The sequence below is a fragment of the Idiotropiscis lumnitzeri genome, chromosome 11 (genome assembly GCF_059441095.1).
Source record: "Idiotropiscis lumnitzeri isolate Australia: NSW breed Sydney's pygmy pipehorse chromosome 11, RoL_Ilum_1.0, whole genome shotgun sequence".
Classification (NCBI taxonomy): domain Eukaryota; kingdom Metazoa; phylum Chordata; class Actinopteri; order Syngnathiformes; family Syngnathidae; genus Idiotropiscis; species Idiotropiscis lumnitzeri.
The window spans coordinates 18,546,851-18,797,853 of NC_142401.1; the positions used below are offsets into that span (position 1 = coordinate 18,546,851).

A 251,003-nucleotide genomic window follows, 5' to 3' on the forward strand; every position below is an offset into this window, starting at 1 on the left:
TGAGTTCGTGTTTTTATATGCCTTTTAAATCTACGTGTTCTTCTATAGTTGTTGCGGCTGCCAAGCGCCTTCAAATGCACATCACTGGCACCTACAGGACTGGAACGGAACAATTTCAATAACTCTTTAAATGGATCAAAGGAAAAATATAGAACTATGCTATGAACCGTCGACCAAGATAGTGTTTAGCATTGGCCAAAATAATTACACAACCACCAGTCACCAGATTAGCGTTGTTCAAATGTTTGTTTTTTTTCATCGGTCTGAGCATCCCCTTCTCTACTCCACTCCAAGCAACCCCTCTACATGTAGCTGCATGGAGGAAAAATTTCACGTTTGGTCTGAACCAAGTATAATAGCGCAAAATCTATCAACCTAACATGCATTACAATTAAAATAAACTTATTAAACTGTAACTAATAACTGAACAATAACTAATTTTACATTCAAAGCTTCCCAAGGGCCACCCAACGACCCATCACTGACCCTGAGGCTGAAAAATGCCAACAAAATAAGATTTTCTGGTATTTGCAGTTCAAACATGTCATCATCATCGCAATAGCAGCTTTGATGCGACGCCCGAGAGGAAATCTGGTCTGCTATAGTGTTGACTCGCACACTTGACACGTTTTCCAGAAGTCGTGTACAAAATGACACCAAATCAGGGAAAGTACCGCGTCCTAGACACTGGACGAGTTGGTGTGGGGCTCACAGGCCGATGGTGGAATGTGAGCAGGAGAAATAAAACCCGCCATTGTCTCGCTCTTCCTCCAATCGGCCATCTGTCGATCATTTTGGCAGCTGGCGGTTCAGCTGACACACAATGTGTCATGTACGTTCTCTGAGCAAAGACACACGCTCTTTGCGATTATTGTGTGGAAAGGCGCGGCAGGTTTAAACCAAGCAAGTTGTGTCAAGGTCACATAATTTTGACTAAGCCGAGTTTCACAGCAGAGACTCAGTAAAGCGAGGACAAGCGCATATAAACACGAGGGGAAGCGAATGTAACGTAATAGGTTACGCTGTTTAACACGGCGTTGGTCGAGGCAAACGTTAGAAAACCACAAATGGCACTCAACATAAGTAACGTGGTTTCATTGCCTCCACTCAACAATACTTCTACCCACAAAAAAAAAGGATCTTCTAATATCGCCTTGGGTGTCATTAAATATCTTTTGGGTTGTTGTCGGTCATCTTTGTATTTGATGATTTATGTTTTGACTTTTTTTCCATTTTGCTTTAATCCAGCTGTTTTTTACTCTATTGCAATCTTATTTTATGCATTTTCAAAACTAATTGTACAAATAAAAAAAATAACATGAGTTTTACTAGCAAGTATGAAACTGTCCTACTGTTCAGTTTTTAGTGTATTAAATAAGTGCTCTAAAGCACACATGTCTATCTAAATTGTTCCTTTATCTCAAGAAACAATGCAATTTTTTCACAATTCACTTGTTTTTGTGGCCTGATTGTGTCGAAATGCCCCAAAGATCAAGAATTACAACTATTTCACGTTTATTATGAGTATTTGGCTTTGAGATGGTGGTCCGATCTCATGCAATGTTTCGTGCAAACGAGCTTCTGTTCATCCAAAATTGCAAATCTGTTCATTTTAATTCAACAGGAATGATAGGGTGTATGCAGCCTTACTAGCCATTCTTAAAGCAGCATCTGCTGAAATGTTCAACACCCAATAGTGTGTGAGAGTATGTATTGCTGACAGTGCAGTAATATTGACACTATTGAGTGTTTGCATTAGCACTAATGAGTTTTCATGCCAACCTATGCCTCACTACCTGAAATACAACTTCACAAAATTTGAATTCAAAATATTTTATTTATTAAATCAATTTCAGACGGCTCATGAAAAACAGCAGTGAGGCAACATTTATGTTCTTTCATCATTAGCATTTGAAAACTGAAAACATGATGATGACAATTATATAATCAGGTCAGACACACCAATAACAGTGAATGCATCCTCATCAATTCTAAATGCAGATAATCATCAAAACCCTGAGTAATTGTTGACTGTTCTGCAAAGGATCACTCATTTAGCGCTCGAGAGGCACTGGATCCCTCTTCTGAAGCTGTCGTTTCTGTAGACATCATTACGTCAGCGATCCACACAGAACGGGAAACATGTTTATCTTTTTAGCTGGTCACCACAAAACCCTGCTCTGGCTCAACAGGAGTACTGAGCGTCTCTGCCTTTATTTTCTTTTTAAACAACTGGGCGTAACCTTGCACACAAAGTAGTGCCAACAAAATAATACAGTGGCAAACATCGCACTCAACAGTAATTTGTGGTCAAAAGAAATACCTCAACTTCATGAAGACATTAACAATTTTCCTGAAAGTAGGGAATTAAATTGCACTCCCGACATATACAAACATAATAAACTGGCATGGAGCTCAACAGTTTTTCACCCAGGAGATAGTAGCAACACTAGACATCACCTGGTTTGGACAGTGCAACATCTCCCTGCGTGAACATTGCCTTCATTTTGATACTTTGACAACAGGCCTCGTTGACCAAACGTTTCTATGGAGGACTGAAAGTGCCGAAATTAAATAATTAAATACACCATAATACATGTTTAAATAAAATTGTCATTAATTAATTAATTGTTTCATTCTGTCATTATATATGGAATTAAATAAATCAGATTAATAAATAAATGCAACATAAAATAATTAAATAAAAGTCATGAATTATTTATCAATTAAATATTGAATTACATAAATGTTTCATTAATTAATTAAATTACCAATGATAATATTTTTAAAAAATCAATATAATTAATTCTGCATTTAATTCATTAGTTCTGTATTTAATTAATTATTTCAAGGTCTCATTTTGCAGTGTTTCATGAATTTATTTTATCTGTCAAACTCGCCTATCAAAGTTTGGTGGGCAGGTTTTAACACCTGATTGGTTTGGCTGCTCATTAAATCAGGGCAAATCAATTCTAGAATAATGGTTTGATGCTAACCGAGTGCCCAGTGAAAATAGTCCCATACACTGAGTGACACTTTTCTCTACATTGGTTTGAATACTCAAGTAAAACAACTAAATGCAAGCCTGGGCAACTCAATCTTGGGAGCTCTTGAAAGTCCTCCAACATCGTAGCTGTCATGTTTCCAACCACTTCAAAGCAAGATTTGCATTTGTTAGACGGAACACGGAACACAGAACCCGATTGGCCATGTAGCCCATGTGACCATGTCACACGAAATACAACTATTGGCCAATCCGTTTTAAAAAATAGGAAATAGAAAAGGGCGGCACGGTGGACAACTGGTTAGCACGATGGCCTAACAGTTCAGAGCTCATGGGATCGATTCTGGCTCCGGCCTTCCTGTGAGGAATTTGCATGTTCTCCCCGTACTCCGGGTTCCTCCCACCAAAAACGTGAATGGAAGATTGATTGACCACTCTAAATTGCCCCTAGGTATGAGTGTGAACGCGGATGGTTGTTCCTCTATGTGTGCCCTGCGATTGGCTGGCAACCAGTTCAAGGTGTACCCCGCCGACTGCCCGAAGATAGCCGGGATAGGCTCCAGCACCCCTTGTGAGGAGAGGCGGTACACAAAAGGGATGGATGAAATGAAAAACTCAAGAGGAAACCAAGTCATGAGTGTTTTTCTTCTATCAAATACTATAATGTGAAAGTTTTGCCTACTTTAGGGAAGTTTTATTGATTGATGCTGAAGAAAATGTTCTCAACTATAACCAGAAAAAATCAATCATTCCGTATGGCCGTGGTTTTAGTTTCAAATAGACACTAGGGACGACTGCTGATGACCTCCCATTTTAACAATATAACATGACCTATAAAAGCATGCACAGTACAGTTTTTAGCATGCGTTGAAAATTATAGCTATGACGTTTCGGAAAAAAAAATCCACCCGTTGATGAGGTTAACCCCGAATTTATACATTTTACGAAATATATTACTATATGACAGTATTGTTATTATATTATAATTAATTTTATTATAAAAACCTGATGTGCTAGAGAAAGAATGAGGACAGAATGTTTACTGGCATTTCTGATTAAAAAAAAGAAACAAACAAATAATTATAATAAATAAAATTACAATTTGTGAAGCTGTATTGACCTGTGTTATTCTTGTTGTCTTTCCGTCGCTCATTCTCCTTTTATCCTTTGATACTCTTGTTCCTGTCCGCTGCTACTGTCCACAATTTTCCCACTGTGGTATGCATAAAGGACATATGGATTTCCCCACTCACTAGCAAGGTAACAATTCGGGTCATGGTATCCGTTGTACATGTCTACATTCCAAATTTTCAGGAAACGCAAGAAATGCTTTTTTTCATATTTTACATGGATATTAGTTCTGGAGCATAAATAGATCAATAACGTGAAGCTGCACACACATCCTCTACCCCCGCCGCCCTGCATCATGCTCTCACTCTGTGCCCCCTGTGTCTCAGGAATGTGGGAATGATTGCCTTAATTTTATAAAGCACACGGCTTCCTTTGGTTCAATTTTCACCCAAGCCATAAAAAAGGGAAAAAAAGAAGCAGTTGTAAGGTCAGCAAGAAGCCATCTGGTTTCGCCATCGCTGCAGCTTTAATGACCAGCTAATAAAAGTTCAATTTGAGAGAAATTACAACAGATGTTCGGGGATCGGAACACAGTCGGGTGAAACCTCAGCCTGCGGGAGCTGCCCCGCCGCTTTGATATACGGCCTAATATTACTAATGTTTCTCCACTTTATGGTATATTAAAGCGACACAACACAGTGCCCAGTGCGGGGGTCCCCAAAGATGACTGTTAAATATGAGATAGTAAAAGACACTATAGCTAGGCATATGGAGGAAACGCTAACGTTCAAACAACAGCAAAGATTTGTCTCATCTCAGTTATTTGTGCGACCTGCTGCAGTGCTGCGTTTTACCGCCGTATAAAATGTTCTTCTTCTTGCAAAATAAATACAACCTCAAAAACAGACATCAAGTTGAGTTACTCCTTGTCTAATAGCGTTTAGGCAATACTGAATGGCTCGCCGCCAAATTCATTCTTGGGCATTTTTTTTTTTTCAAAATAGTGTCAATTATTCTTCGCGATCAGTACGGCAGAGACATGAGCATGTATTGTTCAAAATCAACAGTGATGTGATGAAAGTCATTATTTTCAATATTTGTGCATTATTAGCCGCAACACTGTGTTGAGTTAGATGGAGTTTGCCCTGGTTTCTCACCACCAGTCCACTGATATGAATCGTTTAGAACTAGCCAAAGATCACGAGTCTAACGGCTACGCTCTTTAACGACCATCTTAATTTTGGACTCTCAAACCCTCTCAGACGTATCGAGAGTGTGTCGCCGTGTTGGCCGGACATTTGGGCGATCCACAGAACCTTATTCTCTGGCATCAGCAGCAGACAGGCGAGTTAAAAGAACTATGTAAATTGCCCAATTACAAGACCAAAAGTTGTGGTTAGCGTTTCGTCAAAGTCAAGCAATAAACGTTGATGTGCAATATTAAAGTTGACTCACTGACTAGTCCATTTATCAAGTCATCGGTTCAGCACCCAATAGCTACCAAAAATCCATCTATGTTCTAAAATCTTCCTTAAAACGCTTTCAATGTCACTAACAAGTATACTTTTAGTCTATTTTTCCAACGAGGATGGGGCGGGGAGCAGCTGACGCTACTCCACGGCAAATTTCAAACTTGGAAACAACTTTACTGATGAACAACCAAGAGTAGGTGACACGGTTGACCCTTGACCCATTTTAGATGTGAGATCAGCACAGATTGTGAGTACGCTGGGAAAAACAGCTGCATTTTGAGCAATCTACCTCGAATGCTGATTGCAAAAGAGAGGAAAAAGTCATAATCATGTTTTTTTTCCAAGTGAAAGGAGAGAATCCATCCATTCTTTCATTTGGTTGTTTGGTACACACGATAATCATAGACCACAATATCCTGTGGTCTCCAAAATGTCAAAATGCTCTAAACTGAGGTTGTGGGTGAGATGGAAAACAATCCAGCTGACTTTAGGCAAGAGGTAGGGTACACCATGGACTGGTGGCCAGCCACTCGCTGCGCATGGACTAACCTGCAGATTTTTGGAATGCAAGAGGAAGCTAGAGTACATGAGGAAAACCAATGCAAGCGCAAAGAAAACATACAAACTCCACACAGGGAGGTCAGAGCCAAGATTTGAAGCAAAGACTTGAGGAATATTGCGATTGTCAAAGTGTGAAAAAGGAAGACTATCCATTCACTCCCTGCTATTCACACAGTTTGCTTTTGGTATCTGCAATAAAGCAAGTGTAAGCGAGTCATCTGTCAGTTTCACTGGCGAACCGTGAGAAAGTGTTTGGACGGCTGCTTGACATGTTTCTCACCTGATGCAGGAAGTGTAATATGTGGGCAGTAAAACTTTAAAAGGAATGTTTGGCGCGGAAATATCCAATTGAACATCCTCGGGGCAGGTATTAATGTTTCTGTGTGTCTTTTCTCATGTCAGCCAGTGTGCAGGCTAGCTGTGTGAACCTCAGCAAGCATTCCTGCTTTCTGTACACAAAGTGTGAATCAACACACATTTGGACATGACGCTAACTCTTCACAGTTGGCATGGAAATAAACAGCGGAAATGCTGCGGATCTTTTTCTTCCCATTAATGACTGAAAAGCTGTCTTTACATGCTTGCAGGAAAGAGAGCAATAAAATTGAGAATTGACTTGACAATAGCTTGTACGCAAATAGTCAGCTCACTGCAAGAGCTCCCCATCCGTGATGGTGAAACCAAATAAAGGTCGTAAGGCTCTGCATGTTGTGAGACTGTCCTGGTTGACATTTGGGACATTGGCTGACCGCGGTGGTGGTGGTCCCTCTTTTTAAGAAAGGGGATCGGAGGAGAGTGTGTTCCAACTCCAGAGCGATCGCACTCCTAAGCTTTTTTGGTCAGGTCTATTCAGGAGTGCTGGAGAGGCGGGTCCATCGGTATGTTGAAATTCAGATGCAGGAGGATCAGTGTGGTTTTCATCCTGGCCCGGGAAAAGTACCAGCCCTAAACCCTTGACAGCATCTTCAAGGGTACATGGGAGGTCACCCAAGCAGTCTACATGTGTTTTGCGGACTTGGAGAAGATGTCCGACCATGTACCCCTGGGATCTTCCCGGGGGGTGCACCGGACACGGGATGTTCAATCCCTGTACGACAGGTGTCAGAGTTTGGTCCACATTGCTGGCAGTAAGTCAGATTCATTTCCATTGAAAGTTGGACACATCCAAGGCTGCCCTTTGTCAGCAATTCTGTCCACTACCTTTATGGAAAGAATTCCTAAATGTAGCCAAAGTGTCGAGAGCATCTGGTTTGGAGGTCTCAGTATTTATTACATCTCTGATTTTTGCAAATGATGAAGTGCTGCTGGCTTCATCAGGCCGTGATCTTCAACTGTCACTGGAGCGGTTCGTAGCTGCAGAGTGTGAAGATGGGATGAAAATCAGCACCTCCAAATCTGATACCATCGTACTCAGTTGGAGACCCCTCTCTGGGTCGGGGATGGGCTCATGCTCCAAGTGGAGGAGTTCAAGTATCTTAGGGTCTTGTTCACGAGTGAGGGGAAGATAGAGCGGGAGATCGACAGGAAGATCGGTGCACCGTCTACAGTAATGTGGACTGCGTATGAGTCCATTCTGGTGAAGAGGGAGCTGAGCCATAAGGCGATGATGTTTTTGCCTTCACTTGAACTTAGTACGGCCTCTGGAATACGGAAGCCAAAAGATGCTGAAGTCTGTGGGAGAATATGCCCACTGACACATTTGTCAGCATCAAGCCCTGATGTCTCGATGGGCGAATCTACACAGCCAACAAGGCAGCACACTTTTACTGACTTAAAACCACAAGATTTATTTAATTCTTTTTAAATTACTTAATGGGCCACAGAGGGTGACCGCTGGCTGTGTGCCATTGATCGTATTCAGTGGCACCAGAAAGTGGTCGTAGTAGTGATGATAGTATTTGAAATGGTCATGGTTAATAAAAAATATAATTTTAGAGGTAAAATGAACACTTTGCCTCAGTTGCCTCGCTAGCCCCTGCTCTCTTCTCTACCCTGGTTCTTTGCCCCTCCACTAGCCATTTACTACTCATCCGTCATGGCAGATGCCATTTATGATGTCTCTAAACTTGGGAACACTCTATTTGTCTGGATTTTTATTTATGAAATAAGGTTTGTTAAAAACAAGGAATCGGTATTGTGACCATAACAGAAGTGATTCTCAAGGTGCCCGAATTCCGTTTCACTTAATTGGTCAAAATATAATTATTTTTAGGTACAACTTATGTTTACCCTTTTATCTATGTCAGTTGCATATCGTGACGGACAGAACAATTCCATTTAATCTTGTAGTGTTAGTGAAAATCCGCAACTGCAATTGACGCACCCCCATATGCACCTGTTGCTATTCATTCAACACAATGATAGTGTTGTGTTTCCAACTAAACAGGCGCAGATGACACTGAGTAAGTACATTTCTGAGTAAATTGAGACAAGATCATTATTTGAATGTAACCTATCGCTAAGTTTTATTTGATCGTAAGCTGTGAGATTCTTCTGATTTAATGTATGTAATTTGGCTAAATAAATGTTAAAACACAACACTGCCCAAAATGGTCAAAAAGGCTAACTTTTACCAACTTAATGAAGCCTTTTGTTGGCATCAAGGAAATGATGCAATGCTGTCCACGTTCTCAGTTTTGACTAGTGTGTAAACTCTTGTCTGTCTCCAGCATGCTGAGGAACAGCTCATGCGATTGACAATTGCACGCACGCACGATGATTGATCATCCGCCTCTTGAATGTAAAATGAAGCAAAAATCTCAGCCAGGCTGCCTCGCTCACATGATGGATGAACTCCTGGGAGAATTTCGGTCTCTTGAAACTGGGGCCACGCTCCAAAACCGACACGCCAAAACACACTCTGCAGCCCCTCGGCTTCCTCCGCTCAGCTCCCCGAGGTGAGCGATAAGTTCACTTGTGGGGTATTTAGTGCGTTCCCACGGCGGGCCAGAATACGACGGGGCATACAACACGGCCACGTTCTCTCGTGCTGACAAAGACGAGGTGTGTCAAGAGTATTGGGTTTCTCTGACTCACGGGCAGGGGTGAAATACCTTTGCAACAACAAGCGTGATTGTTTTGTTGACAATGCGGCATGTTTTGTTGGTAGGGAACCGGCAGCATCGGTGGTGGGTGATGCTGATACTGTGGAGAGTTTTCCTTCAGGGTCTTTTTTTTTTTTAATTGGGTGTGGACTCAAAATGTCAGTGCATTTGTGACCCTTCAGCATTCTAAATTGGACTGAACAATTTCAAACTAAATTTGACTTCCCAGACATAAAAGCGGAGCGCAGCAGTACAGATACCAGCACTTCTCAATTTTAGCTTCATACATAACAGGACTATTACTGTGTGCCGGGACTTCATAGTACCCTCTCTTGCTCTTTTTCTCTCTTGCACTGTGTCATAATAATACGACTCTGCCGTTACCTCAAATAAAAAAAATAAAATAAAAATGTAGTTTCTGATAGGAGTTTATTTGGTGTGTGCCCGGTCAGTTAGACATATCAAGGAAAATGCAAACATTCTCATCACGCAACACACAGCCAACGTAAAGGCTAACTTCAGAATGAAAATGACCAAATAAGGCTTTAAGACCAATGCTATAACCTGAATAAGGTTTTAATTTTAAGATGGCCCGCCTGGTGGCAAGAAGGCTTCCTTGATTTGTTTTTTCAACATTTCGGCTTGCCTTATCACAGTTTTTATTGCCTTTCCGTAGTAGCTACAGCGCCATCCCAAATATTCATATTCAATCGTCAATTTAGGACTCCATGTATAAAATAAAGTATTCTGCCTTGTATTACACTTATAAAGTAATGATGCCAAAATCGAAACAGCTATATTTGACATTTTGTGATAACATTTCTTTTCTGTATTTTAAAATTGTAATTTCAAATTTCTGTTTATCTTGTTTTTTGTTGTTATTTGTTGAGGTTGTTACGAGTTTTCTTTGTTTTACTTAGTTTTTAAGAGTGGATTTTTAGTTTGTTAGGACAGTTAGTTAGTTAGTTTTTAGTTTATGATGGGTTTTATTTTTTTAAGTGTTTTTTTCTTATTTTTATTATTAAAAAATTTAAATTGACAAGCATTTGTCAAGTGCGAGATAAAAAAAGAGGTCACCATATATTGTATAATAATGTAAAATAAATTACCATTTCATATGACTTTTAATCAGTACAGCCAGTAATACCAACATTGATACATTTATAATAAACGCACAAAAATCTCATCAATTAATTTTTTGACAGTGACAAATTTAATGGACATTTTTGCTGCAGTCATAGTTAATTTGAGTTAGTTTTATAAACATAAAATATACTTGTATTTTGTATTTATCTTTTTATTTAACAAGCAATGGACTATTCAGTAGAACTGAAAATATTTGCGCTGCAGCCCTGTTTAAATTATGTAAAGAAATTTGCTTGAGAGTAACTAAAACGTGGAATGTGGAAAGTAGCCATCAGAGTGACAGTTGTTATTAAGTAGAATTGACAAATCATTTTCATGGGGAAACATGAAAAATCTGAATGCACCAATGGTTGTATAATTTGTGAACATTTTCATCTTGAAACATCAGCATAAATGACATCAGCATTTTTACCCAAGATGTCACTAGAGCTCAGCTCAGCCAGCATTAAAGGAGACACATGCGTTTTTTGTTTTTTTTAAACAAATTAAAATGCGTTCCTAGGTGTCTTAAGACAATGTCTCGGTCCTCTGTTAAAATACCCCAATGATGAAGAATTACAGTAGACTTTCCACCCTATTACCAATCCTTGCTGAACTCACCTTGTAGTCAGGGGACGGTCTTGTCTCCTAAAGATTAGCCACTGTTAACCCGGACGATGAATGCAGCTTTTGTTACCACGACATACTCGAGCAGCATTGCAATTAGACCAGAGTGTGAAGGGAACAAAAGAGCATACAGACAATAAAAACATCCTTTGTATTTTCACTACCAGCACTTGCAAGTGTTAAATGAAACGGCCACATTGCCAAAAACAAATACAAAAAATAGTTGTAACCACAAAATTCGGTTGACTTGATGGTGGAATCAACCCAAAAGAGCAACCATCACAAATATTGATTACATTTTACACTTGTGTAACAATTAAGAGTGTGCAAATGTTACTTATAAAATTGTCTGCACATCTTATAAATGGTTTTGCAATTGTTTCCTATTTGAAGAATGCTTTCAAATCCCGACAAAATGAAAGTCTAAACGCAACTGATGTATTTAAGAAGCACTTGCTGATTAAAGTTAAGATTCAAATTGAGAGATTAGTATGTCACTCAGCACAAAACGATTTACCCGCACATCAATCATTGCCTGTCGACTGACAAGCAAGAACGCTGAGGACTTCCCCTGTGAGCAGAATTAATTACCCCTAATTATATTTTCACACGTTGACCTTTCAGTCAACTCAGCAAGCGCTTTTTTGGCATTGCTAAAAGACAGACATGGAAGCGTGTGAATCCAAATTGTTGCTGTCAGGCTTTAACAATATGCCAACAATTACTCTAATGGTTGTAAAATGTGTTTTCATCAGCAGGTTTGGCCATCTTTTATTTTAAAATGTGCAGATGCTGTGCCTCATTAACTGCTGAATGGCTACTGGAAAGTGTAAGAATAGTGAGGTAACAGCAGCAGTATGCAAATATGAATGAGGATTAATTGGTGAGGTGTGGAACAGGAAGTGCCTGTATGGATGTCAAAAGTTCATTCACGATGATGACTTGTGCTTTGCGACGTGTGAAAAAAAATAAAAGCTTCCTGCGTGCTACTCAATATGGCATCACACAAACATTTCCTTCCGCAATTTGTTTACCCTCATTTTAATAAAGAAACCATCTGCTACCCCTCTTCTTTCTGAGGAAAGGAAATTTTCTTCCAAGACTTTCACTCCAAGACCCTGTATTGCGCTCAAAATGTGGTGAAGTCACCCTCAGCCCCAAAAGGGAAGAGTTACACTTCCATGCTTGTGTGGACGCTGCTCTTTTGGTCATAGTCTTCATTCTCCAAACAAGGCTGGATCGAGTTGATGTCCAAAAGTTCAGATTTGATTTCATTTGGCAACAACATTCTCTCCCAAACCTTCTCGGAGTCATTTAGATGTTCACTGGCCAACTTGAGGCGGGTCTGAACATGTGCCTTCTTGTGCGGGGAGAACCTTGCAGGCATTGCATGATTTCAATCCATTCGTACAGTGTGGTACCAACTGTCTTTATGATTGAGGTCCCATTTCCTGCCGATTGGAAATAAGTTCCTGTTTTTTATTCTGCTCTGTAGGACGAGGCTGCTCTCTTACGTTTCTCTTCAGCATCCTCACTTCACATGGCAAACTCATCCTTGGATGTCAGATGTTCCATCAATGATTTCTGATGTTTGGAAAAAACAAAAGTAATTGTTTCCTGAGGGACTTTTATCATTTCATGATGAAATCATTTTCTCAAGCATCCTTTTCTCTCCTTTGGAGTCAATGTTAAGTTTGAGCCAAATTCACGACCCAAATTCCGTGTTCTTGCTAAGGAAAGGAGGTTTCTGGTCAAGTCTGGTCAATAGAGTTGATTTTAAAATTATGCCACAAGTCTAGAAATAGCGGAATGCTTTATGTCCTGAACACTTTAAGAAATGCTAATCAAATATGAACTCATTAGGACTCTGAGGTCTGCAGACACAGGGCAATTATTGGAGCCCAGAGTTCAAAGTAAACATGGTGAATCAGCATTTAGCTGCTATGCTGCATTCAAATGGAATAAACTGTCACCAGAAGTCAAATCCAGATTAAAATCTCTGCCCCCCCACCCCTCTTTATCTATGATTCGAGTGCGGGATACTTTACATATGCATGTCATTTGCAAAAATAAAAAGTTAAGATTTTGTCCATAATTAATTTGATCATTATTTTTCATGTACATTTAATTACTTTAAAAAGGATTCTAAAAATAATTTAGCTGGCCGCCAAGTTCATTAAACACGTCACTAGATAATTGTCGCGTGTATAAACGTTGGACTAGACTGGACAATGGTATAGACCAGGCATCACCAAATGGCGGACCGCGGTCCGGATTCAGACCGCGGGATGATTCGGACCGGACCCATGGCCAATCTATGATGATTTTTTTTTCAGGGCGCATTCGCAAACGTTGGCGCTGCAATTCTAGTAAATACGGAAAAGGCGTCACTGATTTGAGCCAATCAGATCTTTTGTTTACGATCCACTGCCAATTGCGCAGCAGACCGGAAGAGAGTGCTGCTGACAGTATGCCTTGCTAAAAAGTTAGCGAGGTCGATGCGTCTTGTTTTAAATGAATGGACGGAGAAATTTAGTTTCGTTCTGGCTGCAGCCGATTCAAAACCAGTGTGCATCATATGCTCCGAAACCGTCGCAACATTGCGAAGCGCCATTACGAAACAAAGCACCGCCCTTTTGTGCACAGTTATCCGCTGACGTTTGAGGTGAGCGCACGCAAAAACATCGAACTTCGAGGGCAGTACAACAGATTTTTACATTTTCGTTTACATCCCAGCGGCATGCAAACGAATATTCAGTGAAAGTATCATGGATTTTGGGGAAACATAAAAAAACATTCAGTGATGTGGAAGTTGTGAAGGAGTGCTTAAATGTGGTTGCACAAACATTATTTAAAGGAAAACACTAAACCCAGATGTGTGAAATAATCTACCAAATCCCAATGGCCCTGACTCCGTTCCAACCCAGATTTAAATCACTGGCAGGGCAGTCACAAACTCGTTTTTCTCATTAAGAGAAGTTAAAAAAAATATTCAAAAGAAAAGAAGACAGCCATTTTTATTGATTGTGTACTGAACATGTTGACCTGTTTTACTTGGATAATTAGGCTTGCCATTTTTTTAGGCTGATAACTCTTGGATTTAAGAAAAAAAGGTACAAGATGTTAACTCAATGATTAGCACTTGATATATTTCTGCAGGAGATATTTTACTGTTTTTTTCTGGAAGTGGCACCCTTAAGTTCCTGGAGCCACATTTTCTTGAATGTGAAATAAACGCCTTATATTTGTTTGACTGGCAAAGGTGTTTAATGGAAACATTGCTAAATATTTCGTATATAAGTGCGCTCTGTTGAAAAGGACTAAATATTGAAACTATATAAAAATGTGAACATAGGCTAGACATTTCGGGAAGTTGGACTTTGGTTCGGACCTTTTAATTGGAAGAAATTTTAGTCGTGGTCCTCTGTGACTTTTAATTGAATACCTTTGATATAGACACACAGCTTGACTGATTGCATGACATAACATCCCACAACGCCGCCGCTTGCGTCCACTGTGAATCACAAAGGGTTGAGACAAAGCAGATCCTTCTTGTTTCTCTATAAGCGTTTGTTTGCATGTGTCCTCTTCAATTGTAAATCACTTTCACTCACTGCACACCAAGGGTATGAACGTAAACAAAAGCGAACGAAATAAGAAAAAATAAAAATGAAAAAAAACATTTTCGTTTATGGAATAAAATAAAAACATGAATGTTTTAAGAAAAACGATAACTACCTAAAACAACATTGCCTGCTCACAAAACTAATTAAAACAAACGATAATCGTGGAGAAAGAAAATATCCTTCGTTTTCGTCTTTGTAAGATTTTTGTGATCATTTAAAATGAAAATCATGGCTTTGCTGGATTTATGACATTGTCCAGACATACGGCACCTCGACATCCTAAGTGACATAACGCCTTGACAATGAGGTCTTATGCGTAGAAAACAAAAATAAACGGCAGAGCCCCATTTTTGATTATTTTGGTTATGATTGTGTTTCCGAGAGAAGCAAATTCATCATCATGGAGACAATTCTCTTTGGGGCATACTGCTATCTCTCTCTCTCTCTCTCTCATGCACACTTTAAATACGCAAGGACTTAAATTTGACCACTATGTATAGTGATTTAAGTCAGCACACTCCTGTTCAATTGCCAGATTTTCATAATTAAAAATTAGACCATGAAGAATAATTCCCACCATTAATGACCACAATCAAATTTCCCTAACACATGGAAAATGTGTAATGGCCTGATGAATCCATGACTGAACCTTTTGGCCATGCTTCAGAAAGGCATTTCAGGCACAAACACAACACTGCTCCTCATGAAAGAAAAGACTACCTGAAGCACGGTACAAGGCCGTATCATGCTTTGGCCCTGTTTTTCTTTTGCTGAGACTGGAACCATTTGGAAACAAGGCTACGCACTCAATTAAAAGATTGCAAATATGTTTTCCTGCATTATGGCAATATTCTTCTTTGTGTCCTCCTTGTTGTTATTGTTATTATTATAATCCATTGTCCAGCAGTAAATTTACTAAAATTACGTTACGTGTGTTTGGACCCAACGTGGATGTTGAAAATGTTGCCATAAAAGTGAAATATCAATATGTTTTTCTAAGCGAAATTTAATAAGCCCCTGCGGGCACTGCATTAGATGAAATTCATTTACTAATTGTTCTTTTTTTCCCCCCCTTTTTCAGATCATTACATTTTTCCGTCCTTGTACTTTAAGGCTGTGCCCTTATCTTTTTCATGTTTTTCTTCACTCCATCTTACCAAGAGGTCAAAAGTTCACGAAACCCACTGATTTATGCTCTGTGATAAGTAAAAAAGGTCATGTTTTGAAGTGCCTTCTGCATGGATATCATCATGGCAGCACGCAAACATTTTGTCATGCATCCTTTTTTTTATCTCCTTAATTTCCACATCCATCTTCTTTGCAGCAATGTGACGTAAAACTAAGTATTGTCAAACACAATCATTGCGGCGAAAGGAGTCCCTCCAAGCTGCTTTTGTGGTAATGCAACCGAACAAAGCAATCAGATGAGGGGGATTCCCACTTCTTGTGCCCGCCAGCGACCAACTTTTAATGACAAACATCTCATGAGCGCACATGCTGCATGTTCACCATAAATATGCATAACTAACATTTGCACAGCGTGTATTCTCAGTTTCAGAGCACATGAGGTCATTGCTACATAATGTCGAGCTGCATTCCCATGACGAAGAGGCTTGAAAAGTTCACTGTGTGTAGTGTAAGTTTAAAAAAAGTTGCCTTTTTTGAGAGGCAAAGCACCGGAAAAATAATCCACAGCCAGGTCATTTTAATTGAAATATATAGTCATAAAAACAGATGAGAAATAAAACAATTCAATTTAATATATGAATAAATACAAAGTATCATAAATCTTTAAAAATAGAATAAAATAAAATAAATACATACAAGAAAACATACAGTTGTATTTAATTATGCTATACAAAATGAACATTGTAACATAATTTAAATACACAATTAGCATAAATGCCTAACTATAAGTGTGTATTAAGAAATATGTACAATGTATAATAATATGTGGTAACACTTTATTTGAATTTGGTCGATAAGACTGTCATAATCATGACATGACACCTCTCATGAACATGAATGAATCCTTATGACAGGAGTCATTGATTGTCATTCGGTAACTTTCAATGCAAAGTTGGGTTAGGTTTATGACAGTGACATCTGTCATAAAGATTCATTTGTGTTCATGACAGGTGTCATGTCATGATTCTGACAGTCTTATGAACCAACTTCAAATAAAGCGTTACCAAATATGCTATAGAAATATAAAAATGTACAGTATAAAGTATTAAACTGTGCCAGTCGAAAGTTTGCAAACACCCTCGAATTCAGTTTCCATATTTTTTTTTCATGAAATCTGTGTTTTTTTCATTTTATAAAAATTCCTCATTTGTAAATTAATACTTAAGTCTTCGACATTGTGAAGAACTATTGATGGAATTATTTGGTTGGAAAAAAAAATGTTAGTCAAAACAGAATGTTTTATAATTTCTTCTCAGTCAGATTTATGAATGGATAATGCTTGATGACCTGGAATGACTTTCAATTCACAGCTGCGGATTATCAAGAGTTATTAACTAGAATGCGTTGACCTGGAATTTGAAAAAGTTTACAAACTTTTGACTCCTACTGTATAGCCTATACAAATACATTGATTATGTACATTTGAACTGCTTTCATGTTGTATGTGCTCTCTTCTGTAATATATCTGATTACAAATATAGAAAAAACAATGTCTCAATTATCACTAGTAAAAACCAATAGAATGAATTGCTAGGGCTGGTTTACCCATCTGCTCGGCGGCGGTCATATCGATCGACCCCCCCCAATGAAATGAGTGGGAGGGCCACCTGCCCTTGACCTTTGAACTCCCAGGCCTCCCACCCAAAGCTGGTGCGGTGACCTGTGGAAATCAATTATTTCAATGGAAATGATGTAAGCCGATAGCCAGAGAGGAAGGTAAATGGATGACTTGGCTGAGTTAAAAGGTGCTTTTAGAGCTGAACTCGTCCAGATCAGTTTGACGGCAAGAGACAAATCACAGATTTGGTTTCAAAAGAGGACAGATACTCATGTTCATTCATCTCATTTGTCTGAAGAACAGAAGTCAAACAAGTGACTGTATGGATAAATTGTGTGCTCAGTGTCAGAATCCAAACAGCAGCGGCTGGGGAAGACATCCCTGGGGGACACCGCATGGAATAAAATCAGAAAAGATCGGACGGAACTCAATTAAGAACCAAGTCGATGCGTTAAGGGTGATAGTTAAACATAGAAACTGCAATCAGCCAGATTTGAGCACATTTCCCCACTTCAGATCAAAGTAAGCAAAAGCCCGAATGTCTGACATCTCTAAGATGATTTCCTAAGTGTTTTTTTTATAGTATTAGGTGTGTAAAGAGTGAAAATAATGCACACATAATGAGGATTTATGTTCTCAAATAATTGTTTAAAGCCTGTCTAAAGTATACAAATCATTGAGTAGCCGGGTGAAATCAGCCCTGAGGGACTCCGCATGAAATGAACGCATTAATAAAAATGCAATATTGTCTATATTACTGCCAGCAAGATTAGAAATACCAAGAATTGTTTCTCTAGTTTACGCCCTTCAAGAAAATTGATATGGCATTCTAAAAAATTTGGAGTTTCACGATCTTTCAACTGCGGACAGTTACTGTGGACATGGCAAAATATGCTGATTCAACAATTCGAAATACAATTTTATCTTATCACATGATGTCGCAGCTGAGTAAATTTCCGCGGCTAAATTTCCGAGATGGCAATATCATGTTGAGTGTTTAATAACACTGCTAGAGAGGTAACGCAGTCTTGGAATCATTCCGATGAATGAATGGCCTTTTTGGGCCTCAACATGCCCAAAGTGTCTTTTGTAAGCATGTGAGTTCCGGTGCAAATCTATCTATTTACTAAAGATTCAAATAATTAATTAAAGAGGATCTTTTTATAACTCACTTACTAGAAAGGAAAAAGTACAAAGTTAGAAAAAAAATAGCTCCCCGACACCAGATCGACATGCAATGGACATGTTTATTATAACATGATGCACAAATAAAGCCTCAAGGACCCATTGAATTATTATTATTGTTATCGCCGGACTAAATGACTTAATTTTCCAACTAAATGAAATCTACTGAAGGGGAAGTACCTGTTTACCTCCCACAGTTTACTAGCCTGTGTGTTCACGAGTGAAACTTCCCCAGGGCTTTGTGTCTCATCTTCTTGCCTTTTTTTTTCGCAACAAAAAAAAGAAGGGGGGCCATCTGTGACCTTTTGGGATTATCCACCTGATGCCTGGGGTGGATGAGCAAGCGAGTGAATGAGCGAGTGAGCGAAGAAGGGGGCGGGGTGTAAGTGTCGTGCTACAGGTGAAGGCGTGGGGGACAGCGGAAAAAAAAAAAAAAAAAGAGTCAACAGCGTGTTGATTTCCTCTCTGGGTTTGCTTGGTGGCTCCAGGCGTTGGATTTTCGCGGTGGTCTCACCTTGTTGCACATTGTCTTGTCACGGAAAAGTGTGTGAAAACCCCTCCCACTGAGCGCCAAAAGGGCTGAGAGAAATTGTCAAGAGGAGGAAAAAGACATGATGAGACTTTAACGCACAGGTCTAGCTGATGACTATCACCATCTTCAGAATGATATTAAAATGTGATTTCCTAATGAAAAATTAATGAGGATGGCACGACGATAGCGCTCGGAGCGTTAGTGTCTTGGTTCATCTTAATTTGTTATCGTGAGAACACTCACCAACCACAGCACAACTCGATGTCCATTGTCGATTCAAACTTTTTTAAGGTGGACTTATTCCGGAAAATGTATTTTTTAATGCCCTGTACCCTAATAGTTTAATTTCTGGACCTCCTGCTCACCCATCAAGTGTCAAGTTAAACAACCTGAAAACATGCCTGACAGATCGCTGCTCTGCACTTAGAAATCGTCATAATAATCCTCCCCCAACACAGAGTTTCACCACCCATGAAATGATCAACTCGTTGGGTAAAGATCCCGAGCCACTTTCAAGTGATGTCCAGACTCCACAGTATGAAACACTTTCATGCAGGAATTACCACATTCCCCTGCTATCATGTTCAAGCCTTTTGGGGGTGAGGGGGGAGAGAGTGCACAGATTAGTTTTAGTTAACAGCATTATCTTACGATGAGTGTCACATACTTGATTAATCGGTGAAGTTGTCGAATTTGTGTTGGGTTGGACTGCAAGACTTAAACTAAATCTTAATTCTCAATTTTTAAGAAATTTCAGAGAGTTGTATGTTTCATTTCCTTTTTGTTTCTGTCGTGCACCAAGCAACGACCATAAAGGCTTTGCTTGTAGGAATTTGTTGTGCTATACAATACAAATTTATTTATATAGCGCAAAGAACGTGAAATAAAAATGACCAAAGAAAAATATAGCATCTTGCAGGAATTCTTCCCAGAAGACTGGAAGCCTCTTCTCTTAATTACTTTCAAATGGAAATGTGTATACCAAATACTTTGGTCTCCATATAGTTTCAGTATATTAAGAAGCAGCTTATTGACCTCGTCATGCATATTTGTTGTCTCTTCTTTCTTTGTTCTGAGAGAGGAAAATGCAGGGAAAAAAACTAACCGTCGACCGGCGCTGGAACGCAAGCGCACAACCAAATCTAATTGGAACAAGACCTTGTTTTTGAACAGACGAAGGACACTAAACATACAAGTGGGGAAAATATCAAAACATTTTAACGCTGATGCTGACCAACCTTGAACTGTTCTTCACACTCCCGTCTTTGCGGCAAATCCTTGAAATGATCAAACTGCATTAGATGCTTGTGCAAAAAAACTAAAGTTAAAAAAAAAAATTCATTTATAATATATTTATAATAGTTTAGTGCTACCCATCATTCTTGTAAACCTGCTTCAGATTGGAGCTCATTTGGTCAAATTCCAATTATACACCCTGGAATTCACTCAAAAATTGCTGCTTCAAATCCAAATTGACACCTTCCTGTTTAATGCCTTGAATGGGCCCTTGAGACTTTGTTTTTGCGTGATCGTTATGTAAAACAGGTGACCCACTGGGACAAACTCTTTCTGACATTCGAATTAGTTTGACTGACTGAGACTTTGCTCGAGGCAAAAGAAAGCTTTGCAACTGAGTCCTGGTCATCTAAGATTCCTGCTTTCATTTGGACAAAGTCCAAAGTAGGATTTTGTAAAAAAAAAAAAAAAAAAATAAACAATTTAAAAAAGCCCCAGAATTAGCTCCAAATCCAACTTTCTGTTACATTTTACACGTTTGTGTGAGACGTATTTGTGCATCCTCTTATGACAGCCATGTCTAACCTATTTTGTGTTATTTGCTGAAACTGGTCTCAGGATTTTTTGATTTTCAAAACTTTCCAGGGAATACAATTTAGTAATTTCTCGGAGAGTAGGTTGGGGGGTCTTCAGTATCTACAACATACATTGGCTCATGAAAGCATTTGGTCTCCTCGAATCTTTTGCCACATATCAGGCTTCAAACATAAAGATATCAAATTATTTAATATTATTTGTTTGCACATCTAGACACTGACATTTTTGCTCATCCTTTCTAACAAAATATCTCCAGCTCAGGTACATAGATGGAGAGCATTTGTGAACAGCAGTTTTCAGATCTTTCCACAGATTCTCAATTGGATTCAGGTCTGGATTTGGACTTGGCCATTTTAACACCTGGATATGTTAAGATTTGAATCATTGCATTGTAGAATTTGCTTTATGTTTTGGATCATCGTCTTGCTGGAAGGTAAACCTCCGTCCCAGTCTCGGGTCTTTTGCAGACTCCAACAGGTTTTCTTCCAAAATGGACCTGTATTTGTTGACAATCATCTTCCCATCAGCTCGATCTTTCGTGTCCCCGCAGAAGAAAACCAGCCCCAGCTCTCAGTGCGGCCACTGATGGTTCCTCTAATCATCTGTACGTCTGAGCATTCATTCGACGACTATGAGTTACATCAGAAATGCACATGGCAGACACCAAAACCTGAGATCGTAAAACGTTACATGATGTAGGTATGTCGCAAAAAGTTCAAACCAACTATTTATCAAAATGGAACATATCATTTTATTTGTGAGAATAAAATCAGCCCTTGTTTCTTACTTTTATGTCAGCACACTGTCATTTTAAGCACAATTAAATAAGAAAGTACGAATACAATCTGTATAAGTAAGGTTCCCACATTGTGCAGTCTACTCATAGTGGAAAATATGTCATTTAACAAAACACAAAAATATCGAGTCACCTGACCTCGAAAATGCATGAAAGAGCCTCATTTGAGGCACGTGTAAATATATAACACTGGGGATGGTATTATCAGGAAGATGTGAGGTAAATATTTCGCCATACGATGTTTTACATTGAACTTAAAATGACCATCTTTGTTCACATGTTTGTTGTGTCTCCCAGTTGGCTTGTCAAACTTCAAACAGGACTATTTATGGCTGATTCTTCCATAAAGTCCAGCGACTTCATTTATCAACCGTGCGTATGCACAGAAGTATGCGTAAAGATTTACACACAGCACCTTGTGGTAGAACTGTGAAATTAACGCGTGACATCTCTCATTATTCCTCATGTCAATTTGCTTTTTGATTAACATTTTCTTTGCGCATGCAGCAATATAATGCCAGTGATTCATTCATTTTCTGAGTAGTGGTTGCAAGGTTTGTCACTTGAACCATAATGTCATTAATGGCTTTGGTTGCGTCCTGTTAATTTTCCAGCACTGCCAGCGCCAGCACCCTCAGCCCTTCCATGATTCACTGAATAGGTTTGGATGGCTCCGGCTTCTCGAGCTCCTCCAATTCGCCTCGCTTTGCCTCCAACATAATTCCAAAATAATTGAAAAAGCATTATCTTTATTGCAATTGTCACTTGGAATCGTCAGAATAAATGTTCATCAAACACCTCATCTTTTTATTATACCTGCAGTGGGGCTGGTTTACGTTTTTTGGGGAGTGCATCTGTGTCGCCATCAGGTACAATCCCCGTAGTGACGTGTCCCCTATTATGCGGGTAAGAAGCGAGAGATGGGTTGTTTTTTTGGCGTCTTCCAGTTAATGACATCTTCCGTCTGTGGGCCGTGACTTGTTGTTTGGCACAGAGCTTGATGTCAAGCCATTTTTTTTTATTTCAGAGACCGCGTTTTCCTCCCATCCAACGAAATTAAAGGCAGCGGTTATATTTTCCAATCTGGTTCATTTTTTGTTTTTTTTCTTTTGGCAACAATTGCAATGATGGATCACGACAGTACATTTTTTTGTCTATCCATGTCTCAGACAAGAAGCTCAATCTACATTATGGAAAGCGCTTTGTTACAGCTCCAGCTGTTGGGAAATGCGTCTTATAAATAAAGTTACATTGTATTGTAGCGGTACAGTGGCCCGACTGGTTAGCACGATGGCCTCACGGTGGAGAGGTCGTGGGTTCGATTCCGGTTCCGGCCTTCCTGTGTGGAGTTTGCATGTTCTCCCCGTGCCTGCGTGGGTTTCCTCCTGGTACTCCGGTTTCCTCCCACATTCCAAAAACATGCATGGAAGGTTGAATGAACACTCTAAATTGCCCCGAGGTGTGAGTGTGAGCGCGGATAGTTGTTCGTCTCTGTGTGCCCTGCTATTGGCTGGCAACCAGTTCAGGGTGTCCCCCACCAACAGTCCGAAGATAGCTGGGATAGGCTCAAGCACCCCCCGCGACCCTTGTGAGGACAAGCAGTACAAATAATGGATGAATGGATATATTCTATTGTATTATTGTATCATGGAAAAATTCAGTTTCTTGACCCAACTAGCCATGATATCGGACGAGGAAACGGTCCACTGGGGCATTCTTAAAGGGATTGCTGATACATATGGTCAATTGGAGATGTTTCTGAATGCAAATGAGGCACTTTTAAGAAGGTAGGATTTATCAGTACACATTACTTAATAGTGTGAGTACGACAGCTGTCTGCACGTCTGATAAATAAGGATTTTTTTTGTAATCACATTTTGAATTTCAGTCGTACGAGTGAATTTACAACCAATTCTTTGCGCCCTTTGAAAAATGAGGCCACAGAATTTTGAAGTATCTGACTAGCTGTGGATTGTTGGAGTTCATCCAGAGTGACCATGGACATCTTGGCTCCATCACTGATCAGTGCCCTTTTTGTTTGGGCTGAAAGTTTAGAGGGAAGCCCGAGTTGAGGTAGATTTGCAATGGTCTGATACTGCTTCCATTTCAATATTATCGATCGAACAGTGCTCTGCGCAGATGTTTAAATCTTGTGTAATCTTTTCATATCCTAATTCTGCTTTAAATTTCTCCAAAACTTTATCCTGGATCTGTATTTTGTGTTCTTTCGACTTCATGATGCTGTTTGAGCCCCAACATTCTTTTAACAGACCATCACAGAGCAGGTGCATTTATACTGAGACTAGCTTATACACAGGTGGAATTTCATGATCATTAACAGTCATTTAGGTCAACATATGGATCATTCTGAAATCATCCGTAAACTTCTAGAGTGAGGTGGCTATACTGACAGCACAGGGGCCGAGTAATAATGCATCCCCCATAAAAAATAGAATAAAATCGTATAAAATGTCATATGAATTTCATTCCACTTCACGACTGTGTCCCAAATGATGTTGATTCCTAACCAAAAAAAAAAAATCAAATTGTCTTTAATTTTTGAAGCCTGTGGCAAAAAATTCAAGATGGCCAAATACTTTTGCAAGTTACTGTATGACATTTTTCACAACTGTATTTGAAAAGCTGAATTTTTAATGGCGTAAGGCTCATCCATATGGGGCAATTATCAATTATGAATGAACTCCCGATCTGGGAGGCATCTGGTTTATCAATAATTCATGTATGTGATCAGGAACACATTCCCTACTTAATTATCTGACAAGTAAAGAAGCTTTTAAAAGATGGTGTTCATTCTATTAGGCGTATTGATGATGCTGAGTGTTTAACAACCCGCACCCCTTCCCTCCAACAACCCACCATCACCGTTACGCTTCTAACGTCTCAGAGCTTGACTTACGGGTGGGAGCAGGCACATTTGGAAGAACATTTTATCAGTGAATGGAAACATAACGTGGAAAAATGACTTGCCTGCCTGTATACGTATCGTTGGCTCATGGCGTGCCAGCTCACCCATTACGTGTGAAATGAAACAATCAATGGGAATTTTCTGCCTATTTCTGAAAATGACCAAATTTTGCCTACCTGTTTTCCATCGTTCCCTGCTGCAGCACACCTGATTCATATGATGATGATGGAAAACAGCCAGGACACCGGCGCTCGAGGAACAGGATTGTCATGTTTATGGACACTCATTTTTATCCCACTCGCAGGGTTGTGCTTCTGCTCATCTCGTCGGAACACCCTAGCTCTACCCATGCTACCATTGTAAGATAAGATGCACTTTGTATTGTCCGAGGATATAAGATGAGGTAACCAATAACTTACTTGCATGAAACAAGGCCACCACACATAACTATTTTTTCCAGCAAGGCAAGAAATAGGTGTTAAGTATATTAGAAGTTTTGATCCTCATGATATTTTCACAAAAGATGTTATAAGACACCAGGGATCTGTTTTAAATTGTGCTGTCAAGTTGGCCCGCTCCATTTCAGTCATCCTGCGCTCACTGAACACCATCATCCACTGATGGTTCATGAGCACATGAGCCGCGCTGTGATTTTGACAAATCGGAGCAGTTTTCCTAATGACACTTGGCCGACGAGAACGCTGTGGAGAATGTGCGGCTCGGGGGGTGACCATAATGGGCCTTGAGGGATCCACAAAAGCAGACGGCTGCGTGTCTCAGTGTGTGAATCATGTTTTCTGCTTCTGAACGCAGCTTGAGCTGTATGGTTTGAATTTGGGGAAAAATGTTTTTGCTGGTCTCTGTCTTTGATTGTCAGATGTGGGAGACGAGACGCCACATCGCGCACTGGTGTGGTTGGAATCATTTATGGTGAAGATGATAACTCGAACCCAACGGACGTTTTTGGGAGAGCAATGTGTGAATGTCACGAATTCACGAACTAAAAAATAGTAGTTTGCAGTTTGTATTCTGAAAATTATCTTTTGTGACACCAGTTCTCGAAGCATTCTGACAAACCTGATATTTTTCCAGAATCAGACCTCATTAAAAGTGATTTAAAACTGCATGAACAATTATTCAAGGTTTTATGATTTTGACAGCTTGATTATTTCTATTTCTGCGACTGCCTGTGAGAAACATTCTCTCAAAAATCCATCCAAATCAACATATGGGCTTGTTTTCAACCTCACAGGTTTATTTCAAAATCATGCACAGATCCCGCTTGCAAAACAAAAGATTTTCTCTATCACACACATTCATTGCCAAGATTATCAAATGGTCCCTCCAAAGAAAATTACTCAAAGGAATGTAAGAGAGAGAAAAAAAAAAGAGTGACCCATGTGTGAAACCTCACAGCGCAACTATGAAGTCTTTTTCAGCTCCAAACAGCTGCTGCTGCTGCTGCTGCACTTTCTCTCATGTAGCCGAGAAACCTGAGCCGTACTATTGATCAGCCTTCCACTAGCAGGTTATTAGTAGCCTGATGTCTCCACATTCTCCTCAAGACTCCGTGTGTGTGCGTGTGTGTGAGATGAATGATCGACCAAAATACAGCACGTAAATCTTCCCAGTAGAATTCAAGCACCGGGAGGAAGTCGTGTCTATTTCAAATATCTTTTTGATCCTGACCAGTAATTCCTTCAACCCACTATTGGTGTGACCGATCAGTTCCTCTTCCACATGCATATTCAATCATAATTACATATTACAAGTGATGGCTGCTGCAATGAGAAAGATTACACTAATTTATGGCCGTGTAGTATAGTTGAAACACACTTTAAAGTCATCTCTGTTTTGTCTGTATTCATTAGAACTTTTGCAGCCTGTCATCCATCTGTGTCCACGAGTCACTTCACATTGCACATAAAGAATTTCATATCACGTATTTCTTTTGATTGTTAGAGTTGATAATAAATAATATTGACACATTATTTTTGGGTGCAAAATCCATTAGGTTGATCATCCATATTTCTCTCTCCCTCTCTCTCGCCCCCTCTCTCTCTTTATATATATATATATATATATATATATATATATATACATATATGTATATATATTTATATATATATATATATATATATATATATATATATATATATATATATATATATTAAAAAAATAAATACATTTGGTCTAATTTACGATAAAGGAGAAGGCCGGAGTTTGTCGAGGGGAGATTGGGGAGGAATGGTATTGTGCAAAAGCACCTCTTAAGTCAAGAAAAACACGGGAGTTGAGGAGAAACAGCTGTGTGCACTGAAGCCTGACATGCCGGGGGACAAAAACATGTGTGTTTTATAATAATAATAATAATGATAGTGATACACAAATATGCCGGTGTTCCTAATAAAACCACTTGGAGTTGGATGAGGAGATGACTTGCATCCCAGAAACGTCAACCCATCCACGACAGAAGAAGAGATAAAGTAAGGTGACGGGGTAGTACGTTAACACAAGTGCTGACTGGTTTCTGTAATAGGCCCGGTATGATGTCAATGGAGTGGTGCCTTGAGATATGAGTTTAGTTTGTTTTATAATCACGTTCATAATTCAAAACATGCGTGTCACAAATCATCTTTTCCCATTGAAAAGAACGGAATGCCATTAATACTTTCCAGGCTACCCAGCTGACAAAAACAAAACAACGAGCTATAAATCATAAGAATAAGAAATGAGAAAAATAGCACTTTAATATTATTGTACTTGGCAAAAGCATACACTAATGACATGAATTAATGGAATGTAAAGAATGAACATTTTACGTGTCATGATTAATCCACAGTGGTTTTGACAGCTCCTTCTGGTGTGAGCCTGTTGACCACTTTGTGTAAAACATATGAACACACATGAAGCCGGGCAAACATCCTCAATAAGCTACAATAATATTGGACATTCTTTGTAAAGGATAATAGATGCTTGTAAATACTCTTATATATAATAATAATAATCTCGTCTACATATGTTGCCACACGGTTTGTGTTCAGAAATCAATTTCTTTAAGCGTTATTCAGGATTAAGCACAACTGACTTATCTAAAGATCGTTTAATCTTTCAATTGACAGTAAACCTAAATTGTGAGTTGAAATAAACAGATAAAGACTTTTATTTGAAGAAATTGTTCACCAAACTGCTGCTTGTTGTGAATTCATTAAATTTACGGTCAACAGCGCTCGAATCTCAAGTTTTTGTTTGCAAGTCAAAACCTCGCCTTGATGGTAACAGTCATTCATACTGACCAGAAAACATTTGGATCTTTCTTTAAAAACGTTTTAATTAATTTGGAATTTGCTTTTTCCATGATTTAATCTGACAGTTGTGTACATTTTTTCACATCAAATCAAATTGAGTTACATGGTACCATTTGTACTTTAAAAGCAACCCAAAGTGATTCACAAAACAAACAAACTCAGCCTCCCACACCCAACCACAGTCTGTGGTCCTTTGGAATACCCAACACCTGTGGCTCCAAGTAGTTCAATTTCATATAGATCGTTAAATACATGAACACAGAGCGGAGTGATGAAGAAAAAGTGACATTGCCGAGGGCCGTCAGCAACAAGAGCTGTGAGCAGCTCGAAGCCACAGAATCAGAGGCGCACAAGGACCGCCCTGCCGCAGGCAGACGGAGGAGGTCAGGAACACAGGCAGAAGACGGAGGCCAAGACCCACAAACCCCACAGAGCCAGGGCCGTGGCCACGACAGCACAGGCCGTGGCCAGAGGCCACCACAGCTCCCATCACTGGCGGACCACCAGCAAGGAAAAGCTGTAACATAAAAACCAAATAATAAAAAAATGATAGTAAACCAAATGTGCGTAAGATATAGAAATGCAATAATTAATACATTAAACTAAACTGCCGACAATAAATAACATATAGACAGTAAAATAAATAAGCGTGATATCTAGTGCTGTCAAGTGATTAATTTTTTTTAATTAATTAATCACAAAAAAATTCCATGATTCATCATGATTAATCACATTTTTCAACTTGTAACAGATATTGACTTGAATAATATCTTGGGATAGATGCAAAATCGCCAAATATGAAGTACATATAAATCAAAGACTGTTCTAATAGCTTTCTTTAATTCTTGAATACGATCGAAATGGAGACATCTTTACAGGCATTTATTTTTGAAACATTTCTCAAAACTGCCCACAAGCGCCACACTCCAGCAGTGTTGGTTTGTAAGGCCCAGTGGTAACTTAAACACAGTGTTTTGTTCTGAGACGTGCTGAAGATAGCTAATATGGCACAATATTTGCAAAATATGCTAATTATTTTTTAAATAAATCAAACTGAGTTAATTGAGTTAAAATATTTAACTGAGTTAATTTTTGGGGATTAATCACCTGAGTTAATGCTTTTATTTTGACAGCCCTAGTTATATCATAAAACGAGTGCCAAGGTTGAACACAATTAACCTAAAATGTTATATGACATTCTGTATGGTTGAAATATGAATAGAAGAAACAATACACATTGGGAATAAAATAAAAAGAGTCATAATCATTTAAATGCAAAACTTAAACTGTGGGGCTTTAATTTAGGATTTATTGTTATCCACAATTTTCATGGATCTGTGTGGTCAGTGTTTGTTTTTGTTTTTTTTGTTTTGTTTTTTTTTATAAAAAAAAAAATATAACAATGCAAATATTTTCTACAATTTCAAACCGGTCAATCAAATTAAAAATGCTTCTCAAATATTTGAACTTTAAATGGTGGCAGGTGACTCTCCTTTGACGTGAGTTTAAATGTAATTTTGGTTCATTTCTGATCACAGCCACAGGTCGTAAGAAGCTGTGCACACTTGTAAATTGGGAATTGAGTTGTACTAGTTGTAGGTCACAAAGCATTTGAAACAGGGGTGTTATGACAGAATGATTTTGAATATCCCAAAATGTTCTTCAGTTGCAATTGTGTGGTTTGATTCAATGCATGGAGACTGAACTTCTACTAGATGACGTGAAGGCATAGTCATTGATGTCCCATGGGGTGTGACTGCCATGTTTCCTCAGCTATATTGATTTATGAAAAGAAATAAAGCGCATTAGCACATAAATCATCATTGTCACCAGAAGCTTCATAAAACTGGAGCCAAACCTTCAGCCAATGGGGGGAAAAGAAACTCAAAAGCAGCAGAGAAAAAGGAGACGTGAGACAAGTGGAAAGGCACCAAAGACCTGATATGGAGCGTAAATGAATACGGCGTCGATTAGTCATGCCATCCATGGGCTTTGAAAGTTACCCAGAATGCCCCTCTCTGCTGCAATTGTTAAACATTCCTATTCTTGTGCACATAAAGCAAAAAAAGTGACCAACATGACCTCTCTGTCTGTCCCTTGCTCCATTGTTCTTGATATTTGTCGACAGCCACACATCCATTTTAATATAAATTTCAAACTCATCATGATCCATCTGATTTTGAGGAGGAGATAATGCCCCGGATGGGAATCTGCATTCATATGTGGTCAAGACGCTGCATAATTTCCACCGTCAACCCAGGCTAAACATCTCTACAAAGCTCCTTCCTGGCATCTAATGTTGCAAAAGCTCCATATACTCTGAACTAAAACAATGCACAAAAGCCAAAACACAGAACACAATTTTCTAAAAACTACTATGTGACCATGGCCTTAAAGTGGCCTCAGCGTCTGCTTGTTCTTGCATTTCAGCGCTGAGTTCGTTAGCTCTACCTTTATATGACAAAGACAAATGAACGGTTGTCGTAGCACAACCCAGTCTGTCTGCTTTATAACGTTTTCTACATGAGGAGGCTTTTAGGACAAACCAAAACACATCTCTGGTTACTTGGACTTGGAACCGTTGGAAAAAGTCCCAAAATCTGCTAAAGAGAAGCCGGACATATCTGCGCTCCCACTTAGAAGGTAGAATAACCAACCTTAACCCCATATTTTAAACAAACAAATGAAGGATTGTATTTACAGCCATTAATGTAGAACGTGCTCAAGGGATTGACAGGTATTAATGAGCTGAGTTGCTGAAAGGGCTGTTTGTTCAAAATCGAAGCATCTTCCACTATATTTGTGAGATTTCTGCTACAGGAAAGGTAACATGAAAACCTGCTGAGTTAACTTGTGCTTGCTGCTTCATATTTATGGCCTCAAATATGAACTAGAATTATGACTTTAGTACTGCATTGGTTCCACCTATGAATTTGGGTGACTTTCCATAATACAAAAAGAACTAAGTTGTAAACCACAGACCCGCCCGTAGTTACAATTTGTAACTTTTTTAGTGAAATCCCTACACACCCTAAACTGTTCCGACACACCACTTAATCAAGTAATTTCATTGAGGTGGCATTTGAAACCAACCTTTGTTTGGTCAATTATATGCTTCCAACTTTATACAAGAAGATTCGTGATTTTGTTGACTTTGTTTCATGATGTCAAATACCACCAACCCGAAAAAAAAGGCACAGGGAATGAAAACGAACAAAGTTCCCCAATAAACAGGGTTGAAATTAAACAAATGTACAACAGCTTTGGATGTTGTTTTGTCTTACACGGTTCACCAGGGACCCGTCCGGATCCAGGTCGGGAGGTCGGGCAAGTACCTGGTGGTCGGGCCTGCGCCCATGGAGATCAGCAGGGCACAGCCTGGAGAGGCAACGTGAGTCCCATGTTCCATGAGCTCACCACCAAAGGGGTCGGGTGCAGTGTGAGCTGGTTGGCTGCCAAAGGCGGATCTTGGCAGTCTGATCCATAGCTACTGAAGCTGATTCTAGGGATCTCAGAGCCCGAGCTTATGTGCGAGGTTTTAAAGTTCCGACTAGATATAGTTGGGCTTGCCTCGACATACAGCTTGGGCTCTGGTGCTCTAAAGCGGTCTTGGACTCTCTCTACTCTTGCCGATGGTGACAGGAAGAGCAGGTGTGGGCATATATGTTGGGGTCTACCCTGATGGACGAGAGGCTATAGCCCATCTCCATCTTCGGGTGGGCGAATGTATTGACTTTTGTTTGTGTTTATGTATCAAGAAGCAGTTCAGTACCTCTCCTTTTTGCTGTTGTTGCAGGAGGGGGGGGGGTGCAGAGCGCCCCCACATGGGTCCATAGTTCTGCTGGGAGACTTCAGTGGACATTGATTATGTTTACATGCCGTCAATATGCTAAACGTTTCCAAACCTAATCTAAGTATACATTTGTTGCTAGATGTTTTTTTGTGGGCTCAGGAGGTCTGTAAATTCGCTAAATCCAGCAACAATAGTGATAACTAGGCCTCAGTGACCGTTCGTGGAAACAGAGCCGACCGACACTGCCTTTACCAAACTCAGGTGAATGAACCATCACTGACATGGGCAAAACAATACTATCACATATTTCATTTCATAAATGTGCCAATATTTTTGTCCATAGAAGGCTTATAGCCACTGCTTGTTCTGGCCTGCATTGATGTTTTAGGCCATAATAATCCACTCTTAAATCCGGTGTGTTTTATCTGATTGGGCCAATGTCTGATGTCAATGTTTGGAGATCTTAGAATGGAAACCCTTTCCGACCCCATTCCCATCTCTTTCATCCCCTTTCCCCCCTTTCTCGTGTATGGCTCATGTGTTGCTGATTACCCCCTAGTCCAGGTCTGCATCCAGAGCCTCCACCTTCATATGGTTTGAAGCAGGCCAGGTAGCTACGCCACTTTGGTGGTTCGTGCGCGCAGCCTCTCCACCACACAACCGCACATGTTCTGTATAGACGCACATGCACTGCGTCCTTCCCTGAGGTCCTTTTGATTGACAGTGCCCACTCCTGCAAGAGATTACACTGGGGGACGGGAGGGACGAGGGGGGAAAGGGGTGACGGGGTTTGAGGCTGGGGTGAGGGAAAGGTGAGAAAGAGGCTTGAGGATTAGGCCCACTGAGCTTCATTAACCTGAATGTTTACACAAGCTGATCTCTTGCAATGAGAGTCTTTTCCTTCTCACAAGTGTCCCACCCCCCGCCCCTCCCAGTCCCCAACACACACACAAAACCTCTTCCCCTTTTCAAGAATCTCCCCTGCCCCTTCCTCCATCCTTAAATGCACATGGTGAGGCAGTGAAGTACCATCCACGTCACAAAAGGTTCAGCATGTAAGTCTAGCTTCTACCAACAGGTCCTGAAATATTTTCACACCGTTCATTGACTTCTATTAGATTAGACAAGACAAGATTAGATATATTATATTGTTCAACGTTTACAGTCATACATATGCCCTACATTCTCAGAGCACTCAGTGCATCTTCTTTTATATGTTGTAGGAATGCTGTTTGGTTGTTAGGCTGCCAAAATCTTGCATTTGTCTCTACCACTATGACAACAAAGATTATCTATTCTATTGTACTCTAACAAAGCACACTACAAACATGACTGTGACTCCACCAACAATTGTCAGTCAGGTTGCTTCCTGATTGGCTATCGGCCGTTTCACTTCACAATCACTGAGTCCCTGGTTTGGCCAACAACAGGTTTAACATTTGTGATTGTCAGCTCAGACTGTTTTCCAAGCAGATTGGCGAACAAAAATGACTCTTACCTCATCCCACACCATTGAAAAATCACTCACGATCATCTTTTTCGGACATCCAACAATCGGGCCATTGCTCTAATTCAGCCCAACTAACAATATGAGTGTACCCCACTTCAGGTGTTGATTTAGGCAAGGATCCCATTTAAAATATTTTTGGGTTTAAATGCTGTATTTAATCAGAATGGCCGGGGAAAGGCAGGCTACTTTCAGCCCACTTTCCTCCTCATTTTTCTCCCATATTATTGTATATTTACCATTATTTTTAGGTAATGTGAAAATGAAACAGTGAAAAGGGCGAGGAAGGCAAAAAGATCAGCTGCATAGTTTAATTATGTCAATGCACTACATGATAGTAAAATATGATATTTATTCTAAATGATGCAAATCCTTGATGGGGCTTCTAAAAAAGAGAGGAAAACGTTTCATGCATCTGTTGGTGGACTGCATAGTAAATAAATCTGAGTCGTTAAACTTTCAAACTTTCTATTAAACCAACTCGCAGCTAATTCTATAATGCCACACAAGGGTAATATAATGCCTAAGTACAAATGGGGCAAAGAGCCAGCAAATTAGTGCCAGTCACAAGTCCCACTTCAAACGCACAGCCGCATGAACTTTTATTGTTGCTCTCCAAGGACCCATTTAGCCATCGAGATCTGTGCCTGAGCTGCAGCAACAACACTGGGGGCTATTTGCGTCTCAGATTAAAGAGGCTGAGTGAGATAGCCCGCTGAAAGCAGCGAGTGGAGTAAGGCCGCTGATGTTTTTCGCATCTCCAGCAGGACACCAATGTTTTCTCTCAGCCTCGAGATGGAAAAGCAAATTAGCATTGGCTCTTGCTCGGCCCGACTTCAACAAAACCCTGAGAGTGGCCTGATGACAGCTGCCAGATTGCCTTCTTCGGAGAGTGGAACTGTGGCGACACGGCTTGCGCTAAAGTAAACAGAGAGTTAGTCTGCTTAGCTTGACATAGCAGGCCGTGGAGTGTTATTTTTTCTTTTTACAAAATAAGCTAGACATCAAACGGTCCGGGTGGAAGTGGTTCCGCAAGAGGCACTACTTTGCTGAGGGGGTGTAATGTTTCACCAGAGTGATTGTGAGCGCTGCAGCGGGTCAGTGCAGGTTGACGGGAAGCCGATTGTGTTGACACAAAGGGTTGCATTTTTATCAAGTGGCACAGTTCGCTTTGGTTGTAGTGGGGATTAGCGATGTAACAATAACATATTAATGGCGATATAGCAATATTAAAATTGCCATATTATTGTCGCCGTCATGTTTCGATATTCAAAGTAATTGTTGGCCTGCTTCAGCTGAACGCAACTTTGGGAATACGTAGAACCATGATGATGATGACACATGACAATAAAATGACTGGCCAAGCTTATTTCTTTGTCACTGCTGCAATTTAAAACAAAAACACAATATTGTGTTGTTGTTTTTTTATATCATCCACTGTTTTTATATACCAATATCGTGAGTTTTTATACATATATTTTAAAATCGCCAACCTCCCCACAATATCGTGATAATTAGCATATCGAGAGGTTCACGTTGCGATGATATCGTGTTATGTTGTTTCATCCCTAGTGGTGACCGCAGTTCCTTAGTGGCATTCGGTGCTATCTCCCACCATCGTTTTTCTCGCTTTCCCATAAGAATTAATACAGAGCAGTGATTGACTCAACGGGTCTGCCTCGACTGTCCTTGCCATTCTAACAGCTCTATAAACGCTACCTGCCCTCGATTGGCCAAACAGACAAGCAAAATATAAGAAGACAAACTCTTCGACTAGAATTAGGAATGCTCAGAATCAAATTTTACATAACGCAAACAGCGGTTACAGATGTCCAAAATTCTTAAATGAAAAACCTAAATATACTGAATAGAATTTTGACTAATCAAAAAGGCAATGTTGAAATCTACCTCCGGATAGTCAAACATACTGCAGCTCTCCAGTTGACGACCTATTTGTATCGGATCATTTGATCAAGGGAACCTCTTTAAGTGATCCGAGTCTGTTATATTATTCTTTACTAAAGTTATCAAAAAAAAAAACTAAATTGTCAATTTGTCTCCATGATGTGTTTTATGATTACCGCAGACTTGTATGAAAAATCAACATGCTAAAACCTTCCTCCTGACAATTCTGTATGACTAGTAAGGCATGATTTCATGTCACCTGTTTTGTTGCTGCACATTTTGGTGAGAAAAAAAAAACAAAACAGACCAAATCCTCTGATTTAAAAAGATGAGAGGCCTCCAAGGGCTCAATCTACTCTGCACAGTAGTCCCCAGCATTATTTATCAAAATAGCGCATTTTGTGTTTGTCATATTCGTCCGTTTTCTATAGCGCTGATTCCTCAGGATTGAGGGTAAGATGATCAAATGGCTTTAGGTGAGCGGCAAGACAAACCCAGGACCGGTCACCAGTCTATCACAGGGTTGAGTTCATCCTACTTTGTATTCTGTTCCTATCATCGCAGAGTACTGGCAGACTTCGGTGTGTCTAACTGTACTTTTCACACCTCTTTACCACCGTGGTTGGGAACCCAATGAAAGTGCTCTGAAAAGTAGTCGCCTGGAAACTATCGAACCAGTACCAAAGTGCTTAAGAAGGAGAGGTGGTCTGGAACGAAGACCGAAAGAAAGCAGGACAGCGAGCAGACAAGAGAGCCAAATCACGACCGCCGAACACCGGCCGTCTACGCCGTCTCAGACAGGAAAGGGGAGGTGGGGGAAAGGGCAGTGGAAGAAGAGGGGAGGAAGAAAATGGGGGATGGGGTGACGGCGGAGGGGTGCAGAGCGCAGAAATAGTTTTTGGTGTAGACATCTGGTTTTGATTAGGAGGAGCGGTGCGGGACAAGCCGGCCTTTGCCGCTTGTTTTGACTGGACCTTTCAGAGGAAGCCAATCTTGTTTGTTTTTTAATAAGTGGCTTGTTAATTGATGAACATGCGCTGTGGACACAAGTAGGAAAAGATTGTGAGTGGCTGTCCATGGATGGCAAATGCAGTTTTTGCAGTACTGGAGAAACTCTAAACAACATAAAGCTTTTTTTTCTTCATTTGAATCATGTGCTTGGCTTTAATTGCACATCCATCCCTTTGACATGTCGTCATTATTGCGATATGGAGCCGGGCTAAGAAGCAGGGTTACATCCCAGATTGGTCACCAGCCAATCATTTGACACATATAGACAAATAACCATTTGCACCTATTTCGAAACGCGGATGAATCTAACATACGTACATGCTTTTGGAATGTGCAAGGAAGCCTGAGCACCTGAAGAAAAAGTCAAACAAACTCAGGAAGAACACTCCACAAAACCAAGAACCTCTCAACTGTGAGACCAACATGCAAACCACTCCACCATTGTGTAGCCTCGTATTGTAATTATCGTCAGTAAAATTGCTTTACTAGACAAGAAACAAGAAAATTCTAAGACAGCAACGGGTGGAACAAAAAGGAAAAAAAAAGACTGGAAAATTGATGACACGATTAAATGAAAAGTAGGAGCCAATTAAAACAAACTCTTTTAGCGCCCTTTTTTTATTTTCTTTTTCTCAAACTGCGGTGTTGGCCCGCGCTGAAAATTGCCTTGTTTCCAATCTCAAGACGGGAAGCGAAACACTTCAAGCGCCCATGGCAGCAAAAGTGGGACCGGGAACTTCTTTGCTGTCACTGCCGCGCAGACATATTGAGTGTGAGAGGAACCTCATGGCACAGTATCCCCCACCGCTTAATATGCATAAACCATCAAGTGCAGCGACGCCGGCCAAGGGAAACTCGTTGCGCAGGCATCGTAGAAGATGAGAGGAACAGAAGCAGACGCGGGAGCTGTTACTGACCCCTCAAAAAAAACCTCCCTTTGTATTCCCAAAGTCAATCGCCCATCAAAAACAAGACAGAGACAAAGAGAACATGATCCCCCCCCTGCCCTTGCCTCCCGCAGAAGGAGAAGAAAAAAAACACACAAAAGTTAATGAGAATCGGAGGGAACTCCACCGAGAGGTGAAACCGTAGAGTCGGACTGCTGGTCGTCGCCGTGACAATGATTGGAAGCGACGAGTGCCTGGTAGCCGCCGATTTTGCTTGAAGAGGGTTCTGAAGCCCCCACTGCCCTCCCTGCTGTGGCCCCCCTTCCTTACGTTGGCTGTCTGACATGGTTAAGAAGAGTCCCAACCAAGTGAGTGAGAGAGGGATCGGAGGGTGATTGGGCCTGTCGTTTATTAACCAGTGGCACATAAATGCATTTGATAATGTTGCAATTTGACGCAGAAGCAGATTTATCAGAACAGATTGGCTGCTAATTGATGTGACACGCACACCTTGTAAAAGAACCGGTACTTTTCAAAAATTTTTTATCTGCGCTGTGTACCCGATGTTATGGTCTGACTGTGTGTATATCAGGGGTGGGCGAAATATAGTCCGTTCCAATCTTAAATCCACCAGTATTTAATTCATCAAGAGCTCTCATTTCTTCTCCTCCTTAATTTTTTTAATAAATAAAAAATTGACTAAACCGCGTGAATGAGATTTTTAACACACAATTGGACAGTTTGTGACTTCGTTGGGTGCTTCTTTGCTACCAGTATTTTTCAAAACTCCCTTAAGGGATTCTTGTCCTCGTTTGATGACACCTTGGCATCTCTTGTGAGTCTCATAGAAGCATTGACATCTCTGCCTAATTGTGACAACTGTGCCCAAAAAAAGAAAGAAAGAATTTCTTATCAAGAAAATACCATATGAAAATGTGTTCATTTGTCATGTCATGTCATCATCCCCACCGCTTATCCGGTACAGGGTCGCGGGAGGGTGCTGGAGCCGATCCCAGCTGACTATGGGCGAAAGGCGCACCACCCCCATGAACTGGTCGCCAGCCAGTCACAAGAGACACACAGGCACCGTCACCGAGTGGGAACCGATCCCATGCTGCCTGCACACAAGTCAGGCGAGTGTTCCACCTCACCACCAGTCCAATTTGTCGAATATATTTAATAAATAATTGGCTAATTTCAATGACAACATAAAACTAATATATGTGAATAAGGTATCATTATGATTTTACACGTCACATGCAGATTTTAAATTCTCTATTTTTATTTATTATTCATTTATTTTCTTATCTACAAATGACCTTGCCCATCTGCCACTTTAAAAAAACAATTGGGGCCATTAAGGGCAAAAGGTCCGCTCACCCACTCCCTGGTGTATACCAAATTACATTTTTATTGACCCTGAACCAGGTTTAAAACAGCCCATTATGAAGTAGAGTTACACAAAATAACATTTTGAAATGAAGTGGTGCCAAATTAGTTGGGGGAAGACTGACAGTTAAAGTCAATTAAAAAATAAAGCATGAACGATGCGCTTGTTGTCATATCGTAAACATCAAAGGCTACTAATTCAACGCAATGGCGATAAAGCTTCTGGTCGTATGGGTGTGAAGGGGACGTGAGCAGAGGAAGATTATCCAAAGCATCGGACGGCAGCTGGGAAATGAAGGACGGCAGGATGACGACTAGAAGGATGCTGCCACTGTTTACTAAACACCAATTCCGTAGAAGGAAAAGTATCCATCTCACGGCCAACATGCTCCGTTCTCTACATGGCCTTCTCGTGTGCGTGCGCGCGTGCGTGTATTTCTGTGGGAGAGAGACCACATGTATTCCATTTGTGTGTGTTTATATATATATATATATTTTTTTTTTTCCAACTCACATAAGTCATAATCCTGTAGTACATATAAATTGGCAATTTATATTCAAGCGATGACGACCTGGGGGCAGTATAATGCAGATATACACGGTGAGTAATATTAGTTGTTCTTCGCAGAGGATAAAGAATATATGCCTGTGAGCATCATGAAATTGTGTGTTGATCCAGAGTTTGTGTTTAAATATTTATTGCTTAAAGGGTTGAAACACAGTAACTCTGATTGTATTCAGCTGCTTCAGGTGCTTGTAGTGAAGAGTGTTCAGAATCATCTTTTGTTTGTGTCTTTGATCAGAAAAGGGGAATCAAGCCCAAAATACACATTTTTACTAAATATTTTAATCAGAGATGCAATGAAACTTTTCTAAATCATTGTTTTTGTACTGCTTCTGAATCTGCCCCAGATTTTTCCCTCTGGTGCATCAGGTATAAATAATAATAATATAATGATTATAATAATAATAATGCACTAATATTCATCCATCCATTATCTGTACCGCTTGTCTTCACTAGGGTGGCGGGGGTTCCTGGAGCCTATCCCAGCTATCTTCGAGCAACAGGCGGGGTACACCCTGAACTGGTTGCCAGTCAATCGCAGGGCACACATAGACAAACAACTATCCGCACTCACACCTGCCATGCATTTTTTTGGAATGTGGGAGGAAACCGGAGTACCCAGAGGAAACCCACGCAGGCACAGGGAAAACATGCAAACTCCACACAGGCAGGCCGGAGCCAGAATCGAACCCACGACTTCTGCGCTGTGAGGTCATTGTGCCACCTCTAATACACTAATATTATTATATTATATACTATTATATTAGTAATATTTAGAGCTGGGCACTTGACTGTTTTTTTTCTCTGATAATAGTTATAAATTAATAGTTGGGTTCAGAAATAGGTGGATTTTTTTCAAAGGTCAAAACTATAAATTACAATTTCTGGTAAAATCTGCTTCAAAATCATGGTTTTAGTGGTCAAACTTGAAAAGAAAATATTTTAAATACTTAATTTGCTCAAAAAGATGTTTTTTAATGGCAGGCTCAAAATTACATTTCGGGACACAGGAATCATTTTTTATTCAAGTAGCAGCCTGAGTGTTTTGTTGTGTTTACAGTTTACGTGACAAAAAAGTGCATTCGACTTTTTATCTTCTTACAAGTAACTGTGGTAAACGATTGTGCTTGAATGACAATTTCAATACTGTGTTTTTAAGACACACTTTTTAAGATGACACTCTCTATGTATAGCATTCATATGCTGAAAATTTGGTTTAAAATCCAAACAAAATTCAGAGACACAAAACCATGCAATGTCATCCCGCACATGGACGTACAAAGCAAGAGATTTGTAACTTGAGTGAGCAGAGCCATGTTAAATTTTCATTAGCGCCTTTCATTCTTCAAAGTGATCCGACTGTCAGCGTGACCTTTCCTTTTCACAAGAGGGCAGGGGGTCTGTCCCATCTAAGATAATGATCCAATCAGAAGTGGCGACTGCAGGTAAGACCTGTGGCTGTGTGTTTGTGTGTGTGTGCGTGTCATTATCTCATCAAGGCATCACTCACACACAAGCGGCGCCCTGAGGGGGAAACCTTGCCAATGGGCGCACAGGTGAACCCTTAAATCAGCTTTAATTGGGCTGCTGACTAACAAGGAAGGTGTGGGAAAGGCAGCCTAGTGCCGAAGTGCGTTTATGAGGCGATGAAAAAACTCAACACACACATCGCAGAGGCATTGCTCGTCATTATGGCTTGTTAACGTGGTCTTAAGAAAGAAGTCCAAAATTTTACTGAAATGGTAAATATTAGAAAAGGCTGACATTAATTTCTGTTCTTTTTCCAAGCAGTTCAGGCAGACCTCGCGTTACGAATTAGTTCCATTCCTACACTGGCGAAGTAACGCCGGGCTCTGCATAAATTGGAATTAACGCTTTAATACCCCCTAAATCTTTCCCCAAAGTGACTCGTATGCGCAGACCAAGAGACAACCTCATTTGCAACTTAGCTTTTTTGGATGTAAAAGTGGTCCAGCGTGACTTTTTATTATCTCATATCTATGGAGGAGCGATTCAGGAGAAGGCAGAAATGAGGCGAGGCTTTTCGATTTCATTTCAATGAGATGTCACTAAAGATGTGGCGTCATTGACGTCTACGTGGCTACAACTATCACCACAACGTTATGCTTCTTGTTTAAAGTGGGATTTAATACAAGTTGTATATAAAGTCATTCAAAAACATTTTTCAGATTCTCCGACAATCAAGCAGTCACTCTGCCACCCAATCAGTCAGGCTCCGCTTGCGCGAAGCACATGATGACGTCTAGGTCGGATATACTGTATGCAACCTGTCCGTTTAGACTAAAGTCGCACTGCAAAAAAGCCGATATGTATGAGATCTAGGACCAAATATGGAAGCGACTCTGGTTGGATTTCATAAAAGTGGAATGGAGCCATTCAGAATGTCATAAAAAAAAAAACTAAATAAATCAGATGCTGTTTGCACATGGGACAAAAAATCCAATCTGGGTCTCATTTGTTTGCAGTGAGAACTAAAAATGGCGGACGAGACATCGAAACAGCGTAGGTGGAGCACCGCGTAACCCGAGGACCACCTGGATTTGTATTGGAAAGTGATTAATGTAATCAGTGCATTATTACGCAGCGGTGATCATAACGGCATTTAACCCAAACTTTTTTGCAGTATCTCACAATGACTGAGAGGGAACGCAAAGTGTTTTTTCTTCTTCCATGTCACCTAAGCGGCTCTGGACATGATTATCATTATGCAGACACAAACGTAAGACTGATATTAGCATTACGTTGGAATCTAAATCATTTTAATCAAATCACTTTGAGGACTGTGGCTGCTATGACTCCAGGAGACCACAAGATGTCACCGTAGTGGTCTATTTTAGAAGGCTTTGACACTTTTTCCAAATCAATACACCAAAGGTCTCAAAAGCTTGTCAAGGCTTCATCAACTCATCCCTTGTCACTTCTAGATTATTTTAGTTGAAGAAACATATTTTGCTGAGTGTCTGTTCTATTTGGAGTAGTATTCGATACCAAAAAAGACTTGATGGGATGGCTCATGGTTCCAACACTGCACCAACTACCTGTTTCTAAGGCATATGTGTCAAACTCAAGGCCCAGGGGCCAGATCTGGCCCGCAACCTCATTTCATGTGGCCCGCAAAGGGCAAATCATCTGCATCAACTTCCTGTTTCTAGCATATTTTCTTCACTTTTAACAACACTGAGATATGAGATATTGCCATTTATTTGTTCCCAATCCTCCCCTTTTAAAATAAATTGAAAAATTGTTGAACAATTACTTACTAGCTTCTGATTTCAAAACTGGCTTTCCAATCAATTTATATGGGTTCGCAGTCATACCGGCCCTCTGAGGGAAACCACAACTACGACGTGGCCCGTCCACAAAAATGAGTTTGACACCCCTGTTCTAAGGTTTGCACGGCAATAGGCGGCATTTGGCCACATAAAGAAAATACAATAAGTGTTGATGGTTCCTCACCGTTTTTTCATTCACCTTAATTCATAACATACCTAAATTATTTTTACATATTTGCAAGTCATTCCAAATGTGCACTGCGAACACTCAGCGTGGAGGGGGCAGGGGAGACGTGCTTGGGACGGACCAAGCGCGCGTTTCTTTCCACCTGCAAAGTTTTGAAGTGTAACAGTGTGAATATGTGACTTTAATTGAATCCCACTTGAAACGTAAAGCATAATGTGGACATTTGTTGTGATAGTAAAACTTCTGACACAGAGATGGTGCATTTGTGACACGCGTAAATGATGTGACGTCATCTTTAGTAGACGTCTTCATCAAATGAGGACATCGAGTAGTGATCCTCCCGTGTTATGGAAGGATAATATTGATGGGCAAATTCATATTTTGGAGATGAGGTTCACTCTTTAAAAGAACTAAAAGTTGTTAACTTTTTTTTTTTACTTTTAGTTTTACTTTTATTAATGAAGAAAATGTTTGAAAAATTGTCAGTCAATGTTCAACAGACAATTTGTCTCAGGTTGTGAGTTTACTTAATTTGCTCCAGTTACCGAAAACATAATTTAGATTGTTGAACTGTTAAAGGGACACTTGGATGGGCTGAACATTGGCACAGGAGGCCAATTCTACAGCCGAGTGTGGTCGCGTCCTGTGTGTCATTTTCGGATGACTGGTGCAGGTGTACCCCTTGGAGGTGGTCCGTGTTGTAAAAAAGTAAGTCAAGCTAACGCTTATACATTGCAAGTTAATATTTATCAACTTCTGAACAATTAAGACATGACAGAAACTGCACAATAAGATGCACATTTTCATTTAAGTCAGCCATGGGAGGGCTAATATTTTTTAGATGTTTTGAGAGGCTTTAGGGGGCCTAAGTAGAGATGTTCACATACATTTTGGGGCTGGTTGGGCCCCGTTATTTTGACTTCATTCGTGACGTATTTCCAATGACTTTGAGTGGTTCAATCGTGATTGGTCCGTGTTGCGACTTCCTCCGAGACATGAAGGGAGGGAATTGAAGAGTGGCCATGTTTCTTATTTGTGAGGGCTGTTCTGAAAGTAGTTAGTTATTTACTGATTTTTCTTAAACAGATCGATGAATTTGAAAATGCAAGCTAATATAATTTTCCGGATACAACTACAACTGCATAAATTGAGCTTGACAGTGAAAAATTGACCTTGAAAAATTGAAGCTCTCACAAGCTTCAAGGTTTGGAAGAGATATTTGAAGCACAGAACGTGTAGAAGACCACTTGTCAAAGATTATAAATGTACTTTTCTCCGCTGTAGACTACAGAGTTCAAATATATAATATAAATATTGAGAGTTGCATTTTTTAATTGTAAATAAATGCATTTATGTTGATGAAATATTTACTTTTATTTTAAAAAAGTTTTTTTTATTTGAAGTGAATGATAAACTTCCTGTTGTCGGTTTGTGTGTGTATGACTTATTACCTCACCATTCTATCATACAAATACATACAAAGCAATAATTGATTGAATTGTTTTCAAAGATTTAATTTAGAGATACACCTGCATTTGTAATAATTTTGATCACACTTAAAAAAAACTATATAAGCAAAAATGTAAGGTTCCATATAAAATATATGAGAGAAATATTTATCAGCATCGTATAACAAATTTATCTGAATTACCACTCTAACACTGCATATTTTTTCAAGACTGTAAAAGATGTATCCTCTCGCTTTTCCTCCCAGCGGTCACCTTGTCTGTCCGCTCACTTATTTATTACATAATTTGTCATAGCCCATCAGTTTTTACTCATCATCATCCCATTCTTTCACTTTCCTATGAGGAGTTGCACTGCAATTATATGCGAGAGGAGGAAAACAAGAAGATTAACTCCTTCTGTCCCTTCCTCTTCCTTTTTAAAAGACAATTTACAGCTGAAGCGAGCCGCTACCGCTGTAAAGTCAGGCTCCAGTTCCCAGAAGGAACGCTGCTTAAAATTTTATGCAAGCCAAGACGCAAAGAGCCTGATCACAAACATGTGTCTCTTCCAAAGAGCCCTCGGAGAAGGTGACTGAATAAATGTGCTGGCGACTGATGGGTTATTTTCTGTGTGTCATTTTTAAGAGATACTCTCTAAGATAAACCAAACGAGGACTGCAGGGATACGCCACGTACAAATGGTGACAGCTACAAAAAAAGTGAGAAAATATTGCTGCACCCAAATAACCTCTTTGCTCCAGAATGACAATTAGTGCTCATTCCTATGAAGCATTGTTTAAAGTTGAAGCGGACCACAATGAAGGAATAAAAAGAATTAACGTGGCCTGATAAGTAGTGATGGAAAATGAAGCTTCAAATTTGCTTCATGAACCAGTTGTTGTATTTTTTTGACTCCTCTAGATGGCACTGTTATCTTAAATAAATGGGGTTAAGAAATGGCAAGCGAGTATACTTTCACCCCAGTGGTGAAAAGAGAGTGCCATCTAGAGGAGTAAAAAAATAAAATAACAACTGATTAATGAAGCAAATCTGAAGCATCCTGATTGTGTTGATGTTTGTGGATTGCCGAAATGCGCTTTATTTTGGAGTCAACCAGCCCTCTGAAAGGTCTCAGATGGCTCAAAATGCAGCTGCCTGCCTCTGAAGTGGAGAATGTAAGAGGGAGCACATACTGTCAGTGAGATTCCTGCCTAGCTCCACCGGCTGCCCGTGCATTTTAGAAGTCATTTTAAGATATCATCTTTTTAAATCTCTAAATAGTTGCACCACGCTTTCCATCTCTGAACAGATCATCCATATGCCTCAGGTCAGCTAACCAGCAAATTCTTTGTCTTTCAATTCAACATAAGACTCTACACCTCCTGAGTTTTAACTTGTTTTAAGATTAAATTTGTTGTACCTAGTTGTTTCTTGACTTAGATTGATGTATTAGTTGCTATGCAGTTGCTATGGTCCTTTTAGGCTTTGTTCCTTTGTTATGTCATATAGGTCTGATGTATTTAAGATCAAGTTACTCAGTTATTCAGTGACTCGTCATTACGTCAAGCTTCCTTCAAGTGAGGATGTCAGGTTTGTTCCATGTCTTCTAAATCCAGCCCTGCGCTGTTTTTACTTTGAATTTTTGTGAGAAAGACTTACATTTCAACTTCCATACCATGTCTGCTTCTGTGTCCAAATCCCCTCCTCACGTGACAGTTATGTACTGACCTGTCATGGACCCAGAAGACAGAATCCATCAAGCCACAGACATCACCACCTGCTCTAAACCATCCCTCCGCCTCCGATCAAGGACTAATGGTCTCAATGGCTGCTGCTTTGCCTTTTCTTTTGCCAGTGTATTTGGTGTGCACTGTCAGAAAGACAAGTCAAGGCTCATGCATGCACAATTGCTCATGCTCTGTGTGACAGGTAACATGGCACCAGTGCGATGAGATGGGCAACTACATCATAAAATATTTCCAAATAATTCATGTTCATCAATATCTTGGTATACTTTTGTTTTGAAATTGTTCTTGGCTGCGCATGTTGGCGAGGAGGCTGACTTGACTTGCTGACTGGAGTCTAGTCGGAGCTCCGTTTAAGTTTATATTGCCATCACAAACTGTTGCCAACAACATCAACATAATGTCACCCTAAAATCATCATTCACTTATTTTAGATGCAAAAAAAATAACAATAATTACACTGACATTGTATAATATGGCATCTGTTGCCAGTTTGCGCGACGAGTGGCGAAAATGACTGCACACTTTAATGGTGGCAGTCTGAAACAGTTGCAGTTCCTACTGATCCGATTGGGACAAATAGTCCAAAGTCTCACTTTCCATGATTCTAGAGAGGAAAATATAGTTTGCTGCTATGCACAGCTCTAATTCTACAAAAAAAATTGATCATCTAATAATTAAAACCAATTGGTCCTTCATTAAGAGAATTCTTTTTTTCCCTCTGCATTCAAAATGTTTTTTTAACCATGCAAACGGATATAATTTTTTTTTATTTACCATATTATCACAACCATAAGTTTTCTCCAAATTTGAAGGAGCCCCTAATAATGTGACGTAGCTTATGTGTGCACTGAGTTCCAAAATCTGAAAATGTGTGACTTCGATGAGTGCACCGCCTAAGTGGCTGGGAGCATTTCCTGTCGATACGCTGCTGATTAAGAGGAAAGGCGGACGTGACTGAGGACAGCATGCGGATGTTAAAGGGGGAAGAGTTTGCGTAATAGAGGACTCGAAAGGAACGCCCCGAGGAGGCACCAGTATACTGTATAGTGAACTTGGCGCTTGGGAAATTTTGAACCGTTGGGTATTGGTTCAAACAGGCCGTGCAAAATGAAGTTGCGAGCAGCATGCGAGCGATGGATGACGGATGGCAATACAACTTTACTGTCTGCTTGCACTGATTGCGCTTTCGCAGAAGCCGGCATCATTTTTATGGAGCCGCACATCAACGTTACTCTGACAATGATGAGAGGGAACCTGTCGTCTTAAATACTTCAATAAAGTACAACCAAACTCAGTTGCCTTTTTCAAAATATATACTAGCCTGCATGCTAGTTGCAGCACCTGAAATAGAATTTCTTTTAAATAATATTGCAATCAGTTGATGACCTTCATTTAGTTTATGTTAGGATGTGATATTGTGCAGTGCAGCAGAGGGCAGTGTTGAATATTTTGTTTGAAAGCACTGTAGGGGAGGTGAACGAGGAAGAATCTCCTGAAGAAGAAAGACTCGCCGTGCTGTAGCGATGGCTGAAAAATGTGTATCACCTCTGATAAGAAAAAGTTCAAGCTCGTTCCACACCCAATTGTTTCCGGTTAGCGGTGTAACACTAGCCTACATTTTAGCATGCAAGCATTCTACCATATATTTTAAGCTAGCGTATGTTTTCCTATCCCAGCGCCCAATAATAAGCCTTACGTGTGCTAAATACAGAAGTAGCACCCGTAACTGAGACAACGTGTCAAGTTTTGGTTTCGGTATGGTGGAGGATTAAGTTGTAGGACTGGGGTGTCAAACTCCAGTCCTCGAGGGCCGGTGTCTTGTATGTTTTCCATTTCTCCCAGCTGCAACACACCTGATTCAAATGAACAGGTTACTTATCAGGCTTCTTCAGCGCTTGCTGATGAGCTGATCATTTAAATCTGTCGCAGCAAGCATGCAAGAAAGCAGCCCTCCAGGACTGGATCTTGACACCCCTGTGTGGGAGGACCCAAATGCAGGGAAGCGAGGCAGGAGTAATTTAAAGGGGTATTTAATGTAAAGAAAACAAAAGGCAAACAAAGTACTCAGATGAACAAAAAACTAAAGTACAAAATACCAGGGATCGACAAAACGTAACTTGACATAACGTAATGAAATGAACTAACCTAACTTGAAGAAAAAACAAAAGCAACAAGACATGGCAAGGGCAAGAGGACAACTGAAATTGACAATGGCTCGACAAGGACTGAAAGGAGGAAGGGCAGGGTTGTAGGGAGCTGATTGGATGACATCAAGGACCAAGATGACACGTGACACAGCGCCCTATGATATGGTGCACCTATGGTGATGAAAGAATGCTCAATAAAAACTCGATTATTTGATAGAAATAAAAGTATAATACCCGAATACCGAAATATTGGATAGCTGCAGCCTTTCTTGAGAGAGACTGAGTTGGACACATTCGCCACCCTAGAAGGGAGGTGATCTTGACCAGATCTTAATCCCATGTGGTCTCCAAAGAACCAGACCTAACTCTGTTCAGCTTCGGCAATCAGATGAGATCAGGCGTTCTTCACTGATTGTTTGCTCTAATTTAACAACTTGGTGATGAAGTACCGCTGCGAGTAAAAATGCAATCCATGCTTTGATTCTCTGCAAGGGGGGCTCGGTAAGTAGCGTGGGGCCACTAGAATAGGGCATGAGGTGAACAGTGGCTCATTTGCATCAGAGTGTGCCATCATTTTTTTATCCTTGTGGTATTTGTACAAGAGCATGCCACAGAAATGCTACTAGGACACCTTGCAGCTATTTCTTGATGGGGGGAAAAATGAATTCTCATTGAAAAGCGTCACAAAATCCCCCCATGTTTTGAAGTTCAGAGGTTGTGGGATGGCAAAAATGAGAGTCGTGAAGTACATTGAGTGTTTTATTATTGCTGAGGACGTGTTGGGTGCGTCAGCGGCTGGCATTGACAACCACAACCGTAGTCCCTGCCTCTTCCAGGCCTCAGCTGATGTTTCTGCTGCTGCTGTGTGTTTTTAATCGTCACCACGTGCCCCGCTGAGCATACAAGGCAGCCACAGGTATGTCCCCGTCACCCGGGGCCACACCAGTCAATGCCAACATGCTGTCAGAACCTCTCGAATGTCCAATCACGCTAACGAGATGTGACCGAGTCTGCCGCTGCCAGCGAACAAACATTTGTTCCGTGCATATACCATCCACTCATGTATGGAGACTTTCCTTGTGTACCTCCATTTATCTGTCAGTGGCATTGAGGCTGCGGCTGTGCAGTGGTTTGCCACATTGGAAAAGAGCATCGCAAACTGGCTGATGGTTGAGGAAAAAAAAAAAAATCCACCTGGACAAATTTCACCAGTCTGTGTGTTCTTGGCTGCGGATGTAAAAAAGTTGTAAACTCTTGTTCGAGTCTGCAGTAAATTAAAAATGTTGCTCCATACATTTAGCAGAGCAACTGTTGACAAGCTAGTGGAACGTTTTTTGGGGTTTTCTTTAATCTAATGTACCAACTTTGTCTGTAATAAGGGTAGAACCGATTAGTTGACCACTTAACGCATCAAATTTACTACTTTGTATCAATGCTTGAAGTCTTGTCACTAATCAGTTAGTTTTGGAATCTTGTCTTTTAATTGTCCATTTTTACAGAGGCCTTTCGACTCACCAATCTGCTGCCCGTCGCCATACTATAAGCTTAGCGAGCACCAAAATCTCAAGCCAACAAAGCCACACAGTTTTCATACATCAATGCAAGTCTGACAATATAAAAGAGAAATTATGGTTGTGGATGAGATCAGCGGTTAGAAATTTGCTCAAAGCATCCAGAATTTTCCTACGTGCAGTACCCGCATTACTTGGAATTTTATAGGATCCATGGCTTTTGTTACACCATCACAGAAGGGAACTAATGGGGGAAAAAAATCATTCATCATCCTAGATTTTGTTCTCTGATCATAAAGGCACTGACGTCAACAAATTATGTGTGAAAATGGACAGAATATTACAAAAAACATCCTCAGGGCAGAACAATTGCCTGCAGCCAGAAGTTCCCGCTGACACAATTGCTAGCTCCGCGGGTGTAAACAAACAACAGGAGAAGGAATGAGAAAATAATCGCCCTCTCTAGGCGTATATGTGAGTGAGTGTTGGAAGCGCTGTAATATTTCCATGGTTTTGCATTTCACGTCATGCGAGAGGTACACAGAAGTCGAGTACTGAGTGAGAGTTATGCTAGCAACAACTAAGAAAGTTTGCTTTTAAAACACTTTTTGGCTTTCGACACAACACATTTAATTGACGCTTAAAGATGCATTCGGAATAATTCAATCTTAAAAGCATGTTGCACACACACTAATCAGGGGAATTGGCGCTTTCCCTTCCAATCCAACTCATTTAACTAATGGTCGGATCGTGGAAATCTCTGAAAGAGTATCCTCGGTTTGAGGTGTGTGAAGTGTTTTTTTTCTTTCTTTCATGATCTGCCCTGAAAACGGGCATGTCCGACAATCATAATTGTTGAAGCCGTTCAATATTTATAATCTAGAATCTTTATGTAGTCTGGTCAACACCATGATTATTGTGACCTGAAACAGCGCAATAGCCAATCAAGCTTGTGTTATTCGTCCACACAAAATAAGGAACGACTGGTCGTGTTGATTGATGTTTGTAATTTGTTTCTCGGTCGTTAACCAAAAAAAAAATGACTCATGGAATTGTTTGCAATCACAATATTGTTACCTTATTAGCAATCAGTCACACTTCTACTTTCTCTTCTACTACCGCAAGCACTGACATTTCATTCTATAAAACACTAGTTGGAGCCTGGAGTAGAGAGAATTTGTTACTTTTGACACAGAAGCAGACATGACACGGCAGTTGAAAAGTATGAGTCTTTAGCTATGAAAATTCAAACGTAACTCCAGAGAACAGTGCTGGATGCAGAATACATGGAAGAAAGCTCAACGTACTGAGTAACCCGAGTTTATATAATGTAAGACATCAGGCCTTGCAACTTAATATCAACTCATACACCAATGAACAACCAGTCACAACTGTAATCCAAAAGACGATGATGTCATTCACTCGGACAGGGCGCAGGTCATCACACATGTGAAATATACATTTCCAGGTCTGGAAATGAGCCACGCCAAATAAATCCACTTTATGAAGTAAATTGTAGCGATGGAGAAGACTCCATTTTCTAGTATGACTCGTTTGAGTGTGACGGGGCTGCACGACACCGAATCGAGTCATGCTGTAAGGTGTGCGGCTTTGCCATAGTTACAATATATGTACACATCAATTTTTAGAACAATACTTACCCCTGACCAAATTCCTAATTTCATACGGGTAAAAATAGCCAAAGTTTGTGGCCAAAACCCAGCGAACCATTATGTGTCTGGTATATTCAAATAAATCTTGCCTGACTTGTGTGCGGGCAGTGTGGGATCGGTTCCCACTCAGTAATGGTGTCTGTGTGTCCCCTGTGACTGCTGGCGACCAGTTCAGGGTGTAGTGTGCCTTTTGCTCAAACTTAGATGGGATAGGCTCCAGCAAACCCCCACAACCCTGTACAGAATAAGTGGTTTGATGATGACACATATTCAAATAATGAATTTGTTCTCATTCACGTCCCAGTCAGGTGGCCATGCTGGAGGTGCGGGCAGCCGCAGGTTTGCACCTGGGCTTACGCCACCGGAGCAGGATTGAAGAGCAGCCACAAGACATGCTACACGGGAACAGGATCGGACCGCGACTGAAGGCCTTGTGCTGCCGGAGTATGGTCAGACGGTGGCTGCAACACGTGTGCCTCCGGAGCAGTATCAGAGGGTGACCGCAGGGCTTGCACCACTAGAACAAGTTCAGAGGGTGGCTGTAAGATGTGCACCACCAAAGCAGGGTCGAAGGGCGCCTGCAAGACATGCACCGCCGGAACATGGTTGAATGGAGGTCCTAATTTTAAGTCATCATGTGTGCGTTTGCTCCCATATTAAAAAGAATTTTTAAAAATTGGCGTGCATGTGTGCATGTGTGTGTGTGGGTGTGGGGGTGTGTCGGGGTGTGTGTGTGTGTGCGTACACCGCTTTAAATGTGTCCATTTAGGCTACACCTGCATAGGGCCAGTAATTCTTCTTTGCATCAGTGTTCTCCATCTCCCGAACACCAATGCTACAAACAATGACCGACCAAGTAAACTGCTTTTTCCTCTGCTCTCGATTGTTTCCTCCCAGCTCCGGCTCAAAGGATTCTAGGAACGGGCAGTTTGGGTTTCCTCCTACATGAAGCTTTAGTTTGGCTGGCTGGAGGGCTCGAGGGGACCATCTCTGGCAGGCAGCGCCAACATAAACACAGAAATTCCGCCCCAATTAGAAACGCTAAATGCATTGGACTCGGTACACTACAAGGACCGGAGTGTGCAATTAACGCAGCCTGGGCTTCCAATGGCTTCCTCGGATGGCTGGGATGGTTAAAATGGATATGGTTTCAGTTCAAGGCCAGTCAGTGGAAGTCTGATTGGGCAGGTTGGTCTCATCATGGAAATATAAACACAAGGGTGAGGGGTGGGGGGCTGAACTTGGTGCTTCAGAGGTTGAGGTTTTTCTTTTGGCCAGTCCTGGGGAGTTCGAGCTGGAGGAGAGATATGTGAGGTGAGGAACAACAAGCAATGGACTCTTCATGTTCGACAACACACCACGGTAAAGAAGGCGGACGTTGCAGTCTGAAAAGTAAAGCCACGGTAGAGGGCGGGGGAGTCAAGCATCTTTTCATCGCGGGCCACATTGTAGTTCACCCTCACGTGGTTGATTGTAACGGTGAAACCACGTGAACACATAATTGCTTGGGGAGTCACCAGGTTGGTTGAGTTCATATTCTGTACAATAAAAAAACAAAATACAAAATAAATAGTTTAACTTGTGTGTAAGCAGGGGCAGAATTTAAACAAAACATAATTTAATTTAATTATATTAAAAGCTAGATGATCCTCCCAAAAAATTTTTTTGTTCACACTGAACACATAATGCTATGATATGCTATACTACAAACCACGGCCAAAAGGCGTAGAAATTGACAAAAACTGGTTTAAAGGGGAAGTCAAGTTCTAACTTAGGACCATTTGTGTTGCTCTGAGTCTCGCTTTCGTTGTAGTTGCTGCCACTAAGTTCCATCCTACCAAAACATGGAATTTGCTTTCATTGCTATGACGAGGACAGTCAGATCTATATCCCACTGAGCATAAAAACGCTTTCTGCTTGAGACCACTTCTGTCCTGTCTAGAGGAAATCAAAATCTGGATGACACTTAATTTCTTAAATTTCGCCGAAAAGAAGACAGGACTTATGATGCTCTGTCCTATGGGCCCTTCTACTTTCAACCCTGTTGACCTTGGCCCCCTGGCATCTTGTCTAAAGCCAACATTCTCGAATTTGGGTTTTAAATTGCAAAGTGATTTTAAATCAGATCGGCAAATCAGTGCTGTTGTTCGATCCACCTTCTCTCATCTCAGGCAGCTGGCTAAAGCGAAACCCAGAAACAAGAATCCATGCCTTCGCTACATCTAGGCTGGATTACTGCAATGCACTTGACTTTGGAGTCAGCCAGTCCTCCTTCAAGCGCCTCCAACTGGTGCAAAATGCTTCTGCTCGTCTTTTAACTGGAGCTCGGAAGACGGATTACATAACCTCAATCTTGTCCTCTCTTCACTGGCTCCCAATGCAAATTAGCGTTCGCTCTAAGATACTTCTGCTCATCTTCAAATCTTTAAATGGCCTTGCCCCAGCGTACCTCTCCGAGCTCCCCCCCCCCCCCCTACGCACCTGCCCGTTACCTCAGGTCTGTAGACCAAATGCTGCTGGAGGTGCCGAGGACAAAGCTCAGTCGCAGGGCGGATCGTGGCTTTTCTGTTGCCGGTCCTTCCCTATGGAATGACCTCCCATTGAAGTTGAGACAAGCCCCCTTTCTGTCCAGTTTTTAAAAGTTGTTTGAAGACACATTTTTATTCTTTAGCTTTCAACTCAACATGAGACTGTTGCTGCTCTGATGTTATGTGTTTTAGTTTCTGTTCTAATTGCCTGCTAATTTATATTACACCATATGGAAAGTTCTTTGTTACAGCTCCAGCTGTTATGAAATACGCTATACAATTAAAATAGTCTTGTATTGTATTTTTGTTTCTGAGGACTATAGGACCAACATTTTAAAAAAGAGGGAAATAAAACAAAAAGAAATTCCACATTGAGAAATAATTAAGTGTTAAACATTTGTTAGCGTCCTTTATGTCAATGCTCGATACAACCCCATTTTGCCAACAAAGCAACACCTAATCTTCTCCTATAATGTCTCACAAGATTGGATAATATAGAAAGAGAGATCTTCAACCATTCCTCTTCGCACAATAGCTCTAAATCATTGAACAACATAAAACCCCTGCCACTGGCTTCACTTTTCGCGGCATTGATAGTCCATTGTATGCAAGTCTGTGCTCAGTTTGCAGATGTCACATGACTAAACCTAGTAAACAGGTTAGCTGCAATTGGTAGTTAGCTGAGCCATTAGGTACTGTGATGTCATTTTCAGCCAACAGCAAGTAACAAAATAGGTGGCTTTTTCCGCTTAATTCATGTCCCAGAAGCACATCAGAATGCCGTGTTTACACTAGTGGGGGCGCATAAAACATATAATTGTAAAGAAAATGTTTGATTTGTTTAATTTCCCCTCTTTAAAAGAAAACTATTGCAAGGGAGTCCCCGAACCTCACTGAAGCTAGCCTGTTAGATGCATCACAAAACAACTTGAGTGAGGTTTAAGGATTGAGGAAAAAAAACTCAATCGAAGGCCGGGATAAAGGCCCATTGTCCTCTTGTACAGTGGCCATTGTGCATTGTTTGTTTCTCAGGTGTAGGATCACTCTCATCCTTGGCTGCTTGGCTGTCTCAGACAGTTTGCTATCAGAGCTCTCACTCCATTGCCTTTAATGAAAATCCATACAAAACATTTAGCAGCGTGTGAGAAAGGGGGGAAATTCAATAAGATGCTTAACGCAATTTATAAATGACAGGAAGAGCATATCGAACCCAGATGCCCTCACCCCCACACAAAAAAAAGAGAAACGATTTTGTGCCTAAATGTGTTTATTTCGCTCAACTCTGCCGAGCTTGCATATTGGCGGAAAACGTCGTCCGTGGGCCAAAGCAAAGTAAGCAGTGTTTTTCTTTCCCCGCCCGCACAGATTATCAGTCATGCCGTCAACAGACGTCTCCACCGAGGTACCCCCCAAACTAATGGTTTCAGTTGGACATCGATAGTAAACCAATCTGCAGGCTGCGAGGCACAGGAAGCAGATCTCATTAGCGCTCATTGGACTGTCTTCTAAGGAAACTTTCATCTTGAGACAGTGGGCCTGAAAGCCGGCCTAATGTCGCTTTCTTGCTTGAGGTTTAATGGTCCACTACGAGATGTCTAATAGACAAATGAGCCGTAAACGAGTGAGTGAGGTCACCAGTAGGATGTTGTTGTTTCAACACGCATGCATGCACGACTGCAACTGTTTGACCACACGTTGCTGCCTGTCTGTTCAATGCCGTTTTGGCGATTTTGTTATTGTCAGATGCATGGCACAATAAAATCATTTTACTACATTTTAATATATGCATGTTCAATTTTGTATAGAATGGGTGCCCGGGCTCTCCCTTAGAGATCAGGTAACTGAGAGGGACTCAGAGTCCTCCACATAGAGAGGAGCCAGATGAGGTGGCTCGGGCATTAGGATGCCTCCGGGTCACCTTCCTGTGGTGAACAGTAATAATCAACACTTCTCTGTGTGATTAAATTACAAATGTGTGGGGGCAGTTGTCCAAGAAACACTTTGTAAATTAAAGTGTACCAGTGAGCCAACTTCCTGGTGGACAAAAAAAGAACATCCTACTTGAGAGTACACTTCACAATGATGGGTCGAGGGCCGAGGCCCTGCATTGAGTCAAAAATGTATGCAGAGATTAAACAGCATTAGCATGAGATGAGCTAAAACCATAATCAATTATGTCATCAGCATAAAAATGAACACTCGCACCGGGCACATTTTGTCCCAAATTTTTTTATATATATATTAAATTGGAGAGGTCCGGTGCGAAGCCCCTAATTGATTCTCACAATTTTGGAACACAAATTATTATCTCATGTATTGTAAAGTATTCACACACTCACACACACTTGTTGAACGTCACAGAACAAAATTAGGCTATTATTATTGTTGACTCAACATTAAATGTTGTAGAAATAGTGTTGAAGAAACAGTAAACTCACAGCACAATCTTCAGCAACGTTTCATTTGCCTCTCCAAACGGAGGAAGAGGAAACAATATTTTGTGTTTCGACCTATTTAATTGCTTGGAAAACGGATGAGGAATGCGTTTGTCTCTTACTTGCTCATAGTAGGCTTAACTACTACTTTGAGCGCTACTTTTTTTATTTAATTTACGTTAGTGTTACTGAAATACATTTTCATCTCTTCTGTGTGTCTGCGCTGCAGCCGACCCAGCGAATTTCATTGAAGAGTGGAACAGAGTGGGAGAGCATGCGGACCGACATTCCCATGTCACCAAGCTCCTCCGACTTCTCCAAAACTTGACAGGGGAAGATGGGTGACAACTTGCTGGGAAACAGTGCCTCCATTGGACAGACATTACCTTTTGTTCTCACTTCTGAGGATGGTTGTAGAAGGATGAAGTGCAAGTGGAGGCGCCTACAAGGTCTTGCACACGACACGGATTGATATAGTTGTGATAACGGTGTGCTTGTGCTTCAGTGATGTGTCAGGAACGCCCAAATGGATGCCCGAGACAGGCAGGTGAAAATGAGGAGAGCAGTGATTCACAAGCTTTAGTGAGCCAATGCACAGATTTCACATAGAAAGAAAAATCTCACAGCACCCCACTGAACAAAAACAAAACTGGTTAAACAGGTTAAGAATGTTCCATCTGCCATCTGGTGGAATAACATTTAATCACGCTGCCTGATGGTATATGTCACTGGCATATTTTTTGTAGTGAATGGTTTTTTTTCATCCACATTGGAGGTTTTTCAGTGGTACACTGATGCGCCACAGCCCACTGGTAGGGATTCACTGGCAAATGTTCATCCTGTAAAAGATGGGTATCAATAATACATGGCTGTATTACGTTTATCCCTACAAATAGTACAAACACTATCCCGATGATAGTGTTTCACTCAGTTAACTGTCCCATCTCTTTTTTTCTTCTTTTTGTTTGCCACAATGACTCCTGGTTGAAATAATAGTTCAAAAATATATATTCAAAAAAATCCTTAAAAAAGATGAAAGTTGTACAAAAAGGTTTCGCCTAGTAGAACACAAAATGTAAACAATAATAAAAGTGTCAATTTAACTCTTACAGTTTATCAGTGGACCTACCAGGTCCTCAAATCCTTGCTGGTTTTCACTTCAGTTGAACCAACAACTCTTTGCGGCGTCTCTGTGGAAATTTGAGACAAGATTTTTGGTTGTTTTAAGGCAATGGAGCCAATGTCACATTTGTCACATGCCACATGATAGTTATGGTTTTCTTTGGAGGGCTGTTCTGATGGTGTACCCAAATAAATGCTTGCCTCCAGTGCTTTAAGAGGGGGGGAAAAAGTGCCAGTACCCTTTACTTGACTGTTGCCAAGTTAGGCAGTGGTTAACAGCAAATCATTTAGTTAGTTAGTTAGTTAGTCAATGTTTCATCATCCTTGTCTCGCTGAGTCAGCCATGTCAGTTGGCTGAGCGTGTTCCGCTCACAGCTACTGAACACAGCTGTTCACTATGCGTTGATTTGTCTCACCTCTTACAAACCAAATGTTCCATTTAAATAACTTTATGAGTTTCCAAATATAAGGTTGCTCAAAAGGGTTGTTTATTAATGTGGACGAGAGTGACGCTAGACAACAAGGGAAAAGCCCTAGAACCACTCAAGCCACAAAACGTGAAGCGCGAAGTGGCGAGGGAACACTTTTATCAATTATTGTCTGAAACACTGCGGTAAGTGGTTCAGACAGGAAATTCACATCAATATTAAAGTCACCCATAATTTATATATTATCTGCTTGAGTCAGCAACAGGTTCAGAAGATCCATCTAAAAATACAGAGGGGGACAGTAAATAACTGCGAGATAAAACAGCAATGAGGTGGTGGATCGCATTCCAAGAAATTCAAATGTTTTAAAGCCATAGAAAGATTGAGAGCTAATTTTGAGAGAAGATTCAACAGTGAAATAATGTGCCCCCCCCCCATTTTAGGAGAACATGTGAACTCAAAGTTTGGAGGAGAGGCCTAATTTACCGACGTGTGTGTGTGTGTAGACAAAATAAGTTCATATGTTTTATTAACATATCGACAAAATAAGTGCATGTTTTTTTAATAGTACCAATGAACATAAAGTAGCAGGTATCTAGCAGTTAGTAAAAACACGTTGTGTTACGTTAAGTTATTTTGGTTAATTTGAACATCTCAACGACGCGTTCAGCTGTTACAGCTGCAGCTGTTCTGAAATGCGCAATTAAGTTGTATTGCATTTTAGAATGCACGCCGTCTGGCTTCAGCCTGAGAGAAACCTATCGACTGTCGCTGAGAAAGGGCAAAAAGGGTTCAAATGCAGTGGTCAGTGAAACCAAAACCGCTGTAACAAATGCATCGTAGTTAAAATAAATGAATAAATACCCTAAGTGAGAGAGAGCACTGGGAACGAACATAAAATGTCGTCAGTTATAAAAGGTAATTCCATTTGAACGGCTGGTGGCGGTGGAATTCCGCGCGCTCTAGCGCCCAGAATGGGTATTGCGCGTGCATGTCACACCTTTAACGAGTGTTGGGCGTCTGTTTTGTAGGCCCCAAAACGCCCCATTTGAAACGGCAGCGATAAACGAATCAATGCATCAATAACTGTATTCTATTTTTCCAAGCTCCAAAAAACTATTTGCATATATTTTTTTGTAATTGTGTTATATTATTTTAATGTAATAATTTTTGTCCTTTTCCCCGTGACTCACCTGAGCGTTAGAGTGACCTCCATCGTCGAGCCGCCACTGGTACTCAAGCTTAGGAGAGCCTAAACAAAATCTACTTTTGTACAGCAATGACGTATTTGTATACTTTGTTACTTCACCCACTGCATTTTGGTCTTTTGCCAACTCAATGGTGATTTTTGGCTTAACAGTGCCACCTAGTGGCTCGTTACCCCCACAATGGAGAGGTTTTCTTCACTCATTGAGGTGCAACAATGATGAACAAGAACTGACAGTTAGAGTGGTGAAGGCAATTAAGGTATAAGTTTAATATTTTTAAGAATGCATTATACAAAGAACAAAGACCTTTGACAAAAGCAATTGGTTTTTCACCAAAACAACAAGAGGTTATAATAATAATGATACTGATGTGGGCTGGATGTTAACCCAACTCTAAGCCACCAGTAAAAGAAGCAACCAAATCTTCATCAACCAAACAGTCTCGCTGCCATTTAAGGTGTTCTATTACGCAAAACCAAGCAGTGGTTTTCTTGGTATGTCATGGCATGTATAAGTTTATATTATGAAGCAATAGGAAGGGAGAGCGAGATGGAGACAAATTGTGTGCCAGTAACCAAAAAAAAAAAAAAAAGATTTAAGAAAATTTTGGGTTAAAAACTGGAGCTCAATATAAATGTGTGCCATCTCAGAGCCAGTTTACTCTGCTGCACCTGAGAGACCAAAAGGTTCAGTTACATCTAGCCATCCATTTTCTGGAGGGTTTGTCCACATTAGGAGCGTGGCTGAGCTGGAGCCTATCCCACTCAGCACACAGCTACAACGGTGTTGGTGTGCCTTCTGTAAAGAAGTGTAGTGAACCTCGTGTTGGTTCAGACGTGTCTCGATTGGTGCCAATACATTTGCTTTACTCTACCCAGGGACGGAAGATCTTGTTGCACTCTCCCTTGGTCCCATATGATGCACAAAGAGCACATTTTTTGTAACACTGTTCGATCCCCTGCTTTTAAGGGCAGATTCATGCGGCAATATTTCACATTTCAACTGGTCGTCTCCTCACCGTGAGCAACTCAAGATGAATCGAGTTAATGTACGATAACAAATGCATTCAACTTCGGAGCATTGTCTCATATTAAAAGTTTCCTTTCAGACCGACAGTTCCTTTAGTGGTTAAATGTGTGGAACAAGTAATAAATATTGTCAAACTATCCTGTGTTTGGGCATGTTGGCAAACAAAAACTGTGGAGGAAATGGAAATGGAATTTATTTTCCTCCGGTTGATGTCGAGACAACTAGGAATGGCCAGGGGGGCGGGCCTCCACAATGGCTGAAGACAACGACATGGTTGGGCGTTTGAAAAGTACATCTGGCCACAACACCGATCGCATTTCGAGCAATCTACTTAAAAGCTCAACAACTTTAATTCTACATGTACATAAGCTTGGTATCTGAATCCCCGTCGGAGGCAGTGGCAGTCTGTGCAAAGCCTGCATAACCTGCTGGTTAGGCTGATCTTCTACTCCCCAAATGAGACTTAGGGGTGAAGCTTCTTATTGCGGAGACAGTTAAACTTGGTTGACTGTAATCGTTCTAGTCATGCCTTTGGAGGTCAGTGCTGTCTATCAGCCTTTAGCAGAGTAATGGAAATGTGGTTTGGGTACGTGAAGGGGAGTGTGGGGGGCAGTATGTATGCAAGGGGATGTGTTAGATGTGTTTGCTTTGAAAAAGACATGCTTTTCATAGCAGCACACATTTGCGCTTCTTCTTGGGCTCTGGGGGCTCCAGTGCAGCCAATATCGCCTCATCAAACACATTCTTTAGGCCTTTCTGTGAACAAAAACAAATAGAGAGGCTAAATGAGGGGGAATTGCACATGCAGAGAACACACAAAAGTAAATTAATTGGGGTGAAATAGCTTGGCATTTTTACAAACAGAAGAGAACAAAATGGCTCAGTGAAAATTGAACAAAAGCCGTGTTCAAAACATTACGACAAAAGGTGACGAAACAAACACACAATGACGTTGGATCAACCAAGATTTGTTGTTATGACATAATAAATATCGTAATAATAAGTGCTTTTCTTTTCGTGTATTTGACTTAGTAGTGTGTCAGGTCAACAGCAGAGAGGGCAAATCAAATTGAACACAAGAAAGTGGAGGAAAAACAGCATCTTCTATTTCAACCATAACTTATGTACCAAGAGACGTCATCATAAACCTTTGGCCATGGTGCATGTTACTAGAGTTCAAATGTCGTCCATGTTTAGAATTGAACCCATCACAATGCAATAGTTCAAGTTCAAATTTAGGCATTTGCACCAAAAACCATAAGATGCACCATCCGCAGATTTCATTTAAAATGTTCGAACAAACACCAGAAAAATGACGGGAGCAGAGAAAGAGTACCTCACTTGTGCTTTATTATAAGCTTTTTTTTTTCTTTCTTCCACACAACTGTTATAATATCGTCTTTACGTCACAACAGCAAGCAAAGGTTTGCAGAATAGTTCCATATGGTTCTGTTCACAAGTTTACATACATTCATCTGGGATATATGATCATTGCTTTGGACCGCCATTGATTTCTTTGCATTATCCTTTTTTTCTGGGGGATAACAATTATTGTACAATATATATATATATATATATATATATATATATATATATAAAATGCAAGTCATACAGGGATTTCTATCAATACGGTCGGCGTTTAGGAAGATTTTTCAGAGTTTCCAGAATACCATAATATCACAGTTTTTGATGTGAAAAAATAGTAATGTGAAATCATACGTAAATTAAACTTGGTCATAGGTATAATTAGGACTGTGATTATCTTCTATTTCTGGTCCATTATTTTAATGATGAAATAAATAATCGGGAAAAAAAGTTTAATCACCGATAATTGCTGTTTATTTGGTATTGTTTAATAATGAAACAAACACAAATAAACAACAATTAAGCAATATAAGTGAAGGAGGAATGTTGTATTCACCAACATTTTTAAAATGACTACTTCTTGGGTACAGTTTAATGCAAAGATTGATACACTGTAAATTTCTGAGGCTACTTCAGGTTAACTACATGCCAATTACAAGTTAATCATACTGTGACTGAAAATAATGATGATTTTGTAATATATTAAACTTGACAAAAAATGTTTTCCATAAATCTATTACAATTTAGTTGTTGGTTTGGTCAACAACATGTCAGAAAAATGGCAAAATGTTGCTCATTTTTTCCAACATAAAAGCAGATGTTGACAAAGGTCTTATTTTGACCAAACAAAAAAGATAGTCTGCTGTCATGATGGACTACAGAAATGAGAGAAAATGAGCAGTTGATGGGCTGAAATCAGATGATTTTGACCATTTTAAGTTAAATAGTGCCTCTAAACGATGAATCAAAATAGTTGTCAATCACTTTGATTATCATTTAATTGATTAACATTGACGCCTCTAAGTAAAATAGTGTCATTGTATGTTTTCTGCTATTGCGCTTTTTGTTATGCATGCTGGTGAACGATAGTTGTGATTCATACTAGGGCTGTCAATATTTTCAGAATCAATCATTTTATCTATTGTGACATTGATCAAAAAGATACAATTTTATTTTGCATTTAAATGTATTACAAAACCATCAATTGCCCATTCACTGTATATTAACCAATTTTTATTTGGTGTAATTTAATGATTAAAACAACAACAACAAAAATTAAGCAATATCACACGAAAGGAATTCATGATCATCTGATTCAGTCACTGGTTTGATTATTGTTTTCCAAAATAAAACTAGATGTATGCAAAATGTCTTACTTTGATTAAACACATAAGGTAGTCAATCTGTATTAATGAACAACTGCAGAAATCTGACAATTACTGATGTGAGGCAGAAGATTTGGACAATTTTAAGTTAAACAATGGCTCAAAATAATGAATCCGTTATAACAATCGTTGTTGATAAATTTAATAATCAAGGAATTGATTAATTCTGACACCTATAATTCTTGGCATTATTTTGCAAACAGTGAAATAAAGACCGGAAATGTCTCTCTCCCGTCATATCAACGTCCTGTTTGGGAATAACACTCTTGCGACAGATGTGTCGGAAACACTTTGTCAAACAAACGTGTATCTGACTGATGATATTTCTGAAAAACTTGCATGCCTACATTGGAACTGCTGCAGAATTCTGACTTCTCCATTTGTTGATGTTGCGAAACAGCGCTACCGATGATGATAGATTGTGACAACTTCCTGTTCAGTTTTTCGTGTCCCATGCCTCTGCTTTGGTGGTTCTGAGGTTGCTCAATAACAACCCTAACCACTGCAGTGTCACCAGAAGCAGAGGGAGAAATGTGGGTCACCGCCAGAATTTTTATTCTATTTGGTAGGTTTTTAAACCAAGTGAAAAGACCCTGACTTGAAAATACAGTTCACAATTGAAACAATGTTGTTGGGTTGAAGCCCAAATTCATTTTGGGCATACATTGTATGAGAACACAATCAGTCTGCCCCAGAAAAAGTATAGTTGTTACAGGTGAACTTTTTGGCCAAATATTTCCCTGACATTCATGTCCTTAAGTGCCAACCTATCAGCACACTGTACAGAAGTTGCACTAGATGAGTCCAAAAGCATATGCCCAACAAAAACTAAAGATTTGATTTTAACTGATCATACTAGACCGGACCAATATATAAACACATAATTTACATAATTTATTAGTTGTGGTCAAGATAGCAGGGCAGTTTCTGATTGCATTTTTAATGCCTTCTTGTATCTTTTCAAGAGTTCAAATTAAGTACAAAGTAGTGCCAAGTTTAGTCCACAATGTCATTTTGTCAACTACGACAAGAACATATGCACCCATATTCCAAATTCCTGCTATGCTTTTGCTTTAATATTGACTATGGACCAAGTTTATTAACAATGCGGCAGTCATAGTTAACTCAGCTGCCTAATTCTTGCTTGGATATAGCTCAATAGGCCAACGAAAGGGGGCCAACAGTGCTAACAAGGTTTTACTCGTCCCATAGCTACAGTGAACATACCAACCGAATACAAGCGTCAGACAAAAGTTCAAGTACGAGAACATAAACCATTGAAAGACACAAAGAATGAAAGATGAATTAGCAGTGAAGCATTGTAAAGGCAGGCTGTAAAACTGGGTAGTAAATAAAAATTTGCAATTAGATTTTGAAACCAGGGTATGTATGTTTTTGAAGAAGAGTCGACAATTAGCAGTGAACATAAATTGTATAGTAGCACATTGCTTAAAATATGCAGCATTTTCTCTGTCTCTGCATCTCAGGAGGTTCTAGGGCAGCTAGGATAGCTTCATCAAATACATTCTTCAGCCCTCGCTACAGTGACAAGAAGGGAAGACAACAATATCTCAGTTAGCATAGAAAGCTGCGAAAGGAGAGGACATGAACATGTCAGAGTAGACCATTTCTAAAAGAAGGAATTGGAGGGGGATATGTGCAAGGTCTGACTTAAATACATGCACAAACAAAGAAAACGTGCAAGTTAAACTCGACTATGATTAAAAACTCAAAAGTGAAGACTAACTCTACAGGAAAAAGGAAATTGCATCAGCGACTTTGCAAGGAGCGAGGTAGGAAGGGAGGGAGGAAGGTGGGAGGGAGGGAAGGAAAGAGCTTAAGTGTGAGGTAGGGGCCAAAATGCAGCTCTAATCCTCACTATTGTTCTCATGAGGTTGTTCTCGATCACAATATCACTAACCAACCTACCTTCTTAAACTAAATCACCAAATAGATTAGCTCCTAAAACTTCAGATTAGGAAAATTCTTATTAGATGAGATTGTAACCTAGCACCAATTATTTTGACAACCATCCCACAAAAAAAAAATTAAAATCTGCCGCAAAGTAACGGAGGTCTGCTCATACACATCATGCCAACTAAAGACACATTTTAGTCCATGTCATCACAAAGGAAGAGAAAAATGTACATCCCAAATCCTTGTTATGCTTTTGTTGGAATGTTGACCATGGGCCCATGGTTTCTAGAAAAAAAAGTCATTGTTGTGCCCATTCAACTAATTGTGGCAGCCCTACCTTCTACCATACAGCGGTTTCTTTGAGTAAAGGCTAACACGTGGCTCCGTCAATTTGTTGCACCAACTGGAGAAAGGGCTTTCCATAGACATCTTTTTGCATCGAGGCGTGTTAGTCACTTCGTGAGGGTATGATGAAACGAGTTTCTTGCGGTCATTTTACATGCACACGAATGAACTTTTCCCTACTATAAATGTGGCATTTCCTTCAATGATACATCATTCCAATAAAACCATTTGCCATGTATCTCAATATATTCTGAAGTGCAATTCCGTCCCAAATTCACTGCATTCACATCTTTTAAATTCAACCCAATTTTCTGATTCAAGAGTTTGTTTTTTTTTTAACCCAAAGTAGCTAGGATAGGATATATGTAAAAAGGAACAAAGCCTCAACGTCCGCTATTGTCATCTTTGATTGCACTGTGGTAACATCTTGTGTTTAGAAAATGACATTGTCAATGTTTACAGTCCCCTTTGCTATTCACTGAGGGAGGAGGAAGTGCCTTTGCACGTTTTGCAGGGTGCGGAAGTAGGTGGCGCATATAACGGATTAGTAACTCAGATTCTAACACCAACTCTACTCCCTCCACTCATAAATACTACAGTAAGTAAGCAATAAATTGATACCATGTAAAATTCTGCTTCTAAACAAGTCTGCTTGTACAGAGTGATGAGTGCATTTTTCACACACACATCTTTGAACCAAGCCACTGTCCTTCAAACCCGAATCGTACGCTTTATGATGTTAAAATAAGTAAATGAGCACCCTTAATTCTGATAGCTATACGTGGGGATGAGAACAATTAACATTTACTAATATTCTTACTTCAATAAAATTCAGCAAAACCTGAAGTAATGTCCATTGACTTTTTTTTTTTCATAACACATACACACACGAGAAAATAAACACGATTAAAAAATAGTGGGGAGAACGACAAAATGCAAGACGAAGCTTTTCAAGCTATGTGTGCAAATGCTGGGCTGGAATTTCGACATGCACTTTTTTTCCTCCATTTTCTTAGCTCTCGCAATTAAAACCATGTATTATGCATTTTCAAAGTGTATGTGTAATGTATATGATACCTGGGTGAGGGCTGAGCACTCCACATATTTCACAGCCTTGAGGTCTCTGGCAAGCTTCTCTGCTGTCTCTGGAGTAATAGGTTTTTGCTTGTTCTTTGCCAGCTTCTCTATAGTTGAGGGATCATCTCGTAAGTCAATCTGAGTGCCAACGAGCAGGAAGGGGGTCTTTGGACAATGGTGTGTGATCTCTGGAACCCACTGGATACACAAAGACAATTGTCCAGCTGATAATACAGTGCAATAAGACTTCACATTTGAATGTTCTATTTCTGGAAATGAAACTGAATTTTTATATGTACCACATGTAAATTACTACGACTTGGTTACTGCTTTGGAATAATCGATTCTTAAATATGCTGGTCCTTCTTGCACTTCCTCTCACTAGCTGAAGGAATATAATTTAATATATCAACCGCATTAAACCTGCCACACACCAAGCGGCATGGCAGACTGCGACTGAACTGTCATGCAGTACGCTGGGTTCTTCTTTGCGTTTTCATGAGTGGCTACTTTTGCTGCACAATATAAATTACAGCTACAAATACTGTGGCAACGTAACACGCATAGCAGCAAAGCAGAAATGCCATTTCATTTCACATGAAAACGCGCACACCCACACATGCACACGCACGCACACACACACGCATACACACACGCAGCCAAACGCATTGATACTTTCCAAGCAGCACCCCACAATAAATAAATATACGACAATTGAAAATGAAGTCAATTTATGCGAAGTAGAGGTTGACTTTTTTTATTTTAATGTTTATTTTTGGGTCATAAATGTCTCTATTTCCCAGTTACGAACCCTCCGACATGGTTTCCAGCCTTCTAAATTAAACAACAAATGTAATATGCAAAATGAACAATAAATACAGAGCAGCGAGCTGTGAGAAGAACGTGCTCAGTAAGCTCAGCAGCGTACGATTATGACGGAAGGGCTGTCAAAATATTACATTTAGAGATTAATTTAAATTTTATGAAGCGTTAAAAAAAATTACTCATTTAAAGCAGTTTTAATTATTTCCTGGAGCAGTTGACCTCTGCTCACTTTGCAGCCAAACTCGGAGGGCAGTCACTGGCACAATGACCGACGAAAATCTACATTTACTTAGTTTTACTTTAAATAGTTGCTTGACGGCTCATTGGAGAAATCAAAAATAAGCCGCGCACTTGCAAAGCCAAATTCAAATACATGACTTTGGCGTATGGTTCAACAGTTGTATTTCGTAGAATAATATTCAAGCATCAAAGAAATCTATTACAACAGTCTTTGACACAAAATGTACTTTGTATTGTTTTTATTTCACACAAACTCAGGATTTTATTCAAGTAAAATCGATCCAAGCTATGTAGAAAATTGTAGTTGAGAAATGGCATTAATTGCGATAAATTACAGATAATTTTGCAAATAAATATTTTTTTTACATATCTCTATCACTTGACAGCACATGAATCTGCATTATCAGTAGGAGCACATAAACAAACTCAGAAAAAAGGTGAGCAGGCTTCCTATGGTTACCACTCTAACCAGCAAGATGGTTGATGACCTGATTGTTTTAACCTAATTTACACAAAAATAAATAAATAATAACCACTGTGGCAATTTGAACAAGTTGATATGCAATATATTTACAAGAATAATCTGTATTGTAATATTAATTCGTCTTCTCAAACGGGAAGTCAAACCCAAATGTTCAATGAACTTCGACTAGTCTAATCACGGGATTCTGATTACACCTGTTTTCTGAGTTTGGTCATGTGACATTTGCAAGCGGAGCTGTGATTGGTCGTTACCTGAGTCATGAACAATTTTCAATCAACACAAGTGGCAAATTAGCTGCTGCGTCAGATGGATATTAATGGGTAAATTTTGCGGCTTAATTCATACTTGACTGCAATATTAATCAGAGCACCGTACTTAAACAAGTGGATGCGCATAGAACATATTGTTAAGAGAATTTGGGGGTTGACCGCCACTAAACTTGAAGAAACCTGGTTTCAAAGCATTTTGTTGGTTCTCAAGAAATAAAAGCGCTTTGGTTGCTCAGTTGAGGTCTGGTATTCTCCCTTTTTTTTATTAGGTTTAGGGCCAAATGATAGGTAGCTTTCAATTGTTTTTTTCCCCCATTCAACAAAATCACCATTTACCTTTTCACGGTTCTATGTAATGTGTACAACAACATTTAACAAGCGTAATTTCTTGAAATAAACAAATAAATACCCACCCCACGTAAAAAAAAATAAAATAAAATAAAAACGTACCTTTTCTTTTACGTTTTCAAATGATGAGGGAGACACGACGGAGAAACACACAAGGAAGACATCTGTCTGGGGATAGCTCAGAGGTCGTAACCTGTCATAGTCTTCCTGACCTGGAACAAGCAAAAACAACATTTATACTGGATGGAACAACCGACAAATGCGCAGTTCCAAAAAAAAAATAAGGATAACATACGTACCCGCAGTATCAAATAAGCCCAGTGTGTAGGGCTCGCCTCCAATCATAACAGTTACGGCATAATTATCAAACACCTGGAAAACAAACATGACAGATGTCAACAATTTATTTCCCACATCCTAAATTATACATATTCATGCATTATAATTAGAGTTTCCCCAACATTAAAATTCTTGTCTGAAACAGAAAACGCAAAATGTGGAAAATTTTGTTGAATCATCAGCACATTCAAGTGTGAGCTCTCCGGTTCTTTCCGAGCGATGTGCACGCTTTCACAGCCACAAGTATGCCAACATTAACTTCTCAGGCATAACCTGGATATTTGTCAGGAACATTTGCCATTAGGCCAAAAATACAAACAATGCCATCAAAAAGACGACAATACTTTCTATTTATATTATATTGTCTTTTTTTTTTATAGTTACAAGTGATTTTTTTCCAGCTTTAATTTATTCACTGCAAGTTCTTGGCACTTAATCCAAACTGGCCCGAGAATGCTAGTCTGTCATCAGTCATTCACCAGTGGCCAGGCGAACCGTCTGTTGTCGGCAATCAATAATTACTTCAAGCCAAATCAAACTGTAACCGTCAGTCAACCAATCTGTTAGTTATTTTAACTAGAATTCAGTCATCGCTAAATTACAGTCCATCACCGCTATTTTAGAATCTGCAGTAAATTTCACCGGTCTGTTAAACGGCAACCTTTTCCTCTATCATCATATCATTTTAAACAAGCTCCCGTCTCAACCGACCCTGTCAGCGTCCCTCTCCTCGTCCTCCATCATCAATTCCTGTGAGCGCCGTTAGCGGTGTTTCTCACGCTCTCCGCAATTTTTTTTTAAACAGCATATGAACACACATTGTGTTCTGCAATCTGACTTGCTAATGGAGATTCCATTCTCAAATATAATCCATAATAACTTTAAACTAAAATAAACAAACAAAACAAATAAAAAACGCAAACAAAAAACAAAGTATAATAAAAAACAATCAGTAAATTAAAATAAAAAAAAATAAGAAAACAAATGAAAAAAGGAAACTGAAAAATTTTAAAAAATGTAAAACTCAACCTATACCTCGTGGATTTACCTTACTGCGGGTATTTTTGGGAATGTAACTCCTCCATTATATTGACAATGCAGTTGATCGAAGCAGCCCTGGTATTTATTCACCCCACGAACAAACATGCACAAGACACGTGGTTCAAGTTGCCGGCATTCCTCAGTGAAACGGGAGTCCTTCAGTGAAAGACTGAGCAAGTCTGAACCTTTTGCACTTTTGAGCAATTTTTAGCCAAAAAATTCTAATTAGAACAATATCAATTTCCACACGGATGAGCTTTCCATTTCAATGTATCAAGAGTAGAGCTTGTAATTGACAACATTTTGAAGCAAATCCCCGAAAAATATATTGCACATCATCAGGAGACTGCCGGGATAGAAATATACGGAAATATTTTTGGAACAGTGGTCATTCAGTTGATTTGGGTGTAAATACAATCATGGGCTTTTCATATTGAATCATTTTCCAAATACTTACTGTAGGTACATATTCAGAGGGAAATTTGTTTGTGGTGTATGAGATGAGCAGGCAGGTTTTACCCACAGCACCGTCCCCAACTACGACACACTTGATGGTCTGCATTCTTCCCAAATCATTCAATACCTAGAAGAGGAAAAAGAAAGATGAATTTACTTAGGAACTGTAATAGGAACAGATTGGAGGCAGCAGTGTGCATCCAGTGCATGACAGACCAGACACCAATATTAGGGACGGGAACTAAACTGGCCCGAGGGCAGAATTAGTTAAGACTGTATTAGCTCCACCCCAACGATTCTACTAGTGATAAAGGAGAAGTTAATTGATTTTAAATTTATATAACTTTTTGAAAGTTATTTCACACCTTTTACCTCTCAAATCTTGATTTTCACTTGCAATATAATTAAGATATTCATCGAATAAACAAACAGATGCAAGCCTACTCCATTACTGGCTCCTTCCCATGCTGTGTTGGGAAATTATATTACAATATGATTCATAGCATTATATAAACATTTCCATCTTGACATGTAACCCAATAATTTTCGCTTTTGATGAGTGAGCTTGGTATTGTACGATGGCTCCTGCTCCATCCCAGTCACAACTACTCGGCCTTCGGAACTATCTTTGGAGAATTGCAGCCAACTCAGGGGCCACAACTACTCGGCCTTTGGAACTATCTTGGGAGCCTTGCAGTCAACTCAGGGGCCACCAACCTCTTTGATGGCTCACAGAAGTGAGGTAACATGGTCAAAATTCACTTGCAACAAGTACATGTCAACATCTGGAGAATGTTTGCCAAACGTTTGCAACCTCGAACAAACCATGACAAACCCTGACGAGACCGCAATCCATAGAGAAAAAGCAAACATCATACCCAATGTCATATTTTGTACAAAGGCCTCTAGCTACACACCAATCCGACGTCAGCCGTCAGAAATCCAGTACACGCCGCCTGTTTGGGGTAGTGTGCAATGTTGTTCAGTCGGAGTTGTTGTTGGGGTGTCTCGGGCGAGTTTGGACGACTCAATATGTAGAATCGGGTTAGTCAGATTAAATGAGCACTGTGATTGGCTGCTAGCTAGCGAATCGGTGCACGAGACAAAAATGGCAAGTGACAAAAGCGGAAGAATTGTGACAATTTAAGCTATTTCTCAAGAACTAAATCATATGTGGTCATTTTCACATCTCCCCTATGGATATGATGGCGGGCTGGACAGAAGAGCACAAAGGCGAGGTAATCACTCTTATTCACAAAAGACCGCCAATCACCGTTGAAAGGCTTACGCATTGACTATCTCTGCAGACGGCAGGGTAGGGTACTACTTCTCACGCATGTGCAGAAGGCCTGAAGTAGGTACCTCCGGCGTCGTTTTTTTGGTGTGCTTCTGTCATTTTCCGGTCCGACGTGCCGACGCGACATCGGATTGGTGTGTAGAGGCCTTAAAATTGGGTTCGCCAAATGGCAAGAAGTATTTTTCATAGCAAGTGTTTTTCGTCATAGCGCCATTTCCTAAACCTCTCGCCTTGGCTACACTCAGAGGGGAGGGGGAAAACACTGCTACATAAATCAAACATGAATGTGTTAAATATGGCACATTCAACTACTGGTAACAAACACATATGACAAGGTTGAACGTTATAATTGAATATTCTGCAACACAATGCATTCTGAGAACTGTCGATGTCCAAATTAGGTGGATGGGACAAACCTATGCCTACAGCGACATAAAATCTCGTACGGGCAAAGTGTTGACGCCTTCCATGTTCGTGAATGACAGAAAAATAAGTGATTCCAATGCACAAGCATTGCTTTTGAGGGCCAGCATTAATGTGTGAGCTGGGCTGCTCCTTATTCTGGCAATTCAATTTATAACAAGCCAAAATTGTGAAGATTGCTGAAGTGACAGAACGTGGTTAACTATACGAGCGTTCACATTAGCATTGAGCTTCGTCGCTCAGTGCAGGTAAAACAAAGAAGCCATGATGGCCAGGACAGGCCCATAAAAATACCGGCCGTTCGGGAAAATTCATATTTTTCCAAACTTCCCTATGGCCACCACACCCGGGGTACAACAAGCTGCATAGGCCAATGTTTGTGATATCCTTAAAAAACTGAGATGTCATCTTCATCAATCTGATTTTGTTTATGGCAAAACCTAATTTGTTAAATATGGGTCACTTTGTCACATTTTGCTATGCCATGTCACATTTGTGGAGGTGCATCATCATGTATGTCATATGGGCTGTCACTTGAATATGGTCCTCAAAGCGCTTCACGCTACTACCTCATCTACTGACAGATGATATACAATCAGGAGCAACTGGGGGTTCCGTATCTTGTTGTATGTCGACACGTTGACATACGATATAATACAATTTTGTTTATATAGCGCATTTCATGGTCACAATTGCCAGGGATTGAACCCAAAAACTCGAGTTTGGGGGATGACCACTCTTCCGCTGAACCACAAAGCCCCACATAACTACAATCAACAATGTCCATGTGTTAATCCAAGCATTTATTGGCCATAAAACACCCTGAAAGAAGGCCATACGACCGAATTTGTACCCACTAAATTAAACAACCATGTTCAATACACATAAATGTGCAGAAAAAAACATAAGACAACAAATAAAACTGTCAGTACACGGAGTAAATAGGGATTTAAATGAAATATCATGAGCGTCTGTGACTACATTGAGTACTACTGTATGAGTTTTAACAATCAAATTAATTACCACTAACCAAAGTTTAATGTGCGAGTTGATGCTTCATCCTTCTTTCAACATCGCGGCATCTGTTTTAGGCCTAAAAACCAGTTTCTCTTCCCAGACTAGATTACTAGACTACAAAAAACTACGATCGCGGAATGAAAATGTACTTCAAATAACTAACAGCGTTCTTATCTTCACGTTGCAATTAAAAGGGCTTCAACAAATAGGCATCCTTCAATTGAAATCAGCGATTTCGACATCATTATACTGTAATGGGCACTTAATACCACGTTTCTATAACCTGTAAAATGATTCTTCACCGTAAATAAAAATAACAGAACCAGTGGCGTACTGTACGGTATGCACGTCCTTGTTTGTAAAATACTAAGAAAAAAACGGTTAACGACCAGTAGATCATAGAGAAGATTGCACAAACGGCTAGCGTTAGCTTAGCTACACAAGCAGTTTGTATATTTCGCTTATTGCTGGCCTCAATCTGCCCCCACACCCGCCCCACTTTCCTGTCGGCTGACATACACTCGATGAAACATCAGGCTGTTTGCTATCCTTTCAAATGTTTTGTTTCTGCGATGTTCCCTCAGAAACCTCCCGAATGTTTGACAGTTACGACGTTCTAACCCTGGTTGATAAGCGGGTTCAGTGGCCGCAGACCAGATGGCCGGTTTCCAGTCAAGTATATATGAAAAAAATGCCCTATTGACAGAATGCATTCAATTGCCACTGTATTTTAGGTTAAAGTACATCTGAAAACCATATACAGTGGTTATCTGTATGTTATAAGTGTTTAATTGATCAACGGATGTCTTAAATCGTCTAATTTGGCTAGCAACTGGACATACTAATTAGCTTGCTAGCAAAGCCACCGGGCTAATCTCGAAGCGATGCAACGGACATAACACACAATTTAGTGATATCACGTAAACCTCAACTATTCCACCGACGTTAGCTACGTTATCGAAACTATGAATTAAACATTCCTCAATTTGTGGCATTTTCCTTACCGTATCTCCCACTTGTGTCTACGTCGGGCGTTGGCAGCTCCACTCCGTGCTAGGGGCTTCCCAGGCAACCGAACAGGGACATACACGCACACACACACTGCACTACATCACACTGCTGCGAAAGAAAACCGTATTACATTATTGGTCTATCGCGTTGGACATTCTATGGTTTCTTTTGATAAGAAAAAAATATGGTTTCTATTGATATTTTAAAAAAAAACGGTCAGAAAATTTCAATCATTAAACTGCCAGAACACCAACGTTTAATAAAAAATCCCCAAGGTAACCCAAACAGCAACTTGAAAACTACACACACCACACCTTATATCTTGAAAAAAATCAATTTAATAAGCCCCAGAGAAACATCGCAAAGCAATTCATAAAACTCACTTTATACCGAATGTATCGGCTCCTGTAATCTGACAGCCAGAGGGTTGACCTACATATTGCATGCATCGCAATAGTCTTCCACTAGATGGCAATGCAACACAATGACCCAAATTCTCATGCAAACGTGGGAGAGCCCATTAAAAAAATCCAAAGATAATTATGACAAAGAAAAACTTTATTTTCAATTGTAAAAATTGACAACTTTCAACAACATTTCACAATGAAGGTCTAAACAAAGGAAACACACATTTATCATTGGTCATGAATGGTTGGGATTTGCTGATGTTACTTGGACACGCTCTGCAGCAAGGTAATGTTATCTCCTTTTAACATGATCCTTCCTGGAAGAGAGAACAAATATGGATGTGGATGAGAAAAGTAAAATTATGTGAGTAAAAAGTCAACTCTCAAGTGGACACACTTGAAGACACACCAAGTGAAAGCTGCTTCCTAATATTTTTTTCTCAAGAATTGAGGTAACATATTGTACAAGTGGCCACAGTTGTGTGAATTATTTACAAAACGTAATCAGTAGATTACAATATTAATATAGAGTCTACGCAACACTGTGCACTGCTATTCAAACCAGATTGGAATGGACCATTACAAAAAAATTAACAATAGTCTAATTAATCCCACACGTTCAGCCATAAGAATGTGACTCTGGATTTGAGGCTCCACATACAGTATGCACAACTGTCAGAGTCCAGCCTGATACTGAATCTTCAGCCATTTGGAGTTGGGTCAGGATCAGCTTCAGACTGATGAGATTTTATCATTTAAATCAGGTGTGTTGGAGGAAGGAAACATTAAACATGCCGGGAGAGGACCTCGGGGACCAGAGTCACCCACCCCTGAACAAGACGGCGTTTTTGCAACACTTCTCAGTAAGTGTAACAATGTGATCTGTATCGAAATAAGGCCTAACAATTTGACACAAAGCAAGATGTTTTTTTTTTATATATATATGATATAATTTGATAATGATAAAGGCGACTCCGATACAATATTTTGATACAGTAACAATGATTTTCTTTAAATAAACATACACTAATTAAAAGGTAACTCCAAATAAAACATGTTTTTCTCCAATGGATGGATGAATGAAAACCTTTATCACAAGATAGTTATCTCAATATTCTAGCAAAAACAAAGTGCAACAGATCAAGCAAATTCTCTTTTCTACACTAACTTGCTTTATCAGAATGAGAGGGCGACTACTGACATCATCTTTGAACCAGCAAAGTTGTTTTGAATAACAATTGTTGTCTGAACATTTGACTTGAAACGGTGCATACAGTGGCGATAGTATTAATTCAGCCACAAATTGTTCATTTATTACACAGGGCAATAACGTGACGTCATTTTTAGTGGTCGTTTCTATTAAATGAGGGGATCGGAGAAAGTAACATCATATCCACAAAATATTTGTACTCCCTCCTGCCTTGCGACTGGCAATGTGAGTTGAAAAAATGAACACCTAGACGCAGAAACTATATTTATTTTCGTCAACACAGTCATGTTTTTTCTGCTCTTCACTCAAGGTCATGCTTTGTGTGCATGTGTGTCACATCACGGGTGAGTTGCATTCGATATCACATTTGTTTTTGTTAAGTGAACAAGTATCTTAAAAGGACTGGCTTAAAAAAAATAAATAAAATCGGAATTGAGCATCACACCTTGCAGTGTGACTGCAGCATTAGACATGGGAGTGGATTTCCAATCCCATCCCATCCTACTCCCACAGCAAAAAAATCCCATCCACCCCAGACCCCGGCCATCATTTAAAAAAAATAATAATAATTCCTGTCTCATCCTGCTCCGGATGAAAACAACTCCCACCCGCTTTTGGAAGTCTGCGACATCAAAAATGGCTGCGCATCTGTCCAAATTTCTTTTTCCTCCTTCAAAAAAATTCCACTCCCGTCCGCACCTGCAAACATTTTATCCTGTACCAACCTAATCCCGCGAGCAAAAGTAAAGATAACTCCCATCCCGAAAAATGGTCAACCTCCACCTTGCATCACTTTGAGAACAAATCGGGCATGTGCAATAAGTACCGTATTTTCGCAGCCATAAGGCGCACTTTAAAGTCCCAAATCTCGTCCAAAAAAGCCAGGTCGCCTTTTGATGCGCAGCGCTTATTATGTGGAACGAGTGCACCGCTGGGCTGACTGTTAACATTATCTGCCTGCACACTGCTTATATAGAGAGAAGGCGGGCGGGCGTGGCTAACGACAGCAGGCGGACGTGAGAGGGGAACGATGGGCGTGAATGACAACACAAAGGCACGCCCCCAGTGCAAAGCAGGCCCCAGTGCCCCTATATGGGCAAACGTGTCTGCTAGCTTTGTTTGGAGAAAGCCGGCATCATATCCGAGGAGTTGCGCAGCAGCGTCACAGAATCTGACAATGACGAGAGGGAACCTGGCGTGTTTGTGGGAGAACTTGCCCAGCTTTTTATTTCTGATACAGAAGACGATTTTGATGGTTTTGTGGATGATGACTGATCAATAATAATGTGAGCACATTGTTAAATTGTTCAATAAAATACAACCAAACTCAGTTTTGCTCCAGTTGCCTTTTTAAAAACATGCTATCTTCTGTTTTAGTGTGCATGCATGTTAACTAAGATATTGTATGGTAGGCTGGGAGGAGGAATTTTGCTGGGCCTACACTCTTATGCGATTCAGTTGATTTGGGGTGATAGTTTTAGTTTTGATGTAACACCGTGACCGCACATCGTTTGTTGATTAGTGACTTGCTCACACCGGCATTGTGTCGGCATCCCATCTGAGGGGCTGCGTGGCAGCGAGATGGCGAGACAGACTGATAATGACGCGTGTTTGGTGGAGAACGTGTCCAGCTGTTTATCTTGGATACAGAAGAGAAGGACTTAGTGCATTTTTGGATGAGGACAACTTCAGCACGTTGTTAAAAGCTAAAAGTACAGAATACAGGAAAGTACAAAATACAGGAATAGCACCCTCAACTGGTACTGCGCCCTTTGATACAGCGCGTCTTTTGGCTGTAAAAATACGGTAAATCTTTGAGCAGGAGGAGATTGATGGAGTTTTTGAATAAATAAAACAGCAACACGTTTTAGGTCTGTCGCACTACCTTGCATGACTGCCGTCGGTTTATTTAGGTTTGTCTCTGTTTGTAATGTCAATTGAGATGCGTCGACAAACTTTTGTGATCCCGTTACATTTCACACGGCATTTGCAAATGCTATACCTGGCAACTATTTTGTCAAGACGATCTCTTTTCTTGCTCAATCTTAAGTGCTTCCACACAAGCGAATGCTTAAAAATTGACTCTGTCTTGCCGCCATGTGCTTGCTGCAAATCATTGGTGCCGACCGGAGATAACGCATGCGGGTGAAAAACAAATAATAGTTGATTAAAAATAGAAGAAAAGAAGAAAATGGAAGAAAAAAATGGAAGGGTTATTAGTAATTTTTAGTCTAAAATTATATTGATCAATAACTAGTAAAAAGGATGCGTGGCCAGCATCAATGTAAACTAGTCCAGCGCGGTCGATGTAACTCAATCGCAGAGCTGACATCGATTAAATAGATGTATTGTAACAACCCTACTTCTTAGACATGAGTTGGGTTCAATGTATTAGTTGTCAAGCTATTTTCAGCGCTTTAAATTGGTAAATATCACAAAAAAATAAGTCAAAATGGGGTTGGACAATTAATATTGAGTTCCGAAAAAAATGAATATGACCATATTTGGGGAGAGGTTTTCTGCCGGACAGCGACAAATATAATTTATGCTCTATATTTTAAAACTCAGTGCATTAAAAGAATCAATAACTGAGAAAAGCGAAAACGGAGGGAGGAGAAAAAAAAACTTGAATGAAGAATGAAATAACCTCTTACCCAGCGGCTTCCTGTTTCTTGTTTTCATGTGGACTTCCTCGGAATCCTCAAGAACCAAGTTCATGTATTCATCAAAACCCTAAACATGGAACAGAGTATTAATTGCAAAACAGTCCCCCAAAAAAGTGAAAAACATAACTGGTGAATAGTGTAATCGTGAAGCTGATGTCTGAGGACAGGGATCATGTCTGCATCAGCAGTTTGCAATTACTTCAACTTGGAAAGCGACAACAGAATATGGTTTTGCATGGAACTGACATACTATTTGGTCTATATTCCACACAACCCTGACAAAGGATTTTATTTTGTTTTTATTTGTGACGAAATATAGAGCTACCGCTTAGCTCTAGTTTTACTTCTACAGTGTTGCATTGTCGGAAAATAATTCATTGCCCATTTAAGATCATTATTTTGGTGCTGCACCAAATGGAATTTCTAGCATTTCCCTTTTAGATTTCATTTGTTTATTTAAGACAGGATGTTAAAAGATAAGACAGGATATTAATAATTTGTTTGAGCCCTTATTTTATGGTTCACTACTGACATGGCAAAAAAAAAAACAATTTTGTTTGAAACACGGCAGCACTACATTTATGGCCATATAAAAAGGTATCATCCTGGGATGTTTTCATACAAATAAAAAAATAAGACATTTGAGGTCATTTGGATGCACACTCATTTTTTTCCCACTTAATAAATTTCCACCATTGAATCCTGCAAAGAAAAAATAAATAAATAAAAGCTTTTAAATGTGACGAGGCCAGAACTGGAAAGATGCATGTGAAATCCAGCTTGATGACTGGATCTCTGATGATGGTCGATCGAATCGAAACATATATCTATTGATATCAAGTAACTGAGGCTGGGACCATGTCCAGGGGCACAGAGACCCTTTCCCGGCATAAATTACAAAACAATAATTAGTGGAGGCTGACATGCTTTGTTCCTACTCTCAAACATGTTGTGGCCTGACCAGTTGTTATGCACCTGCTGTATTCCATGTACATTCATGAATCTACTTGTCTTTCATTTTACTGGCAATACTGCAAAATTACACTTTTAAACAGTTATTATAGTGGATGGCATGATATGGCAAAGGCCAGTCGCTTATTCATTGAGTGGCTTCCACTTTTCTTGTTCAGCTAACATTATATCGCTTATTGAACTGTATTAATACAATTCACAAATTTTAAAGTCTGCATCGCAAGACCATATTGTATAAAATGCTCCATTCCATTAAAAAAACTCGTTAAGTACAAATCATATGGCTACAATTGTGATCATTTCTAAATATATTATTTAAACCTTCTCTGAATCATTATTATTTTAGATTAATTTCTCTTCCAGCTATCAGCAACAATGAAGTAATTTCTACAGTTGTATATGGAAATTTGGAGGGGGACTTACAATGATACAGCCCTCTATTCTGATGTTGACCTGCTCATACAACCACACCTGGATCCTTGAGCGCTGTGAAGGAATGAAACAAATTCACATTTTAATCCCACATAAAATATCCAACAGAGGAGAAAGAAAATGATAAATACTTACATTTTGGAGATATCTGAAGATTAGGTTCTGATTGATGCGGTCAAAGAAATTATTTAAAGTTACAGTGACACACAGAACATTTATTTGGTTTCATCTACAATCTATGTACTCCTCAGTAAAGTCCCAGTTAACACGCGCTGGGTGTTAAGTTGCACATCGCTGTTATTAAATTTGGATTGATACAAATAGAGGAATTGAGAGTATACAATCTTAACTATCTCAAATCGGAAATTTGGCAAGATGTACTTTGCCAGCATTGCAAAAATAACTGCAAACAATAATAAACGCAGAAATAAATGCATGGCAAGTACAATTCCGCGTATTTAAAATTGTATTTTGATCATTGTTTTAAATGATTGTGCGTTACGCTGGTTTATATCTTTGCACAACGAGCCGAAGCACCGCAAGAGCAGAATAACAATGAACAACAATACAAATTCTAAAGCCATCCACCAAGTTTTATTATTCATCAAAATAGAATGGCTAACATCAGCTACCTCCCATTAGGGCGTTAGCATAACTGCTAAAGCTAAATGGGGAAATTTCGAGTCGTTCATTCTATAATGAGAGGGCGAAAGGATACAATGGGCTGAACCATGACCTTCTGAATCTTCTGTCCTTGCCCTCGGTACGCCATCCTTCCGAAGCGTTCCCAACAGTCGCTGAACGAAGTTTTTTGGGGGGGACTTGCTCCTTGTGAGACAGCAGATCACGATTTACACGCGTTGTGGTCAATGGCGGGCTTCCGTTTGCTTGTAGTGGCGCAAAAGGGATGTACGTTTTTTACAACAGCGCCACTCCTCGTAGGAGGCCATTACTGCATGTAAACCAATAAAGGTCAGTGGATCATTGCAGGCCGGCCTCTTGCAACTTAAAACGTTTAACTAGAAAGAACACTGGGTTTTAAGTATTTTGTGCCAGCTAGCAGACTTTCATAAGTGATTTGGTTAAATACACGTGATGAATGGATGGATGGAGGGCAGCATGGTGGATGACTGGTTGGCACGATGGCCTTACAGTTCAGAGGTGCAGGTTTCGATTCTGGCTCCGGCCTTCCTGCATGGAGTTTGCATGTTCTCCCTGTGCCTGTGTGGGGTTTCTTTGGGTACTCTGGTTTCATCCGCACATTCCAAAGAAATGCTTGATAAGTTGATTGAACACTCTATATTGTCTTGAGGTGTGAGTGTGAGTACAGATGGTTGTGTGCCCTGTGATTGGCTGGCAACCAGTTCCGAGTGTACCCTGAAGACATCTGCAATAGGCTCCACAGGGCTCATGAGGAGATGCTGCTTAGAGGATGGATGAATGGAAACATCAACTGGGAGTGTCAGTAAAAATCTTGAAGCAAACAACGTGGCCTCTTGTTTCAAGAACGGCGGCCTGTTGTAAAGTTTGCAGCCAACCTATCTCACATTCATAACTCAAATTTCTATTGCGATGCCCGCATCATAAGTCAAGGTACTGTTGTACTTGTTTTGCAAGTTGGAAATATCACCCTCCTTGACTGCTGTTCGGTAAGAATTAATATCAAAGGTACATGTGCATATATATTCTGTTTTGTGATTCCTCCATCACCCTTAAAAAACAAACATGAGCATGGGGCAAATAGGATCACACATGGTTCTCAGGGCTCACTGGACAGTTTCTGATGGAGTTATCCAGTACAATTAAAGATATTCTCAAGTTGACAAATTCCAAATCCAAACAGGAGATAAAGCAAACAATCTCAGCCTGTCTAAAGCAATTTACATCAATGTGTGAGATCGATAGATAGATAGATAGATATAGCAGGCCGATTGAAGATTCTAAATTTCCCCTAGGTATGAGTGTGAATGCGGATGGCTGTTCGTCTCTGTGTGCCCTGCAATTGGCTGGCAACCAGTTCAGGGTGTCCCGCGCCTACTGCCCGAAGGTAGCTGGAATAGGCTCCAGCACCCCCTGTGACCCTAGTGAGGAGAAGCGGTATTGAAAATGGATGGATGGATGGATATATATACACATGTATATTAAAACGTCTAAGTAATCCACTTATTTATGAAATTAGACACAAATTTAGATTATCCAGCGGCAGCCATTTTTTTACCTGCTTAATGTGATTTTTGCTCCTAAACCTCACTCACTAGCGACACATCACGGCTGTAAATGGTCACCTTCATTTTAACACATAATTGCAAGCTATGTTTTTGAGAGACTGCGTGAGCGATGTTTGTTATTAATATACTGGGTAATGCATTAATCATTCTGTATTCATCAGGAACCTTTCTTGGATTTGTGGGTAAATCTTGGCATCAGGTGTTACACATCTGTGCTTGTGATAAATATTTTTAGCAACAAAAACATTTTAAAACGTTTTAGCTCCTTAATCTTCATATATATACAATTGCATTTAGACAACCAACAAATTAGTCTAGTTTAAAAAGTACTGTACTCGTTATTTTCCAAAGTCACAGAGAGCCACAGCAGAAGGATGAAAGAGTCACATGTGAGTCTGGAGCCATGGGCGGATTTAGGGCATGCTAAGTTTCAAGATTCCCGGCCATCATTAGTACCTTTTACCCAACATGGGTCAAACTTAAAACAGCCTTAGCGCTCCATTTTCATGCCCGGTGCAAGTCTGGCATGAGGAGCGGGATAAATCTGATCAGGGGAAGGCTCGACTAAGTTTTTGGGGTAAGCCACAAGCCTATTCGGTGCAAGGCGCATTTTAAAAAGTGTGCTCCGTGCCGTTTGGAGCAGAAACAATGCCGACTTGTTTGGCTGTCACTTGAAGATGCTCATCTCATTCCCTTAAATGCACGCTTTTTGTCCTTGACATGGGCTACAGGGAGGTCATGGATATAGCAAGTGGACTGTTAGAAACCATCTTTCACCCTGATTCTACGTGGCCATATGCACTCTCTGACTATAGGAAACACAAACTTTGTGGCAAACTAACAGAAAAAGACTCTTATGGCTGTCAAAATTTAAAGAGTAACATTTTAAATTCATGACATTTTGTTGATTTCTATAGATTGTGTTTTTCCTCACTTATTAATAACTCTTTGGCCAGCTGCTCATTTTGGGTCTCTTTAGTGACAGAAAATTCCCATTCCACTCTCAAAACAAACTTCATCAACGCCACTTAGGGTGGCACTGAACCTTATCACAGCTGACTTCGGGCGAAAGGCGAACTACACTTTGAACTGGTCGCCAGCCAGTCACAGGAGCCACACACAGACATCACGTGGCCCGCACACAAGTCAGGTGAGTGTACCAGTACACTACCAGTGACTCCAAAAAAAATGACTAACTGCAAATTGCAATAGGGTGAGAGGTTTAAATAAATCTCAACATTGCAGATCCAAATGCTTTTTTAATGGAGTTCTTTCAGGGCAGTCATTCAGCCTCTAGATGGGGATGTTCTACATCACCTGACAAACTTCACAACAGTCACTGCTGGACATGTACTGTAGCATTATAGACTGCAAAAGGAATCAGGAGAGATGTAATAGGGTGATTCACTGTGGCAAACCCTCAAAGGGGTTAAGTATAAGAGAAAGACTACAGCATATGTGGCTGGTGAAAATAAAGCTCTGTCTACAAATATATACATGTATATTTAACACTTGTGAATTCACACTGCATTGACTATGGCAAATGTGACAAGAGAATGCCAACTTCACTAGTAGTTATAAATGCAACTTTAAAAGCAGCAGTCCACATTCACTTCTATGAGTTTATGCAGCAAATGGTTGGGGTTGGAATGTCTTCGACAGTGGAACATTTAAAGAAACATGTTCAAAGTTGAAGACTACAATTTTGATTTCAGATATTGGCCTACATTGAATGTTTAAGAGTTCAGACCATTACATGATGACAATGACAAACGTAGAAACAAACATTGAACTTACTGCAACAAAGGTCTGCATCCTCTCTACAATACACTAGTGTTGCAAGTATTTTACACCATATCAATGTAATATCACAACAACTAAGATGCAACGTGAGCGGGATGCATCAAAAGGGTAAGGTTTGGCAATGAAAGTGCAGAGACTGTCAGTAGACTAATGTTCCTCCTTGCTTAGCATTGCACAACAAGGACAAAGCGAGGTATTTAGATTTTCAAATGAAAATATTTTAAAAGTGGAAAACACAGACAATAAAAATCAAGGTATTCAGAAACTGCAGTATTTCCGGTTCACAGTCAACAATAACCCCAAAATACAGCAAACAAAATGGGGATTCTTCCAACTCGAGAGCTCATGGTCAAAGGGTTCCACATGCACAGATATCTTTTGATTTAAAGGCGCATATGTCCAGAGAAGATTAGCACCGTCATTCATCGCTTGCCATCTTTGGTGTTGAATTCCCACAGCAGCGCACCTGTTCTGCATGAACCAAAACAACCCCATCACAATTAAATGCGAACTTAAGCCAGCAAGATGCTAACAATAGGCTAGCATTAGCAATTAGATAATTTACATTGATATCCATCAGGTTTCTCATTCCAAACCACAAGTTTGTGGTTTGAGATGCTAGCATGCTCACGTTAGCATGCTAGTTCTAACATATAATACATAAAGAAATTAAATCTAATAACTCTTAACCCTGGCTACATTGGCAACGGCATTTTACCATGTAGATGAGATCATACATACCCTACACAACCGTTATTAATTCTACAAGTTGTCAAGGTCTTTGTGGAAGTTTGAGGGACATCTGACAGGGACAATGTACCAAGACCAACTGAAAGTAAACAGGGAACTAAATACAAACAAATTAACGGGACAACGAGGAGCACCTGGACAAGACACAAAGGGTTTGAAGTACCTTATTGGTTAACACTGGGGCTTGAGGAGACAAGCTCAGGTGGAAACACACCAAATACAATGAAAAAACATGACTAAATAATAACCCCCCCCCAAAAAAAACAACTTAGATGGATCATGACAGAAATTGGTAGGGGAAAAAAATCTTACTTCCATCGTGATGCAGCTTTAAACAATTCTGAATTCATTTCAATGTGGAGGACAGAAATTTTGGGGGGCAGGTGCTCGAGCCAAATAAAGCATTTTGCCCAAAATATTGATAAAATAATAAACTCACATTTATCTTTGATTTCTCTGTCTATTTGTCTTTCTGTTTCCAGCATCCAATGCAGACTATTCAGCAGGTGTGACGCCTACACCCTAATGTTCTGATTGCATTTAGCAAATGTCAGGCCAGTAGTCACACCTTTATTTTGGTGCTATAATGTTAAGCGTTGTTGTTTACTTTGCCACAAACAATGTGAGAAATTCATTTTCACTCTGATTAGAACTTTACAAATAACATGATGGACTGAATCAAGGAGTGCAGTTTTGTTCACAGTAGCATTAATAACTTACAACACAGGTCTAACCGGCACCCCTCTCCCTTATCTAAAACTAGTGTGATGGAAATAAGCCACCGAGGACAGACAAGAGTCTGCAAGTGCGAAGAAAGAAAAGCGAAGAGCCTCAGTGGCACAGGCCTTGGTGTCTCCTTACAGGCCAGAAAGCCCTCTGCTGCAGCTTATGGAAGCACACGTCCCTCATCGAGCATCGTTGTCAAGCGCCAGATGCTTGGCTTTGTGCTACAAGGGCTGGCATGGATGGCTGACTCTCAATACCACACAACAAGCTCACATTCTCAAGGAAGACTCATAGAAGGCGACACTGTAGCCCGGAGCCAAAAAACAATGCAAAAGCAGGTTTGAACATGCACAGGGTGGTACCTTTACAGCCATCATGGCTGTTAATCATCATCATTATGGCCATAATTGACCATTATTTAATCAAAGAGAAATATGCTACGCATTTCCCCACCCAAATCTGAAGATTAAAAAGTTATGGCCTAACCCGTCCCTGGATTTTTGTAAAAATTTTTTTTTACAATCCCACAATTGAATGGAATGAAGTTCTAATTTCATGAGGTGATTCTTGCCAAATGTTTGGAAAAGGTTGGAAAAAGTCCTTTATGATCGGTCTTGTTTAAATGATGTATCACAAAAGTTTGCCTTTCTAAGAACAAGAACGCAAATGCCATATTGTGATGTGGCAGTGAATGATTTTTTTTTTTTAAAAGCTATTTGGAGTTCCATAATCGCAATGCATTTACACTGTTTGATTTGCCACGTTAGGTGCCTCAATGCCAAGCAAAATGAATTAAACTTTTAGAGTAAACATCCAACAATTTCCACAGCAACCACCTGCAAAATGTAATATAAATTTTAAAAATGCAAACCATTAAATAGATTTAAAACAGCAATACATCGAAAAAGTTGTGTGTTTCAATAAACATTGTGGTGTTTGAACATTTTTGCTAAGCAATTCATGCATCATTCAAAATATCTATTCTATACATTAATATAGTATTGGTTTTGCAAAACAATTTGTGTCATTTGAAATACTGGTTTTAATTATAATTTTGGTTTATAAGACAGTACAAAAGCCCATTGTTAAAACATGGTGGGTTAGATTCGGTTTTACAATGAAAATCTTCCCCTTCAAAAAATTACGTAGGTCATCAATGGAATATTCCAAAAAATAGAATCACTACAATAGCTTGTTTTCAATCTCTTCTAATATCCACACCTCTATTTCCCACCTTTACTTCCCTCATCTGACCCGGCCAACGGAATTGCCCGAGTTTGCTGAACCTCCTTTCAGCATCACTTCCTGTTCCTGTTCCTGTTGGTGATTGTTCAGTGAAAAGGGGAAGGCAGACGGGATGGGGGAAAGGGGTCCGGTGGGGGGAGGGCTATTCTCTTTGTTCTCCCGTCTGTCTCACCTGCTTGACCTTCACCTGACAAGCCTGACCCGTGCCCCTGCCAAACCCAGCCAGACAACCCAGTGGCTGTCTGTTTCCTGTCCCATTGACGGACCGGATATTCACTGCGTGCTTGAATCACAGTGAGTTAGATGACTGGTCAATGGCAATATTGTTCCATGTGCAGCCTCTAAAAAAGATTGGCGCTTAAATGCTCAAAAACAAAGTACAGTAGAGTTGGACAGGACCAAAAAGTCAAGACAAATTCCTGTCTGAGTCATTTAAAAACACATCTTGCCGTTTGTGGCAAATGTGTTAAGCTTCTTTAAAAATATTGAGGTTTTGTTACAGTTGCAATTTGCTCTTTTCATGTACCATGAGTGTGGGTCGATTGTGGAGAGACACCCCCTTGGTGTGGTGAACCCACTTGGTTTTGTAGCAAGGTTGCTTGGAACAGTCCCTCCATAATGACTTGTCTTTGTCACTGGAGCTCAAGGTTTGAATGCTGCATTCAGGATTATTATAGTTTTGGAAATTGAATGTTAGTTTTTATTTCGTTTTGAGTTTTTTTTTTTTTTTTTTACATTTAGTTAGTTTTAATTAGTTTCCAGGCGGTTTTGTTTGAAAATACCTAGTTTTAGTTATGTTTTAGTATTAGTTTTCATTTTTTAAAAGATTTTTTTTTTTTTACATGTGATCAAGATGTTTTTAAAATAACCATGAGAAGTATTGTGCAGTGAAAATTCAACAAAAATATAGTTATGAAACATTTTGTTTATACAAGGTACAGTTAATGGTTTAAACAGCCCACAAACTTTGAATCACAATAAGTGCTGTGGATATCGCTTCTAAAGTGAGATGCAGGCATGCATGCATGCACCATAATTATAATATAGATAGGATGGCTAGTTGCCAAATTCTAAAGTTCATTTGTGGGTTTAATTCATGTTGAGGAAAATTAAACCTGAGTGTACAGTGTCCCATTTTTTTACATACTGTTTAAATATTTTTTTCATAAATCAAGCAAACAAGAAAATCACTTTTTACCTAGTGTTGCATTTCCGGCTGACTTAAATGTCAAAAGCAGGTGAGCCGTCAAGAGCAGGTGAGCCATTCAAGCCAGCATCACACGAACATTGTTGTCATTTGCTGGCTCTTTTTTATTGGGCTGCTGCTTGATGATGTTGCTTCTGTGCAACAAAAATAAACATGTTCGACATTTACTTTTTCCAGGAACATCCGTGCCATTAATATCAAAAGAAATGCTTTTAAAATCAACTCCAAAGGCTTGTGTATTAAAATAATTTCCAAAGACGAAAATAAAGCCCATTTTCTTTACAATTAGTTTTGTGAATTTATAATGTAGCTTCAGTTAGTTGTCATTTTTCCTATTTCGTTAACGAAAATGTTTTTTTTTTTTCATTTTTAGTTATTTCATTCCTTGCCTGCAACTGAGCAAGGCCACTCACCCCCTTCTCCCATCTCCAGGGTTGGGTGGCTCCAATTTAACAACATGAACTAAACCTTTGATTATAATCCTGCACGTTACATAGCCTCTTTTGTAAAAGCTACTAAATGTGTTCTACGTGTATAAAAAATGAGTGCCAGTCATTCAATTAAAAAACGGGCAGAATTGTGTGATATGAAACGTTCCAGGCTTTGAATTTTTTACCCATTTTTTCTTTTTCATTATGACGTGACACTTGGGTCAGGATTTGTGTGGTATCTCTCTCTGAGGTGACAGCAGACAATAAGGGCACTGCCAAGCATAAAACAAACATATTCTATTACTTTATTCAAAATAGGCAGTCAGACTTGCCCTAGTGTGACTCATTATTTTCCTAACCTTTGCTCGAGGAAACAATCCAGTTCTCGAAACATACATAGTTCTAGTTATATTGTTTCTGTCACCACTTCACCAAAATGGACATATCTTACATTATTACTATCATTAAAATTCAAATCGAATTATATGTCGATTTTTATTTGTTTTTATCGTAGGTGCAAAATGAAATTGGTGCCCTGTGATTGGCTGGCAACCAGTTCAGGGTGAACGCCACCTCTCCAAAATTAGCACGGATTGACTCCAGCTCACTCGTGACCCTAGTAAGGATGAGTGGCATAAAAAGTGGAAGGATGGCTAGATGAAAACTAAACTGTAATTTACAACCAGAACAGACCATTACTTTAGTTGCATTTCCCCAAGCACTATGTCTTAAGCCTGCTACATTACTATTCATGCTATAACAATTTCAATGTGACTATTTTTTAAAAATATATTTCTATGTGCTTTCACTAACGCGTGCATCTTTTGTTTCTGATGTATTGTCTCGTTATATAGGGAGTATATAACTTTGACCGTAGAAATGTGTCCACATACTGTAACATACAGATCCTCTGAGTGAAGTCATCAAGTATAGAGTGAGAGATGATGATACCAGTGAGAGCAGACCGAGAGAGAGCATCACCACCGGTGAATCAGATGGACCGGAGATCAAACACCCGAGCCTGATCACGCCAGCACGACAGCTAAGGTTCAAACTCATGTTAATTGCATTTATCAATGTGATGGCGATTGGCCACTGTGAGTTCTCGCTACTTTGCCAATTGCCGCACAATCAATCAGCAATTTAATGAAGAGATCCAACAGTGTTTGCCTCATTTAGTGTATGAGAAAAGACATTTGTCACAGGACTCATGGCTGCTTCACATAGACACACCTGATCACAATGCGCTAAGCCAAGAAGAACATCGCCATGCTGGAGCAAACCTTTCTTCTGACCTGGCTCGGTGTGATGTTTTCTTCTTTTCCAAGCTCATATTCTTGACCTCTTCTTCTACCACTTCTGAACCAATAAAACTGTCCAAGTCAAGTCATATTTATATAGCCCTTAATCATACGAGTGTCAACTAAGCCATCATTTCCATTTATATATAGAGAGAGAGAGAGAGAGAGAGAAAATCAGATCATCTGTTCTGGCTCAACAAGGTATGGAGATCTGGTACTGCATGACAAAGTTAGTAAACACAACATAAAAAAAATTAAACAGTTATAATTGATGACTGGCATCTACCTTGGAGTGATCAGGTTTCTCATATCAGCAATGGTATGATTTTGCACAAAGAAAAATAAATTTGCTCACACTTTCTTTTTTAAACAATTCATTCAATAGCTTCTTTCTCGGATTTGCTCATGCAGGCTCTTATCTTGTTTTAACAGCAGCAGCGAGATGCACAATACATGTATTTTTTTGTCCAATTAACACGTTCCATAATACACAGGTCTGATAAGAGCTTTTTGTTTGAAATCGTGTTTGTGAAACTGAGGAAATGTGGAGGCATTTTTCATTGTGAGGTTGTTTGGCTGTAACACGAGGATCTGATCAACATGTCAGCCAAGGCTTTTCCAAAAGGGTAGGGAGGTCAGTTAGCTATGGCCTGCGTGAAGAGGAAGAACAGGAGGTAACTGAAAGCTCGGCTCTGATGTTAATCAGCTATTTTCGCAAAGATAATTGCACCTTTTTTGCTATGTTGTTTGGCTTAAAATGTTCATTGTGTTCCTCATAGCTACTGTGTTTTTTATTTTTTTTGGCAACAATACACCGTTAAATTCAATGTGCGATGCGGTCAATGGCATAACCAAAAATATATCATATTTTCCCCCTAGGTATGCCATGGAGTGACAAGGGGTGGCCTTGTCCACCCTGTTGCTGTGCTCCTGAATGTAATACATCATGAAATAAGTTTTGAGTTTTCTAAGATTAAACTTAACTCAACATTAAGGGCTCTTTTTAGTGATCGGTGTAATTTTTCCATGGTGGGCGAGTTAGACAGGGGGGGAATTTGTTGGACAAGTGCAGCCCAGTTGATCAGCAGGTTAGCGGGTTGCGCCACTGTGGGAGTGTTTACAGCTGGCTTAAATTGCTTCTAACCTCGGCAGTTCTTTTCATTCCCACAATCCAGATGGAGACATGTTCACTATGCGGAAAAAGACGATGCATAAGTGCAGCAAAATTGAGCCTTAAATATAGTTTTTAACACATTATTAATATTTCAGATCATGTGAGCGAGAATTAGCTATTTACGCGACCATAAGGCGCACTTTAAAGTCCCAAATATTCCACAAAACAGACAAGGCGCCCTGTAATGTAACGCGCCTTGTGTGTAGACTGAGCGACATTGACCTGTACACGTGCTATTGTGTCGAGCAACGGACCGGTTCCCCCTGAGGGGTTTTCTGAGTCCATGTTAGCAGACCCTGCTAGTTAAAGTCTGAGACCACTGTGCGCAGAATTGACTGCGACAAATAAGTTCTGTCAATACCTCTTTTGGGGATGGGTTGAGACAGTAAATAGAACAGACCAGTATGTACGTGCGCGTGTGGGTTTTCTCCGGGTACTCCGGTTTCCCCCCAGATTCCAAAAACATGCATGGCAGGTTGATTGGACACTCTAAATTGCCGTTGCTGCTGGACTCTAACTTTGGTAAGACCAAGCTTTTGGCAAACTTCACTTGACACTGGTTAACCTCATTTAGATTTTCTTTATGGAAGCGTTGGGAATTGGGTAAATCCATCCCAAATTAAAACTACCATAAAACTATGCTTCAGTAGCATTTTAACATTCTTAACTGGCATACCTGCTAACTGGTATCCTCATGAAACTGTGTTCTTATCCGAAGAGTGACACAATACTTAAAGGGAAGTGGAAAGGGAGGAGTAGGGATCATGCTGTTTGATGACGATGATCTGACCCTGGCCTTTAGCCTTCATCTTAAAAATTTGACCTGTTTAACAGTTTGGAGCCAAAGAAATATGGGCCAATATTGAGTGCAGCTATGTGAGCTTGATAAAGTGTTGACATGAAGTAAGATTTTCAGAAATCCACGGACCCCCCCCCAAATAGGTTTAGGCTCACTGCATTATGTGAGGTTGAATTAGAAATAATTCAACATTAGATAATAGATTATAGATAATGAGATAAATACCTAACAATGTTGAGAACAGTTCTGAAGCCTAGAACCTAGTTGGTAAATGTCACCGGATGTTCTACTTAAGCTTAGTACGTGAGCGTGCAGAAAGTAAAGTAGCACTCTCCCCCTCACATTAAAGTTGGCCAGAAAATTCTAACTAATTAAGCAGAAAAACACATGGTTCATCTAATTTCCCTTTTTGTCAGGATGCACTTCAGCAAATGCACCAAACCATGTCCACTGCATTATTAAAGCCGACCTATTGTGCTTTTTGCCATTGTCCACAACCCATACGACATGTGAGCTATCTGTGCAGCCCTTGGGCAACAGGAGCCTATCCGAGATGCATTGACAAAGGTTTCCACACACAGTTCTTAATCATTTAATTAATCAATCTGGAGTTGGCACAATACTGCATGAGGTTAGCATGAATGCCTCGTAATCTTAATTTTTGTTTTATATTATGACCGACCTTTTTATACCCTGAGCACAAAGCAAGGTCCATAATGACATGCATGCATGGGCTTGGTGTGGAAGAACAAAGACAAAACGCTGTCCTCAAACACGTTGGGAAGAACAAAAACAGATGAGGAGCCTAAAATTTCTTAAATAATGGCCATAATGAAAACTTGATTTGTGTAATGTTTGTCACTGAAACTTTCTAAATGTTGTGATGAATTATGTTTCACAGAATGAGTTTTCATGTACAAGCACCTGTTCAAAAGTAAATGGATCATTTCAGAATTGGAGGAAAATTTCTGTTCCACCCATTGACTTTCAAATGATCTGCTGACTTAACATAATCAAGAAATCATGATCATATTCTTCATATTGATGTCCTTTTTTTATCCTCGTGTTTTAATTTTAGGCGCGAGTTTTTATCCAATCAGAATTTAGCTAGCTTGTGTTGCCTGGCAGATTTCATAATACCAGTAGCACTCACTATTCGGGGGTCTGTTCTGTGCGAGTGAGGGGGTTATACAGTTGATGGACAGTTGCGATATCCAATCAGATCAGTGAGGCCTTCTCGCAGGCCTAATGTTTAATGTGATGAACGCATCTTATGATTGGATACTCACTTGTGAGAGGGCAGCACTGTGCGGAATCAACAAACCTGGAAGTCATAACTGGTGACCGTTCAAAAATGTAAACTATATTTTTGCTTTTTCTAAACCTCAATGGCCGAAGGAGGAAAACGTGTGGATTTTATTGCAGATACACTTGCGAGGCGCTTTTCAAGACGGACCTTTCAAGAGAAGCTATTTCATCCAACACTCACCCAGTCGTGCATATGTGTGTTTCTCTATTTTATTTCTCCAGCCATGGTGTCATAAATGATGGTAATATGAGGGAGATTTATTCAAGTTGAGCAAAGTAGGAGGTGTGAAATGCAAGGCCCGCCATTGTATACTGTAAATATATCAATGCATTCAATAGATTTCATGCATTTTTCTGTCAACACTGTTATTTCAGTTAAATTAATTAAGAAACAGACATTAACAACAGCTAGACAGTTGGGCAAATGAATGGCTTGGACAGAAAGTACCTGTCACTCGCCTTCAATTCTATTGATTCATCTTTTGTGATTCCGACTAATAATTCATCAACTACTTTGTCTGTAGGTGGCTTACAGTTATTTTCCGCGGTCAGTGTTTATCCAGACAACAGTAATTGACAGTATCTCTTCCTTATCACTTTTCTCAGAGTTCAATGAAACAACTGAGCCACGTTTCATATTTCCAACATCAAGTGCCGTCCATGGATTGAAAATCCGTCCCTGTCAACCACTGTGATGCCTACAAGGGGTTTAATTCATCTCAGAGAACCATTTCATCGTGCTTCCTGTTTTTATCTACTTTTGAAACTGACACCTGCTCAGACACACTCAAGCGGACAGACACATTGGCAGTAGATCCAAATGAAGTGCCTAAATATGGTGAACAAAAGGTCTGATGGGGAGTGAAAGGAGAAGCGGAACAAAAAAAAAAAACAAGTAATGAAATTATAACAATACGGAGAGAGGGTGAGATAGAGAGACAAAGCATGAGAGTACGGTTGTCACAATGGCAAGGAACAATCGTGCCGCGTCAATGGAAAAAAAAGGAGGTGGGGGGAGAGAGGGCTATTCGGACAATGGAGCTGGTGACAGGAGCACAATGGCTCCAGTGTTTTCAATTAGACATTATCTGATAGACAGAGTGGCAGGTCTCATTGTGAGAGGGGGCTATTTCAGGGCTGCCTTTGTGTGGGGCAGTGCCAGACTTCCCCGCCCCTTCTCGATCCTCAACTCCATGAATCGCTCTCCATCGTACACTCGCCCCCGTAGAGGCCTCTGAGAGTGTTTGTGCATGGTTGTGTTTCCACAAACAGGTCTTTTATGTGGCTTGTTATTTGCTTTCTATTAGTGAAGGGCAAAGTATAACCATTCTGCGTAACCAGAGCTGCAGAGAGATGTAGACTGTGAGGCAAAAGTGGGAGTTGGGAAGATGATGGGTGTCTATTTCTTGCTGACCTAGCTGACCCATCTAGTTGAAGCGTGGTGGTAAGATTGGCCTCTGAGCTCGCGTTTGCCCACACTGATCAGAACAGATCAGACTTTTCACATTGTGGACATGGCAATCGGCTCAATCGGTTTATTGTGGTCAACGCGTCGCAATAGGTTAATGCTTTTTAAAAAAAAAAATTTTTCTCACCTTTGGGCAAACATGCTTCCGTTGTGGAACAGAATGAAATGCAGTGCAGTGCGCTTGCTTCTGAGAAATAAAATGAACTTTTCTTATCGAAGGAGATCATCTGAGACTGACACAAAAACATTTTTACAAGTGTCATTCAGTCGCATGTGTGCGGTCTGCTGAGTGCCGGTGGGTCGATGTTAACTTACAACATGTTGGTAAAGAAATGTCTGATTGAAATGCACACACATGCAGATTGCAGATATTGAGAAAGGGCTAAGCAGGTTTTGAGGTTTTTCACACTGATGGTGTTTCTGTGGTTTATCTCACACCGTTGTTCGTGTGCAAGGGACATTCCAAATATAGGTTAAATGTCAGCGGTCATATTGTTCTCGGGATACACTAATTTCTCAATACTCACGAAAGAACCATTTCAAATTGAAACTGCATATCTATAATTGTACAATGTACATATTCTTGTGTTGGGCCTTGTAAAAATAATGTGAGTATCACAATAAATTATTTGGTTTCTTTTTTTGCATTTATAAAACATTCGAAAGGGCTTTATTTCATCCATCCATTTTTTTTTTTTTTTTTTTTTAGTAACCTTAGTCTTCATTGGGGTCGCAGCAATGTAACAGGGAACAAATCTGCATTTCTGGCACCAAACAAACATTGCCTTTACTGCAAAGTCAGGCAAACGGACGATGCAGTAGATAGAGAGAGAGAGAGAGAGAGAGAGACTACTGCCAGTGGACAAAGTTGTGAAAATGATAGATAAAAGGGAAAGAAAATGCAGAACAAATGGTGCATCTTCAAAAAACTGAAAAACACTATATTTGAACGCATCAATTTTTTCCATTGTTGCCCGTGTACTTATGATTACACAGTTGTGATCATAAGTTTGATTACCCTATCAAAATTTGGAAGATGTGTAACATTCTTTGGAAAAAAAACCTTGAATGATCACTCAAAGCACTTTTATTTTCATTTTAATGAGATTCAAATTTTACTTAAAATCATTTCATGGATACACAATAATTAAACAAAAAAATAGCAAAAAAAGTGTTATTTTGATGAGTGATATTTTCAAAAACCTTTCCAATATGTCACAAATTCTGCCAACGTATGCAAACTTATGAGCACAACCGTGTAATTCTGTATATGCTCACCTCTGTGTTTTTGAATTGTACTGAATTTATTTCACTTGACCAAGGTATTGATTACGTACATACAGAAATAGATACAATGACAAGGCTACTAAAATATATATTTTACCGCACTGAATAGTCAGACGTCATGATTGTCCGAACTTGAATTTCAACACAAATTTTACAACACGACCTATTTTTGTTGAATAGTAGTTATGTTTAATGTTTTTGTGTGATTACATAAAGAAAAGGCTCGGAGATTGAGTTGTGCAATCAGAAAGTACCTCCCGTATGAACAGAATTCAATCTATTACTTGATTGGTGATTTTAGCCAATGACCCGATTGCACTCCGTCTCTATCACGAGGGTCTCATCATGTTTCATGAAGGGGAAATTGGTACAGGAAGAGCGTAACTGAAATCATACGAGGATAGTATGTTATGACCTGTAACATGCAGATTACATTGAGGTGTCTACAACTGTTAATGTGGGAAATTAGGACATTCTGAATGTACCATCGGAAGAATTAGCCTTATTTTTTGCCTCCGCCAAAGAGGTGTTTTCTTTAACAAATCCTGTGTTGGTTTGTTTCTTTATCCACAATTTTGAAATGCTCACATTGATTGGAAATGTTTTGCTCCGATGATATTAACATTCAATTTTGAAAATCCAACATCCATCATTCAATTTACAAATTCAAATACAAACCCCAATTCCAATGAAGTTGGGATGTGGTGTAAAATTTGAATAAAAACAAAATGCGATGATTTGCAAATGTTTTCAACAGCGCCGAACATCCTTCTAAGATAGGAGTAAAACGATGTTACACTTGTGAAAATAGATCATTTGTACTCCTAGATCAGACAACACAACCATCTCAGGTTTCACCCGTTCTTCCTACAAGAATAAAAAAATACATTTACAATGGCAGCAGCCAGCCTGTGAGCCTCCAACATAGGTTTATGAAAATTGGGAACAATCCTCACTAAAATTATGTGCACGTACACACATACATGCATATATATATATATAAAACAGTTACCCCAATATTTGGGATTTTATAAATGCGACAAGCCGTTGCCAATAAAGAGGCAACACAGGGACCTGGCTTCCATCCATAAAACCTAAAGTATTGCGACTTTTGTTTAAATACTTTCAGAGCACGATTTGGGTATGCATACATGTGCACATAAATTATGGTGAATTGATTATAATTTTTGGACGTGGAGCTTTTCATACAGCTATTTTTGAAGGCTCGCAAACTGGCTCCATTTTAGAGCCATTGCTGCTGTAAATGTCTTTAAATGTCTTTTTTTTTTTTAAATAGGTCAGGAAACAAGTAAAAAAAATAGCAGTGTCAATTAAAACAGACCTACGTCAGTGATTATGTGAACTGTTCAAAACTGGTCAAGATGTCATTATTTTGACACTAAATCAGTTTAAACATTTTTCAGGGATCAGATGTCATTGATATTTAAACGATTAATGATTATTCACAATTCCTAATCCAATGAATGGGGGACGAATTAACAATGTTGTGTTGCTTTAATAAAAATATCATGATTAATGAATGCGATGACTCATTAGGCATTTATTCAACTTACTGAAAAACTATCGACTGTGGCTTTCAAAAACAATCATCCATTCTTCTCTGTATCGCTCATCCACACTAAACTAACAATGAAATCTATATTCATAATCAAAACACTAATGTACTATTTAGTGTATATATATTTATATATATATGTGTGTATGTGTGTGTGTGTGTGTGTGTAGGAATTAATCCATTGATTGCAAAAATGAATGCTTTTAATATGTCAATACTCACTAATGAATAACTTTTTATGCTTCATGCATGATGTTTTCCAACACTTTTTCGCGTCTGAAGGCCAGTAACGCAAAAGGGAGAAAGCAGATCCTCTACATTTCATCAGTCAGGTTTATTGAGATGCAGTCCTGGCTGCAACCTGTTAACACAAACAAGACACCCCAAAATGAGGCGGTGCTCCTGCAAGCTTGTCTCCAAAGGGCGACCATCTGGCTGAAGGTGCTCGTCAAACAATTGTTGTCAGGTTTGCTCGCCGGTGGGCGAGGAGGTGGGTGGACCCAAAGAGCGAGGAAGCAGGGAAAAGGGTAAACTAAAGGGAATTTATTAAATTAATCAATGATGACAAATAACATGGTGTGGACAAACAAACGTGGCAGGGTGCAAAATGACTATGACGAACTAAACTTGACTAAACAGAACAAAAACCGAGGAACGAAGACAGTGACAAAAACTAGGGACAAGAGCGGGAGCAAGAGCGGGAGCGAAGCGAGAACATGAGCGTGAACGAGATCAGGGAGCGGTCGTGACAGTCCAAATGAAGCAGCAGGGGTAATGTTCCGACAATGGGTTGTCGGAGTGAGGTGTTTAAATAGTCCAGTCAATAGGGGAGCAGATGGGAATCAGGTGTGTTGATGATAACGGGGAACAGGTGCGTGGCTGGTGAGACAGAGTGCTGGGGGGAAACGCCCTACTCAGCTGACAAACAAACAAAAGTGCACATGGTAGGAAAGTGACAAAAACAATAACAAAAGCACATGCAGACGAAAACAATGACAAAAACCCCTGTCATGCCCGACGCGGATCATGACAGTACCCCCCCCTCAAGGGACGGATTCCAGACGTCCCACAAAAAGAAAACCATGTCCAAAAACGAGGGTGGGCGGAAGGGGTCGGGCGGTGGGTCAACGACCCGTGATCGAAACCGGTCTGGCGGATGTCCGGGAGGCCAGACCAGCGAGTCCTTTCGTGGCCATTCAGGCGGCCGTCCGGGTGGCCGAACCCGCAAGTCCAGTTGTGGCCATTCGGGCGGGCGTCCGGGAGGCCAAACCAGGGAGTCCGACTGTGGCCATTCAGGCGGGCGTCCGGGAGGCCCAGATCGCCACATCGAGTGCGCCGCCGAGGCTGAGACGAGAAGCGGCGGTGGGTCGAGGGGCTCAGCCGAGGCAGAGGCTTGGAGCGGCGGCGGACCGGACGCAGCCGAGACAGGAACTTGGAGCGACGGCTGGTCGTCCAGCCCCGCCGAGTCAGGAACGTGGAGCGGCGGCGGGTCGTCGAATCCCGCCGAGTCAGGAACGTGGAGCGGCGGCGGGTCGTCGAATCCCGCCGAGTCAGGAACGTGGAGCGGCGGCGGGTCGTCGAATCCCGCCGAGTCAGGAACGTGGAGCGGCGGCGGGTCGTCGAATCCCGCCGAGTCAGGAACGTGGAGCGGCGGCGGGTCGTCGAGCCCCGCCGAGTCAGGAACGTGGAGCGGCGGCGGGTCGTCAAGCCCCGCCGAGACAGGAACGTGGAGCGGCGGCTGGTCCTCGAGCCCCGCCGAGACAGGAACGTGGAGCGGCGGCTGGTCCTCGAGCCCCGCCGAGACAGGAACGTGGAGCGGCGGCTGGTCCTCGAGCCCCGCCGAGACAGGAACGTGGAGCGGCGGCGGACCGTCGGACGCCGCCGAGGCCGTGACGAGAAGCGGCGGCGGACCGTCGGACGCCGCCGAGGCCGTGACGAGAAGCGGCGGCGCATCGTCGAAGGCCGCCGAGGCAGAGTCGAGAGGCGGCGGCGTGTCGTCGTCCACCACCGAGGCAGGAGCCAGGAGCGACCGTGGGTCGTCGAGCGCTGCCGGGGCAGGCCCTTGCAACGGGGGCAGGACAGGCGCCGTCGGATCCTTGACCGGAAGCGGACGCGGGACAGGCTCCGCCGGAACGTGAACCTGGGGCGGACGCACAACGTGCTCCGCCGGAACGTGAACCTGGGGCGGACGCACAACGTGCTCCGCCGGAACGTGAACCTGGGACGGACGCACAACGTGCTCCGCCGGAACGTGAACCTGGGACGGACGCACAACGTGCTCCGCCGGAACGTGAACCTGGGACGGACGCACAACGCGCTCCGCCGGAACGTGAACCTGGGACGGACGCACAACGCGCTCCGCCTGAACGTGAACCTGGGACGGACGCACAACGCGCTCCGCCTGAACGTGAACCTGGGACGGACGCACAACGCGCTCCGCCTGAACGTGAACCTGGGACGGACGCACAACGCGCTCCGCCTGAACGTGAACCTGGGACGGACGCACAACGTGCTCCGCCTGAACGTGAACCTGGGACGGACGCACAACGTGCTCCGCCGGGACATGGACTTGGGGCAGACGCGGAACGTGCTCCGCCGCAACATGGACTTGGGGCGAACGCACGACGTGCACCGCCGGAACATAAACTTGGGGCGGACGCGGAACGTGCTCCGCCGCCACATGGACTTGGGCCATCGGCAGCGCGCCGGAACGGGGCTCAGCAGCTGACGAGGAGCCGGAACGGGGCTCAGCAGCTGACGAGGAGCCGGAACGGGGCTCAGCAGCTGACGAGGAGCCGGAACGGGGCTCAGCAGCTGACGAGGAGCCGAGACGGGGCTCAGCAGCTGACGAGGAGCCGAGACGGGGCTCAGCAGCTGACGAGGAGCCGGGACGGGGCTCAGCAGCTGACGAGGAGCCTGAACGGGGCTCAGCAGCTGGCGGGGAGCCTGAACGGGGCTCAGCAGCTGGCGGGGAGCCTGAACGGGGCTCAGCAGCTGGCGGGGAGCCTGAACGGGGCTCAGCAGCTGGGGAGGAGCCAGAGTGGGACTCTGGAGGCTGCAGCGGACGAGGAACCGGCACGGGGGGCTGCCGCTGACGAGGAGCCGGCACAGGAGGCTGCCGCGAACGGGTAGCCGGCACTGGAGGCTGCAGCGAACGGGGAGCCGGCACTGGAGGCTGCCGCTGACGAGGAGCCTGCACTGGAGGCTGCAGTTGACGAGGAGCCGGCACTGGAGGCTGCAGCTGACGAGGAGCCGGCACTGGAGGCTGCAGCTGACGAGGAGCCGGCACTGGAGGCTGCAGCTGACGAGGAGCCGGCACTGGAGGCTGCAGCTGACGAGGAGCCGGCACTGGAGGCTGCAGCTGACGAGGAGCCGGCACTGGAGGCTGCAGCTGACGAGGAGCCGGCACTGGAGGCTGCAGCGGACGAGGAGCCGGCACTGGAGGCTGCAGCGGACGAGGAGCCGGCACTGGAGGCTGCAGCGGACGAGGAGCCGGCACTGGAGGCTGCAGCGGACGAGGAGCCGGCACTGGAGGCTGCAGCGGACGAGGAGCCGGCACTGGAGGCTGCAGCGGACGAGGAGCCGGCACTGGAGGCTGCAGCGGACGAGGAGCCGGCACTGGAGGCTGCAGCGGACGAGGAGCCGGCACTGGAGGCTGCAGCGGACGTGGGGGCGGCATGGTCTGTGCATCTGACGTGGAGGCTGCAGCTGGCCGGGCGCAGCAGCCGGGCCGGGCGCAGCCGAGACGGGGGAACTGATCCCTATCAGCCTGCCGCCATAGGGAGTCAGGGGAACGGGAAACATGAGGGACCGTGACTACTGGTGCTGGTGAACGTGAGCTATGAAACGCGAGGGGAACGTGACTAGGAGCGGAAACAGACTGTGGACGTGGTGAACGACGTGGCCGTGATCTACGTGATTTGGGACGAGGTGAACGACGCGAGGTAACGTGGGAGGTGGTCTCAAAACGGTCAAAAGAAAAAGGTGACGGAAATTGTTCGGGGGGAGGAAAGTGACGGATACTAACGGAATCTGTGTCATGCTGGGCATACAACTGGTCATAAATGTATTCAAAGTCATCCTCGTGATCTGAGTCTACTAAAATGTGAGGTGGTGTAATGGCATTGCGCTTAAAATCTTCTTGGTAATCTGAATCTATAATAAAATGGGGAGGTATGACAGGTGGGTAATCCTTAACATTATCATGAAACGCAGGTGAGAAAACCGGTGGGGAACGAAAAATAGAACCTACGTGAAGGACGCGGGATTGGTCGGCAGGCTGAGGGGGGTAATCCGAGCAGCGACGACGATGACGTCGCCGAGAGCTTCCCGCTGGGTCCGTGGTAGGTCGGAACATTCTGTCAGGTTTGCTCGCCGGTGGGCGAGGAGGTGGGTGGACCCAAAGAGCGAGGAAGCAGGGAAAAGGGTAAACTAAAGGGAATTTATTAAATTAATCAATGATGACAAATAACATGGTGTGGACAAACAAACGTGGCAGGGTGCAAAATGACTATGACGAACTAAACTTGACTAAACAGAACAAAAACCGAGGAACGAAGACAGTGACAAAAACTAGGGACAAGAGCGGGAGCAAGAGCGGGAGCGAAGCGAGAACATGAGCGTGAACGAGATCAGGGAGCGGTCGTGACAGTCCAAATGAAGCAGCAGGGGTAATGTTCCGACAATGGGTTGTCGGAGTGAGGTGTTTAAATAGTCCAGTCAATAGGGGAGCAGATGGGAATCAGGTGTGTTGATGATAACGGGGAACAGGTGCGTGGCTGGTGAGACAGAGTGCTGGGGGGAAACGCCCTACTCAGCTGACAAACATAAACAAAAGTGCACATGGTAGGAAAGTGACAAAAACAATAACAAAAGCACATGCAGACGAAAACAATGACAAAAACCCCTGTCATGCCCGACGCGGATCATGACAATTGTCAGACTTTTAGATACGTAAAAAAAAAAAAAACAACTCCAGATATATTATCGATGTGATTTTTTTCTCCAAAAATTAAAACCACTTACACGCCGTGTATGTTTTTCTCAAACTTTTATGAATAGTCTACACAATGGGCAATCAGCACATTTTTTAAGTCATCAACTGTTACAGAATAATTAGAAGATTTTTAAACAAAACTCGTAATGATATTCCAGTATTTATTCCCCCAAATAAAAATATTTTGTCCAAATTGACTGTTCCAGATTCTTATGGACTGACTTGTTTGAAGAGATGTTATAGGTTTAAGGAAGTTAAAATAATAATTTGTTGAATTTGCAGTATTAGGGGGTTGTATTAACTGAAATGAAAAGCTATTTCAATCAAAAACTACTTAACAGGTCAAGTCTTGCATCCATTAAATTAGTAAATTTTTGGACAGCTTCTGCTTGAATTTCCTTTAAGGATGTCAAAAAAGCCCACCAGAGCTGCTGCTTGAATGTGAACTGCCTCCCACCCTCACAGATCTTTGCTTGAGGATGCTCCAAAGGGTCTGACCAGGGTTGAGGTCAGGAAAAGATGTGGGCCACATCATGACGTTCTCCCCGTTTATTGCTACCCGAGCCAATTATGCAGAGTGGCATATGTTTGTTCACAGATGAGTGATGTGCTACCCAGGATGGTCAAGATGGATGGGATAGTGGATGGTTGGTGGATGGACACCATGTTCTAACTAGGCTGCAACATCAGTAGGGAGGTAGCGGAGTCATGAGTCAGAATGACGGAGAGAGAGATTGATGGGCCCTTTCGGGTTGGTACACAATTAAGAGCAGAACTTTGCCGTACAGAGTCTTCTTTATGCATGACAATGCACTTATGCCGCAAGAAATTCCTCTGCATCATGGGCTGCTATGGAAATAAAAGGAGAGAAATGTGTGTGTCACGGCATACTCCTCTGACCATCAACCCTACTGTGAACCTTTGGAACATCCTTAATCAGGACTACGAAGCGAGAAGGAAGTAGCAAAAGATCGATATCAATACTGTAATCATTGGAAGGTTTGTTTAAAAAATTCCAACTATTCTTTAACAGTTGATGTGAAAATTAGGCTGACTGCCCTTTGTGTAGACTATTTATAAATCTGAGAAAAACCTCATTTGAATAATAATTTGGAATCTCTGATTATCTGTCATCTCATATGCCACAGTTTTGGAGTGAGATTTCTATCGTGTTCATGGGATGACTGCGACAGTTATTGAATGCTGTAGGACCGCTCAAAGTGATCATCTTCTTCCAGCTGTTGCAGCACAACGTAGAAGCGGCACAGGGCCAATTCTGTTTATGCCACATAATTTCCGATTCCAATTATTTTAACATGTAAATGCTTTTGTTGGGATAGCTATAATATGTTTTCAGTACGTGTTAACATTTGGTCGCTAAACAGAAAAAAATAAAAGTAATTTATAGTCGAAGGGCAAATTGAATAAAATAAAAAAAAAATAAAATATTGTACTCATGTTGTGTAAGTCGAGAGAGAGGTTGCTATTCTAGGCTAAGTATGAATATAATAAAATACAACACAATACAACTTTATTTGTATAACACCTTTCATAACAGCTGCAGCTGTAATAAAGTGCTTTACACAAAGTATAACACAAAGTAGCAATAGCTCATTGCTCATGAGGGTAACGGGGGTGCTGGAGCTTATTCCAGCTGTCAAAAATGGGAATAAGAAGACATGAACAGAAGTGGCTGTAGGGAGCTGATAGGTTGACACAAGGGACCAGGCCGACGAGACCAGGTGGAAGCAAAAAGGTAACGAGCAAGATAAGACATGATTAAACGAGAAAACATGAAACAAACTTCAGTCTAACGAATTCAAAGGCAGCAAGTCGCCGCTTTATTTTTCCCAATTTCTACACTTTATTGATTTATGTGCTGTAGCTTCATGGCGCCTTTATGTTTGCCCTTATGCCCTTATCTTTGTTGCGTCAATGTTTTCTCTGACAGGAAGCTACCAGACTGAAAGATGCCCCTCTTGGCACTGAGGCACTTGCTGCTACCATGCATGTCTTTGGAATGTGGGAGGAAAACCGGAGCACCCAGAGAAAAACCACACAGGCACAGGGAGAACATGCAAACTCCACACAGAAAGGCTGGAGCCGGAATCGAACCCTGAACCTCGGAACTGCGAGGCGTGCGTGCTAATGTGGCAAGACATGTCTGTAAAAAATGTATGTAATTTTCCACTGATTGATTACAAAGGCGACTATGAAAACCGAATTCACTAAATACAATTTGACCATTTTTATTTCCTTTTCATAGCATCCAATGACCCATAACAAATGTTACGCCTACAAATAAAAATAACGTCTCTTGGATTTGTGCAATTTAGTACTTGTGATTTTGTTACGTACTATCCATTTGGTGGCATCTTGGCGTCCTCATTCCCAAAGTCCCCGGAGTTAGACGGTACAGCTGAGGGCATGTACTCATCGTCAAGTCTCATCCATGGTTGTGTCATCACTGAAGAGCCTTCTCGATCGCAGACTCTCCAGCCACTCCTTAAAATATGATTACCTGGAAAAAATGATTGTCATGACAAAGATATTGTTTGACGGACGCCTATTTTTGGGGTAGTGGAGGGAGGACCAGAAGTTTTTTTAAAAAGGACAGACAAGGCAAGGCAAGTGGGTTTTCGTCCATCATTTTAAGTACAGCATGCATGGCATTCAAATATTTGCACTTGAAGCACAATGAGCGGTGGACGGAGGGTTAAATGCAAGGACGGAAGTGCTGTAAAAGGTCAAAGACAGACAGCGACGGATGTAGATTATACAATAAAATACAGGCCCATATACAGGTGCCTTCTGCAATTTCATTGTACGTGAAAATTTTGAAAACAAGATGGAGGGCTAATTAATTTTTTCCCAAATCGGTGAAAACCTTCAATACAGAAATACTAAAATTTTATAAAAACAGTTTGATACACTTCAGCAATGTAAACCGCTGAATTTTCATTGACCGTCAGACTGTAGCCTTTATTAATTTTGCATCAGCAGTTAATTTGCTACATGAACTGTATATTATCTCTCTTGGAAGACAGTGGCTATCAGTGGACGTGTGTATGTGTGTGTTACGAGATTTTAGTTGTTACCAGTTTTCTGAATGGCTTTCGACCGATGCAGTTCCCAGCAGGTTCAATTACGTCTCCCTGTTTTTCGTGTAAAACGGCATCTATGCGGAACTAAAACACGCTCAAGTCGTAAAATACGGAAAAGTGCCCATCTATGGATATTTTATAGCTTAATACAACATATTAGAAATTGTGCAAAACGTGTCTCTTTCGCTTTTAGGGCTCAGTTTCAATTTCTAATAGAATTTAATGATGATGACACCCCATTTTAACAATGTAACAGTGTTACATCTTAGACTTAGACGGCACTGGCTATATTATTACTGAGTGGAGTCAATGCAACACCGACGCTGTTTAAACACCGTCCCCAAACTTTTAAAATTGGTATTGCCAGGGTTTTTCCATGCGGGGAAGCAATGAGTCGTTCAAAACAAATTGTATTCGATTTAAAGAAAACAAAAAGGCAAACAAGGGTCTGGGATTCACAAAAATATTATAGCACAAAACAAGAATTGAAGTTTCAAAACAAACACTAGGAAAACGGGACTTGAATTGGACTGCAGCCAAACGAAAGCAACTTGTCATGGACAAATGACAAATGAAGGAAACTAAATACAAACAAATTGATGAGATAACGAGGAACACCTGGACAAGACACAAAGGGTCTGAGAGACCTGATTGGGTAACACTGATACGATCGCTGCCCGGCCGAAGCAGGAAGCGGAGGGTGAACTCTTAAGACGCTGACCACAAGAAGAAGTTTAGACCAGATGTTTATTGGGACCGGCAGTGAACAATAAATCCATATCCACACTATGATATGAACTAGGGGAATACATAAATTTAGGCAGGTATCTATAATTAATAACGTCGCGAGCGACGGGAACAGAAAACGCTGGAGGACGAAGTCGCACCAGGAACAAAAAACGATAGTTAACTTAAAGCGCTTGCAATGCAAGGAAAAATTACAAAACGATAATGGTCTTACCACAAAAGGGAAAGAAGAATCCAAACAACGAAAGCGAGAACCAAAAGCGAGCCGAAGGGTAGCTGAACAAACAAACACTATGAACGAAAAGATCAATACACGAGAAAACATGGGACAAACTTGAGCATGAAGCATGAGCGTGAGCATTGCGGGATAATAATCCGACGCCGAGCGATCCTCGGCGGCGGCTTAAGTAGTCCGTTAATCAACGGTGTGATGAGCGTCAGCTGCGTGGCTTGGCGCGCGACAGGGCGCGCGCGGAGGGAACGCCCACTTGCTGCAACGAGAACCGACGGATCATGACAGTACCCCCCCTCTAACGGACGCCTCTCGGCGGCCCACCTGGTCTCGACGGGTGAGTCTCGTGGAAGTCGCGAATGAGAGATGGACTCAGGATCCAGGAGCGGGGAACCCACTGACGCTCTTCCGGACCGTAGCCTTCCCAGTCGACCAGGTACTGGAAACCCCTTCCCCTGCGCCTGGAGTCCAATATCTCCCATACCTTGTACGCTGGGCCACCGTTGATGATCTCGGGAGGAGGTGGTGGGGTGGATGGAGGGACCATGTGGCAGGTAGGTGCCGGCTTGACCAGAGAGACGTGGAACACCGGGTGTATTTTCATGGCGGGGGGCAGCTTCAGGCGAACGGAGACCGGGTTGATGATGGCCTCAATCTCGAACGGGCCCACGAATCTCGGACCCAGTTTCCGAGATGAGGTCCCGGGTAGACAACCAGACTTGATCCCCGGCTTTGTAGGCGGGTGCCGGTCGCCGACGACGGTCCGCGATCTGCTGGTTTCGATGCGTGGTGCGAGAGAGCGCCGCCCATACCCGGTGGGCCCTCCTGAGGTGGTGCTGGACCGACGGAACCTCCGCAGCCCCCACTTGGGTCGGGAACAGCTGCGGCTGGTAACCGTAAGCGGTCATGAATGGTGACCGCCCGGTAGCTGACGAGACCAGGGTGTTATGGGCGTATTCAATCCACGGTAGGTGGTCGGCCCAGGACGACTGCTGGTCGAGGCAAACGCACCGGAGGGCTGCTTCGAGGTCCTGGTTCGTCCTTTCTGACTGGCCGTTGGAGTGGGTGGTAGCCCGAGGACAGGCTCGGCGTTGCCCCCAGCGACTGGCAGAAGCGTTTCCATACGCGCGAGATGAACTGTAGTCCCCGGTCGGACACCAGGTCGTCCGGGATGCCGTGCAGCCTGATGACGTGCTGCACCAGCAGGTTGTGGCCGTCTCCAGGGCGGAAGGTAGCTTGGGCAGGGCTACGAAGTGGGCGGATTTGGATAACCGGTCCACTATAGTCAGGATGACCGTCTTCCCCCTGGACGCGGGAAGGCCGGTGACGAAGTCCAGGGCAATGTTGGTCTGTGGGCGCGCCGGAATCTGTAATGGCCGTAGGAGGTCAGCCGGCGGCTGGTGCGAAGACTTGCTGGTGGCGCAAGCGGGGCAAGCCCGAATGTAGTCCGTGACGTCGACCTTGAGGGATGGCCACCAGAAGCGTTGCCCGATCAGTCCCAGGGTGCGGCGAATTCCTGGGTGGCAGGCGAGTTTGGACGCATGGCCCCATTGGATCACCTCCGCGCGGTGTTGGGAAGGGACGTACAGGCGGCCCGCGGGGCACCCGGCCGGAGCGTCGGTCTCCGTTTGCGGCTCCCGGATCCGTTGTTCGATCCTCCACTGGAGACCCCCCACCAGACGATGACTCGGAACCACGTTGGCAGGGCCCTCCTCCTCCTCCTCCCAAGGGTCGTGGATGCGGGAGAGGGCATCGGGTTTCGTGTTTCTTGAGCCGGGGCGGTAGGTCAGGGTGTAATTGAAGCGGCTCAGCAGGAGCGCCCAGCGCGCTTGGCGAGGATTTAGTCTTTTCAGGGTCCGGATGTAGGAGAGGTTCTTATGGTCTGTGTATACCGTGAAGGGCTCTGTGGTGCCTTCTAGCCAGTGGCGCCACTCCTGGAGCGCCAAGACCACTGCGAGAAGTTCTCGGTTGCCCACGTCGTAGTTTGCCTCCGCCGGGGAGAGCCAACGAGAGAAGAAGGCGCAGGTGTGGAGTTTCTGGTCGACCGGGGAACGCTGAGACAACACGGCCCCCACTCCTGAATCGGATGCGTCCACCTCTACAATAAAGGACAGATCGGGGTTAGGGTGGTGCAGAACAGGCGGGTTAGTGAAGGCTTTCTTTAATTTCGCGAACGCGGCCTCCGCTTGGCTATCCCACGCAAAACGAGTCTTAGTGGACGTGAGGCGAGTAAGAGGCAACGCCTGGCGGCTGTAGTCTTTGATAAAGCGCCGGTAAAAGTTAGCAAAGCCCAAGAAGCACTGCAGCTGCTTCCGCGTCGTGGGTGTGGGCCAGTCTATCACTGCGCGCGCTTTTGCCGGATCGGCCCGGAGCTGACCGTTCTCTACCAGGAAGCCTAGAAACTGCACGGAAGTTTTGTGAAAGTCGCACTTCTCGGCTTTCACGTAGAGTTTGTTCTCCAGGAGGCGCTGTAGTACGGCCCGAACGTGCTGCTCGTGTTCTTGGACGGAGCGGGAAAAGATGAGGATGTCGTCCAGGTAGACAAAGCAGTAAACATTGAGCATATCCCTCAACACGTCATTTATCAGGGCCTGGAAGACCGCGCATTGCATTAGATAATCCAAAGGGCATGACCAGATATTCGAAGTGGCCTAACGGCGTCTTGAAGGCGGTTTTCCACTCGTCCCCCTCCCTTATGCGGACCAGGTGATAAGCGCTGCGTAAGTCTAATTTTGAAAACACGGTAGCCGCTTGTAAGGGGGCGAACGCGGAGTCTAGCAGCGGCAACGGGTAACGATTCTTGACCGTAATCGCGTTCAGTTCCTTGTAATCTACACACGGCCAGAGCGTTTTGTCTTTTTTCTCCACGAAAAACAACCCTGTGCCTACCGGGGACGTGGACGGTCTAATCAACCCCGCGGCCAAGCTCTCCGTGATGTAGTCCTTCATTGCGGACTGTTCGGGCTGGGAGACCTTGTACAACCGAACCGAAGGAAGCGCCGCGTCCGGAAGCAAGTCGATCGCACAGTCGTAAGGACGGTGAGGGGGCAGCGACTTGGCGCGCTTTTTACAAAAGACCGCCCGGAGGTCGTGGTAGGCCGGTGGCACGTTTTCTAGATTGATTTCCTTCACGGGGGTGACCCTAACCCTGAACCCCTCCTCGGCGGAACGGTCCCCCAATTTTGGATCGATAGCCGCTCCCAATCTATGACTAGATTGTGCGCTCGCAACCAGGGAATCCCGAGAACGACCGGAGCCGCCCTGGACGGCATGACAAAGAAGGCCCGCTGCTCGATATGGTTTCCCGAAATTTTTAGGGTCAGGGGCTCGGTCTGCCGTTGTATGTCGGCTAACAACCGTCCATCGAGGTCGTATAGCAGCTCGGCTTGGTCCAGTTCGGTTACCGCGCAGCCGAGCCGGGCCACTAACCCCGCGTCGATGAAGCAATCGTCCGCCCCCGAGTCAATCAGTGCGCGAATCGGGACGGAGGCGGCCTGGCCCGCTATCTCCCCCACTACCTCCAGTCTCAACGCGTTCCTGGGTTTACCATCCCAATGTTCAGGCAACGCGAGGTCCGGCTGCTTCTGTCCGGAGGAGATGATCGGAGGCGAGTCGAGCGGGGACTCACAGCGGTCGGCGCGCCCAGGCGGCGACCGACGGCGGGCGGTTCTCTTCGGGCAGGAGGCCACGCGATGACCCTGGAGACCGCAGTAGAAGCAGGCTCCCGACTGGCGTCGTCGCTCTCGCTCGAGGGAATCCAGCCGACCCGCACCCAGCTGCATCGGCTCGTCGACGAGGAGAGATCCCGGGACCCGGAAGGCGACTGGCTCGTCCCGCCGCTGCTCGATGTCCCGCTCTCTGCGACGCTCCCGAAGGCGGTTGTCCCGCCGGATCGCCAAGGTGATGAGCTCCTCCAGCGACTGGGCGTCCTCTCTCACTGCCAGCTCGTCTTTCAGGGCGGAGCTCAGCCCTCTGCGGAAAACTGTTCTCAGGGCGCAGTCATCGAAGCCGCTCTCTGCGGCCTTGATGCGGAAGGCGATGGAGTAATCCGCGACCGATCGGGAACCCTGGGTACAGTCCAGTAGCTCGGCTCCCGCCTCTTTTCCCCGGATCGGGTGGTGAAAAACTCGCTCGAACTCGGAAAGAAAGCCGGGGAACGAGGACCGAATTTCTGGGCGGGCAATGCTCACGGCCATAGCCCACGCGCTGGCCGGACCAGTCAGGAAGCTCATCATGAAGGCCACTTTAGAGCTATCGTGGGAGTAAGTGAGGGGCTGCTGATCAACAATCAGTCTGCAATGGTGTACGAAGGGGCCGCATAGGCCGGGCTCCCCGTCGTACCGGGCGGGGTGAGGCAAGTCAAGTCAAGTCAATTTTATTTGTATAGCCCTTAATCACAGACAGTCTCAAAGGGCTTTACAGAGCCACAATCGACATCCCCGATCGTAACCCCCAGGAGGGCAAGGAAAAACTCAAAAAACCTCATTAGGGGAAAAGTGAGAAACCTTGAGAAGGGACCACAGATGGGGGAATCCCCCTTCCAGGATGACCGGGCTGCAATGGATGCCAACTGGGCAACATTTGACACATACAATGATGCTATGCAATAATAGATGAGATAATATAAGAGTCAATTGAATGAAGTGCTGCAGGAAGATGACTTCAGTGGAGTGGGTCCTCATCCAGTGCCGTAATATCCATGGCAGCATATCCGAAGATGAGCCTTCGATCTTGTACCAGTCAGTTGGTGTAAATTCAGTACAGCCACTTCCAAGTGAATCGCCATCACCTAATTCGGGGAATTGGGAACAGAAAAGAAAGAACAGAAATAGCAAACAGGCCAACAAGTAGTTCAATGAAGTGCTGAAATATAAGGAAATCAGAAAAGGCGCTGCATGAAGACGACTTCGGCAGAGCAGGTCCCTTCCCGGTTCGTCAGTGCCGTAATCTTCAAATCATGTCCCCATCACCTAATTCCCAAGCAAGGGAAGGAGGGGGCAGAAAAGAGAAGAACCGGCAGTAAACAGGCCAACAAATAATTACGTTAGATGCTAAAGTATATAAATAAATTGATCAAATGACCCGAGAGCAAAGCTGGGTTCTCTGGCAGCGAGCCCCGGGTACTGCGTGCACTGGGAGCGAACAAGGGGCTTAAGCGGATATCATAGTTGTCGAGGCGCTGGACCAAATGTCCAACCGCCTCGCGCAGGGAGGCGAGCTCGGATCCCTGGTGCCCTACCAAATGTCCTTGACTGGCCACAGCCGTAAAGATCCTTTCGCGGTCAGCAGAGTTCATGGTCGGATTATTCTGATACGATCGCTGCCCGGCCGAAGCCGGAAGCGGAGGGTGAACTCTTAAGACGCTGACCACAAGAAGAAGTTTAGACCAGATGTTTATTGGGACCGGCAGTGAACAATCAATCCATATCCACACTATGATATGAACTAGGGGAATACATAAATTTAGGCAGGTATCTATAATTACTAACGTCGCGAGCGACGGGAACCGAAAACGCTGGAGGACGAAGTCGCACCAGGAACAAAAAACGATAGTTAACTTAAAGCGCTTGCAATGCAAGGAAAAACTACAAAACGATAATGGTCTTACCACAAAAGGGAAAGAAGAATCCAAACAACGAAAGCGAGAACCAAAAGCAAGCCGAAGGGTAGCTGAACAAACAAACACTATGAACGAAAAGATCAATACACGAGAAAACATGGGACAAACTTGAGCATGAAGCATGAGCCTGAGCATTGCGGGATAATAATCCGACGCCGAGCGATCCTCGGCGGCGGCTTAAGTAGTCCGTTAATCAACGGTGTGATGAGCGTCAGCTGCGTGGCTTGGCGCGCCTGCCCGGTGACGTGCGACGGGGCGCGCGCGGAGGGAACGCCCACTTGCTGCAACGAGAACCGACGGATCATGACAAACACAAGGGATTGGGTAAACTCGAACAGGTGGACACAATGAACTAACGAGACGGACAAAGAAACAAAGAAAACAAAAAAACTAAAGTCAAAAAGCAAAATCAACAACGACAGCCCACGAAAGGTATATTTGGGAGCTCTGCACATTATTTTCTTCAACAAGCCGGCTGGTGTCATCATGTGTTCCACAGCATAACATATTGTAAGGTCAATTTCATTGTCAGACTCACTATATTTTACTTATCGTTTTTCATTTATTTATTTATTTTTTTAAATTGAGCATCGTTTTGCATTTTTGGGCCCGATGAAGCCAGTAGAACCACATTACCAGTAAAATGCAGCAACGCAATAAAGTATATTTTTAAGTAGGCGCAAGTGACATTCGTTGTTGGTTGGTGTGTAATAATCGTACAAGCCACAATAATACTGGAATATTTTGCATGACGCAGAGGCCAATAACATAACAGTCCATATCATACTCAGTTTGCCAGTTATGTAACATAATAAAAGCCATAAAACTATAACAGAATAACTTTTGACCAATAACATAACATAACATAACATAAAGTATTTGCACATATTTTACATAATGGTCTGTTAAGTCATGGGTTTCTTCACATGATCACAGAACATTGGTGACTGCATTTATAGTGAACGATCCGCATGTCATTGTGCTACCCAAGACATCCACAAAATCTGAAGTAGCGGCTTGACAATTTGCATTGATAACAGCTTCCTCTCTTCTGGTAACGCTTTCCACAACACTTTGGACTTAAGATCAGACACTAATGTAGGGCAAGCGATGTTGCTCATAATGCAGCTTGCAGATCTACCTCAAAAAGCATGACGTCTCCATCTTTAGGACCATGTTTGAACTAAGTGCATAGCCGCGAGAGGGAAAAAGACAAATACTGTACATTGAAAAGAGAAGATAAAAGAAAGGGGAAAGAAAAAACAAGGTGCTGAACAGGGTTTTGTAATCGCCGTATGGTGGTGTTGTGCCGTCTCCATGGCGACTGGCACAAAGGCTCATGGTTGGCCATTGATGGCCAATTGTATTCTTCACAGCTCTTTTGTTAATTGTTGTCTGCCCAGCTCCCACTTCCTGCTGGGCCCCAGCACAAAGCAAGAAACAGGAGGGATTAGAAATGGCACATCAACGATCCCCAAGCACAATCAACCTCTCTCTACCTCGTTCTCTTTTTCAATCTCTCCTCTTTTCTCCCTCTCTCCGTCCCCATTGAGCTGCATCCCTTTTTATCTTATCGTCACCGTACGCTCTCCCATGACCTCACCCATTCTTTCTGTCTTTCTTCTATGCTGTGTGGTTTTCACTACTTCTCACTCTGTTCTGAAAGCGTGTTTTTCTTAGATTCCTCCCCTCATGGCCAGTCGTTCTTTTAAAAAAGGGTGACTGTATAAACAGGTCGCACAACCAAGAGTTTGTTTTTGAAATGTATTTTCCACTGAAAGATTTTGCCTTTAAAGGGGACGTGGAGAAAAAAAATTGTATAGAAATTGTTTGGTCACTGAGGTGCCTGCCCTCCCGTCGAGGAATGAAATTAAACAACACCGTTATCCTTTTTGCATTGCTTCTTTGAGTGATCTGTTCTGAAATAAGGGACATTTAAATGAAAACTGTCCCTTCACAAAGTTTCTCCACACATGGCAGCTCGGCTCCATCATCAAGAAACTGACAGTCATTGGATGCACTTCACAAAAGCACTATCATGTCAAAGCCAAACGGTAAGCAAAGCTGCAGCCTTACGACGTATGAGCGTTTGCTAACAAGTTTCGAAACACAAGCACCAACTTGAACTTGTGGCTGTATTGACGACAAGGGTGTGGGTTTGCGCCTGGTATTTTATGTCTGCAGATGTTGTTTAGCAAACATGCTGGCATGCCTTGCTCAAGGAATGAAAACAATTAACCTTTCAAAAAAGCTTTAGCAACGACAGTGGAGCACAAATTTCATGGAAGCCGGCCAGATGCCCTCAGTGAACTTCTCCCACGCCTGAGTTCATAACCTCAGTGGCCTCTAAAGTTGCATGTATCAGAGTTGAGATTAGATGAGCAAAGTGTGTTTTATAAATTGCATTCATACAGGTAAACTGCAACGTCTCCCCTTAAGGATGATGTACCGCGTTGCACCCCAAGTTTTACATCCGTGTGTGGTGCTATTAAATTATTTAAAAGATGATAATGAAATTAATGAATGGAATTCTACAGGGATTTTCCCACACTGAAGTCATATGTTTGAGTGAAATATGATGACATCAGCCACACACATCCGCAAAACTCAAAATTTGTCAGCCTGCGCCTTGTTTAAATCCACCCCATTCATATTACACTACTTGCGCCACAAGTTAGACCTGGTTTCAGGTCGTCTAAAAAATAGTCTACCGTAAATTTGGTCACCAAATTGCAATTAGACTTGCCCAAGCACAAAAATTAAGATGTGCCTGTTTCCACGCCGAGTGCAGTCTACTTTCTGTCACCAAAAATATCAGGTGTGCTAGCAGCGTGCCAGCTCCGTTCTCATAAACATCCAGCAATGTTCAACGCTGTTCTAAACACAGTAAAATAGACTAAAAATTAAGATGTGCCCATTTTTCACTCCTGTCTTCAAAAATACTGCCCTAAAACTGCATGTTATTTTTCTCCCACTCAAATTGGAACAATGTTGCTAAGTTCGCAACAATGCTTTCTGCAAAGATCAAATTTCAGTGAGTGTTATGAATACTGTGTCTCCATATTGAAAAAAATGGAAAAAGTGGACTTTGCCAAGAACTCGCTTGATCTGTGCAAGTAAACAATATCAATGTCATGCTCAAAGGTGATATTCCTCATCAACTGCAGCTTTTTTGCACGTCTAAAAGGTTTCAGGGCCAACATTTTCCATCAGTCCCTCCACCTCCACTAAAGCTGCAATTCAAGAAAAGCAATTTCAAAGCCTCATACACAAAGTTCTTGATTTTATCAGATCATAACAGGTTTGCCCAGGTGCTTTTGGGAAATCAGATGTATGGAAGATTTTCTTTGAATGAAAAGGTTGCAGTTTTGGGCAACTTTGAAGGTGCTGAGGGCCAAATATGTTTGTTGAGATGTCAACATCCTGCCAGAAACACCAACTTCGACAATACAATACAATTTTGTGGTTATAGCGCATTTCACATCAGATGAAGCTGTAACAAAGCGCTTTCCATATGGTGTAATATAAATTAGCAGGTAATAAGAACACAAATTAAAACACATTTACAATAAATGCCGGAAGAACAGCAGAACAGCGACAGTCTCATGTTGAGTCGAAAGCTAAAGAATTAAAATGTGTCTTCAAACGGGTTTTAAAAACGGACAGATATTATCCTAGGATAATATCATGTATTCGGCTATAGGACAAGATAACTTTTTATAGAGTTTCAGTTCCCCCAGGTTTTGCGGCTTGTTTGAGTATTGCATTTTTTTATTTTATTTTATTTTTTTCATATGTTGTAAGCCATTGTAATTACAATGAAGCACTTTTAATTGATCACTGGTGGTGTAGCGGTACGTTATTCTGCCGACTTCACTGCAGGCAGCGTGGGTTTCAATTCCAACTCAGTGTGTGCGTGAATGGACTCGCTTTCAATGTGCCTTGTCACTGCCTCGCGTCCAATCCAGGGCGGTGACCTTTCGCCCCCGGCATCAGCTAGTTGCCGTAGCTCACCCGTGTCCCTGAAAGGGATTTAAGCTGATATAGAAAATGAATGAATGGCAATTAATGCCAAATGGAATCTAATTAAACAGAATACAACAAACAAAAAATAATTTCTAGTTCATGTATTTGGCCAAGTATTGTTTTTCCGCAGTGAGATCCGGGCTAGCGATCCGGAAGTATGACGTCATTTCAACAAAAACAATGTAGGGGTCCACATGAAAAGTGGACAAAGCCAGTTAGAAATCGACTCAGAAAATGATTTTTCAAAATTATTGGAGTTTCATCCAGGTGTTCCAAAAGTTGGAGGAAGAGTTTTTGGCATGATGTACGTTGGAACGTACACGTACGAACCAGGTGCTCAGAATGCTGAAAATGTTGTGCCCGAATGAACGGACGTGAAATGAAGAGAAGGAGAAGAGTCCCATCAAGATTGGAAGAATGATAAAATATATCGACTGCGTTTATTAGCATGTGAACAATGCAATATCACATAGCGCTGGGGCATTTTGCAAAGAAATATGCCTTAATGACAACAAAGAGCAGTAGATGGACCAGCCCTGGGATCAGACACATGAGCAACAACCTCACTGATTGACAGTAGAGCCCACTAGCTAGTTGGCATTGGTGATCCTGTTTTCAACATCAAATACTTTACCTTTTCAGTTAACCTACTTTGATCAGCGCACTTGCCTTCACAGAAGCTCCACTTCCCCAGGCGGTTTTAAACCTGGAATGGATCTCTTGGGTTTGGCGTTCAGTTATAGGCCAATCCTTCTGGCGCCCAACCTGACCTTGGATGCATGATTGACTGGACCCCACAGGTTTCCATAAGTGAATCAAAAATTACTCCTATCAGAATTAATATGTTTAATGCCATTTCGGGTAAAATAAAATGTCCTTTGTAAGGTATTACATTTCGCCTACTCGAGTGTATTTCAATGTTAGAAATCCTTTTATATTTAACAGAGCATTTATATAATAAGGTCCGTAGGATCATGTTGAAATTGATTATGAGGTGGAGGGCCAACACCTTCACCTCGACTATAGTCTGGGTGCTCAAAGTCAGATATTTCGGATTCTTTAAATAGCCTCTGTAGGATCCCCTCGCAGCCATGAAATCTTGGATAAGAAAAACCAGAAGGAAGAGAATGATTTGAGGAACCAACAGTCATGCATTGATCAAAATGTAGCTAGTAAATAAATGAGACACACTGAAACACAAATCACGCATGACTTATGTTTGGTATAGTTAAATATAAATTTAGTGATTGGGATAATACTCTTTCGCAAATAGTCATGAATGCTTTTTGATTAATTTTTAGGTCAAATTTGAAGACAATACGGTACTGTTGGTTTTTGGGAATGGAATTAGTGTTGTAAGGGGACATTTATAAAATGTTCTCATCAAATTCCAAGCGAAATGTATGTGAATCATTTTTACCCATCTATATGGAGGTTTTAGGTAGTAAGAACACAAAAACTAAAATATCGTAAAAAGGCAGGATACCAAAAAAAATGCTTTTTGAAAAATACCTGGAATGCATAATAATGGTCCCTTTTTTTTATTATTACAAAGCTACTACAAAAAAAAATTTCAACCACATGTCCATCTCTTGGTTGAGGAAACACATTAAGTTATCCCAAAGCTAACAGAACAATCACCAACTAAGCTAATTATTACAACTCAGTTAGCAAACATTTACAAATAAAAACACATAAGTTTTTGGGAACAATAGAATAAACTCTTTGCATACACGGGTGTTCACAGGAGGTCGGAAAAATGACAAAGCACATGAAGTTGAAAAACATAACTTTTAGATTAGAATTTGTTCATTTTATATTTACGTTACAAAAACAATGGACAAATTAGATGCATTGCTTTAAGTTTTTTTAGTGTTTGTGCTAATTCTCAACCTGTGAGTTATGTTACTCACGTACATATTTGTGAAGGTTATTTTCTCTACAAAAACAAACAGGCCACTTATGTGGTTTGTGTGAAATAATTATTTTTACTTAAAAAAAAAATATTCAAGCGAAAAGAATGATGAACGCATTTGCAACTATAATACATTATTTGTTTAGTATACTACACCACGTTATGTTGTTAACACAGTGCAGTGTCCAAGACTTTGACATTGCAGTGGTATTAATACAATGCAATACAATACAATACAATGCAATTTTTATTTAAATAGCGGATTTCACAGCAGCTGGAGCTGTAACGAAGCGTTTTCCACATGCCGTCAGATAGATTAGCAGGTAATTAAAATACAAATTAAAACACATAAACACATTTACAATAGAAAATTGAATCGAAACAATTATTATCCAAACATGTTACAATTAAGTATTTATTTATTCATATTTACAAAATTTCAAAATGCTGTTGTTTTAGCTTCAACCCAACAGAAGCAGATTTGATATAGTTTAGCTAATTTTGTAAATTTATTGTAGCTTAACGCGCTTACATTCTCAAATAACTTGCTCAACACTAGGTATGTACGTAATGCCCCCCTGGAGGGGGCGGGGGGAGTGCGCGTGACCCTGGGGTACATACTTTTTTTCCACAGTACTATAGTACGGCTAAACGATCGTTTTGGGACCGCAATGTAAATTTGAGATAGTCAATGCTGCGGTTTGTGCCCCGAGGTTACGCAGTTGGTCACGCAGTATTGATTAAAACAAAAAGCGTCACCCTGCCGCTCGTTGTCGCGGAAGTAATTTCTTACTTAAATGCTAGCCGCCAAGCTATCTTGCGTCGCAGCAGTATGACCTTTATTTCTACCATGTCTAAGTCCGTGCACAGCAGCAGCAACGAGCTGCGTGATGACAAATAAACAACCCCCACTATCAAGTAGCCGTCTAAACGAGGAGGCGAACGTGGGGGCGCTAGGCGTGCTAATCGCCAAAATGAATTACAGAATAATAAATGCTTCGACGTACGCTCGACTTTGAACAGAAGTCTGTCTCGAACCACGTTTGGGCGGAGAGCCAGCGGCTCTGAACAGAAATGTTGGATTGCGATCATTACGTATCGAAACATAAAATAAGACGACGGCTACGTTAGCAATTTAGCAGACGCTCTAAGACCGGAACACAGAAACAGATGACGTCAGCACGACGAAGAGGGTCGATGTCAAACGAATAGTAAATATTTATCATCTCATCAATATTTGCACCACAGAGTGCTGAGTTTCGAGATCCTCACAATAATAGTTCTCAAAATTATATTTCTTACCAATTTAGCTTTGCTAAGTCACATTTTATTGACATAATCTAACATCAATATACAAAGGAAATGTACATTAGCACAAAATGTAAAAAACAAATGGTGGCGGTTGGGGGGTCACAAATTGTTTTCTTCTTGGTAGGGGGGGCGCGACGGAAAATAATTGAGAAGCACTGACTTTATGTAAGTTGTCTGGTAACTGTTACATACAAACGCACAAAATTTTGATTTTGTCTCACAGTTTGAATTTCATACTTGGAATACATTCCCCAAAAGATGGAGCAGGAGCAACAAAATACTGTGAATACAATATAATATAATACAATACAGATATATTTATATCGCGCTTTCACAAATGCTCTGTTTCGAACATTCCGCTAGTGTACAGGTTAATTGGAAAGAGGTGAGTCTCATGATTGTATTTAAAAACAACATCCCCGAAAGGCTCAAACGGTTGTCAATACAAGACCCGGCATCATTGAGTAGAGGATATTGTCAAGTGGGCTCAAGAGCACTTAAGTAAATTGTAGCCAGTTTGTCACTACATCTACAAATACAAGTTAAAACTCGACCACACAAAGCGGAAGCCATGTATCAACAACACCCAGAAGCGCTGCCGGCTTCTCTGGGCCCGAGCTCATCTGAGATGAACTGCAGCAAAATGGAAGAATGCGGTCTGATGTGTCCACGTGTTTTTATGTTTGTGTCCTCCAGGCTAAATACGAAAAGATCTTATTTGGTGTTATAAGCAAGGTTCAAAAGCCAGCATCAGCGATGGTGGGGGGAGGAGGGGGTGCCCGTGGCATGGGTAACTTGCAGATCTGTGAAGGCACCAGCACCATTTATATTGAAAGGTACGTACCAGTTTTAGATCAACATATACTGCCATCAAAACAACTTCTTGTTCAGTATTTCCATGTTTATTTCACGAAGACACTGGCAATCCACATTATACATGTGTTATAACAGAGTGGCTTTGTAGTAAAAGAGTGTGCATGCTCCTACTTCGGTTTCCTCCCACATTCCTAAGACACACATGGTAGGTTAATTGAACACTCAAATTTGTCCCTGGGTATGATTGTGAGTTTGAAAGTTTATTTATTGGTGTGTGCCCTGCGATTGGCTGGCAATCAATTCAAGGTGAACCTCTCCTACTGCCCAAAGACAGCTGGGAGAGGCTCCAGCACAGCTGTGACCCTCGTGACGAGAAGCGGCTTGGAGAATGGATGGATGGATGAATAAATGAATAAAGTTTATCAGTTTGAAGATTAAATATCTTATCTTCGGAGTCTATTCAATTGAGTCGCAAATGCATTGAATTTGTGACTTGCATATAAAAAAAGGATAATATAATACTTGAATTTCAGACCTGGGCAGTCCGTCCCGGGAGCGGAACGGTCTGACCCGGCGGCCCGGCCGAACGCCCATTTTTGGGGCGGTGGGTGACAAATATTATTAAAAAAAAGAGTTTGATTAATAACGGCCGGAGGTTGATTTTAGTCCATCCCACAAATCGGCCTTCGTGTGTGTGATGAACCTACTCGCGAAACGGGCAAACGACAAATATTGCTTCTGAATGTGTCAAAAGTGGCACTACATAAAAAAAAAAGACATTTGAAAGAAAAGCGGCACTACCAACTGTTTGTGTATCTAATTGAAATAAATTTTAATACTAAGTTTTTCTTTTTTCCTATACACAAGAAAAAGGGAACTAGCAGAAATTAAAAGTGAAGAAAACCAAAAAAAAATCATAAAAAAAAACAAGATATAGAATATATATTAAATCACAATACTATATATATATATATATAATGCATATTATACAGAATAAGTATAATACACTTAGAAACAGAGTCCATAAAATCTAGTTATACTTATAAAGAGGTTGTCACTGTTAATAGAACTAAATGGAATTGCTGGATTCCTTCAATACTGAACTGAATTGATTTAATGGAAACAATTTCGTTAACGATTGGCCAATGTTGTGCGTAAACGTGACCAGAAGCAAATGATGGTTGATATCGACCTCTCTCACATGTTTGATACGAACCTCGACCCCCGCACCTCAAGCTGGAGTCAGACTCTCGCCCTTTAAGTGGGAGGTGAGCTGTGGGCCGCGGCGGACAGGGTGCGAAGCCAGGTTGGCTGCAGATGAGAGGAGGACGGCACTGTATTTTCCGCCAACATTCACGCTCGCCCTCGGCCACTGTGTGACACTGAGCTTAACAGCGGCAGTCAAAGTCCTCGTCAGTTGAAGAACCGGACTAAAGTTGCCCGCAGAACCAAGGCGGGTTTACCATTTTTACACGGAGCAAATAAAGAGGAAGGGGAGGTCGGCGGAAGTTTTGCTTGCTTTTCTGCTTTTCTTGAGGAGTTAAGAACGCACCGGGACTGTCTGGTGAGTGTCACGTTGAACCCGACTTCACTATTTCTCTCCCTTTCCCTCTCTTTAATTAATTTGATGACGTGAAAAAACTGCTACTTGAAATTTAGATTTCCATTTTAGAACGTCTGCTTTTTTATGGGATTCGTGAAGTGATGTGACTATTCGAGGTATTGTTGAAACGTCTGTTTATAGTAGTTAACTTTCTTGTCACGTCCCGACTTTGATTTCTGAATCTGGCAGATATACGAGGATGGGAATTTATCCATGAAAAGTTTTGCATAATGATCATGATGATGTTTGTTTTAGTTGCCAGACGCTAATGAGTGATTTCCTCCAAATTGAAGTTAGATTTAAAGACTTCTGCTTTGTTTTCTTTATTTGATAGTTGAATTTCAGAGTAAGCGGTCGGTGCTCTTATTTTTACCTCATTTAGTTTGAATAGATTTGGAAACTTTCTTCAGCTTCATATAGTCTGTATGTCAGACGTTCCTGGCTCAGGGGCGTAGCAACAAATTGTGGGCACCCCCAGACCCTAAACCATTGCCTCCAGATGCACACTGCAAGCCTATAAAAATCTAAACTATTTATCAATTTATTTGCTTATTTATCATTAAGAAAAGCATGTGAGAAAAAGTGGCCCAGATAAAGGATTGATTGATGGATGTTTCAAAATATGTAGGTTAATAAAATAGATAATAAAATAGTTACAATTAGTTGAAGGGGAAGTAAAGAAATGCCCTTTACAATTTGTGGACCCCCTAGTCTAAACAATTTTGTGATAAATATTGCGTTTGTGGAATACGAATTAAGCAGCAAAATCCACCCGTTTTTATCCATCTCTTTATCCATTTTGCCACTTGCTGTCGACTGAAAATGATGTCACAGTGCCTAAGGGCTCAGCTTGCGAACGTCACATGACCAAACCCAAAAAACAGGTGAGCCGTGATTGGTCGTTACCCAAAGTTAACCAGTTTTAAATTGATCTTTTGTGGGCCTTCAGATTTTTCAAAAAGGCCAATGCCTATATTCATGAAAATGACAAATATCGTCAATAATGGGCCCCACCGTTAATCGGTCTGTTTGTAAAAGCATTTGTATAGCTTTTTACTTTTTCTTAATTTTAATACTAAAACAGCAACTATGCTATCTGCTTAAATCTTGACAATTTCTCCCAGCATGGGGAGTATTCATATTTGATTTATTGCGGATGGACACTTTTTCTGTGCATTCAAGGCATGTTGGGGTGACACTGCGCTATTAAATCCACGAGGCAATTACATGGCACGTTCAAGTTTGATGCCAAGTATGGAGCCACAAAATATCATCCAAAAATGATCCCTGTGCTGCATGTTCGAGACCACTGCTATAGACAATCCATCAGTAGTCGAGTTACCTTTCACTACGTCCCTGTTAATGTTATTCATTACCTTGGCTGACTGAAGTATTAAAAGTATCGATATGTTGATTTGACAATCCATTTTGGAGCATTGAGTGCTGGTATCAGAGGTATTGACACGTCAGAATCAATCCCTTCATTACTGGTGATTGCTTTCGAATTTTCTTAGTTCTCCAGGAAAGCAGAGACATTTACTTTGTCTTTTCAGCAAAACTACACATTTATGGTCAACAGCTTCAATTTAAGAAAACTACCACATTTTTGCTAAAGTTTTAAATCAGAGATTCAAGTCAACTCTTCTAGATTATTTTTCATTGAGTAATACTCTTAATACTGCTCTTGTTTTTTTCAATAGCAGAGAGGTTTTTAATAATGATAATAATACAGGACATTAACAATAATCGTATATATATATATATATATATATATATAACATATATATATATATATATATATATGATTTAAAAAAAAAATAAATAAATGAAAAATAAATTGTTGACCAGTGTTATCATCGTGGATGGTAGGGCCGAGGGGCCTCGGCGGGGGTTTGCATTTGAATCAAAGACTCTCCATGCAGTTGTTCCCAGAACTTAGACTGCCAAGGTCCGATTTGAAATACAGAAATCCTCTAAAGCTCACCTAAACCTCACCACAGGAGTATCAATAATTACAATACAAATACAATAAAACTTCATTACCAAATACTCCATAGTAAATCTACTGATGAACTGTCTAGGTTACACAAATAATCTTAAGTATACTGAAATATCATCAAGTTTGACAAAACTCTTATTGAACCTACACAAATACTCACTAAAATTTCCTCAAATATTTCCATACCTGATCAAAAGAAATTTGAGGCCGGAACAGATTAATTACGCATCCATTCACTTCAATAGGAAACCTAATCTTGATTTATGAATTTATAAATTGACTCAAAGCACCAATTAAGTTTGTAAATAGAGCTTCCACTGTACAGTATAATCAGACCGATTCACACCTTCTCAACTCTAATGTAGGTGTGTTTTGATGCATCAAAATTACGTTTGTTACCTGTCATCTACATTATTAGGATGTAACAGTTTTACTCAACTTGCAAAATTGTTTTAATGAAAGAAAAATAATTATAATTTAAAAAAAGAAAAATTATAATTATAATGTAATACAGTGAAATGTAATGAAAATCACAATGAATAAAAATCTCATATTACTTCATGTTTGGTCTCAACAAAATTAATTCATTTAAAAAACCAAACCCATAAAACAGGCCTGGAGAAAAATGATGCTACCCTTAACCGACTATATTGTTGCACAACTTTTTTGAGGCAATTACTGCAATCAAACCATTTTTGTAACTTTTAATGAGACATCAGCGCATCTCAGCCGTTGTTGTGGCCGACTCTTCATCAGCAAACTGCTCCAGCTGTCTCAGGTTGTGAGGTGATTTCCCCAGAAGGCATATTTCATCTCTTTTTGCTGATAATAGGTTTAGGAGTGGGATTTCAGAGCTCAAATAAAACCACTTCACAATAGTCTAATGTTTTGCTCTTTGTCATTCTTGAGTGTGTTTAGCTGTGTTCTGGGTCATTATCCAGCTGCAAGATCCATGACCTGCAACTGAGACCTAGCTTCCTGACACTAGGCAGCGCATTTCTCTGTAGAATACCTTGATGCACAAATTCAAGACCAGACCTGTGCTATAGCAAAGCAGCAACTCAACCGAACAGAACCTCTTTCATATTTCACAGTAGTAACAATGTTCACTTCTTCGTTTGTTTCATTTTTGCATCTGTGAACATCTGATGTGCCTTGCCAAAAAGTTCCAGATTTGTCTCAACTGTCCCTAGCATATTCTTCCAGATGTTTTATGGCTGGTCAACATGCAGTTTGGCAATTTATTTTTTATTTATTTTCAACACTGGCACTTTGGCTCAAACAATGACAAATGATGTGATGTCACGCTGATGCACTGCACCTTGACTTTAAAGTTCACCATTTAATTTCTTCTGAGCTTTTTGTTACCATTCATACAATTTGTCATCAATTTTGCTTGTGCGGCCATGTCCTGCGAGGGTTTGTTACATTCCCGTGGATCACAAATTTCTCAATACGTGCAGGTCTTTTTATGATTTATTTGTTTTTTTTTTAAATGAATATGTTGAACGACAGTTAAAAAGCAACATCTGTCATTCAATGGTTCATTAACATAATTTAAATTTTATAGTAATTATTATTTTTACCATAAATTTTGTCCATGTGTTTATTTACATTGCTTATTCACAGGCTATTTAGCTCAGTGTTTTAGTTTCAACTCTGGGGGGCAGTGACACGTTCAGAAATTGGGGAGTCTTGTCCCCCTCCAATTAGTCCCCTGGTCTGTGAGTAATTATCATTTTGCTGTTGAACATAACCTCTGTGAAACAATCATTACATGATTGACTGCTTCATATCTTCGTTTACTTTCTTTCGCAACAGCTTAGTTGTATTTATATATTGAACAGATTGTCTGAGTGCAAAGGAGAGTGTGATGAGAGTTGACAGTAAAGTAAACAGAAGCAAAGGCGAATGTTAGGTGCTCCTCAACAACATGCACCCACACCCACACCCACAGCACTTTACCATTCACAAGGTATCCCAGATGGAATGTACCACTTTGAATTCTTTTCAAGGTTGCTTGAGGCACTCTCACGCAGTCTTGAGGTGATCAAAGCGATATTATTTTTTTTTTTTAATTATTTAATTTATTTATTTATTTTTTTGGGTGCAACCAACCAACCCCCTTTTTGAGGTTTTTCAACAGCATCTTTTTTTTCTTCCCCAGTGCATTTCAATGACCGTCAGTTATAAGTAGTTTTTCGCAATTCGCGGGCCGACCCAGACCCAATCCCCCGCAACTAGCTGGACTCCACTGTATTTTATCTTAACATTTATGACATCTGTTTTTATCATGTGACATATTTATAGTGATATATTTAAATGAAAAAAATATATATCTACCCTCGTGCTTGGGGCTCTGGTACGTGTGTGTTTACGCCTGTGTGTGTTGTAGCTGACTTTATACTAAGCACTGTCAATACAAATGCTGTCTACCAGCACAACTGCACCTTTTCAATAGTCTTACAAACACGCACCCACACAAAACGCCACCAAAGTCACAAACCTAACCGAAGGAGAGGTTGGTACAAGTATTTCATCCATGAACTCTGGCCCCACAACCACCCTCCTTAACCATTTTTTTCTTGTGAAGGTTTTTCTTCTCAGGTGAATAAGTTCATACTGGTTGACAGGTCACTGACTAATTGTTGTGTGAAGTAAACCTGTCCAAACATCTTTTGAGTACTAAATCTATTTTAAGAATACCTTAGTTATTTTTTTTTTTCAACACAACCCACCCAGATTCATAATTAGACCCATGACAACATGCTTAACAATGAAAATGTATATTGTTCGGCAATCTACGGCTGACTAATGTTGTTTCAAGAAAGTCATTGTACTGCATCGTTGATTGTCCCATGAACTCTCTTTGCCGTTGTTTTCACGTTTTTTGGCGAAATGCCTCCGCACTGTGTGCCGATGCATTGTTTGAGTGGCTAAATTATGAGAAAAGGGCACGTATTGACCAGGAGTGTTGTCTTCTTTAAAATAGGTTTGGATTTGTTTTTTTTCCCCAGACAAACAAGTTTTCTTTAACATTGGAGAGAGAAATCTCTTACCTTGCTGACAGTTTCAGATGTCAATCCAGACATCGTTAGAGCTGTCACACTTTCGTGTGACATGTCAAAATAACAGCTGATATGGTCGGGGAAACCTTCAAAATAAGGCTGCCTGACCCGATCAATACTGACAAGCAGCCAATGCTGCTGCCAATACCCCAAATGCACCATCAACAAAGGAAAACCACAAGCCTGGCAAAATGAACAGAAGGAAAAAGAAAGGAAAGCAAAAATACAACAAAAGACTAATAGCAAAAACATGGACATAATAACATGAGGAAGCATCATATAAACACACTCAACTTGTGCACCAAAAGACCATATAATACGTGACAACAAATGCAACATCATTTATGAAATTCCATGCAAAACCTGTCATAAAACATACATTGTGGAAATTGAACGTTCATTCACGATCTGTAAAAAAAAAAAAGAGCACCAAACAGAATGTGAGAAAGAAACAGCAGGACCCCAGAACACAAAAACAAAAAGATGAACAAGAAATCAGCCATGGCAGACCACTGCTGAGGAAATAATCTTATTATGGACTGGGAAAACGAAAAATCATCGCATCAGAACCCAATAAATTCAGAAGATGGATAAAGGAGGCCGGCGAAATAAGAAGATGTAGAGACAGGGTCATCGACGGGGCTTACATGCTCCCACACACCTAGAACGCCATCCTTCAACGGCGGCAGGGAGTTTTGACTGGATCGGCAAGCCCTATTTTGAAAGCTTCCCGACCCGATCAGCTTTTTAGACACGTCACAGGGAAGTGTGACATCTCTGACGAAGGCTCAAGTGACAGCTAAAACTGTCAGCAAATTAAGTAATTTCTTTCTTCACTGGAAAAAAAAGATGTCTGGAAAAAAAGGCATGAGCAGTTTCGTTCTCACGAAGCAACTGAATGTCGACGAGTGTTCTTTGTTACAAGCACTTTGTAGATCTTTGTTTTTAACCGTTTTGCTTATGTTAAACTTTGCAAAATGGTCGGTGTCATTGCAATCGATTTAGAAAACTGTGGTATCTTATCATTTTTGTTGGTCTGATGAACATGCTACGTCCTCTTGGAAATCTGTCAATCACGGGTCAATCTTATTGTGAATCCACTTACATTTTATGGGCTTTTAAATTTACCTTATTTATGCCTGCTGGTACGATGAAGATATGACAAAAAAAGAAAGCGAATTTAATAATGTGGGACACCAACCCACTATGACGTGTGCACAGCAGCAGATTTCCAACAATGATGCAAAGCTAATAGCCGCATTCTTACCATTCTTCCAATCTCGATGGGTCTGGCCGCCACTCCATGTCCGGTTGTTTGGGCACGCCATTTTTGCAGCTACCCACCAATCACTTGTTTTCTGAAGCTGAGGCATGATTTGTCGTTATCTGAGTCTTGAGTAACTGTGATGTCCTTTTCAGTCAACAGAAGTGACAAATTGGCCGCCCCTCAAGATGGCTAAAAAATGGTGGAGTTTACTGCTTAACTCATATTCCGAAAACGCAATATCAATCAGAATGCTATATTTCGACTTGTGGGCCTGCATAGAACATCTGGTTAAGCTTTCAAACGTTAAAGGGAAAGTCAACGCCAGAATTTTCACTTCATCGCAAACTGTATTATCAGTCTTATAATTGTTTTTAAACAGTTTCCAAAAACAAATTCAACGCGTCCATTTGCCTCTAATACAGCCAATTTTATCCATGACCCGAATGACCGTTGAATCCACAGAGACATAAAGAACGACAATTTTTTGCAATGACATTGGTATTTTTCATTCATATTTTAACAAGTTAAAATATTCTTTGGCCATAATTATTTCAGATGAACAATACCCACATCCTTTATTAAATCATTTACTACTGTACATAGACCACTCCAAAGTATTATATGAATAAAAAAAAATACAGTTTAAAGTTCAGAAAATTTCACATAAGATCACCGATGTGACTTACTCACTAATGGTCTTTCTTGGGGTACAAGTACAAGTAGAAATTATGTTCTTTTCCTGAGCTATGTGCCTGCAGACGGGTCATCATGCTAGTTTGGCATTGCATGTGTGTGCGTGCACGTGTGTTGTAAGTGTTGCGTGTGCATACGTGGGTTGTTGTGTGGTGTACCATTTGTGATACACTGAACACCTCCATCGGGGCAGGAGAGCAGACAAAGGTCCCTCCATCCCCTCCCCGCCCCTCACATCTCTCATCCTGACCTCCTATATCCTTTGGACATTGTTCTCGGAATCCTATTGAACCAGGAGTCCACATTGAAAGCCACAATAGAGTATAATTGTGTGTGTGTGTGTGCACCTAGTTCTTTAGCACAGTGTGAGGCCTAGCCAATCAAACAGAACAATGCGTTGTTCGTGGAAGCCTTGTGATCTCTTTAAATAAAACCCTCTGACGACATTGTCTCTTTGAAGGAATCACAATTAATGAGAAGGTTAAAAATCCACGCGGTTGACTGAGTGAAGAACACAGTGACATTTGACAACTTTATCTATGCCACATCTCTAACTGATGCTGTATTGCTACTAAGTTGCCCCATGAATCGTTCAAATGAGAAACATCGACCATTATCTTACTTTGGATTTTTGGTGCCGTATATTTAAAACATTTAAAAAAAAGAAGACTATTCTTGGCAGCCTTTTTAAAAAAAATCTCTAATGAGCACCAAGTGAGAGGTTCCTTTTTCTACCCAAGAAGAAGAAAACTAAAAAAAAAAGACGCAAAAAACCTTCAAAGGTTGGTGCAAATCAGACCATACAATAAATGTTTCCCCCTTAAAAGTCTAATAATAGTGTTTTAAAGGTTTATAAAATGTATCTACTAAGATAATTAATTATTGATTAAGAAATGCTTGATAGTTGTGAGCAGAAAATATAGATATTTTAATATATATATTTTAATACATATGCATTAAAAAACAAACAGAGCAGTCAACTACAAATAGTACATATTGCCCCTGTAGTTTGATTATTTTGTATTGGAGAGCATCTAAATATATTTTAACTCATTCAATCCATAAGTCATACATATACGTTTTCAAAAACATAGTCCCCGCCTCCCGTAGACATATTTATACGTCTTAGTCTTTTTTTTTTTTTTCACATCATGGCTCCGTGTTTTTATAGCATTTGAACACAATATTCTGTTGGCCTCGCAAACTCAGTCAAAATCCAAAAAAACGCTGCAATTGAGGGGTTTCCTCTCGTGAAAATTTCTGGGATTAAATGGGTTAATTCTCAAATGCATATATAAAAGATCCACTCCTCAACATGAATATATTACTACATACTGTTTTTTTCCCCTATGCAAAGAGCAAAAATTCCCGTTCAAAAACTGCGGAACAAAAAACAACATTAAGTGCTATAACTAATTTTGTGCAAGTTTCCACAAAAATCATCTCAATGATTTTAATAGCACAAATTTGTCCAGTACGTACAATTTGTCCCCTCTACATTTTGGATGCGCAGCTGCTTGTCCAATTAAGCTATCATGCGAGTTTATAACACTGTTAAGTGTTGAATATACAGTGTATCCTTTTGGAAGACATACATTTAGTAACCCCTCGTGCTGTTCAAATGAACTGTCAACGGTTTTTGTGGAGTAAAAATAATATTGTGGTTGTTTGTGTAATTTTGAGATCGGTGATGCCATGGCGACTTAGGTGGAAATCTTTGAAGGCTAATTGCATTTCTAAGAAAACTACTTAGGTTTGCGTTTACATTCAATGAACATATAATCGGCTACCTCATTTGGTCCTGGCATCTTGCCAGGAAGCAGTTGCTCCTCTTCTTCGCTTATGCATCACAGTCTTGATGTTGGAGGTGCTGACAACCGGTATTGAACATTGGTAAGGGCCAGCATATTTTTCTTTTCTAAGGAGTCCATGTCGAATGTGCTGCCGGCAGTTGCCCATCCCTTCTGTAAGTGTTATGATGCACTCATTCACTTTTGTTGTAAGCGGCGCCATTGCATGTGAAGCAACACGCTGTTTGAACCTTAAATTTTCAAGAAACACTCTGGTGAAAGGTCTTTTGATTCCTGTTGCTTTGTGTTGACATTTTATTCTTCACAAGAGGTGTCTTTGATACTTTTCATTTGTTGCTGTGTGTGTGGAAGAGAAACAAGACAGTAGGAATGTCAAAGCAAACATTACTCAACTACTCCAAGCAACAATACACGTACACACCACCATGTCAGCATCACAAGGCATTCTCAAGATTTTCCTTAACAATCCACTTTTATGTTTGGTAGGTTTCTATGCCCTGCTGCTCACAAGGTCAAATATGTGTCTTCTGCTCTCCCTTTTGTTTGTTTCAATAGACAAAGCAGTGTAAAAGCATTTCATTTCATTTCAAGTATTGCTGTGTACATATGCGCGCTGATGTTTTAAGGATAAATACTTTTCACCAATTTCCTCACTTTGAGATACCGTAACCTGCTGCATTAACTGATATTAAAACCTGGGAATAAAATGTTTTGCATTTGAATACTACTAACAACAACAATAATAATAGGGTGTACTGGTGCACTCGCCTGACTTGTGTGTGGGCAGTGTGGGATTGGTTCCCGCTAAGTGACGGTGTTTGTGTGTGCCCTGCAACAGGCTGGTGACCAGTTGAGAGTGTAGTCCAACTTTTGCCCAAAAGTCAGCTGGGTTATGCTCTCGCGACCCTGTACAGAAGAATCAGTGTTGACGATGACAAAATAACACATAATACAAAAAACCCCCCAAAAAAACGCATGATGATGTGTTCTGGTTTGAGTTTGATGTGGTTTGCAAAACTAAAAATGTATTAATTGTGCTCGCAAGAAACATCATGTGAAAGAGCTGCACATTTCGGCCTGTATGAAATCACTCCACTTTCACCACATCACTGAGAGCAGAGGTTAAGATAGTGTTATTGTGCTGTCAGACATGTTATGGTTGTATACATCAGCAATGTCAATGTTTTTTTTGTTTTTTTTTGTCATTGTAAACTAAATGTATGATCACCTCATATTATTACTGTAAGTGTAGTTTATACATAAATAAATAAATATATAACTATTTATTTTTAAAATTGAATTGGTTGGAAAAAAATGTTTGCAATATCATAATAAGGCAAATTAGAATTTTGGTATTTAATCAAAACAAAAAAACATGACGTTGATGGACTTGTCTTCATAAAATGATGTGGCGTTCCAGATCTGGCTTTGAGTTTGACATGTATGGTGTACATGCACAATATGTGCTTGTCATCTTGTGACATTATATTTTGATGTAGTGAAAAAAAGCATTATCGTGGACGTATGATAGCACCTTAACACTGACACTAACTACAGCGCTCAGACAACTGTCCAGTGGACTCTCCTCTTCTGCACTTCATCAGCATTATTTAATAATCAATTATTAAAATCTACTAATTAATTCTGAATTGTTTACATACACATTTAAATATATATATATATATTTTTTTTTTTCCCTTTCAACTCTAGAGTGAATGGATTGCTACCATAAAGTCAATAAAGCTCCGAACATTGCAACACTCATTATTTACCAACCGTATAAAAGTGTAAAGAACAGAATCGTTTGCCTTTTACGCCAGTGAAAAAGCATCAACTGAATTTGGTCTTTGCCTAATTGCATTGAATGTTCATGAGAACGTGAAGGTGTGCTTCCTCAAAATACAAGCTCCTACAGGACTAAGGTGTGTTTCACGAAACTGTGTTGAAAAGACAACTTTTGTTGAGAACCATTTGGTGGTTTCTGTTGTTCATAGATGGATCTTAACTGCTTTCTCTCTTGACACTGTTCCCATAAATGCTTGCCACTTTTATTATTTGTATTATAGACATGTTTTTGCAAGTTTATGTGCTTTAAACATTCAGTTGCCACAGCATTAAGCACAACTGCATCGCTCTAATGAGTAGAGATGGGCAGGAATGAAGTACAAAGATTGTTGTTATTGTTCTGGAGAAGTTTCTTTTCCAGTACTTTGTACTTTCCTGGTGTTCATTTAATAGATTATTTTTTTCTTTTACTTACTACATTTTTCAAAGTTGTAATCGATTGAATAATCAATAGGATAATCAATTTTAAACAGATATGTTTGTGACAGCCGTAGTTGTTACATTGGGATGTCCCAATCCGATCATGTGATAACACTCACAGGAAGCCTGATATAGTCGCCTCGCTGGACAGCATTGTCAAAGAGCTGAGAATGAAACGTGCAGGTTCACAGTAGTGACACGTCCAAACACTTTACCTTGAAATAGAAGTTTGCGGAATGTCGATTATTTGGTGACAAGGAAACTTGTTGTATTTAACAAGGTCCTAAATCAGTGGTGTCATTTGTAGATGAGAGAAGTCATGTGCCCATCAACGACGTAGTTGGGTGGACTCATCATGTTAGCCTGCTCACACCAATAAATAATGAAATACATTTATTGTTTACCACTAGATAAATCAAATGTGCTCAAACAGAGGAATCCTACATTAATGCCATTTGTGGCATATGGAAATAAAATGTATAAATGCAATATACAATTACATGAAAGCACATTTTTATGTCATATATAAAAAGATAGAACTTTTAAGTTTATTTTGTGAGTGTTCCAAAAAAGCAGTTGTCACTGATTTGGTGGAATGTGTGTGTATTTGTATGCGTAATCATCCATCCATTATCCAAGACACTTCCCCTCACGAGGGTCGGGGGGTGCTGGAGCCTATCCCAGCTTTATTCGGCAGTAGGCGGGTTACACCTTGAATTGGTCGCTGGCCAATCACAGGGCACAATCATACCTCGGCACAATTTAGTAATTTATTAACCTACCATGCCTGTTTTTCGAATGTGAGAAAAAACCGAGAGAGAAAACCTATGCAAGCACAAGGAGAACATGCAAACTCCTCACATGGAGTTGGACTGAAACCCACGAGCTCTATTCTGTGAAGCATACAGGGAGCAAGGAAGGTGGAGTGTGAGTGGACTGAATTGTTTGAAACTGTCAAAGTGACAACCAAATAGCATTTAGCGGCCAACACATCCACTGGTCACCAGACTGACTCGCAATGTTTAAACCGTTTTTTTCTTTTTCTTTTTTTTTTCCTTCTTCTCCATGTCGGAGGAGGAACTGAACAAACGCACGTGAGACAAGCGTCGTGTTCGGATAGTTCACGTTCGGTCTGAACGTAGCATAATCCTTGTGATATTCTCAGAGGTCTCGAGTGGATGTGAGTAGAGATGTCACCATAAAATTAGGTGTCGATTGATCGCCATTTTTGTATATAGTACAGTGATTTCGAATGGACAAATATCTAATTCCTCCCATGAAATGAGAAGGGGAGGGGGCCGGTGATACTAGAAAGAGGCGTTTTGATAAGATACCGGTAGTTATGTACTCATTTCTCCAATACATATTGATGAAATTGAAAATGCACGCGAATATAATTTCCCTGATTAAAAAAAAGAAAAAAAAACACAAATGGAGCTTCCATCCTTTACTGTATAGGTTTCTCTCCATTTTTTATGATTCTCAATTTAATTTAATTGCAGCACGTTGTCAAGCTGTCCCTGCTAAAACCAAAATGAATCCACGCAAATGAACTGCCATAAACGGTTGCATCTTCACGATAGTGAAGTCAGATTTTAATCATATTAGTGCTTGCGTTTTTTAATGTGACTAATTTACTTCAGGTGAGTGTGTGTGCGTGTGGGGGGGGTGTGCACACATGTGTGCAAGAGTACTCGTGTCTGTGGGCATGGCATGTGTGCAAAGCGGAGAGTGTGTGATTAAGGTGGTCAGTAAGCAACTTCAGACATGATCTCTGTCTTATTGGAGCTGGTTAAGACCTGTGGTACAAAGTTGTTTGTGGCATACGTAGTTATATAAACCCGCACACAAAGACTAATGGCCTCCTGTAGATTCTCACCATGGAGATGAACAGGCCTCCAGTAGAATCACCTGTTGTGCTCAAAGGCGTTTCTATAGTAACACCTCGGAGCCCTGGCCCCTTGCCCTATAAGACCCTCAACAAACACAGACCCCCACCACTCTTATTTGGAGTGCCATAAAACACACACACACACTTTGTGCACACGTGGGTGCTCTTCAGAAGAACCAGTGAATGTACTGAGGATATAAAGTGTGCCGGGATAAAGGAGGGACGGAGGGAGGGAGTGAGGTAGGAGGCACATTGTGCGAGTCGGGCTTCCTTTGTCTGTGCTACCCTCAAGGAGCAGAGTGTGGAAAGGGTGGAGGGTGAGCGTGCTTTGTGAAGTTAAAAAAAAAAAAAAAAAAAGTGGCCTTCACCGACATCCTTTCTTCCTTTTCTCTTGTTCTGGCTCTTTTTTTGGGAGTGTGTTTTGGCTTCTCCCCTCGTGCTCCTCAACCAATCTATAAATGCCACTGTAGCTTCTCGCTCGCCATCACAATAGACGACCTGTTTCATTGAAGGTGATGGAGGAGGAGCGAGAGAGAGACAGATGAGTCACAGACATGGAGAGAAAGATGGCTGCTTTTTAACCTCTGAAAAAAGACTAAGGGAGTGATGATTATATCATAATGAGGGGCCATCGCTATCTTCCCATTCACGTGCAATGTCTTCTTTCGAGGGAATTGTGCAACTCGGCTCACTTTTTTATTGCTTCTATACAACATGTTATGGAAATGTATTGACATTTTTATTTACAATTTTATTGGCGAGTGGCGAGTATTGGCAAGTTTATTTTTTTCATTTTGGCATTTCAGTCGGGTTGGTATGATTTTAACCTTTAACGTGTAGGGTTCCCACACAGAGCCAATGCAGGCGGTGCACTGAGTTGCAAAAGGTAAATGGGCAAAAAATTAGTATGATTGCAAAATTATTGTGCCACCTTGCACTCGATGGGACGCGCTACCTTCGAGCCAATGGGCAATCACACACATATCTGCCTCACCCACTTATCACTAGAGTTGTGCAAAATCAAACCAATGTGACAAAATCGCACAACAGCTGTGTAGCCAAAGCCAATCAGAGTCCAGCAAAGTTTTTGTGCAGCCAAACGGTTTCATCTGCGACGAAGCGAACCTCGTGAGAGGTGACAATTCTGCAACACACAAACCATTGAGTCTTATTGAAAGTGGTATAGAATTGTCTACATAAGCGAGAGTACCAAAATAAAAAAAGCACATCAATGAGTATTTAATTTATTTCATTTTGTCAGATGTGTCGCGTCTCTGTGCCTGTGTGCGTGCGTCTGTGAGCTTATACTATTTGATTGAAATCAGCTGTGCAGCTGCTGTCTCAATGATAACAGGAATACACAGAGCTGGGCACTTGACCTTTTTTTTTACTGGTCAGTCCCCCACCCTCAGACCGCGATCTCTGTACCGTTCCGGCCTCGACCCTCCGGCCTTATTCGGAAAAATTGTCGGCCCCTGACCCCATGAACAGTGACGGTGTCCATCAGCTTGAAGGGTCCGGTGCACGTCCAGAGTCATGGGAGGAGAAGCGGCCATCACGGACAAGCTTGGCTGAGCTGTCGTGCGCCTGTGCTGCGGTTACTGTGCATGTGAGGGGCAGCCGCCACCTACACACATTTCCTCTTGGTCCTTATTTGTTTGTGCTTCTTTCGCATGGTTGAACTGAGCATTGAACTTTAGTATTAATATTTTAAAATCTGAATGACCCTGTGAGAACCGTAATGTTAGTCCCGGTTCCACTCAATTTTCAGTGCCCAACCTTATCATTCACACATAATATCATCAGGTAGAGATTAACAATACATATTATCGTTACACTCTCCATATTACATTTGAATTATGACCCATCTTTGTCTATGTGCATTATATATATAAGATTTATATAATAATCTGAGTTGTCCTTCAGGTGTGACGGTTCGGGCCGGGGAGGAGGGCGTGGCAGTTCTGTTTGTTACAGGTTCACGATCCACCCAGCCAGGCTCTCCTCCGGAGAAAGTGGGCGTCGGCTCCGGCGCACCTGCAGCTCGTTGCCGGCAATCAGCGCCGGCTTAAGAACCAGCCACGCCAGGAGTCCGACGCCGGATTATCTTGTCACCTCACGTGGTACTGGCTCATGTCTCGTCTTGTTTCCCGTTCGCCTGACTCGCCTTGCTCTCGTGCTTGCTTGACCCCTGCTCTGCCGTCTCCCCCCTCTAGCCGACCTGAACCCGTCTGGTCCCGCTCCGCACGCCAGCGCCTCCGAGATCCCGCCCGGCAAACATCCCGCCAGCGCTCTCCGCTCCGCCGTGCTTCGCGCTACCACGCCAGCCCGACTTCGCCTCCCGACGCGTCTCGCTCGACCGCACCCTCGTCCGCGCCACCCGGCACTTGCCCGTCGGCTTCCTTCGACGTTGTCCTGGACGACGCCTGCCTTGTGGTGAACTCTCTCCAGCTCGCATCCCCACTCCAGCCCTCAATAAACCCTGTTTCCCACTCACCTGTCGCTTCCGGGTCCTCCTTCCTTCCCTCACGGTTCGTAGAACCGCGACAGAATAATCCGGCCAAGTTAATGGACCCCGCGACCACGGACCCCCTGGGCGAAACGCTTGCCCACCAGGGCAGCGTGCTCGAGCGCCATGATCGAATGCTGCAGGAAGCTCCGGGCTCCCTCCAGGTCATCCAACACCAGCTCTCGCACCTCTCTAACCAGGTGGGTTCACTCGCTCCCCCCTCCAACCTCCCCAGGGACGCGACCCTGGCCCCCCCGGCCGCCGCATTGCATTATGCGGGCGGTCGAGAGCCCCACGTTCCTACTCCCGAACCCTACTCCGGGGACTTGGGCTCGTGTAGCCAATTCTTACTCAGCACTTCCCTGGTTTTCGACCTCCAGCCCCACAGTTACGCTACCGAGCGGGCCAGGATCGCCTATACCATCAACTTGCTTCGCGGCCGCGCCGCCAAGTGGGCAACCGCATTGTGGGAGGCGGCGTCTCCTGCGATGTCGACTTACGTGGATTTCAGCCAGGAGTTACGCCGTGTCTTCGACCACCCGGTGCAGGGGCGCGAGGCGTCCCGCCGGCTTCTCTCCCTCCGACAGGGTTCCCGCTCCGCGGCCGATTTCTCGGTGGAATTCCGCATCCTGGCCCACGAGAGCCGTTGGAACGAGCCGGCTCTCCGCGAGGCGTTTCTCAACGGGTTGACCGACGCCCTCAAGGACGAGCTGGCGATCCGAGACGAAACCACGACGCTCGAAGAACTAATCGCCCTGGCCATCAAGGTGGACCATCGGTTGCGGGACCGGCAGGCTGATCGTTTCCGACGCCCCGCCAGAGTCGCCGCCCGGGCAGCCATTCCCCGACCCGAGGTTCGCTCGCCATCGCCGGTTCAGCTATCCACCGGCGCGGAGGAACCGATGCAGGTAGGAAGAACTACTCTGGACCCTCTGGAGCGCCAGCGCCGTCGGTCCCATCAGCTCTGCCTGTATTGCGGCCTCCCCGGCCACTTCTTGATCCACTGTCCCAGTAACCCAAAAGAGCAGGCTCGTCGCTGAGGGAGAGCCCAACGCCGAGCCTGCTGGTCTCCGCTTCTGGCTCTTCTTCCCGGATGTCCATCTCCGCCCGGCTGCTGGGTCCACACACCCCCCGCTCGGTCACCGCGCTGGTCGACTCGGGGGCCGACGGCAGCTTCTTGGACCTGACCCTTGCCCGCCAGCTCGGCATCACCATGGAACCCATTCTGTCTCCCCGAAGAGTGGTCGCGCTGGACGGACATCTCATCGCCCGGGTCTCCCAACAGACCGCTCCCCTGACCCTCATCGTCTCTGGAAATCACCGGGAGTCCATCAGATTTTTTCTGATTCACTCTCCCCAGGTCCCCCTGGTCTTAGGGTTCCCCTGGCTCCAGACCCACAATCCCACCATCGATTGGAGGAGGTGCGTGCTGACAGGATGGAGTGAGTTCTGCCACTCCCACTGCCTGCGTTCAGCGGATCCGCCCCCTTCCTCTACGCTTCCCCCCCCCCCCTCCCCCTGACGTCTCCTCCGTTCCCCCGGACTACCACGACCTGGCGCAGGTTTTCAACAAGGACCTTGCCCGTACCCTCCCGCCCCATCGTCCGTACGACTGCGCCATCGACCTCCTCCCGGGGGCCCCCCTGCCCAACACCCGGCTATACAACATCTCCAGGCCAGAGAAGGAGGCCATGGAGACGTACATCCGGGAGTCACTTGCGACCGGTCTCATCCGTCCCTCGTCTTCTCCTCTGGGCGCGGGCTTCTTTTTCGTAAAAAAAAAAGGACGCCTCGCTCCGCCCCTGCATTGACTTCAAACCATTAAACCAAATAACGGTCAAAAACAAGTCTTCGCTCCCCCTCATCGACCCGTCGTTCGAACCCCTATGTGAGGCCCAGATTTTCTCAAAGTTGGACTTACGAAATGCTTACCACCTGGTCCGCATCAGGGAGGGGGACGAGTGGAAGACGGCATTCAACACACCATTGGGGCACTTTGAGTATCTGGTGATGCCTTTCGGACTTACCAACGCCCCCGCCGTCTTCCAGACCCTCATGACGGACGTTTTCCGCGACATGCTCAACCGGTTCGTATTCATATACCTCGACGACATCCTCATATTCTCCCGCTCTCTCGCAGATCACCGCCGGCATGTCCGACTGGTCCTCCAGCGCCTCCTGGAGAACCGCCTCTACGTGAAGCCCGAGAAATGCGAGTTCCACGTCCCTTCGGTGCCCTTCCTTGGCTACATCATCGCCAGGGGGCAGCTTCGCCCCGACCCGGCCAAGATCCAGGCCGTGGCGGAGTGGCCCCAGCCCACCACCCGGAAGGAGCTGCAACGTTTTCTCGGATTCGCAAATTTCTACCGCCGTTTCATCCGGGACTACAGTAAGGTCGCCAGTCCACTCACCGCGCTTACGTCCACAGCCACCACATTCCAGTGGACCCCGGCGGCCGCCCAGGCCTTCACCCACCTGAAGAAGGCCTTCACCAGCGCCCCCGTACTCCGGCACCCAGACCCCGCCCTCCAGTTCATCGTGGAGGTGGACGCCTCCGACACCGGGGCGGGGGCCGTCCTCTCCCAGCGGGATCCCGGCACCCAGGTAGTCCATCCGTGTGCCTTCTTTTCCAGGCGCCTATCCCCCGCCGAGCGAAACTACGACGTGGGCAATCGAGAACTCCTCGCGGTGGTATGGGCTCTCCAGGAGTGGCGGCACTGGCTCGAGGGCACCTCGACCCCTTTTTTGGTCTGGACCGACCACAAAAACCTGGCATACCTGCAGTCCGCCAAGAGACTCAACCCCCGCCAGGCACGCTGGAACTTGTTCTTGAGCCGTTTCAATTTTACCCTCTCCTTCCGCCCCGGCTCGAACAATGGGAAGGCGGACGCCCTCTCACGTCAGTTCTCGCCCCCTGCCAGCCCTGACGCTCCGGAGCCCATTCTTCCCGCGGCCTGTCTACTGGGGGCGGCCACCTGGGACATCGAGCAGGTCGTCCGCAACGCTCAGGAGCAGCAACCAGACCCGCGCCCAGTCCCTTCCGACCGCTTGTTCGTTCCCGACACCGTGCGGTCACAGGTACTGCAATGGGGGCACTCATCCACACTCACCTGCCACCCGGGGGTGGCACGCACTCTCCGCTTCCTCCAGCAGCGTTTCTGGTGGCCCCGGATGGCTAAGGATACCCGGGAATTCGTTCGAGCCTGCTCCGTCTGCGCCCGCGGAAAGGCCTCCCACGCGGTCCCCGCCGGCCTCCTCCAGCCCCTGCCGATTCCAAGCCGTCCATGGTCGCACATCGCCCTGGACTTTGTTACCGGTCTCCCTCCGTCCAACGGACACACAGTCATCCTCACCCTGGTCGACAGGTTTTCCAAAAGCGTCCACTACGTCCCCCTGCCCAAGCTGCCCACCGCGCTTGAGACCGCCAAACTCGTCACCCAACACGTTTTCCGACCCCACGGCATCCCGGAGGACATCGTGTCCGACCGGGGCCCCCAGTTCGCTTCACAAGTTTGGCAGGAATTCTGCAAGGCAGTCGGGGCCACCGCCAGTCTCTCCTCGGGCTACCACCCCCAATCCAACGGCCAGACGGAGCGGGCCAACCAGGACCTGGAAGCCGCCCTCCGATGCGTGGTGGCCCGCAACCCGGACTCCTGGAGCGACGCACTACCCTGGGTCGAGTACGCCCATAACTCCCTCTCCACCACGGCCACAGGTATGTCTCCCTTCATGGTCTGTTTCGGTTACCAACCACCTCTCTTCAAGGACCAGGAGCATACCGTGGCCATTCCTTCCGTGGAGGAGCATCTCCGCCGGATCCGGGGGGTGTGGGCCGAAGCGAGGGCCGCCCTCATTCGAACAGCCCAGAGGACCAAGCGACTGGCTGATCGCCGCCGGTCCCCAGCCCCGGACTACGTGCCTGGCCAAATGGTGTGGCTCTCCTCACGCGATCTTCCCCTACAAGTCGAGTCTCGTAAGCTGGCTCCTCGCTTTATCGGTCCCTTTCCCGTCGAAAGAATCATCAACCCATGCTCTGTTCGACTCAAACTTCCCGACTCCCTGAAGATTCACCCCACTTTCCATGTCTCCCTCCTCAAACCGGTATCCTCCAGCCCTCTGAGCCCTCCGGCGGCACCCCCCCCACCCCCCATGATAATAGACGACCACCCGGCTTACACGGTGGCAAAAGTCCTGGACGTTCGGCGCCGGGGCCGGGGCTACCAGTACCTGGTGGACTGGGAGGGTTACGGTCCGGAGGAGCGCTCCTGGATCTCCCGAAAACTGTTTTTGACCGACGCCCCCATCAGGGAGTTTTACGCACTTCACCCGGACAAGCCGGGTAGGACGCCAGGAGGCGTCCGTTAGGGGGGGGGTACTGTGACGGTTCGGGCCGGGGAGGAGGGCGTGGCAGTTCTGTTTGTTACAGGTTCACGATCCACCCAGCCAGGCTCTCCTCCGGAGAAAGTGGGCGTCGGCTCCGGCGCACCTGCAGCTCGTTGCCGGCAATCAGCGCCGGCTTAAGAACCAGCCACGCCAGGAGTCCGACGCCGGATTATCTTGTCACCTCACGTGGTACTGGCTCATGTCTCGTCTTGTTTCCCGTTCGCCTGACTCGCCTTGCTCTCGTGCTTGCTTGACCCCTGCTCTGCCGTCTCCCCCCTCTAGCCGACCTGAACCCGTCTGGTCCCGCTCCGCACGCCAGCGCCTCCGAGATCCCGCCCGGCAAACATCCCGCCAGCGCTCTCCGCTCCGCCGTGCTTCGCGCTACCACGCCAGCCCGACTTCGCCTCCCGACGCGTCTCGCTCGACCGCACCCTCGTCCGCGCCACCCGGCACTTGCCCGTCGGCTTCCTTCGACGTTGTCCTGGACGACGCCTGCCTTGTGGTGAACTCTCTCCAGCTCGCATCCCCACTCCAGCCCTCAATAAACCCTGTTTCCCACTCACCTGTCGCTTCCGGGTCCTCCTTCCTTCCCTCACGGTTCGTAGAACCGCGACATCAGGACTGTAACTATTAGATCATTAGTGTACCCCACCTACTGCCCGGAGACAGCTAGGATAGACTCCATGGAGGGATGGATTGATCTATGTTTTCCAACCTGTGGAGCCAAGGCGCATATTTTGCAGATAAAAAAAACCTCATCGTAAACCACCAAAAAATCCAAAAGTACACATACTGAAATAATGATCTCGTCTCAGTTTAGTTAACTATCATACTCAGTCAGTGTGAAATCTCGGCTTGCACAGTTGAAAGGGAGCATGACTTGTTCTTTTGTATGAATGGCAACAGATGGATATATGGTTGGTTGTTCCTTTTGAATATCGTTTGAAAAGAATTTGTAAATAATTTTACAAGTCACAACTTTATTGGAATGTGGCTTTGTGCAATTAAAATATTACAGGCTGATGAATTCCACATTTCAGTCAATTATGTACAGTATACGTTTTTGATATGAGTTAGCATGTTCCCCGTGAGAAATGGTTCAACCGTGGCGAACAGGTTGTACAGCATCAAGTTATTCATGTCTGTGGTTGCTTCTGTGGTTGTGTTCACTTCCAAATAATTATAATAATACAATAAAACACTTGTTTACACATTCAACCAATATACAGTAGTAGGGGTGTCTGTCACGATCCAATACACTTTATTGGATCGGATTCCGTTATCAGCTATAAAAACAGTATCGGATTTTATCGGACCACATCCAAAATGTCCGCTATTAACACAAGGATATTCATCTACCGGCATTATGTATTCAGGATACAAAAAAAAAACTGTAACTGTATTCCATGACTGTTGCAAAAAAAACTAATCCACATTTTAATTAAATGTACCCGTAATCAGATTTAATAAAAATTTGGATTTTTTTTTCAGAATGACATTTTTAATGTGGGGGAAGAGAGATTGCATGGTCGAGTCCTCTTGCTGGCTAAACAAGAAGGGAGTGGATGGTGACTGTTTTGGATCATATTCACTGCAGGTCCTATTCATTTTAAATAACTTTTCCAAAGAAATGGGTCATCCGGAATGTATGTTATCATGTGCTCCGCCGCAACTTGTAAGTAAATACTTCACTAATTCCCGTTACAAATTGCCCAGAGCTTTGCGATTTAAATGCAATATTACCAAATTTTCTGCTAAATGTATCGCCGGGAATTAAAAAAAAATATACAAAAGTATTATTAAGGTTAACGTCATCTGTCGCTCTATGACAGGACTATTGGGACTCAACCGGTTATTGATGATTACACTGCCGAACAAAACCCTGAGATGGCACCCAGCTCTCAATGTCTCCGAGGCGTGAGCGTAGGGCTGGGAGATAAACTGAAAATTTACCGTTACCGAATTTTAATACACTGACCGACATCATTTTGCCCATGTCGGTAAATTCGGTGTTTAAAAAAAAAAAAGAAGTGCTGTCTGTCTGCGGCTATGTTAATGCCTCTTTCAGACGGCTACAGCGGCTATAGTCACGTGACTCCACCCAGCTGAACAAAAAAAAGAAAACAGACGCGGTGGTAGCTGGCGATTCAAATAAAGAAGCGACTGACACGGCTGAAGACGAAGTAACGTTAGGTGAAGTTGTTCCTGTTGCGCCTGTCCCAAAAAGAAATTCGACATCTGTCGTTTGGGTTCCATAAAGACGATGTTTGAGCAAAATAACACGAACTGCAAAGTGCGTCGTAAGCACCCAAAACAGCGCGTCCAACCTTTTCTTTTTCACCACCCATAAGACAACCATGCTGTGCTAAAAGTAAAAAGGGAGAAACAAGGTTCGACCAGGGACAACAGCCCATAACGGAGGCCACACCATACGAGAGAACATCTCAGAGGTGGACGTGATAGCCTAGCACATAGCTAAAGATTTAGCTCCTCTAGTTACAGTGGAGCGCACAAGATTTAAACGCCTCATGAACGTAGCCGACAAGAGGTGCGAAAATATTTGTCGCAAACAGCACTTCCCGATATGGACAACATCGGGACGGGAGCGAAGATATGTCAAGCATTTTTCATCCACATCCGACTTGTAGTCGAGTCGCAACATGTCGAGTCGCAACATGGATCCCTGTTTGAGCCTGACTGTGCATTACATAGATGACAAGTGGCGACTGCGCACCAGAGTACTTGAGACCGCACATTTTCCCGATGATGCACACTTGTTTATTTGCATTGACTTTTTCCCCATTTTATTTAGCATTTTATTTGCCGACCACACTAGCTCCTTTGCACATGGCATTATTTAAATTGTTTACAAGAGACCTTCACACAAATCTAGGCCTTTGCACATGGCATTACAACACCTTGGCGCAATCTATTTGCAGAAAAGATTTTTTTTTCTCCTGTTCTTTGTGACATTGTTCAAGTCATGCAAAGCAAGCTATTTGGAATGTTTATACAAATGATTTTTGTAATTTTATTTTTCACTGAAAGTAACGTGTAACCAGTTGGTCAATAAAAACAGTTAATATGCATTTCCTGCATTTTACGGTCAGAAATTTATCGTGCATTTATCGTTATTGAGGTAAAATTGCTTAATTTATTGCGATATTGATTTTAAGTCATATTGCCCAGCCCTACGTGAGCGGATATACGCCATTACCTACTTCAGCGTTTCACAGAAGAATTTTTCAATTAGGTTGCCCTGTTGTTTGCCATCTACCATCTAACTTCAGCAAAACAGGCGTCCATCAGTGGCGGCCCGTCTTTAGGAAGCCTAGGAATTCGTTGCGGGATGGTCTAGTGCCACTGCATCTTGTTTTTATTGCATGTTACTTCTAAAGTTTTGTGAATGTTCTGCGTTGCAGTGCGGTTGTGGAAATGCAGCGACCCGATCAGTCTATCGAGCGCCGCAGTACGGCGAAATGCGTTTATGGTACAAAACAGCCTCTGGACCTGTGGTATGGACTGGCACCTGCTCGGTAGGAGGTTACCGGCTTGGTGTGCCAGGGCATGGAGATTGAGCGCCATGATTATGTCCTGAATAGTAGGCTTGGATAGTCGATGAATGGAGTAGGTAGCACCTGGACCCGGTTAGGCATGTTCCCATCACTGCTTTTTGTGCGATCCATTGAGCAGAGGGGACACCTTATCAAGGTTTGTTGTTTGTTTTTTTTGAAGCATGCAAATTTGGATAGTGAGCGTTTCTTCTTGATGAGTTGATTCTTTAGACTGTGCACAATGTTTCAGTACCCTTGACATCAAAAGGCCAGGAGAACAGAGGAAGAGAGGGAATGGAAGGGGAAAGAGAGTGAGTCTTTTGTGTCCCCAGCCCGGAGAGTTCATTCTCTAATGAGGCCCAGGCAGGAAAGCAAGAAGACTGTGTTTGTGTGTCCGCGTGCGTGTCGGTGTGTGTGCATGCAATCTACATACCATTCTCTACCATTTGAGCCTAAATGAGTCTTTCTCAACTAAAGAATGTTTTCTTTTGGAACACCTTCAAATTTAACCCAAAATTGGAAAGTAACTAACTAACATTTGGTTTGGAAAGCAACTGTGACTCGATCTTTTGCACACAACAGTGTCTTGTTTTTAAGATGTAAACCGCATGATTTTTTTTCTCGTTTGGTTTATTTTGCCTTTTATATCATTGTACAATGACTTAAAAAAAATCACTCTTTAATTTACATACACACGCGCGCACCCCCACACACACACACCCCCACACTCTTTATGTATGGAGTAGTTGTAATAATCCATCCATCCATCTTCTGTACCGCTTCTCCTCACTAGGGTCGCGGGGGTGCTGGAGCCTATCCCAGCAATCTTCAGGCAGTAGGGACGCCCTGAACTGGTTGCTAGCCAATTGCAGGGCCCACAGAGACGAACAACCATCCGCGCTCACACTCATACCTCGGGGCAATTTCGAGTGTCCAATCGGCCTGCCATGCATGTTTTTGCAAACTTCACACAGAATGGCCGGAGCCGGTATCGAACCCACTCCCCCGATGCTGTCTCTCACTGTGAGGCCTTCGTGCTAACCAGTCGGCCACCGTGCCCAGTTGTAATAATTACTTTAAAAATGTTCACTTTCCATAATGAAGTGTAAGCGTCTGAAATGAGGTTAACTACGTCCTAACATTGCAAAATAGGATTGTATGATCATTTTATCCTTTTTATACCCACGAGTGGTTTTTAAAATGTCTTTTTATCTGTGAATATTTTTCTTTTTTCAAAGCTAAATGAATTGCATTCCTCTATCTGAGCTGAATCTAAACATCCCTCAGTAGTCTTCAATAAAAGAAAGATGTGTAAATTCACATTAACAGCCCTGGAATTTGAAAAGAAATGTCAAGGTGAGCTGTATGTGGCTCCATTCAGAGAAGGTTTTCAGCTCTTGACTGGGATTGGCAGAATCCAGGCTGCTGTGAGCCGATGTTTTTCATGTTTTAGTATTTGTTAACACTTTGGCTTGCATTTATCAAACATGAAAGTGCTGGGTCTCTGCCCTGAAACTCCTCGCTTCAAAAACGTGTAAACGCTGCCGTGCCAAAACGATTCATAGCTCATGTTGACACTAACAGGTACTGAAAATATGAAGTTGGGGACCTATTTACTGTTATAAAATGCTTGTGTTACTGTGGAAGTTTTTGTCCGTTTATGCTGTATGAGAATATGTAACCTATGTTTGTGTCTTCACTCCCAACTAAACTTCTATAGCGTTGTAATAAAGCATCAACTGTTGATTCTGGCACTTGGCACTCGCTCACTAGCCATTGTGCTTTTCTGCCTCAGGCACTTGAAAGGAGACAATATAATTCCAACAAGTTGCAATGCTGGGTGCGGATAGAAGAAAAACAACAAAGATCTGAAAGTAAAAGAAAGGAAGGGCAACTGACAGGAGCTCCCTGATTCCCAGGGGCAAAAGTGTTGGTTTGACATGTTACAACTTGTAACTTGTAAGTGTTTCTTCCCACATAAGAGGATGGGTTCAGTGCTGAAAGAAATGGATGGATTTCTGTCTACAGTATGGTCGTTGAGTCAACACTTCATCTGCATCTACACTTAAAACCTCAAATAAGCATTGATAAAAATATGTACCATTTTCTTCTGACCCTCTCAAATCACAGTCATAGTTAATGTCAAGGTTCTGTTGTTTGTTGTCGCTTTCAGGGGTGTCCACTGCGTCCTTCACGATCGACCAGCATCACGTAAAGGGGGTGTCGGTCAATCGCCTTTCATTAACTCAGTCACTGCCACTCCTTCCAGTTTTATGCTATTGATATAACTGCTTGTCAACAGCAGTGATTATATAAAAAAAAGGTAGACTCCCTCCTATCATCCTTGTGAAATGTATTTACTTGATTGACATACAGGCCAGACAGTCAGGCACCTGTTGCAAGCCTCACTGCGTATGTGCATGCATTAATGGTGAAAAAAGTCTTTGTTAATGTGATAATGACTGATTGTCTCATGTATTTGTTGTGCTCAGTGAATCTTGACTCAGCATAAAAAAAATCTGAAATGAGTGAAATGAAAAAACTAGACGTCTGAGCAGTTATAAAGAGCCGTCTCAACCCTGGCTATGTTGGGGTTCTGGCACGTTGGGGTCCTGCCACAAAGCAAAATAATAATGATTAGACATCTTTAGATGAGACACATAGTTTTAAGTTGATCTGGTCAAGTTTGTTCAAATGGGGCATGTACATTCATAATGGCAGACTTCCTGTTAGGTTGTGCATATGTCACCAGGAGGCTTTTTTGTTGGTCTCTCAAATTTCATGGATCGAGGTTAAACATACTACCAGGGGTGCTTTGTTCAAATTTGTCGCGGTGCTACAGAGCCACATTTAAGAAATCACACAGGAACCCTCTAATTTATAAATCTTTTTCCAGGCCTGATTTGTGAGTGTCACTCAATTTTTGAAAGTCAAACACAGCCTCAGTTTTGCGACAAACAGAAACTAGACTTTATTGTGTTTGGTCCCTGTAGCCCTTGTACATCTGCCCTGTGGCATCTAATTTAAAGCCAACAATCTGGAATTTGTTTGTTCTTTGAATTATACAGTGATTTTACTGGGCCAATTGTTCCTAAGATTAAAACCCTCTTTTTTTCCTGGCAAAAGTAAAGTCTCTCATTTCCCAAAAACACTTATTCGAGTATTCAAGGCCTTTGTTTCATCTTAGCTGGAATACTAAAACACACTTTATTTTGGAGTCAGCCAGTCCTCCCTTAAGCATCTCCAGTCGGTCCAAAATGGTGCTGCTTGTCATTAATTGAAGCTCAAAGAATGAAGCATATACACCAACTCCAATTCTGGCCTCCCTTCACTGGCTCTGTGTGCATTTTAGACTTCATTTTAAGATTCATTTGAAGATACAGAGGACTAGGGGAAGTCTTGGAGGGGATGGAGCTTTAAAAAAAAATAAATAAATAAATAACGTGTTTCACAATATTAGGTATCAAGTATGTTCAACGTCTCGAGGCATTTCTGACAAAATGTAAACTATTCATCTCATCCCTCCACAATTTATTTTTTTTCAAAACTTCAAAATAAAAGCCAAAATTATGTTTTTTCTTTCTATTACACATTTTTGGGACTGATTCCCTACCTTCCAACTTTAAATTGTTCCTCCTTGCTATGAAACTTTTTCCAAATTTGAATATAAAAGCTGAACTATATTTTCTTTGGTTCAAACCATTCCAACTTTAAACTGTTCATCTTATCCCTTCTGCAAATATTTATTTTTACATTTCAAACCAAATCCAAAATTTCAAATTTTCCCCCCTCTAATTTCCACCTATTTTGACCAATTCATACATTCCAAGTTTGGAATTTTCATCTTTTTCTTACTACTTTTTTCCCCCAAAAAATTCAAGATAAAAACCAAATTTTAGTTTATTTCTTCTGCCTATTTTCACTTTATAATTCAAATTGTTCCAACTTTAAACTGTTCAGATCATTATAGGTAATTAATTAGTACTCTACAACATTCCTTATCACTCAACAACTTTCAAAACCATTCTCCGTAGTTAAATATCATTCCATGTTTAATATAATTCCATATCATTCAAGATCATTCTATTGTAATCCATGGTTCCAAATATTCCACATCATTCATCATGCATTCTCTGGAAATTTCTTCATCTAATATACACGGGATTTTGGGGAGCATGTATAGTGGAATTATTAAGCATTTCCTCTTTTGTGGCAAATGAATTATTATTATTAACATTTGATGCCCTGCCAATATAATAGAGGCCTATGACATCTCAAACTCTGGATTTTTTTCCCCTCTTCTTGTCCCAGTTCTTCAGATTGCACACGCCAAGTTTGAAGTCAATGGGGTTAACCCTTGAGAACAGCAATGGACAGCTTAAATGATTCATTGGAACTAATTTCAATAAAAACAGGCATGGCGGGCGTTCCTCATTCTGTCATTTGCAACCTGTTCTGGCAGTCAATCGTCTTGCAAGTGTAATTTGCTTTATATTAGTGCGCCTTTTTTCCGTAAAACAATACTCAAGCATAGTCTTTGGAAGTAGCATTTCTCAGTTCTTTGAAGCGCAACAGCTCTTGTGAGTTTCCTGCCTATGGAGATGGTCTGTGAAAACTTAAAAACACTGGTCAGCAACTCAGGTTAAATAAATCGTAAGGCGTAAGATGGCAATGCTATTCATGTAGCGCCACACACACTGCGTATAGACATGTTCAGTCAAGACCAGGTTCAACTCAGGTACAGTCCGCTGCAGATGGGCAAAGAAGGCTACTGTGTGAGTTTAAACAAAAGAGCCTCAAGTCGAAGAAACCTGGGCTTACATTGTTGCAGTGGAAGCTATTGTTTAACACATTGACATTGACACATTCCTTGCTGTCAACAACTCAGTAGGTCACTGAAATTGTGCGCATACCATCGCATTGAATGACATCCAGGCAAAGTCTCTCTGGGAGCGTGTGAACACCACCTGTGACAGCTCTACTAGCCAGGCTTGGTGAAACTTGGACGTGATGCCCAGGAATAACTTGAGCGTGGGACAAAACACATGTGTGTCGCACAATCAATACCTCAGCTCAAACAGCAAAGGTTGATATGTACTATGTATACAAAACACTGTTTTGTTTTCTCACTACTTCATTGTCAAACCTGTTTACTTCATAGGGATCCATAATTGTTAGGTTGCTAACAATAATGGCAAACACACCACATTGGAATATTGCCAGTGCAATTATTTTAATGAAGACCAAAGTAGACGTGAGGCAGGCAACTATTTCTATTGTTTTGTCAGACTTTTGTTGCTTATATGATTTTATGGCTCCGTACTTTGATGCTCAACTTATAGGTTTGGAACAGGAGTCTACAAGAGCGGTCCTTGTGAGCCCTCAGCCAGCCTGTATTATATGTTACAGTATTTCAACACACTTAATTCAAATGATCAGGATCGTTATCAGGCTTGTGCAAAGCTTGCTGATGAGTTGAACATTTGAGGCAGGTGTGTTGGCAGGGAGCAACATAAAACAGACTGAATAGGTACTGCATTTACTGTATTTGAATGCAATAAGATTCCAAAAAAAATATATGGTACAGTTTATAATAGCATTGAGTCCAGTTCATCAGCATTTTGCACAAACATTCCAACAAATCTTTTTTTCATTTTATATACTACAATGCTGAAGCATGCTTTAAAGACATAATTTCATAGACTACATAGACTTAGGCTTTGTTTAATTGGAATTCTGTTTTTACAACAGCAAAGTTAAAGGTAGCGACACAAAAAAACAATCCGAAATCCATCACACACAAAAGAAATATTCCTCAAAAGGAACTTTTGGGCTCAACACGTTCACATTTGAGTGCTGGTCCCTGCTGTGCTTTTCTGGCCTGCCGGTCCTCCAGTTTTGAGGCATAACAACACACACGTTTTATGGAGTTGGGCAGTCGGGGGCCTAAGAGGGCGCAAGGGTCAGGTGGACTTTGATCTTGTGCTGTGGCCCCCTGATTCCCTGTAGCACAGCCTACCTTATCTCCCACATGCTCTGAGGCTGTGGCACAGCAAAGTTTTGTTGGCGTCCCTCCTCAGTGCCACCGACTACACCTGTCGTCCAATTTGAATATACTACACGATCTGAGGACCTCATTTCCACGGTGTTGGGACTCAGATTACCAGTAGTGAGAACAAGAATAGCCACAGGCTTCTCTGGTGTGGTAACCTGAAATTTTATTAGGCAATTAGTCATCCAATTAGAGTATTGTAGCCCTCACGCCTCTAAAAAAAAAAAAAAAAAAAAAAAAAAAACTTCCTGGACCGTCTTGAAATTACTACGCATCTCGTAGGGGCACTGTTCGACCCTGACTTTTTATCATCAGCTTTATTTTCATAAGAGTTCAGTGGCGTAAACATGCCTGGAAGATGGCATTTTTGATTTGCTACAGGTAGAGAGTTGCAATTTGGCTTTAAATGAAATAGATATTTAATATTGCTTTTTAAAATGAAGTTACACTTAAGCTTAGCAGTTCATTGTTTTTTTTTAAACATGAAATAGAAAAAAAAGGTTTGGGGTTGGAGAAGGATATATGCAGTGTTATCCTCACTTCAGTTGTTAAAAGCGTTTTATCGCTCCTATTGTTCTTTTTTTTTTTTTTTTTTCTGCGGTAGACGACCAAAATGGCTCTTTGAGGTGTCACAATGGAGAAAACAATGTTTGGCTGAAGCAGCCTCATGACCTCTTTTTACCGTGAGAGGTATTCAACAACAATAACATGGATACCAGAGTCATTTAGTGTATCCTCTTCCTTGCCAGTTTACACAAGGAAATTACTTGTGAAGAAAGATTAATTCAGCCGGCTTGCTGCAGCTCAAGGAAATGCAACGATTGACTTTCAACTCGAAATGATTAATTTGTCGTGTTCATCAATAAAAGTTGAAATGAAACAACTCAGAGTAATTTACAGTGCATGTGACAGACTGGATGTGCTGGTTTAGTTCAAATCATGTTAACAGAAAAGTTATTGTGTATACTCACCCTCACATACATGCAAGCATCAACATACACGCTCCCACATGCAGGCACTCACACACACGCAGGTGTGAAACCTCAGACCGTGGCAGACAGGTGGCTTTTTTCAAAATCATAGTGCTGCTTCGGCGAAGGAGGGGCTCTAATCATCATTATGTTTCTGCAGAATGGTGGCTCTTCACATTTTTTTTTTTTTTGTTACTGTGTTCCCGAGTTGGTCGGCACATTCCGCTGGCATTGTTATCCAGCCTGTTTCCTACGGCCGCCGGCTTTTGTCAGTCTCTCCCCCATTGTCCTTGCTTCCTTTGTTCCCCAGCTCAAACAATGGCTTTTTTCTGCCTCTTTATATATATGTGCACTTTTTGCCCCTGTGTGTTCTCTTTGTTTTGTTCTGCTGTCTGCTGTGCCTTTCTTTCACTCAGTTGCAGAAGTGGCATATATAAACATATAGACACAAATGGGCACACTTACTCAGTCACTGGGGATCAAATTTTCTTATTCAAACCTTGTTTGCCACCCCCACACTGAGGCGTGTTTTTGTCATATTACTCACACGTACAAACAATAGGCTTTCAGGTTTTGCAAACAAAACCGTCAATTAATCCTTAACCTTGACTTCAGCAGAGTTAAAATAGTGGTGTACATACAAACACGCATGCTTCAAGTAGCTTGGCTGTCAGTAGATGTGAAACTGATACTGAAATGAACACAATCAGTTAGTAAAACCTTCCCAGGTGTAAACTATTTGTCGTGACGTTATCAAGTGACTTTGAAGACATCAAGCATCAAAGTATAAATGAATCATAAGCTTATTCACGCCCATTGACAGGTAATTATATGTTTTGTCTGAAAGGAATGGTTGAGCCCAGCCCTCCAGCGCTGCACCTCCTCTCCAATGTGGACGGCAGCATGACATGTGTTGGTGTCAAAGTAGAAGAGGAGGAGATCAGTAGAGGAACTGGACTCGTCGCCAACACGGAAAACAATCTCAAGATGTCTCCCTCTCGCGACTGGGTTGGGAATCAGCCACTGGTGGCTCGTCAGCTTACACCACCTCTCTCCTGTTCACCTTTGGTAAGAACATTTTGAATACAAACTAGAATACATTTGGTGTTCTATTATCAACCGTATTTCTGAAATACTAACAAATTCATTCATCAATATTTGTAGGGATCGCTTTTTGTAGTGTTAAATGAGTGGTATGTTTTTATGAAAGTTTATTTCTGGGCACCAGGTCTTACTATCCGGTATGCTTTTTAGTTTTTGTAGTTTCTGTTTATATGTCAAAATATATATAAATCAAACAAATAAATAATTTACATTCATTAAGTCATGACATTTAAAACGCAGGTTAAAATGTTCAGCGTCGAGCATGCACAGATTTGCTCAGATTGTTTTAGCAAGTAACTTCAGATTTACTGTATACATAGACACTTGTTGCAAGGCAGAATTTGTGCAGCACAATTATTTGTACACTATGCTATAAAAATGGCATATGTCAGTCACACCCACTAAGGCGAGGCTGTTCAAATGACAACCGTAAGGGAGCCAAGTATATTGCCTCCGGACAAAAGCGCCATCAGGGACAGGAAGTCTGACTAACACACAAGGGAAATAATTTCAAAACGACACCATCTGGATTTTGAGACAAGTTTATTTATGCACAACAATTTAGTAAATTTGGAATGGCTCTGTATTAAATGTTTGGTTGAACATGTGTGTGTGTGTGGGGTGTGTGTGTGTGTGTGGGGGGGTGTGTGTGTGTGTGTGTGTTTTTCTCATCAGGAGGATTCTCCAGGTACGGAGTTGCCACACATCCAAAGCCAAGCAATACACAAGGAGACAAAACTGCAGGATCCACCGAAAGGACAGTCCAAAGAAGGTCGGTCCAAACTCTTCAAAAGGGTCTTTGATTCACTTTGTGCCAAACTTAGTTCCCACTAAGCAGTCTGATTAGACAGAAGTTGAGATGATGATATGCGGTGCAACAGCTGTGGGACGTTTAACTTTACCGATCAAACTGCCTCACAGGTGTTCTAAAAAGTTGATTTGGCCGACGTCTCCAGGCAATGCTTATCTAACATTACTGTGGTATGTTAAAAATGTAGCATCACAAAGATGGACAATTTCAAGTATGGATGGGCATTGGATAAGGATGAAGGCAAAGACAAACTTCCCGGTGTGCTCATGTGGTTAAAAAAAACAAAAATAAAACAAAACAGAAGTGGCTAACCAGCCAGCAGGGTCATGTAGCTAATGAATGCAACTGGGTTTATTTGACGTTTACAGTCTACTTATAGATTACTAATATTGATGATGTTATTTAAGATAAAAAATCTTGGTATACGTGTTAAAATTGTTGGAATTTTGTAAAGTTAACTTGCAGCTTTTTATGCATGGGTGCCATTGATTGAGGAAAGACAGAAGCTATAGCATTATTTAAGAAATTAATTGCTGTGACCTGACAAACACAATGAGGAAAAATAAGTGTTATTTAATTTTGGTTTTTTTCAAACAAAAAGTGTACAGATAATAATACCGGATCAATAAGCTGTATCATTAAAAGTAGTAGTATTGTTAAAATCTTAATGATACGCATCCATAGCATGACAGTCATGGAAGGATCTAATTGATCAGTTTGATTACAAATGGTTGTCTGTCTCTGTGTGTCAGTCCCGTGATTTGCTCACGAGAACTCCTGGCTGGATGTACCCTGCTTCTCACCCATTAAGCTACAAGCTTGCATGTGACTACAAACAAAATAAGATTGACAGAAAAATTAATACAGTATGATATGGATAATTTTACTAGGAAAGTCATTACAATACGCAATTTACATGATTTCTTTTTTTTTAATCAACCACTAGGAAACCCAGAGTCTCTGGCAGAGAAGGAGCTCCAATTGTTGATGATGATCAACCAACTGAGTGGACTAAGGGAGCAGCTCCTGGGTGCCCACTGTGAGCAGAGGAACATGGCTGCCTTGCTTTTGGAAAAACAGCAGCAGCAAATGGAGCTGGCTCGGCAACAGCAAGAGCAGGTACTAGTGAATGAAGGCACATTTCGGTGTACAAAAAATAAATAAGTAAATAAATCGGCCTTGCTGTCCCAATACTTTTGGATGTATGTGTATTTTGCAGTGCAAATGCATTGCCACAGTTTGAGCACCTGATTAAGATCCTGATCCTGCTCACACTGTGCACAGTATTCACCGTGTGACACATACAATGCGATATGTGTATTTATGTGCGAGTAACAATCACATGTATTGTGTCTTAGATTGCTAAACAACAACAGCAGCTGATCCAGCAGCAGCACAAGATCAACCTTCTTCAGCAGCAGATTCAGGTCAGCTGCAATGCACACGCGCACACACGCACACACACATGCACACACACACATATGCATGACCTATTCCACTTAGCACACTGCTCCTCTCGTAAATAATGTTCAACTTGCACTTTCAGTCGATTTTTTTTTTTTTTTTTTTTTTTAGGGCAATCGATGCGTTTTGAAACCTCCGGTAATTTTAAGGAATTCGCTTCTCAATTGTAGCCTGTATGAGCTGGTTTGTTATTTGCTTATTTTCTTATATTTTTTATCTGACATTTGTAAACTAATCAAACAAGGGGTTCTAAAATCATTGCTTTTCTTAAATGATTGGATTGATTTATTCCTGTACCTCAGTAAGTGTTTGCTATTCTCTGCCACTAACATTTTAAAAGCCTTTTTTAAATATAGTATATGACATTGAGGTGTTGGAAAGACTGAGCTCCTCCTCGCTTATCACACAAATGGCAAACCATTATAAAAATGAAAAACCCGCTACTTTAAGTTGCCATGAAGTGAAGGATAAGTTGTGCTAAAGTAGTTTGTATGAGCTATATTTGTGCCACTAGAAACTGAATCTGAATATTATCGATTTGAATATGAATTGTTTAACTTGAATATTTGAATTGAAAACTGAATAGTTGAATTGAAAACTGAATTATTGAATTTCATAAATTGGAAATTTATTGTTTAATTTGAATCTGAATTTTTCCATCTGAATTATTTTTTGTTAGAAATGTATCCCAATAAATTTGCAAATTAAGACTTTAAAATAGGTTTTTAATTTCTCAAAAAAAAGCACTGAATGATTGCATTTTGCAGTATTGGATTTTTAGTGAGATCCAGGTTTTTTTTGGAGGAATTAAAAATTAATTTTACAGTCTTAAATTCATTTTCAAGTTTATTCCTAACAAAAAAAAACAATTCAGATGGAATAATTCAGATTCAAATTAAACAATAAATATACAATTTTTGTAATTCAATAAGTCAGTTTTCAATTCAAATATTCAAGTTAAGCAATTCACATTCAAATCGATAATATTCAGATTCAGTTTCTAGTGACATAAATATCAGCCCATAACTTTGCTTCAAAATGTTAGTAAACTGCTCATAATTCGCTAGTGTTCTAGTTCTGGCCACGTGAGTGGTTGTGAACTAACAACTACACAAATGGTCCATCAACCGGCTGACTGTGGGCACATGAGCCGGCCCGTTCTAAAAATACCTCAACAGTGATGAGACATTGTAGTTTTCAAAGAATGTTGTAGAAGAGATTTATAGAAATAAAATATATCGATATTTGTATCTTCCTGTCCCCCATGGGTTGAATGAATTGTCTACCTACCTACCTACCTACTTAACCTACCTAACTAACTAATGGTCTGTCACTCCCTCTCAAGTACAATTAACTGTGTAGAACCAAACTTCATAAATGTTGGTGTATACTAAATTCTATCTGAATTCATCCTGAGGAAGGGTCTTGTGACACCACACAATCACTCAATATTTCATTCAGAATTTTTCCTTTATGTCTAATTTTGAATATCTTGTTTTCCTCTTGAAAAAAAAATGCTTTAAAACAGGTTAAATCAATAATTTTCAGGCCCAATCTATGCTAATTAGGCCTTTTAAATGACCATCTGCACAAGAAGTAAGTTCAAAATCAAAAAATGAGCATGCACTATTACATAAATGTGTGATTTTTTTTATATGATGTATTGTTTTGAGATCATATTGAGAAATAAAAAAATGATACAGTTTTACTTTAATTTTGTGGTGTTTTTTTTTCATTAGTTATCATGCAAAAGCATTCCCCAGAAAGGCAATTTTTTTCCCCCCACACAACGAGCTAATTTTTTCCTGAACTCTTCTTTCCATTTTCAAAATTGCTGGCGCATTGTACTCAGCTTGAGGTGCTTTTTGATCAATTGTCATTTTTGGGAAATCCTTTCACGTTGCAAATCTAAGTTGGATTCGTCCTACCTTTTCCCCAGCAGGTAAACATGCCCTACGTGATGATCCCCGCTTTCCACCCCAACGCCCAGAATCTTTCGGTCGCCTCCGACCCTCAGATAGGCTTGCCATTGCAGCCAATCCCTTGCAAGCCAGGTGAGTTCACCCTCAAAGTGAAAGGTGCTGTTCTGATCTTTCATCGCATTTTTGATGAAATATTGTGGAATAAATGATGACGATGTATGAATTAATCGATAGAACTACATTGTCGATCTCTCATCCAAAGTCAGCTATAGCATGCATCCACCACACCTGTGACCCAAATGAGGATTGGCATTGTATAAAATGGATGGATGGATAATCAATCTTGTTTTTTTTTTTTTCAAATATATGAACCATCTTTCCTGCTAACGGATATGCAGGAAAATCCAACAAATACATTTAAAATCCCCCCCCAAAGCTCGTAAAATAAATGAATTAATTTAAAAGACGAAAACAAAAGACATTTTCACTACTTTCAGGGAGTTTTATAAAAAATAGTTTTAGTTAGTTAGTTAGTTAGTTAGTTTTAGTTTCATTTTTTTTAAAAGCATTTTCATTTTCTGTTTTTGTCAACAAAAATTTTCTTTTCAATTTTAGTTTTAGCTATTTCGTTAGTTTTCGTTAACTAAAATAACCTTGAGTAAAACACCGTCTCAAATTCTTTGTCAGCCTTTCTTGCAACTTTTATGAGGGAAGAATAAGCACTCAATGTACTCGACAAAGGATGAGAAACCTTGTTGAATGGTTATAGCTGTCAATCCAGTCAAGTATTTTTACAGCAGATAAGATTGAAAGTACGGGTTATGCTTGAAGGCATATTTGTGCACTTCACCTCACGGTCTGTTTGATGGAAATGGCATCTTTAGAGCTCTACATATTAAAAGATACTTGATTGATTATCTCTTTCACACATTTGATGTGTGAAATAGACATTGCGCTTGTACTGAGCCTGGCGTTTTTGTTGCAGTCTTTTCAGACCTATAGGACATAAAACAGTTGAACGAATTCTAGAATAGCCTTGCGCTGACCTTTATTTGAAAATGTGTGTGAATTGGCTAGAACACATTGAAAAAACACTGTGAAAAAGCTGTTTGGAGCACTTGGTTTGTAAATCTTGTCCAAATACAAATGTATCTGTCTTGTCTTCTTGAATAGTTATATGAAATGCCCCCATTTGCAAAAAAAAAAAAAAAAAAAAAAGATGGAATTTAAAAAAATCTACACTTTTAAGAATTTTAAACGAGACTCTTGAAATGTGTAGGTGAAGGTTTAGTCGTCTGTCTTGGAGTATCATCTATTTTCATGTCAATATTTGACATTGGTTCTTTAAAAAAAAGGAAAAAAAGAATAAGAATTAAAATTTTAGTCCCACGATCACAAGTTCAAGCAGCATGGAAAATGTACGGACAAAATTTTGTATTTATTTTATCCAACTTACGATATAATCATAGCTTGACTGTATCACTATTGGCAAAGAAGAAGTTCCTGATTCGCAGAGTAATCGACAAAATACTTTGAGATTTTTTTGCCGACAATAAGATTATCCAGATTCTGCGATTATGCAATACAAATGATATCTTACAATACCTTACAATATCTATGTAAATGAAGAAGGAAATGTATCGTCACTGTCTTGTGAAAAACACGTATGTCCAATTTTGTCATTCTTTTAAATTTTCACCTTATTCGGATATGTGTGACATGAAAACCCTGTTAATGTAAAAATAAAAAATAAATGGACCTTAGTGTCTTTAGCAGGACAGCGACGATATTTAACAATGAAGGAAGTGAAACAGTAATTTAACAAAACAGCTATCTCTTATATTTCCATAATAGTTTGATGAAAGGCTGATATAGTTTCCTAGCCCCCACTTTCACAGCACAGATGTATTGGTCACCCCATATTTAAAGGGAATGACAAGAGCCGCTCCGATTGATCACATCCACAGTGGTGCAGACCTCCCCCTCTCCGATGCTGTGCAGTTATTATGTGCATCATGCAGGACTTACGCCAGTCACTAATATAGAGGCCTTTATTTCATGACATTGATAGAGACTTGTGTGTCACAAAAAGCATATAGGAGCTAGGTTAAACCCTGCCCGCTGGGATAGGTTCCAGCACCCCCCGCGACCCTTGTGAGGAGAAGCGGTGCAGAAAATGGATGGATAACCATCCAGCCAACTATTTCCTATAGTGCTTATTCTGATTATTCTTATTCCGCGCACTACTACACTGAGAGTGGGTGTGTTCAGAAAGGAGTGAATCATTGTGCACTCGGAGCATATTTACGAACACGCCCACTGTTTAAAGTTACTGGGAGCTGGAGCTTGTCACAGCTGACCTAGGAAAATCGGCCAACTACAACCACCCTGTATTGGTTACCAGTGTATGCCAGGCACATAGGGAGAGTGACAACCTATCACACTCGTTGCTGAGCAAATTTGCGTTTGCTATTTACATGACATCCCCACTTTTATTTTCTAACCCCATATTATCTGGGATAAGATTCAGTGCCCCAAAAATACAAAGGCTATTGATGATTGATGTGTGGATTGCGCTGGTGTGTATCATATAAAAAACATCAAAACATGAATGAAAAAAATGTAATCTGTTTGATTCATCCCATTTCTTTTTTTCGTTTAAAAAAAATCTCTTCCAGCTGTGGAATATCCCATGCATCTGCTGTCCACACCTGTCAAGAGGAGCGGTGGTTCCATCCGACAGGTATCATGTCCAATTTAGAGATATTCTGACCGATTTCTTGTCCTTTCAATTATGATTTCATTATTTAATGTCATTATTTAAAACTTAAACTTTATACACTCAGAAATTGTATATTCAATGTACAACTCTTAATGCGGAAATTATGAATGATAGTGTTTGTGTATGTCAGAGTTTTTATTCTTTCATACCTCCAGAACAACTGATCCTCCCATTCAGGATACTACTGGTATAGAAATTCTCAAATAGAACACACCTTGTTTTCAAAGGCTTGTGTCTTTTGTTCTTTTGTATATGTGCGGGTGTAGAGATGGCAGGTTTTCAAGCTTGATGCCTATTACCAGAGCTAGTTAAACAAAAGAGAAGTATAGCAAGAGAAAAGAAAGATACTACAATGGGTGTGACAGATACACTAAGACGTGCCTGATTGACATGTAGCATGTATAGATGGCATATAAAGTGTGTCTGAAAAGTTCCAAGTTTTTCCTCTTACAAGTAATCCCCTTGGAGTCTCACACACTTTTCCAGCCTTCTCTGACACGCCTTCATGGATTCTTCAAGATTCTCCGCCATCCCTTCCTTTTTTGATTTCATCTACGTCTTCAAAATGGGTCTGTTTGATGATCCTCTTCATTCTAGGAAGCGGAAAATAATCACATCGATAACTCCAGCATGCTCATGTTCTTCTTGGCCAGGAATTGTGGCATGATCAGGATGTTGTTAGCGTTGCCATTGTGAAGCAGCGTTCTTGCACACTGAGCGAAGCAGATCTCTTGGTAGACATGCTGGTTGATTGTCTGGCCCATGTCGAAGTGGTTTTGAAATATATCGTTTGTGATCCCAGTCTTGGATCATTTCTGACACCCCTCGTGCACATTGGCTCAATGTACTTATCTGCTTTCACATTGTCTTTAGGAAGCTGGTCAGCCCTTGAACTTGACGTCCAAGCCTGGCAAAGTCCCCAGTCCGAAATGCATGGAGGTGGGATCGCTTGGTGTGCAGAGTACCTACAGGCACAGAGATATGCCGAAGGAGGCATCGAACAGCCCGCCACGGTCCGCCCTCAGTGAGTTATGAGTTACAGCCACTCGGCTGTGACATCATCAAATAATTAGTCAAGCTTCCTTTGTCTCGGAAATAATTTTAACTTAAGGTATCATTCGACGTTTTTATCAATTATGTCATTTTTGTTGCTTTTCATCACTATTTTTATTCATCAAACATGAACAGCTTCTCAAAACAGTCTTATCTTTACTTAGTACGTTTACTGGATACAATAACACTAACATTTTGATTCATGAAAAGGTTGCGAAACTACACTTTGATTTGTTTTATGAATAATGAAAAAAACGTTTGGTTCCATGGATGTGCGGTCAGGGTAGGCAAGTGAGGCAACGCCACCCATTCCTGTCTGTTCTTTGCATTTGAAGAGTTAAGAATACAAAAAAGGAAAAATAATTTCAGAATGATTACATGAAATTATGTCCCATTTTAGCTCCATGGTCCGTACATTGATTTTCTTTTCAGTCAAATAATTTTCAATAATTTCATCATTGAAATAGCTTAATTTGTAGTTACTGTTCAAATGTGCGGGCAAGAAGTGAAGAATGACTTTGAACTTGTTCGGAAATGTGCCCCTGAACGCGTACTAGTTCGGAAACACATAGCGTTGTTGAAATGTACCAAAAAATTGAGTCTCCGTGCGTGCTCCATGCGGTCCAACTGGAGACATGGTACACCAGTGCCTCAGGCAATCCAGATGGAAACAGTTCAAGCATGACTTGTTGTTTGTTTAAAATGTAGGTTGCGTTTGGAAATTCACACCCTCTGCCTGTCCGAACACACACACACACACCCCGAGTAGTACATAAAATTGAAGGGTGAAGTGAAATGTAGGTTTAACTTTGGGTTCATATTTTTATATCTGACTCCAGAGGAGTAGAAGACATCGTGTAACCTTTCTGTATGTCATTGCTTGGTTCTATTGATCAAATTGTTTTCGCTCAAACTACTGAAACATTTTAACAGCAGTTTGACACAAAGCAACAAAGTTAATGAGAGGCAAGAATTTAGCCTTGCACTTCTTAGTACTTCAGAGAAAAGATTTGTTTTGGGTGCAGTAAGAAATTTTGAAATGTTATTTTCAATGAACTGATAATCACAGAATAAATATAACAGCATAATTATATTTCAAGGGGGAGTGAAGTCAAACATTTTCTTTACAATATGTTCTAAGCGCGCCCACTTGTCTGAATACGGCATTCTGATTAATATTGTGTTTGAGTTAACTTGCTGTCGACTAAAAATGACATCACTGTTGCTCAAGGCTCAGGTAACAGCCAATCATGGCGCAGCGTGTGAACATCACATGACCAAACTCAGAAAACAGGTGTTGTTTGGACTCATGCGGCCGCATAGATCATATAATTGTAAGAAAATATTTTACTTGGTTTCCCCATTAAACTTTTTTTTTTTGCTAACTATCATTTTCTCTCTCTCTCTCTCTCTCTCTCTCTCTCTCTCTCTCTCTCTCACGCGCTCTCTCTTTTGCTCCCTCTCTCTCACTCTGTTTGTTTGTTGCCAAAGCTTTACTCAGGGACAGTGACGTGGTCACCCAGGCCATTCATGATGCCCAGCAGCTACTGAGGAGTCAAAACGCAGGAGGCCAAGAGAGAGAGACAGAGAAAGAAACAAACAGAGAAACCAGCAGAAAATTGGTCAGCAAATTTCCAAATACATAACTACTCTCTTTTGCTTTGTGTCTTCTCGCCCTTTCCATCTTATACAGCCTGCCGTTTTCTCTGTGTTTTATGGCTTCAAATTGCCCATAGCTGTGAATGCAAGTGTGAGTGTTTGTTTGTCATCCCTGTGATTTGGTGTTGCCAACTTCAAGATATACCTCGCCTCTTGCCCAAAGTCAGCTGGGATAGGCTCCAGTTTTCATCCACTTTTTACACAATTTGAAGCCCACATGTCATGTGTGTTTTGTGTAAAAATTCTATTCTAGTCTTTGGTGGTCATTCTTTTTAGGTAGCTGGCGTGTTGGTCTGAGTCTGGCACTAAAGCCACAGCTGTTGCAGCCACACAATACCACAAAAGGCGTCAGTGTGGCATTGACATAACCACCTGCCTCCTTCTTTGTGTACTGTAACATTGTAGTCTTCTCTTCTTCCTCTCAATGATCCGGCTGCACCTTGCCTCTAAATGTCTGCAATCACTTGTTTTTTCAATGTTTTGTCCTGCTATAGGAATAAAATATTATTAATAGTTCATCAATTAAAGATGTCATGTCTTAGCAGCTTGACGCTTTGGACTGTTACATTCCTGATGCTCTGGTCTCCTTCACCTCTCTTCCCTCAGACAATAAACGCCATTTCGTTGTCCTCTATTGTGTTGTCATTTTCTTTCTTCACATTTACAGCTCTTGTTTTGAACAGCAGCTGAAGTTGTTTGTGCCACGTCTGGACATTCTGCGTTCCAAAATAGCTCTCCTTGAGCATGCCCTTATAGAGCATCTCACCTGTTTATTGCGATTAGAATTCAAGCGTGCGACTTTTAATGTTTCAGGAGTGCCGATATCCTCCTTGTGGCGAGAGGAGCGTTCACGCCGAGCCAGGTGCCGACGGACACAGGTTGCTGTCTGCTGACGAACATCTCAGCAGTGACTCTGAGAGTAAGTGGAACCAAACCAGCACTCTTATAAGGCGTACTGTAGTGTGGAAGAACAAGAATGGCAACATCGTCAGTGACAACACCGTGTGCTAATGGCAAAACAATTCCAGACAAATAACAAATATTTTGAACCCCATAATTCTATTCTCCTAGCAGCTTCCTCCCTGCGTCACCATGGTCACAAAATACTCTAGGCTTGGTTTCATAATTGAATTTAGTGCAAGAATGTGGCTCAACGCATATATAGTATATTTGTATCTGGATGGTTCACCAATAGTCACTGATGCTGCAGTGTTCCATTTGCCAATGTTTTGTTCAGTGACATATGAATTGCCGTCTGTCTCGCTGAGCCAATACAGGGTGTTGTATGCCTTTCGTCCAAAGTCGACTGGGATAGGTTCCAGCTCCCCTCGACCGAATAGGTTAAGTGTTACAGAAAATGGATGAATTGAGGTGCAGGAATGTAGCGTTTCAAAATTGGGATTTAAACACGGGTGTTTACTAAATAAATACACAAACAGATAAAGAAATAAAGACAGTGCCATTAGCTGGATCTGGTGCTGCAGCGTCTTTCTGCAATAGGAGCAGAATTACCACTGCATATACGGAATTAGATTTCTGCATTTCTATGATCACTTCCATGAACCAAAGTATTTTGTGCTTTTTATTTTAAATTTCTGGATTACAGTGACCTCTCTGCCCTATAGGTACCCTGCAGGTTGCAGGCAGTTACTCAGAAGCACGCACCCCTCCGTCTTCAGGCCACATCAAGAGACCCATGAATGCTTTCATGGTTTGGGCCAAGGATGAGCGCAGGAGAATTTTGCAGGCCTTTCCTGATATGCACAACTCCTCCATCAGCAAGATCCTGGGTGAGCCCAGCACGGGGTAGGGGTGGGTTGCACTCTGCGCCTCTATTCTGAGATGCTGCCTTGCAAATACATGTGGGGGCATCAACAGCCACCTGCTTCTTATATCACACGCGCACACACACACACACACACTTGCATAACCCAATGTTAAACATGAAAAGTTAAACAGTTTAATATCTATTTCTAAATGTTATCATATTTTTATGTGCATTGAAAAATAGAAACCTACGGACTCACTCCAAACCACAAACTAAACCACACACTCCACGACAAATGTATTTTGGAAGGCTTCCAATGCACACAAGACACGTGCACAGTGGAATACAATATAAATTGTATATTATTATCATAAACATCATAAAGCACATGAAGGTACTGTAATCATCTCACTGCTTTAAGTTTGTGTACTTGGGTAGCTTCCTGCCACAGTCTATGCTAGCTAGATTCAATAAAGACTGTTCTTAAAGGGGAAGTCGACCCCCAAAAATTCTTTACAATAATAATACAATAAAGCCCCAGTAGTCCAAACACGGCATTCTTGTTGAATTTGGGTTTGTGGAATTTGAGTTAAGCAGCAAAATCCACCCGTTTTGTACATCTACTGTATTTGTCAGCTCTGTCATTGGCTGGAAATCAGTCCAGAGTGTGAGTGTTTTGATTTTTATTTTGGTTGTCCTGGGCTACTCATGCGTCTTAGGTTAATTGAATACTGTCTTCTGAACATTTATGGCATGTTTTTGTCACGATCTGAGAAGATAAACTTGACTTCAACTGTGCTTGCCTCCTTTTCAATATTAAGTTCGATGACCAAATCAAAATGTTGTCATTCGTGATACATTGTTGCCTGCAACAATTTGTAGATATTTTCATCTATTTTGTTACTGATGGTGCCAATATCAACTGATAAATGTGTATATCTGAAGTCAGAAGCCATTTTCAGAGGTAAAATTAAATGTGAACTTGATTGGACCTCCACAAAACTGCAGGATTGACTCACTGAACTGACTCTCCTTTCCTTTATGGTTGTGTGTTTGCATTTAGGCTCCAGGTGGAAGTCCATGTCCAACCAAGAGAAGCAGCCTTACTATGAAGAGCAGGCCAGACTGAGCAGGCAACACCTGGAGCGCTACCCGGACTACAAGTACAAACCCCGGCCCAAACGCACTTGTATTGTGGAGGGACGGAGGCTGAGGGTGGGCGAATACAAAGCCATGATGAAGAGCCGCAGACAGGAACAGAGGACAACCTACACCAGGAGGTATAATTACCACACACACTTAATGGAGTTATTCACGATAGCAGGACCAAGTTGTTATTGTGACTGTTTCTGAAGACGGTATTCCTTTTATTTCCTTGTGGTGTCTAGTTACAGTTGCATATTAGCTTTGTTCTACAACTCATGTGAAAGTTCACCCATTTTCAGTTCTTGAGATATTTCTCTCCAGACGATGATGAAAACAAGTTGCTGGCCCCAGGAAGGACTCCAGTCTAGGGTGACACATTGTTGAGGTGGTTCGCCATTCTCCTCAAGAGTTCTGAAGTTGGATGTTTGAATCCCCGCTATGGCCTTTCTGCATGCAGTATGCATGTTTACATGGATTTTCTTTGGTTACATGTTAGGTTCATTCTCAGTATCATCCAGAGTTTTATAGCTCTGTTTGTGTCTTGCGTTTGTTGCATGTGAGGCAACAAGCTCAAAGTTAGGGATGTTCCCAACATTTTGAAGGTTATCCGGAGACATTTTGTATTTCACAGACATGGACTCATCAACCGGTCAAGTCCCACGTAGTATAAAGCCTGTCGTACGGAAATGAAACTTGTCGTGGTCTCCAACACTGAAGGAAATTCTTTAGCCGTTTCTACCTACACAGAATTACACTAGCCAAGAAAAATACTCAGCCACTTGGTGCAGCTAACAGCTTAGTTTAGATATAGGTAAGACAATAACATAGGCTATATATTCAAAGATTTACTGCCAAATTCCATACTGGTCAACGCCAGTTCTCAACACTGGAGCAGCGATGTAAGATGCTTTCACATCGCCATTCGAAGGAAAAACTTTCCTCAATGACAGGAATTTATTGTAACTGTACTATCTCAATTAGAATTGTGGTCAGTGTAGAAAGAAATATTCCAGACCAAAATACTCTTATTAATGATTTTCCACATTTTGAGGAAGTGCCAAGTTCACTTATTTTATTTAATAACCTTTATTTACTATCTTGTAGCACCACTGTATGTTGTTTTTTTTTAATTACAGAATGTCCAGTGTTCGCACTACAAGTAGGCTGAGCTTTTCTATTTACTTCAGTTTTACGTTATGGTCAACATTTTTATTGATTTTAAATGGAAAAGGGGAGCTAATCCCACACTACTTTAATTTATTGACTAAAAACAAAACTGTAGTAATAAAGAAACGGGTACTATAGAAAATCGATGCAGCGCATCGTGATGCATTGTGATATAGAACCAAACCATGATCATTGACATGATCATCTATGCTACAGATTGTATGGATGATTGTGGAGTTTATCCGTTTGACAAACGAAAGCGGGAAACAGAATTTTCTTTTTTTTTTTTTTTAACGTGGGAGACCACTCATGATGAGCCAAAAAAAAAAAGTCAACTTGGATGTACTGACTGATCTTTTATAGCGCGTATAGTGTGTGATAAACTTGAGAAATCAAAACAGAACACTACTAATATCAAATAATATCTTCACCGACATTTACGAGTCTTTTCCCACAAACCAGATGTCTGTCAGCAAGGTGCCACAGCTCATCCACACTCATGGATGATAAAAGTAGGAAGAAAAAAAAAAAGAGTACTACTGTATTTTCCGGACTATGAGCCCTACTTTTTTCCTAGATTTTGAACCATGCGTCTAATACAACAGTGCGGCTTTTCTGTGGATTTTTCTTACACCGGGAGGGGCGCTCTCCAGTTCAGAAAATACGCTAAAAAAATCTCGACTTTTTTTCCCTTGGGTCTGTCCGGTTTTAATAAGCAAAGTTGTTATCGTGTTAAAAGGCACTCTTTTAACAATCTGTTTATGTACCTTTATGTGCATTCACAGTTCAAAATCGTCCTGTACATGCAGTAAACAACTAATTTTTTTCAACATAGAAAACTGCGGCTTGTTTATAATTTTTATTTATTTTTTTTTTATTTGTTTTTTTTTTAAAAACAGAGTTGCAGTGGGTTATATACAAGTGCGCCTTATATTCCAGAAAATACGCTAGAAGTCGAAATAGAAAAAGTGAGGGTAGCTGTTAGCTAATCTCATAAGGAAAGGTGATGTAACACAATGTTAAACATGAACATAGACCAGCTTTTATGAACACGTTGCAAGGCGTCAAATTCAAAACATAAAGGCAAGACTTAAAGAGAATGAGGGAATGAGAAGCTTAAGTGCAGTTTTTGTCATGTCCCGTCACCAAGAAACGCAAACACAATGCGTTCCGAGAGGCTTTTCATTATATATTACCGTTGTATTAATTTTTTTATTAAGCATTAGCTCGTCTTACTTTTTTCCCACCAAGGCCATTTCTTATCACTCATCCGGAAATCACACATTTAGTGTGGCCACAATCAGCTATGAAATCAGCCTCCTGGCTTTGGTGCTCTGAGTTTTTCAAAATCTGTCTATTCATTCGGCCATTATCGGCACTGCATATCGTTGCTCAGGTCGTGCACTGGTGTGCTGCTGTGACACAGACAGCTGAGACAGAAAAACTAACAAGCCGAGCCCCATAAGGGGCCGTGCCAATTCATCGTGAATCTCATCCCCAAAAATCCCGTAAGTCACAACAGAGTCTTTCAGCGGGGTGAATTTGAGTCATTTTTACATGTAAACCCATTATATAAGTGCCAATGTTCAGTCGGATCAAGCGTCCCTTTAAGTGAATCAGTTTGAACATTAAATATATTGTTTTGTTTACATTTTATGATTTAAATAGATGGAATTTTCTTTAGGCCGTGTCTAAAATTTATATTGTCACAACAGCAGCATTTACAATTTAAGGAAGAATTCACATCACTCTTAGCCAGCCTAAAAGTAGATGGAGATTTAAGGTGTTACCTGTTGGGTAGTAATAAATATTAAAGGTATAAATATAGCAAATATACAATATTCATTGAATATGTATGCATGTTGCACATTGAATATTAATTACACACGTGAAAATGAAAACAATGTTGCACAGTGTCCGGGGGTATCTTAGTCAGACACTGGGGAATTGTTATATACGTGAGCACAGTGTCCGGGGGTATCTTAGTCAGACACTGGGGAATTGTTATATACGTGAATGCTGAACGATATAAAAGATGATCTGAAGGGTTGCTAGCTGCCTACGTTCGTGTGAGAGAAAGAGCTCCTTTGCTGCTGGAGGGCGTCGTGAAGATGATTTAAACGACAATCGAAGAAGGAGGGTGGTTTCCTTAATCCTCTCGGGGTCCATTACTGACACAAACTTCTCCATTCCATCTTCAGTTCAGTCCCATGATGTCACAATACTCTTCAAGCGTGTGATACATGTTCAAATAAACTCAACTAGATCATTTTATCAATAGTAGACCTATGTAATGACATCCACCCTCTCCACCCATGTCAGTTGGAGGATTGTGACATGACAGGAGGTAAAACTGTTGACACATGCAAATGTTTGTGTGGATGGGGTGCCAAGATAAAATGTCCTTCTCTGTAAAAAGAACAATGAGCCACATTACAATTCAAAGTCGTTAACTCAACTCAACTTTATAACCCATAAGTCAGAATTCAATTTCGCTGTTTCAAAATGCCACCTAATGACATCAGCATTTATTCAAAGAAGTGACATTTTCCTTGTCTATTTAGTCCAACAGAACCACAATCCATCCACTACTCGCACAATGAAGCCTTATACCCGGCCGGCGGCGGTGGCAGCTCTGTCTCCGTGGCGTCCATGTCCTTTCACTCATCCCTACTGGAGCATTACCTGCCACAGCCTCCGCCTACGTCACATCGGGTCGAGGGCCCGGCCATACCCGCCCCTCTACCCCGGGTAAGACAGACGGACAGAGAGCGACAGCAGGCACCGTACAGCGAAGGAGAGGAAAGTGACAGAGGTGATAGAAGTGAGGGGGAACTGGTGCTCCTGACGGATTGAAAAGAAAACGTCAGGATTCCAATGCAACTGGAAAGAAAAGAAAGGATTCGGTTGTCACTGAATTTTAGGAAGCTGCATTCACTTGTAAATTATACACCCAATGCACAAAAGGCAAGCTCTTATCTCACTCATTTCATGTCAAAAGTCAACAAAGGAACCAGGCAACATGAAGTTACTGTTTAATCAGGTGCAGTCTTGTCTTACTCTCATCTTGCTGTTCAAGAAGGTTTGTGAATGCTACAGGGGAAAGGACAAACAATCCCATGTTTCATTTTTGTCACGTGATGGACTTATTCATACACCAGCACTGCCTCCTGCTGATTAAGTCAGGTTGTCACAACACACACAGACAAACCCTTCATTTTTTTCTCATGTTCCTTAAATTACTTTGATTTTTTTTTTAAGATGTGTTATGTTGCAGCTTGCGTGGTGTGCCCAACTTGTGGCCGTGCACATTTTTTATACATACCTCTGTGTTCACAAATGTTTCTTGACTGTTTTATATGCACTTTTGCTGTGTATCTGGATGTCTCTTGTCTTTGTTTAGATACTTACTTACTGACTGCACAAAATCTGCATACATCTTTTACAATGGAATAACGGTGTTGTGGTGCAATCATCTGCACTTTTTGATGCGTTTGCTAGTAAAAGTTCTGTTCAGTGACAGATAAGTCAGTCTTAGACTCACTCATATTTGTGCGTAGTTGCTTTTCGGCATGATTACATATTGTTATTGGCGCATTTTATTGCATTCTTCCATTGGCATCCATCAAAACAACAACAAGAAAAAGCAAGCCATGTTATGAAAAGAATATGCTCCAGTGATCAGCAAGTCTGCCTCCCAATTTAGAGGTTATGCGTTTGGATCTTAGCTCAGAGCTCAAAGCTGTTCTCCAGATCATCTGGCTTCTTCCTCCATTCCGAAAAATACGTTAGCTTTATTGAAGACTCTAAATTGTCCCTGGGTGTGATTATGAGATTGAATGGTTATTTTGTCAATGGGTGCCCTGCGATTGGCTGCCGATGAGTTAGTTCATGGTGTATAGGCTCCAGTTCACCGATGACCCAAATGTGAATCCGCGGTATAGAAAATAGATGAATGTTATTGTTTTTGGAACAATGCAAAATGTCTGTATTGCTTTTTTTGTTTTGTTTTTATAGGGAGGGTGCTTGGGTTCTCATTGCTCACCTTACAGAGTGAAACGGGGAGTTACACTATTGATACTTTGGCCGATGCTGGAAACCAAATCTGGACTTTTTATATTCATGCAATTTATGTGTATTTTGTCTTTGCTGTAAGAGTTCTTAAACTGAAAATGTTGTCGTCTGTAAGTAGTTTGTGTGAATGTGATAGAAAACATACTGAATACAAAAATGGCTGCTTCATTTTAAGCGCAGTCCTGGCGACATCCATCATTTTGTAGATTCTAATCACTCTTGATACCCAACATCAGAACTTTGGGTTTAATTTCCCTTCGGCCAACTCTAAGGTTGACCCATCAAAAATGGAAAACCTCAGCGTTGAGGATGCTGCATTGAAAACAGAGGAAAATCCCCAATCCTATTTTACTAGAGACATATTGCTGAGGAACTGATCTTTACCCCTGCTGATGTAAATACAAAAAGAGTCTTTATTTTGTTTTATAAGAGCTTGTGTAATTTAAAAGTGTACATTTTTCTGTTTTGTGGGATTTTATTCTCTTCAAAAATAATAATAAAAAAAAGAAAGAAATGCATTTTGCTCTTAGTGTGTGTATGTGTGTCGTATGTGTGTATACAGTAGTGGATGTGAACGCTTCAGAATTTCTTACATTTCTGAAGAAATTGGTCTGACCTTTAGCTGAATCACAAGAATCTACTGAAACTAATATCACAACAAGCAAGTATATTTTCATATTTTTAGAGAGTATAATGTACATATTTACAGAATGGGGCGGAAAAAGTAAGCGAACCATTGGATTAAATTTCTGGACACTGTTTTTTAAGGTTGTTTGTCGCTCCTCAAGTCTGATTAATATTTTCGCAAGCATAAGTGTCTTGCGATGATATGTGGGTCTATCATTTTGAGCCTGAGTACAAAAGCATATTCATCGAAGAAAGGAAAAGGTTATGTCACAGCTTTTTGTTTAACACTTGTCTTCAAACACCATACAGGAGGGAAAGAAAATCACTAATGACAAATGCAAAAGGTCTAGGGCTCTAAAATAAAAATTAAGGAACATTTCACATTCAAGTTTTGAGAGCTTTCTTGTTTCTAGCACTAAATACTGAAAACATAAATTAATCTTTCAAAAATACATGAATTACAGTCATTATATTTGCATAGGTGAACAGAATTTAACAAGAAATATTATAAGGTTAGTTAAATGGTATTCTTTTTAAAGTGGGGGTGTCAACACATTCACAAAGTAAAAAAGCAAGCAAAAAATAAGTTTTCAGAAGTTAAGCCAAGCTAAAAGTTATGATGTAGTCCAAGATAAATGTCTTGCAACGGTTTACAAATGTAAGTACATTTCCAAAGCAGATGTAAAGCAGTCTCAGAATGAGAGTAAAAGAAGGAACAGTTCAAATCTATATCATAATTCCGCTTAACAAAAAAATGTCTTGAATGGTATCATAATAATTTTGAGTGAAACTATTTGCTATTAAAAAAAATAAACAGTTTGAGGCAGAGTCCAACATTCGCAGCTTTCTGCGTATGATGGGCATTATGTAATTTCGAAAATGGCTGAGAGGACCTTTTTTTAAAAAGAAAAATGTTTGTGTGCATGCGTGATTTGCTAAATGTGTGCACTTTGTAATTGTCATTTTGATTTCAGTCCGCTTCACTGTCGTCACTTGGCAAATCTGACACATCCAATATGGCGGACTTGCTGACGTATTGCAGAGACGTCCGAATCCGCTTGAGACGGTGACGACACTTGACAGTGTCGAACACTCGGTGGTGCTATCGGGTACATTCTCCCACAGAATAGTGGAATAATGATTCTATTTTAAAGCACGTTCCGATGGGAGCATCTGCTTCTTTATACATTGGAACGTTATTTCCACAGCATTGCCAAGAAAAATGAATAGGGATTATACACACAAATGAAGAGGCATAATGTTACATCATGAGGTCATCCATAGACCCTTCCATATCTTTGACCTCTTGTCTTCACCAGGGTCGAGGGTATGCTTGTGGAACCTATGCTCGCTGACTGGGCAAGAGGCAGTGTAAACACCCGAGACAGGTAGATTGTAGCAGGCTGAGACCCAGTTGAAAATGTTTGCTCAAGAACACGTCCAACCAGACGCACATGTTTGAGGAGAAATTAACACTTACCGAAAATGTGATTATAGTATACTGTTGTATATTTTCTTTAAGAAGCGGAATTTGTCTCCAAAAAGTGGTGGATTGCAATGAAGAACTTGTCGACACAGCCTCTTTGTTTGGAAGGTTGGAATATAGCTTCCATTTTTTTATTAAAGGGACTTTTCTTGACTACTAGAACATTGGCACACGAACGCCAGTGGCGACTGATTTTATTTCAGACATTTTGGAAATCAGTCTCGCTTAGAATGGACGGTCAAGGTGCCACGTTGTTTTTCACCATAGGTTTGGATGTCTGCAGCACAAATTCTCTAAAACAAGTGGTTTCTTTGCAGGTGAAATACACATTTAGCAATATAGTGTATTATACAGTACTGTATTATAGTTTGCATGTTCTCCCTGTGCCTGCGTGGGTTTTCTCCAGGTACTCCGGTTCCCTTCCACACTACAAAAACAAGCACGGGCAGGTTAATTGAACCCTCCAAATTGTCTCTAAGTGGAATTGTGAGTGAGTGTTTGTCTTGGTGTGCCCTGCAATTGGCTGGCAACCAGCTTAGGGTGTACCCCGTCTACTGCCCTCATGTGGTACAATCGTCATATCCAAATGACTTCACTATATATGGAGAGCGCTTTGTTACAGCTCCAGCTGTTGTGAAATGTGCTATATAAATAAAGTTGTATTGTATCGCATCACACAATCACACACTAAATAGTTGTGCAGCTGATGCAGAGAACCGTCAGAGTCATTGTTCAGTGCAACTGCACTAATGGTATCCTTTCTGACCATTGCTGAATTCTTTGTAGTGTTAGTTTCTTGTTACAGTAATACTTGAGTGGCTCAAAGCATTGGTTACAAATTATTTTTTATTAACTCACGTAAAGATGATTTTGCCTGTTGGCAACCATGAGTCAACAGAGAGACACTAAGAAACAAGTGTGGAGTTTGGTGAAAGGTAATAAAAAAAAAAATCAATTTGCATGTTTTATTGTACACATTTTAATGAGACAAGTAAATAAATGTTCAAGTCATCTCGCAAGTCCAACAAAGGTGTAAAGAACCAATGCACAGAAACAATTTACAGTATTTCTCAAGACTTTGACATCCTTCATCTCTGTACATCTTTTAGCAATGAGTACATTTCATGACCATGTTCATACCTGCACGCATCACTGGGTTTATCTTGAGAAAGAGCAATCTACATGTCAAGGCGAAGTATTTAGAAAAAGCAAATAGAAAGGAAAAATAAATAATCCTTAATCTGTATAGTGAATCTTCAAGCATGTCAAGAGTCACACATCACAACACATCCAAACCTCAAATGAAGTGCAATGCAAGCAATCAAGAATTTCGTATGATTTCAAAACAAAGTTTTACTAATAAATAAGACAAATCAAATGCATAAACGATACAGTATTTCACGTTTCTCATAGAATTTGTAACCAGACCCAGCACTCACCCCACTTCCCCACAAAATAAATCCTTTCGGGTTTTTTTTTTCGTTTTATGTTCCGCACAAATGCACATTTCTAGTTTAGCTCAGATGATCCAGCATTAACGTCTATTTGGGATGTTGAACAAAACGAGTTGGGTAAAAATTGTATCAGCTTTTTTAAGTGCGTTTGTCAAAGTCATATAGAAACCTAAAATTAAATAATGATCATTGTTATCAGTGCAAACACCTCAACCGACTTTCCTTAACGCAACCACCGAAGTTGACAATACAGTAGTTGATGTAAAAGAAAAGGAAAACAATAAACAAGCTCAGAGCCAGGTTAAACATGTTGTTCCACATCAATTGAATCCACACCCTGCATTTAGCAATTAACTTGAGCACTTTAAGATATAACTAACTGGAGGTCCCTTGCTTGCTGTGGATTACGTGTGGTCCCCTTACAGAATGATATGGAAGTGCAACAGTTATGTCTTTAAAAAAAAAAAAAAAAAAACGCTGCTGATTGAGCAGAAATAGTGTGTCTTTAATCTCTGCGCGTTGAAAATGAAGCTGTTGGCCTTAAAGCACAAAAGCAGATATATATATATATTTTTGGACTACCAGATTGTGTGCCCACAACCTTCTGCAAATTTAACAAATGAGATCCACTGCTCTCTTATAGTCTTTGTCAGAAAATTAAATCTTGCAAAGTGAGGACCCTAAAAGATGCAGCCGCGGGGACTTCAAACACAAGTGTTTGAGGTGACCGAAGCGGAGATTTTCCATGAGGTCTGCAAAGTTCAACACAAGCAGCTCACTGCGACCATAAAAGTCAAGATGGTGGGGGGGAAAAAAAGCAGTTCAGATCAGCGTCACTGTATTCAATGCATTTGCTTCACCTGAGATGTTGAACAAGTGTTCCAGTAAAGGAACAAATGCGCATTAACAGCTTTTTCCTCACCCATTGATCACTACGAGTTGTCGAAAAGCGTTCCCATTTTGCAGCTCTCTGAAAATTACAGGTGTTTTTCAAAGGAAGCTCAAGAAGTTTGGGATAAGTAGTGGCAGCAGCGGATTAGCTCAAATTTAGCACCAGAGTGGACGTAATAGGACGACAATAAAAGGAAGGGACACACACTCCACCGTCTGAGTAATGCCACAAAAATATCGCTTGTACCACTTAAGCACTTATTAACGGTTGCTGAGGCACTGATTCGAAGCATTGCGCAGTAGTAAAAAGACGCCACAAACCAGAGAGGACAAATATTAGTTTTGTGTCATTTTCAATGGTCCGGAGTAGTTTTGTCGAGCTGAGCCGGTAACTGGCGATGGGACTGGGGCATTCGACACCAATGCATCTCTCGTGCATTCCGTTGCCAGGAAGTGACACTAACACTTTGTCACCGGTGAGCTCTCTCAAACTCAAAAACTACGCAAGGGCTCAGTTGCTTGGAAATGAGATATCCAGTGTTTGTCAGACACACAGTCACAAAGATTGAGCTACATTTGGGAGGAATGAAGGAAGTTTGTAGGGCTTGCTCCAGAGCAAAGTGCTATGAAGAAAAAGGTCAAAATAATCGTTGGCCCGAGGGAAGAAGTCCCATTATTGTTGTTGTCCCTCCATTTGCTGTCACTCTGGAATCTGCAAGGCCATCACCGTGGGCTTGGTCTTGAAGTATTGGTTGAAACGCAACACAGCGTACCTGTGACACACAAACACCAAATGGGCAGAGACAAACAGCAAAAAGGTCAGCAACTGTTCTTTCTTTGACTGATAGATTAGCTTTTGTAATAATCGCGTTTGACACTTGCAAAAGTCTGATTGTTAGAGAAATGTGAGCATTTTTCAAAAGCGTTCTTTTTGCATGGTGGCACATTTTGAAAAACAAAAATTGGATGCACACATTTCTGTAAACAAAAAATGACATTGGAAGTAACTTCAAATTGACAAAAGCAATTTAACAAGCAGTGAAATTACTCAAAAGGAAAAACAATGAAACTTGAGCTGTTAGTATGTTTTTGTTTGTCAATTCCAATTTTCTTTGCCCATATGCGTTAGGTATCAGAATGTTTTCATGCAAATGTGAACAGCACATTTTTTCTAACTCGACCCAGGCGTCTTTCGCATATGTATCCGATGCGTCCGCAGTATGAACACTCATCCCTACACATCCGACTTTTTAGTGGGGACTTGGCTTGCTTGATAGTTTTTCCCCGCAGTAACTTGAGACTTTCACGTTAAGTGACTTACTCCCACCTGGGCCATGATTGCAGTCTGGATATAGTCAGTCAGACAAAAGTAAACAAAGTTGAAGTAATGCAGCGATGCTGATGTGTGAACGTCACTTGGCTGTGTGCTAACTTGGCTAGCCTGGACAAACACATCAGTGAGCAAGGTTGCAATGATCAATTTATTAACTACGAGTTTATTATGCCTGTCCGTTGCGTGCATGTTTTGAAGTAAGACATATTAGGGACGACAGCGTCGCGCAATGTGCAGCTTTCTTTTGTCCATGTTGGCTGACTACCAACGGTTATATAATTGTAATTATTAAAATACCGTAGATAATAACACTAGCTTAAATACTATGACAATACAGTATGCTTCAATATTGAAATATGAGCTGCTTCTGAAGCATTACTCTGGTGGTTAACAGGGTTTTGTGTATGCTTTAAATAGTGTCACATGCCATTTTGCATTTCATGAAGTTCTGCCGAGCAAGTTAGGCAGGTTGGATGGCAAAATCCCCCTGGCATGATTGATTCTGTACATTTTCTGACGCACAAACTGCCACTTACCCGAGGAAGTCAAAGTCAATGGAGGAGTATTTGGCCTGAATGAGGGCCCAGAAACCCCAAAAGAAGTGAGAAGCCTTCAAAGAGACAAAGTAGAGTGTCGTTGAGGGACGTCACAGTCTTTTAACGGATGGAATCGATTTGTGTTCATGCTGAAGCAGGCTTCCTTACCAGAGCAAACTTGTTGACTTGCACGTAGAGTGTCTCTAGTTCTTTAGTGCTGACCTCTTCTGCTTTCTTGGTGAAATGTTTATAAGCTTGCAGGTAGAATCTGAGCCAGTCCATCTGCATCTCACGACTTGGGTACAGGTCATAGTCCAGCTCTGCCATGCCTAGTCACATAATCAAACCAGTCAGTCAGAAATCGCTGCACCGTCTTGTGCATCAGCTGCCAAGCTCAGAGAGCTGAAGAATAAACCGCTTGAGTTTATTTTGGTAGAAAGCGCAAAGCATTTCCGAGCTGAATTGTGCTGTGTTCGACATAGGGTGGCTTTGTTAATTCAAGCTAAGCTTTCACACAAGCGACAAATACATTTTCTGGGTGCATATGCGTTCAGTCCGACGCGAGCTGAGCGTATTGCGCCGTCAAGCATGGTTGGGTGCCAAGTTGAAACATTTCAAGTAAATGTTTTGCCGTGCTGCGTCGCTAACAGCCAATCTGCGTCGAGAATGAATTCCGTACATCACGCATTAGCAGTACAAGCACAAATTGACACACACTGCATGGTGAAATATAAAGCATCAGCGTGTTCATTGAGGTCCCAGGGGTCGCTGTGGCGACTTCACATCGAGGTCTTAAAGGCGAACTGAGCACTTTCTTAGGAGCCATACTGAGGGCTAATTAATTTTTTTTGCAGCAAACCGAAATGAGTCTGTTCTACAGCTTGAAAAACAAATCTGCATTGCTGCATGACTTGTTCATCACGTGCCTAATTTTTCCATAATATCGGACATTTCTCTTCCTGCTGGGTGTGCTGTTATCAATGGACAAATAACAGAAGAGGTCTGTCCATTGAACCTGGATGATGAAGATCACAAACCTGCAAATTCGTTGAAGTGGTTTCCAATGTCAAAAGCCTGGTAGTTGTAACTGGAGTATTCGTAGTCTATGAAGCGAACATGACCTGAAAAACAACACAAGGAGGCTGTCGGAACATTTGAGGTATACTGTGCAAACTCAAATTAGTGCAGGCGAACGTTATGTTAAGTGGGTCAGACCGGTTCATCCACGGCATGATTAACCGAGCTTCGTTGAATATGTTCAAGTGGTTATGACAAATGACAGCGATGCACATTTAATTCCTCAGCATTCCAGTAATACAACTATATAATACTATACAACTATCTACCCTCTTTGCTGTTGTGTATTATGTTCTTGCAGAGCAGGTCATTGTGGCAAAGCACCACAGGCGACCCCAGCGTAGAGAGATGCTCCTTCATCCATACCATCTCCTGCTCCAGCAACTCCTTGCTCGGCACTTCCTTCTGGATTCTAAATTGACGATAAGGAGCACAATGTGAACAAAGAGTTACTCAACAGTCCGCTTTTTCAGTTGTACAGGATCTGCCATCACAACAATGGGGGGGGACTACCGAAGTCAAATTAACAAACACGGATTCACTGGAAAAGAGTACAGGGGGTCGTTGGTTTATGATGCCGTTACTTTCCTTTGGTGATGACAGAACCGAAATCTGGATGTAAATGAAAAAATTGTTATCATTGGCTAACGCTGACGTTAAATCACACTTGGAGTAAATATTTGTTGGAAAAACACTCCTCGGCCATAAATACATTTAAAAAAAAAACAACCAAAAGAAAAATATTAATCATGCCAGTAATTGAAGCAGAAATAAAGTGTATCATATCTTTTTTGCTGCGTGACAGCATACTGTGCCGCTGCCAAACTAGTTCACGGTGCACCATTTGCAACCACGAACATCTTGGGAACGTTGTAAAGGAAGGACCGCTCGCATTCTCGTGGATACCGAGTCAAGGGTTTGATTCCGACTTCAGCCAATGAGATTTGCATGTTCAGCAGAGACTTGAAAAGCGCTAATTGTAATGAGATGAGAGTTGATCACCGTCAGCCTTGCACCTTCCTTTCATGCAGGTTGCATCTTGATATGCTGTCTGAGTTCCCAGAGGAAGTGAAAACTCAAGTCCTTAACCTGGATTATTAGGCACTAGTGGTTTATTTCATTTTCAGCTTTAGCCAGCTGTTCATCTGCTCGCCGTCCAGTAAACAAGCTGCGCCCCGTTACGATGGAAAATAATAAAGCGACTAAGCGCAGAGCTAATCAAGTTTGGTTTGACTGTTAGCGCTACATCAGCATCATGCTGGAATTAATGCACGGGCAATAAAGACTTGCCATGACACCCAGCACATTAAGATGCAATATCTGCTCATTTCTTTACCAACGACAGCCTCCTCAATAATAATTGGGACCCCAGTTTAAGCTGTTTTAAAAGCCTTAAAATATTTCTGTTTTTATTGCTCATACTTAAATTTGAAGACATGGTTCACCAGACACAGAATCAAGCTCCTCCCATGGCCATCTCTGTCCCCCGACCTAAACCCCATTGAATACTCGTGAAGTCTACTGAAGAGAGGACTGGACGATATTGAGCGATTGCTCAAAGAGAAATGGTCAAAGATCTGTTCTCAGTCCTTATTATAAGAGAAAATTATGTGCTGTTTTGTTGGCAAAAGACGTCTGTCCAAGTCTTAACATCAGGGAGTGTAATAATAGTAAAACAATTATTTAATAATGTGGGACTGCAGAAATGCACTTGGAAGAAAAGGTTACATTTTTATTTAGGAAAATAAATAATAACTCGACGCTGAAGAAAACAGTTAAAGAGTGTGCTAATAACTATGAAGGGTGCTGTATGTTAGAAAACATGTTGTGTTGTGAAACATATTGTGAACTACGGACATAAAAGCAGTCCTGGAAGGACTGTGGAAAAAGTTAAATGTTTTTTTTCTCTCCCCTGATGGCATGGCCATTTCCCAGGAAGATAATACCTGCCTTATATTTTTGTGCATTCAGTGTTAAGTGTTTCAGAGATTACGACACACTTATCACAGACAAAAATAATTTACTGAATTAAACTTCAGTGTAGTGGTGGTGAAATGATCTTCAGGCTAAATGCTTGATGAATCCCACAGGTTAAAATGAACAAACAACTGTTGAGAAACAACATCACACCTGATGTTGGAAGCTTGTTCTGTGAACTCGGTAGCCACAAGGGAGAAGTATTTTTGCATCTTAATCCACAGGTTGGGTTTCGGTATGCATCCGTTGTGTGCGTGAATGGCGTGGATACGAGCCATCTCTCCGGCTATCAGCCTGTGGGAAAACACACATACAAATTAATATTTATAAATCAAGTGTGCTGTAATTGTTTATCCATTTTGTATTTTGACATGCAGCTCATTTTAATACCCTGCAGCATCCATCCATCCATCCAGTACCTAAGCCACTTTTCACGAGGATCATGGGCATGCTTCAGCCTATCACAGCCATCTTTGGACAGTTAGGCGGGATACACCCTGAACTGGCTGCCAGCCAATTGCAGGGCACACAAAGACGAACAACCATTCACACTCACAACCACACCTAAGGACAATATAGAGTTTTCAAACAACCTACTATGCATGTTTTGGGAATGTGTGAGGAAACCAGAGTACCTGGAGAAAAAGCCACACAGGCACAGGGAGAACATGCAAACTCCACACAGAAATGCCGGAAGCTGGAATCGAACCCTGCAAGTCTGTACTGTGAGGTGGACATGCCAACCACGCATCCAACGTGCTGTCATATTCAGCAGCAATAACTGTCAATTTTGGAAAGTGGTGTTTGAAGGTCCCAACCTGAGTAAAGAGGGATCCCGAACATCTTGTGTCCCAAGAGCATCCCCCTGCATGTATTCGTAACATATGCCATTTTGAAATGTGCAGTAAAGACGGGGAGCACAACCATTAGCATGCAGCACCTGGAGGAGAAAAACACAACACACTCACCTTAAGAAGTAAAACAATATTGAATGGTAACTGCTGAGCATTTTGACACACGGGAAAATTAAATGTACCTGAAAGCTTTTAAGCTCATTGTCTCTGTCCACAATTAGCTCTGTCTTGTTCCCATAAACACGCACCAAGACCACATCTTCGGGACTTTCATCCACATAGCAGCCCACCAGTTTGTTGGTTGTCCCATCAGTGAAGAACTGAAGGGCAAAGCAAAGAAAAGAAAAGTTCTTAGTCTGAAAATGCATTATTCTGCATGTAGAACATTGTGCACTATATGTGAACTTAGTTGATTGTTCGGGTGTCAACGCTCAAGCCCAATTAAAACACTAGCATTAAAGTTCCGCGATAATGTCACTATTCAATATTCTTTGTCGGGGGGTCATCACTGCTATCAGATTCAAAGTGCTTTAAATTAAAAGCTCAGTGGAAAACTGTGATGATATCCATCCTACTGCAGTCAACACAACAACAATATTGACATGGCCTGTATGTCACATCTCAGGCGCTCACTGACATTCCATGCATGGCCAACCACAAAAGGTGGGTGTGTAGCCATCCTTGTTATGACTGCGGACAAGCTGGCAAAAACACTGTTGTCTACTACATGACTGATCCCGTCCACCTGCCACACAATACATGGCTAACACCAGTGCCCAATACGTTGCGAGACAGCAACTTTTGAACCAGACAGACGTAAACATTCAGCCAAGGTTCACGTCGGGGTGAGGAGGGTGTTGGTGCTCTCGTGATTGCAGTACTGCCATGTACCTGTAGGATGTAAAGTGAATATTTGTTTAGCAAATATTTTTTTAATAACTGTGACATGGAGGAGAAATGGATTTCATTAGAGTTTGAGTTACTGTAAATGTGAGGATATGAGGTGCAATGATTAATCAACGATTATTTACCAAACAATAATTATTTTTGAAAATGAAGTCATCAATTAGAGATCATAATTAAAATAGTCAGACTCTACAAATTTCACCCTCTCAAGACTAAATCTGCAATTTCTGCAGTCCTCCCTGAAAATAGGTTACTGTTTTGTTTTTTGCGCAGTATGACATTTGTACCTTCTACTTTTACTTAGGAAAAACAATGATCATTATTTTAGCTAATTTTGTGACAAATAAGGGACTAAATCCATAACTGAATCATATTTTTGCGCAAAATTATGCTCTTTGAATATTAAAAAAAAAATCCTGTTTTTGAATAAAGTAAAAAAAAATTATAATTCAATTTGCAGATTTCTGTCAGCTCTTCAGGTGGTGAAATGTATTCTCTTTTGGCTTCAGGTCCGGTGATACACTTGCCCAGTCTAAGTCTTCCCCCTTTTACACCAATTAAGTGCTTTATTGGTGCTACAACCATACAGCTCTTCAAGGCAGCATTTTGCCGCTCGATACTACACTGGTAATGAATCAGTAGTTCAAAACATTCAGACAGAGACTCTCCTAAATTATGAAAATAACAAATAAATGCATTGATCCTTAACTTTCCCTCTGTTAATCAAATGCCAATTCCAGGGTTGATACAGTAGAAACAGTAGCCATTGTTTTGTTTTTTTTAACTGGCAGTAACAAGCTTCCATGAAATCTGTCCACTTCCACTTTTTCTTAAACCAGCAACCCGTGTCAGATGTTGTTTTTCGTATATGTTGTGGGTCACTGAAAAATAGATGCCGGACCGATAATGGCCCCTACGGCCCTAGTTTAGATACCACTCTTATAACTAAATGGGCACTGGAAATACTTCGAAGCTTTAAATTGAGTCTTCAGGTGTTCTTTTTTTGTTAATTTTAGGCAACTGTCTTAGCCAAAATTATTTTTGATTTACACCCCGACCAAAAAAGGTAGACCGCTGTAGCAAGAAATTGATCACTTTAATGGTTTGCAAGTCTTCTTGTGACGCTGCAGCGCGTCCCCACCAAGTACTGGCAAAATTAGTTTAGCCTAGCATACAACGTACAGCTAGCTTCGCAGTTGACATACCTTCGTCCTGATATGGTTCGTGTCCCACGCCGGTCTCAGTTCCTTCATGATTTTCATTGCTCCTTCGGTCACGTTGTACTCGTTTACAAAAACGTCAATCTTTCGTATGGGCGGCGAGCCAACCGGCACATGGATCTGCGTTTCCATCCCACCGTCGTTTACCCGTTAATCCCCGGGCCTTTGTGAAAAATGAAGCATACAAGTGTTGCTTCGATAGCAAGTAAACGGGTTTAACGAGCTCGTCAAGAGGAAGTCAAACGTGCCTTCTTTGATGCGGGGGCTCAGACACTCGTTGTTATCAGTGTAAGGACGTGGGATGAAAATGCCAGCATTGCTTTAGAGCGAAGATACACAACGCCGGTTCCGAGAGGCTGTCTGCACTCTCGCCGCTTCCTCCTACTTGACTCCGCCCATTCGGGATCATCCGGTTGTACCGCCATTTGAGACGACACAGCCGAGCACGCCCATTATTTCCGAGTCTTGACGAAGGTTACCGAAGTCTCAAGAATTGGTTAAATGGGCACGTATGAAAAGGAGCATGAATCAATCCCGTTCTGACAACGGGAACGCCCCCTCATACCAAGGGCCACGTCCGGTGTCGCCTGTTCTCTATGGCGTTAGATTTGCCACAATTACGTCAGCGTAATTGTGAAAAATTGAATTGAAAACTGAATTATTGAATTACATAAATTGTATATTTATAGTTTAATTTGAATCACAATTTTTCCATTTACAATTTATGGAATTCAATAATTCAGTTTTCAATTCAAGAAATCCGTTTTCAATTAAAATATTAAGTTTTCAATGCAAATATTTAAGTCAAGCGATTCACATTCAAATCAATAATATTCAGATTCAGTTTCTACTGGCACAAATATCATCCCATATGAATCAGTGTTTTGCACACATACAGAAGAGAGAAGCCGTAAGCGTAAAACCTATTTTGTGCATACACTCGGAGGTCTTTTACACGAGAAACACATTTTTGTACGCACAAAACATGTTTTCGTACGCGGTATTACTTTACTCTTACGTAATTGTGGAACAAATCTAACGCTATAATATACAGGTAAATAATATCACCAAGGCCCACTGCGGGACACTGTGTCGTGTTGGGAACACCCCGATTCTAACTGGATCCTTCTCAATGGTCGACTAACAGGAACGCCCCGGCTGCAGTAGGACCGTTCTCGCACGAATAGCATCTGGAGCCAACAAGTAACCCCAAAATGCCCACTACTACTTTTACCTTGATTGTACCATCTTACCGTGTCGCGTAATGAATTACTTAATTACTTTTAGGTTACTTTTTAGAACTTAGTTCATCGTAATACCTCATATAATGCAGGGGGCGCACATAATTAAAAAAAAAAAAACTTATGTGTCTATAGTACATCTGCAAATAGTGGTTACCTTGTATATATGAATTGTAACAATGTAATAACACACATTTTACATGACATGAGTAAAACTCTTTCAGTGCCTCATTTATTTAAATTCTGCACTATTATGTGCCGCCACACCAAGATTGGGGTGGTGGTGGGTCTGTCAAATTAAACATGTTAACAGCTTATACTATTTGAATAATAGAATAGAAATGCACTCAAAGAATGAGGTCTGAGATATAGCAAGTTTTGTAATTATGTATTTTGGATCCTCAGCATATCCCCTACCCTGAAATAGCAGAAATAAAAGCACATGAGATATGAGGCACCGTTAGGGGCATAATTCAGGAATATCTCTCACACTTACTCCTGAAATGCGCTCATACACATTAGTGAAATTGTTGTTGCTCATACACACAACCAAAACACGTTCATACACATAGTTGAAATGCTTTCGTACAAACACCCACAATGTTAAAAATGTTGTCATAAACACTACAAGCTCTCTTACAAATCCAACAATTAAAAAAAAAAAAAGATGTAATGCATTGGCGGCACAGTGGTCTACTGGTTTGCAGGTCCGATTCGCAGTGCAGCGGTCCAGGATTCGATTCCGGGCTCCGGCATTACTGTGTGGAGTTCGCATGTTCACCCTATGCCTGTGTGGGTTTTCTCCGGTTTCCTTCCACATTCCAAAAACATGCATGGCAGGTTAATTGAGCACTCTAAATTGCCCCTAGGTGTGAATGTGAGTGTGAATGTTTGTTTATGTGTGCACTGAACAATTGGCTGTCAACCAATTCAGGGTGTACCCTACCTACTGCTCGGAGACTGCTGGAAAAGGCTCCCGCATGCCCGCGCCCCTCATGAGGATAAGCTGCTTGGATATTGGATGGATATAATTTACAAGAGAAAAGAAAGTCACATTTAACATGTGGATACAAATGAAATTACCCCTTGAGGAGATACATGTGAAAATTATGCACGTTCAATATACACTGTATTTACCCCCCCCCCCCCCCTCAAATCGGATTTATTGCAAGCAGTAGTTTCAATTGTTATTCCTGTACAAAATGATATGTTGTTGTTATGAGGTGCACCAGTAGGGGGCACTCGAGGGCAGTTGGGGGAAATGCAAGCCTGTATATATGATTGCAGTGGATGAGAGGAGCTGGTTGTTGCAAATAAAGGCTGGCCGAGTTGGGTCAGAGCAAAGAAACTGGACGTGTATTTTCTGAGAAAACCCCCACTTAAACAATTCCTATCAAAGGATGAACGATCGGACATATAAGTCACAATCATTGTAAGCTACTAGGACATCCTAGTTGCTCTGCTCATGTGCTGATGTGATGTCTCACATCTCCCCTGATGGAGAGTCAAGCTCACAAGCAGGCATGATGCTCCACCGAGGCTGGGGCTAGCTCATGGAGTCTGAGTAACATGTGAAGCCCCAGATAAGCACCTTCTGCATTATATTTTACATTTTAAAATATTTTTAATTGGGAAATTTGGGACAACTCTCGAATGGCTAGTCTATTCCAGGCCAGTCTGGTTAAGTATTTTATTTTTATTTTTTTTAAGTCATTTCAATTAAAAACATTGTCACGTGGCTGTTTTTTTCTTACATACGCTGCTGTCACAGACAATGTATATTTAGTATTAAGTTTCTTGCAGTTTTTTGTTTAAATGATGCCCCCTATCTCACCGCCTACATCACCATTCAACATGCCCATTCTTCTATTATAGATCACTGGATCACAGGCATACACATTTTCATCGACCCACTTACAAGGAGTCGATCTCCGAGTGAGCTTTACTTAAACGTAACTAAAACAGAGAGTGCCATCTAGAGGAGTCAAAAAATACAACAACTGGTTCATGAAGCACATTTAAAGCTTCATTTTACATCACGAGTGTTTAGCACAGTGCTGCCCAAGTCTGGTCATCAAGAGACCTTGTCCAACTACATCACACAAATAAATTGTTTAATAAATCTTACATTGTGATTTCTGGATTTTTCTTTTTAGATTATCTCTCTCACAGAGGACATGCACCTATGGTGAAAATTTCAGACCCCTACATGATTTCTAAGTGGGAGAAATTGCAATATAGCAGGGTGTTCAACTTCAAATATGTATTTTCCACACTGTATTTTGAAGAAAAAAATAATAGTCTGACGTCTTCCAAAGTTCAACGCTGTACACTCATGTTTATTTACAAGCACGCAATGTATGGACTTCGTGACACATCCAAACACAGAGAGCACAAGCTCGCTCGCTGCCTCTCTTTGTATCTCTTTCCCTCATTGCTGCACTTGCAAACAGTGGTGTGCTCACAAACCCGTAAATACAAGTACTCACAAACACTCCACATAAAAGGGATCGTTTTTCGGTTCAACAAGACATCTGATTTTATTTACAACAAAAAACATTTTTGTGGTTGACTCCAAATAACGAACAAATGAAAAGCATAATTTAATAGGGATTTAGTAGTTTATAGTTTTGCTCCTCACTCCTTCAACACAAAAGGCCAGCTAAGCAGCAAGTGAGGAATGAACTTGGCTTCAACTCAGTTCAAGGTTTCACCTCCTCTTTGCAGGGAAAGGCTGCAGCATATCTGCAACCCTAATGAGGATGAATGGTACAGAAGATGGATGGATGATTTCTAACATGTACTTTTGCAATTTGCAAGACTAATATCCGAACCTTTCTCTGACACTAAACCGGAGGGGTGAACGTAGATGGTCAGTTGGCACTAACAAACATTCACGTCACCAAATACAACTGCAAAAATAATTTAGTCGCGGTCATGTTGTACCTCCAACCTCAACCACATGGTGGGAGTAAAGTCAAATTTACAAAAAATAATGGAAATTCTACAATGAATGTAACAATCACAAAAGTTTAATTTTTCGTTTTGTTTCGGTCCACCCGAGTATTTTTGGTAGTACTGCAGCATTTCAGCTCAATGGACCTCCTGTGTGCGTGATTGCTCAGGGCTCACCTCATTGCATTGGAGTTGTTGATTTTGTGATTGTGTGTGAAGACAGACAAGTTGTAACTTATGTGACTCAGCAGGTTGCCATGGAGTCAGCTGAGGCTTTGGGGGGCCGAGTGCCCCCCATTTTCCGGCCTTCACTGGTTTGCACAGCTTTATTTATACAAGTAGGGTGCCAGATGCTGCTTTGTCCAAGAAGTCAAACTCGGTCTAAAATAAGGATCAATTACACCAACTGGATTCACTCTAGGTATATTCATAAAAAAAAGAATATTTCTTTTCAACAATTATTTTATGTCTTCATTTGTAATGTTTAATTTGATGTGTGATGGACACCACTGATGTAAGTCTCTTGCGAGAAACCACAGTTTAATTTATAATTTTATTTTTATAATTTCTTATTTTATTTCATAATTTATAATAATTGTCATGAATGCGATAGGAGAATATCAACATAAGAGACAAAAGGTGAGTATAAAAAAATAATGCTGAGAACCACAAATTAATTGTCATTTTTTTATTATTATTATTTTTTAAATTTACCATTTCCAACCGTCTTCCTGACCAGGGCATGGAACTGCCAAATGTTACCCAAATGTTACACTCTGGAATCTATTGAAATTTTTGGAGGGATTTTGTTTTGTTTTGTCGAGCCAAAAACTTGAGTGTGGGACTTATTTGCAGATGATTATTTCGTGCTCTGACAACAAATGGGAGGGACTGCATGAGGACGGGACGCCTGTGAGTGCTTTGGTACCCATAGCAGCAGCCGCTGTTTATTAAGTAAAGTAATGACAACAATATGAGCTTTCACATCAAAGTCTCCAAAAAGAGGGACCTATACAGCAGGTTCAAATGCACAAGTCCAAGTTAATGCATGGTTTATTATTTTTGATGCATGGTTTATTATTTATTTATGCATTTATTTACATCTCATTCACTGCCATTGACGGATATAGAAGCCAAAAAGTACATTATTTTTACCTAGGCTGGCAGTGAATGACACTGCCATCTACTGTAGAAGTTGTGCAATTACAAAATGAAAATTCATCTCATTGTATAGTGAGATATATTGTCTAATGTTAAAAATCAAACGGCTTTGAATAGAAATAAGCATGTCAGATGTCGTGTTTTGGAAAAAATGTTGGTTCCCCAGGTGACAAGACGTACCGGTACTTTCCAAACCAAGTTTTTGTTCCCTTCACAGCCATTGTTACAATGCTGTGACATTTTCTGAGGCAGTTGGCGCATATCCAGTACCTTTTTTTTTCCTGCGCTTTTGTTACATCATGCGACAGGGCGTCCTGCAAGGTTAAAAAAAACTAGTCTGAACAAAAGATATGTACCTATGGAATTACTATGTGGATAATACTTCGGTTCATGATACTTACCAGCAAATTTGGGGATTGTATAATACGGTGAGGTTAATTTACACACAGAAACTGCTTTTGATGGGAAATTTTGGTGGTGCGTAATATATTCAACTGTGTGTAATTCTCGAGAAATTCCATGATGACATTTGTCTTTTTCAGGCTAGTTTCTTGGAACAAAACATAATTTTTCTTCAACCAGTTTCTCACAATTATTCACTGATGGCAATTTGAAAGGAATATTTCTAATTGGACTAAAATGACATTACAAATATTATTATTGAATCTAATTTAGTGTACTGCACTGACTCAGATTTGCCATGAAAAAAAGATAACTGAGTATCCACTCTTGACCTGGAGAACACAATGTGCCAAGGGAAACATGTGGAAGGAATAACAAATTGACAATCCAAGCTGGAACATCCAAACAATTATATTACAACTACTATAACTGTGACACCTTTATGTACAATGATATAAACAAGGAAGGACACGGGAGATGTATTGTGTTTAATCACACCCAGGCTCCGTTTTTTTAGTGTCGATGTGGGAGCTCACATGCCTCATCTGCTCTCCATAAACTTCATCCATTCTCTTCGCTGGCTTTAAGGAAGTCCCGTGAGTATTTGCGAGTGGGCAAATATTTGAATTTGGATGCACATCAATGCAGCTTTACATGTCCACATCTTGGACATCTAAAAGATAGAATTGTGTTGCTTTTATCACTCTCCTCTATATCAGGAATGGGGAAATTAACCCCAACTCACATCAACACATGTTCACACAAACACACGCACACACCGGACCATAAATCACATCTCCAGTGAAGCAGTGAACTCTCTGAGCCCACTCCCAGTTTAACCTAGTTCCACATGTCAAAACTCGTGTTGACACATTCCTCATCTATCACTGATTGCATGATTAGTGTTTGGAAAGAGGAAACTTAACACGTGACGAGTGATTATTTCCACACACACACCTTTGTGAAATTTTACACACTCCATTAAAGAAAATGTGTTCGCCAGTGGACAGATGTCCCGCGAGTGCCAGAACAATGCACCCAGTTTATGATCTACTACATAACTCATAACAATGTGACCATATGGACCAAGATGCTATATGTGTGTCTGCTTTGTTAATTTATTGTTTAGTAATTTGTTACTGTTGTCCATCCAGGGTGTCAGTTCTGTAGTGTTTTTATTCATTTCTATTTTTACTCAAATATTTTTTTCTCACTTTACTATTGCTGCTTTTTTCCACTGTGTGTATGTGACTGTCTAAGTATTCTTCCCCACATTTTTCCTTTCTGTTTCTACTTTTCCTTGACAACAGTATGATTTGACATGATCAGTGTTACACTTTTACATCAGAGACTATTTTACTTAATATTCATGAGCTAAACACACTTTACAAAACGTTGTACGAATAAGCACAGTGCTGATTATATGGCTAAAAGTGGCTAATAATGCCCTCGAATTGCTTTGGAATTCCCTGTACCTCACTGTAATTACCTATACCTGATACCGACAATTCATCCATCCATCCATTATCTTCATCTTATCCAGGGCCCCTAGTTCCTTCCGCCCAACCACTTCATCCAGCTCTTCCAGGGCATCCTGAGACCTTCCCAGGCTATTGTAGTCTCTTGAACGTGTCCTGGATCGTTCTCCTGGGCTCTTCCAACACCTCATCACAGAGGCGCCCAGGAGGCAACCTAAACAGATGCCAGAACGATGTCATTTACCTCCTATCAATGCGGAGGGGCAACGTCTGTAATCTGAGCCTCTTCTGGTTGACCGAGCTTCTCACCCTATTTCTAAGGGAGAGCCTGGACACGCTATGGAGGAAATTCATGCTAGCCGCTTGTATCCTGGGTTTTGTTCTGTCAGTCATGACCCGCAGCTCGTGACTATAGGTGAGGGTAGAAACATAGATCAGTCTGTAAATTCAGAGCTGTGCCTTTTGGCACTACACCCTTTTCCTACTGAGGACCATGGACTCAGATTTGGAGGTGCTGATTTTCATCCCAACCACTTCTCACTCAGCTGTGAGCCAATCCACTGAGAGTTGGAGATTGATGAACCCAATAAAACCACATCATCTTGAAAAAGTAGAGCGTTACGATTCAACCCACCAAACCGAACTCCCTCTATGCCTCATCTGGACCTAGAAATTGTGTCCATAATAATCATGCACAGAATCGTTGACCCTCGTCAACCCTCACCGGAAACAAATCAGACTCACTGACAGCAATGCAGACTAAACTATGTCACAGGGTCATACAGGGACCAAACAGCTCGGATCATGGATTCAGTGCCCCATACTCCCGAAGCAACCCGCTCAGTACTCCTGGTGGGACACAATCAAACACTGTCTCAGTCATACAAAATACATGTAGACTGGTTGATAAAATTCCGAGGACTATCCTGATGGTGTAGCGCTGGTCCCCTCTTCAACAGACAGAGCAAAAACCACACTGCTCCTCCTGAATCTAAGATTCGACTTCCCAGCGGACCCTCCTCTCTAAAACCCCCCAATAGACCTTACCAGAGAGGTTGAAGAGTGTGATTCCTCCGTAGTTGGAACACACCCTCTGGTCCCCTTCTTGAAAAGGAGGACCGCCAATCCAGACGCATTGTCTCCCATGTCCATGCGATGTTGCTGTTGTTGTTGTTGTTGTTGTTGGGCTGGCGCCTGGGCGGAACCTCCCAAGGTTCGCCCAGCTAACGCAATCACCTTCTGCGGCTCAGTGGAGAGGCCGTTGTGAGGGGGAGGTGTGTCGCCGAAAATCCTCTGCCGGAGAGGAATGAGTCGGGGCACCGCAGGAGCCATGGCCAAAAGGTGGCAGGAGATAGTGGCGGCGCCCTCTCCCTGACCGGTCCTCCGGACCGAGTCGTGGGGTAATATGGGTGCCGGCAGGATACATTCGTCGTCGACGGGGGACCGCCGACTTGTCCGGGAGACCACGTAGAGGTTGTATCCTACCTCCCGGTGCGATGTTGCTGCGACATGTCTTCCAGGACAGCCTTTTTGAACTGCAGGTGAATCTCATAGACCTCCAGGGCCCTGCCACCAATGAGCTTTTTAACCACCTCTGTGACCTCAATCCCAAGAATAGGAGTGCCCATCTCAGAGATCTAAGATTTGAGGAGGTCTTTAAAGTATTCTCTTCAGCAGAACTCTACCCCCACTGTATATAGCATTGATGGTGCAGTGGTTCCCCCTTTGGAGACGTTGGAAGGTTGACCAGAATTTTTCTCAAAGCTATCCAGAAGTCATTCTTCATGTCATCACTGAACTCCAACCATGACCAATTCTTTTCCTCAGCGATCACCAAAGCTGCATGTCCCCCTCGTTCCGACAATCGAAGGTTTGTTGTCCATTCTTTTTCTCTGTCGTAAGGGTTCTTGGAGCCGTGTTTTGTCTGGTCCATCACCTCAAGCTCCTAGGATAATTGGGACACACAGACCCTTCCACCACGATAAAGTAACAGCTCAAGGAGGGGATACCCAATGTATTCCCATACATCAATTTTCAACTTCATATTCTGCTCAAGGTTACAAGTGAGCCGGACCCAGAGTTAACAAAAAGTGCACTGACGCTCTCTTTGGGGGCCATTGTACAGGGCTGAAAAATGGGTAGATCTTCCATGTGTCATCTATACGCAGTGATTAATTTTTGGTTTCTCCATAACCGTGCATGTGTATAATAGCCCTCCTTGGTTTTGGATGCATTTTTGGGGGGAGGTTGTAAAAAAGCATCTTGCACGACACCTTGATATTCACTTTTTCATAACAAAGATTCAATGTATGTTCCCGCATTTACAGTCCAGGCATGACTAACTGACTCGTGCTGTATCCAAATCTTACAATAGCGCAGATGGTAGATAGGTTTCGCCCAAACCAGATTTTTCAGCTAGATTCCAATTATGATCATTCTTCTATTCTTCCATGCTTCTTTCCTTTTCAACAGTAATTCATATCTGGCTTCCTAATTAGACAAACTCTAATATATTTGACTTTCCTTGCATCTATACTGAGGGCTAATTTACAGCAAATAAAAATCCAAGTGCCTGCATGCGTGACACACAAAGAGAATGATGTGTTTGCAGCATAAAGCGAGCAAATGAGCATCCATGCTGAGACTGTTCATAAAGTGAGGCAATGTTTCTTTGTCAACTGAATTGTATCGAAAGGTTCTACTTTAAAACATTTTCTGTTTTCAAGTGTCACTTTATAGCATGTGATTTCTTTAACACTGGGATAGAAAAAAATCGTGCAGGCGTCTGTTCTGCGTCTCAAGGAGGGAAAAGTGTGGATTTAATTGCAGATACACTTGCGAGGCCATTTTCAAGAGAAGCGAGGTCGTCCAATACTCACTCAGTACTGTGTAAGTGTGTTTCTGTATATTATTACTCCAGCTGTAGTGTCATAAATGATGGTAATATGAGGGGATTTATGCGAGTCCGACTAAATAGGACTTCACTGAAGGCCTAGGTGTGAAATGCACGGCACACCTCTGAAGTTATGATTATAAAATTGTGCTCCACGCTGTGAATTTACAGTCATTGAGCGAGCCTCCCGGCTTCATTATAAAATTATATTTTTCAAACATTTAGTAACAACCTGATGTAACTGGGCACAGAGTAACAGTCAGTGACACTTCAAAGTGTCTTTAAAGTGGAGGACTCTATTTAACCTTCAGATGAGCGTATGGCAGCCGGCACAAAGCCTGAAACCCTGTTCTGTCGATGCCATAGTGCTTCACTCCTCCTCCCAAAGGTGAACAATCGGCCACTTGGGCCTGTCTCTATGAGTACACACAGAAACACATATACTCACAAAGCTACCGACCCCCTCCTTTTTATTTATTGCCCCTTCCATGCTCCCATCCTTTCATTTTTAGATAAGATCCTTTCACCCGATCCAAGCAGCCACTAAGAGGTCAGGAGAACAACAGAAGGACAGAGGGGGCCGATGCTATGCTTCTCACCGAACTGCTAATTACACAATAACGCATGCATACACATGCATGCACACACATGGACATGCACACAATGAAGCACTTATTCGGGAGAAAAAAATCTATCCTTTCAAGCTCTGTATTTCATAAGTCAGAACAAAGGCAAGTTCCACGCACTGGAACTTGAACACTCAATATGAGCAGATCGGCAAAAGTTTTCTTTTCCTTACAAAAGGGGATTAAATTGTCCCTGGTGGGTGGATGAGGTTTATGTATTATGTATGTCGGCCAAAATGCTTGTAGGGGTCCACTGAGGAATGAGCATCTGTAACGAAGTTAGATCAAAACAATAGATGTTGTATTGTTTTAATGTAAAAGTAGCTGTGTTGAAAATATATCTTTATCGTTGTTGTTTTGTCATCGGTCGTCTTGTATAGCTGCGATTCATCTGAATCATCTTTTCCTTTTGGAAAAGGAAAAACAAATGTCAGATTCCAAGTTTTTTTTGGGTTTGGAACATCTCAGTCAGCGCATAATTTTCATACTTCAACTGTATCACTTGACTCTCTTCCCTTTGTTGACACATACCTAATTGCATTTTTACTGACAAATGTAATGAACTCCACAAAATGGAATGCATGTGATGCGACCTGCATGGTGTGGTCTAGTCATGCCCAGGTGAGTGTATCAAGACAATCTTTGCTGGGGCTGTCAAACGAATGACAAGTGTTGAGGTCAGGGTGGGGAAAGGTATTTCCATAAACAGTTCAGACACATTCACTCTGAAAGGAAGGTGCCAGGTGATCGAGACAGAAATTTCTCTTTGACTTCAGCCTCGGAAAGAGCTGACGGGAAAGGTTTTATATTTGATGTGTGTGTGTGTGTGTTGTTGCTACCCTTCAAGTCAAGAATAAAATCTTGACAAAGAGAAACAGTGATGGAGTAAAATTTTATACACAAAGCGATTCAAAAGTTACTCATGATGTATGAGAAAAGAAGGGATTAATCAAACGCACATTTCGAGAACAGTAGGCTTCAGGGCACTTGTCTGATGAGTCAAAATTTAGAAGTAATACCCTCTGCTAATGAAGGCAGTCCAAATATTTTCCACTGAGGGATACATACAGAAAAATGGAAGGAAGAGGAGAGTCACGTCACATTGCGTTGAGGAAAAATGCTAACAATCAATCCAATACACTAAAAGTCAACATGTGCTTAGAAAGTCAAATGCGTTGAAAAACAATGACTGTGTCAGTTTGTGTGCGACAAAAAAAAGTTTTTAAATAAAAAAAGAATCCTGTAACATTCAACTTCTCAATTTATATTCATTTGTTAAATAGGAAAAAATGTTTTTGATCTTTTTTTTGTTTTTTTAAATAAGCAGCCCAATCCTGTAAGATTTAACCTCATAGTGTGACCAATTTTCATCACTCATTTTTTACATTTTGAAAAAGATTTCAATTTAAAGTGTGACATCTTGTGATAGTAACCTTTTCCCCTCACTTTATTTTTAATTTAAAAAAGTGAAATCTTTCAACATTCATCATTTTTCATGTACTATTGTTCGAATATGTTTCTGGCCTATAAAAATTGGGAAGTGGGCTATAAACTTTGGAAATAGTAGCCCGTGGGAACAGTGTTAAGATCTACTAAGTTGGCCACAAAAATTAGGTCAGTTGACTCCTGAATTGTATAAACTGATCTGGATTCTCCATCAATCATCATTTCCTTCTCTGATGGCACAAGCATTATCCAAGTTTATAAATCATCTGAGTTTTCCAGAGCTGTCCCTTGTCAAGACCCATGTGAATATGTTGGGTAGGACCTAAAGTCCCAATAAAGTGAAATAAATGTATTCTAAACTGTACACACACACAGAGAAAGAGTGTCGCTAACAACACTGTCAAATTTAAATGACTAAAAATAAATAGATAATTCTCAAAAGGCAGAATGGCAAATGATCAACGCACACCTTGCAAAACTAAGATATTATTTACACTATTCTGCCAAAATGTCTGGTCACTCTGTTACAAAAAAATGTTTTATAAAATGTAATAAAATTTATAAAATGTTCACTTCGCAATCGGCAACTTTAGTTGCTTGTATATAGTTTTTTAAACAAACATTTAAAAGTCTAACTAAAAGTGCTGAGAGCTCCCAGACTCAACTGCATCTCTTATAGTTCAATGAAAACAAACATCTCCTTAAAATTTACCATGGCAAATAGTTTTTAAAAATGTTAATCTTTGACTAATCTTTGTTTTAAAAATCTAAACAGAAATGAGTAACCTTAACGCACCGACGAGCCCGAAAAATAAACATCTCATCAACACCGCAGTCTCCTCTCCAATGCTTTTTGTTGGTGTTCTGTCATTCGTGTCTGTTGCATTTGCAGCTGCCATCTTCGCCATTCTGACTTTCAGTAGAAGCAGAGAAAGTGACATTTTTGCACTAAATGTTACTTTCACTTGCAGTACTTTGCCCACAATTGTTGCCCCAATGCACAGCACTTTGTAAGGAGTGGAGGTTGTTTTAAGTGCTCTACAAATAAAGTTGATCTTAGCTTTTCATGAAATGTGGCTTACACACACAGTCACGCATACACTGGCACTTACTCACTTCTTACATTATCATCATTTGCATCTCAGTATTATCATCAACTTTACTGATCTCCGAAGACATGTCGTTCAAGTAGCAAATTACCTCTGCACAGTGGTAGACGGTCAAGGCCTTGTCTGCTGGCCTAACATAATCAAGAAATCATGATCATATTCTTCACATTCATGTCATATTATATCCACGTTTTATTTTGAGGTGAGGGTTTTTATCCTATCAGAATTCAGCTACCTCATGTTGCCAGGCAGATTTCACAATACCAGTAGCACACACTATTCGTCCGTGAGCTTTCAGAGTTGATAGACAGTTGCGATAGCCAATCAGATCACAAATTGGTTACAGTGAGCCTTCTCTGGCCTTTCGCTGAAGGTGATGAACGATTGGATAATCACTCGTATGCAGAATCAACACACCTGGAAGTCGTAACTGGCGACCGTTTGAAAATCTAAAATATATTCTTGCTTTTTTTACACCACAATGGCCGAAGGAGGGAAAAGTGTGGATTTCATTCCAGATACACTTGGAAGGCCGTTTTCAAGACGGACATTTCATTCCATTTCTACGTCGTCCAACAATCACTCAGTACTGTGTAAGTGTCTTTCTGTATATTATTTGTCTGGTCGTGGAGTCATAAATGATGATATTATGAGGGGGATTCATTTCAAGTAGGACTAAGTAAGATTTTACGGAAGGCCTACATGTGAAATGCACGGCCCGCCACTGCATAAAACGGGGCAAAAAATGAGAAATATAGAGAAATAAACATCATTTGGATTTTTTTCATTGATGACTTTCACCATACCAGGTGTTGGAGCAATCCAAAAGTAATTAAATATATTCGGTTTAATTAATATTACGGCATTTTGATTACATTACTAACTAAACTTAAAAACTGAGGGCACCCAAAGGGGTAGCACCGGCCCTGAAATAAACAGAGTCGTCTTTGGAGGCATTTTTCTTAGGAACATTACTCCGAATTTATACAATACATTTCGTTCTGCCCGCAAGCACTACACTCCAGCAGTGTTGGTTTGCAAGGCCCAGTGGTAACTTGAGCAGGATGTTTTGTTGTGAAATGATGTGCGAAAGATGTCCAGTTAATATGGTACAGTATTTGAATTTGGCTTACCAAACTATGCAAATTATTTTTCAAATAAATTAAACTGAGTCAACTAAATTTAAATATTTTACTGCGTTAATTTTTATTTTAAAAATAATCCAGAGTAACGCTCTCATTTTGACCGCCCTAATATATATAGTAGGACAGTCGTTCTACTGCTCCCATGCATACACACAATAACAATTGAGCGCACAAATAGAACGTAAAATAAAAGCTCAAAAACGGCTTGCCATAAAATGTAGTCGTTTCGAAGAAAACAAACAAAAAAAAAAAAAATCAAATAACCTCGCAACATCCTCCACGGGCACTTCTTGGTAGTCACCGAGACCATCGCAGTCCGAGTATTTGCATTCGAGGGTGGAGTCAGGCTTGAATGGGACTTTGTTTTCTCTTGCAAGGATCAGACCATGATTTGGTGCACCGGGAAAGTTAAATAAATCGAGGTTACGTTAGGAGTGGCTGCATTTCAAATTGCAATCTTTGGCAAAACGCATTTCTGAGGTGAGATTTCCGAGACGGGAGGAAAGTTGAGTTGTGCTATCATGGAGCGCACAACTTTAGCTTTGAAGTACGTCCAGCCTTGGCCGAGAGCAGCGCGGAGGAGCGAGTGGCTAAGGAGCGCCTTGGCCCACCACCACAGCCCGGATCCCGGCGTGGAGAACGAAATCGTCGTCCTGGCCACCGGAATAGACCAGTACTTGCAAGAGGTTTTCCACCATCTTGCTTATTCCAACCGGGATGACAAAGTGTCGGCGGAGGACTTCAGCACCCTCTGCGCCGTGCTCGGTGTCACCGGAGTCCAGAAAGGGAAAAAGACGATGAAAGGAACCGGCGATGGAGAGGCCGACGAAGACGAGGAAGAGTTCCGAGACGTATGCTCCGGGCTGCCAAGCCAGATGACTTTTAAGGACTTTCACTCGCGTCTGTGCGGCTTCTTTCGTGTGCGTTCTGCGCACAGAAGCACGGGGGATTGTGTGTGGCGACTGCCCGTTACTGAGGAGACGGAGCTGGTGGAGAGACACATCAGGCTTCGGTGGCCTCGTGTGAGAAGGAGAAAATATGTCTCTTTTGATCTGACAAGAAATCAGAACGGGCTCAACACATGCACAGCTGCTAGGATTGCAGAGGACAGTTCTTCAGGTACGATGAGCTGTGCCTGTTGCGATTTAGAATGACATTTGACCCCCAGCTCTTTGTTCACTTTACCCCTACATTTGACATTACGTGAAGTATTCAGGTAACAATCCTGAGCTACAACCGCCTGTATCTCCCCTTAAGTCTACTTCTCATTCAGAGGAGTCGATTAAAGGGCAAGCGTGTTGAGGGACAAAGTGAACACACGCGTAGACACACTCAAACACACATTAAATGATTTTGGATAGGTCAAATATCTGTCAGCAGCTCCACCCCCGTGGTCCAAGGTGGAAGGGGGCCCTGTAAAAAAGTGGGGAGTGATATTTACTTGGGGAAGCAAAACTATTGGAACGTTTTTTCGCAGGGGTGCAGGAGCCTATCCCAGCTGTCTTTGGGCAGTAGGCGGGGTACACCCTGAACTGGTTGCCAGCCAATTACTCCAAAACTCTTCTTGTGAAATTTACAATACAGTAATATTCCCCATTTTTATACCGTGTATGTAACGTAATGTTCTCTATAATAATCTGCATCATGGGGAAACAGTGGTTGGAGACTGCATGTACGGGAAATGTAGAAAGTAAAACTAAAACGTCTGAAAAAAATATAGAAATAATTAAAACACTGTAATAAATTACAGATACTTGAAAAATCTACGTTAGTACAGTAACCAAGTATTTCTACTTTGCTACTTCCCACCGCTGATTATTAATTATTGTTACTTTGTATTGTTTTTCTTACAGTATATTTGGCAGACAAAAACAAGAACTATCACAAAAGCATAAGTTACAGACTACACCAGGCGTGGGAAAACTACGGCCTGGGGGCCACATGTAGCCCGTCAAACGTTTTAATCCTGCCCGCCAAACTTGAAAAAAATTAAATGAATAAACCTTGTTAATGTTTTATTTTCTAAATACTGTGGTTTTTCTGGTGAAATTTACTCCAAAAACTCTTCTTGTAAAATTTACTTCGAATGTCTGAGTGAAAAAAGTTTACAAGATTTTTTTTCAAGTAAATGTCACTCCCCATTTTTTACAGCGTACTCTGATACACATGGCACACATTTTTGGTCTAATACAGGGGAGTCAAACTCATTTTTATCGCAGTTCAGATTGTAGTTATAGGTTGTCTCAGGGGGGTATGTCTTTATAAAACCATTGCACAGTAAGTGTGTTTCATGTTATAAGATATAAAAAATTACGTCTGTAGATGATTGTTACACTTTCTGTTAATAATGAACCATTCGAAATCAGCAACCATGGGACATGCATCTTAGTATATAACTCAAGATGTGCTTTTACATTCATGACTTAACGAAGCAGAATTGTTAATGGATAGAGCAGTATGATCATGATTATTCTAATTATATTTGACAATGCCAACAAAATCAGAATATAAAGATAATTTTTCAGTCCTGGCGCACGGTCATCAGTTTTCTTCCTCTCATCCCTTTTGTCCTTCTCAGAAGAGCTAGCAGCACTGAGGGAGTTGGTAGAGGACCTCCGATCAGCACTGCAGGGTAGCGACGCTCGCTGTTTGGCCCTTGAAGTGGCTCTGAGACAAGAAAGGGGCCGCAAGCAGTCGGCTCCCATCGGTGTATCATCGCCCACAACTTCCATTTCCCTCATACAAGGCAAACTGGTCCCCACACGGCGGATTAAAGGACAACTTCATGTTGCTGGAGGAAATAGTGGGAGGTGGCTGGGGAGAAGATGGGACATGAGGGATCCCCTTTTAAGAGAGTTGCAGCTGATCCGCTCCTCACGTGATGGACAGCTGGAGGAGGCCATCAAGTTTAATGAACATCTGGAGGAGGAGCTGCGATGGTCTTACCAGGAAGTGAGCAAGCTTCAGGGGGTGGAATCTGCACTCAGGAGGGAGAACATCCAGATTAGGTTGGATTTGGGTTCAATCACAGGGGATTGAAATCATCAAGTGATATATTCAAATGTGATGATTTTCATAACCTTCATCAGGCGACGGGCAGAGGAGGCCAGGGACGCTTTGAGCTTGGGCCTCGACCGGGTGCGAATGATTCAGGAACAAGCTGAATCTGTGCCGCAACTTCAGTCCAGGATCAGTCAGCTGGAGAGTGAACTGCAGCAGTACAGGTATTTTTGTGTGAGTGAGCGTATGGCTTCGATTTTCATCGACAGTGCATGTGTGTTTGGGCGGAAAAAATTGGCGCGCATGTGCAAACCTCCTTCAGCATGTTTGGGAATTTGGCAGACTTCACTACGTCATGCTAGGCTTTCCGGTGGACGAAGGGCTTGTTCTTTTATACACGACCGATGCATATGGCAATTTGGTGGCTGAAAGTAGACTAAACATGAGCTCTGCTGAAGTTGTGGTGCAGATGGTGTGAGACTCTTGGCTTGCAGGCAAACAGATTTTGAGCTCTGTGCACATGTTTGGGGGATGTCACCGTAAGGCAAGGCAGATGTAGCGACAGAGCAGATTTCAAGAAGCCACAACACCTAAAAGCATTTTCAAACAACAGTTGACAACATTCAGAAGCATATTTCACTCAGAAATATGACAACAGCTTGCATCAAACCCTCTGAGGTATTGGGGAAATATATTCATTGCACACATGATTATTATTATCATATTTACTATCACGCCACTAGCCGCAGCACAGCTACAAGTGGGAGTGGGTTTGGGTTACATGGACGCCCAATCGAGGGTAGAAGGCGGTCTCCAAGTGCCCACTTCACAGCAACCAACCGTTCTAAGTGGAGATCCTCTTGCATCTTATAAACGTACTTGCTTGCGTCAAACTCCTGCAAGTTCTCCAGGGAGTCACGTAATGCTTCCGCCATGTCGACCATACACCTCTCCTGCGCTGAATTTAAATATTTAAATGAGAAGAGACGATTCGGAATTAAGTCAGCTGAAAGAAATCTCCAATGTGCGCAGTTAGACTAGACTTGATGCATTAGACTAGACTTGTAATTTTTTTTTTTGCATCAAGTTACACATCCTTTCCATCTGTGCAACATCAAAAGTTGGTTTGATTCACTCTTGATAGGTGAAGTCTCACGACCTGCCACCTACCTAAATAATCTTGAAATCAAACCACTATTAACGGACATTCTTTCAGAGAAGCTGCGTGAAAAGTTTCATTTATATATATATATATATATATATATATATATATATATATTCAAAGATTCCTATTCAATATAATAAAAACAACACCACACCAGATTGCATAGATGCATTATTTCAACTGTTAAATCAATGACCTAAATCCATTTTGGGACAAGAAAATGACATTACAGCGCAAGGACAACTACCAGCACAGAATACAGAAATTAATTGCATTAAAATATTTGTATGTCCAGAACCAATCAGGAAATTGCTCCTTGTTCACAGTAGAAACACATTCACTGCACACTTTGATAGTTGCCTCGCATGCGTACTCTGCAATTCTTAAGATGAGTGGAATATGCTGTCCCCTTACAGTGACTCATCAGCCACAAGTCGAGGTAAACCTTTGTGGTGAAAACTTTAAATGAGAAGCGTCTAAAAATATTATGTGCTTACAGAAAAGTTTTTAGGTTTGCACAAATAGAGTATGTCTAGTTTCTAGAACAGGTGTGGTCAAACTACGGCCCGGGGGCCCGCCAATCAAAAAGTTTGCCCACCCCTGGTCTAGAATATCCAGTTAATAAGGTGCAACCTGTTGTTTAGTAAGTACATTGTATTGGCACATTTTTAATAAATAACTGAAGCAATAACAGATCTACTCCTAGTAACAGGTATTCCAATCATCATTAAAATAATTGGACCATAATCAGAATGTGTGTCATGCCAGCATTAAACTTGAAAAAAAAATCTTCTGTGGTTGAAGGCCTATATCTGTGATGACAGCTACGTGATCATGTGCATATTGCACATGGAGTGTGGAAGCGGATGAGACCTGATTTTGAGATACAGTGCTTCGTCCTTCTCATTCAGATCCGGCTGCGTATGTCTCCCTGAAGGTGCCTCATCAAGAGGAGGCGAGTCATACTGTAAGACAGGTAAGCAAGTGATGGATAATATATATATATATATATATATATATATATATATATATATATATATGTATATGTATATATCAACTTTCTTCTACGTGGTTCCTTTAGCGAGATGATACCAAAGTAACTGTGAAGTTGTTCTAGTTACAATAACTGATAGGTTCCCCCCCAAAAAACAGCTAATTAGTGAGTAATGGACTGGATTTCGCTTTTTTTTAATCTAATTTTCTCTTTTATGGCATTGCGCGGTGCACGGAGCATTTGCTCCTTTGCAGCCTGCTGTTATTGTGCATCCAGTTGGCTATTTAATGGTGACTTTTAACAATTTCTCATTTTTTCAGAGCGCATCTTTGAACATGTGGCTGTCATCAACTGTCAAAAGAAATGTGTTGGATTGTTTGTAGATGCTGATTGTCTGCAGAGAGCAGTGGAGGGAAGAGCTGCCTCTGATGAGGAGGAGGAAGGTGACGAGGGCGGGGTGGGTGATGAAGGACAACCCTGCCTTTTTGAGATGAAGGAGCACATCAGCCGATCGCACGGCTGGGGAAAAGGGTTAGCTCATTTTTAACGTCTCAGTCCGAAGCACCTAGACTCCGGTTGCTTTCCAACAATTTGGCATGCAGACCTGTAGAAAACACTCGACCCCACTCCTACAGTCTGACATACGTCTGCCTGTTTTTGAAGGTGTCCGAGTCATGTGGTCCATCAGGGCCACTCGAAGGGCGACCTGCACGACAGCCACCTCAGCGATGATTCAAAGGGCAACAGGGGATGTTGCCGCTGCAGGCGACAAAAGCAGCTCTTTGCAAGCAGCGGCTGCGAGGAGAAGGTGGGTGAAGGACACAAGGAAAACGTCATTTGAATATTTTGCTCAGTATGAACTTAGAGATTCCACAGGCTGTTGATGTAGATCAGCGGTGTCAAACTCATTTTTGTGGATGGGCCAGATCATATTTATGGTTTCCCTCAGAGGGCCGTTATGACGTTACCGCGTACCGAAACAAACTGAAGGGTTAGAGAGTTTTGAAATCAGAAGCCAGGAAGTAATTGTTTGTTCAACAATTTATTTTAAAGGGGGAGTATTGTTAACAAATGAACGGCAATATCTCAGATCTCAATGTTGTTAAAAGTGAAATAAATGTGTTAGAAACAGGAAGTTGACACACAAGATTTCCCCTTTGCGGGCCACATAAAATCAGGTCGCGGGCCAGATCTGGCCCCCGGGCCTTGAGTTTTACACCTAGATAAAATCAACTTCAGAGAAGAAAACCTTTAGTTTCCTGAAAAATGGCCACCAGGGGGAATGATAAAACAGAAACAAGCGACTAGTTTGGGGGACTTCGTAAAACAGCTCAAAATGTGTGTCATTGGAATCCCACGTTTATTGACTCAATAAAAAGATCCAATACATGAGCTGTAGAAAAAAAACAACCTGACCTTGCAAAAAAATAATTTGACAGTTTTTGGTCTAAAATCCTGGTTCTTGTATATTCAGTGGCAAGAGTATTACAAAATCATGTTCAATTAGAACTTATCAATACCAGTACTATCTTTGTAAAGGCAGATATTTTATATTGTGAAGGGAATGCTACTTTAGTGTTCTTTTTGAGGGAATGAAAGTCTCAACCCTCTGGTGACTCATTTTTGTCTCTTCCAAAGCCTGTTATTAGACAGGTCAGAGCAAGATTTTTTAAATCTGTCCTCTTATAAAGTTCCGCTTCCAAGTGGTGAATGCACCGTTGTTCATTCAAAGAAAAACGCTAAAGGCATGTTTTTTTTTTCAGTCGTAAAATGTTTCTTAACTCCACTAAACATGTTAATTGGCACTTACGATGACATGAAAATAAAATAAATTTAAAAAAAAACAGCACCAATTGCTGGATCTTGTAGTTTCCATGAAAAGGTCTTAGTGAGAAGTAGCTCTGTGCTTTTAGTGCTTCTTTTTGCAGCCATCATTTGAGCCTAGTAAAAGAGTAAATTATGGTTATGATACAGTTTGAAGGATTATGCAAAAAAAAAAAAAAAAAAAAAAAAGCACCCTCCCACAGCAAGGAAGTACTATATGAATGAAAAATCCTCTCAGGCCAGTGCCATACGATTTTTATAATAGTGAGCTAAGTAGTTCATATTTGAGAGTCGGATCGTCAAAAGCTCAGAGGCCCCCGTAATGCACCAAGTGGAACTTTCATCGTGAAAATAAACCATTGCCATTGAAGTAAATGAAACCATTTGTGAAAGCAATTTCACTAAACTATCTTTGTTGACTACGTTCCATTTTCTATATCGCTTATCGTCATTCGGGTCGCGGGTGAGCTGGAGCCTATCCTGTGGAGTGGTCGCCAGCCAATTACAATAGTTCAATAAGTTGAATAGTTTCATGATTTTAAATTTATTTTAGACAAATGTTGTTCCCCCCAAACATACCTTTTGTCAGAGAATTTTGAAACAGGAATGGGCAACTTACTGTAAATGATGGAAGGGACCACAATTTATATTGTCAGCGTTAGCTGCGGGTCCACACATATGTGACAAAAATGCTGTTTTTAATCGGAACAAAATATGTGATTGTTATTTTTTTTTTTAATTCAACCAGCGAAATGAATTTTAATGCTGAAATGTGTAAAAGGTGTCCAACAACAACAGGGTTTGAAGCAAAAATAACCAAATACTGTACTGTAATTTTCCCCCGGTGCAAAGGTCTCTCTTACATAAAAAAATACTTTCAAAGATGATACACAACTTGTCCGGTTTTGGCATGGTGAAAGATTGAGGTGGAGGACCTAAATGCAGGGAAGGGACACAGGGGTAACTTAAAGGTATTTAATTGAAAAAAACTAAGAGGCAAACAAAGATCTCGGATATACAAAAAGATCAAAATAGAAAAAAACAGGGATAAAATTACACAATAACTTGAAAATAACCTGACTATGAAAACTGAACACGATGAGGAACAGACAACAGACACTTGACAACTGACATAAATATGGACAAATTGACAAGACAACCAGGAAGACCTGGACAAGGCATAAAGTGTTGGAGGGAGCTGATCGGGTAACACACGAGACAATGACACAGGTGCACACAACAAACCAAGGAGACACAAAGAAACACCCAAAAAAAAACTGAAACCAATCTCCAAATCAAAAATCTGCTAAAACGGTTCATGACATAATTGCTGAAAAGAAAACCAACAGGAAATTATTTGGTGTATGTTTCACAAAAATCAAGTCTCTAAGATTTGAATATTATACTATGGTTGTTTTGCATGCATAATTCAGTGCAGTTCACACTTCTTTTTTTTTAAGGTGCCAAACAATCTGCTGCATGGCGAGCCCGCTCGTTCACGGCACGTCCATGTTTTTGGAGGACAGAAATTTTGATAACTCCTCATGCACTTTACACAAGCTGTCAATATGCCTTGTGAAGACCCCCCAAAAAATCACTGTTGTTTGTGTACTTTTTATTTGATATCTGCGACAAGAGCTGTTCTGGCAGCTTCAGTGTACATCTCACATTTGTGCAACATGTAGTTGGAACTTCAGGTGAAATATTTCATGGCTGATTGCATCTCTCAGCAAACATAGGCTTTCTCCTTAAATTTATTGAACCTATATTATCTGCCGCCTTTCGCCCGTAGGCAGCTGGGATAGGCTCCAGCACACCCCGCAACTCTTTACAGGTTAAGCGGTGTGGATGATGACATGACAAAAATATCTGCTTCCTATTTTCCTTTTTCTTTTTTTTTTGTGTCTATGTTGGTAATCAATATATGTCTTTGTGATAAAATGACTCACCTGATCCGTGATGCACAGAAGGTTGGGCATGGCGGAACTATAGAAAGGCAAGCCCATCCCCTTTTTTAGTGTTAGTCAAAGATTTTAGAGTGTTTATAAATTATAACAAAACACAAATACTGGCAAATCCTCTTGACATGACCCCAACTTTTTCTTTTTACTTTATTTTGCATTTTTCCTCCTTTTTAGAGGCCGGACCAAGAGGAGAACGAGGCAAGTCTGGAAGGGACAGAGAGGGAGCGGCTGTATTTGATGGAGGGAAAGTTCAGAGATGCCCTCATGTTACTTCTGCAGCTACGCAATAAGGTAACCCCCCTCCACCTCGCCTTCCCATTTTTTTCCCTTTTATTTTATGAGTATGAAACTTAATCAAATGAACATTTCTTGTGTGTGTAGAAGTTGTCCCGTTGGGAGCTGGGGAGCATCATGATGGATACTCTCGATATGTGCACTAATGGAGATGGTACACTAGTTCTGAATTATAGAAATTCTTGGGCATTGTTTATTATTTTTCTTTGCTCAGCTGTTTTGTTTCTCTGTCTAGGTCCATCCCAGGTAGTGCAGATATCCGATGCCCTCTACGTGCAGTTATCCTCTACTGATGGTATTCGAGACGGCGGCGAGGCCAAAGGAGGTGAGAGGGAAGGCAAACGCCCGCGTCCACCATCAGGACATCAAACAAGCAGCACTAGTCCGCTCGTCATCTCCTGTTAACCAAGATGAACTTTTGTTTCCCCAGTAATGTCATTTTTGCAGCAACATAAATGTTATTAAATATATACAATGTTCTCGTTGATTTTTTTTTAAATTTATTTTAATTTAATGTTTATTTTCACTTCAGGAAACACATATTGGGCCCTATTTCCGTGCCTAGTAGAAGTCTAGCGCAAAGTGCAGCCAGAATTTGCATATGGGTTTTCTTTCATTTGGTATTTTCATAGGTAGGCATAGTTAGAAATGGATATGCAACGTTGTGGAAGTGAACACAGCGGACTTCATTCATAGTTAATTGAGGTGGCTCCCCTCATTTCCTCTGTTACATCTCGTGTGCAAAGTACGTGCATAAGGAACTTTAACAATAAGGTCCACTTGCAGACAATGTAAGAATGAATGAAAACTTGGAGACCGACTAACGCCCAATTGTGAGTGTGTGCGTGTGATAGCGGTGTGATTTAAAAGAAAAAATGTTAAAATGACAATAATAATGGACTAATTGAATATATATCTTCAATGATTCAGAGGGTTCAATGTCATATTTCTGAATTAAATATGATGACATCCGCCACACACATCATTTACACACACACACACACACAATCTGTCTACCTGCACCTCGACCAAATCCACCAAAACCATTTTGCACCACCTCCGCCACAACTTACACTTGATTTCACTTGGTCTAAGGTCTAGCCTACTTTCTGCCCGAAAATGGAGATATGCCAGTTTTTCTGTCCATGAAAAGAGAGCCCTTTATGGTCGAAGCTAATTAACTTCCTAACCACTTTTAACTCAAATTTACAAATGTTTTTGCTGCTTTGATCTAAAAGTACAATTATGAGTATCCTTGTACATCCCCAACATTAAAACACTGTGACTGTGTAATAAATGGCCAATAGTATTCAAAACATGTTGAGCGGACAAATCGTGCTTTAAATATATTTGGACGTAATATAATTCACATGATAATTTAGAAAAATTGTGAAGAATTGTTTGAATTCATACAAGCTATTTGCAATAATTTCTCTAATTACTCATCAGAAGAAAAAGATAGGTTCAACGGTAGCCCCAAATTAAATTCAGATAAAAATCTGTGGGTTGATCTAAAGAGGACTGTGCGCAAAGGACTCCTTGCAAATTTTGATACGTCCAGATGTGCCGTACGGTACCCCTACCTAAAAGATTAAGTGTGCACTGTGCTTCTTGTGAATTTTCTTTTTCTGACGAGTTATATGCCATATGGCATCTACTCTATGTTGTATGCAAAGGCAAGGTGGCCAGTCTGGTACTTGAATTCAAGCCATTGAGCCTGCGACATGAGAGTGGCATGGTTGATGGTAAAGAGCAGGGGTTTTCAATCCTGTTCCTCGAGAGCCGGTGTCCTTTTCCATCTCTCCCTGTTGCAACGCACCACATTCAAATGATCAGGATCAGTGTTCAGCTTCTGCAGACCTTGCTGATTATCTGATCATTTGAATCAGGTGTGTTGCAGCGGGGGGAGAGATGGAAAACAGGTAGGACAGCGTATCTTGGAGGAACAGGATTAAGGACCCCCAGGTATAGATCTCGACTGTGATCAATATATTAGAAAACACAAGACAGTAGCACAGTTGGCTGGTATGAAACAATACAGTCGTTTATTCCCAGCAAGTCAGGAAAGAACCCACAGGAAAGCCACAAGCTTCAGCCCTTGTGAGACTATACATGCCCCGCCCCATTCTCGTTACTATTTTTACTATCGCTTCTTCTTCAGCAAATGCGACATGATATGGAGGTCACGGTTTAACATGGATGGTGATAGCCTGAGACCTCATCTGATTCCTATCGAGTTCAACAAGGTTGAAGCACTGAGGTTAAAAAGGGAATATGTGGGTTTTGGTTGGGTGTTTTAGATGCACAACAGTCTGCACATGTTCAGGGTTTCTGGTGGTTGACAGATGAAATGGTTATTTTGTTTCTCCTCATCTTGATCCCAGGCCCTCCAAGACATGTGTACCCAAACTGTTGAGGTGTTTGCGCATAGTGTACTTGTGAACTCAAGTCTGTAACTGATGTGTCAGTCCTCCACAACAGCTGCATCACACAGAGTTACAGTGTTACATTACATTGCATATCACAATCAAGGTATTGTAAATCATTTATTAATCAGGGCTAATTTAAAGGCGCTCAGCTGTTGATTGGTTACTCTAAGTTGAGCTTGGCTCTCATAGAGGTTAAGGCCATTCTATTATCATTATTAGGCACCATGCATCATTTTACCACTATTGTGGCAAGCGGAACAAACAGAAAAAAAAACTACTGGCCATTTGCAAACAAATTAAAATAAAATAAAAATTTAAAAAAAGAAGGAAAAACAGTTGACACCGGGGTGACAAAGTAACAGAGCCACAATGACAGGACACAATAAACAATCATATATATAGAATAAATATAGTATGTACAAATGCTTTGTGTGCTTCTAATAATAAATAGACAAAACCATTATCTGCCCTCTTATAGAAGTATTCACAACTCTCCATTGACAGAGTAGAAGGCTGGCACCTGGTCAGTAAAGTTGAGAAAAAAAGAGAAATGACAAAGTAGATGTATGGATATGACCTCTGACAAAAAAGCAGTAAAACCCAAAAATAATCTGAAGTCCACAAAGGTGGATTTGAAACAGGATAAACCAAAAAGGGTATCGCTCTGGCGCCCTCAAGTGTCAATTTAGCAAATTACAGTATTTTGGGTTGTGGCTCAGCTTTTTATTTTCTTAGTCCTATTTGTGACAGAAATCAGCAAGAAGTTAAAATGATTAGGTAAATCAAAAAAAAAAATAAATCACACTTTCTCCCAAAAACCATTCAGAATCCAAAGAGAAGATTGACAGACAATACAGATATGTTCACATTCATAGGATGTGCACTGCACATGTATACTTCTGGCCCCTTTGAGATAACGCAGAAGTCTGAGAAGTGGCAAGAATTCAAGCATCTCATGCAAGGTTTAGCCAAGACACCTCGTATCTGGACTTTTTTTCAATTGGTCAAAATCCCACTTTGCTTTCCCGTGATAAATTGCATTCACGATTTGTATTCAGTATTTCAAAAACAAAGAAAGTGAAAGGGATTAAAATTGGGGCAGTTAATGAATAGGAGTTTAATTGTCAGTAAGATTCTGGTTTGAGACTATTTTTCGGACTCCAAATTTTCCAGCGATGATCAGTATTTTCTCGGAATCATAGAACGTGTGCTATCCTTGACTTCTTGGCACAGGATAGTGAGTAGCAAATGTGTTTTAGAAAGGGTTTTGCGGTGATATTGTATGCAACAAATTCAACATTTAATGTCACCAACAATTAATGTAAAGAGAATCACAAATTCAGATCAAAGCTCGTAAATGTCTTTGCCGACACACGGTGCGTAGCAATTCAACTTTTGTGGTTGCGCATTATTCTTCACACAGAAGATGCAGTTAATTCTTTAATCGAGTTTGAGAAAATCAGAATGAGACTTTTTTTTTGGTCAATTTGTGAAATCAGAGGGAAAACAAGAATATCGTTATTGACTTCAATTCATGCTTTACTCGTCTTGAAAAACGTCCTGACTTTATGTACCACAACTGTTGTAGAGAACACACATTAAAAAAAAAAAAAAATAAAATAAAAAGCAGGACATCAAACTTCCATGAAAAATTATAGCTGAAATCCACCCAAAGGCTTTGTAGAAGCAGTGTTTTTCAAATTGGCTCAATGAGGACTGATGGTGAGTCTTTGGTGCCGTTTTATCTATTGGACCAGGCCCAGAAATTATTGGCTACACACAAGGCAGGCCTGACATATGATGTGGGGACCCAAAATATAAAATACACAAAAAAAACTTTGCCATCATGCAAGGTGGATTCTTAAAAGCATATCCCCGGCCACAATAGTGAGTGAGCACAATAATGTTTAGAGCGCTGAGCTCTGCAGGTATCTTAAGCCCTTTGTTTATGGCTTAAGGTGTGACTTGCACAGCACAACAACAACTGGCCTGCTTTAGCACAGAATTGGCAGATTGTTTCACAAGTGGTGCAGGAACAACCGGATGCCCATTTCTTTGTACAATAATGTCATTTCAATGTGTTGCCCTTACTTAAGACTAATCAGGATCAAACTCTCGTTTCATAATTTGTTTTGATCATTTGGTCGGAAACAGGACCTTTTGGAACCTCAGGACTAGGGGGGATTGAGAGTTACATTGTTTTGAGAACAGCAAACCAACAGTCTCAAATATTGTTATCGAGTATGTTCCAGTGGACTGACCTCCCAGATCTTACGAGCCGGAATTAAAACACAATTTAAAGTTTTAAATTGTGACATTTCTGGGTCCGTCTCATGGTAAAACAGCATCAATCTGCTGTCATAGGATTAAGGTAAAATAACTTGTAGCTACAGTAGCCGTATGCACTCTTCTAAAGCACTATGATACATTTGCATTTCACAGAATTTCAAGACAAAGCACTTGGTGATTAAGTAATATTGGCTTGTTAGGGTTTATTTTTTTGCTTATTTTTTCCTTGCATTTGTTGCAAGATGATCACGTAAAAATGGATTTCCAGGCTAGTTTCCCCATTTAAAATAATGAGGAATAGCCTTTCAAAATAGAATTGATATCAATTTACATCAAACGGATTATGTACCGATAATCATTTACAATCGTACAATACTACCGGAGTCAGGCGACTCTCTGACCAGGCAAAAAAAAAAAAAAACAGTCTGTGGGACCGCATAAGACAAAAAGAGTTTTCAATGTTTTCACATTGAAACACCTTATAATGCACCCAGTTATCATTGTAAACTGGAGCACTATATCTTCAATCAGAACCCTCCAAGGGATTAGCCCTTTCATCGGAAACATTCACTTTTGCATCATTGATGTCCGTATGTGCGAAGGAACTGAATCAGTTTCCCAAATTGGAGTCTCTGTCACCAATGAAAAAGCGCATGTGGAAGCAGAGGGCGAGGAAGCCGGTTCCTAGCAGGTCACCAAGAGCAGTCAGGTAGGGAATAGAGAAGTTGTCGGGGTCCATCCCTCTGCCCCACATCCAGTGGACCATCCAGTCGGCTAAATAGAGCAGGATCATCACCTGGAAGACAACAAACAATATGCAATAGGCAAAGGGAACATGCATTTTCAATGTCGAAAATTATGAAAATGGACCGATAACCAATCTGTACCATTCCACATTTTATGCACAGTTGTACTGCACTGTATTTACACACAATACTGCCAGCTGAATGGTAAGCAGGAAAGTGAGAAGCGTTTTCGGAATGTGCGATGAAACAGGAAATCCATGCAAGTACAGGAAGAAAAAAATTGCAAATGGCAATGTGGGTTTCAAATTGCATTCTGAATCACTGATTCAAGAGAGCAGGGGAAAGCCACACATACTATCGCGTTCTGGGATTTATCAGTTAATCAGTGTGTGCATTTTAAACTAACTGGCTAGTTCAGAAAGACGTCAAACAATTCTACTGTCCAATTCAAGTACTTGCTGTTTCTCAGGGTTAAATGACCACATTAGGAAACTATACTTTCCATTACTACTATGTTGGGCTGTCACTACTGAATAGTTTTAGAATCGATTATCCTACCGATCATTCCATCGAATAACACGCCAGTGGACAATTTTTCATTTCATGCCTTTGATGACGGTATAAGTAAAGAACTGCTTTTGGTTACATTTTTACAGGAGTACATACATTAATTCATTGCTTGACTACAGTATCAACTTCCCATCAATAGAAGGTACTTAATGGAAATGTGAACCAGTTATGAGGATCCTCACTACATTGGAATGTATCTGCATTTGCGTGGAAAAATTAAAGGTGCCTTAGCTGCCGTGAAGCTTCAGACCAAACATTTCGGTTCTACCTATTCTAATGGTCAACTTATCCAACTACTTATTAGTTGCTTTTTTCTCCAGCCCGACTACTATGACCAGTAGTGTGTTCTTGATAGAGGTGGGCGGTCAAGGCCTTCAGTGCCTTCTCTGCTGGCCTAACATAATCAAAAAATCATGATCATATTCTTCACGTTGAATGTAAAATTCTAGTGTTGAATTTTCAGGTTAGAGGTTTTTATGCAAATTTCCCCATTGTGGGACTATTAAAGGACATCTTTATCTTTTATCCAATCAGAAGTCAACTAGTTCATGTTGCCAGTTAGATTACATAATACCAGTAGTACGCACTATTCGTCCGAGGCCTTCAGATACAATCGTGCGGGTGTTTGTTCTGTGTGAGCAAGGGCGCTTATACAGTTGATAGACAGCTGCGATAACCAGTCAGTTCACGAGTTGATGACAGTAAGGCCTTCTCGCTGGCCTTACGTTGAAGGTGACGAAGGCGTCTTGCGATAGAATACTCACTTGTGAGAGGGCCGCACTATGCGCAATCTACACAACAAAAAGTGGTGACCGTTTGAAAATCGAAATTATATTCTTGCTTTTTTAAACCACAGTGGCTGAAGGAGGGAAAAGTGTGGATTTCATTGCGGATACAAAGGCAAGGCCATTTTCAAGACGGACCTTTCAAGAGATGCTTGGTCATCCAAAACTCAGTAATGCTTAAGTGTGTTTCTTCATATTATTTCTCCAGCCATGGTGTCATAAATGATAGCAATATGAGGAGGATTTACTCAAGTCGGTCTAATTAGGAATTCACTGAAGGCCTAGGTGTCCAATGCATGGCCCGCCACTGGTTCTCAAGCACCCCAAGTAAGTTTGAAATCTACCCACGCCCATGGACAATTGAACAGACAAGGTGGAGTTGTGTCTTATTCATGTACAAAATAAATAGAATAGATGAATGCGATGGAATAAAATTAAAATAAAATCTAAATACAGTTCAAACGCCTCCATCCGCCATCTCCCCCGCCCTCATGCAGCATTGACTGATTTTGCCATCCCCTACTGAATCCTCCCTGAATGACTGGAAAGCACACGTGTGTTTTACATGTTCACCTGCAGCAGTGCAGCACCCAGGTAGAAGGTGATGAAGACGGGGGTTAGTGTGGTATGTCCCCCCCTCAGTGAGTTGATGGTGTAGAGGAAGACAAGGTGACCGGGGGCAACCAGGAGGAAGAGCACACGTGCTGAACGGGAGTTCACAGCTAGGGAGCAAGGAGTGAGTGGGGTTCGATTAAACTCACCATTGAACAAGTGAACCACATAAATGATATTGTTACATGGTGGTAGATAACCACAGGCATCCTCCAATTGTTTATGATGCTGTATATGTAAAATATATGCACCAAAAGAGTTGTTCAGTAAGACTGCTTTACTTTCTTCTTACTGAGTATCCAGTTTAGGAGCACACATGTGTGCTGAGATGTATCAAAAAGTCAATGTTAATAAATTACATGGTGCTTAGTTTTGATTGACACTATCACACAGTTATTAATTAAATTGTATCTTTGACGACCTAATATTGTGGCACTTCAGTGCAGTATCAGATTCAATCATTTAATGTGTAATTCAAAATGCTTTTTTTTTTAACTTTAAATTACCATTGACATTTTTTTAATGAGAACCTTACTGGAGGTGAAGAAAGTGGAGCAGGGTGTGGGGCATTTTCTGTTCCTAGTCGTGGGGTTCGGATCCCCCATGGGTATACCATTCATGTGTAGGTAGGTGGAGATTCGACTGGCCTGGACGGCAACCAGGTTACCGCCCACACCTGACAAAAAGAAACACAAATGAAGGTTTAATGTGGGAAACACATTTGGAGTCTGTTTAAGCTTGAACATGAAATCATAAAATTTCATTTTTTTTCTTTAAAACCCTATCAATTAGAAAATTGAAATAAAAGTCGCTTTTGTTACCCACAAACAGTGAGTCCAAACACATTGCAAATATATTGAAATGTTCTATGAGTGAGCACTTCTAAATTTTGAGACCTGTGGGGTCACAAATCTGTCAATTTATGGAATTACTCAACCCCCACCCCACCGCCCTAAAATCCACCCAAGCAGCTAGCCTCCAAATATAGAAGCATCAAGTGATGGCAAGAGCCCGGTTAATGTATAACCGGTAAGCACCATCATTTCAAAGCCCTAAAGCCCTAAGCATAAAGCTGCAGTGTTAGCACAGATTAGCATTAGTTAACAGTGTTACCAGCATTAGCTTTTGTAACTAGCACACATTCCAATGTTCAGAGCATTGATGTGGCAGTAGGCTGGCTGCATGTGTTAGCTAATTTGGAAGACCAGTCTCCGCTGGGTGTTCTGGCACAGCGAGGGTGTGTCCTTGGAGATAAGCCTGGCGGTGTGACAATTTGGAGGCAGAAAGTTGGTGTAAACCTTATTCCTGTTCTGACCCCATCGGGTCTAACTATGCTAAGCTAGCGAAGTTCACGTGGGTGGATTTCACACATGCAGTAGCGGGCATCAAACCCTGTGAATCATTGTAATTTATTTTTAAATAATTCCACAGGGCGGCACAGCATCGGGTGGAGGCCACATTAAAGATTGGGGGTTGTCGAGACTCATGGGACTGGTGCCCACCATTTAAAGGGAATGAAAAGCGTTGCTTTGACTGGCCAAGATTGAAGTGACCACACCCACAGTGGCGCAGCCCTCTCTCTGCTGACCTACACTCATCTGCAAAATTGCCAACATCGGATCCAACACGCGACCGCACAAAGATGGCAAGTTGGCAACACAGAGTTCCCGCTCACTTGGATGCATGACATCGCTCCTCATTGTAACAAACGATACGCTGTATTAGCATGATTCAGAAACCCTATCCCCCTAGAAATCATACATCGACATAATATCCAAAAAGCATGGACTCCTCACCATTGATGACTGGAGTGAAGACAGCCATGCCAGCAAAGTTGGGGTTGGTAACGGTCTTGTCTAGAATAAGACCGCCGACACTAAAACATACACAGTTTGTACATTTAAGGATCATACACATTGCAATTAGAATGACTACAATAACAGTGAAATAGCCAAACAGGAAACAAAACAGAAACTGTGAAAAACTGCATCATCCGTGCAATGAATATTTGTCTTATTTGGAAGTATTTACTATATTGGCACAAAGTAAAAGACAACCACAGAGGAAAGAGAGCTTTGATGACATACCTGCTGATGGCCATAGCGATGATAACAGGCTCCCATCCGGAGTAGAGGACTTCTCTCGTAGATGGGATCTTCCTGGCTATCAGCACCCATATTGGACACAATGCCACAAACACCGCACATACCAGAGGATTGGCATAGTCGTTGTACTCTGCATGAGAGAATCATAATCTTACTCCCAGGCATATTTAAATCAAATTTTATTTCTGCTCTAAATCTTGAAGTATGGGCAAGTTACAGTTCAAAGAATGAAAAACAATAAAATGTTTAAATATTACTTAAAAGAAATCCACTCTTAGTCTCCAAGAGGTAAAGGAAACCAGGATGTGTCTTTGAACCACGATAAGTTTTGATTTATGTGAGCCATTTAAAGTCAGAACGTATGTAAATACAGAATAATAGGTATGAGGTGACACCTCAGTCAGGTGACAAAGTTTCATTGTTCTAAGAGGTGTGCTATGTTTGCCCGTACTGTGTATTTGCTGACAGCAGATGACGGAACGGAATAGCGTGGTAAGACCGGGTGTGGTGAGCTGTTCATATACCAACAATGAAAGCAAATAGTTGAGAAATTATTTGTCCTCTTCTTTTACGCATCATTCAACATTTTAGACACATTGACTAAGCTGTACAATTCAGCTCGGCCCGGTATTGTTTGAAAAGAAAAAAACTTAATCTGGCGTGCTTTTCCAAGCATGTTATCATTTCTAGTGTAACATCATTCCAAAGCAACTCAGTGTCATGCCATTTTATTCAATACAAATGAGTGACACTCAACAGAGGGAAACAACTGAGGATGTCCAGTATTTCATGTTCTCGTGACGTGGCTTTTATTTCAAGAGGACAAGCTTTAAAATAAGCATTTTGTGCTTTGCCAGTCTGATGTGACCATTATGGGTCAAGCAATAAAATAATGTTAAATGAAGAAATTAAGCCTTCAAAAAAGCAGTCAATTGCTTGGTTCCATTTCCAAAATGAAGCGGGATTTTCTGCAATGATCGCAACCAGAACAAAATGATTTCGGAGAATGGACCTACTGTAAGGACCACACTATAGTGCCTTGTCTCCGTAACCCTTACATCATTCAGAAGCTCCAAAACTGGACCGCTGAACTGATGATAAGCTGTGATCACTTTTGGTAGCATTTAAAAAATGTTAACACAAGCGGAAATTCTCTCAGTCGCCTCTTAGTTCCTGTCGCTACGCCACATTGTGCCTTGTTTGTGCCTGCCTTTTAGAATTTTTAAAGATGTCTGTGATTTGAAAAATTACATTGCTCGTACCAACTTCATCTGTTTGCATAAAGGCTGGAACACCTCAAATTTCCCCATTGTGGGACTAATAAAGGACATCTTTATCTTTAAACATCTCCAGTAACATCCAAATGAACTTCGTGCGAGTTTATTACCCATATGCTGTGCTCAGATCGAAGGCGAGATGAGCGTTTCTGGCGGCAGTTTCCTTATAGGGTTTGCGTGCCGGGCAATGGGGATGAGGCATTTGAAAAGAAAATTTCTCTTCATTCGCCCATTTTGCTGGTGTTTGCGAATGTGAACTTTCCATGGTAGCTGACAAACTGTCAACTGAGATAACACTGAGCAGCCAAAGCAATAACATGACCACCAGCTTGACTGGCGATGTTCAAACTTTTTTCTTCTGTCTTTTGTTTGAAGCAACCCATGTGTTGTTCCCACACAACGAAAAGTGCGCGAGACACGCGAGGCGACGCGATATTTTCCATTCAGGCTGAACCTAGTATAAGACAGTCAGCTTGTTGAAGACAAAGACACAAAGGCTCCCATTATAATTACAACTACATTTAGCGTAATAATGAACTGCATATTTAATTATTTGTTTTTATGCTTTTCTGTCAATACATTGTTTCACACTTACTTACAGATCAGACACAATTTAATAAGAACATTAAAAAGCAAGCTGATGAACTTTTACAAAGTTTAGCTGTGCTGGCCGCATACTGTGCAGAGCGGGCTTTGTACAAGGTATGGTTGCCAATCATTTCGCTAGACTGTGGGTAAATATTAGCGTAACCGAGACAATTAGCATCTTGACATGCGTCAGCTGCAAGTTATTTTTTCTTTCATCTGAGTGGCCCCCCGTGGCCCAGACCAAAGGGGCCCGCAAACAGTACTGAACTGGGCCGCAGCGCGATGGTTGGGGACCCCTGGTCCAAATGGACAGAATTAGATTTAAAAAAAAAATTTTTTTTTTTATGTAAACTTATCCACATTTTTTGGGGTAAAACAATCTAGCAGTGTCATGGGTTCTTACGCTCCTCTGTTGGTTAGTTCTTTTCTTTTTATTTGTGTAATATGTAATAAGAAATTGTAATTTATTTTATTGAATGTGCAATGCCCTTTCCAATAAAAAGTACTAAAAAAAGAGGTTGCGGCTGTGTGTGATTGAGGGTCACTGCTCTAGATGTTCAGAAAAGCGAGGTACTATATACTGAGGTCTTACGTTGATGAGATGCATGTTGATAGTTCACGCTCTTCATATTTGGAGGACTTCATGATTTTATCTGTATCCTTAATGGCTCAATTGCCAAATCATGGACTTTAACTTGACCGTGTTACTCAAGTATCTTAAAGCTTTGGTTTTGTTACCAAGTTCTTTGTACAGCCCTGTTGAGATGCCGGCCAGTAGGGAGAGGGTGATCAGGTCTCCTAGGCTAGCAGCAATAGGTGTGGCCACATTATCTGGGTTGATGCCAACTTTCCTGGATGCAATGATCACACCAATCATGATGAGTCCTGTGGGCCAAAGCATGGAGACATCTGTGGTCAGTTTTGCATGTCGGTACATTGCCCTGAGAAAGTAATTCAACAGCAAGATAATTTCCTTTATTTTTGCTGTAGACGGGAATCATTTGAGCTTGGCATCTAATCATGAGACAAGCGGTCAACATTTCAGTGGCAACTGATAGGCAACTTTGAAGATAGCGATATGTGTATTTGCGAAAGAACAAATTTTTTTTAATCAATCAAAGGTTTTGAAAATAGACAGACTGAAAATAGATTACAGTAAACAATTAACAATGAGTCAAAAATCCTGTTGTTATGTGAAGTTGTTTGTTTTGGGTGAGGCAAAACCTGGACCTGATGAGTCATGATTTAAGATGATTATCCCGGACATCACGTGTGGTGGAAATTATTTATTGTACCTAGTAGCAGAGAGGCAATAAAGGCAGTGGCCACACTGGAGGCACAAAGCAGCACTGCATGGCCAAGCCTAAAGTGGCCTTCTGGAATCCAACCGAAGATCACAGCAGCAATGGAGGCCAGGAATCCTACGACTGTGGCCTGGACCTGAACACATGAACGGAAATATTTTAGTTACTAGCTACGGATAATTGCTTTGAGACAGTTTGACTTTTCTCTATTAGATCTGAGAGGCTGCCGCAGCCGTTTGTCGGCCGTAACTAATCAATATCAACGATCTTGGGGAATATGTCAGTGATTTGATAGCTTCATTTTACACTGTCGAAAGTCTTTAAAAAAGGTAATGGGTAAAAAAGAAAAACAGAAGTCTCAGTGTGACACACGTAGACCCAAAACAAATAGTATAATATATAATATATATATATATATATATATTTATATATATATATATATATTATTATTTTTTTTTAATTTATTTATTTATTTTTTTTACGCAACAAAGAACTACCAAAAGTAACGGTTTATTTATGTGTGAATAAATGGCCCCATAAGACAGATGAATGTCTTCCACATTGACAAGGAATAAATTAACAGACCTGTAGGTGTTCTCTGCACCCTCGTGGTTTGGCACCCGCAGACCCACATATTGGCAGATTTAGTTTTCAATTAAAATGTAAAAATATTTGTGAATATTTTTCAGGGGGTTGGGGATCTTGAATATTTTATCAGTGTTTCTAGATGTATTGAATTATTTCGACAGTGCATTTGATTGGTCGTTAATTATGTGGCTTTCGCTAGATACCAATGTGTTGAAAATTAAGCGAAACCAGCAAAACACCAAATACATGTATTTCAGCATTTCGAATCTAATCATCAAGTTACTTCATTGAAGTGCGAGACTAGTGGTATTTTCTATACCTGGATGAGAGCCAAGTTTCCCATGATCATGTTCCACATGTCCTTGGTTGTGTCCATCAGACCAATATTAGCCTGAAAGACAAAGCACAAAACAACCAGTTAGTTATCACTTGCACATGAATGTGTTTGTGCATGGCGTTGCCTCTTGGCTCAATCAGAACAATACAAGATCAGTTTTCTAGACAAAGATGCTCTGATCTCTGATCCCCACCCAGGCCGACTCCACTCATCTCCTCTCATTCACCACTCACACACACGCTTGCACGTCCATCCGTCTCTCTGGCACAACGGCTTTGCTCTTTCAGGGATTGTATAATCCAACAAAGTATTGTTTCCTTCCTGATTTTCCCCATTTGCTAAATAAAGTAAACTACAAAGACAGGAAAGTAATTCAGTATCACAAACTGGTTTGAGACTAATTCTAAACAGTCCACATGTAATCGGAGCAGATCTAATTTCCTGTTTGTGCCCGTACACACAGAATGGTTTGAAGAAATGTGATGTCCATGCAGACGCTAAAACTCTGCAGTTCATATGCCAGGCCTGAAGTGGTGCTGTAATGATGTAATAGAAGGAATTCCCCAAAAACAACAGATTAAAAGGTCCAAGGGATGTAAACATGCTCACAACAATGGCAGTGAATGTGAAGTGCACAATAATGGAGCATTTGTGAGTCCTGAGGCGCTTGAACTTCTGCTTCAGAACAAAAGCCAAGATCACAGCCAAATTAAAGAAAATCCAACACAGCAATTTACCATAATTGTTTCAAATGTTGATAGTGTTAGCAACCTATCACGCGAGAACTGGGACCAAGTCATTGTTTCAGGAAACATATGCAATGTTGTCTAGTACATAGAAATGTGAGGGTAGTTTTTGAGATCAATCCACTCTGGGACCCGATTACAAAGCTCAAAAGATTTACAGCATAAAAAAATAAATAAATAATGTACTTGTTTGCCAATTTTTCCAATTCAGGCAACAAATTCGTAAGATGCTGTTTCGCGACAGGCCAATTGGTGCCAAGCATTTACTGTTTCACATTCGTATTTTATCTGGAATTGATGAATAAAATTATTGTGTGTAACCCACAATCAACCTCGTGTTTGCATCCAGTCCAGCGTGAACAAAGCATAAAACATTTTGGAGATACACGAAAACGTGTTTCCGTGTGGACAGAGCAAAGTATCAGTCAGGGATTAAAAACAAAATGCAGTGTTTATCATGCACAGTGCACTCTATTACATTTCTGCAAAAAAGATACTAATAACAATCAGAGGTGATTAAAATGCCAACATGTATATAAAAATGTTTTCTACATGAAGCTATTGAAAAGCACATGCTGTCGCATATGCAAATATTTAGTGAGTGCTTTGCAGCAGTGTTGCGACATGTTTTGCAGCAGTAGAATTAATGAGCTAATAAATTCGTTTATGCCACCTGTTGCCATTTCAATTTAATAAAAGAACTCACGAATATAGTCAACTCGGATCATTCGACACATACATTCTGATTTTCCAATTCAAGGTTCAATATTGCTTCAGGGCACATTTGCAGTAGTTCCTCGTTTAAGATGAACTAACACGGTGGCATTGTAGTTCTGGTTAATCCTATTTTGTCACGGTGTCATTGAAGATTTAGTTGTACTGAGTGGTGAACGTGAGTGTGAATGGTTGAATGTTTTCTTTTTCTGTCTACCACATTACCCACAGAGCTACAAAACCATCAGAGCATTTGACAAATAGGAGGAGATTTAGCTAATTCACAATTCAAAACACATTCATCCATTCAGATCACTTCTGTACATTTGTCAGTGGGTAAAATAGACATAGAGAGACCCATATTTATACATAGTGTATAACCAAACCTGTGAAAACTTGCATGTTTTTGGTCTGTGGGAGAAAGAGCGAACCCATGCAGGCACACCGAGAACATGTAAACTCCACTCTGAAAGGCCCCAGCGGGCAGGTTTGAACCCAAAAATCTTCCTGCTGTGAGGTGACAGTACTAAACATTGCACCACTATGGCAGGAGTAGAAAAAGGACAAATGTGTGTCGGTTAGCTTGTTTTAATAGGAGAAGCTTGAATGCAACGGTCCTTCTTCTATGTCAAAGAAACAATGCGTCACAATGCTGCTGTTAAATTAAAGTGAATACTATGTTACTAAAACTGCAACTGAGCTTTAACAAACACACGTTTACAGAATTTGAGAGCAAGAAATTTTAAGCATCTCAAATTTTTTCATTTTCGTCATTTGTCAAATACATAGCCACCAAATACTAAATACCTACATGCCAATGTCCATCTGTGTGGAGAAATGTATGTCAGTTTAACTTTGTATTCGAGCACACAAGGCTATCAGGGCCATGTAAACATGCTTGTGGATGCAGCCCTCCCGCTGAAACATTCAATCATGTTCAAAGAGGGCAAACGGCCATGCATGTTGATAAGAAAGTTTATGTGGGACTGATAACATAACGGCAAATATCGGCATAGCGCACAGGGAGCATTATGCTGTGGACTTCCAATGAACTCACAATTCAAAGAGACTTTTTGTACAGTTGTTTTGTTTTCCTACTCATGGATTCGCTTTAGATTGTCTGCTATTAATGAACAATATTTTGACTCGCACAATAAAGTGTTTCTCAAACAAAATGCAAACCGATTTGCAGATGTGCTCTCAAACTGTCCAAAATAAGGAGGTCAAGTAAGAATGAAGGTTTAAAAAAAGGTTCATGGAAACTATTAAAAAGGAATTGGAAAGTGCAATATTTGTCCCGATATAGCAACAAGATCAGAAAACAGCAAGGAAAGAAAAATCAGACAGCAGACCTCCCATGAATGGTTAAATTATGTTCTTAAGACATGATGAGCGCACCGAGGAGAATTCGAGTAGTTTTAATCTCTTGATTAGTAGCGACATGGAAAAAACGTAATCCAGCTGGGGCCAACCAATAAAGTGCTGACAGTAATGTTTTAAGACAAGCTCCAAATTCTGGCCCAATTTGTGAGGATTGAAAGTAGATCATTTTATTCTTTTAGCATTTGGGCAGTGGCAACAGGTTTGGGACAAAAGCAAGATCGAAGTATTATTCTGACTTAGATTTCATGCACCCAGTGTCATGAAATTCTTGTTTTTCTGTCCTGTTTAATTTTGGTTTGCTAAAGGAAGCTGATTATAGTATGAACTGCATGCGGGACTCTACACAACAACAGTAAATATGGATTACGTTATCTTAAACATGTTGTTCACGTTTTATTTGTTTGAGCAAATGTTTGCTTAATAGCTTAACAAATAGCTGCTTGGAACGTATTTGGCTGACTCAGCGATCACGCCACAAGGATAAAAGACAACATTTTATGTTAACACCTGTCATGTTCACGATTACTTGGGAAACTGGAAATCTCATTTTGTTAGAATGGCTTACTTTGGAAGTGGGAGTCATTTGCGCAAGGTCAGTTATGCCCGGAGCTAATCAGCATTGTTACTTGTTTCCAAGACACAAGTGGAAAGAATATGAGGATTGGTCTGCTTAGCTGCCAATCTGGCCTAATTCTCTTATGTCTTTATAGCTGTTGTGTGCAGTACTGGAAGGTCACTGACCCCTCAGCATGTAAAATGGACAATCATTTTTTTGTGCCACCAGCTCAAATGCTTGTCGTGTCTTTGTCACGAGAGTACTGTTGAAACAAACCACAGATGAACATCAATGTTTTTCTGATGCAGAAATAATTGTGCCCGCAACTTCCCGCGAGACCCCGGAAGTTTTTGTCATTATTAAAAAAAATAAAAAAAAAGGTTTCAGTAAACGTAAAATTGTCTCACCAAGTATGAGTGTCCACTCTAGGACTGCACTATTGGGAAAAAATGAAATAGATTTTCATTTTAACCCCGCAATAAAGATAAAGATTAAAAGATGTCCTTTTTTAGTCCCACAATGGGGAAATTTGAACATGTGGGAAAAGGGGCAGTGATTAAAAAAAAACAAAAACAAAACAACACACACATTCCGTCCCCCTCTCTTTTTTGTTTCATTGTTTGGACAGCTTAGAATAGCTTAAGTAGTCAATTCTATAGCATAATAGGGACGTGCACCCAGAGGAGGCACAGCCTTACTAGAAAAAAAAAATCAATAATAATCATTAGGCAACTCATCTAAGACTGCTAGAACAGGCTGCAGCATACCTGAGATGCTTCTAAGGATAAGCGGTTTGGATAATGAGTGAATGAATGAATAAATGATTGATTAGGCTACATACAATTATTTTCCACTTTAGTTCTCTGGATTGGGATTGAAATAGATTTTCTTTTTTAACCTAATAATGCTTCTGATTTCATTGTTAAAGTTTTGTGAATTTTCTGCTCAGACACACGAGTGAGACGGTAAGTGTGGCAAAAAGCAGTCAGCCTCACCTCAGATATTCACAAAAGCAGAAATACCAAGGTCCAACAGTACCATCAACTTGTGACGTTACTGTAAAAGGCTATTGGAAAGAGCTTCCTCTGTCTTGCTTCACGTTACAAATATAGTTTGTGTGTATTTTCACTACCAAAAGGCGCACCTAAAAGTCCCAAATTTCTTACAAAACGGACGGGGCTCCGCAAGAGCGCCTAATATGCGGAGCTCATTGTGTACGGATGGAGTTCCACACATCTGTACACGTGGGAATTTCTTGAGCACTCCACCTGACCAACTGGGATACCAGTGAACGTACTCTCGCTTGGTAAAGTTCAAGACTACAAAGCGATACAGAATTGACTGCTGTGAGTACTCCTGTTGGTCACGATTTGAGACAGTCAGTTGACGACAGACCAGTATGTTCGTGCGGGAGAAAGCTGGATAAAAGGGCCGCTATCCACGATGTCATAGTCTGTATTATCATTAACGTTATTGGAAGCAAGAAACATAACCGGTTAGATTAACCTTTACACATCAAACCCTGCAAAAAAAAGAAATACAAAAAAAAACATGCTGCCCAAAGCACACCACTCACAACGTCTTTCTAACCAGCCATCTGATTGGCTGAGGTTGAAGCACTACCAGCACTACTACTATATGATAGTATAGTGATAGTTTTGGTTTTGATGTAAAACTGTGACTGTAAGTAGTGTGTTGACTAGTGACATCCCTCCGCCGGCATTGTGTGGTCGCTTGCGATGGTGAGATGAAGTATTATGAGTTGTTGAACTAGTTCAAGCAAGTGCTTCAGGTAATGCTTCATGCACACACATGTATAATGTCACCTGATTGGACTTGTGAAGGTAGAGGACAGTGAAAGTGCTTGTGTAACTAGTACGAGGGCAATGAAAATGCATGCTTGTGTAACTTAGAACAATGATTTAAAGAATGTGGGAGATTTTATTTTTATTAAAAAATAATAAATAAATAAAACCTGAGGGTTTTATATTGCCGTCACAACTCGAACCACTTCCCGTCACGTGGCAGGGTCGGGCGGCAAGGCTTCATATGTCATTATTTCCAGACCCTGCCTCCAATGAAGCAAGCCCCGATACGCACTTCGCGGAAACGCCCCCTCTCCTACTCGGCACACGCTCCAAAGCCTCAATACGGAACATGTCATGAGTGATCACGTAGTGTAAGTTAATGCGTCTGATCAACTGCTGGTTGAGTTGTCACAAGAGCTGCCCTCAAAGCTGAAGGGCTGCCAATGACATGTGACTAACTCCGTTTTACCCACGCTGCCGTTTTCAAAAAATACGCTAGCATGTATCCTAGCTCATGTTGTAGCACTAGGGTATGTCTTGATATACCTCCGCCCAATGACACAGTTACGGTTGTGAAAATACGGTAAGTTTAGCACTTCAGCTAAGATATATAATAATAATATATAAAAATAAATATTTGCCACCTCTGCAGTGCAACATACATCTCCCTATTGTTGTTCAGTTACGGACTCCCACAATCTGTTCCAACGGACGATAAGCGCCATCCACTGGGCGACAGCAACTCTGGCTGCCTGGATCGCCCAAACATGTTGCAAACGGGTTTCCAAAGCTGCACTGTTGCGTGCTGAAGAAGCCTGAACAAGCTTGTCTGCGAATTTGTCTTGTGTGACAAGAGACAGAGAAAGGTTGTGGGACGCTACTGCGTCACTAGCTCTTTTCTGCAATGTTTTAGGAAATATATGTACAAACTAGGGACGTAAAGATTTATCGAAAATCGATACAATGTCGATATAAACTGCTCAAAATATGCATCGATGTAAAAAAAAAAAAAAGAGAATCGCAACGCCATGTTAACCAAAGCCGTTCTCTCATGTCTGTGCTGTGACTAAGCTGCTTTCGCATAATTAATTTTTATGTCGTAAACTTCCCGTTCATAGCAACACAGCAGTGATAAACGAGCATTTATAAAGGAAAAACGTTGCGGCTGACGCCCGATTTAATTTACAATGACATAATTTCTGGCATAGCCAGCTGTAGTTAGCACCCACAGGCTACCATGTGCGTCTTATGGAACGTGACACGCAATTCTCTGTTGTGGTACGCTAACATAATGTAGCGGCTACTGTGGATTGTTAGGCGTTAGTCAGCAAACTCGCGTGCATTAAACATAGTTTCTATAATCAGTGATTGATATCAAAACAGCAAGTGCACGAGTGCTAACTTGCGACCACGCTCCGCGTGTTTTGTTTTTGAAGTCGGAAATTTCACCACCCAAAGTACCTGACGCTTTTGCCACAAGCTATAAAAGGCAACACCCAACAATAAAACATAACACACCTAAAATGTACAAATTTACAGTCCTAAAAAATATTTTAAAAAATGGGTTATGCACGATCAATGTTATTTCCGAGTTTTTTGATGCGCATCATGCTCAAAATTTCTCTCTCTCTCTCTTTGTCTCTTATTTTTTAGACACATACCACAATTTGAATGTGCAGAGAAGCAAAACAAAAGATTTTGTATTCGGGTTAAATAAAAACAAAATTAAAAATCAATTCAAGTTTTGATTTTAATATTCTTGAGCACACTGCATTTCCCCAATTTTATTCACATGACTTTGGTCACTTCTACATTAAAAATGGGTTGATGAAACGTGAAATATGTTTACAAGTATTTCTTTTAGTGTTTGTAGGTAGTTTAATAGTGCAACTCGACATAGTGTATAGTTTTTGGATGGATGAAAAAGGGTTATGCTTTCTCCATGGTTTGAATGCATTCAAAGATGCAAGGCATCAAAGATGTGCATGTAGTAGAATGGAAATGCAAGAGGCTTGAAATTCACATATTTACAAGGTCATTTTGACAAAGAGAATAGAGTGTTCAAGAATAAAGTGTTCAGGGATGCAGGGATGAATCGGCGTGAGACTATGGTGATAGTTTTGTGTCAATGAGCTTTTGTAGAACAAATACTTTTAAGAAGTTTGAAGTCAATGAATAAAATAACAACGACAACAACCCACAGTAATGGTAAACCAGGTTGGGTTGCAATAGTCAGAAAAGATGGTTAGAGGAATGTTGCTATCAGTTGATCTGAAACTGCAGGTTCCTGTGTCAATATGACCTGTGACCCCGTGAACAATTTGCCTTAATGACGGTCACCTTTCCAAATTGCCAGGAGATGGAATTGGGCAACTCTTGACCCCCCCAAAAAAGACAAAACACTGAATAGCCACAGAATCAACAAAAACCTGGGCAATTAAACTGGAAAATAAAGCCAACATTACTTACTGCTGTGGAAAGTCTGGAGGCCAACGTCATCTCCAGGTTACCTTTGAGCCCCAGGAGTGCAGGAACAAGGATGAACACCTCTGAGACCTCCGTAAACACAGTCCAGTGCTGAAATGATCACAATAGACTGTCAACGTACCATAGTAGACAGCGTATTTCACACTCATGGCACATCTACTGTATGTTGATAAAGAGTTTCTTTAGATTGCCTTTGTGTGTCTTCATGACTTTCTTCCACACATTGCTTGACACTGGTGAGGCCTTTGAGTTTGTGTTATAGATCCCTTAGAAGTTCACCATTATCTGTACTGCTTGTCCTCACTCGGGTCGCGTGGTGTGCAAGAGCCTATCCCAACTATCTTCGGGCAATAGGCGGGGGACACCCTGAACTGGTTGCCAGCCAATCGCAGGACGATGAACAACCATCTGCACACTTTAAAGTCCCAAATATTCCACACAACAGACGAGGAGCCTGATAGTGCGATGTGCCCAGTTTATGTGTTAAATATAGTAATAGCACCCACAACAGACGCTGCGCTCTTTGATACGGTGATTCTTTTGGCCATGAAAATATGGTATGTAAAATGCAGTTAGCGCCACTTCTTTACCATTATTTCTTTTAACTTGAAAACCTGTTATCGTTAATTCGCATCACAGCTAGATTTAGCTCTATTTTATTTGGAATACTCAATTTAACATTCTTATCTTAATAAACCATCTTCTTGAAATCAAAAGCACACCCATTTTCTTTTAATTATTGGAAATAAACTCAGGCATCAATTATGTTTATACAGCACATTTCATTTCAAAACTGTATTGTTGGTCAGGTCTCCCTTGGAAGAGAGAACTTTGCTCTCAAAAGGGACTACCGAAGTTAAATACAGTTGCATTAAATACTGTATAATGATCCTACTGCAAACACAAATGTCGAAAAGAGATAAGAGCTGATGTCAAAGTTGGGTATTTTTTTGTATTTTTAGGTGTGTCACTGAAAGACTTGTAATTCCACTACTTGTGACTTTGCCTTTCCTGTTACTCCTCTAACTGCCAAGTCCCTTGACTTGGCTCACTGCCATCTGCCAGAGCAGCAGCCTTGAGAGCACCTCTATGAGCACTCCTCTCCCCTTTCACAGCCACATGCTTTTAGACTTACTCTATCTCACTCTACTTCTGTCTCACAAGCTCGCTCTCGGTCCTCCTGTGGTGATTAATGTTGTTGTCTCCATTGAAAATTGGCTCTTTGCCAAAGAATCTTTCTCTCTCTCTCTTGCTCTCTCTCGCTCTCTCTCTTTCTCCCCCCCCACTACCCTCATGGCCACCTCCTTAGTTCTAGGAACTTTCCAGGACAACCCTCTGTGCAGACCTAGAGGAGTTCTGGTATGCAATCCCTTCCAGGGTCAAGTAGCTCTGTTAAGTAACATGGCTGCATTGCATTTGTGATACCTACTTGCTGTACCAATTCGGCAACTGAACCTCAAGGCACGCAATGTTGACGCAACTTGGCGCCATCCAAGAGACCTCTGCAAGTGGTATCGGTTTCAATTTGCTACATTTATGGAAGATAGCGTTTGGATGTGATCCCAATGATGAGTTATTGAGTTCATTACATACACAGCACTTACAGAAATGCACAAAATATAATCACCTGCTCTTTGCAAGATGAAACATCACATCTGTTGACAACCTTCACCACGGAGGTTGTTTCCTGTTAATTTATTGATGATATCCTTAATCAGAATGAAAAGTACAATCTTGGTTGTAGTTAAAAGCGGTGAACCACTGTACTGGAAAATGTTGAGAGCAGTTTTACATGTTATCTCGCTCATGTATTTAAATAAAGTGTCTTTTCTTCTGCATTGTATCAATTAAATTTGTTATTTAGGGTGCTCAATCTTTCAATATGTGTCGTTCATGAGCAATTCTATCACACAAACACATTTTTGAGGGAACATACTGAATGGGATGACATCATGAACTGGTTTCTTCCTTTCTGCAGGGGGCACGTCGGCTGCAAGTTGAACGTCTCGGTCTGTTACTCGCAGATTCGGCAAATAACCAGCATGGTCAGTGAAGGGACTTTACTGAACAGGACTAATCTATTGCGAAATGACATGTGCCACTCAGTGAAAGATCATGCCTACTGATTCGGTAGGGAGGGATTAGTTCATTGCCAAAGTATACATATCCCGGGAACGATTCTGCCTTGAGTAATTTTAAATCTTTCCTCCTGAGGGTAATATCCTTTAATTTGATTTGTTTCTTCAATTTAACAGCTAATGTGGTCTTGCCACACGCCCCATCGTCATTGGGGCATGTGACCCACTTATCTTAACAGATGACACATGAAGCAATGAGAGGAGAGGAGACTGCGTGACGGTATATATAAAAGTGATCATTATCATTACTATTATATATTATGCATCAAAATAATCATACATGATCTAAATTTAAGGGACTTGATTGACCTTAATATTGTCACTTATATAGTAGTTATACATGTAAAAATGACATCGGTACTAAAATGCTCCCTCCTAAAAGACTCCGTAGTGATTGAAGGGCTTTTTTGTGATGAGATTTACAACAAATTGGCGGACCCCCTTTGGAACTCGACTTGTAATTTTTTCTGGTCTCAGCTGTCTACGTCACAGCAGAGAGGCAAACGTTGTAATATTGCTTGCTTGGTCAATTGTGTTGTCTAAAACGGCGAATGATCGCCACCAAATTTCAAATGCTCATTACTTCTCTTGTCCACTTCAACCTGTGAAATTATAAAAACATTCTGCACGATATTTTGGATTTATTGCGGATGCTTGTTGCCGCTCATGCAGTCGAGTACACGAGTGTCGGCCCTGCTGGCAGCTAATTCATGAAGTTGTCACCAGATTAACACCTCATTGACAAACCCCAGAGGTGGTCTTTTTTTGAAAGTTCCGTGTCACAGAGCGACAAGTGCTTTTTTATGAACGTCAATGTCGGGTTGCAAAATTCATGAGAACCCCGTTTCTCGCACCTTGGTGAAAAGTTGGACTTTGAAAATATATCCAGTACGCCAGTACACAACGCTAGTGGATGGATGGTTGGATACATAGATTCATAGCACCAAACTTCCAACGAGTAGGCCGACTCATCAGCAGAGGGCAGCCGCATTGGACGCGTCATTTCGGATGAGTGGTGTTGGCGTACTCACCAAGTTGTCTTGGTGAAGAAAAGTAAGTCAAGATAATACTTATGGATTCAAATCTAATATATAATGACTTACAAACAATTAACCTTAGACAAAGCTAATCGGGACGCTTTGTGTTTGCGCATCATGGCAGAAAGTGCATGTAAGATGCTCCTTTTCTGATTTGCTTAAGTCAGCCATGGAAAAGTGAAATGTTTTTTCATGTTTTCAGAGGTCGAAGTGTGCCGAATTAGAGTCTGCAGACATTTTGGGGGCGGTTAGTCCAGTTATTTTGACATTATTAGCGACGTATTTACACTGATTTTTAATGAACAAATTGTGAAATTGTGACTTCCTACCGTGACTCGCACAAACACAGGGCGGGAGCAGAAGGGTCCGGGCCAGAGCCCATCTTTTTGGGGGGTGGTTTTCAAATCGTTATTCAGTGATTTCTTCAAAACAAATTGATAAAATAGAAAATGCAAGCTAATATAATTTTCCTGAAAAAAGAAAATTGAACTTGATATTTAAAATGGACCATACTGGCAGGATGTTCTTTTTAAATCATACGAGTGTTTTCCTCAGATTTAATTTTTCTGACATACACTCCCACTCATCAGCCTCACTTCCCTCACTCATACACAACAAATTACAGTATTCTGCACAACTTCGCAGTAAGTTGGAAATTACAGAATTCTATTAAAGTGGATGTCAACACCAAATAGTTTTTATTTGGTGATCTCTCTAGTGTGCAACATTTGGTACACTATGCAACATACAATATAAGTTGGAGGACAATCGCTTACTTTGCAGTTATTTTAGGGCATGTATACCAATCAAAATAAGGTTAAATTAAGTTGTATGTCCCTCTAAAATACAGTAATTTAAAAATGAAAACACCATTGTTTCTTCGGTTTCTTATTCATTTTATATGCCGAAACAAAAACTATCATAAAATATTTTTCATAAGTCTTCGACTGTGGGAACCTGTGGGTGCTAAACCGCCATTACGTGGGGATCTAATGTACTTCCAAAAACTGTGCTTTAGGCATTTCATGTTTTCTTTTCTGTTTGTCAGATAGATCCTCAATTGAAGCAGACATTATGGTGAACAAGACATTGTTTTCCATGACTGTAATTGTGTACTAACGCCCCGGTAAGATGTGGGACGGTGGACGACTAGTTAGCCTCACAGTGCAGAGGTCGTGGGTTCAATTCCGGCTCTCGCCTTCCTGAGTGAAGTTTGCATGTTCTCCCCGTCCCTGCGTGGGTTTTCTCCGGCTACTCCGGTTTTCTCCCACATTCCAAAAACATGCTTGGCCGGTTGATTGGACATTCTAAATTGCCCCTAGATATGAGTGTGACCGTGGATGGCTGTTTGTCTTTGTGTGCCCTGCGATTGGCTAGCAACCAGTTCAGGGTGTCCCCCGCCTACTGCCCAAAGATAGCTGGAATAGGCTCCTGCACCCCTGTAACCCTAGTGAGGAGAATCTGTAACTGAGAATGGATGGATGGATGCCCCGGTAAAAGAACTTTTTGTAGAGGGAATGTGAACCTCAGGGGCTGAGTCATATACTAAGCGACAAAAAACGGAACAATATTGTGAACAAATGTTTTTAGCGAATTATTTTATGAACAGAGTCCGCAGTTTCGTAAAGTCAAAATTACTGCCGTTCCATCACTGTGCCCCAGCATGGATGCCGTGTGGACGGAGTAACAAACATGTTTGATAATTTCAACACGCGAGGCAAAGCAGCCAACTGCACACAGCTATTATCCGCAGTGCATGCGCTGTTCATACAACAAACATGGTGATGCCTTGTCAGTGCTTTTCTGAGGCTCTCATGGAATATAAATGAGTTTATATTTGGCAAGATTACATCTCCCTTTCCGATGTCAGACCTGTAGTGTATACGCACAAGCACAAACGGGACAAGGTGATGCAATATTTGGGCATCAAGATCACTTGAATCTAACTCGGAGGTTGCCATCTTGAATGGTCATGTGATACCAAACACATGATCAACACAGCTTTAAGCATAGTAGGCACGATCCATCCATTCCAACATTTTTATACCGCTTGTCCTTGCAAGTTATAACCATTATTATAAATCATTGTTCTATCTTAGGGTGTATGACCAGTGAGAACAGAATTTATGTAGTGGATGTTGGCGGTGGGAGGAAAAAAAGAACCTGCTACATCTAAGCAGAGAATATCCTGGCCGAAGTAAAAGATTAGCCAGGGCTCATGACAGCATAAACTCTTTCTAACCTAATCCTTTTAAACTTCAACACACTTCCTCACCAAGCAGCATGCCTAAGTGCTGTGACTAAAAAAGAAAATGGGCCAATTCAAATAAAAAAAATACATGCTGTTCTAATAATAATAATTCAGATGACAGCATGGGGTATTGTCTTTGCAGCGTTGACACACTCTGGGTTTTGACTTTTAGAGAATCATTCAAGACTTTGGTTTTCGAGGGCTTGGCTGGTGTATTCTACTTTTGTTTGTTTTTTAAGATGGAGTTGTGTTTTAGTTTTAGTTCAAACAGATGGCTGTAGAAAGTAGATTAGAATCGAATATATCGTATTCCACCAGGGTGGAAATTTGTCTTAACTAAGCACAGTAACAATAATGACAAAATACATTACAATAAGAAGAAAGAAAATACAATAAGATACTTTCAGATAAATTTGAATCCATCATAAATATTAATTCTTAAGAAAAGTTCATGTCATGGCTGTGGTCCGCATCCTATCAGTCACTTGTTTTAGCACAGAAGATAACTGGTTAGCTTGTCTGCCAAATAAAGTTGTTTTTGCTTGCCACACGCATTCATAGAGACTATATTCCCGCTTTCTCACAGATTCCCAAAACATGGCACGTTAATTGAAGACTCTAAATTGCTCAAAGAGGTGAATGTAATTACATTTAGACCTTAATTAATAGACCTTAATAGTTTTAATAGACCGGACCAAGGATACTGGGGAGTGTGATACTTTTGTATTTGGAACACACCACTGGTCTCTCTTTTTAAAAAGTGGGACCAGGGGTGTGTTCCCCTGGTGAGCCCTCCTCAAAGACCTCAGTCTCCTCTTCCTCATGAGAAGGCATGTCAGGGGTTCCTGCCAAGACAGGTACCAACAGAGCAGCCAACTCACATGGATAGTCCCATTTTTGTTATGCAAATCTCTGAACACCACCTTATTATGGCTGTATGTGGTGTTCTGGATATTTAAAAAAAATAAATTTATTGCAAAAAATTGTGACTTATATTCCAGTGTTGACATGTATGTTTTTCCTACCTCATTATACATTTTTGGGCTGGTTTGATTTATAGTCCGGAGCGACTTGTAGTCTGGAAATTACTGTAATTTCTTTATTAGAGGCTTGACCCGTAGGCCAAATCTGGTGAATCAATATTTGTTGACCATATAACCAACGAATCCCAAATCCATTAGAATTTTTTGTTAATCATAATAGTCCAAGAAATGTCCAAAGTCCAATTTGATCATAAACAGCATACAGCGCGTTACCGACATATGTTGTCCAAAGAACTTTACCAAGGCTCATATTCACTTTTTTGAAAACATAGCAGGCAGAGTGTACATGTGGCTGATGCTGAGGGGTGTTTCACCGGTCGATTGGGAGCTGAGTTCAAAAAGCAGAGTTTGTGTTTGTGTGTATGTACTTGAAGTGAGTAGGAGTTGTGAGTTTGTGAACAGTGACTTTAGATGCCCCCCACCTTGGACGCTACACTAATATTATATAAACAATGAATGAATGTTAATGTAACTGCAGCAATATAGCTTTATTTTTCTTTTTTTTTCTCATCTGCTAATGCACAAATACGGAACTATCTCAGAGCTTAGATGTATATGTCATTACCTATTTTACAACTTTTTAATGTTTATTGTACAACAGTGTACATTTATTGAAAACTGGTCGCTCAACCAGAGTTTTCGGATGGGGGTTTTCCACTGGATGTTAGTATTTAATTGCATTTTTATTTATAAAGTATCTTATTGTGCTTTTTATATAAAATGTGTTTTATAAATATATGTGAAAATTTCCACCGATTTCATATATTTGTAAATAAAAACAATATATGAGCATATAATAGTTGTCTGGATATAAAATGACCCGTATAAGGACATAAAATGCTGCCCATATAACATTTAAACGGGCGGCACGGTGGATGAGTGGTTAGCACGTCCGCCTCGCAGTTCAGAGGTGCATGGTGCGATTTCGGCTTTCCGAGTTTGCTTGTTCTCCCCGTACCTGTGTGGGTTTCCTCCCACATTCCAAAAAACATGCATGGCAAGTTGATTGGACACTCTAAATTTCCCCTAGGTGTGTTTGTGAGCACGGGTGGTTGTTTTCTCTTTGTGTGCCTGTGATTGGCTGACAAACAGTCCAGGGTGTACCCCACCTAATGCCCGAAGATACCTGGGACAGGCTCCAGCACGCCCGTGACCCTTGTGAGGAGAAGTGGCACGGATAATGGAGGGATGGATAATAGTTAAACTTTCACTTTGTTTTTTGGGGCAGTTTGCAAACTGTTGACACTCCAATAGCTATATGGTGGTCAAGACTGCACACAAATCAAATAAAAAAAACGATATCAATACACCAAAATCTGCATAACAAGATGCAAGCAGGATTTTGACATGTGTGAAACTACAAAAGCAACAGAGTGATTACTTGAGAATTCGGGGGTAAGCACACTCTCAGATGCAGAAGTACTAAAGTAGTAATAAATATATTCACAACTGAAGTGATGGACAAGGTTGAAAGTTGAACTGAAGGAAATGTAATTCAACCATATCAAAATGAAACACATTTTATTTCATCTTAGAGTTTGTTGTCATTTTGAAAAAAGAGGACATTGTGTTTTGAATATTATCATATAATCACCTGTTTTTGATCAACATCCATAAATGGACCTTAGACTAATTGAAAAAAAAAAGAAAATCTTATGCCTGACTTGTAATAATAAATTGTCTTAATTCCAATGGCATTGTTGGGCGACATCTGAATTTGCATACTATTATTTTATACATTTGTCAATTTATTGTTCAACATAAGAAATAAGAGGTTAGTCACCAGATACTCAGTATTTGAGTGGTTATTTCACTGAATACTTACTCTTACTTTGTATTGTTTTTGTGTTTTGTGGTGTTTTACTGTTTTTATGTGACTAATTTATTGGTTTTACTGTCGATTGTTGTATTTTTAATTTTGTTCCATACAAAAACACATTTTATGCAGCGGTAGTTGAGTTAAAATGCTCTATATAAAAGTAGAATTTAATTACGCCCCAAATTTTTTTTTATTCTACTTGAGTCATATTTTTGTTTTATGTAATAGTACGCTTGAGTACGATTAGATTTTATTACAAAAGTTACAAAACCAGTTGAAACAAACATTAAGTAAATGTTGACCTGGCCTTAAACGTTGCCATTCCCAAGATTAACACCGCGTGGCCTTTAAAACCCATATATAACCCATTATAACCTCAGCCTCGAGTTTCTTGCCATGGGACTGAGAGAATGACGGTTTTAGGCCATTTGACTGCCAAGTCACTGAGCAGAGCTATGCAGACATCTCCGGACCAGTCTGGACAGTCTTTTCTGGGCCAGCCTCGAGTGGGAATGACGCCAGAAACTGCGAGTGTGCGTGTGCGCGTGTGCGGGGGTGTGGGTGTGTGTGTGTGTATGTACTGTAGAAAATCAAATTGATTAACATTAAAAAGTCATATTTCTAAAATGCCATGTAGCAAATTCTGAACATAAATATGTATCGGTATAAGAAAGAGCAGAGAGAGCAAGTTAGAATTGTACTACTGCAAGGTTGTGAGGGGGATTAGCTGAGTTAGCATTTCACAGTGTCATGGAGAAGGAATTACAATACACAGCAAGGTAGCCACAAGAGACTACACTACATCAAGGTTATCATTCCCTCAAAACAAGTATCATACTTTTATGATGGCAGACAGAGGGGAAACAACCAGCCCCTAAGCAATGGTGCATCAAGCGAGTGTTTTGGAAAACAGAGATACCACAGCAGCATGGGGCCTAACATGGGACAGCGTGAAAAATGTTTGACCTCATACCTCAGAATTCCAGATTAGTCGGGATACCTCTAGTTACGGTTTTCACATTGCCACTATATTGCAATTTTGCTTTTCTTTGACAATGACTATAATTCTCTATTCTTAAGAGAATGTGCAGAGTGTGATACCACTCGGGTATTCTTAGAGCCTGACTTTTTACCACATCACTTCTCTTAGACTGATTAGTGGATCTGTTTGATTTTGGAGCGCAACCTAACCATAATATATTGGTACAACAACAAAAACTACAGTGATTTCACCACACAAGAAAAACACTGGTGACAGTATATCAGATAGAATCTTGAGTTTGTTCTAGTACAATACAATACAATAGAACATTATTTATATTTCACAACAGCTGGAGTTGTAAAAAAGCGCTTAACATATGGTTTAACATAAATTATGTTTAAACGCCATCAATATCTAGTCTCGTTGTACACTGAGTACAATGACAATTAGGTTAAGGTCAAAATTCCACTTCCTAAAACATTCAGAGTGTGAGTGGGCAAAGTTACTGCCGTAAACATGGGAATTGTGATTAATTGTAATATTCTAATCTTAACTGCGACACAAATGGACGTCATTTCCGTTTCTTATTTTCTATTGTCAATAAAAAGATTTGATATTCATGTCTTCCACCATACTAATAAAGTTTCCTTCTCGCTCCAAATTGTGGTGCTGTGCTGGCTCTGAGTTTTGCTGTTTGTATACCTCTGCTTGTGCTATTTTCGGTGGGTTGCGTACCATACATTGCATACAAGTAGCTTCTGCATTCAAAAGACCCATGACCTCTTCAGAAAGTCATATTTCCTAACCTTTATGCCACCTTTCCTTCATTTGTTTTTACGTTACAGTTCAAGGAGCGAAGAAAAGGTACTTCCTTTCCAACATAACACTGTTTCAAATGACTTCAACTCCACTTTTCCTAACTGATTATTGCACGACGACGACTTTTAGTGACGTTACGCTCTTGCTTGCGAACTAGTAAAATATTCTAAGAATAAGATACTAATTGTTTTTTTTTGGGCAGGCTCACTTATAATGTTTTTCGTTGAGTTTAAATTGCCCATTCGTTACTAAATTATGGTGTTTGCGTACCAAACCTTTCCTCTCGCTTAGAACGTACGTTTCTTGGCTTCATTGACTATACATACGTCTTGAGCGTGAAACTCGAGCATCTTTGCAGAGTCTGCCAACTACGTCTGTGTCCTGTTGCTTTGAATGTTGCTGCCGTAAAGAATTGTGGATAATATCCTTTCGTAAAGGTTGGTCAAGAGTAACTTTTGCTAAAGGGGGCTTAAAGGTTGCATCCAAGCACCTTTCCTGAGTATTTATAAAATTCAAACGATCCTACACTCTAAGTACTTCTGGGTCGTGTCGCTTGGTAGGAAAAATGAGAATTGGAAGAATCTCAAGATTCTTTGTGAAGGGAGCATGCGCAGAACACAAATTAATGTTCCTGTCAATGGAGATATTCCGACACGTTTATATGAAAAAATATTCGGGTTAGAAAAGGAGTAACCCTTATTTGGTTTTTGAAAACAAGAATATGAGCATATTTTGGTTTTTATGGGTGTTTACACGGCCTGGGCCATTGCCAAATTCCAGTTTTGTGAGGGTTATTGACTGCATGTACACGTAGCCATAGTTTCCGAATTGAAGTCCGGCCCAATCATCACTACATGCATTTACATAGTTTTAAATAAACAGCTATTCTCAGCAGCACATACCCGTAATTAGCATGACACATTCCACCATTCACCAGTTTGTTCAAATGCTTGAGTGACAAGCACGTGCCATTATGACGTACAGTACGCGTGCTCTGCCTGCAGAACAAGTTCTGCTTCGAGTTAACTCTGACCTATGATTATTTTTACAACAAGGCATTTAAGAGTGAGGGGTGGCATGGCTCAGGGGTTGTTTCCTAACCTGGAGATTGTAGGTTTGAGACCATGTCAAAATGTCCTTGAGCAAAACACGGAACCCCCGAGTTGCTCCTGATGCTGTCATCAGCAGGTAGAACTGCAGCACATTGAGTGCCTTAGTAGGTGGAAAAGTGCTATTACAAGTGAAAGACCGTTTCGCATTTGAGAGTAACCTACACTTACGGTACATTCGTGACAGTAACAAACACACAAAATAAATGCAGAAATTTAGGTACATGCTATTTTAGTACTAATAAGCTGGACCCTGTACCAGGTCTATAGATGAGAATTAGAAAATTGATGATGCTCATAAGGTTAGCCTATCAAAAATGGCAGAAAATATGCAGGTGTGTGCTTTTTATAAAGAAGCCTTTCTAGGTCTCTACATTGTCACAGGACTTGCTTTGATATGGGCAGAGGCTTGATTTTGAGTGTTCCATCTTTCTCACATCCTTGTAATGTGTTATTGCTCACCTGGACAATGTCGAGCACCATTCCTGCCGCCACCGTCCCAAACCCGGCCAGCAGGAACGGGAAAACCACCTGCAGACCAATTGAGAAGGAGGTTTCTTTGAGGGGTGCCGGTGGTTCCGGGCTCTGGTCATTGCTGGTGTCATCGCTCTCATTCTGGCTTGCATTTTCCAAGAGAGCATCCTCCTCACGCTGACCTTTGGCATTAGCCCGACAGTCCATCACTGCAACAATCTCCAACCTTTCTTCATTCTCCGGGGTTTCGTTGGCCATTTCTGTGAAGGATGTTACCTCCTTCAGCTCAAACTCGCTCCCAGTTTCTGGCTTCCCTTCCTCAGGTCCCTGAGTGAGGATCACCGGGTGGACAGTGGAGTTGGAGTTGAGGAAGGCTGGCGAAAGGGGCCCTCCCTCCTTCTTTATCTCAACGGCCCCGGAGGACATGTTGATGTCGGGCAGTTTGTCTTGTTCTTTCGACCAAAGTACCATGCGGAAGCCTTTGGAAGACAATTGGCTGAACAAGAAAGTATAGACTACGTCTGCCTAAAGTCACTGGACCACCTGACTTGGTTTTGATCCTGATCGGACAAAGTCATTTATCCCATTAAAAAGGTAGAAAGGGGTTGATCATTATTATAAGCCCAAATGGAAATTGCTCTATGGGGAAAAAAATTGCACCAAAGCACATGCATCCGTTTGTCTGCACACCCTGTGTTCTTGTCGGTGTTTTGGGAGCAGGACCAGTATGTTCTCCATTCAATGCAAGTGGCTCCGTGTGGGCTGGCAAGAAAAAGAAGAACGCATACTAGTTCAATGACTTGGCAGAGGGACTCACCGCAATTTACCCCATTGATCTGTTCTCAAGAGTCCTTTTTTGTATTCTTCTCACAGGATGGCTTTAAGTTAAATGTAATAAGTTGGATGTGTGAAGTAGCTAGATTGCAGTGCAGGCCGGTTCTTGCTCTCACTACACTGATCACGGTAGACTAGTCGGTATAAAGGGCTGGAGATGTCTCACCTTACACCACGTGGCTGCTGGAAAGGTCTTGTCACTGAAGATATTTAAAGGTCTGCAGCACAAGTATTGAATTACCAGCTACAGAAAGGGACTTCTCCAAACACACTGGACCATAAGCTGAGAAAAGAATATATCAATTGATTAGATGTGCAGTCATTCAAATTCAAACAGCCACCAGTCCAAGACTGTTACACAGGATATTCAGTGATTTTTACGCATATAGTGTATACAGTATTTAAGTAGTGCCTCGAAGCCTTAATCAGAATATGTATGTTTAGAGGGACTATAATTCCTACATCTATAATATACTGCAGTATTTTTATTCAACTTATACTACACCAAAAGAAAGTCTGTTGGAGTTGCATTTAAAAAAGTATGGACATTGATTGCATGCAATAAAATCATGTTTCACCAACTATAAATTTATTTTTATCCAATATACATGTAGGTAAAGGGTGATTATGATGCATGAAACCTCTTTTTAATGTAAATCCAACAGCCTTTTATTTCAGGCCAACTTACTGTAAAACCAAATATAAATATTCACACATGGACAAACTTGTTGGTACCCCTCTGTTTTTTAAATAATAATCATATGTGTCATCATCCATATCCTGTACAGGAGGGTGCTGGAGCCTATCCCAACTGACTATGGGCAAAAGGCGCACTGCACCCTGAACTGTCGCCAGCCAGTCGCGGGGGACACAGACACTGTCACCAAGTGGGAACTGATCCCACACTGCCCGCACCCAAGTCAGGCGAGGTTACCACTACACCATCAATGACTATAGTAATAATAATGATAGTAATAATAATAATAATAATGATAATGATAATGATAATAATAATAATTCATATTGAATGCAAGAAACTATTGCAATAAACCACAAAAATCAGGCATAGCCTTTGAATTGTGGTTCAACAAAATTATTTAAAAAAAATATAATCATGAAGCAGGCCTGTTGAGAAAGTATAGTAACACTGGAAAAGAAAAATAATTTGAACATAGGGACATGTTTAACTAAGGTGAGTCCTTAGCAACCTGCAAAAAAATTAAATGTGAACTCCAAGATTAAGGTTCCTCAATGTCAGATCGCACCATCCATCAGTGTTTGAGCCAAAGTGGACTTGATGGGAGACGACAGAGGCAGAAGCTACTGTTGAAAATCATTAGAAAAATTGGTAAGCTTCTGGGAGAATGTCCGGTGGACAGACGTGACAAAACTGGAACATTTTGAAGAGGCACATCAGCTCTAAACCATAGTATTATTAAATGAGGCGCTCAAGTCATCTCTCTGGCAGGTAAGACCAGTTTTCCATTAGGTTAATGATCAAACACACAACTATTAACCTAAACCGAAGTTACATTACAACTAACAACATGGGCAAAACACAAGACAGCAACATAAAAAAAAGAGTAAAAATACTGAGAATGTATAGCCCACATTTTCGTGGCATGACTTTTGTGTTCTTTAGAACTCTTGAGGCAAGAAGATAATTAAAGTTGATGTTTTACTACTCTTGTTTATTATTTCAAACTGCTAAATGCGAACGACATATAACCAGTCCATGCAAAGAAAATTACAACTCTCCCACTATGGAGACTATATATGTTAGTACAAATTCACTAAATTACATTTTCAAATGCAGTGGTGGGAAGCAGCAAAGTACAATACTTTGTAACTATACTTTAGTAATTTTCCACATATCTGTACTTGAGTATTATTTTCTGTTATGTTTACTGTTTACTTTAACTTGACTTACACTTGAAAGTACGTAACTGCACTTTGAACTCCTTATTTAGTGAAAAATAAACAACATCCATCAATGAAAACATGAATGAGCAGAGGTAATGTCAACCCTGGGTGAACACTTGAGTGATTAAAATCTATTGATGTTACAGTTGCTAGGCAGAAAAAGAGACAGCAGTGACATGGAGGAACGTGAACCAGCTGGAGGTAACAGACTGGGAGATGCACTATAGTCCCTACCCTGAGCCTGAAATAATACTTTAACGTTGGCAGCTCCAATAATTTTTAATTAATGAATTAATACATTTTTAATTCTTGCCGAATTGTGTCTGTGAGTTGTCCTAGGCTATAAAACACCAGTTTTTGCGATGTAAAAATGATCAATCTAACCCGAAAACACGTGGTATACTTTTTCAGTTGTTATAGCATTACTAGCATAATGAGCTACCTTGGTTGTTTTGATGGCATAGAAGTCAAGCTGTATAGTTTTTTTTTAACTTTTGTCATAATCTGTACTTTTTTTTACTTAAGTAGAGTGGCTGAATTGAAATTATATTTTTACCCGTCTTTTTTCCCCATACTTGCACTTTTAATGACAGGTGCTCTATACACCTGACATTGATTGGGTACTCAGCAACAAAGTGAAACAAATATTTTTATGTTAAAGCTTTGCTTTCAGTATTAATTTGAAGCAGCTTCCCTCTGGACGTATGTTGCGACATCTTCTAAAATAGCGTTTATCCCTGCTGAAACAATCCTGTTTAGTAGTCAGGACCAACACCAGGCGAACCCAACATGGCAAAGGCGTAAATTAGTGCTCCCTGGTCAGTACTGAATAGACCAGCACCCCAGTTCTATTCTTCGGCTCATTTCGTCAAGGCCAGGAGGCTTTCTGTTCCAACCTCGGGTTAGGAGAGAAAGTCACTGCCACAAAATAAGCATGCCTATTTAACTCGTTAACGCGAGTACAAACATGGCACCGCCGTTGGAATAAATCGCGGATAAGGATGACACATTCCGCCAGACTGAATGTTACGCGAATATCAACGGTTAAACGTGAAAGAAAAAGGCCACATTGTCCACATTGTCTACCTTTTTTTTGTGTCCGCGGTCCGACCACGACCCGGTTTGAGGCTCTGTCGGAGTCCAGCGAGCTGGCTGCATGTATCCTTCCACCTCCTGCTGTCGCGCTCGGGCTGAGGCGCGGATGCCGGTGTGCACGCCTTAAGTATAGTACCGAGCGACCGCGTGCGGTTACTTCGATGGACGATGGTTAATAGTTAAACTCTCTCAACTCCGCTCTCCCCCGACCCCTTCTCATCACCGCGCCCGTCCGCTGGCCCCCGCTACACGGCTGCAACGATGCGCATCTGCAATACAGCCGCCCGATGCAGGGGGCCAGGAAGCCACAAGGCGAGCCCTCCCTCCGCACTTTTAGCTGACGGGACGGACTGGCCTAGCAACCCTCAACTCTCAACTCGACTCCACCGCCACTGCTCACAAGCTGCTATGACCAGACTCAGATGGAAAACTTTTTGGGCATTTACTGGGCACTGAAATCAAGCCTAAGCGCCATGTTGCTTTGTCCTCACTTGCGGGTCATTCCAGAATTGGAATTATTAATGCTCAGAAACTTGTACGTTTTTATGTGTATTGTAGTCCTAAGATAAAATGTGACTGTGCCATAAATATAATTGAAAATACCAAACAGCTCTTGAGCTCCCCCCCAGGACTCCTTTTCCAAGGCTATCCTTCTTGACCAACTAAGATGTCAAATGAACAATAAGTTTTAACGAGCCTCTTTTGGAATGATGTTCAATTTGTTATTCCTTTTAATTGTTAAAATATTTTTCTTTTATCACTAACATATTTTAAGCAGTAGTAATTGACAATGTGAACGCAGTCAAAGTTTCAATATATCCACAATCCTATAAGTCAAAGAGTGAGCTTCACAACTGAGCAAAATCTTGCACATCTTGCTAATCACTCTGACCATGGGTAAGTCCTTGCATATTTTTTAACCCCCTCCCAAAATGTTTTCAGCAGTAATGGAGTTGCATCAATGTTAAATCAACGTCACCCTGTTACTGTTTTGTTTTGTTTTTCGGGCTCCAAATTTAATGGCAAATCTGCCATTCTGCTTGTCTCAAAAGTGTGTAAATCTGACACTACTATTTTTGCCTAACAAGCCATGAAGATCACTGCACGTCACGGCAAGAATATATGTTCAAACGGCTTCCTTTGCTCCGTACTAAATTGAATATCAGGGGCAAAGATTGAAATCTTACTTGAGCAATACACCAGCTTTTCTGGATCTTTGTGTACACATGCACTGGACTGAATGGATCTTTGTCAATAATAAACCAATTCACAGACTAAATACAAACTTCTTACATAAGTGTGGGTGGTACTGTGTAATGTGTTCATGCTCTGGCACCAAGTTCAACTGGGTTTTTGTATGTCGAGTGAACATATTCTGTGTAGAAATGGCACGGGAAAGAGTCAAAAGACTGCAAAGAGTTGTGTGAGCATAGTCATGATTTTTTTGTTTTTTATGTAGGGGTGGGCAAAGTATGGCCCCAGGACTAGGTTCGGCACACCATTTTTTATTGTGGCCCACCAACCATTTACACTAGCAAGAATAATACAGAATTTGTTCCATTATTTTTTATTAATTCCCTAAGATTGCTTTATAAAATGCATTTATTCATTTTTAATTAATTAATCCCACCATATAATTATCTGATTTATTTTAAATAATAACATTTATTGAAAATATTAGTAAACATTTTTGCACTGATGTTATAACTTAGCTTTTCTTTATTCAACCTCATCTCCAAATTAAGTGGCCCATCTGTACATACAAATCAATGTGACGCAACATTTTGAGCTTTGAAACCATATTCCATGTCTAATTTAGAGTTAATGATAGTTTACGTAGCATCAGAAACAGAACAACTTGGCAATCCGCTTTTATGACATCAATCCATCCATTTCTTTTGCACTTATCCAATATCAAGTTATGTAGCAGGTGCCTAAGCAGGGAAGCCTAGACTTCCCTCTTGTTGAGTGACAATGTATATTAATGAACATTTCATGAATAAAATACACAGTAAATGCACCCAACTATAGCCAAAATGCTGGTTTCGATTGGCAGCCCTCCTGGCATGAGGATCTTCAAGCTCTTCCAGTGGGATCCCAAAGCCTTTTCACGCCAGCCAGGAGGCATAGACTGTGTTCCCACTGCAAGGTATGATGCTCAATTTAGATTTTTGTTGTTGTTAAATCTGATTTTTTTTGTCATGTCGTTCTTCACTTTGCAAAGACAAATCCGACTTCTCACAAGAATGCAATGTAAAAAGTTTTTTTTGTCTCAGACATTCTAATTAGCCTTACAGTGAGAGACAGCAGCGCTCGTGGGTTCGATCAGGGCTCCGGCCATCCTGTGTGGAGTTTGCATGTTCTCCCCGTGCCTGCGTGAGTTTCCTCCGGGTACTCCGGTTTCCTCCCACGTTCCAAAAACATGTGTGGCAGGTTGATTGGACACTCTAAATTGCCCCTTGGTATGAGTGTGAGCGCGGATGGTTGTTCGTCTCTGTGTGCCCTGCTATTGGCTGGCAACCAGTTCAGGGTGTCCCCCGCCTACTGCCCGAAGATAGCTGGGATAGGCTCCAGCATCCCCCGCCACCCTAGTGAGGAGAAGTGGTGCAAAAAATGGACGGATGGATGGACATTCTAAGTAAATTTTACAAGAATAGTTTTTAAGTGAATTTCACTAGTTTATTGAGTTAAAACAAAGCCACTCAATTGAAGTTAGCTTTTACCTTTTCACATAGCTCATTTAATTTACTAAGTTACTCAATGTGATTGAGGATCAAATCGACAACCTCCAGATTCTGAGAATGCTGCTCGATGCCTGAGGTATGGCTCTGCGCTTTGGGGGGAGTATATTGCTGGTATGTCCAAAAGGAGGCCAAAAACTGTCACTGGTAGGTAGGATTCCGAGATTTGCATCTGATACCCATAATATACAACCTGGCTCAGGTGGAGTGTACCCGTCTCCCAACGCTGAGGTTATGGGTTCGATCCTACTGCTTTTGAGCTCCTTGGTGAATGAAATCAGTGTACAAAAATGTAAAGTGGGTTTAACCTTGTAGTGACTTTTTAAATTTAATGAACTTGTTAAATGTACTCAAAAACTCTTCTTTTAAAATGTATTTTGAATTTCTGAGTGAAAAAACTTTCCTACACACTGCTGTCTCAAGCTTCTTCGTAAACAAATAAGTGTCCAGTGGTCTGGACTAATGATCAAGAACAGTTATACAAATACAGAGGGCCTGATTTATAATAATGAATACGGTTATACTTTCACACAGGGATGTGCAAAATTGGCAAACATTTTCAAAATGACACCATTTAATTTTGAGTCAGTTTAGGTATAAGAAGGAAGAAGCTTTTGGATCTTCCTCTCAAGGTCTTGAGAGATTTTAATTCAGAGCAGCTTGAAGTTCTTGGCAATTGTCAACAGGGTAGTTGGAGAACATGAAGGGCTGCTGGGGTGAAAGATGTTTTCTAAAGTCTACAAACATTTCTACAGATCATAGCCATTCCATTTTCTGTTGATATGCAAACTCGTCTATGCATTTGATGAGGTTGATGACTGTGGTTTTGTCTGCCAGTGTCAGGAGTTTGACATCTGGATACTGTAGATACACTGCCAGATCCTTGCCCAGGGGTCCTCCATGTTTGTCACTATCATGACAAAATCAGAACAACCCTTGCATTCACCCATTATGGTTTGTGCTGGCTTGTGCTCCAAAATGACTACATTACATATAGTACAAAAAAAATTGAATTTACATTGCACAAAAACAGCAGTGCTTAATTTCTATTTAATTATGATTTGAAGTTTTTTTTACATTCAATACAAGAAACAAGAACTGTCAAGAAATACATCTATACTCCATAATTACTGTACCCCATTCTGAAAAACCATGTACTGCTTGTTCCAAAAATAATAGAAAGAAGGTGTTTGGTGTCAGGTTGTCAGAAGGACCCTGATGCCGAAAAGAAAGAACAAACAGTAGATATGATGATGAGCTATTAATTTGAAACAAACGTAGCATGTGACTTGGCTGGAGGGAATGAGTCCCGGGGCCTATTCAGAAAGTTCAACCTCTTAACCTAGGTGCCACTTAAACTTCACCTTTGTTGGATTACGTCATCAGGTTTCGGAGAGATGAAAAGTTGCTTCCTTTCCAACATAGGAAAGGAAGCACAATTGCTGACGTAAGTCTCATGCTCACGAACATTACCTGCAAAATATTCTCAGAATAAGATATATCCAGATAATTGTTGTTTTTGTGAAGGATCACCAATAATGTATTTTTATTGTTTTAAGAGTTGCCCTTTTAGTACTAAATTATGGGAAGGTGTTTAAAATTGTATTTCTCTTTGTGTGTAACCACACCTTTCCTTTTGCCTTGAACTTATATTTCTTGGCCTCAATGACTATCCACTTGTGACAAAAAAGAAAGTATTGCAGTTTTTTATTCCCACCCCCCAAGTCTTGAGTGTGAAACTCAAGTGACTTTCCCGTTGCTTTAAATGTTGCTGCCGTAAAGAATTGTGGGTACAAACGGGAGTTATTCATGTTCAGTGACGACAGCAACTTTGCCTTCCAGCGGACAGAGGAGGGATAACCTTTCAACACGTGAATGTTGAGAACCGCTAACTGTGAGAATATCTTGAATTCGCGTGATCTTGTTTGTTAAAAATACATTTGTGTGGCAGCTGATCCACAAGCCCACACACAACATAAAAAATAACACGTGAAAATCACAAATATATTTGTGCATCTGAAAAACGTGAAAATTTGTATATATTTTGAGAATATTTTTGAGACAAATCTCTTCCCATATAAAAGCGCTGCGGGCACGAATGAGAAGGAAAAAATGTCAGCTACCTATGGTAAGTGGTTGATTGTGAACAAAAGAAGGTATTCTCTCATATACTTCTTCTATGAAATGTACACACAGCAGTATATTTCACACCACTTTTTTTTCCTTTTGGGGATCGGGCTCTTAGGGGGAGCTGAGTTTCCCTTGGAGTCTCCTGACAATCACCACTGATACATTCAGGTTTAAGAAATTCTACCGTGTCTTTTTTTGCAGTGCTGGATGGTGAATGCCTTCAAGGATTTCTCTGCTGGCCTAACATAATCAAGAAATCATGATCATATTCTTCACAGTGATGCCCTATTATATCGAAGTGTTAGATTTTGAGGTGAGAGTTTTTATCCAATCAGAATTCAGCTAGCTACATTGCCAGGCAGATTTCATAATACCAGTAGCACGCACTATTCGTCCGAGGTCTTCAGATACAATTGTGCGTGTGTCTGTCCTGAGTCTCAAGGGAGCTTTTACAGTTGATTGACAGTTGTGATAGCCAATCAGATCACAAGTTGATAACAATGGCCTTCTCGCTGGCCTTATGTTGAAGGTGATGAACGCGACTTGTGATTGGATACTCACTCATGAAGGGGAAGCACTATGCGGAATCGTCACACCAGAAAGTCGTAACTGGCGACCGGTTAAAAATCAAAGATATATTCTTGCTTTTTTAAATCACAATGGCTGGGAAAAGTGGGGATTTAATTGCAGATACACTTGCGAGGCCATTTTCAAGACAGACCTTTCAAGAAACGTTAGGTGTGTTTTTGTATATATTTTGTCCAGCCATGGTGTCATAAATGATGGTATTGTGAAGGGGATTTATTCTAGTCGGACTAAGTGCAACTTCACTAAAGCCCTATGTGTGAAATGCACAGTCCGGTGATTTGTGACTGTATTGAGTTTTTGTAGTTGTTTCCCAAACCTCAACTCAGTATTGTAAAAATGAAAACTAAGGAACACTAGAAAGTGTAAGTCTGGTTTATGATGTCGTCTCTTTGGCTTTATTATTGACAGCAATGTTCTTCATTTCTATGTGCACTGAATATGTGTACGCAAACAAACTAAAAGCTGCCTCAACCTGAGCATGTTGCTCTCAGGGGGACTCTGACAATGTCCTCAGAGGATGTGCAGCTTTGTTGTGCTGTTGCCAGACAGCCACTCGGTTCAGCATCAGCAGCCTCGGCATCGCTCAGAGTGTGGAGGTCACAGTTTACACTGCAGCTCCTTACCCAATTCCACTCTGGTGAATGGCACACGCAGATCGGTTGATCTGGAAGAGTCATTTTTATTTCCTTTAAAATTTAACAACAAAGAACAATTTACCTGATATTTTTTCATTCTAATCCTATTCGGTTGCTAGTTGCCATCTTCAAACTTGAGGGATTGACAAGCAGGAGAATCAAAGCATCCGGCTCAATCTTGGTCCGCCATCTCCATCCTCCTGCCCCGCACCAGCACCCCCAAAGAAACCCTCAAGATGTACAGGTGCCCAGAAGTGATGAGCGCACATATTTACGATGCATGGTGTGATTATGTGCAAAGTGAGTGCCCACCCCAACGGGAATCTCTATATTGGGGTGTCCAGAAAATCCACACACACATATTCAGTGCACACTTTTCTTTGACTCAAACAACCCACTAGAACACAAACTGTCTGTTATCAGAACCTTACAGCACACATCTGATAATCTGCCAACCAGCCCACAGGCCAAGGAAAAAGAGCATATACATAGATGTTACGGCCCTTGGCTAGGGCCCACCTACACCTTGTGTCTTGTGTTAACTCTTCCACCCTTTCGTAGTAAAGTCAATGGACTTGTGCCTCATCGTTGGCCTGGTTTCCTGCTCGTTCCTCATTGGTGGACTGCTTTCCCCCTCGTTCTTCGTTGGTGGACTGCTTTCCCGCTCGTTCCCCGTTGGTGGACTGCTTTCCTGCTCGTTACTCATGGACGTCCCAATCAACGAGCTCCACCTGTGCAGCTGGGACCAATAAAAGTACCTCGGTTCTGCTGCTCAGGGCGGCTGGGACTTAAGAGTTCAGTTCGCCTCACTTGCGCTATTTGTGTCTCTCGTATGGACTTTCGTAAATTTTGGAGACACTTGCTAGTGTTTACTTATACACATTTGTGAACGTCGTTAATATCTTTATGTTAAGCTCATTTGTTTGAAACCTACCTCTTTTCTTCACTAAAAATAAATTGTAAACTCTCTCCAAACCATTTTACAACGTGGTCTATGTTACTTCCCTCCTTCCCTAGCAGAGCCGGTTGTAACAATAGGTATGAAGGAGGCCCTAAAAACATGTGGTTAGCCCAGATGGTCATTTGCGAAAAATAGACCTACTTTGGGGATGGGACAAGGCTAAGGTGGATGAGAAAGAAAAGAATGAAAGATGCAATGATATTGTCATTCTGTATGCATTAGGACTGTCTGAGAAGCTCAGAAAGATTTTCCAAACACAATGTTCTGGTACACTTTAAACTGGGAAACACGCTGAAACAAATCCTGATACACCCCAAAGACCAGACACGCCATACTCAGAAAAACTATCTTGTGTATGTGGTCATAAATCTTTTATCTGAACCGCGTCTCCTCACAAGGGTCACGAGGTGTTGGAGCCTATCCCAGCTGTCTTCAGACAGTAGGAGGGGTGCACCCTGAACTGGTTGCCAGCCAATCGCAGGGTGCACATAGCTATAGACGAACAACTATCCTGGCTCACACTCACAGTGGCAATTTAGAGTGTCCAAACAACCTGCCATGCATGTTTTTGAATGTGGGAGTAAACCCACACAGGAACAGTGAGAATATGCAAACCCCACACTGGAAGGTCACAGCCGGAATAGAACCATGCACCCCTGAACTGTGAAATTTTAAAGTCGGACTTAAAAAAAAAATCCACCACACCCCCATACAACCCTTGTGAGGATATGCGGTTCAGGAAATGGATGGATGAATGGAT

The 251,003-nt window shown here is 41.2% G+C and overlaps 6 protein-coding genes and 3 long non-coding RNA genes across 13 annotated transcripts; 4 read left to right on the plus strand and 5 right to left on the minus strand.

Moving 5' to 3' along the window:
- Nucleotides 1–58,886: 58,886 nt before the first annotated feature.
- LOC148327771 (cell division control protein 42 homolog) lies at nt 58,887–73,636 on the minus strand. 2 transcript variants are annotated; one of them, XM_088309912.1, is made up of 6 exons: nt 73,503–73,636; nt 69,763–69,888; nt 68,225–68,297; nt 68,028–68,137; nt 65,760–65,957; nt 58,887–60,426 (listed from the first exon to the last, which is right to left on the minus strand). In XM_088309912.1, exons 2-6 carry the CDS (start codon nt 69,865–69,867, stop codon nt 60,337–60,339), a joined length of 576 nt encoding a protein of 191 aa, XP_088166038.1. In that variant the 5' UTR covers nt 69,868–69,888; nt 73,503–73,636; the 3' UTR covers nt 58,887–60,336. The 2 variants fall into 2 exon arrangements, with proteins under 2 accessions (XP_088166038.1, XP_088166039.1); XM_088309913.1 differs by lacking the exon at nt 58,887–60,426 and adding an exon at nt 62,247–63,959.
- A 413-nt stretch (nt 73,637–74,049) lies between these two features.
- snrpe (small nuclear ribonucleoprotein polypeptide E) lies at nt 74,050–80,104 on the minus strand. Its single transcript, XM_088309914.1, has 5 exons — nt 79,915–80,104; nt 79,332–79,358; nt 79,188–79,250; nt 77,781–77,859; nt 74,050–74,233 (listed from the first exon to the last, which is right to left on the minus strand). Exons 1-5 carry the CDS (start codon nt 79,966–79,968, stop codon nt 74,178–74,180), a joined length of 279 nt encoding a protein of 92 aa, XP_088166040.1. The 5' UTR covers nt 79,969–80,104; the 3' UTR covers nt 74,050–74,177.
- A 3,319-nt stretch (nt 80,105–83,423) lies between these two features.
- On the minus strand, nt 83,424–84,086 carry LOC148327773 (uncharacterized). Its single transcript, XR_015845862.1, has 2 exons — nt 83,969–84,086; nt 83,424–83,698 (listed from the first exon to the last, which is right to left on the minus strand). It is a non-coding gene; the product is annotated as an uncharacterized LOC148327773 (long non-coding RNA).
- Nucleotides 84,087–120,558: 36,472 nt separating this feature from the next.
- On the plus strand, nt 120,559–170,766 carry sox13 (SRY-box transcription factor 13). 2 transcript variants are annotated; one of them, XM_088309891.1, is made up of 13 exons: nt 120,559–120,830; nt 152,180–152,400; nt 153,112–153,208; nt 154,194–154,366; nt 154,606–154,674; nt 156,651–156,765; nt 159,312–159,376; nt 160,289–160,439; nt 161,960–162,090; nt 162,941–163,046; nt 163,753–163,917; nt 164,959–165,175; nt 168,773–170,766. In XM_088309891.1, the coding sequence occupies exons 2-13, from the start codon at nt 152,182–152,184 to the stop codon at nt 169,062–169,064; spliced, it is 1,800 nt and encodes a 599-aa protein (XP_088166017.1). In that variant the 5' UTR covers nt 120,559–120,830; nt 152,180–152,181; the 3' UTR covers nt 169,065–170,766. The 2 variants fall into 2 exon arrangements, with proteins under 2 accessions (XP_088166017.1, XP_088166018.1); XM_088309892.1 differs by having other exon boundaries at nt 156,654–156,765.
- On the plus strand, nt 135,818–136,359 carry LOC148327775 (uncharacterized). The gene is made up of 2 exons (XR_015845840.1): nt 135,818–135,986; nt 136,080–136,359. It is a non-coding gene; the product is annotated as an uncharacterized LOC148327775 (long non-coding RNA).
- Nucleotides 140,512–141,317, plus strand: LOC148327776 (uncharacterized). The gene is made up of 2 exons (XR_015845861.1): nt 140,512–140,944; nt 141,038–141,317. It is a non-coding gene; the product is annotated as an uncharacterized LOC148327776 (long non-coding RNA).
- A 2,457-nt stretch (nt 170,767–173,223) lies between the features above and the next one.
- Nucleotides 173,224–183,055, minus strand: etnk2 (ethanolamine kinase 2). Of its 3 annotated transcripts, XM_088309500.1 has the most exons (11): nt 182,892–183,055; nt 182,629–182,806; nt 181,334–181,408; nt 180,700–180,837; nt 180,482–180,603; nt 179,817–179,957; nt 177,956–178,098; nt 177,647–177,730; nt 176,778–176,938; nt 176,610–176,683; nt 173,224–175,513 (listed from the first exon to the last, which is right to left on the minus strand). In XM_088309500.1, the coding sequence occupies exons 2-11, from the start codon at nt 182,773–182,775 to the stop codon at nt 175,441–175,443; spliced, it is 1,158 nt and encodes a 385-aa protein (XP_088165626.1). In that variant the 5' UTR covers nt 182,776–182,806; nt 182,892–183,055; the 3' UTR covers nt 173,224–175,440. The 3 variants fall into 3 exon arrangements, with proteins under 3 accessions (XP_088165626.1, XP_088165625.1, XP_088165627.1); XM_088309499.1 differs by having other exon boundaries at nt 182,629–183,053; XM_088309501.1 differs by lacking the exon at nt 181,334–181,408 and having other exon boundaries at nt 182,629–183,052.
- A 14,427-nt stretch (nt 183,056–197,482) lies between these two features.
- Nucleotides 197,483–206,772, plus strand: LOC148327778 (EF-hand and coiled-coil domain-containing protein 1). Its single transcript, XM_088309562.1, has 9 exons — nt 197,483–198,218; nt 199,678–200,107; nt 200,189–200,323; nt 202,176–202,240; nt 202,642–202,789; nt 202,922–203,066; nt 206,221–206,337; nt 206,428–206,494; nt 206,576–206,772. The coding sequence occupies exons 1-9, from the start codon at nt 197,621–197,623 to the stop codon at nt 206,743–206,745; spliced, it is 1,875 nt and encodes a 624-aa protein (XP_088165688.1). The 5' UTR covers nt 197,483–197,620; the 3' UTR covers nt 206,746–206,772.
- Nucleotides 206,773–208,873: 2,101 nt separating this feature from the next.
- slc41a1 (solute carrier family 41 member 1) lies at nt 208,874–243,569 on the minus strand. The gene is made up of 12 exons (XM_088308987.1): nt 243,180–243,569; nt 240,337–240,453; nt 239,325–240,098; nt 227,647–227,754; nt 219,953–220,024; nt 219,037–219,181; nt 218,480–218,626; nt 215,859–216,006; nt 215,568–215,647; nt 214,307–214,447; nt 213,733–213,881; nt 208,874–211,854 (listed from the first exon to the last, which is right to left on the minus strand). Exons 3-12 carry the CDS (start codon nt 239,805–239,807, stop codon nt 211,669–211,671), a joined length of 1,659 nt encoding a protein of 552 aa, XP_088165113.1. The 5' UTR covers nt 239,808–240,098; nt 240,337–240,453; nt 243,180–243,569; the 3' UTR covers nt 208,874–211,668.
- Nucleotides 243,570–251,003: the final 7,434 nt, after the last annotated feature.

What these genes read in the sequence shown, in the direction of transcription:
- snrpe (XM_088309914.1), bottom strand. Translation starts at nt 79,968, where the DNA reads ATGGCGTACCGAGGGCAAGGACAGAAGATTCAGAAGGTCATGGTTCAG. An exon ending in TCTTCAGATATCTCCAAAAT is followed by an intron (nt 79,251 to 79,331) that starts GTAAGTATTTAT and finishes ATTCCTTCACAG; the next exon opens with CGCTCAAGGATCCAGGTGTG. An exon ending in GAATAGAGGGCTGTATCATT is followed by an intron (nt 77,860 to 79,187) that starts GTAAGTCCCCCT and finishes TTCCATGTTTAG; the next exon opens with GGTTTTGATGAATACATGAA.
- LOC148327778 (XM_088309562.1), top strand. Translation starts at nt 197,621, where the DNA reads ATGGAGCGCACAACTTTAGCTTTGAAGTACGTCCAGCCTTGGCCGAGA. An exon ending in TGCAGAGGACAGTTCTTCAG is followed by an intron (nt 198,219 to 199,677) that starts GTACGATGAGCT and finishes TGTCCTTCTCAG; the next exon opens with AAGAGCTAGCAGCACTGAGG. An exon ending in GCAGCGGCTGCGAGGAGAAG is followed by an intron (nt 203,067 to 206,220) that starts GTGGGTGAAGGA and finishes CCTCCTTTTTAG; the next exon opens with AGGCCGGACCAAGAGGAGAA.
- sox13 (XM_088309891.1), top strand. Translation starts at nt 152,182, where the DNA reads ATGGTTGAGCCCAGCCCTCCAGCGCTGCACCTCCTCTCCAATGTGGAC. An exon ending in GAAAGGACAGTCCAAAGAAG is followed by an intron (nt 153,209 to 154,193) that starts GTCGGTCCAAAC and finishes ATCAACCACTAG; the next exon opens with GAAACCCAGAGTCTCTGGCA. An exon ending in AGGACAACCTACACCAGGAG is followed by an intron (nt 165,176 to 168,772) that starts GTATAATTACCA and finishes TTGTCTATTTAG; the next exon opens with TCCAACAGAACCACAATCCA.
- etnk2 (XM_088309500.1), bottom strand. Translation starts at nt 182,775, where the DNA reads ATGGAAACGCAGATCCATGTGCCGGTTGGCTCGCCGCCCATACGAAAG. An exon ending in CCACTTCAACGAATTTGCAG is followed by an intron (nt 176,939 to 177,646) that starts GTTTGTGATCTT and finishes TTATGTGACTAG; the next exon opens with GCATGGCAGAGCTGGACTAT. An exon ending in ATTGACTTTGACTTCCTCGG is followed by an intron (nt 175,514 to 176,609) that starts GTAAGTGGCAGT and finishes TGTGTGTCACAG; the next exon opens with GTACGCTGTGTTGCGTTTCA.
- LOC148327771 (XM_088309912.1), bottom strand. Translation starts at nt 69,867, where the DNA reads ATGCAGACCATCAAGTGTGTCGTAGTTGGGGACGGTGCTGTGGGTAAA. An exon ending in TTGAAAACGTAAAAGAAAAG is followed by an intron (nt 65,958 to 68,027) that starts GTACGTTTTTAT and finishes TTGTGTATCCAG; the next exon opens with TGGGTTCCAGAGATCACACA. An exon ending in AGTGCTCAGCCCTCACCCAG is followed by an intron (nt 60,427 to 65,759) that starts GTATCATATACA and finishes TTTTGTTCACAG; the next exon opens with AAAGGCCTAAAGAATGTGTT.
- slc41a1 (XM_088308987.1), bottom strand. Translation starts at nt 239,807, where the DNA reads ATGGTACTTTGGTCGAAAGAACAAGACAAACTGCCCGACATCAACATG. An exon ending in ATCGCTATGGCCATCAGCAG is followed by an intron (nt 215,648 to 215,858) that starts GTATGTCATCAA and finishes TGTATGTTTTAG; the next exon opens with TGTCGGCGGTCTTATTCTAG. An exon ending in TGGGTGCTGCACTGCTGCAG is followed by an intron (nt 211,855 to 213,732) that starts GTGAACATGTAA and finishes GTTGTCTTCCAG; the next exon opens with GTGATGATCCTGCTCTATTT.